This window comes from Crocodylus siamensis, chromosome 8 (genome assembly GCF_052110815.1).
Source record: "Crocodylus siamensis isolate JL-2025a chromosome 8, ASM5211081v1, whole genome shotgun sequence".
NCBI lineage: Eukaryota > Metazoa > Chordata > Crocodylia > Crocodylidae > Crocodylus > Crocodylus siamensis.
This window is the reverse complement of record NC_143402.1, coordinates 2,326,536-2,612,401: the sequence shown is the minus strand read 5'-3', so window position 1 is coordinate 2,612,401 and position 285,866 is coordinate 2,326,536. Positions and strand designations below refer to the sequence as shown.

General features: G+C 49.5%; 1 protein-coding gene and 2 long non-coding RNA genes across 3 annotated transcripts; 2 read left to right on the top strand and 1 right to left on the bottom strand.

Moving 5' to 3' along the window:
* The first annotated feature begins 64,288 nt into the window (after positions 1–64,288).
* Positions 64,289–68,652, top strand: LOC149857996 (uncharacterized). The gene is made up of 4 exons (XR_016443852.1): positions 64,289–64,370; positions 64,733–64,815; positions 64,889–64,988; positions 65,355–68,652. It is a non-coding gene; the product is annotated as an uncharacterized LOC149857996 (long non-coding RNA).
* A 4,282-nt stretch (positions 68,653–72,934) lies between these two features.
* HS6ST2 (heparan sulfate 6-O-sulfotransferase 2) lies at positions 72,935–259,754 on the top strand. The gene is made up of 2 exons (XM_090060320.1): positions 72,935–73,588; positions 256,690–259,754. Exons 1-2 carry the CDS (start codon positions 73,059–73,061, stop codon positions 257,387–257,389), a joined length of 1,230 nt encoding a protein of 409 aa, XP_089916446.1. The 5' UTR covers positions 72,935–73,058; the 3' UTR covers positions 257,390–259,754.
* Positions 242,511–244,028, bottom strand: LOC149857995 (uncharacterized). The gene is made up of 3 exons (XR_016443858.1): positions 243,647–244,028; positions 243,472–243,511; positions 242,511–242,854 (listed from the first exon to the last, which is right to left on the bottom strand). It is a non-coding gene; the product is annotated as an uncharacterized LOC149857995 (long non-coding RNA).
* Positions 259,755–285,866: the final 26,112 nt, after the last annotated feature.

Below are 285,866 nucleotides of genomic sequence, written 5' to 3'. Positions count from 1 at the left end.
TAACATGAGTGTTGTACTTTATATCAGTATTTCATTTATGATAAAGAAATCATAGAATCACGGACAACGAGGGCTGGAAGGGAGCTCAGGAGGTGACATCTAGTCCAACCCCTGCTCCAAGCAGGACCAGCCCCAGCTACGTCATCCCCGCCAAGGCTTTGTCTAGTTGGGTCTTCAACACCTCCAAGGATGGAGACTGCACCCCCTCTCTGGGGAGCTTGGTCTAGTGTTTTACAGCCCTCCTGGTGAGAGAGTTTTCCTAATAGCCAACCTTTCTCTTGCTGCACTTGAGCCCATTGCTCCTTGTCCTGCCATCTGCCCCCACTGAGACCAGCCCGGCTCCATCCTCCTTGCAGCCCCGCTTTCCCAGCCTGTACCGGTGCATGGCATTGTTCTGTCCTACGTGTACGGCGATGGTCAGTATGATTCTACCTATGAACCCTTGATGCGATGAATATGTTTCAGGCTGAGGCACGTCCGGAGGAGGTAGTACAAACTGCTACAAGATGTGATTGTGATGGTAACTCCTGTTGAGGAGCTAGGCATAAAATCCGTCAGTCACCCGGCAGGGTTCAAAGCTTGCTAGGTAGGCAGGCTTCCCTCGGGAGCTCTCTTAGGAGCTTGGTCGAAATTCAAATGCCTGCCCCGAACGTTTCAGCGACAAGTCGGCAAATTCCACCAGAAACAGGTTTTGTCAGAATGGTTTCAACTGGCTTGAAGTACGAGCAGCATGGAGGCCTTGTGAAAAAGTGATTAATCTTTTATCGCAGGTCTTATTAATTGATTAGTCCTTTAGGAAGAGATGCTTCAGCTAAGCAGAGAGTGAGGGGATCTATTAAAGATGGGTTATTTGGAGCAGGTGGGGGAGCTGAGATTGGGGAAAGTTGAAAGAGAAAGGGGAGAAAAATGAATTTTCGAGGTATTTTAATGGAAGTCAGTCTCCTTAAACCTCCAGAAGACAGGTGTGGACCCAACGCATTTATGCCATCAAAACTTCTATGCATGTTGTGCATGGATGTAATGCAGACCAGGACTCAGAGCAGACAGACGTGCAGCTATCCCAGGCTGCCCTCACAGCTTCTTCATCACTTTATGGTGGCAGAAGCAGGTTAAAAACATGCCTGCCTTGAGGAAACGCTTACCCCAGGACAAGTTGGGGATGCACGGCACATATGCAAAGGTCATGTATACCTGTGGAGTTTTACCCTGATGTTTCTCGGAGTAATTCTACTCCGCGGTACAGTTGCACTGGGATAGGGCTTGTACATTGTGGCTGTTCCTGCTTACTCCGGTGAAAGGCCGGTTGTGATGCCTGTGCCCTGGTGCATGTCCACATCCTCAGTAATGCCTTAAGGGGAATTGCTTTTTGTTCGGGTCTTCACAGGGGGGAGTTTCCCTTTGAGCAAGGGCTGTTGGTTATGACTCCATTGTTAACCACATGGGACCCTTTCTATTTTAAGACGTGGTTTTGGCTCCTTTTCTAATGAAACAGTACTGATAGCCTCACAGCTAAATCTCTCTCTATATTAACAGTGTCTTTGGCCTTGATTATTGCCCTAATTGTATACATGGGATATTTTTATAAGGACTCCCTAGGATGATTTCCTCTATCAGTTGAATAAAGTTAAGTGCACACAAGGAACCTCATTGGAAGTGAAGTGGGTTTGGAGAGAGTGTGGGTTTGAATACAGTTTTGGTAAGGAAAGAAAGACCAGGAAGAAACTTGGCTTTGAGATGCCCAATTGACAATGCCGCCTACAGAGGACCACGGTACTTGTGGCCTGAGCCACCATCGCTCACTTTAGCGGTGGATGAAAGAGCTTCAGGATAACAGAGCTGCAAAGGCATCAGCTGCTGCACTAATAATAATATATACAGAGCTGAAATTGCCCAAGACTGGAGATACCAGCCGGGCAATGGGATTTCACACACAGTTTGAAAAGATCAATATTCACTGTTTGAACTAAATTATAATAAAGTCAATGTCATGTCTCATTAACAGACATTTCCATGCAAAGATTTCATATCCTGTATGAGGGGAAATAGGGCAGTTGCAGAATTAGATCCATTTTTCATCTAGTTTACAGGTCCACCAGAGGGAAGGAAAGCTTTTGCCTATCGTGGTGTAAGTTCTCACCGTCTGTTGTGGTGAGCATCTGATGCCAAGAAGAAAGGCTACTTGCATGTTGAGGTATCCGACTCTGTTTTACGCACATGCTTTGAAAATATTGTTCCCCAAGTCAGAGAGAGGCAGAGAGAAAAGCTGGATGTAGCTGGGATATTCCAGGCCTAAGGCAGGTAGAGGTGTCATTTCCAAAAACACCTAAATGACTTAGACTCATGGTTTTCGGAGAAAACCACTGGAGCGTGTGTTGTCAAGGCATCTGGGGACTAAAGGCGATTTTCTAAAGCTTCTACCTCCTTTTAAAAGTCAGTCAGGCTTGAAAAGCTTTAGGCTCCCTTCAAGTGTTGGCTTATGTATTAAAACCCTGGGGTCAGACCTAGCAATGGAAAACGGTCTTGCTCCTTTAAAATCAATGGCTCTGTGCCCTAATGCGGACCAGTGTATGAGTTTGCATGTGCCTGTATTTGTTAGCTGGCTCAACTGAAACCTAGGCTTCCCCATCAGTCCAACGGCTACCACGTAGGAATACCATTTGTCTGCTTCATAGCAGGATTTCAACACCCGTTAGTTAGCATGTGTTAAAGATGTATTATTTTCTCTAGTTAAGGCTAGGTTTAAATCTGTCCAAAAATGGCAGCAGTCTTCGTTTCGGGTTAAATGCCCAACAGAAATGACAATATAAGCTGAGATATTTTTAAGCGATTTCTTGCTGCAATGCCGAGTCAACCAGAATTGGTTGGAATAATACCCTCATTGCTGCTGCATTACTTTTTGTGTTGCTTTCCATTCAGGTGCCTTTAGACTCTTTACAAATCTTATAGTCTACAAAGTAATTGCCACTCCTAATTTAAAGTCAATAACGTAAAAAAAACAACCCCATCATGCCGTGACTACCAAGTGAGACGATGATAAATGAACAGGACTAGATGTGACCTCCTGAGGTCCCTTCCAACCCTCATTTTCTAGGATTCTTTTGCAAGCCACTTGCTTTTGAAACTGCCCCCTGAAAATAGTATTTGAAATGGGTAAAAGGAATAGCCAAATTGCAGCTATTTCTGAGCAAGGGAGAAGACTCATTGGCTTGGCCATCTTTCTTGACTTCCAAGCTTCTCAGCTGTTCAGACAGGAGAGGTTTCCAGCTCAAAGAACCACACATTCTCTGCAGCCCGTCGTGTGTAGATGCCACTCCTGTGAATGGGGGCGATGGGTGTATCTACCACATGTACAAACCAAGCCCTCATGCCCCCTAGATACTGGGCACACAGAAACAAGATGGCCCAGGCAGGAGAGGACCGTATATGGTCCCAAGGGAGGTGGGGGGGACGCCAGAATCTGGGTTTCTTCAGCAAGAATCCCTTACGACCATCCACCCTTGATGGCACCCAAGCCCTGCCATGACGGATTCTCCAAATAAATGAAGTAGTTGACCTGTAGCGAGCCTGTCGGGACCCGCTCCCAAACCCCCAAACTTGACATTCAGGGAGCAAGCACCAGTACAACCCTCCACCGAGGCTCCAGCTGGTCAACAAAGGTGGAGCAGTATACCGTAGATGTTCCTCTTTGAGAGCACCTCCACTGCTGGCTCCTGATTGGCCAGGGCTTCTGGATGTGGATTGGTTCCTCCTATATAAGGTTTGCACAGGAAACAGGAAGTTGTCTGATTTGGTCCAACCCTCTGGCCTCGAATCAGCTATCACCCCGACCTCCCATTTTGGGCTGCAAGAGGCTCTTCGGACGCACGTCTGTAGTCAATGGAAGGACGTCGTCTTCAGCGGGATTAGCCCCTTGTCGCTTGGGTTTAGACTTGCACAACCCTCCGAACTCTGCTTTCCCTTGCCCTTTAGACCGCCGCCGCCCAGACCTGCACAGAAGCTGAGCTGAAAAGTTCAGGACAACCTATGTGTGTGGGTGAACGTTGCTCTTGGGACCTGAGGAACCAACGGATTTGGGAGCTGTGACCCAAGGCAATGGAAAACTTTCCTCCTTTGTAGCATGAATTGCAGATGCCAGGCAGCTCCTTCCCTGGCTTTCGGTTTTGGAGACCTGCCATGTGTTGCTTATCATCAGTCCTGATCTGACAGTGATCCCTAAAGCCGAGGTGCTGATTCTAATCTGCTGCTGCAGCCGGGTTTAAATCTTTATCTGCAATCGGTGAGTCTGAGCGCTGAGTGTGCAGAGACATTATTAGATTATTAAATCAATGACACTCAGGTTATTAGTCACACTCATCCGCATTACCTGACACTGTAATGATGTTCTATTTTTACTTCCACCCTGCTAATGTCCCAGAGGTACTGAAATTATGACCAGAAAATTAATTTCTTTACGTTTTGACAAGAAATAGAAATCGAGGGAATAATCCCACGTTGATGTCATAAATCCTTGCGGAGTTGTTTAGAAAAGATAGCGGGAGGGGAGTTTGAGAGAGACGTTTTACACCCCCCCCATCTTCACCTGCTATGGGGAGGAACAAAAGTTCTTTATAATGGAGCCAGACTATTTTAGCTTGTAACTCATTTTGGGTAATTAGGGCTTCTGAGCTAGCATTAATGACTTGACTGGAACTGCCACTGTTTTCCTGGAGAATCGCTCCACCAGACACGTCGTGGGTTGGCTGTCAGGAATGAAAATCCAGTCTAGCAACCAGAAAGAAAAGACAGCGCATGGTTAAGATGTTGGCGGTTTTGTTTCATTTTGTTTTCAGAAATTCCCGCCTGGAAAACGGACGAGTGACTATCCCAGGTTGAGATCTCGGTGGGTTTGCTTGAAAATTGATATCTAGGGCCTGGCTGGGAGGAAGAGTGAAGGTGCAAGGACAGCTGTGCTATTGCTGCCCTGCATAACGAAGCCTCTGTCAATTAGGATGAATAAATATGTCACTATGGAAAACCATAATAAACCCCGTTGACTTAATTCGTTGCAAGCAAGGAGAGAGAGATGTGAATTCATACGGGCTTCTCTTCTGATTGCAGACATAAAGAATAATGCCAATGCTAGGCCTGTGGCCGACGGCACTTCCCACAGAGGGTTATGGGGATCTGACCTTTCCCTGTGCCACCCCAATGGGCGTCCCCGGCGGTCTTTTGACAACTCTCGCGGCCCTTTCTTCTGGAGTCTGTCATGATGGGTATGCAGGATGCAGTACAGCTATAACCATACGGCCAAACGTCCCTATAGAGATGGGATCTCAAACCCAGCTGGCCTGGCTGGAGCAGACAAAGCGTCCTTGGAGTTCTGCTTTTCCAGCAATTCAGTTACCGACAGTTCAATTCCCCAGCGCAGCCGCTGCTTTGAGGCAGGGGATGGGAAAAGGCATACGGCTTCCCTCCAGAGAGATGTCCCCACTTCCCCCCCAGCCCCTGCCCTTTTTATTTGCAAGCTCTCTGAACTCATCATTTGCCCAAATGGCCCACATATCACCTCCTGCCAGAGCACGATTTGTTTGCCATGTATACTTTAACAGCATAATTTGTTTCGTGTTTGCAATTAATTTCCAAGCAGGAACACGTGCCGGGGCTCGGCGTGTCAGAGACGGAGTAGAAAGGCTTCGCACAACCCGTCAGCTGGAAAATTTCCACTTAAAACATGACAAAAAAAATGGAGAGAAAAGAGTGCACGTGGCTGGTATCTGATACCTGCGTGGCTGAGGCTGCTCCAGCGAATAAAGCCTGTAGTGGGATTATAATGGAACAAATCATTTAGGTGTAATTAAAACACGGAGGGCAAACTCTCCCGGAAATCCTTTACTCAAGACTTTGGGAAGCCAGCTAATAAGAAGTAAACATTTAGCGGCTCAGCTGGAGGACAGTATGTGCTTTTTGGTTAAACATTAAAGGGGCATTGTCAAGTGGTTCTAATTAATTAGCTAGGCTAAAAAATTAAATCAAATCAATTTGGAACAGTTAGGCTCCAATGAAAGCTGATTTCACCTGGTGGGAAATGGCCTTCAAACTCTCAACTTCTCCACAACAGTTGAGAAGTCTTTTGAAAAACAGGCTGCACCCAAATGATGCTCTTTCCCCGCTACCTGGCGAATGAGGCAGGTCAAGGGAGGCGGTTAGCCGCCTTAGCCTGAAGTCAGTCGGAAGCGGAGTAGATCTGCACCTTCATCAACTCACCAAATAAGATATGGAGGGAGGGGGAGAAAGCTCAAGCTTTCACGAACCCAAGTTCACTTCATGAGGGGCTGTGGAAGTGTGTGCAGAAAGTGTATAAAAGGGAGAGAGAGATGGGACTACAAAAGAGGAGTGGGGCAGGGCTACGAGAGAAAAGCAAAGGAGCAATAAACCCCTAGGAACAAAGGGCCGCCCCAAAACTAATCCACATAATGAGACAATTCATAGTCCCTGTTTAAACCACACCTAACACAGTCCAGTTTGTGCGTGATTTCTTGTCCCGTAGTCTCCTGTTCAACCTGGATTTTAATTCTTTTGTGCCGGCAGACAGCGATCCCGAGGTCAGCCGTGGAGTGTCCCGGCAGATGGGCCGTTTTGTCACCGGTTTTCATGCCGTTTTTCAGCTGATGTCAGATGTGTGCTCGTTCACACTTATGCATCGGATCAGCCGGAGAATGACCCATAGTCAACCGTTCTTCCGCAGTGCCCAAATCCCTGCGACAGCAGCGCGCCTGAATTAGGGGCGTCTGTCTGTTTACTTTTATTAAAACATGAACATTTGCACAACGTCTGCAAAACGGCCGATACATCACTGGCAAATGATGGACTTGAATTATACGGTTTTCAATGTTTCCCCCATCCCTTCTCATTCGAACCCCCACGATAGAAATCAGCTATGCACATTACAACCGCCACCAACGTGTGGCTAAAACAGGGGGGAGCGAGGGAGATCAGATGCCCATTATCAGTGCTGCTATTAAGCCATGTGAGGCTGCTAAATTCTTTAATGATCACTTCCAAATGCTTGTGCCCCAGTGAAGTGGAGTGACTTTTCCCATAGGTTTCATAGGACCAAGCAGTCAGTTTGAAAACTTGGCAAACTCCCATAGAAACATAGAAAAATTAGGTTGGAAGGGACTTCAGGAGGTCACATGTAGTCCAACCCCCTGCTCGGACCAGCCCCAACTCCGTCATCCCAGCCGAGGCTTTATCTTCAAAACCTCCAAGGATGGAGAGTCCCCCACCTCTCTGGGTAACCTGTCCCAGTGCTTCCCCACCCTCCTCCTGAGAGAGTTTTTCCTAATATCCAACCTCAACTTCCCTTGCTGCAGCTTGAGACCATTGCTCCTTGCTCATATAAGTAGAGCAATGATCAGGGTTTGGGACAAGATACAGTCATGCAGACGAAGGCTGCCTACTCTTCAGCTGCAGCAGTGCTATTCAGACCGGAAGCTGGTCAGGAGAGAGCCCCGTCTGCACTCACCACTTTTCTGGGTGTTGTGGGGTCGTATCAGGGATCTGCCGGGTGCCTTGCTATCGCAACCCGTTCCAGTCTCAATTCCAGTCTCCAGCATCTTGGGTTCATGTGACCAAAGGTTAGCACTGGGGGACTATATAGCTATTTTCCTCCAAGATGACTGCCCATCTGTCATTCAGGATTTGGGGTTTTATCTAGCAAATGGAACATGGTTTAAAATGACATCCTTAATGTATTGCATGCCGTGTCGACCATCACAGCGGGACTTGAAGGGGTGCTGCTGCACTCACCACTATGATCCTGCCTGCTCTTGGATAACCATCCCTCCTGTGGTGTACAAAGAGCAAGGAACAAAGAACGGATACCCAACGCAGCGGGACCCCCGTCTGGTAAGGATCTCCAATAAATACATATGCTTAGCCCCTTGGTGTGTAGGTGGGACTCCCGTTTTGTTTTGTGCCATTACTTTTTAGTTTCATACTTTCATAGTTGGTCGGGTCGGCAGGGACCTGAGCAGACCGTCAAGTCCGACCCCCTGCCGTGGCAGGAAAGTACTGGGGTCAAACGACCCCAGCAAGGTGATTGTCTACGACCACAGCATCTTTGGCATCAGCTTATGATAGGTGCTAGTGACCACTGGGTTTTGGGACCAGGCTAGTTTTTCATTGGGAAATGCAATCCAAATTAGCATGGAAAAAAACACTGGATTTAATTGGGAAACTCAATGATTAGCATTTAAAAAACAACTGTTGCACATGCTAAGGGTCTGCTCGTGCTGCATTGCTCCTATTCTGCCTACAAAGAATTGTACGAGGACTTTGATACTTAGCATTTACATTTAGACAAAAACAACCCGTACTCACTCTGACACGCCGGGCCATAATGGCTTGAAGCCATTACGGTCTATTATGTGAAGCCCTTAGAGTCTATTGAGTAAATAATCTACAGATTAAAGCTTCCTAAGTACACGGTAACTTGATAGGTAACTAGAGAAGCCATTACGATCTGTCATGTCAATAATATGAGGATTAAGGGTCCCTAGTAGTGTGTGCAGTGCCACAGTCGATCCATTGTAGGCCGGTGTTAAAGAAAAGTGATTGCCTTTTCGAAAAGAGCCTGCTGCAGAGCTGAGCTGGGGGGCTGAGACCATCCCGAGGGGTCGGAGGTAGGCATCTGTTTCCAATTTCACTGAGCTCGACTTTGCATGTCAAGGGACAGAGACGTTAGCCAGCTCAAAGCCAGAGGAGCTGGCTGCCATGCTGCTCATCAGGGACTTGAGCTTAGTGGGTTTGGGCTCACCTGGGGCCTCGCTGTGCTACCATAATGCAAATGAATTATATTGCTAGGGAAGGGGCGCGGGAAGCCTGGTGCTCAAGCCGAACACGTGCACCTACTGCTGAAAGGGTGGTCTTCTCGGGAACGAGAGGCAAGCTCAGCCGCTGCCTGGCATGGGAGGCCAGGTCAGCTCAAGAACTGCTCTTTGCTGGGTCAGACCGCGGGTGCATCCTGCCCTGTCTCCTGCATCACACAGGGGCAGAGACCGGAGGTTGAAAGGAAGAGTGACCTGGGTCTGCTCAGGGTTTCCCCTGTTCCTCTTCCATGTGCAGCCTCCAGCATCGAAGGTCCATTGGTGCCCCTCACTCCTGGCTCAATAGTGACCGGTGGCCCTCTCCTCCAAGCACGCATCCAGCTCCTTAGCGAATCCGGCGGGACTCTGGTGCCCACGAGTTGCACGCTTCGATGACACGTGGTGTGAAGAAGGACTTCCTCGTGTTCGTTGTACACTTACAGCCCACCGGTCCCATGGCGCGACCTCTCGTTCGTGCGCTGAGACAGACGGCAAACGCTAAATCCCTATTTACTTTGTCTTTGCCATGCAGTGTTTGGTAAACCTGTCTCATGTCCCCACTCAGGCATTATGTTCTATTATGTTTTTTAAACAGAATAGACCTGGCCTCTTTAGTCTCCCCTCCGAGGGAAGCCCCAAGCATCCTTATTGCCCTTCTCCAGTTCTTCTATATCCTGTATCTCCTACGACTTGCCCTTGGCAGTGAACTCTGTGTGCCTATAGCCTCAGACGGCCGGGCGTTTAGCTTCGACAAAGGTGATCTTCCAATAGACTTCTTCCCCTCTAACATTTAATTACTCCAAGTTTCCAGTTGATCTGATGTGTTTAATGTGAGTTATGTAAATTTTTCCCATGAACGATAGGATTTTGACAGTCTGATTTACCTTCCAGGCATACTCAAAAACAGCTCATTTTCTCGTCTTTGGGATTTTTGACTGTTTGGGTGGCATTTGATTATTATTGGTTGACATATTTGAGCTCCGGGGTTGAGCGTAAAGGTATTTTAAATTTAATAGGTTTAAGATGTCATTATTTCCGTGCTGATGAATTTATGTGTGTAACCAAAAAAACTTACGGCGTTTAATGAACTTATTTAGATATCATGGTGCAAGCCTTAAACCCAATTTTGAGTATAAAATTAAATCACGCTGGATAAAAACTAACACCCAGAAGCAAAGACTGAACAGGGTAAATGAATGAATTTCAAAAGACAGAATAAATACAGACGTAAGGCACCTAGGGGACAGATTTACTAAGAGTTTTTGCACTGGTTTCAATGGAGCTTGTAATAGCATAAAAGTATTAAATCTGATTTACTAGAAAGGATTTGTGCAATACTCTATCACCTGGCTTCCCAGCCTGGGTAAGGCCCTCCCCCACCTCTTCCAGCCCCATAACAGTAATTCAGGACACAGCCAAGCACTTGGTAAAGGAGGCTGCGGCTTTATGAAAGAGTTTACAAGCAACAAAGCAATGAAATAATACTGCCGTGCCACAATCCAAAGGATTAACAACATGAAAATCAATTATCATTCTAAACCGGTCAATATAGTGCGGTCGAGCTGCCTTGGGGGGACAGAGACAAATGCTGCACCACCTACCAGTGCCACTCTCTTGCTTGCCGTCCACCACCAATGCAGGGGCTTTTCCTGTGCCGAGGCACGAAAGCCTGAGCAACACCTTGAAGGTCTCAGTCTTGCTTTGAGAACACTTGAGCATGTATTAACCAGCCCCCAAATGCACGCGGTGCCTCCTCCATGTGCAAATGTGATGGCTGATTTCTTCTACAACAGCACCCAGCCTTTCTTGGCAGGACCGGGGCTTCATTCTCCTAGGCACCGTCCAAACCTTCACTCAGAGGAGGTCTCTGTGCCAAGAACTTCGTCCACGTCACAAAAAGAGAAGCTATACGAGCCCGGATTTTGAGAGGAAGAGCCAGGAGCGCAGGCGACTCGCCAGTCACCCAGGATGGACCTGGCAGTGTATGGGCCCATTAACCCCAGTGCTGCTACTGGTTTAAGCAATTCACATTTAGATGAGACGAGTGTCGAGATAAGTCGCCGTTCTCTCCTGTCCCTCCCAGCTGATAGAGTGGGTTGAGAAATTTCCAACAGAATCGTTTCCAAATACTTTTTCATTGGAAAATGATGATCCAGTGGAATCAAACTGCAGTGTGGGAACGTGCCCAGTCCGTCACAACTGTCAGCAGAAACCAGGCAGCCTTCTGGCTGGCTGACTTGCCTGTCTCCCAGCTGTTTATATAGATATAGATATTTGGATAGGGGGGTGTGTGTGTGTGTGTGTGTGTGTGTGTATGTATGCGTATATGTGTGTGTGTGTGTGTAAATATGTGTGTGGGTATGTATGCGTATATGTGTGTGTGTACGTATGTATATGTATGTGTGTGTGTAAATGTGTGTGTGCGTGTGTATAGTATTTTATTTCCTTTTCCTCTATTTTTTATATTTTATTCTACTCTTAAGTGCAACAAAAAATTGCCAGTGGCCAATCAGATTGTCAGCTGGCCCAGGCTGTTTTATTCTATGTGGTAGATCTATTGGACTGGCATTTATACACATGTAAAGTAGGAAAATAAAATGGAAATATAGGAGTTGAGATGTTTTGACTTATTCTGTGGCACCCTGTGTTACAGCAGCTTACAATTTTTGCCTCTTATTAGGTAACATAACACTTGAGGTGATAAAACGAAACGAAACATTTCAACCTGATTGAAGTGACATGTTTTCAATCTTACTGGGTCAAAATTACATATCATTTCAGTTTTTGGTTTTTCCTCCCCAAAATGGAATTCCAGAATTTCATTCCCCAGGGAGCTTTGAAATGTCGATTTTGGACTACGTTTGAATTTGTGTGTATTTTCACAGCCAGCAGAGGCATTGCCTGTCTAAATGAGAGCACTTTTTCCTAATACTTAGTAAAGACAGAGCAAGTGCATGTCATGTAGGATGGATGGACTTTGTCAGGGGCAGGTAAATCATCCCAATTTGTTAATGAAGAGCCCTTCCTTGATGCCTTATTGATAAAATAAGAGTATTGCTAAAGGAACAACAAGCTTCCAACTCTGTAGCTCGTACGTGGCCCACTCTTTCAGGAAGAAACCTGAATAACTAGCCGGGCCTTATCTTTGTCATCGTCGCGTCTCCAGTCCAACCTTTCTATATGGTTTGTTCCCAATATTCTGCTCAGACCCTTGCTTTGGACATCGGTGTTGCCAGATCTTGCGGGGTGCATTGTGGTGCTCCAGGGCATCTCCACACATGACCCATGGTTTGCTTCTCTTGACAAACTCATCGGTTGGTTGTGTAGAGGCCCCATGATTTCTTATGGCCGGCTAGGACCAGATACCTTTGGTTTACGTCCAACTATCCGATGTCACTAATGCCTAAAACAGCAGGAATCGGCATCAGCGGGCCTGCTTGCAGCTGTTGGTGAGGTCACTGATACCTGCAGGCAACATCTGGAAGCAGCAAACGTAAGTCGTCTGGGCTAAATAGGAGGAAGTTATTTCTTTACGGCTATTTGGATTTGGATTTCATTTGCAAAGTTTAACCTCGATCCAGTTATGTATCTTTATGACTGGAAATCTCAGAGAAGCAAGAGGGGTTTTTTTTTTTTGCGGGTGATAACTTTTATTGGACCAAGTGCACGGTTAGGATACTTTAGACGAGCTGTCAGCTACTATAATCCCCTTCCGTGGGTCTCGGGGAGAGAGGCAGGCCCAGCAGAGCGAGATAGCAGATGGAGCGCTTGTGTAAAACTCCTTGTGTAAATAAAACCAGGATATAAGAGAAAGTACTTACCTGTATAAGGGAGATGTTGAAGAAACCTGATGAGTGGAGAACCAGATTGTTATCACCTGCGAAGGGCAGAGATTGGCAGGTATCGGGGAGATTATAATGGGCCACGATGCCATTGTCTGCGTTAAATCCCTGGTTCTTAGTGTCCAATGGAAGAGTGCATTTTTGTTCCTCGGCTTGTCTTTTGAAGGGTTTTTTACGTTTCCCTGGGGTCTGAGAACTGCGAGGTCAAACAGAGAGACTGACCACGGTGAGGCTGAGCAAGTCTGGAGTAACGCCCACAGCCAGGCAATCCCCCTGCTAAACAGAGGTGCAAAGACGGAGCTCGCTCTTTCCAGCACGCACCTTCCAGCCACCAGCTTCTTTCCGAACTCATCTGTTATGCCCCAGATTTAAAAGGCCTGGGTGTGCAACTCCTAGACATTTCTTCCATCAAGACCATCTCTGGTTTTAGCTCAGCTTCAATCAGTGAGGTCCCTGTCTTCAATACAGAGCTCCAAGGCCTCTTTTCAGTACAACACCCTCCACTGTAGGCATAGATACTTTTCTGTTTGGGAGCTGAGTTCCCATCTCGCCACGACTGCAGCAACTTGCGGTGAAGTTTGTCAGGGCAAAGGCAGGAGGGGAGGCATCTCCAAAAACCCGTGTTGGAAGCTGTGCAGAAAGCCCGTGCACAAATCCCATAGCGGTGGCTGCACTCCTCCAGTCCGCTCGGTTCTCCTGCAGTTGCTTTTGACTTTCTGGGGCAATTATTTCCGATAATCTTAAGCGCTTGACAGAGATAATTTCGGCGCAGGGAGCAGCAGCACCACAGGCTGCCATTAGCAATTAAAATTAGATAAACAATTAGCCTGTGAACTTGGCACTTGGGTCACGGCGGCTGTGGGAAGCCGCGACGGGGAGCTTCTGAAGCCAGCTAAAGTCTCTGCTCCCCGGTGCCCTTGGGCTCAAGATGAAGGAGCTGGAAGTCCGAGGCACATGGAGAGGTTCCCAAGGGCCGGCGGAAATGCCAGTACGAAAGAAGAGACAGTGGGATGTTTCGTATCATTTATTGTACCTCCAGCTTCGTTTTCCCTCCCTCGCCGCAGCGCAGGAGGGAATACGAACACGTTATCTCATTTCCTAATTTTCCTGCCAGCTTTCTGGCTCCCAGAACAACGGCCCCTGAGTTCTGTAAAACGAGGACGGGGGAAACAAACTAATACTGTTATAAATCTCCAAAATGGATGCAGAAACACGATAGGCAAAATAGGGGCAAATAACCCCGGGGAAAGACCCAGTCCAGCTTTCTCCTCTGTCGACCCGTGTGGCGAGCCGGGGATGACTCGGACGACAGCGCCTCGGAGAGAAGAAGGGGAAACGGGGAAAATATCCTGTTGCGCTCTGTAAATCACAGCTGGGAGTATTGCAAAGTTATATGGACGTGCAAACGGCTGTCCTCAAACCAAAGCAGGCGCTCTCTGGCTTTAATAAGCCACAAGCAGATTAAGCAGCTCCTACAGGGCATGGGTACCAGAAGCTGCTCCCCTCAACAAGCAGCTCCTCGCTCGAGACGCGGCCAGGCAAATACCTCGTCGCCAGGCCGCGGTCCCGGTCCACATTCAGGACTCCTGTTGCTGGAGATTTTAACGCGGGATCTTGCATGCTAGACGGCGAGGTACTAAGTTACGTGACTCTGAAAAAGAGAGCAGGGGTAATATGGAGCCCAGGTACCCAGGTCTCCTTGCTGCTACCTTAACGTAGAAATGCAGACCGCGTCATCTGGACAGGGCGGGCAATTGTGTCCTCTCCCGTGCTTCCCTTTGCAGCCCTCTGTCCCTGTTCGTGTCCTCGAAGGGGTCAGGGAGGCCTCCTGCCCCCGCCAGCAGCATGGCCCATCTCCACCACACACCTTAGTGCCGTTCCTCTCGCTTGCTTTGACCTGGGCAGCGTGGGAAGAAGCGAGGCCACTGGCACCACTACCAGCTCGTGCTCGCCACCGGCCACCGCAGCTTTCACGAGCCGAGCGTTGCCGGATGCGCTTCTCCAGGACGCAATATTCGATCACGCCCTGACTGCAGAACCAAGCGGCTGCCTTGCTGCACGGGCGGACGCCCGCCGAGCCCTGCGTCTCGGGCATGCCGAGATGGAGAAACCAGCCCATCCCCGCGGCAGCACAGAGCGCCGGGGAGGCCGTTCTGTCTCGATGGCTCCCCGGGAAGCCCTGTTCGAGGCGTGACATCGCAGCATCTGCTTCCTAGCAGGAGCCGATACAGCGATGCCATCTTCGACGCCGCTCGGGGGAGCGGCAGTCCCAGCGGTGACAGCACGCCGAACGGTTCGCTTGCAAGCCGGGCAATCGAAGCACGCGATGTGCGCCCTCACCTCCGCAAGTGTGCCTGAGGTCTGGGTTTGGAAACACCCCTTCCAACCCAGCCTTCCTCCCCGGTACGTGTAACGCGAGCTGGCCCAGCCGACTGATTGGAGCAAGTTTGGTTTTCAAGGTCGCTCTCTCTGTGCGGTGGCGGTGCGGTGTCCTAATACAAAATGGCACGGCAGCTGACTGCATTGATTTTCTTTTCTCTTCCCCCACTGCTGTTCCTATTGTCGTGTTCATGCTTTCCCCTCTCAGCACTTCTGTACGAGGAAAGGGGAGCTGACCCTGAGGCAGGCAGGGGAAGGATTGCTCTGTTCACGACCCAGGGAGCTCTCTGGGTTTGTTGGGGCTGGCATGCTGCATAATGCTTCCTGGACCGGTTTTCAGCCGGAATAAGCGTTTCACGTTGTTAGCAATGAATGAACTGCGCTTGGCACGGGTAAGGCGTTCACAGCCGGCTCCCCCGGAAGAGTTCAGCGCTTGCCCATTTCACCGGCGGTGACCGAACCATAAAAGCAGTGCGCGCTCGGTATCCATCACCCTCCCGGGAAATGTTTTTAGCAGGCAAAGGATCCAGTAAATCTATTTTATTCTTTCCCAGCGTAAGGACCAGCTCCACTTTTGCATGTACAAACAACATCCAGGTAACAGAAAGGGTATTGCAGTCGCTCTTCACAAATCACCGTTTGGGCTATTTGTAATTTTTAGTTCCTGCCCTTCTCTGGGCGTTCGGCAAATGAGAGTAGTGAGATTTACAATAATGAGACAGCGAACAAGAGAAGCCAGAGACGTGACTCATTAGACAAGGTCCCGTGACCACGACAAAAAGCCCGCACCGTTCAAAAATATAGCTTGTGGTTTTCCGAAGCTGCCCAGCGTGTAGGGACTTGTACCTCCCACGAGCTTCAGCCCAGACGAGCCTGAATCCCTTACATCGCTTTGAAAACCTCCCTCATTGACTCTCGCCTTTCTCTTATAGCAGAACTGATGGGGCAACCTATTTAGGAGAGGACCCTGGCCTGAAAGGTTCATAGTTTCATAGTTGTTAGGCGCTGGAAGGGACCGTACAAATCATCGAGTCCAGCCCTGACATCTCTTCCCGATCTGCAACCATTCTCATCAGCACTGGTAAAAACGGTGTCCTTTAAACATTTAGCACTTGAACCTGCAAAATGTACATTTTTCTGAGCTGGAGAAATTCAGCCTGTTTCGCAATTTGACAGTGGCTCAGTGTTGTCATTGCTATTTATGTCTCAAGCCCTCCACGACTGTACGAAATTGCTTCCCCCTAGTGCCAGATCTGCGCACGCACGTGCTGCCTCTGTACAGCGAAGAAAGGCAAGTCCAAGGGAGAACAGGAGGGACAATCACAGCATACTGGACACGAACATTTCCTAAGAGAAGACGACTACTGGCCGTCAGGACTCAGTCACCTCCGCAATGCCTCGGCGAGCCGCTGTGTCCCACGGGTCGATGGCTTCCTAGCTAAGTGCCTGGAGGGGCACAGGAGCTAGGCTGGTTTAAATCTCCTGCTTGGTGGGTTTTTTTCCTGTTCTGGAGCAGACTTATATTTCTGCCAAGCTACTTGGTGCACCTCTTAAAAAAAAAAAAGCTTGTTGAGCAGCCGTAGTAATTTCTGTTCTCCCTGAGCATATAGGACCTGTAACAAATTGCATGCATGCAGTAATTACACCCTATTTCTACTTATCTCACATTGATTATTCAAATGTACCAAGAATAGTTCTCTTTCAAATAAAAGAAAACTATCTTAAGGCCCATATATTGGATCGTTGCTATTTTTATTTCCTCCCTTTCCTTCTGCTTTTGCCGGTAGAGTTTTATGGTTCCCGTGTATTGAAGATATGAAACATTTATAAACAAAACCTCCGTGTCTGAATGCTGGTTTGTTTGCTTAAAGGACAATTTTGTGTCATCTCTTTTGTATTTTTATAGTTGATATAAATTTTGCATAATAATTCAACTCCACTCTGTTGCCTGTAATGACGATCTGCATCTTTCTGATGGATGTTTGTATTTGTTTCCTGTGATTTACATGACCTGACATCTCATATAATGAGCTTCCCAGCACAAACGCCATTCGTGATATTCTGTGCTGCACTCATCTATCATCTGATGACCTTACAAGTGTTGGGGTCATGGATTCAATCAGTAAAATGTTTCAGGGTGTAATTAATTAAATTTTCCCCCTGCTGCTCTACCCGTGTTCTCTTTAAAACTTGATGAAAGCAATATTTTTTCATAACACTTTTTCAATAAATACCGTGTTTGTTTATGTAATCAATCATGCTAAGTTTGTGAGTTTTTAGTATTCATGAGTTTGTCTTGCTTGAAACTTCCAAATGTTTATTTTCCAGCATAATTTAATAGTTTAATTAGCTGAGCAACTTGCTACTGTACTTCTGAAAGTACATTCAGGTTATGATTTAATAATACAAGAGCAGCTATATTTTCACCCTCTCTTATAATGCAACAACCAGCTGCATTACCTGATTAACAGCTTTCCACTCGTGCTCATTACGTAGCTGTTCCAAAGCAATGTCTAACCAGGTGCTATGCCAATTTGCTGCAAGGCTGACCAGTTTGCAAGCATGCCTTCTGAACAACATGGAACATTGCAAGCCGTCGTCCCGTCACAGTTTGAGGTTCCAGTCCTTGGGCGTGTGTACACACCACGTTTTTTTGCCCTTTCATGTGCTGCAACTGCATGTCTGTTTGCATCAGTGGGATTTCCAGATGCTTTAAATGTCTTTCTTGTGCAGATTTTGGTGATATCTGAAAGATGTCAAGGCCAAAGACTCTGGGTGAGACCTCTCTTCCCAGGGGCTGGTCCGTGACGGGGGCTGAACTCACTGAAGATCTAAGGATCATCCAAACCTCAGCCTCTTTCACTTCAAAGGCAAGACACATTTTGAGTTTCCCTATCTAATAAAAGCCCTGTTGATAGATATTGTGGCAGATACCCATTTTAGCTCGTGGGCTTGTTAGGATAAGGGTAGAACAGCGCTATACTTAGCAGGATTCTCAGAATACTTTGTTAGTTGTGCAAAAGGCCTAACAACTCTGCTCAACCTTAGTCTGACCCTTTTGCCTAGTAACTTCTTCTAAGGGCTTGCTTAGTAAGGGTCTTGTCCTTATCTTTTGTATTGTGAATCATGTATGCCTTGTCTCCTATGTTTCCTCTCCAAAGGCAAGAATGTGAGATTAGTTACTGGTAAGAATGATTGTGTGCCCAATACTGTGCTATTTCATGTATACTTCCTTTTCCAGCTCTCCAGCCACCCTGCCCTGCCTCCTTTTTCCAAGATAAGCATATGTAAATTAGTTAATGCTAAGGAAGCATCTGTTTGTAAAAAAGCTATCTATGAAAAGGATGGTGTGAGGTTCAGGAAACACTCAGGCATCATAACAGACCAAAGTATTAGCAATGTCTGCTAATGGGTAAGCATGCATGTTTAATATTTCTTTTCGTCCTAATGAATAAACCTTGTTGTGCCAGCTTGATCTTCCAAACAGCCAGCAGCGCAGAGCTATCAGTCAGCAATGCAGTACGTGCACTTCACAAACCCAAATCAAACCAAAATAAAAATCCTCTGCTCCATGCAGAAGTCCTCCCTCCGTTCTCCCCAGGGATAGGGCGAGAGAAAGAACAAACCGCATACAACATATGTTAGTGCATCACTTAACGTGCTAATGGAAGCATTAGAGTGATGAGCATGGTCTGAGGACCTATGTAGTATAGATCAGAACTGATGGACATAAGTACCATAATGGATTTGTAAAGGGCATCTCATTTTATCTTTGTCTCCATAATTTGGGGGGTGGTTTTGCACATTCAGTCACTATGACTCCCAATAATTTGGTTCTTTAATTTATGGGTAGTTCTGGAACTGGTCTACAGGATCGTATTGGGAAAACAAGGTTTGCTGCCAGAAGATTAAGGACTAACATATAAAGGGAACTTGGGAAAGAATAGAATCCCATCAGCAGCTTCACCCAGAATGCATTACAATGATTTCCTAAGATGCTATTATTATGTTAACAAGTTTTCTGTTATCCTGTAAAGGTCTCCAGGAGTCTTTCTATTGGCCATTAAGGCAAAGCAAGACAAAACATGCTGAAATTGTGAATTGAATGCTCACTGATGGAAAACCTATAATGTTAAGTGAATCCATTTCACTTCAGGTAAGGGAGATGATTGCTTCTGCAATACTGCTGTTTGTGTCATTAAAACCCAGAGAGCAAGAGGCGCCATGTGAGCAAAGAGGAGGGCATGGGGGTTTGGTAAAAATGAGGATTTGGAGAATGCTGAACACCTGTCTGGTGAGATGGGTTTCTAAAGAGACGCAGGGATAAGTTCTCCAGGGCTAGGTACAGACAGCCAAAAAGCCTGAGGCTGAATCGATTCAGTCTTTGCAGATTAGTCTGAACTTCACAGATGAGATTGAAACAAAAGTGAACAGACATTTACCTTTGATTCTGGAAATGTAGCCACATGCCTGCTGTGGCTCAGGCCAGAAGCCCGGTGGCACTACAGCATGGCTCTCTGACTGTGTGTGTTCGCTTCCTTTTCCTGCTGCCCCCCCAAGGTCTCTGGGATTTGCAGTCCACAATCACAGCACCAGGACTCTGCAGAGTTGCTCATCACTTCCTCTTCCTGCTTCCAGGTGCCTCTGGGATTTATAGTGCACAGTTGCAGCCAGCTGTAAGGTTGAGCAGGGGAAGGGGGGTTTAACTCCCCTCCCTGGCCCCAGACAGGGTTTGCCTGAGGGAGGCAATCCCCTCCCCTGCCCCAGCAGACTGGGCTGCATCCCCAACTGGGCTTGTCCCCATCCCAGTTCCCTTGTCAGCCAGTCCTCACTGCTCCAGTTGGGGAGCAGAGGGGCCAGGCCAGCCCTGCTCTCTGGAGCAGATAGCACAGCCTAGCCCAGGGCTGGAAAGCATGCTGGGATGCTGGAGGACTCTGATTTAACTTGAACCAGGAAGGGGTCTGGGACAGAAGTTTCATAAACTGGTTTGACCCAAATCAGTTAAGTCTGATACTACATTCAACCAGGTTTATCCTAAACAAGTTTCAGCCATTTTTACACTGGTTTATGTGCCCTGAACGTATGTTCTGTTACAGGTTTAAACCAGTTTATTATCATTTCAACAGATTAATGTGTAACCTCTGTCCCTAGCCCAGGGACCTAAGCCAGCCATAAGAGATCAGCACTCTAGCATGGGAGACCCGAGGCTGGAAATAATGCCACATGTTGTCTCCCTGTGTCATTCCAGCGTGCCAGGCTTTACCTAGGTTTGGTACGGCTATGGGGAAGGTGTTATGTGCCGTGCTAGCACCTCCTGACGCCCAGTTCTTGGAATGGCATTGCCCTCGGTATCCAGCATAATACCTCGCTCTTCGCTCCCGCCATTTGAACCGGCAGCTTCCAGACCAGGGTGCAGAAGCTGCAGCAAAGAGGTCACGTGAATTCAAGCACTCTTAGAAACAGGAGATTCAACGGGCCACATCTCTGAGGACGAGCACAGCTGTCTCTTTCCTACAGGGTCTGGCTCCTGGCTTCATCGCGGGATCAGACCTGACCAGCAGGCTGGGCGGTCCGGAGTTGCGCCATAGGAGCCTGCGGCTCTCCCATCTCCTCGTTCTGTGCTGTGGGCAAGGTGAGGCCTCCCCAGTTTGATGCAGTGAGAGAGAGAGTTTGGAGCCCCTGGTATACAACTCACAGCAGCATTTAGCGAGGATGACTTTCACATCTTATCGTCTCTTCCCAGCCTTTGAGCAAGTTACCCCTACGCTCTCTCAAAATTATCCGCTGTTTTCAGCTGGTGTAACCCTGTGTTTTAGTAACCAGCCACTACAGTGGAGGGGAACTGGGGAGTCTCAACTCTAATACGTCGTTCTCACGGGGGGGCCTGACCCACTGAACTCAGGAGCGTCACTCGCGGGAGTCGAGTTAAACGCGCGTGCCAGAGTTGGCAGAGTCGGTGCCTTAGCAAGAAGCTCCCGAGTTGTTTCATGGGATTTGGATGCAGGTGAGCAAAATGGCAAGCTGGAGATGAAAGGAGACGTGCCCAGCAGCAGAGAGCAGAGCACGTTGCCCTTCACTTGCCTCTTTAAACACGGCGATAGTGAGGGGAACGCGCTGTCTCTGCCCAGAGCTGTGAATGCTCATTCGGATAGGGAAGCATTTTTGCAGCATAAGACGTTGGCCATGGCTGGTCCCAGGTAAGGCCTAATTACTGCAATGTAATTTTTCCAGGGGGAGAGGACGGGAGGAACATCTGAAACAGCATGAAGTTGCTGTGGCTCTTGCTCCATCAGCAGACTTTAATGACATTTTGCAAGGAAAAAAAAAATTGCTTCTTGGCTTAAAGCATGAGCTGTATTATGAATCCTTGCAAAGGGACTTATAATAGGAACCCTGATGGAAACGTAGCGCCGGTGCTTTGAATGATGATCTGATAGTGTCGAACATGAAAACACGCTCTGTCGTGCTCATTGAGCTTCTGACTGGAAATTACCCACCCCGTGGGGAGGATGAGAGGTAACGCTAGCTCCCTTGGCTAAACTCTGCTCTTACCTCCCCATTGCACGTGTATCAACCGGCTTCAGCCTGTCATGTCACCTATTGAACAGATCACAAGTGGCCTGGTACCTTGTAGGAGACCTTGAGGAAATGTGTGGCTCATTAAAAAGGGTGTTTTCCAATGCAGCTGCTGCAATGACTGTTTTTGGGGGAAACCACACACAGGGGCAGCTGAAGCAAGCCTACAGGATGGCATGTCTGCAACCCATCGCCATAGGTTAGGACAGCGATTCATGGCTTAGTGTCCCAGCTGGCTGAAGATGGTCACTTTGCCAGGGGAGCTCCAGGACCACTTGGCTGAGCTAGGAGAAAAGGTGTGGGGGTGCTTGGTTTTCCCCAGACAGGATCGCCGGTTGCATCTCTCATCCTGGCTGGCATGTCAGAGCAGCTCATCCATAGGAAATCATGACCCCTGCAATGGTGTCAGGGGGACACCTGCAAGCTGGTATAAGAAAGGCAGTCACCTAATAGCAGCCTTTACGTGAGCTGCCAGCTTTGGTTTTTCAAGAGTTCATATCAAATTCATTGCCCATCTTCTCTGTCCCGCAAGAGCAGAGGCCTGGGAAGCATCACATTGCTGTAACAAGAAAAAAGGATTCAGGCCACTACGCATGCTCATTTGCTGGAAAGCAGGTACAAACCCAAGCTGGATGCAGAAACAGGCTACAAAACCGCCGGCAGCTCTTTAAATGCCCATTTCCCTCCCCGGACCAGAATGAGCTTGCACAAGCTGACAAGAAATGTGGTGGAGACCTCGGGGCATTTGGAAGACTTTACAAGAGGAAGAGGAAAGAGAAATGGGGCGTGGAGAGCCAGCAAAGAAAGCAACGCAAATGGGGGTGGGCAGGGAGAGAAGACTGCGCTACTGGTCTCGTGCAGGAGAGGCAGCAGCAGAGGGCACTGCCGATGCAACGGAGGAGCCGGGCTTGATCGCAGCCGGCCTGGAGCTGGGAGACAACGCGATCTGAGTGGGACTGCAGTGGTGACGAGTTGGGGCTGGGATCCTCTTTCCCTCAAGCCCCAGGCTGGCCCTCCCCTAAATGCTGCATGGAGCACAGGTCTGGGAGGTGCCTCCACGGGCCGCCGAGCCAGGCCCCTGCGCTCGCATGCAGACTCTTGTCCAAAGGGGTCAAAGCGATGAAATCATAAAAGGCAAAGCTCTCTCAGTGGCCTGAGGGCAAGCTATGGCTCTGATCCTGGCTTTCGTGACGCTTGCGTGCTCGCGAAGCTCAGGCCTCACCCGCTGCGCTGTGGTCTGGGTAGGGTTACTACAGTCATTCGTATTATCGCTGTTGGGTTAGAAGCCGGGACACCCCGTCCATCCTCAGTATGAACACGCGGAGCGGGAGCCGCGTGGACAGGCTGCCGCAGGAGAGCTCCTTTCCAGCCCTTTTCTCCCTGTCGTGAGGAAGTTGCCAAACTCTCCAGGAGGCTCTTGAATTATAGTTCTTCCTCGTCCTCGTGATGCACCGGGAAAATAAATGCATTATTAATCTGCCTGCTGTCAGAGATCTATGTTCCCCCTCTCTCTGTCGGTACACAGAGAGACAGATTGACGGGTAGTGCAGACGGATGCAGAATTACCCGGCGCTTATGCAAGCGGGTGAATCACCAGATGCCTTGGATGTTTAAGTGCTCTGCGAGCACCGGTGTTTTAAGCCACCTACACTCTCAGGTAGTAATTAATTTAGCAACAGCCCACAAATGACCGGAGGAGGCAGGGCTCTCGTGGGATTCATGATGGCTTCCTGTGGCCTGGTCTAGAAAAAGAGGGCTGGAAAGGACCTCAGGAGGTCACATCCAGTCCAACCCCTGCTCAAAGCCTGCAGCAGGACACTAGGATGTGCTTGCTCTTTTAAGGGAGCGAGCAGCCTGATGGACAGCTTGCCGGGGGGCAGAGGGGAGCTAACGTCTTAGGAGGAAGCGAATTTGACTCTGCGGACCAGGGAATTGATTGAGGCAAGTTCCTAGGGTTAAGAAAGAGCAGGCTTTTATAGGGACGTGCCCTCGATTTCATTAACCCCAGAGGGTTCAGGTGCCTGCTGGAGGGTCCGAGAGCCCAAGAGGGTTGAGTATACAGGCTAGGGAATAGCCCTGGGCAGGAAGATATGCCCATGAAAAGATAAGGGAAGTTTACCCTCTTAAACGGGTAGAGGGAGCTGTTTTAGCTGTTTCACAGACTTCATAGACATTAGGGCTGAAAGGGACCTTGTGAGATCGTCGGGTCCAGCCCCCTGCCCCAGGGGCAGGAGGTCAGCTGGGGTCAGATCACCCCAGCAAGATGAGCATCCAGATGTTGCAAGATGAGCATCCAAGCTGTTACAGCTGAGTTTCTGTTAAGGCCAGGGGCTGACAGTTTTGCTACTCGTTGTACTGGTGGTTTGGGTTGGCACTGTAAGGGCTGGTTTTGGAGGTCCCATTAGTGCCTGAGAGGCATGCAATAGCCTTGAGCCCTTACCGGGGGTGGGCTCAGGCCTGAGTAATCTTGTAGCCCAGGGTGGGGGAGTACAAGGCTATAGAGCAGATGGGGGCCAGGGGCCCGGTGGCCGGGAGGGGTGCAGATATCATGGCAGACAGAGGCCAGGGACCGGAGATTGAAGTTGCTAAATTGAAGCCAAGCCAACATAAGGTCCAACATAAAAAGGGGTGGAGGCCAAAGCCCCAACAAAGGAAACAATTTACCATCCGCGAGACCTGGGGCACAGTGTAGGGAAGGAAAAGGAGCCATGCAATTTGCCCCTAAAGCTACAGGTGCTCAACACGAGTCTCATCAAGCCGGGAGTGACTATTAAAATTGAGGCCGACTCTGAGACCCTGCCTGCTTTGACGCGTGCCCTGTTGCGGCTCGTCCCTCCTCCTCCTCCTCGTCTGGGTCAGTGAAATAGCCTTGCCCCCCTGCAGAGCAGAACAGGGCGCAGGCTCGGTGGGGCTCAAGCTTAGTCTGGAAAAGCAAAACCCACATCATGAAGACGTGCAAAAGTGCCGGCGATGACTCGGTCTCTGTGGGCCGGCTGCATCCCGGAGGGGGAACCCTGCAGCAAATCAAGCGACAGCAGCTGCCTAAGCCCCGCAGGGATGCACCCCTGCTGAGCCCCGGCCCAGGCTCCTACGGACCAATGATTTCAGCAAAGAGAGCCCTCGGGGAGAGGGGATGCCTAATGAGATGGATCGGACATGAACCAAAGCCGAGGGAGGCTGCTGGGAGAGGAGAGAGCTGGGCTACCAGGGACAAAAGGCCTCGGTCACAATGATCGCCCTAGGCACCAGGGTCTTATTACCTTCCCTGGTCTGTTTGTCCAGCCATAAGTATCACTGAGGCTGTTAGGATTGATCATCTGCCTTTCAGCTAAGGGGGTGTGCGCCTCTGGCCTCTGCACGCTGGCCCCTTCCCTTTTGTGGAGACTTCCCTGTTGATCGCCTTTGTGCTTTGTGGAGGTGGCGTTCCCAGGGGCTTCGTTAGGCTAAAACCATTAAAAAAAATAGCCAGTTGCTTTTACTATGAACCAGACAGCACATGAAAACTAACATAATATTTAGTTTCTGCCTCACTATTTATTTGTGGTAGGCGAGACCCTGATGCCTTTCCTCGCCCTGGCCCGGTCCTTATGCAGCGAGTGCTCTGGAAGGAAATGCTGCTGTGGAAGGAGGCATTCAAAAGGGGTCAAAAGAGCAGAATAGGACTTCCACATTGGCTGGGTTTCTGTCTCAGAGAACCGGCCTGGCAAAGTCCGCTCCCTGGTCTCCAGGGTTATAAAAAGTGTTTTCCTAAAAGGAGCCTAATTTTGAAACACGTATATGGATATGAGTCACCAATGTGCCCTTGCTGCCAAGAAAGCTAACACTGGGCTGCTTTAGTAGGAGCGTTGCCAGCAAATCGAGGCAAGTGATTCTTCCCCTCTATTCAGCACTGGTCACATCTGGAGTCCCGCGTCCAGCTGTGGGCCCCCCACGACAGAAAGGATGTGGACATGTTGGAGGGAGTCCAGTGGAGGGCAATGAAAACGGTTTGGGCACTGGGGGACAGGACTTATGATGAGTAAAGACCGAGGGAACTGAGCTGATTTAGTCTGGAGAAGAGAAGACCGAGGGGGATTGAACAGCAGCCTCCACCTCCCTGCCGGGGGGCTGCAACGAGGATGGAGCTGGGCTGGTCTCAGTGGGGGTAGACGACAGAAGGAGCAATGGGTTCAAGCTGCAGCAAGGGAAGTTGAGGTTGGATATTAGGAAGAATTTCCTCACCATGAGGGTTGTAAAACACTGAATCTGGTTACCCCAGAGAGGTGGTAGGATCTCCATTCTTGGAGGTTTTAAAGCCCTGGCTAGACAAGGCCATGGCTGGGATGATGTAGCTGGGGCCGGTCCGGCTTGGAGCAGGGGTTGGACTAGACGTGACTCCTGAGGTCCCTTCAACCCTCATTTTCTGTGATTCAAAAATTGCAACCAAAACCGCCATTTCCATAATTACCTCTGTAGTTTAATCTAAAAGATCCCGTTTTCGGGTGGGAAGTGCTACCGCATTATGCTAGAACGTGATACCTAGAAAATGAGTTGAAATGGGTGGGTGTGTTTGCAGTGGGAGGTGAAAGCCCAGCTGAGACAAGAAGACCCTGTTCCCTATGTACAAACTTGGAAAGAAACAGTCCTCGCTCTGCAAAGCTTATGTACTAAGCAGGAAAGATGGGCAAAGGGTGAGTGGCAGGAAGGATGATGTTAAACGTGGGTCAGATCGGCGCTGGCAATGGCTGTTTTGTACATAGCTTTGAATTTTCTGTTGTGATTGCCTTCGCCCGGCCTGCGGTCAGTCCAATTCAGCCTCTCTGGGTCCACAGCTTATAATACAAAAGAGTCATTTTTCTTGCAGCAATTCCCGTTTCTATTTTCTTCTCTTCCCTGGGGCACTCAGGAAGAACGCTGATTAGGTCCGGTCCAGCTCTCTTCCCTCACGTGCTCCAGGGCATGGTGAGAGAAGGTCATTTTTCTCCGTGTGAGCATGTTAATAATCTGGAGACATGTATCAATGCTAATTGATTTCCTGTCTCTTTTACATGTTCAAATGATCTGTTGTATCATTGCAATAAATGTCAATAAAATGCTGGTGAAAGACAGGGGAGGAAAAGGGGATTTGCTGCTGTTCTGTGCTATAAAGCTGCCATTTCATCCTAGGAAATGTCTGCATTTTGCTGCTCAGGTCTGGTGTTGGTGTGGCGCTGGCCATTTGCACAGTGGAGCCTATTTGTGCCATGAGTTGTGGGAGTCTCCCGCCCGTCTTTGCATGCTGAGAATATTTAAGACCAGAGCCAATGGGTTAAACGTGATGCTCTGTGGGTGTCGGGTGCCCCTGGGCCGAGGACAGCGTCGCTAGGTATAGGCTCGTGCTCTCAAAGTTGATGCCGTGGTTATAGTCGCGCTGCACTGGACAGACTTAGCTCCAGAGGAAAAAGTGGATTGAGTTTGAGAGAGGAGCGTGCAGGGCACGTCAGATGAGGGGCAGGTGCTGAACGACGGACAATGCCGCGCAAACCCTACCTGGGACCGAAGCAAGCCTGCACATTCAGTTCAGAGAACAGCTAGCCCTGCCTGTGAACCGTGGGCTGGATGAGACCCGCAGCATGCGCTTGGGTTAAAGCATGCCTTTGATGTCTAGAGACTCCATGTAGCGGGGAAGCCGGCACCGGGTCTCGGGTAGGTGGTTTGGGCTGTCAGTTAACCTTCCTCTCCAACATTTTGCTCGGATGCTGCATGTCTTTGGGTAGGGTAGCTAATAAGCTCTCCTCAGTGGTTTCAGAAGCTAGCAGACCATCACAGAGCAGAGGGAGAGAGGCACTGCTGCAAACTGGAAGGCAAGGCAGACCGTTAACAGTATCCCAGCAGGAAATGGGTTTACTATTCTCCAGATCCGTTAACGACCCTCCATCTCATTTGCACTCGGCTCATGCCAGAGGCTCCCTAGGTGTCTAGCGATGGTTGATGAGATCAGAGGGGGATCCTGTACCAGCATGGGCGAGAGCACTGTGTGGGCTCACAGGACTAGGTGATGTCTTCCTACAGCCAAGGTGCAGGCCGTTGACTGCAAGATCTGACGGGCTGCGGGCACCGGTGGGCATCTCTGCGTGCCCCCTAGATGACGGATGGCTGCGGAGGGCACATGCAGGAAACCCTGACTGCACTGCAAGCTGCGGACGACAGACAGCACAAGACTTGGGCAGTGCCAGGGAAGGGGTATAAAAACCCCTAGAACTTGGTGGTTGTTTAGGGGGAAAAAGCTACAACAAGTTGCACGGGTCAGGTTTTCTAACCAGGGGTGCAAGAAGGAATTTAAGCTGCCATATGGGAGGGGAAGTATGTACATTTCCTGGGGTGCCCAAAAAGCCACAATCCCGTGACCGGCCACGAAGGTCATCCTGGGAGAAAATCAGCCTGAGTTCGAGGGGAAGTGACAGCAGCAATACAAGAACCGTGTCCATGATGTGACATGTAGAAACAAGGGGAAGTTGATAGCGACGATGCTATCGACACTGGAGAAATGACAGAAAATGGATCAAAGAAGCAAAAGTGCACAGAGAGGAGGCGGTGGCCAGCAGAACTCAGGAGAAGAAGGAGGGCTCTTGTTCATATGACAAGAACAAAAGGACCCCAGACAACGGCTCGGTGACCTGGTGGGAAGGGTAGACAAGTCTGTCCTGTGGACTTCTCGCATGTAGCTAAGGGCTGCAGACCAACACAAACTAGGCAAGGAAATGGTTAAATTAGCTTAGTTTAATTTAAGATAACGGGTGATAGCACTACAGGTGGGCAGGCATTGTGTCTAGCCCCAAAGGCTGCTGTGTGGATCTGCTGGAGGGTCCAGCATTGGCACTGGCCGAGTTGCGGCGTGGTGGACCTACGAGCAAGGATCGATGCTTTAAAGCACATCAAATCTTGTCGGTGTCTGTCTTCAGTATCCTGCTTTGAATCCTGGGGTCTAGTTGGTGGCACTCCTTTATTTTGCTGGGCTGACTTGACTGCTTTTGTAGGTTTTTGTCAGCTCAAACCCCTGTTCTCCTGAAATTTGCTTTGTCTTATCAGCTTGACCCAGCCCACACGTTGGCTGTTGCGGATCACCTGCCCTCGTCTCATTTTCCCGGGGGTTGTCTTCTAACCTGTCTGGCAAGGGGTTGTAAGTGAATCCTTGCCAGCAAGCAGTCTCATCCAGAACTTCTTTGTTGGCCTTAAAATTCACCAATATCTTCTTTAGAGGTCTGAAGCCCCCAAGATATCAGGCCACTGTCATTACCAAGGAGCAAATATTATAACAAATGACCACGGCAAAATGCTTGGACCAGGAAGTCCTGCTTTCTATGTTGCAGGGGCAATTACTCAATGATCAGATTAGCCTTTTCGGCCCCCTTTGTGCTGCCTTTCCCCTCCTGCACAGAGGGCTTCTTGCCCTGGCACCAGGTAAATAGCATTGCTGCTGATAAATAACCCAGAGTTTTTGCACCCTGTTATTCCAAGGGCCGGATTATCTCCTTGATAGCTTGACATTCAAGGATCACAAAGCTTCACCATAACAACAAACAGGCCGATCTAATTAGATTTTGACAGGCCACCCCACAAAACAATTAGATGGGACTAGGTGCATTTTATCATGTAGCTGCATCTCAGAGACAGGTAGGTATGAATGCTTTCAAGTGAATCCAGTCTCCTGGGCCAGTTTCCAGCTGGTGGAGACTGGTCAGACTCTGACTGGAGTGGATCTACTTTGATTTATGCCAGTCTAGGGTCCGGGCCTTAATTTGTTTCTTTAGCTGCTTTCAGCCCCTGAAAAATGAAATGGAAAATCCATTTAGCTGCAGCAGTTGTACCAAACACACCTGACGTTTGGAGCTGGAAGACTGCAGCACATGATTTTCCTTAAATATCCACCTGAATTTCTGATTGAATTAGCCTTGATTTGGGGCGTGCTGCCTTTGAGTTTTGCTTCCCTGGTTGATAATGCAAACGCTGCTCCTGATCCTCCAGTATCCTGCACCTACTGTAGCCTTGCACCTCGTGTGCCTATATTGCAGTGTGGAAAGGAAGATCCACTGCCTGATGCGGTCCACGTACCTACCATGTGGACACCGAGGTGCATCTCATACGTTGGATCTCCCTCTGACACTAGCTGGTTTCTTTTTGCACAAATAACATTAAAAATCCTGTTCCTCACTGTAAAAGGCAATCAGGACTCATAGGAGAGATGGTAGTTTTCATTAGACCAGCAAGATTTTTGCAAAAAAACATTTTTTTTCTTTATTCACTTTCAGATCAAGAATTTTTAAAGGGCATTCATTAGAACCAGAGGTACCTTCCTTATATCATTTTTATTAATATGTGGTTGCCTCTACAGACCCTCATAGATATCTGCTTTTATTTTTTTTTCCTGAGTCACGCACTCCCTAGTTCATGGACAAAATGCATGGTAAGAAAATCATAAGCAGACCCAAATAAGGCTTGTTCCTACAAACTATCCCCTCGGATCTTGCTGGATTAGCTGCTCTGGTTTAGAATGATTTATTTTAGCATTCTTTGCAAACAGCATATGTCTACAATTACAATGGCTTTGCTGATTAAAAAGGCAGAATGCATTATTGTAAAAGACCCAAAAAATTTCCATTAAGATAAATAGACCCTTTAGTATAATAAATAGTGCTAAGCATCTCTATAGCATTTATTCTTCTTCAAAGGGCTCTAGAAATGATAATTAACCTTGAAATAACTCCCCTATAAGCAACCCCCCCAAACTTAAAGAAGGTCGAGATTGTCAGTTCTTCGGCACCCTTCCTCACGGGGCCAGAGGGTACTCAGAAAAGGATTACAACAAAATGTATTCGGCAGAAAACTTGCATTTGCCCATGTCTTTTGTGCTTGCAAATGGGCCAATTATCAGATACAAATTTTCAGAAGGAAATTTCCCCTGATTTAGAGGAAGCATGGCAGGGTTCAGTCACAAAGGGCAAGCTTGGAGAAAAGGATGAGCATCTGAAAACGAGTCGTCATAACCGAAACGCTTGGTCAGCCTGCACCGTAGGGGGCGATATGCCTAGCCGCGCTTTAAGCAAAATTCAAACAATGCTGTGGGAGGCTTGTAAGAAGTGCCTTTAATTTCTTCCAGAAAAGGTACCCGATTATACTTAGTAAATGTCAGGTTAGGAGACGTTTTGTACAACAAGTTCTTTTCCTCTCGGAAATAAAGGTTAGTTTAAGCTTATCAAGAAAATTAATTGCCATTTGAACTGTAACATGGAAAAAAAGCTTTCACTCGATACTGGAGACAGCTGTGCTGCTGTAACTCTCCTTCTGGATGCAAGAATAACATCTTTGTCAGGGTAATAATTATCCCTGAGTCTGGCTGTGTCTTCCTTCCACTCAGAGACAATCTAAAGCTGGGTGACAACGTCTGGAAATCAGAAAATGCACAAGATTTTCCCACCCCCCATAGGAATGAATGTTTCTGGTCTTGGCTTCAAATATTCTCTCTCCCTTTAGGAACAGGAGGCTGCGCTGATATGTTCATATTTTGGTCAGGCATGTTTTTCCCATGACGCTCATCCTGCAGGAGCTCCCAGGACCTCCGTTTGCTCCTGTGAGCAGGGTGGCATTAGCCATACCGTGCTTCATAGACAGCTTGCGCTTTGAAATCCTGGGTGGGCATGTCTACATGTGCTCATTTAATGCACATTAGCCCAATTTAAGGCACATTAAGGGCATGCTACACATGCACACCCTTAATGCACCTTAAAAATGCTGGTTTAAGCAAGTATCATGGCATAAAGGAAGCATCAGATTTAGGCGCAATTAGTTAAAGCACATTAGCGCACATGTAGATGTGCTAATGTGCATTGCCACGGCATGCGTCAATGGAAGTGTTAAAGTGTGTTAGCGCATCTGCATGTGCACGAATGCAACTTAGCTATTTGCACCTAAAGTGTAATGGGACTTCATGCACATGTAGGTGTGCACCTACATTGCCTTAAATACACATGTAGACAGGCCCAGTGAGAATCTGAGATCCAAATCCTTCCCTAAGGCAACTCACTATTGCTCTTGGGATGCCACATTTCCAGGGTACAAAGCAGGAGAATTTGGCTTGTGAGAAGCTTTTGAAAACTCCTCCCAATGTCAGTGTGACACTGAGAGGAGATGGCCCCCAAAGATGGGCTCCTTGCAGCCCTGTCGACCCACAGACTCACTGGCTCTATTGAGCCAGGGCTAGTGTCTATGCAGAGACGCTTGTATTTGCTTAAACCTGTGATCGCAAGTGCGAAACGCTGCTCATCTGAGCACTGCTGCCTGTTCTCTCTTCTGAGTGAGCTGAGAAGTATCTTTCCCCCCAGCTGGTAACCTAATTTTTTAAAACAGTTTGTACTGATCAACCATGCTCATGCCTTTGCTAGTCTGTGCTAGTCCATCCAGTATTTGCTCGGCATCAGGGATATCCCACCAGCATCTTACAGCTATGCTTTCCCTGCACCACTTTCACTGTGTCCCCTATATATATATTATATATATATATATATATATATAAAATGTGTGTGTGTGTGTGTGTGTGTGTGTGTATATACATATATATGTATATACACACACACACCAAGGGCCAGCGCACACAACCTCACCATCTTTACTGATTCCCCGCATCCCTGGATTCTGAAACCCAGAATCATTTCTTGGCCTACGGCTGCTTTATCAACACTCATTCCAGATCCGTCTGCTTTTCTCGTTACTGAAGGGCTAAGTTCTGCCCATTGCTGATCTCTGCATCTTATTCTGTGTGACCATTGAGATTGGACTCCCTTGTTTTTTACCAGCTGCCACTATCATTCTTTGCCCTTTTTTTGGTCTGAGCTGAATTGCGTATGACCCCTACATTTCCCTGGTCTTTCCAAGCCCCCGCCAAGTTGCATTACCCTCCATGCTGACAGATCCTCTGCAATTGTTTTGTTCCATAAACAAATTGCATCGCTGGACCGTGCCTTCATTCTTCCAGGTTATTGATTATACAAATTAATTAAACTGATTCCAATATTGATCGCTGTGGCAGGCTACGCTTTGCAACCCAAACTGCTTTCACTTAAAACTACCCTTTCTCATCAATATCCAAGCCAGTTCTTTATCTACTCCAGCAGTTCCATCCATACGCTAGCCAATATGCACTTAATGACCTTACAGAAAGGACCTTGCCAATCCTTTTTCTTGTCCAAAAACTTTTCTGTAGTTTTATAAGGCACGATTGCCTTATAACACTTTATATGGCTCTTTATAAAATGGATAATACTTTTCTGGCTAGCAGAAATGAGGAGCGATACGGTCCATACAAATGATTATAATAGGGCTGTAATCAGCCTTGGGAAAGAATAAAATAATTATCAGCCTGGACTGTAGCTGCCATTAAGAAGACTGCAGTTACCAAGCCCGAAACAGAGGGGCCCGCCCATATTTTCCCATTCGTCGCAAAGGAAATCAACACGCCGGGCTCTTGAGACTCTGAATCCATTTCCTTTTCTTAGGTAAGGTAATATCTGCAGTATCTCAGCTTGCACTGACTTTTTAATGGCTATCGCTGTGCTCATGCTCCGTAGAGGTGTTCGGTTTGAACTCGCGTAAGTCCCGTGGGTCTGATATGTCTCTCTTCCCGCCTCCCCTTGCTGTCGCTTGAAGAAAGCCACTGTGCGGCTGTTTCCAGTTTATCATGATCATCTGCTTTGGGACTGACACTGCAAGATCTATTAATTTCTCATCATTCCACTTTTAAAACGAAGACCCTTTTGTAACCCACACCGTAACCTTCACGGGAGAGCGGAGTATCCTTGCCAATTATCTCAGCGATAGCTTTATAAACTCATTCCCTCCAAATATATTTTACAGCAAGAATAACTCGCATGAAAAAAGACTCACCTTCCTTTCAGCAATGTCACTAAAGTCGCAGTCGATTCAGAAAAAAGTTGAAAGATTAACAGGAGTTGCACAGATGCGCACACGTTCGCGCCGGGCCGCCTGCCGCCTGTCCGAGCGCTCCGAGATCCCTGCCATCTCTCTAACAAAGCAGTCTACGTTTCTAAGTCATTGCGCCCTTTGACACATGCAATTTGTCCCTATATCCCACAGGACCAAAAATAAATGGGAGACTTCTTCATTATCTTCCAAATGAGATGTAAAACCAAGGTCCTGACCTTCTGTGACTGTTAGAAATCCCATGGCACATTTTGCAGGAGCAGGGCTATTAGCCCTGATGTTCTGGCAAAATTCCAATTTGGGTAATTATAATTACATCTTGCCTACTTTTTCATTTCAACAAGATGATGTATCCATCTTCACTTCCTGCCCCGGCGTGCTGTAAAATGGAGCGATGTGCTGCCCGTCAGCTGTGGGGGTCCGCTTGCGACGGGGACGTATCAATGGCTCTTTTATGATGGTTTTCGCATATGCTTGTTGGGATCTTTGGATCAGGGTGCTGGAGAGCACAGCTCTCGCAGACCAGATCGTTGTGGGACTTCTGCTGCCATCTGGGGATGCTGACTCCCTAAGTGGTGACCACAGCTCGGGGGCACTTCTGTGGCACCAATGCTGCATGTTAGCCCTCTGTGTAGGCAAGGTTTGTCCTCATTCGAATTAACACCCCACCCTGGACAGCATGTTTTAGCTGCAGGAAATGCTCCTGGGATGAAGATCTTGTGTCTAACCATAGTCCATTGCTCCTGGACAGTGGCCAACCTTGCAAACACCTCTTGATCTGCACCTGCTACATCCCACGTTATGTCTCTTGTATTACACTGTGTGCATTGCATGAGGTGGCCTCTATTGCCCTGTAAGCTTAGTTCTTTAGGGGTTTTCTAGCAGTAGTTTAACTGATCAAATACTACATGCTGCCAGGATCCAGTGGTGAATCTACCTGACTCGCAGCCTGTTGTAGTTTCTTCTTGTACTTGCAGTTTGCTTGTGTATGTCCAGCTCCTCTGTGTAGAGCTTCACCAGCAGTCTCTTGGGCATGTCTATAGGTGCATTAATGCACTTTAGTTCATGCACATTAAATCTAGTACCTCCAGGCACTTGTACACATGCTTGCAACACCTGGAAATCCATATCAGCACTGAGAAAATGGTGGTGATATGGCGTTTTAGTTCCAACACGCACCGCTGCCACTTTCTGCGCGCTGACATGCATTTTGCCACTTACACAACTGCACGCGAAACAGTGCAGTGCGTGTCAGCCTGCGTGCACAGCACACTTGATTAACCAAGTCTGCTCCAACCCACCGGATCTCTGGCACATTGCGGGACAAAAAGGTAAAGAAAATGCTCATTAGCCTGTATTAATGTGCAGTAACTAAAGAGCATGGTTTTTAAGTGGCACTCAGTGTGCATTAGTCTATTTTAATGTGCATTAACTAAATAGCATGATTTTTTAGGGATGCTGTAATGTGCAGTAAAATAGTCTAATGCGCCTTAAAGTGCATGTGTAGATGCACCCTTCATAAGCAGGTGGAGTGAGGCTTCTTAGAGCAAGATGGTTTGTATTTCTGCGTACAAGTAGTGGTTGTTGGGTGTCTAAATATCTCAAAGCTTGCCGTGATGTGCAGAAAGAGTCAACTTGTCAGTTGTGCTTGCTCAGTGCAGCTAGCTCAACGTCACCGAAAAGCAAGGCAGCACCTCTCAAGCCGCTTCTGCTGACTGGGCTCTTACCCAGAGGGGAGCCTTAGGCAGGTCTGAAACACAGCCCAAACATTTACAGGTATGGGCACCATGAAAAACAAAGTGTTTCATTGTGGTGCTAGCGAGCAAACATGAAAAGCCAACTCCAAATATGTGCATTGAATGCAAGCTCAGTGACCTCCTTTCCCTAAAACCGGAATAGTTTTTCCCATTGGAAAGTTCCATAAAAACAAAATAATTCCTTGTTTGAATGTTTCCATTTTTTTTCTGAAGGAAAAACTAAAAATGCAAAGTGTTGACTGGGAGAGGTGGCTGCTGCGGTGCCTCTGAGCAGCTGGTGTTCGCGGCCTCCGGCGCTGCCGTGAGATGGGTTTCCACCCCGGGTCGGACTCGGTCTCCGGTAATGCCCCACTCCTGCTGAGAGATGGTGACGTATCCCTGAGTCTCAGATGCCAAAACACCGTCCCTGCGAGGCACTGCAGCCAAATTGCAATGTTTGGGTTTTTTGTCAAAAGTCCATTGGTTTTCCACTATTTGGGGGGGGGAGTTTTTTGGCAGGAAGTTCATGTTTTTGATGGAAAGGTCAGATGCTTTCTGCTTAAAAACATCACATGGGTTAAAGCCCGTTTTCCCTTGAAAGCTGGTTCTGATGGAGAATTTGGACCCAGCCCTACCCAAAACCCGTATCTGCCGAGGAGAGAGGTGCCGCTGTCCCTGGGCCTCAGGGTGCTGCTGAGCGACAGACCCGCTCGCCCATGGCCATATAGCGAGTGGAGCCGGACCACATCATGCCACACGCAGCTCACGCCACGCCGGTGAGTTTGTTCAGATGCATTTGTTTCTGCAGATGTTAATTTGGCTGCTTGGTCGCTCAACAGGTATCTAATTTCCCCAGTTCCTTTGCATTTGTTTGAAGCCTGATTAGAGCGAATATGCAAATCTCTGCTCCTAGCTGGAAGTTCCTTCTGCAAACATGCTGGGTGCCAGTGTGTCTAGGAAGCAATAGTCCCTGCCCCATCCCCCTGGTAAACGCAGCTCCCGGAAAGTCTCTCGCTTGCTGAAGAGGAGAGTAAAAGAGAAGGGAAAGTTGGGGCTTGGAAGTGAGTGGGAAAATCTTGCTGATTCGGGGATACGTGTGGATAGGCCAGACTGGCCCATCAGAGCATGTGCCGCTGAAGGCCATGCAAGCCCTGGTGTTGCTGCCGTCCAGCTGTACCCGGGGAGAAATAGCAGCATGCAGGGGGGTGTCAGCTCCAGGATAGGGGATGGGGCTTGCATGTTCTCATGGGTTTGCAGTAATGTAGACTCAGCTGCCCCCCCGAGTTGTGTGTAGGAGACCCAACCCTAAACGGGGGTTGCAGCAGCAGTACGGAGGCTGCACTTGTAGGCGGGGGAACAGATCCTCCCCTAGTTCTGGTGCCCAAAGCCGTTGGGCTCAAGGCAAAGACGATAACTCGTCTTACACGGGGACGGGGGCTGTTGCTGCAGGGGCAGGGTAGGGCCGAGCGAGCAAAAGCGTGCCGAGGTTTCCCATCAGTCGTGCGTCTGATGGGAAAGTCGGGTCCTTGTGCAGCCTGGAAGCAGACTTCCCGGCTGGAAGCGCGCTGGCATGCCATGCACGGGCTGGCAGATGGCAACTGGCATGGGTATTGGAGGAGGTGTCTATGGGAGCTCCCCTTGGCACACACCAGCCTGGGGCTCGGTGCCCTGCCCAGCTTTAAAACCCCGTATCTGTAACATGAAAGACAGGGTACAGACAGAGAGAGGCTTCTCTCTTCTGAGCAGGGCTGGGGTAGGGCTCTCTCTATTTGTAATTAAGCTTTGCATTAATATCAGATGAGATGACTGCTCGGAGCCTTCCTCCTTTTAAACGAGAGGGTGGTTTCTGTTGCGCCTGTGTTTAAAGAGGAATTGTACCTGCCGATCTTGATGAATGGCTCATTTGTGCTGCAGGTTTTCTTTGGAAATGAGGAGTGGAGCCCGCAGCCCCCGTGCTGATAAGGAGCACGGTTATTTTGTGTTTTGTAGCCGTTTCTCTGGGAAGCCGACGCTTCATTTGCATTGCTTTTTTAACCTTATATGCTCAGTGGGCCTAGTCGAGGCTTCTTTCTTCTTGAATTAAATGTAATCAGGCTGAGCAGTGAGGAAGAAATGATGAATGGGAACATCACTTTGGAAAACACATATCTCAGGACTGCTTATCTCAATGACATAAGAAGACTTGAATACAGTATGGGAAATAAATGCAGATAGGGCCTCTACATATCACATTAGAGCATAATAGCTCTGGAGGGGCTGCACCCAGGCAAAATTATTTTTTCTTCAGGGCATGGCTGTGATAATCTTGAAAGGCTGATAATTAAGATTTACATTTTCCTATCAGAAATGTGGCTGAGGAGCCCAGTGTTTGGATGAGGCAATGCCTGCAGGTCATCTTTGCTGGGCTGCTGAGGAAGGTTTGAATCCTGGACTTCCAGGGGCAGGAGGTCCTCCGGGACGGCCGTCGCAACGGCACAAGCCACCCACCGAGCCCAGTCTGCTCCGTGTCCCCAGTTCTCTTGTCTTACAGGAGAGCACAGGCCCCACTACAAGAGGTGGGAGGACCTGGGTTAGCAAAGGGGGGTGCTGTACAGGGGCATGCATGCAAAATGCAGTGCCCATAGCATGCCGGGTAGAAGCACAAGGACAATTCAACCCAGGAGCCGTTGTCCTCCAGGAATGAGCTGTGTGAAGGGCCCAGCCTTGCAGGCGTGCAAACCCAGAGGAGACCAGCAAGGACTGTCTATGCCCCAGTTTGGATCTGGCTGGAAGGAAACGTGGGCGCCCATAGCAGAGCACGTGCCTGAACCCACGTTTCCCAAGTCCTAAGCCACCACCTCAATCCAAGGACTACCCCCCCACACACTTTTGTCTGGGACCCAAAGTGGCACCATGTCTAAGCAGGTTGCCTTTCCCAACACACGAAGTAAATGCAGTAGATCCCCTGTGCCCCGAGCCCCTTTCAGTCGGTGGGAATAGGGTTGTCTTGTGCAGATGGGTCATACTGTTGGCTGAATACAACATGCTCTTGGGACTGTTTGTGGGAATGGTGACCAGCAGTCGTGGGCATAAAGTCATAGGAAACGAGGCTGGAAGGGAGCTCAGGAGTCACATCCAGTCCAACCCCGGCTCCAAGCAGGACCAGCCCCAGCTACATCATCCCGGCCAGGGCTTTGTCTACCTGGGTCTGCAAAACCTCCAAGGATGGAGCGTCCCCCACCTCTCTGGGGAGCTTGTGCTTTACTACCCTCCTAGGGAGAATGTTTTTCCTACTATCTAACTTAACACGAGGCGCTCAGATTTGCAGAACGGTTTGCAGACGTTTGCCACTACTTGTGCAGCAGTCTCAGTCAATACAGCGAGAAGTAAATGTCTTTGAGCTTTCAACTCCCCCCACCCCATCTCTTTGCATGAAATACTAACGGCTCGGCCCAGGTATATTCCCTAAATGCTTCCTCAACTTTATAAGCCGGGTGAATAGAGCAGGGCTGGGAGGGATATTAGTTTTTTTCTTTAAAACTGGAGCCCTTACAATGTGTTGCAGCAGTTATTTACCTGGGACTTGACTTGCTCTGCCTAAAACAAATATAAGCAAGCCTGCCAAATCCAACCTGCCGATACTGTGACGGGGTTCGTGTTGCAGCGCGGAACCCAGCGGTATTGGGAAAACATTTGCTATTTCATCTGGAGCTAAATAATCTGCTTTCCCACGAAACAGAAAGGGTTTAATTCTTTTTTCCTTTCGCTGACAACTGTGAAACAGAGGCCTTGAAAGAAAAAAAAAAAAGGAAAGACTTCCTGCACAAATCCAATTTTGCTCAAATGTGGGTCTCATTTTGTGCGCCTGGTTGCAGTCCGCTGGGGAAGTGTGGTGCTGGAGAATGCGCCTGGTAATGGGGATGCTATAAAAATGTACAAAAAGAAGAAAAAAGGAGCATACAAATAACCACACACAGACTTTGTGAATTAACCTCTACCAGAGGCAAGGGCTGCGTGAACCTGGCCCGGTGGCATACTGGCAGCAGGGAGGATTGCGACCAGGGGATCACAATCGGGCTGAAGGTTTCAAGGCGCTGGGGTGGAGCCGGGGGGTGGATTAATACATAAATAAGGGGCCGGTATGAAGGAAAGCTCAAGGACTCCAGTGCATCGCAACCTAGCAATAAGGCAAGGACGGAGACTTTATGGAGCACAGCATTCGATCACTTCGCCTAGGGAGCGGGCAGCGAGGCTGGAGCAGAAGGCAGCCTCTGAGCTGGGGTCTGGGTCTGGTTCACGGTGCTTGAACCGCCGAGATGGGCAGCACTGCATGTGGCTAATAGTTACAGCTGGCAGAAGAAAGCTTTACAGCACCAGGTGAATTGCTGCTCCTTTTTTTTCTGGGATGAGGAACCAGAATTTTTGATCGCTCGAAAGAAAAAGATGTTGTCAGAGCGTGTTTCGGTATTACTGTCCTGGCCGAGATAAACGCGGGACGGAGCCAGGCAGGGGCTGGGCGGGGGAGCGGTCCTTGCCAGGCAGAAGGAGCAGGTGGAGGGACGGATAGTGGGTCTGCATTAATACCAAGTGGGGCCTCGCTCGCTCGCCGGGGATGAAACCACTGGTCCTGCACCCAGCGGAGCCGAGGCGGGAGCATGCTTCATCCCCTGGGGAGCAGCCGGGCTCCCCCAGCCCCTCCACAGAGGACTGCCCCTGGCAGCTGGAGGGTCAGGGCACGGGGGTAAACCAGAGGGCAGGCTCCAGCGCTATAGCCGCACGCTGCAAATGCCAGACCCCGTCCCCAGACGCCACTCACCGCGTGCCGAGGCGTCGATCTCGGCTCTCCTGCCAGCACCGCTGCACGAAATCAGCTGGTGTCATATGTCGGCTCCCCGCTGGGGGACAGGGCCCAAACCCCCCTAGCCGGGGGCAGCGTTTCTGCCTGGCTTTGGTGGAGGTTTGCAATCTGCCGCTGCAGCAGGAAGGGCTTGTGTTAGTAGTCTCAGTCCTGGATGGATTCAAACGGTGAGTTAATTAACACACGTTTGGTGGCATCGCCGTAGGGTGTGTTGTCAATTGGCAGGGCTGTGGTTTTGCGTGTATTGAGCGCCGGGTCCTGCTCTGCTGCCCAGCCTCAGGGGACCCTCTCACGCAGAGGTTGCAGCTCCCCTGGTTTCGGAGCAGGGGTAGTGGAGGAATCGCTGTCTGCCACCTCTGTGCGTCCCCTGGTTCTGTGAATGAATCAGAGCAGCCCCAAGGCTGCTCTACATGGCCCCAGGCGGCTGCTCTGGTCCCCGCGGATCATCAGAGTATCGCTTCACCCCTGGGGGAGGCTGGAAGAGAGCAGCCGCTCCAGCCCCGATGCAAAGCAGAACGCCGGCCTTCCCCTTGCTCTGCGCCACTGGGGTGACCTGATCCAACACGGCGCAGACTCGGGCCAGGCTCAGCCAGCTCTGGGTGCAACTGTGCAGCGGCTGCAGTTCCTTGCTGGAGGACGCGGCGCCGTGCGCGCGCTGAGCACGGCGGTTTTGCATTGCTCCAAGTTTCTGCAGTGGAAACGCTTCCTCCTCTTGCACTGCATGTCTGCGGGCTGTCCATTACCCCGCTTGATCCTGTGCTGACGTGGGTAGGGCAGGGATGGCTTTGCAGGGAAATGGGTGGTTTCTTGAATGAGCCCTGTGCTTTAGGGACCAAGGCCTGGCGGGTGGCACCTCTCCATGGCTGTAACCTCACTGAGGTCCCTGGAGTGACACCTCGTTAAAACCAATGCCATGTTGGACCATTGAGCCAACCAGACCGGAGGAAAAACCGTGTCGTTTCTGCCTGTGACTTGACTTCTTCTTGCGCCGTCAGGCTCCGCTCCTCCGACGAAGAGGACCCAATGCCCGCCTGAGCCCCGGGGCCCTGGTTCTGCAGGGCTCCAGCACCTGGCGGGAAGTGCTCAGCTCCCTGCAGATGCTCTCCGCGCCGCGCAGGATCACAGCCCGAGCCAGAGGCACCGGCAGCTTTTGATTTGGGAAGTTTGCAGATCCCCCCGGGAGACCTATTTAGAGCGACGCCGAGACGACAAGTCAATTTTTATCAGAGTGAATGGGGGATCTGGAACAAAGTGTTTTTATAAATCGTTCAATGGCCTCTTTACTGAAAACGACAATTATGCTTTTGGTGTTGTTGTTGTTGTTTTATTTTGTTTTATTTTTTCAGTGTTAAAAGCATCTGGTTTGAGGTTCTGGCGGGTCCCCCCTCCTTGCTGGTTTACTTTAGCAATTATCTCTGAGTGGGATGGCAGTGCCAGGAATTGGAGTCATTACTTTGCCTGCTGTAAAGCTACTAAATCTAGGAAACTAACCATGAAATCTAATAACCGAACTTTGGACTTAGCCGTGCCACGGACTCTCGTGGTTGCAACACAATCCAGGGAGAGGGGACTAGTGAAGCCCAAGTTAACCCTTTGCTCTGGGATGGTTTTGCCATGAATGCCCAGAGTTAAGGCCTGAAGTTTTGAGTCGTAGCCTGTTTTTCTACCAACTTGCTCAATGGTCTGTGACTACGGGCATCTCAGAGTGAAACTCAGCCGACCCCAAGGAGAGCTCAAGAGGAACCTGCTCAGCATGGACTCTTGCACAAAAGGAGAAGTCCCCTTTGGTGCCTTACCCTTCCCATCTGTAAAATGGGTATAATCATGACTTCCCGAGGCACTGGGGACCCGTGCAACTAATTTGTCACTCCTTGGAGAGCGCTTTGCAGTGGTCAAATGGAAAAATGCTGTAAACGACAAACTATTATAATATTATCGCTTCTTGGCTTGTAGAACAGCCTTTTCAGCGAGGCAGTTGACACTTATCATGCATTCGTCCTCCAAAGGCTGCTGTTTTGCAGGCCACTGGCTTCTAACTTGTGTGTGTTGTGGAAATAGATATTGGCTTGCTAGGAAACTTTGAGGGAGGCATCCCTCCCCCCCCATATCTGCACACTGCGCGTTGTATAAATCTGCTCCACCAGCTAGATCTGGAGCCATCTGAAATATTGTATTTGCTTTGGACCAGTTCACACCCAGATTGCTTTTGTTTCCTAAGGAGTTGGGTTTGGAGATCTATGGACATGTTTGGCTTTAGGTTTGCATCTGCTTCGCTGGCAGGAGGAAAACGGGTTCTCGGGTTTTGCAAACATTGCCCAATTATTTTCCCAAAATGCTTTGGATGAAACGCGGCCGGTCTGTGTAATTAGCTGAAATCAGACGCCGGGCAACTGTTTGTTTGTGTTTCCTTCAGGAAGGAAAAGTGCTACCGTGAGCTTGGCATCCTAGAGGGTAGCCTGGCGCCGGCTGTTCTGCCGGGGCTCTGCAGGGATTAGGGGCTGGGGGTTGCGATTAGCTGCAGTCCTGAACGAGTGCCTAGAAGTCCTGAGCCTCGAGGGGTTTCATCTGCAGAGCAGACCAGGAAGAAAAGGGATGGAGAGTCACGCTTCCCTCCAGGGCTCTGCTCCTGTGCTGGGAAATGTGATTCGCTGCACCCCTGAACTCCATGCACCCAGCCAGCAGCCCCTGGCTTGTGCTACCGGCTCTGCTTATCGTCTCCCTCCATGCCCGCTTGCCTCCTCCACAATCCTACGGGGCCCGAGGGCTAAGGGAGCTCCTCTGCATCTTAATAAGATGTGTTGCACTGACTCTGGACCCCAGGAAATGGAGGGAATGGGGTGAGCTGGGAGCAGGATGGGCAACGCTGGCCCCCCGGTCCTCTGCATCACCCATCAAAGCTCTCGCTGTCTCTCCCGAGGTCTCTGCACAGTCACCTGGCCCCGAGCCGTGGTATCAGTCCAATGATACCACTGAACCGTGGTATCAGTCCAAACGCCTTTTCCCTCCGGATTTTTGTAAATCCAAGAAAGGGCCAAAGCATTCGGTGGCAGCGGCACACTCGTTCTGAACTTTGTGACACTCGTGGGCTTTGCAGCGTGGATGTGCATCGTGGGCTGGCCTATAACACAGGCAGAACAAGGGGGGCCTGTGAGCAGCGTCCTGTCTGGCAGCTGCTGGGGGTGAAGCAGGGGCTCAGGATGGAGGGGGGCTCACAGTATGCAGCTGCTCTCCTGCAAGCAGGCTCATGCACGTGAAAATTCGTGGAGCTAGGGCATTCACTGATAGCGCAGGTACAAATTTGCTGGGGGTGCAGTGGGTCGAGAAAGTTTCTTTTTTTCCTAAAAGAAAAAAAATAAACCTGCTAGTTATAGCAAGAGAAATACTTTTGTAACGTTTCTGATCATTTTCTGATGGAAACAGGGGCCTGTGTGGCTGTGTGTGTGGGTGAGAAGGAGGGAGAGAGAGAGGGCTCATTCTCCCCAGCATTTGCAAACTCAGCCATGAGCTGTTTCTCTGCCCTTGAAAATGGGCAGTGGGGCTGACTAGAAACACTCTCTTGTCCTTGTCCGAGGTAGGTGAAATGCAAACAGTAAACCAGCTTTCACCTGGACTTGGGTCTTGTGGCGGTGGTAACACTAGAGAGGAAATTTGTTTTTTAACATTGCTTTTGAATACAATGCTCACTTGAACTCTGCAGCCACCCTGCCTTCCTTCCAGACTCTGAGGATATTCTCCCTTCACGATATTTTCTCTTCCTTCATCTTGCATGGGTTGTGTACACTTGAATGGTGAATCAATCGCCATAAGAGCTGTTGTCTTCGAGGTTTATTAATGCTTTCTAACTCAGTTCCTGTTTTTCTGCTAATAACCCTGCCACCGGAGCGCTTTTTTGTGGGGGCACATCATAATTCATGTAGCAAACTTGCCATCTGAATGCTGGTGGCTAATTAGTAGGCTCCTCGTGCCACTAGAAGCAAGTCATTTTTAATTCCTGCAACTGGTTTGAAATTGTGATTATTTCACTGCAGGCGAGAGCGGCGCACCAGAAAAGCTAAGTCGCCGTAGGGCACGGCGGGGAAGGAAACAGTCGCTGGTGGGCACTCGGAGCACTTCATTTTTGCCCCACTCTGCATGCTCCTGGGATTGCGCCGTATCCTTATTTTCCAAGGCACAGCTGGAAGAAGGGAACCGCCATAGTTGACATCCAAAGGGGGAACTGAAAGTATGGGCTGAAGCCTTGAAACCTGGTTGGCTTCAGGGACAGGAGGTGGCCTGTAGTCGTCATCGTTATTGTCATGGTCATCTTCCAATTCCTCCTCTTCTTCTCATGTCCTGTCTGAGATGGTTGATGACAGGCATTTAGCAGAATTTGAAGATTCATTAGGATCTGACAGGGCTTTGAGTGCTTCTGCTGTGGGCTGTACTGAGCCGGTATCAAACCTGATGGGGATGGAGAAGCGGCAAGCAAAAGGAGATGGAGAAGTGATGGGAGTCAAGTGGTGGCTTTTCTCTGAAGTCCAGAGATGGGCAGGAGACATGCTTCTCCCACCAGTTAAATGGCAGGAATCATCTCATTAGCTCAGCTAACAAAGAGAAGGGTTATGGGCAGATCCAGGGTGTGACACCCAGTACATTGACTCTGGGTGAATTTGACTTTACTTTGGGCTGGTAGTGCCATTCACTGATGTAAGCTGCTGCACTGCAGGGTAAAATTACCCCTTGGAAAGTGAGGGGTGACTATAGGCCAGAGCGAGTTTGGAGGGGAGCAGGGCTTTGGGGTGAGACACCCATCGCCCCCGCTCACCGGAGCGGCAGCTACACACGACGGGCTGCAGAGAATGTGTGGTTCCTTGAACTGGAAACCTCTCCTGTCTGAACATCTGAAAAGCTTGAAAGTCAAGGTAGTTGTTGGCCAAGCCAATGAGCAGGGAAATTAGAAATAGCTGCAACTCGGCTATCTCTTTTACCCATTTATAATACTTTTGGGGGGGGGGGCAATTTAAAATGTGAGTGGTTTACAAAAAAATCACAGAATCATAGATGAGGAGGGCTGGAAGGGAGCTCAGGAGTCGCATCTAGTCCAACCCCCTGCTCCAAGCAGGACCAGCCCCAACTACATCATCCCAGCCAAGGCTTTGTCTAGCTGGGCATGGCGGCAAGGGCTGCCACTGAGGACTAGAAGTGCCGGGGACAGACCCCGATATTCCTGGAGATAGACCCTGGCCACGCAGAAAACTTACCTGGGTGAGAAACCGGGTCAATAAGCTGGCAATGCACCGGCTTTTCAAGTACCTGTAAATCTAACTCGGTAATTAAAAAACCCCAGCAGAAGCTGGGTACAGGGGGAGAGGCAGGAGGTGAGACTCCGAGTTCGCTGGAGTGCGACCCGGCCAAGCAGAAACCCACCTGACTCTGCCCTGCTGAGAGCGGGCGAGGGCAGTAGTTGGGAGGCAGACAAGGCTCCTGGACCCCAGGATCCACAGGAATGGGCTTGGGGCCGGCCACCAACCCCAGAGCATGGAGGACACCGCAGGCACAGGCCTGGCACTGGGGCTGAGCAAGGATGAGGATCCAGAGTGAAGGGCAGGCTGCAACCACAAGCCTGCACTTTGAGCAAAGGCCGCGGAGGCTGGGGTCCATCAGCTGGATATAAGTAGCCAGGACCATGGGCTGGTACAACGGCATGATGATTATGATGGCTGGTGAGTGGACAGGGTGTAAGTGAGGCGGAGCCCCAGGACCAACCGAGACAAGGCAGTGAGTATCCCCGTCTCCGGGCCCAGGGCAAGAACACCACCAAAGCCCCGCTTCCAGTTAAATTTCCATCAAGTCGTGGCAGGTGAGCTGGGGGCCTGCCTCAGGAAGTGGGGAGATATTCACAGCACCTACCAAAGTCACTACACTGGGTCTTAAACGTCACCAAGGATGGAGAGTCCACAGCCTCTCTGGGTAACCTGTTCCAGTGCTTTACTACCCTCCTCATGAGAGCTTTTCCTAATATGTAACCCTGGCTTCTCGTGCTGCATCTTGAGCCCATTGTTCCTTGCTCTATTGTCTGTCACTACTGAGAACAGCCCAGTTCCAACCTCTTTGGACCCACCTTTCAGGGAGTTAAAGGCTGCTATTAAATCCCCTCTTGGTCTTCCCTTCTCCAGGCTAAATAAGCCCAGTTCCCTCATAGAAGTTCCCATACCATAAAATACTAGGTTAAGTAGTGCTGGATTTGGGTTCCCTAGTGGCTCTGTGCACAAAAATAAAGGAATCTATATTAGCAGTGACACTCTTTTGACATTGACCCTAAACATGGCTTGGAACCATGTGTGCTCTAACAGTCAGTGTCTGATTTGAAGTCAGTGTAATTGAGGCTTGGAGGAGTCCTGCCAAACACCGTCATATGAAAAAGGATGCAAAACATGCATAAAAACACAGCAATCTGCCATTCATCTCTAGACAACTGTCAGCGCCTGAAAGGATGGATGCAGAAGTCACATATTGTTATCGTCCTTGAGTCAGTCATGTACCCGGTTTTATGGTTGGGAAGCTCATCTGTAGACTGCTCCAGAATGAGATAGGTGCCAGTAAACCTTATAAACAATACTGGTTTTGCAACCGACTGTAAGCGTGTCCCCCATGAAAAAAGGTTAGATGGAAGGAGGATTGCCACTACCTATTTGAAAGAAGGCCTCCAGCCACGTTGAGAGGAGTTGGGAATTATGGATTTTGCCAAAGTCAACTAATGCCAACACTAGTCTTTGGTCTATACAGGATCAGGCCTTGTGCATCTCACCAGCAGAACCACTGTTCTTGGAAGGAACGAGGTGGTGTGTTGTAGCGAGTGCACTGCATCCTTCACCATGCAACAGCCCAGCAGATCTCCAGCCAAGACTGCAGTGGAAAGGACTGCAGCATGCCAGATCACGCTCTAAGAAGGTCTGCTCCAGTTGGATCTATGATGGGTAGTGTGAGGCTTAAGGATCTTGCTTTGGGAAAGGAAGAACTGTGAGAAAGCAAAGACTCCCATCAGTTTTAGTGGAGCCAGGTTTTATCCTTGGACTCCCTGCATCTTAAAAAAAAAGAAGGTATTTTTTGTATATTTTTATAACACTTTTATTGTCATTGGTTCGACCAGAATGTTCAGTAGCTAATTCTCATCTCAGTGGGTGTGTCTACACAAGCATATTTACTGTGCAGTAATTTAGGCTACTGTACAGTAATAAAAAATTATTGTGTAGTACAGGCACACATCTACACATTCATGCCCATACTGTGCAGTAACTATGGTGACTCATGCCAACTTGAGCATAAATTTTATACCTGCATCATGCAGGTATCAAATTTATGCTTGATTAGTTACTGCGTAATAACGCTCATGTCAGACGCCTTACTGTGCAGTAACACTGTGCGCGTCGACTGACTTGAAACTAACTTTAGTCCCAGATCAGTCCACGCTCAACATTACTGCACTTTAATGGCTGCACATGTAGATGCCAGCCTAAAAAATGCTTACTGCGCAGTAAATGCACGTGTAGGCACATTCAGTGACTGCGGCTCTAGTCCAGTGGACCAACCTCATCTTCAGGTTTGAAGTCCATGGGACGGTTCCAATTTTGCTCTAGCAGTTTAGCTTAGAGACATTCCTTTTATAGAGATCTCAATTGTATTGCAGCTGTGTTTAAGATGTACTGAGTCTACATGTGGCTTTAGAATTTGTATAGAATCTAAATTATTCACAACAGGGTTTCAATATATTTAATCACTCCTAAGTTATTAATTTGCAATTTAGTTCCATGGAGAGTTAGCATGTGTAATTGTCAGAGGTTAGCCATACAGCCTGTGTCCACAAAGCTGGATTTGGTATAAATTAAATGGGAAGACCTTGCTGGCAGCAAAGAATGTCAGGATAATTTGTAACACAGAGAAAAACTCTGTGTTTGATTCTAGCCAGTAACAGCCTGAGTGATACTTTTTTGATCTTGGTTGGTGCATTTTGCCCAGACTAATCAGGATGTACAGTGCTGTGTAATTAAGAAAATTAATTAGAAACAGATGTTTTTTGAGAGTTGAGGTGCTGCAGGAAGACGTTTGTAGCAGAGTCTTTTCGGGATGCTGTTACATACCTTATATGAAGTGCTAGGTCCTGACCCTAGGAGATGCCAAGTGCTTTATGTCAAAGGGAATCTGCTTGTTAGATTGTAAGTTCCCTGGAGCAGGGACTATCACATTGCTCTGTGTTTGTTCAGCACTCACCGCAGTGGAGTTTGAGTCCATGGTGGGGGTTTCTAGGTGCTCTGGTAGGAACAGAAATGATCGTCATCACCAGTTCTTCAACCACATCTAACATCGCCCAGAGTTTGGGCCTTTCTGCATACAGGGTGCTGGCTTGGCTCAGCTCTTTACTACAATTATATACAAACTTCGTCTCCTGACTCAGGTTCCTGAATATTCAGAGTCCAGGGACACTCATTCAAGGGTTTTGGTTCACGTCCATCTCTTGAGTTGAATGTTAGGATGGGAAGGACATACTCAATGCCTTAGTTTTTCCCTTTCTCCATGGCTACTACAGTATTATATGCATTGGGTTTCCTTATGTTCCAGTCCTTTCAGCATTGACATGGAAAAAAGGAAGGTTTCCCATGCTAACAGCCCAGGTCTTGGCCCATTTTTGGAATCAAATTCATACAGAGACTCCAGTAAGAGTCTTTGCATTTATCTTTCCACTGCCTGTCTTGACCTGGTTCATGCATTCCCCTCCCCATCAGGTCTGGGGGAGCAAGGTGCCCTGTCTTGGGGAACCCAGTAGGGAGAAATGGCTCCTCCCGAACCTGAGAAAACTAGTGCAGATGCTGGCTTAAGGAGGCAGACTGGACCCGAAGATCTTGGTGTATGGCACAATGTTCCAAACCACCTCTTGGAATTTCTCCCAGTTAATCAAACATACTGAGTGTGTCTACATGTGCATTTATGCCAGCTTAAACTTACTGCGCAGTAAGTTACTGTGCAATAAGTAGGAATGGGCTGGTGTCTACATATGTAGGCATTAAAGCTCATTAATGCTGTGTATGGACTGATTTGGGACTAAAGTTAGTCCCAAATCAGTCCATACACACAGTGTTACTACTCAGTAAAGCATCTACGCATGCATTACCGTGCAATAACTAATCAGTTGTAAATTTGATGCCTGCATGATGCAGGCATCAAATTTACACTCAAGTCGGCATAAGTCTCCATATTTACTGCACGCCCGTACTGTGCAGTAATTTCAGTTACTGTGTGCTAATATGCATGTGTAGACGTGCCCACTGAGGGGTTTTGTCTTGATGAACATTGTCTGGGGGAGGGAGCACAGCTCAGCTTGACTTGCCTTTTATAACCTCCTCTTTCTTGCTCCAGGAAAGATATCGCATCTACTCAAAGACCCTTGCTCCAGGAAAGGGAGACAGTGTGGGACTGGGAGAGCCCAGCTATGGATGTGGCACTCCTTCTCCAGTTGAGTTCTCTGGCATCTCTTGCAGGGTTGGAGCTAGCTAAGTGGATCTTCTCTGCACCCTGTTTCAGCTGCTGGTTAATGCCCCGTCATCCCTGCCATAAGGTGCAATGGATCCTTTGGCCCAGCAAATAGCCTAGTGCCAGGAAACACTCAGGTTCACTAGCTAGGGAGTTGATTCGGCAAGGCCCTGAGCACCTCAAGGTCCATTCATTTCCGTGGGGCCAAAGGTACTCAGGACCTTTTCGCCTCTCACGCAGGATCAAACATCAGTCCCTTGGTTCTTTTTATGCATTGCAATAGCTCTATAAAGAAGTCCTGCAGAACATTAAATTACTTACTATACAATTATAATCATATTTGTATACCTTTAAGTAGGTCACCAGTCTCGTAGGTTAATCAATTATAATGGCACTCACTCTGGCTTCTTTCATAAATCACTGGCTTTTAGTGTATCCACTGAGACAATGGAGGAAAACCATCTAATTCTGATGTAACGAGAATGAAATGCGAACGTGCACAATTTGTTTTTACAAAGTGTAGCTAATGTTCTTTACATCTGTATTTATTTGTGCTGGTTTATGCTGCATGTCGCTGAAGTGGCGAAGAATGCAGAAGCCCCTGCACTTAAAAATAAATGACCCAGCGTAATACAATTTATCTGCTTTTATTTTGGAGCGTTCATCATGGCAGATATTTTAATAACCCACTTGAAGTGGCTGATGCGCTGATTGCACAGCCAAGGCAGAGCCGATATCCGGGAGCAGCGTGGCCTGTTTGATGCTCTAGACAAACATTTTGTAGGAAAGTCTTAGGAAACTTTCTCTGGGCTGATCCTGGCAGCCGGGGAGGGAGTGCACGGACATTTAAGCAAGGGGCGGGCGCAGCCAGTGCTTTCAGGAACAGTTGGACGTCTCCAGATTTTGAACCTCTACTGAGCCAGAGATTATGTGGCTGCTTTAATTCCTAGCCAAGCGACAGATTTCAGGCGACAAAGCAAACTGGATAAATCATAACCTATTGGTTTCTATCTTCTGCAGACTTTACTTGGGCACCATTGTCAGACACTCGGGCTTTCAGAAGCAGGATCTCATAAATGAAATGTCCTAGCCGTATCAGCTAGGACTAAAAAACAAGAGCAAACCAAAACCCAGACTCCGGACGCCAATCAGGCTTCCTCTGATTGTGCCTGTTTAGTGGGGGGCAGCATTAAATCCCCCAAGATTTGTTGCTTTTCTTAAAACCCCAGCTCCTGGCAGTATGTGGTCACGTGCACATCTCAGCTTTTGTTTAAAACTGTATGTTTCTAGCCATTGCAATAGCTTGAAAGCATGACCTAAGTGTGCCTGAAAGCCAGGAGACAGACAGCAAATACCCAGATGTATTTTTTTTTTAAGTCCAAGATGTCTTAACACAACACCCAACTTTTGGAGCCCCGACTGGGGAATTTGTAGTGCTTGAGTGGGGCCATGCTGTGTTGCCGTCGAAATCCAGTCTAAGGTTGCTCCCTGACTGGCCCAGTACTGTCACGTGGCATTTGGCAACCGCATGAGGATGGGGGGCATCTGTGAACATCTGCCTATGGGGTGACCCTGCTGAGGTGACCCCAGACAACCCTAAATGCTAGGGAAATCTTAGGGTCCATAACTGCCTTTCTGAAAATGAGAAGCCAAATACGAACAATACCGGCAGGATCTAATATCAGGCACCGGAGCCCCTTCAGTGGAAAGCTCAACAGGAGCCCTGCAAACAAGGGAAATTTGCATTTGCCGTAGAGTTCAAAGAAATTACCAGTGCATGAGTGATGCGACGGCACTGCACCCGCGTCTAGACACACGCCGGCCCCTCTTCATCCAGCCTGTCTTGTAGCAAATTGAATGCAAAACAGATTTAGCTTTCTGTCTGCATAAATGTCTGCCTAAGCATTCGTTTGGCCGACAGCCTGGAAAATGCCAGTAGTCTATAGGTGGTGGTGCGGGGACTGAATCCTGAACAAACCAGTGTGCAAATTAAACGGAGAGAGAGGGCTGCTGGGACTCACCTTGTGCGGAGTTATTGACGGCTCTGGAAATGAAATATTGGTTATGAAGCTGACGCGAGTTCTGCGCTCCTTGCTTTGGCACGGGGGGGGTTGTGCCACCTTCTGAGGAAAGGTCTGAAAAGCAAATGCGTGACCCCGTTCAGCTCGGTGACATGGCTGCTGCTTAATCTTGTCTAGCCTCCCACCCCCATGCACCATGTGTCTCTGGAGAATTGCAGCCTCTTAAGGCATCCCTGGAGCCTTTGCTTTGCTGCAGGAGCCCAAATGCAGGCAGTGCCACAGACAAGGCATGGCAGAGTTAAGCTCGTCTTCCAGGTCAGTGTCTCCCGAGTGCCACAGACAAAGAGCAACACTTGGTTCCTCTTCATGGAGACGCTGGTGTCGTCATTGGGTACATCTACATGAGATGCGTTAATGTGCATTAACCTAATTTAATGTGCATTACGGGCACATGTCTATACGCATGCATCCTTAATGTGCATTAAAATGGGCAAATTTAGGCTAATTGCGTAAATGCAGGTATCAAATTTAGGTGCAATTAGTTAAAGCGCATTAACGCTGTGTGGGTCGACTGACTTGGGACTAACTCTAGTCTCAAGCTGGTCCGCACACAGCGTTAATGCGCTTTAACACCTGCACATGTAGATGCGTGCCTGAACCTGCTTAATGCACATTAAGCTAATGCACATTCAATTTAGGTGTGCTTAAAGGCACGTGTAGACATGCCCATTGTGTCTTATCACCAGTTCATATGGCTATAAACAGACCTTTCATTTGTTCTTGTATAAACCATTTTATTCTGGGTTAAAGTATGGGATAAGAAGGAGTGACAGTTTATCCCAGTATATTGCAAGGTGCATCTGAATGGTTGTCCAGGAACTGCATCACTGAATCAGTGGCAGGAAAGTGGCAGTGCATTCAGCCATTCACTAAACCCTGATTAGAAAGGCAGTGTGTATATGTGACAAGCCCAGATTATTTCTGTTCCAGGACCAACACAGGCACAACTTGTCCATGGACAAATGCAACCTATTTTCCTAGCCTGAGTGATGGAAGATCTGGGAGGCTGGTCCTTGCCTTTGGCCCGTCTGCACAGCAACCATCACACAATCTGAGCTGCTGAAGTAATAGCAAACATTTACATAAAATAGCAATCAATAGTATAGAAAAAGTAAAGTAAGGTTTGAAGAGCCAGGTCCGCAGCTGGTGCAACAGGACATAGTGCTATCGCTACCCTGATTTTCAGCAGCTGCAGATCTGTGGCACAATGATGAAAGCCATAAAAGACGGGGGCGGCGGGGAAGGAGTGATATATTTTTGTGCATCACCCACCCAGAAGCAAGCCACCTGTGATCAGCGCCTGGAGAGATTTCAATTGAATTCTCTTGGACAACATCAGCGTTTTGTAAAAATTGGTTGGGAAATCCCCCCCTCACCCAAAGCTTTGTATGTCTCCCAGTTTGGAAGTTGTCTTTTGATAAGTGCACGTGGTTCCTGTCAACCCCAGTAGGTTGACAGTCGGAGAGAACAGACTGTCGCAGATGTTGTTGCTCCTGATGGTACCTGTAGTAGCAAACTGGGGCAGCAGCCAGTAGATAGTTGTCACCCCTGGTGTTCCCACAAAACTGAACAGCCGGCTGCCTGTTCCAGTTTCATCGTGTCCTTTCATTTCCTAATCTGCTTCCTGGCCTTTTAGGAGTACGTTGGCAAAGGGGGAATTCTCCGGTGGGAGTCTTGGAATGAAATGCATTTTAAAAGTCATTATTACTACTACAGGTACTCCTCACTTAACCTCATCCCGGTTCATGTTCTTTCATTATTACATTGCTGATCTATTAGAGAACGTACTTGTTTAAAGTCATGCAACGTTCGGTTATAACGTTGTTTGGCCGCTGCCTGCTAGTAGGTCGCTATTGTGATGTAATTGGATTTGCTTAACGTCGTTTCGCTTAAAGTCGTTTTTATCAAGAACGTAACTACGACGTTAAGTGAGGAGTAGCTGTACTACACTACTACTACGACTACTAGCATAGTTGCGACAACAACTGCTACTACTGCCTGACTGCTATTGCGGTTGTTGTTCTCATTGCTACTGCTGCTGCTGTTGCTATTCCTAGTATTACTGCTGCTGCTGTCATCCCAGCAGAAGAAATTTAACAGTAGAAATCATTGAAAAATACTGCTAGTATTTTGTGAGAAATTAAAAAAAACACTCCCCTCGCCCATTTGGTCTAAACTTCTAGCTTTTAACAAGCCTTTTTGTTAAAAACATGTTTCCCAAAAAGGGTTGTTTTTTTAAACGGCAACATTTTTATCCAAATGTTTAATTTTTTTGGCTTTTGCTTTTCTAATGGAAAACGACCAAATTTTGTCAAACTGTTTTTTTCCTTCTGTGAAAATGTTTCATAGATTTCATAGGCATTGGGGGCTGGAAGGGACCTCAAGAGATCATCGGGTCCAGCCCCCCACCATAAACAGGAAATCAGCTGGGATCAAATGGGGGGGTGTTATTTTTCACCAAGAACTGTTTCTGGGGGGTTTTTTAAATCGGATTTGCTTTTTGGATGAAAAAGTCCCGGACAGCTCTGCTTAGCAGACCAGGAAGGCTGGCTCCTCATTTATGGTGTTAGTGGTGGGTTGCTTCGCGGTAGCTGCGAAGGACTCCGGTTTATCCGAGAGCGCCGTTTGTCCTGGAATCAGTACAAACGTACACGTCTGCTGCCCAGCCAAGGAGGCTGTCACAGCCCAGGAGGAGGGTTACGGTACCGAGCTCGTATTTATTGGCCTTTGTGCCCTGGGCGGCGCAGTGGACCAAGGCAGTGCAGGTGCAGTCTGGGCACTTTGAAGAAAATCATCCTTTGGTTCAGTTCAGGTCAGGAGCTGCTTTCAGTGAGAATCCACGTGCTGTTTGTGTGTGTTAAAATCCCATTTTTGGGGGTGGGAGTGGAGTCTGTCAGCAGCATCAGAAACATGCTGGGAGTCAATAGACTTTATGACTCATTATCATCCACCTGGTCCCTTCTAACCCCTCCTTGCCACAGGTATTAACGACCCCCTCTCCTTTTTAATGGTCTTGATGCTGCACCAATTAAGCTAGGCTTTGTTCTGCAATTCTGCTGTCTGTTAGCTGCCCCTAAACTCCTATTTCACAGCCTGCAGCTTGTTCCTAACTTGTTTGTAACTCATTGCATTTGTTTTTGCGTCAGTCTTAAACAGCCCTAGGCCCCTAGTATGGTTAGTAAAGCTCCTAGTAGTTTCTTTTGAGCTGGAGAAAAAAATATGTGTTGCTTTATATGCAATGCCTCACCCTCTGAAGCCCACTTTGCCAGATACTAGGTCCACCCATGTATATGCTCAGTGATTTGCACCAGCAGGTACAGCTCCCTGAGCTGAAGAAAGGGATAAAGTGTGGTTTCATGTTTTATTTAAGTTTTTAGGGAATTTTCTGCCTTTGCAAGGTGCCAGGGGAAGTATGCTATCTGTGGAACAAGCACACTGTGGGTAGACCCCTCCAAGGCACTCTCCCTGGGACAGCCGTCCACGGGCACCAGGTCTCGGCTCAGCCTGGGAAGCAGGTGAGGCTGCTGGAGAGCTGGTTGCAGCTGCCCTGTCATCTACCACCCGGCATCAGTAGAAATGTGCATCTTTACCAGCTCCCGTTGCCTTTACCTCCTCCCCTCCTTGCATTTCCCCCCTTCACAGATTTGGGTGCTACTCCCACCAGTCATTGCTGCATCCCTCCATCGCCTGCTCCAAGTAGTTGCTACCACTGCTGCCTTCCTCATCTCTGGGATCTCCCTCTCTCCTCCACTTTCTGCTGATCACTCCGAAATTGGGCAGCTCTGCATTGGGCCATGTGGGCTTTCCTCAGCCCCTGAGCCTACTCAGACTTCTGTGCTGGATTTGCTGGGCTGGGCATTGACTGAGCCTCTTCTCTTTCCACCAGGAATTGCACAAAGACCCTCCGTTCACTAACGGATGCCAGATGAGAACCTGAATTGGAGGAAAAGTGATGGACCCGGGAGTCAGACCTCTGAGAGCGCGATGCTGCTTATTACAAATCCCCCAAGCTATTTCATTCTGTTGGACAAAAATGAAAATATTGTGTTTAAAACACCCTAAGGGCAGAGCCAAAGAAGCTGGGGACAGCAGCCATCCGAGAAGTAGAGCCAACGTGGTAACTTGAAAAAAAAAGTTTGGGTGTCTAAGAATGATCTTAAATACTGGATGTAGCCAAATGACCTTCACATTTCAACAGTTTACTCTGGACCAATGCAATTCAGGAGATTTTTTTTTTTTTTTTAAAGAAAGAGTTCTAATGTTTTAATTATTTTAATTCTCAGTAGATAGCTTTAATCTGTTTCTATTTATATGGCAGCTTGAAAGCCTTGCATGTCTGAAATGACAGCAGGTGGCACAATAGAGGGTTTAACTGAGTTTTGTGTATGCTGACGACTTAAATTAATTAACGGTAATCTCTTTAAAATGTATGCCAGGGTAATATCAGTCTAGCCTATAGAAGATTCTTCAGGACTTAATAATGTACCATGAGTAATTAATTATGCAATAACACATGGTTAGGAAGATTTTATCTGCCAATCAGAGGATAGGATTTGGTCTTGCCATTTTTCAAAGACGCAGGCACTGTATTTAATCCTTTTGTTGCTCCTAACAGGGTTTGGTTTGTGCCATCTCATAGAAGAGGTGGATCTAGTTGTGAATCTAATGGATCTGGGGCATGAATTTCATTGCATGTGCTTCACAAGATTAAAATGATTAGACTAGGAAGTAGCAAGGATCAGGAAACCCAAAATGGCTGGGAAAACTAGAAGGCGTGCTTGTGAAGAATCATGTGCATACTGCATTATAATGTGAGCACCTATAGGAATCTTTAGCATTACTAAAGCAAAAAATAAAAATGCAAAGGACTCTACACACCAAACCACTTAATGATAGAGGCTGTCATAATTACACAGTAAGCCCATGCATACACACATATACAAAAAGCTGCCAAAGATAGAACCATTAATTAGCTTCCTTTAGAAAAAAAATAACTGATTTCTTCAGCCAAGGAAATATTATTAGCTACATTTTATTTAGCAGCCATAGCAGAAGAAGCACCCCTAGAACGTCCCAGAAACACAGGACTTGAATCAGCAAAGCACATCGACTTCAACGAGGTTTAAACTAGTGCTTTCATTAATGGGCAAGAATTTATGCCTATTCTTAAATGTAAGTGTATTGTGCATATGTTGTGCCATAGTTAATGGGCCCCTTCATCTTTCCCAGCATTGTTTTATGTTTGTTTATCTGTTTTTTATCAAGCCAATGAAAGAGCATCTTGCCTGTAGAAAAGTCTGGGATCTAATCGAGGCTTTGTCTTGGTTGTGGGTTTCCCTATGCAAGCGTGTACATCACTTGGACCTGGATGCTTTTAATGCCCTTGCTGTAACTGCTGGAAGCACAAAGATCTAGATTTTTATCACATTGTATTAACATGACGTGCTGGACTACGTGCATAGGTACGTAGGCTATGAAGAGCCTGCATTTAAATCTGCTGTCCCAGCAAGGCCTGGGGAGCTTTTCTGGGGTTAAAAGACCTGGGGGTTAGTTACTGTGGGCAAAAAGCTGGATAGAAGCCAGCAGTGCACCCGTGGTCCCAAGCAGGCTAAGGGCATCCCGGGCTGCACGGGTAGGAGCGTTGCCGGCAGATCAAGGGCAGTGATCCTTGAGGTTGGATATTAGGAAAAACTTCCTTGCTAGGAGGGTAGAAAAGCACTGGAGCAGGCTCCCCAGAGAGGTGGTGGACTCTCCATCCTTGGAGGTGTTTAAGCCCCAGGTGGACAAAGCCTTGGCTGGGATGATGTAGTTGGGGCTGGTCCTGCTTGGAGCAGGGGTTGGACTAGATGTGACTCCTGAGCTCCCTTCCAGCCTGAATTTTCTACGATTCTGTGATTCTTGCAAACAGTTTGTGTCCAGTGGGTTATGGAATAGAGAAAGATCCCACACAATTTACTGATTCGTTTGATGCGCCTGGCTGGGCAAGTATTTGGTTGATTGCACGATTTCACAATGATTTTACACTTAATTCATACAACACAATTTTATTTTAAAATTCCTTGCTACACATATAACACTGCTTAGCTTTAAGAAATCCTTCCCAAAGAATGCTATAAGAATTAGTATTACAAAAACAGCTACAATTACAAGTAAAGGTTAAACTGGAATCACTACTATTATTTCTCGTGGTATACTCACAATCCTAGAATTTGGAGAAACCAAATCCCCAGATATGCTTTCACTCTTTAGTGCTGGTTTTAGGGTTGGTCTCAGCAGTGATAGGAAGAAGTCCCCTTCCTTCGGTCCCACTCGGGCGCTCCACGGCTTCAGTGTGAACGGGAGCTCTTGCTGTGGTTCGGGGGATCGGTCCGACCCGGCCTGCGCTTGCGAGTCTTCCTTCGGGGTTCTGCAAGTGGGGGTACCTCCAAATTGGGCCTGTCGGTGACAGGTTATATACTGGGTGAGTTGCCGTCTTGGGCCCCTCCTGCCCAAACCTGTCACTACTCCCGAATTCGGGCTCTAATCTTTTACCCAGCAGATTCCTTTCCTGGGTCTTCTTTGGGAAATTTTCCACATCACCGCTGTGACCTCTTTTGCCAACCCCCTTCCAAAAGCCCCTAGGTTTCGCTCTCTTGAATGTTTGCCCAAGGGTCGCTTTTAGGTTACTTTGTTAAAGGCCTCTGGAGGTAAAATTCAAAAACCAAGACATTCAGCACGTTCGCTGCAAGGCCTCTAAAGATAAAATTCAGAATCAAGACATTCAACACGTTCGTGGAAACAAGCAATGGCCTAGGTAAGAAGATGAACCTTACCTTTTTCCTAAACAGGCTAATGGGTATTTATTACAAGCATTCAGACTATTACATTCAGTGTGACACAGTTGGATGCTGGCATGAGGTTACACCTGTGACTATTTCAATGCTGATGTGACACGTGAGCATGTGCGGGAATGGACAGACCTACCACCCAGCTCTTCTCACAGTCCTGAATGCAGTTGCGTCAGCTTGGTCTTGCCCCATGCAGCAGGAAAGACAGATCCCAGGACCTCCCTATGAGCTCGGTCCCTCGGGGGCTCTCCGTGTCCTTTCCTGGCAGCGGTTTGGGGAGGCAAGACTGAAGAGTAGAGCGAGTATGGGGTGGGGCTTGCTCTACTAGACTTATTGAACTTCTCTTGTCTTTAGTCGCAGGGGATCCTGGCAGTGGCCGTTCCAGGCATTCGGCTGAGAACAAGAACCGCTCTGTAATTAGAAGCATTTGCAAGAACCCCACCGAAGCTCTCTATGAAATCACATAATGGCTGGAGCCTATGGGAGGGGGCTCGAGGGCACTGGAAAGAAAAGGGTTCCTGATCTTACCGCTATTTATAGTGAGCCTGAATAGTTACGGTAGGTGGGGAAGATTAAGGAGGAGGCTGGTAGCAGTTTTAAAGCATAGCATCTGTGGAAATCATCCCTGAGCCTTTGTGTTTACCTGCAGCGCTTCTGAAATGTTTTTAATGATTCCTTTTAAAAAATATACATGATGATCCTGGAGGTCTTTTAACAGCTCTTGCTGCTGCTAACATGAGTTCAAAATGCTTAATCAAAGGCTGCAGTAATGCATAGGAATCGCAGATGAAGGTTTTTCTTCCACCCTTTCCCGATGCAACTGGGCCAGGCTTATTCTTGGCACCACCCAAAGCAAGTCTGTGGAGTTGATGCCAGGGGCAAACGCGACCGGTTTCCTTCCAGGTTTAATAACATTGGGCCCGTGTGAATTCGCAGAGCTGTGCTGCGTCCAGAGGCGGTGAAGCTGGCTTGGGGCATTGCAGATGTATGAGGGTTGTCAGGATTAGGGCCCAGTTTTGCAACGCCTCCCTACCCTGGGCCGGTGTCACGTCACTGATGCCCCAAACCTGTGCTAAACGGTGCTGTGCATGAGTCCTGCCCCTGGGGGAGGACAAGCCTAGACTGGGACTGTAGCAGCCTGCATGTAGCAGCATAACAATGCTCCCAGCTGCTTAGCCCACGCCATTCGCCGTGTGTGCTGTGTCAATAGTGTCCCTTAGAAATCAGGGTCTTGTTTCTTTGATGTGCATGTTGAAGGTCAAGTTTCCACCTCTGTCGGAAGAGACAAGCATACCCAGTGACTCCTGCAATAGCTCGGCCATAGGTGGTTGATCTAGAACATATCATTGTTGTTTGCTTGCGTTGCAGGAAGACCGTGGAGTCCCAGCCACGGACCGGGGTTCTGCCGCAGACATCCAATCTGGATATAAAGACTTTGTGCGAGGGAGAATTCGTCCCATCTGTCACTAAATCATGCCAGTGGTTAATTATGCTCCCAGTAAAAACTCCGGGAAAAGTCATTCTGGCGGAAAGCGTGAGGAAATGTAATATGCAGAGAGCATGGCATATAGTCATGTTTGGTTATGAGCAACGGCTACCATCAAATCTCCTTGATGTCTTTTCAGGGAAGGAACAAAGGCGTTTGAACCATTTGCACAACATAGACACTTTGCAGCACAACACTTTAAAGGGCTGGCTTTGCTGGGCCGATCTTTAAGACGGAGAGTTGTAAAAAAAAGAAGAGGTTTTATGGAGGAAGGTCGTATGGGAGACTTTTATTGGCAAGGGCTTGTCCAGTGACATAATCCCAAGGGGGAAAGGGGAGGAGGGAAGTTAAATTTAATGTTTGCCTTTTTTGGAAGGTCAAAGCTGTTCTGTACTATTGCAAAGCAGTACAAGAAATATTTTTTCTTCTTCTGTCACAGCTGTCAAAAAGGGGGAAAGGAGGAGATAAAAAAAAGAAAAAGAAAAAGGTCCAAGGCACCACATTTCATCAAAGCCCTGAAGGTAGAAATTATATCCCGGCTTGAAATTTATCTTAATGAGCAAAATCCAACCAATGGAACAGGGTGCAGATGAAAGTGACAGATGGGATCATTTAAAGTTTGATTCTTTGCATGAAAGAAAATAGTATTTTTGATAAGTTATTTTTCATCTCGTTGTTACATTCTTCTGCATGGTGTCATAGTCTCCCAGTGCCCAGTCAAGCTGCTTTAGGGGACCTGATTCATTTCGGGGCCAGCTCCTCGTCGGATGTAAACTAGCAGAGCTGAAAGGAGAGGCAGAGACTTGCACCAGGGGAAAGGGAAATTGGCCTCCTGGATCTAACAGATTTGGGGGGGTGGCTCTGGATTAACTGCCTGAGGCTCAGCTCTGATGAGGCTGGGACAATGTATATGGGATGGGGGAGAACAAATGGCAAAGATGAGATCTCTGAGTCCACAGGACAGTGGAGAAGGTGTCTAATTCCGACGTGCGCATCCCCTCCTCGATGCTCTTTGGCTGCGGTGGTCCCCCTGCTCTACCTGTGGCAGGTTCAGGTGTTGGGTCTGTGTTGATGGTTGTCTTATGTAGAGTTTAGATGATGGTTGTCTGGGATGGTTTGGATAGGGTTGATCCTGCCTCAGGCAGGGGGTTGGGCTAGATGTGATCACTGGAGGTCCCTTCCAGCCCAGCTTTTCTGTGACCGTGACCTTGACCGTAACTTGCTATTGAATTCTGTGGGCGTAAGATCAGAGCAGTGAGCAGCTACACGCAAGGAAGGCGGCCGGCGTGGTCCACAGATCCCCGTCGAGTGGTCTGCTCTCCTCTGCTTGCTCACAGGCCTAAGCACGGTGGCTTCTAAGGCAGACAAGAGCACAGCGTCAGGCTCAGGGAATGAAGAGCCTTTTCTGGGGAGCTCTTTGGAAATAACCATTGGGCGTTGTTCTCCATCTGTTGTCACCGCATGGTGAGCTGCTGATGGCCAGGATGCATGTCACCATGTGCATCACGGTGGAGATAGGGGCCCCTTTGCACTGTTATTGCACGCGCGTCTAGAAAGGGCCATCCCAACCTCAAAGATTTTGCAGCCTGGAAAGACAAATAGCTGCATTATTGACCCCTTTTCTTCATTTCCAAGTATTGCATCCACGGCTTGCCACATCCTCAGGTTGGAGGGCCTGTGTCTGATCACTGAAGTCCTATGCAATCACATGGCCTGAAAAAAAAGGATTCAGCTGCAGCTGGTATGAGGAAGGCGGTGATGCTGCTGATGGCAGTGCCCTTCTCCAGCAAGGCTGGATCCTATTTCTGTCTGAACGTGCAGTAACACAGCTCCTAGCTTTAAAAAGAATAAGCCCTCCCTCCCTGGAGAACTTCCATCTGGTTCCTTGTATTCCCCCTCTGGGAATTAGCAGTTTCTAGACATTTCCACTCTCTTCCAGATCAGATTGAATTCTCTGCAGCATCTGCATTTGGGCACTGTTACGCCATGGAGAAGTCTCCACCTGGTGCAATGATTGGTCTTCTCCCAAAGCTGGACAAAGAGAACCATTCCTTGGTGGCAGGATTGCACCTGCCACAATACTGGGATGCAGTTAGTCACTGGCAACCTCATTAATATCTTTAGGACGGGCAGAACTGACACTGCTCTGAATGTATTGCGCGAAGCCCATCCACTGCAGTATACGGAGCCCCAGATCAGACCTCGAAAATACATAAAGGTGTTAATTGGACTGGGTTGCCAGAGTTTGTAGAAACGATCAGCTTGTCACTGGCTATTTTCAGACACAAACACCTGCAAAAATTTACCGATGCTATATAAAAATATGCCGCTGTGCCTACCCCGGTCACTAAATGTTCTATAAAGTTGAAGAATGTCATTTCTTTGCAGTAGATCTGCTGAATTTTGATGCTTAGAAGTGCTGTCATAAACTCCTTAGTACTTAGGCCTATATTGTTAACATGTTGCTTATCTTTATTAGGCCTGTAAAAGAAATAGGATTCAAGTGTTGTGTAGTAAAATAATAGCTGTGCGCCCTACTATCTCCTTGCACATGTAATGTTGTTACAGGGATGTCATGTATGCACACCATGAACTGGCACTTCTCCTCAGTCTTATTGATTTAGGAGCAAAAAAAGAAAGCATTAACCTTCCCCTGCCCCCCACCATCTATTTCCTATTGAGATTGAATATTTAGACCAATAGCTACAGGCGATTGGCTACAGGCTGTTGGCTTGCATTTAAATCTATTGGCTTGCATTTAAATCTGGGTAGGCCAGATTTTTTCAGACTATGGGACACAATGTTTGACTACCCCTCACCCCCGAACCCTAGCTGAGCAGTCGTAGAAGGGAATAAAGGGGCTTCTTTTTGGCACTTGGAGGCTGAAAACAACCCCTCTTTCCCCCACCAATCTCCAGGTAAGCATTGCTTGAATAAAATCTAGTATTTTGCTTTGCTGATATTCTGACCGTTTCTGTTGGGTTTTGCCAAAAGGCCTCAATATTGCACAAAATCCTGTGACTACGGATGTACGGGCATGGTAGCACCATGGGTCACAGGGCTGTGCTGGTGTCAGTCGTGTTAGCTTTCACTGCTGCCTCCTCTCCTGTCCAGGAATGTGGAGGTGACCGGTACACGGCAATGACTAGCCCATAGCAGAAGGCACAGTCAAGCCCATTATCAGTTGAGCAATTCCCGATCAACTTGTTGGTTGACAAAACAAAGGGGACTTGTCCAGTGCTTTCAGCATTATCACCCCTTGCACGACCAAAGAGCAAAACAGAACCAGTGCTATCCTCCGCTGTGCTCTGCAACAAGTAGAGGAAGGGGACAAAAAGGCTATGGGAGCTAGGGCTGGGGCTTGGGCAGCATGGCGGTGTCTGGGACAAGGCAGATGTCATCTGGCAGTCTTGAGCAGACTAGTTATGTTGCAGTAAGAAGCAGGGAGGAAGAGCCTGTATCCCTTTGCACCCAGCTGGATGGGGCTGTGCTTGGCACAAGGATGCTGAACTGTCAAAAAACAAAGGCCAGATTTGTCACAGGATGTAGGTGCCTGTTGCTTTCAATGGAAGTTAGGCACCTACGTAACCTTCAAAATCTGGCCAGAGGTATTTAGGAGGAAACCTCCTCTCTTGCTAGGAGGAGAAACAAAGCTGTCTCTGTCTGGTAAACTGAGTGGGAAAAGTGGTGCATCTCACTGGTGACAGTCCTAATACAACTCCTGTGCACAAGGTGAGGAGCGGGACCCCATGTTGGGGGCCAGGCTCCATGGTCCCTCTGACAGTCGCTTTGTGTCGGCGATAAAGAAATGGAGCTGTGCGTAAGGTCGACAACCTGATCGGTGGATAAAAATAGTAGCGGCTGTCTCGAGTGTGCAGGATTGACAGCACGTGCAGTCGACACAAAGGAGCAGATTCAAAGAACAGCGTGCTGCTTTGATAATGCAAATACCATCCTGTTGCCGAAAGATCAGCCCCGTTAAAATGCTGCCCCTGGGCATCTGACCTGACCTGCTTGAATTTAGGATGGGAAAATGCACACTCATTCCCCCTGGTTGCTGCTAAGAGTTTGAACCATCACATCAGCTTTAAATGATCCAAGGGAACAAGAAGTTGCTCCTCTCAGCATCCTGTGTATTTATACGCATCCCAATCCAAGGGGTAGGGATGGGGGGGCAGGATGTATATTTTATTGATTGATTGATTGTATCTTTTTATTCCACAGTTTATAGTACAGTCGGAGGCACATAGTCTGTTTTCTTATCCAAGTGCAGGATTTTGGATGGGAGGAGGCTGTAGAGGAGGGTATGTTGACAATGCCTTTTTTGTGCTACAGTCTAGGAGGCAAAATCTTGTGTCCGTGCTTGGTTTTATGATAGCTGGCTGCTTGCTGCATTCACCTCCACTGTTTGGTTTAAAATAAGGAGGGGGGAAAGTATTTCCGACTCCCTTTGGAGATTGTGAATAGTGTATTTGTTACCCCTGAACTGCCCCATTGTGAAGTCTGGCGGGGGCACAGGAGTGCATCCCGGTTTTGCTGGTCACCCCCTCTCATCCCCTAAAGATTCAGCTTCATCTGAACCTCTGCTGTCGAGTGTCTGTATTGAAAGCTGAGCTCCAAGCAACCTTTCTTTTATTTTCACATCCCCATTCTTCTTCCTTCCCAGGCATTTATTTTCATACACATCCGGTGTTTGTCCGGAGCTGTTCTTGGGACCCTGATTTGTGCAAGTCGGCCTTCCTCTCACAGGTCAGTCCCGTGATAATGGTTTGCCAGGACTGGGGATCAATTGCTCTAAACAAATATTTATCCAATTTCTTAGGCACAGCCTGCACGCAGACATTGCACCACATTAAGCTGAATCCATAGTAACTGCTCTGGGATTGACTGAAGAGCGTCTACACAAAGAAGGAGGCACTAAGGTACCTAAATGGATTTAGGGAACTGGTTCCATTAAACTGGTGCCGTTTCTATGTGTGCGGCAGGGTTCATCCAAGTACCTGAATGCCCCTGGGGTCAGATCTCACTGATCCTACTTCATGACACACGGACTGCCTCTCTGAATGTAATTTTGGGCTGGTTCCTTGTTGCTTAACGCATGCCCCCATCCCATCGCTTTCCCTGTGGTTTTAGAAAGAAGCGACTTAAATAGAAGCAGCTAATGTTTTTTATGGGTGTTTTATAGTTTGTTTCTCTGATGTGAAATTACTGCTGAATGCAGCTCTAAGTACTATGAGGTTGGCTCTTATCTTCCATAACTTTGCTAATACTGCAGTTTTATTTTAAAGTAGGTCAGACGGAGGAGGGCTTATATTATACAGAGGATAACAGGAGCTTGAGTGTGATTCCCAGTTCAGGACCTTAGAAGAGAAAGCAGAGAAGAGAGGAGTCCATCCGGCATAAAATGAGGAGGGGATTTGGAAGGACAGTAGGAAAAACTGTGCTCCTCCAAAACGATGGGAAAAGAGCTGTGTAACGAATGGATGATGGACGTGCAGAACTGCCGCTCGCGCCATATGGCCTGACACCCTGTGTTTTGCAGGCTCTTGCCCTTTATCGTTCCTATTAATCTGCTCCTGAGGACCTCCAAGGAGGGTGCCTCCAACACCTCCTTTGCTAATCTCTGTCAATGCCCAGTCGCTCTTCAGGTCTCCCGCCAGATGGTATTAATATACCCATCACTGTGATGATCCAGACAAGTGAATGGCAGCAGGAGCAGTTGAAGTGGTCCCAAGTTTGCACTTTTTTTTCTCCCCTGGCTGAATAAAGCGGAGCCTTGAAAAGCCTCTTTCATCCCGCGGATTCTGTTCCTGGGCGTTGTCCCAGGCTGTCCTCATCAAAAGCAAATCTGATGTTTCAGCAGCTTCTCAGCCAATTTCATGCTGGTATAAGAATTGGTCGTGATGAGAGAGTATCATTTATTCCCTCTTTGACCGTTGTCCAGAAGGCTGGTAAGCCTCCAAATACCAGCCCCTCATCAAGACCTCATATAAAACCTTTCACGGGACATAGATCTGCGAGTGAAACGGAAATATTGCTCATATCACATCACTGGGAAGTTAGCATGGCTTTTGTCCGGTGCAGAGTGCACAGCCAGCTTTTTTTGTGTGTTATTTGGACCCGTCAACAATTTTGGACTGATACTATAATGGGTTAATTGACCAAATTTTATTTGACCTGTTTAAATACCCAACCCTCCTTCAAAACCCAGTATGGTGCGTACACCCCTCAAAATCCTGTGTTGGGCTGGTCAGAGGGACGTGTCCCCACAACACAGACAGGTAGAGGTACATGGAAGGAGCAGGCATATAGATAGATGCAAGGGCTTGGATGGCCATGCTACCAAGAGCATGCTGGCTGCTATTATTTCTTTGATCGGCTGTTCTCCGATATGCCAAGTCCATGAATAATCAAGCCTCATTTTCTAATTTATTTATATTCATCATCCTCCCACTCCCTGCCTTTCCTGATTTGCATTCCCTTTCTCCACGTGAGGGCCCTATCCTGGGAGATGCTGAGTGGCTCCGGGGCCTGCTCGCTTCCCTGGGAAAGAGCTCAAAGCTAGCCTTCGTCAGCATTTTCCTGGGGCTTCGAGGGCTGCTCCTATCCGTGGGAGCTAGGCCCTGAATGGGGGAAGTGGGGCTGGATGATGGGTGTTGAAATGGTTTCTTTAATGACGCTGCCTTGGTTACAGAGGAGGGTTTGTCGTGGCTCTTCGATTCACCTCCAGCCCCTGTATTGGGAAAACAGCCGTAGCCTTTAGACGTGGGACATGACGACTCCTTCCAGAGTCTTTTAATTGGGCTGCCTGTTTCTGACGAGTTTTGGGGTGAGGAATTTCAGCCCGCTTTGAAACGACCCAGTCCTGGTGGTGGCTGCTCCATGTCACCCCAGGACTTTCCTGGAGACCCAGATGCGTGCAAGATGCTGCTCACTGTATATGGGGCAAGTCTCCAAGCCGGCTCCTAAAGGGGAGCTTTGGGGGGCATTTTCCTCCCCCTGTTCATGGGGTTTCTGGTAGGAAAGGGAGATCTAGCCCTAGAAGACGTGTCCTTGGCACCACTGACTGCCAGCCAATGCCCCAGTCCAAGCCAGGGAGCTACGGCGAGTGGCCGGTTCATTGCTTTTTGCTCCATCTTGGCTTTTGCATGAGTGGCATCCCTTCAGATATGAAACTTTCTAGGCAGAGGCCTCAGATTTTAGCTGTAAATACCCTAGCAGTCGAGAGTTAGTAACTATTAGTACTCGTCCCTGATTTCCTAGCTGGGAAGGAATTGCCACACTGAGGCAGAGAGTGGGGCCTTGCGGGCCAGCGTCTTATCTCTGACAGCAGCCTGCACCAGCAACTTCAGAGGAAGGAACAAGACAAGGCACAAGAAACCCTAGGGAAGGGAGATGTGGGATAATCTCCACCCCCCGCAAAGACCTTGTGATGATGTTCCCCTCACGCTTGTGGAGATCAGGCTGAGGCCTGAGGCACAAGGCAAAGTTTTGCATTGGTCTTGCTCGGGGCACAAAGCAAATGCAGGCTGCCTTGCAAAATCCCCTGCTCGGAGGGATGTTTCCAGGGGTGAGTCGGACCCCACCCATGGGTACAGCCTGCTTCAGCTCAGTCTCTTCCCTCCTGCTTGCTTTATTTTTTTAAGAGAGCATCCAAATCGGTACTTCCAAGAAACCACGACTGCGGTGCAGCCAGCCAGCGGCTGGCAGACAGTGAGAACGGCAGCTGGGAGCGGAGGCCCACACTCAGCCCTATGCATGGCTTTTGCATAGGACATTGCTGACTCCCCCGGTCCCAGGCAGCTTATATGTGCTGGGCCTACCCCGGTCTTCAGAGCCCAGCATGAAGCCGCCTCCTGTGCCCAGCCACCTGCAATAACTCTCTCTTCCAGGCACCCCAACCAAGGAGGATTTATGGACTCACACTGTTGCACAGAGCAGATCCCCTGCGGCATCTCTTACCTGGGGAAGGACCGTGCGCGCGTCTGGAGCAGGTGGCAGGAAAAGGTGCAAGCCTGGGAGCTGCAGCTGGGAGGGAGGGCAGAGGGGACCAGCCAGCTGTGAAGAGAGGCTGCTCAAGGATAATAGATGGCATGGGGGCAGGGAAGAAGAGTGATGAGATCTGAGCGTGTAGGAGAGACAGGGTGTGTGTAGGTGCTTAGCAAGAGGCACCGAATGTGCATGCACCGATGCCGAGTCTTCTTGACAATTTTGCCAGGCTCCCAGTTGTGCCACTCTCCAGGACCCCTTGCCACACTAACGCAGCAGTTTGGGGCAGTTTGGATTTCTGTACCGCTGATGCTCAAATGAATGCTGAGGCTCCTCTGATGGGAAAACAGAGCCTCTTCACCGTGGGAGAGAAGGCAGCGAAATGGAGACTATCTGTCATCAGTGAAAGGATGATCATTGTTTGTTTAGCCCATTCCAAAATAATGGCTCTGCTGGGAACACCGGCCCAGTATGCATCATGTCTTTTATAGTATATATTAATTTAGTATAGACATTAGGCCATCATTATACTCGCCTTTTAATTCCCCTGTATTAGCATTCAGGATCAGTTTTAACCCAGTACACATCTTTGTGATTTCCTAATGCAAAATAAAGCTGGAGAGCAAATGAAATTTTTTTTTTCTTTTTTTTTTTTTTATACAGACTACTGTGTGAGAGTGATGAATATAAAGCGTGGAAACGTCTTTATAATTTTAAAGCTTGAATTTCAGAACACAGTGTTTTCATTAAATGGTGCAATCCATTCATTTTGGAGAGACAGATATAAACAGAAACAAATTAACTCAATAGTTTTCATGCCTAGCATCTTTGTGATAAAATTGCCCATTGTTGTGAGTGTAAATGTTTGCAAAATATTAGCGACGACGAGAAAGACAGGGAAGGCAGGGTAGGTTGCTCAAGAATAAAAAACCAGATGTCTCCACAAAATGCAACATGTAAAGAGTGAAATTACTTAAAGGTGAATTCTGGAAGGGAGGGCGGAGGAAGGATTTTTACCCCTTCATTTGTCTCTTTTGCGATGGATAAACAGTCTGACGGTCTTCCATAACTGCTTCTTGTCACCTGCTGTTTATATGAGAAATTCAGCTCTAGGCTAGTTGGACAGCTAGTGAAATGAAGATATTTGAGGCACCAGTCAAGTGAAAGCTGAGCAGCTGAGATCAGAGAGGGGCTTTTAGTGAGACTGCTTCAATCTCAGGGGTCGTTTGCTTTTGACACCCATTTCACATCGTTTCAGAGGGAAAGATGCCTTTTGAGTGGCTCTGAAACACCCTCTTCTTTGGCAATCCCTCACCGTCGAGGATGATTGTCTTCCACGATTGTTTTATCTGCGTGTCCAAAAATGGCCAGCGAGACCCATCGGGGATTGACAGACCCTACAGAGCTTCTAGACCTCATGAGCCCGTGCCCATTGCCATGAACTGGTCACCGAAGGTGCTGGCAGCGAAGACGCCTGTGCAAATATGCGTGACTTATTTTATTGTGGAAAAGCTGCTGCACATCAACTTCTACACACACAGCTCTGGACAGTGCGGGACCTTGATCCAGTGGCCAAGACAACTAGGGATCTTTTTCTGCTGCACCCTATACCTGCCTTTGCGGCCATTGAGATTTGGCGGCAAGAAGCGTGTTGTGTACAAACGCTCCAGCTAACCTGGAGGCTAAACTCATATGTGCTCATGTTTAAGAATTAAAAAGAGAAAAAGAGAAACTGGGGGTTGGGAAAAAAAAACCTTCCCAGGCACCAGGCAAATTTGATAAGTCTATGTTATAGGGCACTTAATTTTCTTGGATGTTAATTACAATGACAGTAGTTTTTCATTTAAGGGACAACATTTCAGTTTATTCTGGCACTGTCTATAGCAAGCATAGTCATTGCTCCGAATAACAGGGAAAGGCTGATTTTCTAGTGGTGCCCATAGCCTGCCCACTTTCCATAGTGGCACACAACCTCACCACCACCAAGGCCTCATTGACCACATACCAGGAGCCTGATGACTGCACAGCATTTGCATATAAATGTACAAAGGATTTTAATCGGAGATAAATCCACAGAGTCAGTATTATTATTATTATTATTATCATTAATAATAATAATGATAATTTTTATTTATTTACAGAACATGCTGAAAGACAAAATATGCATTAGCAGATTCTAAATGAGCTGGAATCACTTGGGAAAAGGAAAGTTTGAGGGAAAACCTCTGCTCAGCACACAGCAAGGATCAAAAGGAGGAAGCGAAGTGTTAGCATGCATAATAAATGGGGTGGACAACAATACCCCAGGGCTTCCAGCATGAAATGAAACAATGCAGCACGCATACCTGGAAGAGGAGGTTTGGTTTTGGTCACCCTTTCACCAGAAGACAAGATAGAGAAGGATGCTGGAAAGGATGAGGGATATATAAAGACGCCAACCACTGAGGCTATCCAGATGAGGGAAACGGGGCTGACAGGGCTGTACAAACCAGCGGACGATAGAGAGAGGCAGTCTCCAGAGCATCTCTTACCACTTCTGGTACTACAAGAACAAAGGGACATGTTATTTCCTGAGACAAGTTTAAGCACCACACTTAATTACCCTCTGGATCTCATTACCTTGATGCACCATGGAGGCCAAGAATAAGAAGGTAGGAATTGGATACTCAATGTGGATAAGTTATAGCTCTGTTGAAGCAAATGGACCTCTGATGACCTCTGTTGGCTGAGAATCGGGCCCTTGCTCTTTGGATGCACCATGAGAAGGCCCATGGTTATGTTACCCCAGACCCAATAAACCTGAGATGTGACATAGCTCTGGCGACTCAGGGCATAGATCAGTGGTCTCCAAAGTGGGGTGCACAAGACAGTCCATTGGGGTGCAGGAAGAAAATATTAGAACTTCTATTTCTATTTCTATAAATATACATATATTGGGGGTGCATGCTCAGAAATTTTTTACTGATAGGGGTGCATGAATATAAATATACGTATATAGGGGGTGCGTGCTCAAAAATTTTTTACTGATAGGGGTGCGCAATCAAAAAAGTTTGGACACCACTGGCGTAGATCACCTCGCCATGTCAAGGGTAAGAAGCGTTTTCTCTACTGCCCAGGGTGCATCACCTGGACTGAAGCACCTAGTCCTGATCATCCTCAAGCAGGCCCTTGGAGAAGGTGCGCCCTGACTTGATCCGGCAATGCGCTTTGATTCCCACGTTTTTGGGGGAAGAAGAAACGTTGAGGGTTAGACTGGCACAGTTTCTCAGCAGCAAAGGCCCTGAGGCCCAGCAGCGTTTCTGCCTCTGCAATAGCCCTGCCTGCTATGAAGCATGGGTTGAAGCAGGATGAGCAATTGCGGCTGCATCATTTTAAGGACTCATACAAATTCACATTCCCCTCAATGCTCTTTGGACTCTTTTTTTCCCCCACCCCCAGTCTCCCGTCTCATTTCCCAGAAACACATACAGAGCCACGCGTGGCTGCAAGGCTTTTTCAAACCGAAGGAAGGTTGTGCCCATCTTCGCAATGTCTGTAGGGGGAAAGAGAGGGCTGAAAGCTGCAGGAGACGGCTGCGTTTTGAATCACGGTAATTACACCAGGTGTGGGGGGATCCGCCTGAGCGAGATGCACAATATCAGGCGGCTCGTGATAAAAATCACGAGTCGGCGCCTCTGGGTGTCTCCGTGGCAGGGAGCGGAGACGGTATTTCTGGGGGAGAGGGCGGCAGCAGGCAAGTTGCGTCTCTGGTTCCCTGCTTCAGAGCCCTGAGACTGAATCCCGATGCCTGCACGGCGGGGCAGCAAGGCCGCTTTCCCCAGGCACTGAGGTCACCTTAAAGTCCCCTTGTCCCCAGGCCCAAAGAGGGCATCTCTCAGGGCCAGGCGCTGAACTGACAGGACAGGCACCAAGCATGTGGGGCTGCAGCAGCCGGAGAAGGAGGCTCTCCATTCCCACCTCCCGAGGCTCTCTCGGGGCTTCGGCACCTGGGATCTGCTGGGCTGAAGGCAGCCTGGCTCCCGGGAGCCGGGCGCTGGGGAAGGAGACGGGCGACCTGGCCCCCGTGGAGGCGGAGGCAGGTTAGGTGCAGAGGCCGTGCCTGATTTCACCTGGCGTGTCACGAAGCGTGGAGCTCGCGCCACTCAGAAAGGGATGGGGGACATCCTTGGAGGAAAGGGGTCTGCTGAAGAAAGCTTGTGGGACTGGGCCCATCACAGGGAAACTATAAGCCCCCCTTAAGGGACCGCAGGCCCCGTGGCTCTAGGCTCTGGCCCGGCCTGCGGCTCCTCCGTCCGTTCCTCCGCGCGCGTCCAACCCCTTCTCCGCTGGCGGCTCCCACCACGTCGGGTGGCCGCGAGCGCCGCCCTGGGTGCGAAACACCGGCCTCGCGTGCGCGGGTTTCGTGGGGCGAGCCCCCTTTGTACGCGGTCAGCCCTTCTCCCGCCCACACCAGGCCCCGGTCTCCACACGGCCCTTAACGCGCCGTAGTTACTGCCGCCCCCGCCCTGTGTAGTTGGTCTAGGACGAGAAATCGCATTCAGGGAAGAGCCTCGTGCCCTGACACGGCTGCTGCCACGCACCGCGTCCCGATGACTGCGCCTCGAGTCGGGGCTGAGTGAATGCGCGCTAACGGGGGGGGGTTGAGTGCTGGTTAATGCTACTTAGTGAAGGGCTGAGTGAATGCGCGCTAACGGGGGGGGGGGCGTTGAGTGCTGGTTAATGCTACTCGTGCAGCTTATCCAGCTACCGCGCGTCAGGCATCTCGTGTGGAGACGCCCCCCCGGCCGCCCTTTGAAGGCCCTCGGGGCGCCTCACAGCCAGCGGGGGCGGGGCGTGGGGAGGAGGCGGGGCGGGGCGGGGCTTCGCGGGGGTTGCCGGGAAGCGGCGGCGGCGGCAGCAGGAAGGAGCGGCGCGGCTCGGCGCCGGGGGATGGAGGAGGAGGCGGCGGGAGCCGCCGCCGCCGCCCGCGGGCTGTGATCGCCCGGGGGCGGCGGTGCCCGACGATGGAGGAGCGCTGCAACAAGCTGCTGCTGGCGCTGGTGATGCTCTTCCTCTTCGCCGTGATCGTGCTGCAGTACGTGTGCCCGGGCAGCGAGTGCCAGCTGCTCCGCCTGCGCCCCTTCCGCGCCGCCGCCGCCGCCGCCGCCGCCGCGCCCGCCGACCCGTACGGCGCCGAGGACGAGAGCCCCGCGCGCTTCGCCGCCAAGTTCAACTTCTCGGCGGCCGAGCTGCTGCGGCGCGTGGACTTCAACATCAAGGGCGACGACCTCATCGTGTTCCTGCACATCCAGAAGACGGGCGGCACCACCTTCGGCCGGCACCTGGTGCGCAACATCCAGCTGGAGCAGCCGTGCGAGTGCCGCGCCGGGCAGAAGAAGTGCACGTGCCTGCGGCCCGGCAAGCGGGAGACCTGGCTCTTCTCGCGCTTCTCCACGGGCTGGAGCTGCGGGCTGCACGCCGACTGGACCGAGCTCACCAACTGCGTGCCGGCCGTGGTGGACAGCAAGAAGGAGCTCCGCCTGCGCCCCAGCCGGTGAGCCCTGCGCTGCGCTGCCCCGCGCCCCTGCTCGCACCCTGCCCTTCCCGGTGCCCGCTGGCCGGCTTCCTTCCAGCCCGGGGCTCCTTTCTTCCCGTTCTCCTTCCCAGCGCGTGTGTCTGGGTGGGGGCTCCTTTCCCTTCCCCTTCCCCTTCCCCTCCTCCCCCCCCCCCGTCCTTCCCTTCCTTTCTCCCGGCTCACAAAGCTGCTTCCCTTCAGGGCTGGGGGCTCCTGCCCCTTATCTGGCATCCCTCCCCCCCGGGGTGCCTGCCCTCCTCTCCTCCCTGGCTCGCTGCCTGGGCAGGGCAGGGGTTGGGGGGGTTCTTGCCGTCCTTTCTCCCCCTTGTACTGCTGTCTCCCTGCCTGGGGGGTTGCTTCTCTGCTTCCCTTCACCTTGGGGGACTCCTTCTTTCCCTTTCTTCCCACTCGTACTGCCTCCTTCCAGCCTTGGCGGCGGGGGGGGGGGGGGGCTCTTTTCTTTGCCTCCTACCCCTTCTACTGCACCACCACCTTGCGGGGATCCCCTTTCCCTTCTCCTCTCCCTTCAACCCTTCCCTTCTCCCCGCTTGCAACCCCAAAATGTCTGGCTCCAGACAGCCCCGCCAGCCTTGCCCCGGTGCGGCACTGCCGCAGCCATCCTAGCTGGCGTAGCGGGGGAGCGCTTGGCTCTGCTGCACCGTGTCCGTGGCGCCTGGCCTCTGTTTTGAGGTTGGGGCTGGGGAGCGCGCTCCTGCGGCGTGGTCTCGAAAGGAAAAAAAAAATCTGTTGTGCCCCCGTTCTGCAAGGTGTTTTGCACAGCCCTGGGCACCCGGTCATTGCAGTCCTGAGCATATAGCTCGTGAAGGTCCTGGCTTGGCTGGGGTTGTGGTCAGCCCTGGGTTGCAGAGCGACCCCGGCATCGCTTTGGCGCGTCGATGCTTGGCGCTGGCTCGTGGCGCAGAGGGATGGCGCTGTGCAGAGGCGAGCCTGGGTCGCAGTCCTGTCCAGCGGTGCCCGGCTGAACTGTGCGGGCCCCAGCGCAGAGAGCTCAGGCCAGACCCGTTTCAAATGGCCTGGATGGGGGGAACTGGGTGACAAGTCCGATCTCCCTCGAGTTGCTGACCGCAGTCCACCTCTGCTCCTAGGGAAATGTTTTCTCCCGCGGGCAGACTTTCGCCGTGAGCCCGAGCGTGATGGAGGCGCTTGTTGTTCAAGTCGGGTGCCAAACGAGCCTGATTTCTCCCCCAAAAGTCCTGAGCTTCCCTGTTCCCACCGACCTCGAACGGATTGACGGGTGTGCCAAGAGGTGCCAGTGCATTGAGGACCTGCCTGTGGTGCTGAGGTCCTGCCTCTGCCTCGAGCAGCATTGCTCGCTGCCTAGTTAAAGGTGCATTGGGGGGGGTTCTGGTTTTGCATTCAGCTTAAACAAACACCCAGGTTTGCAAAGCAGAGTCCCTTCTGCCACTGAAGGCTGCTTGCCCTTCAGCTCTCACCTTGTTTTGGGCTTGGGCTCTGAATTTGGGTGAATTCTCTCGCTCCTCTGCTCCGTGTCCCTTTGTGCCGAAGTTGCTGATGCCAGCGATCGCAGCCGTGCTATTTAAATGCAGTTATCTTGCAGGCGGGTTGTTCCTGGCCCCTTTGCGTGCTTGGAAAGATCCGTTTGATGACGGCACACGTTCGGTTGATGTACAAGCGACTCCGTACGTCACATCGGGCGCGTGGGATGCGTGTGGCACTGTATGTAGGGGAAGGCGAGGGCTATTGTGTGTTTGGTGCTTTTTTTCCCCCCCCTCTAATTGTCCAAGAAATGAGATGCCGGGATATTGCCAACTTAGATGCGTGTCAGGTCCCCTTACGATGGAGGGACTGTTGTATTTCACATTATCTGAGCAGTCAAGTCTAAGCACAAATTCATTTGAAATAGAGTGCATTTTCTTTCTAGAATTTCTTTTATATAGTGTGACACTACACTGCCATCTAGTAGAAAAATGGTCCGCATCATTATCTTCCCGTATCCAAGATGAAGGTCTTCATAAGACTCTTAGCTATTATGATTCTCGTTCTTTGTTTCCCCTCCTGCTTTTACGTGGTGTTCAGGCTCGTTTTTGTGGCATTTCGTTTGCAGCCATCGAGAATTAATTCCTTCCCCTTGGAATCCATTAGCTGCAGAGCTCCAGGATCCCCGAACCCTTTGAGCTGTCTGTTGATGGGATTTATTTTACCTGTTCGGTAAATTTGTTGCTTATCAGGAGGAGAAAGGGAAAGGCACAAAGTGCCTTTCAGTTGATTGCATGCCCATGCCGTCTAGTTGGCTTTTTGTTCTCGCTTTTCCTCTACGCAGCCTGCAAAATTTTAATTGATAGGGATACCTTGCCCTTTACTTACCCCCGGAGTGCACTCATTTAGAGCTTGGGGTTGTGTCCTGCTCCCCTGCGGAGCTGGGGCCTAGTTATAAAATAATGATCTGAATTCCTGCCTTGTATCGTGCAGTATTGGGTGTATTCTCACACAAGGTAGGAGTTTGCTCGGGCTTAGACCTAGGCGGTTATTTTTCCAGGTGGCGTGCTGCCTCCTCCCTCGGACGGATGGGCCGGACGGCGAGCGTGTTCAACAGGGTCGTCCAAAATAAAACCATGCATTCTCCATCCAGCCCAACTGTACCGTGCATCAGCTGTCGTTTCTGGGCCTAAGGGCATGTGATCGCAGGGAAGCTGGGGGCAGAGGTGCAAAGCTCCCCAAAGCACGCTGCTCTCTCGACAGTGGGTGCTTGATGCTTCGTTTTTAATAGTGTCGTTACACAATTACAGCAGTAATTCTCCCTCCATCCTATACAGGTCACTTATAATTGTGTAAACAGCCGGCTCTTATGCGGACGGTACCTGCAAAATAATAAAAATGTGCACAAACAATGCTTCCTGCTCCTCCTGTTATCTTGTACCGATTGCTTCTGCGCGTTCAGGTTGGCAGCGACCGCCTAACGAGCAGTTCGATCCCACCAGCCGCGATTCCTGGCTCTGTTGCGATGCGCGGCTCTGCACCTTTGCCGCGTGGATATTGGCTCCCATTAGAGCAGCGTCATTAATAAATGGCCCTGTGTTTTGTGCTGGTAGTAAGTAAAAGGTTAAGCATCTCAGGGTAGACCTGCATGCGAGGCAGGAGTCGGAGGGATGAGGCTTGGGTTCCATGGTGACGGACCACTGTCAAGAAAAACCCAGGCCAGGGATGCACGCGTGACCTTCATAGCACCTGGTCTGGATCGGCCGAGCTATCTGGCTGTCCTCATCTTTGCTGTAAACGCCTGGCAAGGGCTGAGATGCTGGCTATCGTTTCACTGGACGGTCTAGCCTGCATCGGTATCCGGTTATTCCAGAGAGGAGCTGCTGCAAGCGTGCTGGCTCTTGAGATGAGATGGCTGTCTCAGTCTGTCACACCTTGGAAGCCTCTTCCCTGGCTTGTTTCAGGAAATCTGGAGGGTGTGCCGTGACTCTCGGAGACGCAGCAACAGGGATGTGATCCGGGTAGATCGGCTCCAAGAGGTCTGATTAGTTCCTGAAAAAATCCCCAGGCAAGGTTTCTTTGGGTAGCTGTGCTCTCTTTGAATAGACCAACTAAATAGTTGTGGTGGGGGAACAACAAGCTTGAAAAAAATCCCCCTTAAAGAGGACTGGGAGTCCTGGGCAGGCCTGTTGGGAATGGCTGAGCCGTGGACCTGCAGCCTTTCACCTGAAGGAAAGCAAAGAGAGAGTGTTATTGCTTGTGTGGATTGCATTGGAAACGGTCTCGTGAATCGTGGGACTCCTAGGTGAAGAGCAGAAAGCTGTGGCATCCTGACTGCAGCTGGAAGGGGGGTGGGGGAAGCATGTGGGGTATCCAGCGAGCTTTGCGTCGCCCCAAAAATGCAGCGAGATGGAGCTGGAAGATGCCAGCCCTCAGTCCCAGGCAGGAGGGCAGTGACATGCCGAGGCTGCCTGGGGCTGCAGGGCTCCCTTGGGGGCTGTGGCTGCCACCTTATTGGGGCTGTTTCTCTGGCTTGACCTTTGGGCCTGCCCCGTCCTTTCTCACTTCCCCTCCTCTCTGCACAGTCCCCATCTCTCCCCTGCAGCTCCATGTATTTCATCCCTGTCCTGATGCTGCAGTGATGGGCAGAGGTGCAACTGGCTCTTCCTCCCTGCATCGCTCCAGCCCCCAAATGCAGGGCGACCGCGGTGCTGCCAGAGCACCTCGAAATCATTGGGATCCTGCCGTGATTTTTTAAGTGCTGCAAAGGAGCAGGTAATTCGGGTCACTGGTCGAGCGGAGGGTAGTCAGACAGCCTGGCATCTGCGGCGAGAGGGAGAAATGGTCCTTTTCCTAGTCGTGAGTGACTGGCTTGAGTCACCTGATTGATTGTGGGAGCCTGGGAGCCTTTGGCACAGCAAACTGAAGCAGCGTCCAAAATAACTGTGCGTGCGAGTGTCACGGAGCTGAGGTTCTTCTCAGCTAATTATTATGGAAAGTATCTACCTAACTTGTCTATAGTAATAAATCCAAGAGCAGAGTTGTTAAAAAACAGAGTACTTGGGTTTAGGCTGAAGATCGTATCGAGGCATTTGGGCAGATACAAGAACTCCCGATAGGAGCAAACCGGTGCGGTGGTCTGGCTTTATCTCCTGCTACAGCTATGGTTAAGATGGGCTAATGTGCATTTTCCTGGTGCAAGCAGACTTCACCTCTGCAGTGAGCTCCACCTGGGCAGTTTTCTACCCTCGTTTCAAGTACGGGGGAACAACAACTATTGCAAGACAAGGCCTTGCTTATTGTGTCCCAGGCTGGGACTTACTAGGTGCATCTGTATGTGCATCAATGCGCACTAAATATAGCCTGGGACACAATAAGCAAGGCCTTGTCTTGCAATAGTTGTTGTTCCCCCGTACTTGAAACGAGGGTAGAAAACTGCCCAGGTGGAGCTCACTGCAGAGGTGAAGTCTGCTTGCATCTAGTGCACGATGTCACTCTGGACATGGGTAGCGTTGTAAAGGCATTGGAAAGCCAGCTGCTTTAGCTCCCCAAGCCCATGATGGTAAAGAAGAGAAGTCCTCTCTTTAAGAATAAGCTTGTCATCTTCTGTTTGAAACCAGGAATTCCTGTCTCGGAAGCAATTTTGCAGTGCCTCTCTTGGGCTGGGAGCAGATGTTCCCATCGTTACCAGGGGCCGGATGGCAGAAAGACACAGAAATCAGTTTGCTACCGTCATGACAAGATACGAGCCATCAAAAACACATGGGCATTTAGTTTTGGTTGCTTTTATGACCCGCTGAACTCCATCCCTTTGGGGACACATCTCGTTTCTGCATAGGAAATCTCATTGGAGATTGTTTCACATTAGCTGTGCTTCTGTTCCAGATGTCTTTATTTTGCTCATATGCTATTTGGACAGAGGTTTTTCAGTCTGAATTGGGGTTGCTGTGTGGCGATGGCAAAAACTGTTACCACCTGTGCTGCTGGCAAAGTCCCTGGAAGGAGAGAGGGCTGCGGGAACGAAGGTTGCTGTCAGACGCTCCCTTTGCCGGGAGGGCCTGGGTGAGCTTCCGTGTTTCCAGCATGCCTGCTTCTGGGCCCTGCGCGGCTTGGAGCTCGTTGCGTCGGAGAAAAGTTCGCGTTAGCTTTGCACGGAGAGATTAGTGTTCCTTTATAGAGGTCAAAACCCTCTGGAGAGAGCTGCAAAATAGCTGCCTCGAGGGGTTGTCAGAAGCTGCTTCCTCTCAGCAAGTCATGCCGATCTCAGTATTTCTCTAGGCTCGTTGGCCTACAGGTTTGTAGGGCTGCGTGCGTGGTTGGAAGGATGCACAGCATTGCTCCTTGCTGCGGGAAGCTGGAGAAGGGCAGTGGAGGCGAGACCCTGCCACCTCCTCCCCCCCAAACTGTTGCAGGGTTGAGGGAATAAAAAGGGGTAGGACCTGCAAAGCAGGGTGCAGAATTCCTTTTTGAACCCTGGATGAGATGCCTCTGTCTTTTCTTTGTAACTATGGTGATCGGTGATTGTAGCACACAATAGGTGGGGAAAGCGGTAGGGACAGAGACGAGGGAAGGGGGACGTGCATGAAAATAGGGAAAGGCTCGAAGGTAATGGTAGCTCGGGGCTGGCCCCGCTGGACGGCTATTAGGAGAGGAAGTGAGCAGCATGTTCCCTGCCCGGGACTAGGGAGGGAGGATTTTTAAGCCAGTCGATGTGATGACCTCCTGCGACGTGGCACATAGCCAAGGCCACCAAGCATGACATGGCTGTCCTTGAAACGAGAGCTTCGGGAAGCTCTTTGCAAAAACGACTTTGTATTAATTAAATGCAACCCCCCACAAACACTGAGAACCCACGGGCATGCTTTCCTGTATCCATGGGCTCTCTGAACGACCCGTGGCTTTTGGGTTGGGGGGGGGGCTGCAGGGGTAGTGAATGGGTGCTACCTATTGAACCGTCAAGGCCACTTCTTGCAATGTCTGGCTTTTCCTGAGGGTCTCCCACCCTGCGGCTGGCCGGGCCTGGCCCAGTTAGGTCCGAGAGGCCACAGACCAACTTGGCGTGGCACAACCGGCTCTCCAAGGGCCGAGCTATTTTCCTAAGTACACGTTGTTCCTTACCTTAATCTCCTACGAAGCCCTCACACTTGACCTCCAAGGTCTTGATTATAAGTTCAAAATTCGTTGCTGTGATTAGTATATTCAGGTGTGAAGCTTCCCCATCATTTTTGGTGAAAGACCATTGTTGGATTTTGCAAATAAAATGATACACATTTTTAAAAGACATCTTAAAAGGACAGTAAAATAAATAGTCTTCCATATTGGGTCTCTTCACTTTTCTTCCTCTTCACTTGGGTGGACTGAATTTAGTTATTTGAAGGAATAAATGACCTGATGTCTTATCTTTTGGGTTCTGAGAGCTGTTTCTGTCTGGATAGAGGTAACTCTATCCTGCCTTGAGGGGGGGGGCTGAGCTAGATGACTTTGTGAAGTCCCTTTTAGCTTTACTTTCCAATGGCCCTATGAACTCATTATAAATTGGGAAATACGCTGCTGATGGTTGCGGTGGGGCAGGTTCGAGGCTTCACATATTTATTCCACTTCTTATCCGGTTTGTTTCTGCCAGATCTCGAAAAAGCAGAGGGGGACAGGCACAGCTCGATGGTGCCATAGCTCTAACACTTGAGTCGTTTTTCTATGTTAGACACTTTTTTTTTCCTCCCCCCCCCAAGTTTTATAAATATTGAAATGCAGTTATAAATAATTGCTTCAGTGGTATTAAAATACACGCAGGCTCTACGTGAGACTGGTATTTATAATGCGGTGATGTGGGCTGTCAGGTGTCAGACGAGCTGGGGCGTCGGTGATAGATTTGTTATGATAAGAGATGGGCAGCTTGAAGTTGCCCAACTCGGGCGCCGCTATGGAGGTATGTTAACGGAGATTAATTTGTCCCTCATTTATTTAATCTGAATTGTCAAGAATCGTGTTCACCACTGATGTAAATGTTGGCAAAAAGGACTTATTAGTAGATTTGATTGCTTTTTAAATTTGACTAGCAGAGATGCGCCGGCGTGCCTAAGAGAATTGGGCTGTTTCTTGTGAACAGTTCAGTGCCTCATGAATCACTTCAATGTACTTTTCTGAAGGAAAGCAGAGCAATTTAAATGTGCAGTGCATTGATTTACATCAAATGGATTAGGCCTCTGTGTGCAATCCCTTGCATTAATTTACCTTCTCCACAACTGTAATAATAAAGACAGCGCTTTGGTACGGTATCGGCTTAAATGAGCTCGTGTAGATCACTAGGAAGGGGAATAACAGCTTACTGCAAGGAAGACTGGGGAATGGGTTGATTGGAAATGGCTTGGGTTTACAGACCAGGAGCAAGCCAGGTGAAAAGGTTGCAGCGGCTGGTCCCGGGGCTGCTCCTTGGAGGTCCGCCTGGCTGAAGTCTCCATCCGTGGAGGTGTTGAAGACCCGGCTAGGCAAAACCTTGGCTGGGATAATCTAGTTGGAGATGGTTTGAGCAGGGGGTTGGACTAGATGTGACCTCCTGCCATCCTTTCCAACCCTCATTTTCTATGAGTCTGTGAAAGTTTTGGGACCCGACAAGTCCCGCAACCGCCCGGTAGATGACTTCCATCCACTGCAGTTAAACACAGGCTCGTCTTGCAGCTCGTATTATGTTTCTTCTGGTATCCTGGAACTTGTCTGCGCTAACACTGAACAAAATGAGATTTGTTAAAGGAAAAGAAGTCGGAATCTCTCAGCCTGGCATTTTACAGCACGATAGAAATAGATTGTTATAATTTGGTGTAACTTCTTTAAAGTTATTGGTGTTTCTGCAGTCTTTCGTGAAATGACTGACGGTACAGAAATCTGGAACTGAAGTTTGCTCGAGGACATTTCTTTTTCACGGCTGCAGGAACTTTTATTTCTGCAATGTCTGATCTCTCGTGCAATTTGTTGCACCCAACTGCTGGAATCTTTCTGACACAGGCTGGAGGAATGCAAAAATCTGTATAATATTAAACCACTTAACAACAAAGATGTCATCTCCGCTTTGCTTTAGACCCATAGAGATTACTGTTCCTAAGTAGCCCTTGCAGCTATTTTGCCCTTGTTTGGAATTATCCACGCATACTGTTTTTGTTGTTGTTGTTAGTACTTGAAAGCATAAAAAGCAAGATGATCTTCTCAAACTGCCAATCCGTATGGCTGCATGATGATCAGTGCAGCTGTGAGAGTCCCTCTGATTTACAGGAGAGAAAACAACTGCAACCTCCTGGACTCCTACCTTATGTCATCATGGCCCTTGTTCTCCCGTGCTTGCTCAGCGGGTGGGGTGAATATCTGGAGGGATCATTTCTGAAGGTGGACTGCAAGATTTGGCACTGTATTTGTATGCCATGACTGTGAGTGGCCTGCTGTAAAAGAGGGAGCTTATTTCTCTACAAGGTGGGATTTGGGGGAATGGCAAGACCTGGCCGAAACGAGTAAGTGGGGTGGGCGCCACTGAAAAGATGGACAGTTTGACTGGTTTGCTGGTCTCCAGATCGTGGAGAAAGCAGCCCTGGGAGCTAGATGCTAGGCAGCAAGCTCTGATGATTTTTGTGATTGATTTGCTGATGCTGGCAATTGTACAGTACGTTCTGAGGCTAATAGGGTAGCACCAAATTATTCAGGCATTATTGAAATGAATCATGTTTGTGATGAGTAATATGTAGCAGGCTTTGGTATTTATGAATAATTAACCCAGTAAAGTTTTTCTTAAAAAGACATGAAGAAATGATTTAATTTCCACTAAGAACACTCTGTAAAATTAATGAAAGATAATTGCACTTGCTAACATGCGACTAAACAGCTAAGGCAATACATTTTTTTTTTTTTTTTTTTTTTTTTTTTTGTATTTAAATTCCTATTGCTGGAATAAACATCAAATACACAATCCCTTTAGCCTGGCTTGTATTGGGTTGGACTGATGTTTAACATCTCTTTATTTATTTGATTTTCTGTTTGTTTGTTGCTTATTGGGGTAAACCGAAGATCGACTGGCAAACATTCGCTCCAAACGGTGCCGGGCATCCCTCTCTCAGTGTGGGCAGTACAGACCCATGCACCATGAGGCAGTGATGCCCGAGTTAATGACAATTAGCAAGGGACCAGCTTTCTTCTAATAGCTCCTCATGTAACTCCAGTTCATGCTTTTCAAGAGAAGAATCTTTTTGAAGTATTGCACGTATACTGCTTTGAGTGAAATACCCATTTATTTCAAAGTGCCTTGGAAGGCAAATCATTAGCAAAACGCTGATAGACCTGAATGTCAGAAGACCCATTAGGATGAGACTCGAATTGTGCTACTTAGTTTCCAGCAGCTCATCCACCTCTGGAGGAGGTGTACTTTTGATGTGCTAGAGCTAAATATATGCAGCCAAAAGAGAGGATCTTTGCAGCTTTCGAGTCCCCCATAGAAACGCTAGGCGGGAGATGTCTTTTGCAAGAGCCTTGCAGCAGGCCCTGTTAATTTCTCATAATCAAAAGGATTATTGGGTTTTGATGTCCTTAGAGGTCCAAGTATCCTGAAGAGCAATTCCTCCTTTCTAGGTGATAGTAGGATTAAAATATTGTCAGGCTCCCCGTTACGGCAGTGGGAGTCGTCCTCCCTTCAAGGCACAGCTGGGCGGAGAGTTGCTCGTTGATGGAGGTCGGAGGCGAGATGCTGTCACATTGCTTATCTACTCCAGACTGGGTCTTGAGGTTGGGAAATTAAAACAAAGCAACAAATCCATTTGCTGCTCAAAGCCAAAGAGCTGTTTGTTAAGCTGCAGAACGTTGTGGGAAAGAGTCATTTTGGGGGTAACTTTCTCCACAGGAAACTAAACCTCACTTTCCTAAGCTGAAGCCAGAGTGTGAGGTAAGCAATGCTATTCCCAGAAGTAATCCTGGGCCTGTTGGATTTATGTAGTGCACACAAAAGTTGTTTAAAACACTGGTAGGAAATACTTTCCACCCCTTTCCTCTTAGTAGTAGAGCACTGAAAAAGCAGTTAACTAGACTGGGACACAATGGCGCATCTACACATGCACTTTTTAGTGATACTTTAATGTGCATTAAAATAGCTTAATACTTATTAAACTTCACTAAAAAACAATGCTCTTTTGTTAATGTGCATTAAAGCGCATGTGTAGATGTGCCTGCTGTATCCCAGCCTATTTTAATGTGCATTAAAGTATCGCTAAAAAGCTGTGCTATTTAGCTAATGCACATTAAAATAGGCTAATGTGCCTATTTTTAATTGTTGCTTAAAAATCGTGGGCATTTCTGCATGTGCTCTGGGGGTGGAGGGGTGCCTTAATTAGAACAGCTCTGAGAACCACTCTAATTAAAGCACCCAGACTGTTGCATGTATCAGCATCCCCTTGCTGCAAAATGGTGGTGGGGTGCTTTAAACTAAAGCTTGTCAAATAAGCTTTAGTTAAAGTGCCCCGTCACCATTTTTCAGTGCAGGGGACGCTGTTACACATGATGGTGGAGTTTGCTGGAGCACAGTAATTGCCATGCTCCAGCAGATTTAGTTTGTCGAGTCTGCTCCGATGCTCTGTAATTACATTGCAGCAAGGCTGCTCTAATGCATATATCTAGGCACCTCATGTTCTTTAGATAATGTGCATGAAGGCAGGTTAATGTGTATTTTCCTAGTACCTCACAATGGAGGTACTAGATTTAATGCACACTAACTAAAGCACATTAATGCACGTGTAGACATGCCCAGAAGGTAGGTCCCAGCCTGGGACACAATAAGCAAGGCCTGGTCTTGCAATAGACATTGCTCCCCATTGACTTTTAAATAAGGGTAGAAAACTGCCCAGGTGGAGCTCATTGCAGAGGTGAATTCTGCTTGTGTCTGGTGCACAGTGTCACGGGGCAAGGGAATAGTTTCACAACGTGGCCTGTAAAAGCCGTGCGCTGTCCTGCTGCAGGGATGGTCAGCCAGCCTCACATTAACACTGGTGACCGGGGGAGAGGACTGGCAAGCATATGGGACTTCCAGCAGGACATATCTGTCTGGCAAGAGCTGAGTTGCAAAAAAATAAGCAGGCAAAGTGATGAAAGTGTTCGTCGCATATGCTTTGAGCTGTTGCCCACTAAAATGAGTCGCTGTTCACACAGGAAGCTTTCCGCATTGATGTGGTCTCTCTGACTTCGTGCCCTCCCTTTCTCTTGTTCTCAAGTTGCAGGCTGTGGTCCAGGCTTTCGCTTTGTTTGACTGTCTGCAAAAATCTAAATGGGAACAGCCTTTGATCATGGTTGCTAGTAAAAGGCAGCGTGCCTGCTTTTCAGCACAGGATCCTTCCAAAGCAGATGGGACAAGCGCTTCTGCAGGCTGCTGGAGAAGTTGTGTAAATCACTCCAAGATGGGGCTAAAAAACGTGTTCTGGTCAGGCCATGGCAAGAGCACAGCTGTTCTTGGCTGCATGGCTTATGGTGCCCTTTGACCTAGGGAGTGCAGGCTAACAGGTAGAGCACTGGACTGGTAATCGGGAAGCCTGGGTGCTAGTCAGTCTCTCCATCTCCTGACCTTTGCTTTATCCATTTAGCTTCAAGCAGCACCTGCACACACATGTCTGGTGCACAGTGCAAGGAGGTTCTGGTCTTGGCCTCGTGCTTCTGCCGCGAGCTACCTGGTAACTCTTGGCTGCCATATTGGAAGGCTTGTGATTGTGCGCTAGTGGCTCTAAGTAGAAGGCAAACCTCTCTTCAAGGGTTTGACTTGAGTAAAGGGAATCAAAATATGCATTGCTTTTTGCACATGGGGCTTTATCTCCTGTATCCTCTCTGCCCCCTTTATAAGGGCATGTCCTGCTGAGCGGATTTAGCATGGGAGGGTCAAAAGACCTGGCAGAGAGTTGGCACAAAAGACTTCCCGAGGCATTCAGGAAGCCCACAGAGAACATCCATTGCAGATTGTGTGCTGCTTGTGAACTCATGCTCATGGATGAACGTTCATTGTAGATTGTGCTTGTGATGCTCATGGACACCCATTGTATATCATGCTGCTCGTGAACTCACGCTCATGCATGAATGTCCGTTGTAGATCGTGTTTGTGATGCTCATGGACATCCATTGCAAATCATGCTGCTCATGAGCTCGTGCATGAACATCCATTGTAGATCGTGCTTGTGATGCTCATGGACACCCATTGTAAAATCATGCTGCCCGTGAACTCACGCTCATGCATGAACATCCATTGTAGATTGTGCTCATGATGCTCATGGACACCCATTGCAGATCGTGCTGCTCATGAATTCATGCTCACACGTGAACATTCATTGTAGATCGTGCTCATGATGCCCATGGACATCCATTGCAGATCGTGCTGCTCGTGAACTCATGTTCATGCATGAACGTCCGTTGTAGATCATGCTTGTAATGCTCGTGGACATCCATTGTAGATCATGCTCGGGATGCCGCAGGCCAAGCTTGTGCATCTTTTGTTGATGAAAAAATGAATCTAGAACTTGGGGTTTAAAAACAACGCTGGTCCTGGAACGGGTAAGGTAGGTCCTCCCAATGATCCATCACCTTCTGCCTGGGTTTGAGACCCTTCCCCGAATACAGCAGTACACTCCTGTAGCATGTGAAAGCAGGAGAGGAGAAATCTTGTTATAGGTTGGACTACGAGTGGCCATTCCAGCCATCCCCAATGGGTTGTTTTGCTTACGCAACGGTTTTAACATCCTCGTCTCCCATTGGGTTTGGCTGTGCTAGCCAGAGTTTTGAACTGGATTATTCGCGCTTGGAGGATTGCATACTGGTAGCTCCCAGCCAACTGGAGTTAGATTTATAGGGTAGCACGGAGGTTCAGCAAGTATGTAATACCTGCTGGATTTAAGAGATTGTAGCTTGCTGCTGGTGATGTAGGTCAGCTGAAGAACAGGGCTTTCGCTACTGATGAATTTTAACTGGGGAATAGTTTTGCAACGAGTCTTGTCATCAGCTAGGGTTTGTTTTTTTGGTTTTTTAAGCCTTTCAATCCGCTGCTGTGTCCAAGGAGAAATTGCATTCTTGCAAAAATCCAGGCACCAGAAAATGTTTCAAGGAGACCCATGAACATGGCCTTGTGATTGGATTTTTTGTGCTGTTTTGTTGAATGCCAGGACCAGACGTGCATGAGTAACTTCCTGGCTACAAGCTGGAAAAATGTATTGTGCCTGTGTTTTGGCTGCAGATATTGCCTTCTGAGATCTGCACTCAATTGTATCTGTTTGAACAGATTATGTGTTTGAAGACTGAAGTGACACCTGGACTATTACTAGTTAGGTGGTCGTTATGCAGGTGTTCAAGTCCCCTTGGGATCTCCATGCTGTGATTGGGATCGTGCAGTGTATATGGGCCTGGTTGCAGGGTAATGGAAGAGACTGAGCGGCAAGTTTGTCCCGGCAAACCTGTACTTATTGCTTAGGCGTTTCTCAGCTGTGGAGCCTGCAGCACTGGGGCATGGATGGATTTTGAGAACCGCTGGGTTTAGAGCATACTGCTGGTGCTTGAGGGAAGCGGAACAAGCAAAGAGGGAGGTTTTCTGAAGAGGAATGGAAGAACTGCTTAAAATGCATGCGGTATTACAACATCCCAATCACAAGGAGCTGTTGACTTGCACAAAAGCCATTGTTTGCCCTGTTCTGGATTGAAGTTATCATGGGGCTCAGTTCTGTGCCCAGCATAGGCCCCTTTCGATCCATGGCGTGGCTGGGGTGCAACAATGAAAGGCTTGATTTGGGGTATTACCTCCAAGACTTGTGTGGGTATGTCAGGTTTTTTCCTTCTGTTGCAATCATGAGGTCCAGCTAAACCTATGTGAAGGGCTCCTAATGTGCCAATTCAACACTTGAACAGGGGAAGGCCTTAATTCCCTTGAAATCAAGCCAGGTTTGTATTTAAATTGGGGCTGACTTTGCTGGAAAGGCACTTCTGAATCCCCAGCTAGCTTCCTTTATATGCTGCTTCTCTGATGGAAGATCCCCATCTCTTGGTCATCTTTGTTGGACAGAAACTTCAGGTTTTAGTGCTGTTGACATCTGCCTGACTCTTGACCTGAGCAACAATTGGAATATCCTTCTTTGGCAGGTCTGTGAGGCCTGCAAACTGCACTTGTGAATTGCTGAAGCAGGCCCCTAGCACCCACCCTTCCCAAGTGCACGTATTAAGTGCTGGGCTGAACTGAGCTCTGGATGTGGTCAGAGGCTGAGCACTTTTTGGGACCAGCTCTTGGGACCAGGGGGATGTGCACAGCCTTGCAAGCTGGGGTATTACAAACCTGCTTCTCATCTCCATAGGGGTTTTCAAGGGGGGACCAGACCCTGCTTGAAAGAACATTACCCACTGTTGGTCTTCATTGCATTACTCTGGGCTGTTATTGCACATGGGAAATCATCTCTTAAAAGCACATGGTGGTTTGGCTTCATGGTGGATGTTAGATCGATCGATCGATCTAACATCTGGATCCTAATCTAGCATAAATAGGTGCAACTCCAAAGCTGTTGGGCTGCTGTAGTTGAGGACTGGGCCCAGTTTTTCTTCCAGTGGATATCTGTCATGCCGTGGGCTGAGGGAGAGCTCTCTCAGGGAGGCTGTGTAGTGCTAATGCTTTTCCACCCCCCACCCCCCCCATGAAGTAGAGAATTAGGGTATGGATTGGCTGTATTGCTGAGGAGTCTTCTTACGACAAGCGGCGGATTAATACTGCAACTTGCGTCTCGAGGGATTTTTCTTGATGGCAAAATTTTCACCGTGCAGCAGCTGAAGAACTCTTTTAAGCCTTGAATATGGTGGTACTGGGTGCATCTACACATGCGCTTTAATGCACGTTGGCCTATTTTAGTGTGCATTAAAGCATTGCAAAAAAAGTGCTCTTTAGCCAGTGCGCATTAAAATAGAATAATGCGCCTCTTTCTAATGGAGGTACTAGATTTAGTGCACATCACCTAAAGCACATTGAACATGTAGATGCGCCCACTGAGAGGTCGGGTGGGAACCGGGTCCGATAGAACCAGTTTTAAAGAATTTATTGGCAGATCTTCTCGTTGCATTTCCTAACTTTCCTTGGTGTTTGGATTCCCTCATGGCACGTCACTCAATGTTTCTTCTTCCTCTTTGCTGCTCACGTGGAGATTTGATGGTCTCATTTGGTCACGGGGACTCGCTGTCCCCGCTGGTGTCCTGGCCTGTCGGCTATCACGACTCCTCCCAACGTAGACTTTGCAGGAAGGAGGAAAAAGTTTCCCTAGCAGGGGCTGGGTGGCTGTTTGAAGTCTTTAAATCTCGCCTGGATGCTGTTCTGGAGAGAAGGCCGAAGCTCGAGCCATTGACGCAGGGCTCGTGGGGCGGGTTGGTGGCGTTGGTGTGCAGGAGGTCAGGCGACATCGCTGTTGTGGTGCAGAGGCATAGCTCTGACTTCCCTGGGATGGCAAAGTTGGCTTGTTCAAGGCAAGGGACTCTGAACTGGACCTGAAATGCAGGCCCTTGCACTGGAGCAGAGCGAGGGTTTCCTTTTCCAGCAGGCTGATTATGGGAGACGTGCCTCCCTGCTGCTTCCCGGGTGGAGATACAGGGCTTCTCTACCGCTGGGGATAATCAATGCACGTGCGCTACAGTGGCAACGAGGTGTAGGTAGTGATTTGGGCTAGTGGTAGAGGTTTTTTTCCCCAAAACTGGGATGGCGGCATGTCAACAGCAGCCCCCGTCCCAGCCTGCACGGAGGTGGCCGTGCCCTCGTCTCAGCGCAGGGTTGCTGTAGTCGGCCTGCGCTGTAACCTGCGCGGTGAATGGCATGATGGTTCCTGCTGCCTGTTGCTTAAAGGAGAGCCCCAGATCAGACTGACTTGCACCCCGACCCAGAGGCAGGGCTTTCTGTGTGACTCGGGCTCGTCTGGGGGTGTGGGTCCATCAGATTTTTTCCACCTCTTTTGGTGAGCTGCATGGCGCTCCCGGGACAAGAGCCGTGTGCCTCCCACGTCCTTACCCCGGACGAGCTGCTTTCCAGGCTGGCCCCTCTCCTGCTTTCCCATCCTGTAGGTTCCCTTTCCAGATGTGCAGCAGAGGTGTAGCTCTCAGGCAGAAAAGAATAGGGAAGGGCTAGTTGTGAACAAGCTCAATCTGAGCTCCTCTCCTCTGCTAAATGTCGAGCTCTGTTTAAAAAGCCGCTTGCCCAAGCTGAGCATGCGCTTGTATCCTCCACTCCCTTGGCTGGCGTTGTGGGGGTCCAGCCGGGGGTTTCCGTGGATAACAGCGTCAAATGCAGCAGCTTGAGCCAAAGACTAAGGTTTGCTAGCTGGGACTGTGACCGACTCCTGTCCTCCGGACATCAGGTGCTGGGGGACTGGGAGCCATCACGCGCACCCGCTGATGAGCTGCAAGGGATGCTCGCTTGCTTACTTGCTCTCTCCAGCATGAGATCTGAACTGAAGCGCCTGATCTGAACGCTGGGAATCTGAATTGTGATCAAAACCCAAACCTGGCGTGGCTGGATTGGTTTTCCAGCGCTAGCCAGTGTATCAGACAGCACGGCCAACAGGGGCATGGGAAGGTTGGGGAATAGCCAGGCTCAGCAGGAGATAACATTTCTAAGATCCAGGATTATGGAGGGATCTGGTTATTTGAAAAATGGGTAAGCGGATCCGCTCGCTGACAAGGGTGGCTCAGGAGCCGCATCGGAGTATCGACGGGCGTGCATTGCTCTTCTAAGCTGCTCGTGCCGTGCTGGAATTAACAGTGACAAAAATTCAAGAATTGCATTTTAGCTGCGCACTGGGAAGCTCTCCTATTTCCCAATTAGGAAGCAAACACCTCCTGTTTGTAACTCCTCCATGGATCTTTTTCTTTTTCTTTCCTTTCAAAAAAAACCCAACCCCTGAGGGTATTTTCATGAAAACCATATTTCTGAATCTAGTTGTCCTTTCATTCCCTCCTAGTCTTCCTCAGTACTCGTGTGAAGTCAGTTTGTCGTCGCAGGGAAGTGCAGGGCTTGGTTAGACCCGGTTTAAGTCGCTCTGCTGAGCGCTGCGATATCGCCAGGAGCAAACGGAGAGGGGTCCTGTTTGCGGTGTATTATGGCTGGTGCTGCCCATCGGAAGAGCTCATGGTTTGTGCTCTTTGCCTGTAACGCAGGGCATGGAGTTAAACCTGTTTTGACAGCGCTGTGATGGACGACCCCACGGGTGCAGTCTAACTCAAGACAAATGAGGGCATTTGTATGGGGCCATCAGGTCTATCCAATGTCCAGATTAATTTTGGGGCCGCAAATCACTTGCCCCCACTGCTTTGTGCCTTAAAGATGGGGTTTTTTCCCCCTCTGGTCAGGAACTTTTTAGTCACTCCTTATTCACTACGAGTTACAAGACATTAGGCACCAAATAAAGGATGTCTGTGCAAATACAGGTTGGGTGGAGCCCATTGGTCACACAAGGCTCTGCAGATGGCTCACCTAGCGAGGTTTGTACAGGGCTGCATACTTGAAAATGAGCCTAATTGCTTTTGTTACAGCAGAGGACCGGCTTAATTAACTATGGAAAGGAAAACTGTACATCTGGGATGCAGGCTAATGTCAGCGGCGGCTCTAGAAACTGTCACCTCTTTCATCGCAGGAGTTTGCCGAGGGCGGTGGTGCTGGGTGCAAGCGGTGTCCTCGCTGGCGGCTGGGTTAGAGATGCTGGAGGACGTGTTTGGTCCCGAAATGCTGGAACCCTGTGTTGCTGCATGTGGCCTTGAAATCTCTAGTGGACGCTGGGCATCTTAAAGTGTCCTTGGTCACGTTAGGGTTTGTTTGTTTTTTAAGCCGTGCGTGCGACCGCTGAGATCAGGTGCTCCTTCCCTGTTTCGGAGCCGGGCTGGGTGGATGTGCTATAGCAGACGCTGAAGCTGCCTGGCTCTGAGCTGTGCGTGCGTGGCACAGGTGCGGCGTGCAGAAAGGGCTGCGCTCTCTGATCTGGGGCTGCCGTCTGTGATGCCGGCTCGTGCAGTGCTAGAGGGCCGTTCCCTGGGGTCCTGGGTGGTGTTCATGTTGCTCCCGATTGCACTTCTTTTCCTAGCCGTGATGAGCGAGAGCAGGGCATGGCCTGTTTTGACGGCAGAAGCAGAATCTGCTTGCCCTGGGATGATGCTCCCTTGCCAATTTGCCCTCATTCACCTGATTTTTCTTTTTTCATGGCATACTCCTTTCCCAAGATCCCCACGCATGCAAGAGGGTACCAAGGCTGCTTGGAGCAGTGCGATGTCCCAGAGCGGGGACCTTTGCAGCCATGAATGCGTGACAGATGCCTGGGAAAGCTCGGGGTAGTGCTACAGCAGCTGAGCGACTTCCTCTTGTTTTCTGCTAATGTCACAGACTAATATTTAGCTCCCAAACTCCACTTCACTTGGGTTCCCAAGGACGTCTGTAAACAGAGGGAACATCTGTATAATGGGATGCTTGCTGGAGAACTTTTCTAGTGCACTTAAAAACTAATTCTGGTGACCTTTTATTGCCTTTCCCTGTAGGCGAGCTGTCTTTTTTTTAATAGAAAAGTTCAGCTTGTGCTTGGCGTAACCACATTTTCAATATTCCTGGAAAATTTGACGAGTGCGTAACGTTCCTCTGCTTTGCCTTTTTGCACGATTAGCTTGGCAAAGGTCCGCTTTGCTCCTTCGTTTGCCTTGTTAATTTTGCAAAGGGTTTTTTTTTTTTTCTTTTTCCCCCACTGCCCCTCTATGTCCCCTCCGAAAATTAACCTTCACATCCATCTATAGCAACACCATTGCTGTGATGAGAGAGCACAGCATTGATTTTTAAAAGATGGGAGGAATATTGTGTATGCTGTAATCCAACCTTGTAGCATTGATTTCTTTCTCTTTTTCTGTCTCGTGTATTGGCTGCACATCATCCACAGATTCAGTGTTTTGAAATTAAGGATTTAAGAAGGGGAAGAGGTTAAATGAAGGTTTTTAATACCACTTGGCAGCTCTTCTACCTCCCTCCCCATCTCTGTGTGCTGAGCCCTGGACCCTGGTGCACACGGGGAGTAGGAAGGATGTCTCGGTGCCTCTGTAGCTGAGAGCAGTGTATCACCTGCAGCTAGCTTGTTCTTCTTGGGGGTTGGTATCATAACCTGGATATGTTTGTATCAGAGTAAGACGCCTGTATAATGGTAAAAATGAGCTGAACATTCACTGTCAGCTCCTATGCTAGTGTAGCATATTGGCACCCAGCGTGCAATTACCCAAGGACTAAAAATACCTGGTGTGTCCATCACTGTCCTGGGGTAGCCTGTTGGCATTAAGCAAACAGCTACCGCAAGCTCTCTTGCTATGCAGGGGCGAAGCACTGTCCTAGCACTTACCCCAGTACTGCCACAGATAAGTGCTTGTCTGTCTGCTCTGAAACCTGGTGCAATATATACTGGTGTGAAAAGCTGATAGAAACTGCACTGGTGTCATGGTGTCATTGTGTCATGTGCTCGCCTCTCCCTCCTGCCTCTCCCTGGTGTCTGCTGTGATGCGGGGACGCGTGGCCCCAAGATGCCCCACAGCACATTTTGGGAAGAACTGACCTGAATCCTGATGGGAGCCTGGGGCTTCCCATCAAGTCCCGTGCAGGACTGAATGGGAACAAACATGCCTTCCTTCTTTTCTTATAATTTAGTTTTTAACAGGTGGAGAAAGGGCTGTTGGTATGTGTAGCAGGCTGCAGGCAGTAGGAAAGTGATTGCAGGCTTGCCTGGAGGGCTGGGTTGGCTGATGAGGATAATTTGTTGGCCCAAAGGAAGTTAAAAGGCTCCCAGGGAAGTGAGAAAGGGAGAGGACTGCGATGAGCATCTGTAGCACCAAGACAGGGACTCTCCCAGGGTCTGGGACAAGAGGGGGTAACTGTATCTGAGATAACTAGGTATTGCAAAGTCAGAGGCTGTAGCATTGAGCCTGGGAGAGAATGAAGACCGTGGTGCTGAGGAAGCAGCAGAAAGTTGGAGTTGCCCTCTCCGGGTCTGGGAAAAGCCCCTAGGCTGTGAATTAACCCCTTGTTGGCTGTTTGATGTTTTTATATTGCATCCTGAGGGGGCAAGTGTCTCCAGGAAAACAAAGACTGCTTGATGTAAAGTGACAACCCGCTTCCAGCATCCTGGTTGTCAGATGCGGCTCCTCTGATGATATCCAAGAAGCATCACTGAGATAAAAGCTGGTAGCAGAAAGCTTGAAAGTCCCGTTCGAAGGTAGGTGAAGCGGTGCAGGACGAGGAGGAGTGACAGTCCTCCCTAGTGCTCTTACGTAGCCTCAATCTCTCGACGGCTGTCCTTTCCCTGGGTCATTTCCAATTCGTTCTTGATTACGTTTTACTTTCGTGTCGGTCTGACACTTCTTGACTGATGTCTTGAAGCAGGGGCTTAAAAGTCAAGTGGCAAATTACAGTCCTGCACCACCAGTGATTGCCCTGCCCGTTATTGCAGAGGACGGCAGGGTTTCTGTTTTTATCAGGGCACTTATCTCCCTCCCTAATTTTTGTGAAGAATCATTCAGATGCTTCTCAGATTAGGTGGTAATAGAAGTTGCGGCTATAAATGTTCAGGAGGGCTCCATTCCCCGCAGTGATTTACGGGTTAGTCGCAATTACTTTGGAGCCGCAGTGTCACATTTAACACCAACCTTTTCAAACCACTTCTAGTGAAATCAGGTCGGGCTTCCTGCGAGCGATGCTACTCCAGCTGTTTGCAGGCAGCGGTCGCTCAGACCCGCGGGCCAAGAAGCTGCCTGGAGCAGGCAAGCCGCTGTGGGGGAAAGCAGATGATTGTGTCTGCCAGTCCCCGCCACGTTCAAGGTCTTGTCTCCTTGCATTTTAGCTGCTGTTTTTTGCTTAATAGAGTTTTGAAGGTGCTTTTGGCCGCAACTTTGGACTGACCTTGGCTGGTTAAAACAAAAAAACCCCATGCCAATAAGGAGGTATTAGATCGGACGGAGGAGATGGTGACACTCCAGCTGCGAGGACACATGGGGCCAAGAGGTTGTCATGAAACCTTAATTGCTGACTCTAGCTGGGTATTACTCTAGCACGGTATCGCCTCTCCTTTGAATGTTTTCCATGTGGGTGTTGCAGGGTGGTCTGTCCTCTATCGGTGATTGTGGGCCAGCCAGGGCATGCTCACGACAGCATGCCTTCGAGGAAACAGGTGTTCGGTGGAGCAGCAGGCAGGCTGGGGAACGGAGCCAGAGGTTAATTGAGTAGCTTCCTCCTGGACGTGATAAAGCTGTGGGTGACTCAGGAGGAAGGAGGGGTGGAGAGAGCTGCAAGGGAGCATCAAATGGGGAAGAGACTTTATAGACTCATAGAAAATGAGAGTTGGAAGGCACTCGTCTAGTCCAACGCCCTGCTCCAAGCAGGACCAGCCCCAACTACGTCGTCTCAGACACGGCTTTGTCCACCTGGGTCTTCAAAACTTCCAAGGATGGAGATGCCACCACCTCTCTGGGGAGCCTGTGGCAGTGTTTCACCACCTGCCTAGTGAGAGTTTTTTTCCTAATATCCAACTTCAACTTCCCTTGCTGCACCTTGAGCCCATTGCTCCTTGTCCTGTCATCTGCCCCCACTGAGACCAGTCCAGCTCCCTTCTCTTTGCAGCCCCCCTGCAGGGAGGTGAAGGCTGCTGTTCAATCCCCCTCGGTCTTCTCTTCTGCAGCTTCAATCAGCCCATTTCCCCCAGCCTCTCCTTGCCAGTCATGTTCCTTGGAGCAGTTTTGGTCTTATCTCTTTGTGGGAGCCTAGGGTAGCATTGGGCAGCTGAGGCTGTCTATGGAGGGAGGGGAGTCCTATAAGGTCTGCTGGGTCTCCCTGTGCAGAGATGGGAGCTGGCACGGGCTGGACTGGTCTCGGAGCCCTCTGGACACGGCTGTTGCAAACTCGATGGTTTTTATTCTGGGCTTCTGGAGGGCCTAGAGAGACCCCCTCTCTAGTATTGTTCAGGCTGGTCAAAGTACAGTTCTTGCAGGTTTTATCCAGAGAAGGCTGCTCAACCATGGTTAATTATTGCAGCAGGTCTGTGCAGGGTCAGGACCAGGTGTGGAAGGGGAGTGCTCGCCTCTGCTTGGGGGCATGTGGCTTTAAAACTGCCCTTTTCCCCTTGGCTGCCTTATCTACCACATGCTGCATCGCTCTGGCCACGTCACCTGCCCTGCGACCCGGGGCCGTGTCCGCAGGCGCGCGGGGCTGCTCCCTGGAGGCACTGCAGCTGTGTCCACACAGCAGTTTGCCCCGGGCTTGCTAGCTGTGCTGAGCCCCGGTGCTAACGGGCTTCTCCGCAGCACGGCACGTGGCCACGCTGCTTGCAGCTTGGTGCACAGGAGGTTGCTGTGCAGACTGACCCCGGCTGGGCTTGAGCATCCCTCTCCTTTTGGGAAGGACTTGGGTGCTTCGATGCCCTCACGTTAAGTGACCATCCAACCTATTTTCCATTCTGCAAGTGAAACGGCAGTCGTGAGAGGCAGGTTTCCCCCTCCTGAAAGTGAACATATCTTGCTTATTGTCTTCTAGCTGTTGTATGCAACGACAAAGCTGAACGGTTTGGGATGGTGGGGGGAAGAGTCCATGATAAAAATTGTCAAACAGAATAAATAAATCTGAGATGCGAGTGACAGGAGCTTAAGCCCATTGAATTTCTGTCTCTGGAAATCCTGGCTCAAAATGTGGAATTCGTGAGAGCATCCTTAGTTAGTCAACCCACAGGCTTCTGGCTCCTCTTTCTCATTCAGGCCTCTTTGTTGATCAGTTGGTACTAGAGAGGTGCCCGAGGTACCTGGCTGTGGTTCACTGTCACGGCCATCGCTTCATGGCATGGTTTAGGAGGTGTTTTGGTGGAGTTGTGAAGACCCGGTTCTGCTTGTGACCACACGTGAAAGCAAAAGGACATATTGAAATTCTGGATTTGTGCAAACTTCAAAGCCTCTCTATCCTGATCACTTTACTAGCAAGCTGTGCAGAGTCTCTGGGAATTTCTGGCATGATTCAGGGCTCACCCCTTCCTCTGCCGGCCAGCTCCACAGAAATGTTTACCACCTCAAACCTTGCGTCTGATGCCCAAGTCTTCTGCCCTTCTCATTCGCTTTCATTTAAGAAACCTCGTTCCCTTTTGTAGTCTGCGATGGCGAAGTATGCCAGTGCTTTTAAATGGGAAGGTATTTAAGATGAGAGCGACCTCGGATATTGAGATGCACAGTAGGAGTTGAACCAAGTTTCCTAGGAAGCGTGCATCTCGGAGTTGCTAATGCCATTTGTGCGCTTTTCAACTCCAGGTTTGTTTTTGGCAGCCCTGGTTGTCACCGGGTGCCTCCGTGCCCTGCCTCTCCCCGGCTCTCCTGTGCATTGTCGAGCCCTGGCGCGAGCTCTTCGGTTGATTCCCAGGGCTGCAGACCGCAGGTGAGTGCTTCTTGGAGCTGCCCAAGCCCAGGACAAGAGGATTTTTATAATGAGCTGGGCAAGGGAAACCTCATAAATATATGTATTAAGTCCCAGGGATTTTTTTAAGTGCTCTAACGCATTAGGGGAAGATTGACATGTCGCTTCTCTGCCTTCCCGGCCTGGAGGAGCGCCTGCGGTCAGCAAAGACGGTGTGCTGCTCCGCTGCGGGGGGAAGAGAGCGAGCGGGCTGTGCGTGGCCTGGTGCAGCGTGCCGGTATGGACTTCATTGGAGCCGAGGCTCTGGGCGACCCAAGCTGTTTGAGCCTCTGGATGAGTGCTCCCCAATGCCTCGTGAGATCCGCTTTCAATGCAGCCCTGCTCCCTCTTCCTTCCCCCGGCTCACATCCCTGCTTATCTTGGCCAAGGCTCGTAGCACGCGGCAGGGGGCAGGCCCGCTGTTTTTGCCCCCGAGCACTATGCGTGCTCTGTCAGTCTTGCAAAGAGGCCGGGAATGTCCCAACCGGCTGAGTCCATTTTGGGGTGTCGCCACCTCGGTGCCCAGGATGGGGCATCTTGCAAAGGGCATTGCTGAGCACCCTCGCATGGGAGCTGCAGCCACGGATGTGCCAGGGACAGATGTCCTCGCCTCACTTGGCTTGGATGGAGCTATTGCTTTTCCCAGTGCCTGGCTTGGATTGGGAGCAGGCGGAGATCTAGGTGCCTCTCATCAAGGCATTCCTCATCTCGTCACGGCGCAGGAACGGTAGCGGGGTATAATGGGGTTGGCAAGAATTTGGGGTGAGCACATCCAAATCAGCGAGGGCTAATGCAAGGTTGGGAGGTGGGGTTCAGAGGACAGGGGAAAAACCCAAACCCTTTTAGACTGTGCCGCAGCTTCACTTTTCTCTCCCAATTTGAACACAGGCCCCGGTCCTGCAGGCTTTGCTCAGGCAGAAATCCCACTAATTTTGGTACCCCAATTCAGGATGACAGCACTTGTCCTAAAATACTTAACCAACACCACCCCCTCCCAGTGGGGCAGCCTTTTCAGGGGGAAAAGTAATTTATGCCTCACATGGTTCAGCCTTGGGCTGATTAAGCAAGGGGTCCATTTGGCTTTCATTATAAGAGGGTTATTTGGGGTTTTTTGTTTTTTATTTTGCAGTGTCAGCTGCTTTCCCATGTGGCCAGAGCTGGGAACACAAAACTCATTAGAGTTATATGATGGGATGAGAGGTTAAAAGCCAGCGTGATGGGTCTCAAGTGCCTCCCTGCCTTACAATGAAAGGTCACTGCGTCCCTCTTCAGCCTGTACAAATCAGGAATTACTAATTGCGCGGGATTTGTGGAGCAATCTGTTAGGTGGGCTGTGCATCCCTGGGTGAAGTGTATTTAATAAGTGCACTTTATACCACACTTCAAAACTCAAATGGGGTTTCCATGTCTTGCTTTTAGTGCAATCAGTAGTGATTTGCTGGTTTTTGCTTTTATTGTGGGCCGCAGGAGTCGGGGAGAGGGTTGTGCATCATGCGGGACGTCGGGATGCAGTTCTGGGCCTGAGACTTGGGGTGGGAGAAGCCTTCCTGTTTTCGGGAAGCCTCGCTGGGTGCCTTTGTCGCTGCTAACAACTCTTAACCAAATGTTTAGGTCCCACACGTGGCTGTAAGGTCACTGCTCACTTCTTTGTGGACTGGTGTTCAGCTTTCTGCAGCAAGGCATCTTGAGGGGTTATGCTGTGTGCTCCAGGTACTCTCCAAGGGCTAAATTGGTACCCGCATCCCTGCCTTACGGATGCTCTCTTGGCTTGCCGCAGCCCCTGCAGACTGCTGGCATCTGTGTGGCCAAGCTGAGAATCGATAGGAAACGGGGGCGACGGAGCTGATTTCTAGGTACACGGACAATTAAAACTGTGCAAAGTGGGGAAAACCCATCCCGCGGAGACCTCTGGCAGCTGCTGCCTTTCACCGGGAACATTTTAAAAAACCAAACAATTGAAATTCTCAGCCTGGGAACCCTGGAAAAGCTTTTGCTCCCCATCGCTTGGCTGCTTTGTTTCTTCGTCTTTTATTTTAGTGTCGCAACTGCAACAGCATGTGTGTTCAGGCCACGCCGGCCCTGCCCAACATAGACTTGAACGCTCCTTTTAAAGGAAGCTGCTCGGACATTGTTGGTGACAAACTAGGTTTGCCGTGAGCCTGTTCTGCTGCCCTTCACGCACGCTTCGCTTTGGCACCGGACGTCATGGTGAACTCAAGCTTTGGCTCGCTGAGCTGCTGCCTATCGCTGAGCTTTGATCGAGGAACCGAGCTAGCCTGGCGGCTGCTGCGCATTGTCTGTGGGGGTTCCTGGGCTCGGTTCTTGGTGCTCGGTTCTCAGCTGGCGATTGGGTTGTTAACCTAAAATATGAAAGCCTGGGTTGCATTACAGGTGCTTGTGTCTCCCTGTTGGGGATCAAGGCTTTGTCGCGTGAAGCAGGTACACACAAGTCACGGGACAGTCTCTGCTCTGCGGTGCGGCTCATCTTGCAGCCAGCATCTCCCTGCGAGCGTAGAGCATCCCCTTCATCAGAGGCGGGGATGTTCGTAGCAAGCTGGGTTGGGGTTTATCAATGAAACAAATCGCTCACCTGTCCCTGGGAGTGTTTGAGTGGCAGCATGAGCCCGACGTGCTAAAAAAGAAAGGGAGAGAGGTGGGGGTTCAAAGCGAGAGCACTGGAGTCCAAACTTTGTGGTAGCCCGGAGGTCCCGGGAGCTGGCGTCTTTCAGGCTTGTCAGATCCTGCTTACAAGTCTGCCTTGCCTCGCATGTCTTTGGCATCTTAATGCGTTATTATTTATTCTGTGTATTCAGGCCACATCTCAGCCTGGCATTGGGGCACGTTTTCCAGATTTAGAGGTAGCAGCATGCACTTTACCTTTTCAAAAGGAGCTGGACTTTGTGGCATGATAGAGCAGCGGGGGCCAGCCTTTTTGGGCAGGCGCGCCACAAAAATTGGCCTCAAACCCTCTCCAAACGCCATTCAAATCTCCTTCCCCTACCTGAGCTGCTCTTCAGCTTTCTGCTCCTTGCCCGATCTCTTGCTCTGCTTTTTGTTCCCTCGCCTGTGCTTTCTGCCGGCTCTGCTGCTCTGCTTTCTGCGCCCTGCCTGCTTCCCCCCCTCCCCATCCCCCGATTTTCGGTGTGCCACATGCGCAGGCTGACCAGGCCGCTCATGTCACGACTTGGCCACCCCCGACAGTGCTTTGCAGTCTTGCATGGGGGGAAATAATAGTGGAGAGTCCAGAACTTGCAGCGGCTGAACACAACATCTTCAGTCTTTGTTGGCTTTGGGGAAAAAATATGTTTTTTTTAAGTTCTAATGAGCAAGGTCCCTAAACATGCAGATTGTTTCATTGAAGCCACCAGGGCTGCTCCAGGTGCTCAAAGTGAGGTCTGTGCTTGAGCCCCTTGCTGACTTCCCAAGCAGCTGCTCTGAGTTAAAGTAAGCTCCCCCAAAGCGAGAGCTTGCAGAGCGCACGGCTAGTGCACTGGAAACCCGATGTTGGAGATCCCAAGCAGAGGCAGGGTGCCAAGGATGAAAGGAAATATTCGTATTCCCTTTGGAGGTCCAGTTGCTGGATGCATGCTTTGAGGCAGAGCCCCACTTTGGGACAATGGGCTTTTACCGTGTTTCTCCGGGTCATGCATCATCCTGGCTGTAGCTGCCGTGCAGCGCTGGGCCTGGCAGCTTTGGGGCCAGGACAAAGGGTCACTCTCTTTATTTTCCCAGCCTAGAGTTTTCTGACTTGTTTCCCTCACCTTGTTGCAGGTCTCTGCTTGATTTAAATAACACGGCTCCTTGATGAGAGGAGACGGCTCCGACATGCAAGGGCCGCGTTTCGTGATGCAATCAAAACAAATTATATTGCTGTTCCGATCGGTGGCAGGCGACCATCTGCTCATTATAGCTGTCCCCTCCGCTTGACCTCAGCTTTCTTTTGAGGTGGCATTTTCCTCGAACCCAATTACAGAGCCAGCGGCAAGGAGTCGAGTAGGGGAGGGAAGGCCTGGCCAGGGAATCCACAGGAGGCTTCTGCAGCCTTTTCCCCTTCCCCTTCAGTGTCCTTGTCTAACTCACCCCTTGCATCTCTCTCTCAGCCCTCCGTGCATCCCCTGCTCTGTGGTTGCAGCTATGGAGGAGGCTGGAGCTGGCCAGTTGCATTGTCCCTTCGCCTAACGAGCTGCTAATAACGAGAGAGGCAGCGCAGCGCTGATAAAGCCAGTCCTTGGTCCCTGCCACGCCATCTGTCCTTATCCTGCAGCAAACGTGCCCAGAGCCAGCATCTCTGTCATGTCGACAAAACCAGCCATGCAAAGAACCCGTCTCTTTTGGAGACGGCCGAGGTGGCGGCCTCCGTGTTTTCCATGGGCCTTTCATTTCCGGCGCAGCTCGGTACGTGCTTTCTGTGTTTGCTTTCTGCTTCGAACGGTCATGCTCCCGATGTGTAAACAATTTGCTTTGTGGAGCACGTGGAAATGCCGTGTTGTCATGCATGATGTATGGGGTCTTGGCCAAAGCTTTCTCAATAAGCAAGGAGCAGGCCTGGGATTGCTCTACCACCACTTTGCTTCTCGTCGCTGGAACGAGCTTTTATGCTGTTTTTTAAAAGACGCCGTCCTGACAGCCCTGGACAACCCGTGGTACTGCCTGAGCCGTGCTTTGACTTCTGGCTTTGCGTGAATTACGGGTGTAATATAACCCTGGCGCAACCAGGAGTTAGGGCTTTTCATGGCAAGGCTTTCTCTGTTTTCTCAGCCCTTTCCACAGTGGCAAGGCACTAAAACCCTCTAGCTGAAAGGGGGCTGCAACTCTCACCAGCACCTGGAGTTATAATGGCGTTGGGGGGCTGAACCTGGCAGGATGGGGCAGCTGTGGGGTGGACATCATTACATCCACGAGGCTGTAAAAGCTCAGAGTAAAATGGGTATTCCCTGGGGCAGGGGGAGCTAGGGATGGGAGAAATGATCACACGGTGAAAACCATGGAAAAAGGCAATTTGGGGTGGGGAAAGTCTAGTTAAATAGGTTTTTGGTTATTTCAGTTATCAATAAAGCCAGATCTCTGGGCCCCCTCAATCCCATCCCAGACAGACCAAGGGTGCGTCTACATGAGACCTTTTCTGCAGAGAAGACTAGTTCTGCAGTAAGTGTCTTGCGTCTATGTGCCCAGCCATTAGGCAGCAGGAAACTAATCAACTCCGCAGCAGGGTAGCACTTGTAAACACAAGGATACTCTCCTGTGGAGTTTCTTCATGCACAGCACTGCACTGCACGTGTAGATGCTGACGGGGCTGGCTGGGGCAGGAGGGTGCTTCAGTGCAGGGCTGCCTGCCAGCTAGACCCACCCTGGAGCATCCTCGTGCCCCAGCCAGCCCCTCCGCAGCACACTGAGCCGGTTCGGAGCAGCCCTGGGCTGATAGCCTGACCCTCAGGGCTCCCTGCACCGTCCCGGCTCAATGTACTGTGGTCCTGGGCGCTTGCTCAAATGGCGTGCCTGGGGGCAGTAAACTCCAGCATGATATGCACCGGTGTTGATTGCTACATGCTAATAGCAGGTGTAGATGCACCCCCTGTGTATCTGCTGTTTCGGGAGCTCTGTTTGCTTGCAGATACGCCACAGACATACAAACCGCTAATCTGAAGTGGCACCAAAATAGCCCCGAACTAAGGAGAGTTATCTGGTGCCCAAAATCCTTCTGGAAAGGGCAAAGAGAGTTGTGGGTTATGAGTTAAGTAGCTAACATCTCCTTGCTTGTCCTTATCGTACGTATATACAGTTCATGGCATTTATGAGCAGACTCTTGCTTTCCCATGTTCAAGCGAGGAGGGGAGTTTCTGGCTGGGCCGCACTTGATGTTCATACTCTTGCGTGCGATTCTTGCCCTCTGGCGATTGCTGCAGTGGTTTGGGTGCAGCTGCTGCGGCCCCAGTAGTTTCCATCTGCCGGTGAAATGCAGAGAGGCAGAGACGCTTGTCCCTTCCTCTCTCCACCCACAGGCAGTGCTCTAGGAGCTTCGTTTGCCCATCGTGACCCCAAGCCCTTTTCAGCTGCTGCTTTCTGAGACAGTCACGCGCTCTGTCGACCAGGCCCGTGCGCCTCATTCCTGGTGCATCTCCTTGCCTCCAGCTGTAGGAAAACCCACTATTGTTTTGTACTTTCAGCTAAACACAGACATCTGCTTTCCTTGAAACTTTTTGTCCCTTGCCTGGATATTTCTGGCTTTTGGATAAAAGTGATAACTTTTTTTTTTTCCCCGTTGCATTTTTAATTTTCATCCAGGGACCTGCATGCAAGGGAGTGTGGGGTTGTAACCACAGCACATGCCCTGCGACGGATGTGCGCACTGTGCAAGGACAAGCGCTGGGGGAGGGTAACGTGGCTGGTCCCGCTTGTGTTCGCAATATTGGTACGAGCGTGCGCACCAGGGGACGTGCGCGCACTTGTTGTCGAGAGGTCACGACGGGTTCTTTGGGAATAGCCTGCGTGTCTGAGATGCCGAAGAGCTTGTCGTTGCCAGTGCCTGCCCTTGCACTGCACATCTCTCCAAAGAAGGCTTATCCGTAGCCGATAGTGCATGCGGTTGTCTGCGTGACGGCATACCCGAACAGTCAGCTGGCTGTCGCGGGTCTGAAGCAGACAGGCCGTCGAAGGTGTCCTTTGGGCTGCCAAGCACTCACGGCCCGGGATCCAGTCATTCTGGCCCAGGAGCGGAGCATCGCGATGCAAACTTCGGTGCTACCCTGCCCGGAGTGTCTGGTTCGTAACGTCTTAACTTCTACCAGTCGGAAGGGAAATCTGCATTGAATCAGGAGTGATACCAGAAAGCAGCGGGCTTCGTCTCCTTGTCCAGAGAGCTTTTTCAGTGACCATGTGTTAGGTCAGAAGGACACGTGAGTGCAAGCTCTCTCCCTTCCTCGTGAGAGGAGCATAAGGCTTGGCTGCCGGGTGTAGTACGAAAATAGCGGTTTATCCTAATAAGCAGAATCCTCCACAAATCTGCAGATTTTCCTTGGGGGGCAGTTTCCCCACGCTCCACCTCCCCCATGCTCTGGCTAAATCCTCTTTCTGCAGGTTGGAGGAGAGGCAAAGACGAGCTGGGGCATCCTGCAAAGTCGACTGGTAAATGGGCGCTCTCTGTGCCATGCTCTCCAGCTCAGTCGACTGTTTCACCAGAGCTTTGCTTCCATCCACACCAGATGCTCGTCTTTCAGAGACGAGTTCTCCTGGCTGCGGCCGGGCGCGGATGCTGGGTTTGCTCCAGGGAACAAGCATGATGGGGAGTGCAACCCCAGAGGGGAGCGTGTCCTTTAAAACTAATAAAAGGAAGATCTTTTACACGCAGCGTGGGATGCGCTGCCACAAGATGTGGCGGGAGCTGAGAGTTTAAAAAAGGGCCGGGCGCATCCTGGGAGGAAAGGGGCGACAGTAGCTATTGAGCGCAGGAGTGAGGGGCACGGCCTCTGCATCGGACCTTCCTGGACCTTAAATGCTGGAGGCTGCAAGTGGAAGAGGGAGACAAACCCCCGGTCAGACCCAGTTCGTTCTCCCTTTCAGCATCCGCTCTGCCCCAGGGGTGATGCAGAGATGGGGCAAGGTGGCCCCACAGTCTGACCCAGTAAGTGGCTGTCATGTTCTTCCACCCCACCCTCCGTTTAGGACCTGTCCCGGGCCGCGAGTAATGTCACGTGCCTTTTTTTATCGGAGGTGAATCAGCAGGGTGCAGGGGGGAAGGGTCCTTTATGGGAGGAAATCGTTCGCCGCGGGGTAAGTACCGGCTCTGCCCCAGCGCACGCTTGAAACACTGAGTGAAGCACGGCGCGGGGATGGAGTCACCTTAGAGGTCTTGCAAACAGATGCTTTCCCAAGTTCCTCATAAAATAAATGATTTGGACCACGTCCTCGCCCTGATTGCAGCAGAGGGGAGGTCAGTGCAGCTGCTTTCATCACGTGTGTGAGCTTCGGTGGAGTTGGCTCTTCCCCAGCTGGAGGTGTCTCCGTCCAGGTGTTTCCTTCCTCGCCCTTCCAGCGGGCTCCTCACCTGAGCAGCCGCTTCGCTGGGTTTTGTTCTTTCCTCCTTCTGTCCTGAATCAAGCTGGAAAAGCTCCTGCTTTCCCTCTAGACTACATCGCCTGTGCCTCCGGAAGACCTGCTGTCGGCGCGGGTCAAGGCTTCCCGGCGCTTGGTAAATTCAGCCCTACGGTATTGCAGCGAGGTTGCTGGGTGGATACGGGCTCATTCATTGCACAGCGAATTAGGAGCTGCCCAACTATGTGCAGCCACGTGTCTCGTGTCGGGCACGTTGCACCCTGCTCCGCTGCCGGGGTCACCAGTCCTCCGTAACGTTGCTCCCTCACCTCTCCGCCGCACGAACTAAGCTTGCTGGCAATGCACCACGATAATGCTGCGCTCCCAGTGCATTGGGACATATCGCACCCGCCCATAGCTCGGCGTCCCTCAAGACGTCCAATATGGTCCAACCTTTCCAAACTCCTCGACTTTTCCTTACTTACTCAATGGCACCAATCGGTCACCACATCGTCTCCGACCCTGCAGCCAGTCCATCAGGATTTCACTGCCCACGCCGTTATTGGGCACGTCTCATAGACGTCACAGACATTTGGGCTGGAGAGATCATTGGGTCCAGCTCCACCCGGTTTTGAATTGGACAGGGTCACTGCCTCAAACCCGTATTAATGGCAATGGCAACCAGTGTCTTTGTGGACAAGTTCAAACCATGTCCCACATTATTGACTCTTGTCCACGTACTGCATGACCTGGTGGCTTTCAGGCTCTTTGTGCTGGTGATGCCAGGGCCTTAAGATGGCTGGAACAATATGCAGAAACAGCATACGCTAAATAAAATAAATAAGCAGAGAATTACCTCGTTAATGGTGGGAAGACTGAACTACACCAAGGCCATGTTGGATGTGTATCTAGCTGGGGTAATGTAGGCCCAGCACTCTTTCCTGCTTATGCAGGGGGTCGGACTCGATGATCTATTGAGGTCCCTTCCGACCCTAGCATCTATGAATCTATGTTGGACATTAGGAAAAACTTTCTCATTAGGGTGGTGAAGCACTGGAACAGGTTACTCAGTGTGGTGGTGGACTTTCCATCCTTGGAGGTTTTGAAGACCCGGGTAGACCAAGCCTTGTCTGGGATGATGTAGTTGGGGCTGGTCCTGCTTGGAGCAAGGGGTTGGACTAGATGTGACCTCCTTCCACCCTCATTTTTTTGATTTTATGATTCTAATTATTGATTTAGTTGTTTTGCCCAAGTTTTAGTCCTTTCCATACAATGCTTGTAGCATCCTCCAAGAAAGTTTTCTCCTCCCCTTTGGTTTGATGCTGTTTGTGCAGCGCCTGTGCTCTGTTGTTATCCTGGTGAAGTCTGAAACGTCTTTGGATGTTTATACATGTGCTCGAGGAGTAGGGGAGTGCTTTAATTAGGGCGGCTCCAAGAGCCGGTCTAATTAAAGCACCTGGAGCATTTCGTGTATCAGTGTTCCTGCAATTAAAAATAGTGTTGGGGACTTGTTGAGCGAGCTTTTAGATAAGGTGTCCCCACCTTCATTGGGGATGCTGGTATGTGAGACGTGGGAGGCTGCTGGAGCACAGTAATTACCATGCTCCAGCAAACTCAATTAATCGAGTCTGCTCCGATGTGTTGTAATTACAGCACATCAGAGCAGCCTCCCTGCTCATGTATAGGCACCCTTTGTTTTTGGGGGTCTGCTAGAGCAACCAATTTGCTCCTGGAGTAATGATGGATTCGCTGTCCACGCTCGCTGTGTATCGGCAGCATCCAGAACCAGCTTCTAATCTTCAGGCAAACCACTGCAACCCCTCTCAAAATAACTTGCGTCAAGACCCATGTTGTAAATCTGAAAGATGTTTCCGTGCAGCGCGTGTCAACCCCGCCGCTGTCTAGACAGGTGGCCCATGTCCCTTCTGCGCTAGCTCATTATTTATTTATAGTTATTTATTATAATAAATGTGATTGCCTGCCGTAAGATGTTAACTTCACTGAGTCATCTTCCAGCTCTCTCAGCGAGCAAGGCGGTGGTGCTGGGGAGTTGCAGACTAAATAGAGCACCCACAGCGCGGCGTGTGAGCAGTCTGTTCCTTTCTTCCCTGTTTGTATGTGACTCCTCTTAATCGCTGCGACCCACGGGTTCCCGGTGTGCATCTGGAAAGGTCCCTTTTGAGCTTCTCCATTGTACGTAGCCTTGCAGAACATCTCTGGTTTCCAGTTGGCAGAGTCTGAGGTGGAGGCAGGGGGGGAAATCGTGCCCCTGTTGGAAGAAACTTCAGATCTTTTGCTGACTTCCCCAGGGCTGAGATTTTGCCCTGAGACGTGTGAACCTAGGAGGAGTTAACTTTGCAAAGGAACGGGTTTGTGCTCCTCCAGTACAGCGGAGATTTCAGCAGGAGAAGGCCGTCCCTTTGCTCACAGTCCCAGGCCCTCTGCTCCCTGGCACTTCGCCCCCAAAGCGCTCCTAGACTTGTCTCTCGCTACCACTGCTGCCAGGACTATTCTGTGCGTGAGGGTTAGGGCTCTGCCTTCCCAGGTCTTTCTATTTCTCTGACACCGCCCGTCACAAAATTCGCCAGTTCTGCATGCTTCTTGTGTCTTTGCTTTGGGCAGTGACATATGCCTGTATTTTGGGTGTATCATCCTGTTCTGCCGGCTGTCTGATTCCTCTGCCATCTTGCATATCCCAGATAAAAGGTGACTGTTGTATACCCATCTGTATCAACCCGGTTTAACCCAAAGCAGAATAGCAGTGGGAATTTTTAGACAGAAGACAACCCTGCCAAGCAACAGCGAAGTGCTTGGCAAATGCTGTATTTCGTATGCGTTTCCAGTGGCAGAACTCTGGATCACAGGTCTGCTTTATTTAGTTTTGCCCCAGTTGATCTGATGATAACATATGGCCAAAATAGTGGAGTTTTGCTAGATGGAGGTTTCTTTTTTCCCTACGGAACTTAATTTTGCTAAGGTGTAAGAGAACATTAAGCTTGGCATTTTATGAAATTACTAAGTTGTTTTTTCCCCGTAGCATTTGATAGCATGTATAAAGTCCAGACGGAGTGAATGATTCACTTTTCAACTGTCAGCTGAGGTGGAAAAATGAGGTGGGGCTGGATTCGTGATTTGAAAATCTGTTCATCAGTGTTGGAACCTGTCAAAACAATAATTTCATCTTGTTAATTTTAGTGAGTTATTGAGTCGAAAGTAAATTATAAAGATTTGGTGGCAGAATAGCAAAACAATGTTTTACAAGCAGTGCTTTTTTAAGCTTGTTTTTTTTTTCCTTTTTCTAAAAGAGACTTTAAAAACTTCCTGCTGTTGTAAAGTTAGCGTGATCTTGCTTCATAAAGCCTACCTAATTACAGAATTGGAGACTTAATCATGGACTGGCTAACTCCTGTTTTCAGATTTAGATTTAAAATAACTTCCTAGTCGCGAGTAGACCTACTCGCTTTCCTTTCACTGCACGTGAGATGAGGTCAGCGGTAATTATTGCATGTTCTGTATTTTTCTCGCTAACATTAATAAGTTAGTATTATACATTTTAGCAGACCACGGATAATTAAAAGGTACTTCAAGTGGATTGGTAAAAAAAAAAAAAAAAAAAAAAAAAAAAAAAAATATCCAAGGTGTTGAACTCGGTGGGGTGATGGAAGTATCCGACTTTTATCTTGCAAAAGAGATTAGTGATGTAATTTAACAAATATGGGTGAGCTGAAAGCTGTGCATTAAGCCTCTTGGGGTTCATTTGTCTATTATTTGCATAAAATCACCTGTCTGCAGTGGGAGAAAAAACCTTTAACCTCTTCTGTGAGGAGCTACAAGTGGTGAGTTGAAGGTAGATTGAAAAGCTACTTGGGTGATGGATAGGAGAAGGACCCTTCTGCATGGATAGGAGTATGTAGCAAGACTGCATTGGCCAAAGCCAAAGAAAAGGATGCTGAAGTAAGTGAGCTGTGAAATAGTGGGAGCCTGAGCAGGGTTTTAGCTGTGCGGGTGGATAGGAAAGAGCCTAGCTTTGTGTTGGAGAATCAATCGGCAGTATGTACTCGTAGCTGGGAAGGGGGGGCGTTGAGAGAGGACAGAGTTTAAGGCTTTGTCCAAGTTGTAGACCTGAGCAAGAGGTAGGAGGGTTGTTGAGAAAGGAGGTGTTGGAAAGCAAGAGTTGGGGCTTCATTTCAGCCATATTGAGGTGTAGCCGACGGCTTGACATCCCAAGGAGATACTGAAGAAAGGCTGTTGTTTTTAGTTCAGACTGAAAGAAAGCAACGGGTTTGGAATAGGGAGGCCGAGTGCCGTCGGCACACGAATTATAGCTGTGATTTCTTTGGGACGAGGTCACCTAGCCCAACGGTGAAGGGAAAAGAAAAGCAGGTGGTGTTCTCTTTTCATTCTTAAAATTGCATAACTTCTACCAAAACTGTCCTGTGGCTGCTGTGGCTCACCTGACGGTCCGACAGACACATCATCGCCGGTGTGGACCTCATGCATATTCCCGCCCCTATGTCCATACCACGCTATAGCCCGCATGTCCACCACCATCTCCATCACCCTTGCCCGTCAGACGGATGCAACCTCCTGCTACACTCGAAGCTTACTCTTATTCAGCCTGTAGACGCATGCTCGGGCTCTCTGACTGAGAGCGGTGGTCTGTTGTCTTGTAGCCATCAGAGGATCCGGTGGAGAAGAGGGTGGAAAAGCAACATGCGTGGGGCAAGGTGGGAAGAAGGCAAGCCGAGGAAATGGGGAAGGGACTCTGGATACAGCGACCGCCCTGCCCTTACGTCTCAGTCTCGTATTATCCCAAACCCTGTGCATATGCTGGAGGGAAGTGTGGAGAGGTAAAGGACAGGTTGCCCGGAGAGGTGGGGGACTCTCCATCCTTGGAGGTTTTGAAGACCTGGGTAGACAAAGCCTTGGCTGGGATGATGTAGTTGACGCTGGTCCTGCTTGGAGCCGGGGTTGGACTGGATGTGACCTCCTGAGCTCCTGTCAATCCTCATTTTCTATAACTCTGTGAGTCATTGAAGCTGAGGGATCCCAGATCTTAAGAAGAGCTCATTTGAAGATGATAATCCATCAAGGAAGACGAGGATGGAGTCCTGCATAAAAGGAGACATCGTCACTGGAAACCAGTGGGAGAAGTTTGAGTCGAGCTCAAGGGAGAGAAGCCAAATCAATGGGGTCTGAGACGAAGCGCCAGACAGCAATGTGCAAGTGGTATTGGAGGAACAAAGAGATGAGGCTGCTGCCAGAGAAGGACGTGGGTTCAATGATTGCTTTTAAGACGTTGCATCGTGTTTATAATGCGAGGGGAAAGAGCCAGAGGAGAGCGAGTGAAGGGTGGAGGGTATATTGAACCAGAGGCCCCTGCATCTGCTGTCGGTGGGGTTTTTCCCCCTCCACTCTCTTTAAATGATTTTGCATTTCTAATGAGAGATCTCAAAAAATTAATATGCTGTGTTGCCTAAAGGAATAAAAACACAAATCTGTTGTTTTTTTTTCTCCTGTCAAGAGTCGCTGCAAGTAACTTATTGCAGAAGCCTGAAAGCAAAGTGCGTGCTAAACAGTGAGGATATTTTTGTCTCTCTAGCTTTCCTTTGCCCTGCCCCCTGCTGACTTTCTGCATTTTAATGTGCCCTTAAAGGAGGAAGAATAAGACAATCAATTTGTTTCCCTGTTATCTAGTAACTAATCTCTCTTTTTGGTAGCTGTGGCTGCATCCAGGTTGGGTAGCCAATAAGAACAGCAATATTCATCTGAGAAAAATATGGTGAGATAATGAAATGCATGCTTTCTGAATTGGAGCAGGCTTCTTTTCCTGGCATTTGGGCTTCGTGGCCTCCCTGGTTGGACGTCACTCATCCCGGAGAGGTGATGGATGTGTCCAAACCCCGACGCACCGAGTGGCGTGTTGGGCGAGACGCCGAGGGTCGTGTGCTGCCGCCACGTCTTTGCCTCGGTGGGTAAGAGACTTAGACCGGTGGCTCCGCTCATCTGAATAACTCATTTTGAAATCTGCCCGTGAACTCTGACACAGGAGAGCTTTCTTTATCCCTTTCGTTTGTCGTCGGCCTGTGGGACATGTCCGGGAAAACGACACTTGGCAGCAGTCAGGATGTGTGCGGCACATCAAAGAGACATGCTCTGGAGATGGATAACCATCCGTGGGTACTCTGGGCACCCCCTGAGTCCATGCACATACTTCCCCTTTTTTCCCCCCCTTTTTTCTTTTGGCTTGTGGTCAGACCCGAAGCTGGTAGCCGGTTTCCACTTTTCCAGGGAACAAAACTGCAGTAGCACAGAATCGAGCAAAGAAAGGGTGACTTTTTATTAATTATTCCACTCAACAGCATTAACCTTCAATTCATGTTTAAAAAAAAAAAAAGTGCACGTGACTAAAAATATTACTTAGCTTTGTTTCTGTCCTCAGGCTGGTAGCGTGACACGGTGACATCTTGCAGTCCGGGCTAATTCAAGAGGAGGTGCGAACAACGAAGAGGAAGCATTTTGACTCCCATTAGATCAGTGTGAAGCTGGAGGGAGGGTTGGCAGACAGACGCAGGGGGAGCGAGCCAATGCCACCGCTCCCCAGATTCGGGGTCGAGTGACCCGGGGAGCATTTTTGATAGCTGCCCAATGCAAACACTTAAGGCTCGTACCTGCTTTCATGGATGCCAGCAGCTGCTTTTTCAGCATGCCTATTAGGTGCTAATATTTTTTTGCGCCTGTCTAATGGCTAATTGAGTCTTCAGTGCTGCTGCTGCAGCTTCCTTTTCCCTCTGCTGCTTATTTCTGCTCTCTCTGTACTTTAGGTTTCTTGCTCCCGGGCTGCCCATGCACATTGCAGGAGGTTATATTCGCGTGGCTCTAATGCCAGGGTCCTGGTTCCTGGATCTGAGCGCGGCAGCCACGTTGACAGGCAGCGGCAATGAAGACGTCTCGAGCACTTTCTCTCCTCTGACCTCCTCCCTCGCTCTGTAACGAGGCGTGTGGAGCAGCGCATGCGAGCTCTGTCCTCGAGGAGCCGTGAGCTCGCTGCAGAGGCCAGCCAGGCTCTTCTGGAGAAGCTGTGGTGCTGGGCTGGCAGGATGCATGCGGATCGCCACTCTGCCCGGCTCTTCCTGTGGAAGAGACGCATCGAACATAAGATTTGCCATTGACTGTCTGGTCAGGCGTTGCCCGTGGGTCTGTCTGGTCCAGTGTCTTGGCACACGGGCAGAGAGAGAGCGGATGCTGCAAGGGAGAGTGAAAAGGGTCGTTTTCCCCCTGCCCTACTCCTCTCCCCCTTGCAGCCTCCAGCATTTAAGGTCGAGGAAGTTTTGATTTGGAGGCTGCATCCCTCAATAGCGCCCAATGCCCCTTTTTCTCCAAGGAGGAGCAGAGGTCCTCCACCTGAAAGCCCCCTCTGCTCTGAACGCGCACGGCGGCCAGGATGCCGTCCAGCTGCACGGCCCCATCAAAGGCTGCTTGCACCAGTCCTTTGAGCAGAGGAAGAGAGGCCAAGCTGGTTCGAGTCTCCAAGGGGCTGAAATGCGATGCTGCGGCTAGTAAAGTGACCAAAATGCTGGCGTGCATCCGTAGATGCTTCTCGAGCAAATCCCGGGACGTCATTCTCCCCTTGTACTCGGCCTTGGGGAGGCCGCAGCTGGAGTACCGCGTCCAGTTTTGGGCTCCACAATTCAAAAAGGATGTGGAGAAGCTTGAGAGAGTCCAGAGGAGAGCCACGCGCATGATCAGAGGTCAGGAAAACAGACCTTACGATGACAGGCTGAGAGCCATGGGGCTCTTTAGTCTGGAAAAGCGCAGGCTCAGGGGTGATCTGGTGGCCACCTATAAGTTTATCAGGGGTGACCACCAGGATCTGGGGGAACGTTTGTTCACCAGAGCGCCCCAAGGGATGATGAGGTTGAACGGTCACAAACTCTTGCAAGACCGTTTCAGGCTGGACATAAGGAAGAATTTCTTTCCTGTCCGAGCCCCCAAGGTCTGGAGCAGTCTGCCAGCGGAGGTGGTTCAAGCACCTACATTGAACACCTTCAGGAGTAAATTGGATGCTTATCTTGCTGGGATCCTATGACCCCAGCTGACTTCCTGCCCTTTGGGCAGGGGGCTGGACTCAATGATCTCCCGCGGTCCCTTCCAGCCCTGATGTCTATGAAATCCTGCTTTTTTCACAGTAGAAAGTGCAGCCAGCTGCATGCATTGGGGCATGATGGTGCCTGGCTCAGCGCACGGATGGATGGCTGGGGCCAGTTCAGTTCAACCTGTGCACCTCAGTGAAGTCCTTGGTGCCTCCAGGGTTTCATTGCTGCCTTCAGGAAAGCATTATGCTCTTTCCTAGGGAAGACGGAGGGCTCTCAGCCTACCCTGCAAGGCTGTGATGGGGCTGTGCCTTACTAGCTATCCGTGCCGCCGTGCGAACGAGCCCACGGCTTCCAGGTTTTATTTTGGGGAGAGGGCAGTTGTGAGTGACCGAGCGGGGACAAATTCAGCTGTGCATGCGCTTGTCCTTTGGACCTTTTCCCAGCGTTTTGCATCGTCTGTTTTGAGCAGATTTGTTGTTAAGCTCCCCTAGCCAGCCGTTTCTATCCTCTGAGGGAAGACCGCTGGAAGGTCAGTTTGTTCGGGGGTTTTGACTACTTGTGCATATTTAAAATGGCTTTCATTTGAAGGTGGAAGCCAAGTAAGGGAGCCTGGACTTGCAAGCCTGGATTATTGCCTCGCCGTCTGCTAGGGACTAACGGACCAGGCGCGCTTGGCGGTGGAAATGGGGACGTTAAGCCTTGGTGCCAGGGCAGTTTTGTAGATGTTCTCCAAGCTGTGCGCCCCGCTTCGCGGCGTGTGAAGTTGGTTTTGTTCTTGTACGTGGAGATTGCACCATATTCTTATCATATTGCTTGCGTACTGTGCGTGGCCAAGGGCTTAGGAGGCTTTAACCGTGTCACTAAATTGGGGGAGAGTTTGTTAATGGGAGCATTGTGTAGATGGGAAGAAAAGCAGACCCGCTCAGGATGAGAAGAAACCTTCCTGGCCTTTTAGAGGCTGTGTGCGTACGTGTGGTGAATGCCCGGGACTGTTTTCTCCAGCTTGCGCTGGAAGATGCCTACCCTAAGGAGACCGAATCCAGTGCGGCTCTGTTACTGCAACTAAAACCGCTTCTGATGCTAATCCTAGCCGGGGTCCCTCTCAGCAGACTGCAGCTTTTAGAGCTTCAGCTAAACTGAATAGAGGTAAAGCAATAAAAAAGTAAACAAGCAAAGTAGGGCTTCCACTGAGACACTGGTTTATTGTGTTGGGATTTTGTAGTTTGTCTTCATTATCATCCCGTAGACGTACCCTTTATTGTGAGGTGAGATTAAAGCCGTCGCTTCCAGCGTTCATCAAACTGCGTTTCCTGTGCGTTATCTAGTAATGAAATAGGGTTTCTTTAGGGCTCTTACACGTTCGAGTTGCAAATGATGTCAAGAGCGCGTGCAGCATAGCATGCTTTCCGATGCGGCGTTGCCTGCAGGACCACGTGGCAAAGGACCCTGCGGTGATGACGGCCGCGGTGACGAGCTACCTATTAACCCCCCTCTGCATCCTAAATCCACAAACTGTCTTCTGAACAAAGAAATGAACTTGCTGGGGAAATGCGTCCTGCTCTCTCCCTCCCTGCTGCAGACGTAAACCCAGGAGTTATCTGGGCTTAACCTACTCACAATGCTTGTAGGAGAAAGGAGCTTTGCACCCAGAGCGGGAGAGATTCGGGCCGCTTTTCCCGCCCTAAATAAATCATGCCTGTCAGGTCTGGATAGCAGGGCCGTGAACCTATTGGGAAGGGAGATCACCAGCTGTTCAAGGAACGGGTCCAGCTGTGTCTTGACTGTCTGCCTCCTCTCCAGGTCTCTGGTGCCGCCAGATGCCCGGCCCCGTGGGGCATTGCATGCTCCCTGACCTGGCTCTGGGTGGCAAATCCCTGGTCATCGCAGCGATCCCCCGGCAGGCCGGACTTTGCCTCTGAGGCTGCCGAGGGTTGCGTTCCCTTTGGGACAGTGACAGCCAGGCAGCATTTCTGCAGGAGAAACGCATGGAGGAGAACGTGACCCTTCGACAGGGCGCATGCAGGTCTGTTTTATCATGCATGCAGCCCTTTTTCCGCATGGGGTCCTTGTAGGGTCAGCTGCTTTGCCCTTTCCGCCACACCCCAGCCCTCTCGGAGCTCACCGACAACCCCAGGGCAGCTCTTGGCAGTCGAGGCACTTTTAACTGTTTTGCAGCCCTTTGATCCGGCATCTCTCAACTCCAGCAAAACACGGGCTTCGCACCAGGAGACGGGAGCGCTGATGGGTGCAGTGGTCTGGTACGGGTACGCCTGGCTGTTCTTACTGGGGAAGCTCGACTTGGAGACGGGGATCTGAGGGTAGAGGGGCTGCGGGTCTCGGCCCGAGGTAGCCGTTCTTTCATAAAACTCGGCGTCCATCCTGATGCTTTTATGTCCCAGCCCCGTGGCTCAGGCCAGCACCCAGGCCCGTGGGACACCTCTTGCTGTATTGACTGAGAGAGCTGCAGTGATTAGTGGCGACCGCCTGCAAATCTGAATGCCCCGTGTTAAGTTAGATATTTGGAAAAACTTTCTCACTAGGTGGGTAGTAAAGCTACCCGGTACCTGGTACAAGCTACCCGGAGAGGTGGTAGAGTCTCCATCCTTGGAGGTTTTGAAGACCCGACTCAACAAAGCCTTGGCTGGGATGATGCAGTTGGGGCTGGTCCTGCTTGGAGCAGGGGTTGGACTAGATGTCACCTCCTGAGGTCTCTTCCAACCTGAATTTTCTATGATCCTATGAACAGCCAGGTGTTGAGAAGGTCACTGCTATGCTCCCCCAGGGACCGTGGTCCGAGTAAATGCGCAGAAGGGCTGAGGTTGCAATAAACCCATTGCATGGTTTTGGACATGGAGGTCCTGTCTGCAGCCATGGAGTTCGGATGCTGCTGTCGCTATTCCTGAGTGGTGGAAAATAGCCGTGTGGCTGGGAGCTTTTTGCCACATTTAGTGGTCTTATATATGGATTAGCAAAGGCATCGCAGACAGGGACAGCAGTGGGAGGCTAGCACAGTGCATGTCACGCCTTCGGGGATCTCATATAACCTGTTCTATTAACGCCAAAGAAACCCCACCACCACCACCCACCCCTTTGCTTGGCAGGCTTTGCTGAGGAGGGCATCTTTGTGGCTTCTCCTTCCATGGTGCAAGGATGGTAAATCACCACTTTGTCCTACTGCGGCGCAGGGTGTAGGGACAGCATAAAATACTGTCAGCTAAATACGGGTAAGAGGTTTAAGTACATCTAATTTATGGCAGAACGCTCACCGGGGAATACGCTCACTGAGGTCCGAGTCCCACCGTGTCTTTTCCTGTTGAATGAATGGATTAATGATGGCAAATCCTGCTGTGTAAGGAGATGTCAGAGGCTCTGCGCATGGGTAACGGGAGCAAATATTTCAAGTGGAAAAAGCCACCAATTCTCAGCGCTTTCCCTAGCACGATCCTACAGTCGGTAACAAATAGGGACTTTTGGGGGAGGTTTCATCCCCCCCCCCCCCCCTAGAAAATATTTAATTAGAGCCTCTAATGAGAAGCCATTATAGCTGCAAACAGAGTTGTTATCACCCTTTCAGCTGTTAACATTTTCAGGGCGGTTGCTCACAAACTGTTCAGCAATTAGGCCCCAATTCATTGCGAAGGCAGGGGGTGTGGCAGCCGTAATCGGGCTGCGGAGAGCACGTCTTGCCAAGACACATTTGCACGGCTGCTGTCCTTGCTAAGGTGTAGAAGTGTGCGCTGGGATGGGCACGTGGCGTTCGCGCCTTCTGTTTTAGACTACAGATTTCGATCACGCAGGGGGCATCGTTTCCCCGGGCAATCGCAGGGCGAGCTTATTACTCCGAATCAGAAATGTCAGATGACTTCATAGGCCTATTTTAGGAGCACGAATCAAAGGCTGAGCTCCTGGCAGCCGGCTGGTGCAGCATTTTAGAAGTTTTAATTTAATTTCTCCTTCCAGCCCAGTCTGCTGTCATAATGGTACCTTATCAAAGCCCTGTAGGAAAGTTTAACTCCAAATAAGGGGCAATACAATTTTACATCTGTTTCCTCATTAGAAAGCAACAATTTTTAAGCCAGCTTGATACAGATTATTTCTTGTTAAGAGCATGTCTTCATATTAACAGTGTGGATTTGTTCGAACTAGGGCTATGGTAGCCGTGATGCTTTTTTTTTTTTTTTTTTTTTTTTTTAAGCACTGACTAATAAAGTGAAAACTCTGCTTTCTCCTCTGAGACCTTTTTAAAATCTGTCCAGCTGATTTATTTAACAGCCCTTGATAGTCTCACGCGGTCAAGAAGAGGCATCAGGTAATCATTCGGTCTACGGGAGATTATTACCTGACTCCAGCACCGACTTCCTGTGCGACGGGTTTTCTTCTTTATTACTCGCGTGAGCCATCTGAACGAAGGGCAGCACGGCGATCTTGACGCGGGACGTGCTGCATTTGGAGAAACGTTTTCGTTTTTTCTGTAGGACGCCGAGAGCGGAGATGAAGGGCAGTTAAAATGGCGACTTCTGGCTTGCTTTTCGAAGCATCAGAGGTCAGGTGCAGGTATTACCACACACCAACGGTGTGGCGCACTGGCACCAGCCGTGGTTGTCTTGCTTTTGTATGAGCTGCCTTTGGTAGGTTGGCCTAGTGGCTGTTGCACTAGCTCAGGAAATGTAGAGTCAGGATCTCGCCTCTCGTGTAGCTCCTGGTAAGCCTGTTTTCTCCTTTAGCCTCAGTTTCCTATCTGTAAAATGGAGCTAAGGTCTCCCAACCTCTCCGGGGTATAAAATAAAATGTACGAAAAGAGCCCCGTGCTTTCTGCAGCTTGTCCGTCGTACCACGAGCGGCAGCTCATTGTATTCTGCCAGGGTGGCTAGGTCTGTTGCTGGTAACTCCTTCAGATGGATGGTCCCAGCAGCTCAGCCCAGGGTGCAAACGGTGTCTGCACTGGGCCTCTCTGGGCTGAGTAAAGTTACTGCCCAGGTGTCTTCACGCCAATGGCAGAACTGCTTTGCATCCTGCCCTAGCTTCCTCGCACCTGATTTATTTTTTCCCCTCCAGGAAAAGCTCTGAATGGAGCTGATGGTGGATCGACATGTCCACAGGACCTCAATTTTTTGTTCAAATAAACACCTTGTGCAAATAAGCACCTTCCGCTGCTGTGAGGCTGTGCCCTATCCTTTTCCAGGTGCGGTGGTTCACCTGCTAAGTGGAGCAGATAGCATTGAATCCACAGTCTGCAGCTGCCTCCCTCACAGCGGGTCTGTGTCAGGGTCCTCTTCTTTGTCTTCCCAAGTCTTGATTGCACTTGGGAGTGACCGAATGACTGCCTATGATGTGCCCCGCTGTGTTTTGGTGGGCCCTGGAGACCCATTTTGCTGTGGGAAGCGGTTTGTTCCAAGGGGATGTATGTCTTGAATTCGCTGCCACTGGGGATCAGGATAAGCTACAGATCAGATCAGCTGCCCAGATTGGGCCCATCAAGTGATGTCATCCCACCCACAAATCCGGGACATTAGCAATTCGGTGGCATTGGACAACGGTGGCCGTTTAGCACCCGGGAGAGGAGCAGTGGCCTAGTGCTAGGGGAGAGGCAGCCAGTAAATTGCTCCATGTCTTTACCCCAGTTCCCCACGGGTTCAGCCTCCCCATCTCTTTAGGCAGCTCGTAGCGGTGCAGCACTAAGTGCGAATCCTTCTCCGTAGCTGGAGTCTTGCAAGCCATTAAGAAGCCCCTGCCACTAAGAGCTCGGTGTGGTACGTACAGCGCCTGGCCGCCGTCCTCTGTGCAGCGCCTTTCCAAATGCAAGCTATCTGTGTGGCGAGGAGTCTGCTTGCCTCTCCCTGCTCGCAGAGTGGTCTTATTACCAAAGCGATTTATGACAGCAAAAGTATTTTGTGCGCTATGTGCAGTAACATACAGCTTTAAAATAAAAAAAAAAAGTAAAAAGTATCCTACATTAGTCAAACTGGGTGTGTCTGCATGTTCATTAATGTGCCTTAATGTGCATTTTAGTTTAGGACCTCTAATAAGAGGTACTAACTGAATGTGCAGTAACTAGTCAGTGCATAGTAGAACTGGCGCACGTTTTATTTTTGTGACGCTTACTGCTCATTAGCCTAATAACACTGCGCAGAAGGCTACCAGCCCAGTTATCAACTGCTATGCTACTGCACCGTATTATTAGGCTAATACGCGGTAAACATTTCGTGTAGACATGTCCACTGTCACTTAGTTACAGTCTGCATCTAGTTGCACTAGAGGGGGGAAAATGTGCATCATCTCCTTTCCAACACACCTTTAATTGGGCACAGTGAAGCCATTACTTAAGCAATAAACCTTGCAAGACTGGGCTGTTTCCTTCAGTGCATGGTAACTGTGCAAAGATACTGCAGGATTTAAGACTGAAGTGGGGAGGTCAGTCATCAAGAGGGCCCACCTTTTGATCTCTGTAATGACTGCTCAATAAGGTATAAATTAGAGCGAAGCAAAAATCCACGAAGGGGCTTAAGCTTTGTTGCGAAGGTTACGTTTCAGGGTAAACAATTGGGAGTGCTCCACCTGGTTCTTGTAGGGTGGCTTCCCGACTCGAAAAATATCGATTGGGCGGTCCCACCTGGAACAAAACCATAGCGATGGCAAGACTCTGCATTCGATTTCTGTTGCTGCAAGACAGGCCTGTCAGTGCCGTTCCGTTCCAGACGGCACCGCTGAATCGATACCTGTAGTTGGAAACATCTGTCCCGGGAGTAGTCGGAGCATTTGTTTCTATTCAGTTGCAGTGATATTGTGGAGAATAAATATTATGTGTGTGCGCGGGAAGATCTCGAGTTCAAGCTCTTTCTCCCGTTGTTTTTGTGCTATCACTTTCTTGCACTTGCTGCTGACAGTGCAAGAACTGGCTTCGTGCAGCACGGGGAATCACGTTGTTTGGTGTCATTCATTAGATTTTTAAAAAAATTTGTGTTGATGTATATGGAGCTGAATGATGTAATAAAAATGAAGCACTAACTCTTTAAATCGCTTTCCCCTTGTATTGTGAAACTCTTTGTAGTCAAGTTGCTTGTTTGCATGGCATTTTTTTTTTCCCGTCTTCCTTTTTTTTTTTTTTTTTCAAAGAACATAGCTATTCACCAAGATTGTCTTTATCTCTGTTTGCGGCAGATGACTGGAGGAAACTCTTAATTTCTATTCAGGGATGCAGGATTTGCTTAAACTAGTGAGTTTAAGGACTCTGGATCCAGATTTCCTGTTGCTCGTAGTAAGTTAGTGTTTCTAGGAAGGTGGGCAAACAAAGCCCTGTCCTGGCTGCTAGGATGATGGTAAATTTACCGAGATGCACATCAGTTCCTTTGTAAAACAATTATATTTTTTAAAATCCTCCTCTTTCATTGCTAATGTCACAAGCATTAACTTGGAGAACATTGGCCAGGAGGCCTGGCTTAGCTGAAACCATCCCAGGTTGTGGGTGAATTGGTGTGTTTAATGGCTCCTGTGGTATTGTGAAACTAGGCTTTTCTGAGAGAGCTCCATTTGCTCGGGGTGCAGGGAAAACATCTTCGTTAGGACCGTAAAATGCTTGGCGCTTTATTTTTTTGACTCTGCCTCATTTCAGTACAGCTATACACCTACAATGATGGAGATAAATAGATATAGATATATATAGATAGATGTAAATATATATTTAAATTGTACATAAAAATTTTATATAATATATTCTTAATAGATATATAAAAATGTTTACAGTATTTTCTTCCCATATGCTTATATATACCCAAATACTTTACAGTATTTCCTTCCCATTTCTCTGTTTTCAGAGGATGTTGCTAGCCTGAGTCTTAGCAAGTCTCAAAGACTCTCTATTGCCCTTGGCTGGTTGGGAAGACTGCTCTTTATATGGAGCCAAAGGCTTAGTTTCTATTGCTGCTGTGAAGGCTATGAACAACAAAGCTGTCTGGCGAAGAGCAGCTTACCATTGGTTGCATCTGAGCTAGAAGACAGTTTTTATTCGTTTGGTGATACTACACGCTTGGGTTGGAGATCAGCAAAGGGGCCGGAGTTATCTATCATGACGGTGGAAGAAAATACCTAGTTCTTCCACCTAGTTTTGCTTGTAAATAAACGAGCTTTTAAACTGAAGCTGGTCACTTCCATAATTGGGTCATTTAGGAGTTCACAGAGCGACAGACAGTGAGGGTGGCAGGGAGCTCAGGAGGTCACATCCAGTCCAACCCCTGCTCCAAGCAGGACCAGCCCCAACTGCATCATCCCAGGCAAGGCTTTGTCTAGTCGGGGCTATAAACCTCCAAGTCCACCACCTCTCTAGGTAAAGTTGTCATTTTCTAAGACCTCATTTTGAGAATAGTCCCCGTTACTCTTTTACAAGCGCAGATCCTTCCCCCTTCACGTTCCTGAGAGCCTGGAATTGTGTTTAATGGGGGGAAAAAATGTCAAACAGCTTCAGAGCGGGTTTCTTCTTGGTTTTGTCCCCACGCCCCACCTCTGCTGAGACCTCATCTGATGCTTGCGCGGGCTGGTGAACTTGAGTTAGACTTTTTAAACAAGGGGGTTTGGAGGAGGCTCTTTGTGGATGTGCTTGAACGCGAGGCAGCTACTTAAGAAGCGTGTGTCCTGTCTGGAGTGGAGGGGCTGGGGGTGGCAATCAGCATACCGGCACCATGTTTCATGTAATTGCTCTACAATTATGTTCACTAAACTACGCATGCAAGACAAGCGGTTTTACATTTAATATATATTTTCAACCAGGATGGCCTTTGAGAGACATAAATGACACAAGGTGAACAAACTGCTTATTAAGGTAAGACAATGAAGGCCCAATTTTAAAAGGTTAAGATGTACTAGAAAGTATCAGTGCATCCTCAAAGTCATCAATGCTACACAGAAGGCACAGTATGTGGTATTTTGAAAGGCCACAGTAACCTTTTCAAGCGTGAAGCATGCTAAAAGGAATATATTTCCTTACTGTTCTGAAAAGAAAAATCAGTTTTAAAAAGCCTTACATGTGTTTTTTTCTTTTTCTTTTTCTTATTATTTGCTTTAAAAATTATCCTCTCTTTGGAGACCAAAGAAAAGAAATGATCCTGCTAGAAATGTAGGGGGGGCTCAACTGAAGTACTTATTACAAGAAGACAACCGAAGACGGGAAATCTTGCGATGATAAGAATTGCAAAATGTCTCTTCCCTTTGAAAGAAAAGAAACGTCTGTTGCTCATTTCTTTCTTTGCTGAAACTTTGCAAAGTCTTTCTTGAGCTTCCATTTGCCTGTTTCGCTTTACGCTTGCAATAAGCCAAGTGCTGCTATTCTTTATGCTTCCAAGCTGGGCTCTAACCTCCTGGAAACGAGCTACAAAACCTTTGTGAAAAAGCATCATCTGGGAGCCCTAACAGGCTACAAGCCAGCAGAGGCAATTGTAAAGAACCAGTGTTTGTTCCGAAGCTCTTGAGTATTAAAAACCACTGAGTGAATTTGGAGGTCTCCATGCTTTAAAGCCAGCCATTTCAAGAGCACCTTCACTGCTTATTCCCGGGGTTCAACGTTGTGTCTCTACCTCAAACTGAGGGCCAACGTGTGCCTCCGTGTCCATCCAGTGCTTATTTTCAGGTCACTGTGAGGTCCTCCCAACCACTGTTCATGGCCTGGTGCTCCAGGTCTACGGGGTACTGAAGCACGCTGACTTCAGTGGGCTCAGGCCTGCCATGCTGAACTTTGTCAGGCGTGCAAAGGACTTAGGAAGATGATCACTTAAAACAAAGAAGTCTTGCTAAATGGGAAGATCACAATCCTGTGCGAAAGCAGTGTAAACGCTCATGTGCTTAGCATCTGTTTGCCAAATTGCCTTTTCAAAAATATACAACGGTTCTGAATCCCCGTTTAGCTCTCGATGTTGAGACCCCTTTATTTTTTTTTTCCTCTCCCAAGTATTCATGCTTTGGCTCTTGCTGGGGGAGGCTGGGACTGAAAGACATGGAAAGGCAGGGTTTGCAAGCCTGCTTGGCTAATTTTGATTTGGATGTCCCAAGGGCAGCTTCCAAAGAGTCCAGTTGGCGTGTAGGTTGGGAGATGCATGGAAGTGACCTATTGTCAGCGGAGGAGGCCGAAGCGGGGATGGTCTCTTTGCTCGCATCTTATCGCACATTGGGTTTCCTATAGTAGTGTTCCAGCGGTCTCTGACCAGAGCCTCCTTACCCCATGACCCGAGGGAGGATGTTTTTGAGAACTTGAAGCGCCCCAGTCCCCGGGGTTTCTGAATTACGGGGTGATGCGTGCCTTATCGCTGCTGTCCGATCAAAGAAAAGAAGTTCCCAGCTAAATAAGTCATAAGACCCGGCTGAAGAAGGCTGTCGGGTGTCGGCAGCGGAGCCTCCGGCTCCTGGATCTGACAGCTCCATCTCCAATTTCCACTTTCTTGAAAAATAATCGCCATTTAAATAATGCATGCGGCGCTTTTAGAGGCGTTTTCCCGGTGTAGCGCGGATTCCAGTATCAGATCATAAACAAGGCAATCTAGAGCAAGCTTGAAAGGGACAAAGCAAGTCTCTTTGCAAGTCTCTTGGCAACTAAACAGATTTGTTATCTTTTCCTGGCTGAGGCTTGCCAGCATCAAGTTGCACTCCTGTGTGGAGGAACAGCGGTTTAGTGTTTGATAGCGATCGGATCGGGAGGAGAGCAGAGCACCAGGCATCCGACGGGTTGTCAAACCTGTCACTTCCCAGCCTTTTCTTCCCCTTGACAAGGTTAGCCACTGACTGACAAGGATACGCTTTGCCAGAACAGCGGCAGCCTCTGAAGGAAGGGGGAGAAAATGCTTGCAAAGATGGCTGTGGTGCTTTCCGCTGATCTCTGAGCAAAGCTCTGTTTCCAAACCTGTCTTTGCAATGAGTTTCTACCACCCACCTACTTCCCAACATGACCAAAGGCTTGTTGCGGAGTCTCTTTGGAAGGGGCTTGTCAAGCACTCCTGAAATGTTGTTGCACGTCTTGTTCTCTTGACTTTAAAAATGACTGCATTTCCCCCTCTGCATCACGGGGATTTCTCGTTCCTGAGAGAGACTCCCCTTCTCTGCTCGGTATTTCCAGCGGGGGGGCTTCCCTCGCCCAAGAAAACAGCTATCTAACTGAACTCAGCCACTTGGTTAGGTTGCTTGTGTCCGGCGGTGTCGGCATTGATGTCGTGCCAAGCTATTTGCTTGCACTGTGGAAGTATTTGCTGGCGGTCCTGAGGTAGGAATCCTGATCCCCCTTTTTGCTTTGAAAGCTGAGGAGATGCTCTGTTGCATGAACATTAGTGCCAGTGATATCAGCGGCATTCGGGCCTGGGATGTAGATGAGCCTTCGTTCTCTTCCTGCCCGCGACAGTGGAAGAGGGTGCGCTCTTGGCCCTGGAGTAGCATTCAGTACCATCCAGCTGAAACAAATAGTCATGGCCAAATGCTGGAAGTTAATGTGTATGTGCTTGTTTTAGCTTGTTCAGACTGCAGCGGGGTGGTTTTTTCTGTGCGGAGCAGGGTGTATTTGTGGAAGGGAGGTAGTCCACTCGGGAGCTGTGAAAGCTGAGCCCTAGCTTTCCCTTGCTGCCGCTGGATTTCTGCTTTAGGTTTTGTTGAATGCACCGAGTCAAGAGAGAAGAAAACAAAATCAATACCAGGGAAAAACAACGGAAGAAAGAGAAGTAGCAAATCCCGGCTCAAAATCCTCTTGGTAAAATTTGCAAGAGGAGGGACCAGTCCAAGCAAGAAATGTGTCAGCAAAGGGAAAACAAGGGGGCTGTAGGATTTTGGTGGCCCTGTGCTGTCTGTTAAACTTCCAGCGAGTGCGCAACTGAATGACAAACCCTGGGTATTCGCATTTTGAAGTTTGCACGGTGTAACCTCTGGGGCTGGGCCACCTTAGAAACCGAGCTATCGCATTAGCGTGGGCAGCAAAAAATTAAATCTATTGCATGCAAGTGCACACACCTTTCCAAGAAGGAAGGGCTATCTTTATTCACAAGTTGAAAACTTTCTGGTAATTTTTTTTGCATTGCTAATAGGTTGAGGCCGCCCTATGAGGACAAAACTGCATATCCTGAAGAACCAGAGGGTTATAGTGGACAGCAGGCTGAACAGGAGCCAGCAGTGCGCCCTTGTTGAGGAGAAGGCTAAGGGGATCCTGGGCTGCATCAGGAGGAGCATTGCTTCCCCTCTGTTCAGCACTGGAGAGGCCACATCTGGATCCTGTGTCCAGTTGTGGGCCCCACTACAGAAAGGATGTGGACAAATTGGAAAGAGTCCCATGGAGGGCAACGAAAATGGTTGTGGGGCTGGGGGACAGCACTGGTGAGGAGAGGCCGACGGATCTGGGCTGACTGAGGCTGCAGAAGAGAAGACCGAGGGGGACTGAACAGCAGCCGTCACCTCCCTGCTGAGGGGCTGCAAAGAGGATGAAGCTGGACTGGTCTCAGTGGGGGCAGACGACAGGACAAGGAGCAATGAGCTCAAGTTGTAGCAAGGGAAGTTGAGGTTGGATATCAGGAAAAACTTTCTCACGAGGAGGGTGGCGAAGCACTGGATCAGGTTACCAAGAGAGGTGGTGGAGTCTCCATCCTTGGAGCTTTTGAAGACCCAGGTAGACAAAACCCTGGCTGGGATGATGTAGTTGGGGCTGGTCCTGCTTGGAGCAGGGGTTTGGACTGGATCTGGCTTCCTGAGGTCCCTTCACACACTCATTTTCTGTGATTCAGTGTAGTTTCAAATGTGTCTTAATCCACTAACTGCAAAGCTTATTGTGCTCTTTGCTTCGATGCATGTTCTAGTGTGAATGTGAGTGAATAGGGGGATATGTACGTCTGATATACATGCATCACACATACCATACTTACCCATGTATGAGCCATGCCCCTGAACACTGCCTCCAAATTTTTAAAATTATAAATGATTCGTATAATGGCCACACATACATTTCTAGAGGAGGTGCAAAAAAGATGCCTCTTAAGATGCATTAAACAAGCCATGCGGGAAAGCCATGCCACATAGCAAATGAGCCCTGCTTTGTGCTCAGTCTCATGTCCGAGATCATGAAAAATAAGAGAGCCTGGGTGGGTCCTTGAGTGGCAAGTTTTGTTTAGCACTGAAACTTCCTCAGTCTTGATTGGGGTTGTGCGATAGCAGCTGCACCCTCATTCCTGGTGGCAAAAAAGTGCAGCTGTTATGGTATGTTGTGTGTGCACGCACAATATACCATACGATGCATGGTATTACGTTGTAATATTACAATAATGCATGCGCTAATAATGCATACAATAATCGCACACACTTACTCTTATGCATTAAGTGCTTCCTGGAGGTGATCTCTGCATTCTGCGTTGAGGACTTCCAGGAAATGTATTTATTTCTCTGCTAAAGCACTGAAGTATTGAATCAACAGAGTGGGAGTACTGTATGGAAAACTGGCAGGTTTATAGTGTTCATACTTACTCACCGTCCGCTCCAGATAGGCATAAACAGCTCTGTTTCTTTTAAGCAGAAAGGAAAGAAACAGCTGCTCAGCTCTACGCTGCTGCCCAAGTTGGCTGTTTGATATTCATCATGTCTTTTTTAAGCATCTGTTAACAGGTGGGGAGAGTTTTCTGCGAAGAGAAGCATCACTTTATTGCTTACCTTGGGTATCAGCTGCCTGTTAGATCACTGACGAGATAGCAGAATACTCCGTGCAGAGCTCCAGACAATTAATATGCACAGTTAGGGGCACATCTTATGAGATGAGAGTGGCGTTGGGGACGTGTTCTAGGTGCGCGAACTGAAGGCTGGAACTGAGGGATTGTCGTGTTAACTCTGCGTGGGAGCACTTGGAAACGCTGCCCCGCACCTCCCCAGTGCTGCGCAGTGTTAGAAATCAGTTGTTTCGATATGTGCACTCATAATATAAAACAGCATTGATATGAATTTTAATTGTGAATTAGCAGGCAGCCCTGTGCTGAGGACTGGCGTGTGAATGCCGAAGCAGGTGAGCTGCGAGCTAGACTTGCAGAGGCTGCGTTTCATTATTGCAGTACTAGCTGCAATGAGAAGACTGTAGGGACTTTTTACCACCTTTTAACTTTTCCTAAGCCTGATGAAGGGCGTGTGCACCCGAAAACTTGCAGAAAAAGATTTTTTATTTTTTGTAGTTTCTCCATTGGTCTAATGAAAGGTATCACCTCTGAACTAAGAATTATAGATTTTTGCATTTCTTTTGGTCTCCAACCAACACGACTACTGAATACATCCCTGATACTAGCTGCGCAATACTTTCCCGGGGTGCTAGAAAGTCTCAGTGATGGAGCCACGCGTTAGCTAAAACATTTCATCATTTAAAAAAAAATGAAAAAATCCTTGTGCAAGCCAGCTCTGTAAATTTTCCATTTGTCTTCAGGGTATCTGGAGTTAAGCTTCGACCTTTGGAGGTCAGAGATCTGTACCGGTGGTTTAAGGTTGCTGAGAGCCTGAGCGCACAACAGATGCTTGAGGAGACCGACAGCTGGGTGACCTGCATACTCGAGGCAGCTTGCAGGGCCCTGGTGCCTTGCTGACGTGGAGTGCTATAAAACCTGCTCCGCTCAAAACACGCTGTTCTTCACGCCGCCTAATAATCAATAGTGCCATAACGGACTCAAGATGCTGGTTTTTGTTGCATACTCTCTCCAGGAGGGAGAATTATTGTGCAGTTTTAACTGCAGCTCTGTCTTAATAGAGGTTTTTTGCTCTGACCTGGGCTGCTGGCAGGTGCAAGAAGTGGGTTTCATATCTCCTTTTGAGTCTTTTTGGCTTTGATCATGTGGGGTGGCTTGAGGGGTCAGTACTGGGTGTCCCATCATCAGTTGGGCGTGCAGGCTGGTGGGGTCCTTGCCTTGCTGGAACGATGCCCGAGCTGGCTGAACTTTTGTTCCTCTTCCACTCGGGACGCATAAGAGGAAGGTAGCACAGCTTTCCATTTGTTCAGGTGTTAGACACTGCAATATTTTTCTAAATTGGTTTTAGTCCGGTTGATGCATGATCTCTCCTTGCTCTCTTCTGGAAACCATTCACAAAGTGTTCAGCTCATTTCCGAGGGGGTTTTTCCAACTTTGTCTAGATTTAGGCGTCATGTTCAATCTTAGCAAGTGCGGTCCTGCTCCCATGCTTCGGAAGCAGGAGAGATCTGGGCAAGTGGTCGCGTACGGTACCCCTGGCCACAGACAGCGGGGGCATGGGCTCCGTCACCCATGTATACAACTTGTGGCTGTGTTCTCACATGAGGTTAAAGCCTTGCCCCCTATAGCTTGCTGCTGTGAATGAAGAGGTATTCTCATTCCTGTTGATAGGAATTTTGCTCAATAACATCAGGATTCAGCTCATAATGTGTTGGATTCTAGTTTTTAAATTTTTTTTTTCTACTCCTTAAAAACAAACTTTGTGGGGCATATAGTCTGTACAGGAACATCTGACCTCTCATGTTGGGGATGACCTCGATTGGGAACTTTTATGTCCAGCATCTTATTGCTGACTTCCTGGAAAATCCCACTGAAATGCTCCATTGGCTCTTCTTCCCTTGAGCCCTGGAGGCTTTTCCTTAGCTTGGCACCAAAATGCCTGGATAAAACAATGCCTTGTTAAATAACTTTTTGACCCTATTAAATTTTAATGACAGGCGATGGGCTTTGTAGGAAAGACGAACTGCAGGGGATGAGGTGGAATAAGCTCCAGATGAGTAGCTGGAGGATTGTGTTATAAAATTTTAAAATGGGGGGGGGGGGAAATCCTTTGTAGTGATGTCCCAATGCGCAGGAAGACTAGCAAGTACAGCAGAAGACCAGCTTGGCTTAGCAGGAAACTCTTCAGTAACTAAGTCACAAAAAGGAAGCTTATAAGAAGTGGAAACTTGCACAAACAACTAGGGAAGAATATAAGAGCATTGCTCGGGCATGCGGGGATGAAGTCAGGAAGGTCAAGATACAGTTGTGGAGTTGCAGCTAGCCAGGGATGTGAAGGGGAACAAGAAGAGTTTCTACAGGTATGTTGGTAGCAAGAGGAGGATCAGGGAAAATGTGGGTCCCTTCCTGAATGGGGCAGAGGATGCAGAAAAGGCTGAAGTGCTCAATGCCTTTTTTGCTTCAGTCTTCACAGGCAAGCTCAGCTCCTAGACTACTGCATTGGGCAGCGCCGTTTGGGGAGGAGGTGAGCAGCCCTCAGTGGTGAAAGAACAGGTTAGGGACTATTTAGTAAAGCTGGACGTGTACAAGTCCCTGGGGCCGCATGGGATGCACCCAAGGGTGCTGAGGGAGTTGGCTGATGTGATTGCAGAGCCACTGGCCATCATCGTTGAAAAGTCATGGCGCTCAGGAGAGGTGCCGGATGACCGGGAAAGGGCACGCATAGTGCCCGTGTTTAAGAAAAGGAAAAGGAGGATCCAGGGAACTACAGACCAGTCAGCCTCACCTCAGTCCCTGGAAAAATCATGGAGCAGATCCTCAAGGAATCCATTTCTAAGGACTTGGAGGAGAAGAAAGTGATCAGGAACAGGAAGCATGGATCCACCAAGGGCAGGTCATGCCTGACCAACCTGATTGCCTCCATGACGAGGTGACTGGCTCTGCGGATGCGGGACACGGGTGTACATGGTGTCCCTTGATTTTAGCAAGGCTTTTGATACGATCTCCCACAACATTCTCGCAGGAAGCTAAGGAAGTATGGGCTGGATGAATGGACTGCAAGGGAGAGAGAAAACTGGCCGGAGCATCGGGCTAAGAGAGTAGTAATCAATGGCTTGATGTCTAGTTGGCAGCTGGTATTAAGTGGAGTGCCTCAGCAGTAAGTCCTAGGGCCGGTTTTGTTCAAGATCTTCAGCGACCTGGCATAGAGTGCACCCTCAGAAAGTTTGTGGGTAACACCAAGCTGGGGGGGGGGAATAGTAGATACACTGGAGGATAGGGCTAGGATTCAGTGTGACCCAGACAAATTGGGAGATTGGCCCAAAAGGAATCTCATGCGGTTCAGTAAGGGCAAGTGCAAAGTCCTGCACTGAGAAGGGTGCGATCCCCTGCACCGGGGCAGGCTGGGGGTGATGGGCTGGGCAGCAGCTCTGCAGCAAAGGACCTGGGGTACGATAAACTGAACGGGAGCCAGCAGTGCGCCCTTGGTGCCGAGAAGGCTAAGGGCATCCCGGGCTGCATCGGGAGGAGCGCTGCCGGCAGATTGAGGGCAGCGATTCTTCCCCTCTTCGGCACTGGTGAGGCCACATCTGGAGTCGTGTCCAGTTTTGGGCCCTGACTACAGAAAAGATGTGGACACGTTGGAGAGTCCAGTGGAGGGCAATGGAAATGGTTGTGGGCTAGGGGACAGGATTGGTGAGGAGAGGCTGAGGGAAATGGGCTGATTTAGTCTGCAGAAGAGAAGACCGAGGGGATTGAACAGCAGCCATCACCTCCCTGCAGGGGGGCTGCACAGAGGATGGAGCTGGGCTGGTCTCAGTGGGGACAGATGGCAGGACAAGGAGCAATGGGCTCAAGCTGCAGCAAGGGAAGTTGAGGTTGGATATTAGGAAGAATTTTCTCATTAGGAGAGTAGTAAAACAATGGAACCAGTTACCTTGTAGCAGAACCAGCCCCAGGGCTGATTGTTTTGGCCCATGAATGAGCAGGCCTAACATGACCACATTTAACTTGGCATCGTAGCGAGGTAGCAATGGAGAGGATCTTAGGAAGTTGTCTAGTCCAATGCTGTGGTCCGGGCATCCCTGCTAGGTAGGCAGCCTGCCTCTTACCAGCGCCATCAGGCCAGTGAGCACCCTGGGGTAGATACGTTCACACTAATAACTTCTCCCAGGATGATGCATCTCGCTTTGCTGCACCGGGGCAGGCGGCAGCATGAGCTTTCCTGCAGCCGTGTCTACACTTAGTGGTGGTGCGGGTTATGTCGGTGCAGTTAAAACAACGGCAAGAGTTGCAACTAAAGCCTAGGGAGCGGTAATTTCTGTGCGTCCTGCCTGATGTGGAGGCACTTCTTTACTGTGCCTCTCGAGGAGGGTCTGGCGATTGAAGGGTTGGGGATATGGAGTCTCAATGAAAGGTAACGGGGGGGCTCTTGAGGGTTTAAAGCCCATAACCAAGGGCCCCATTCAGGAAGGGTCTGAGCACATCCTCTGTAATGCGGAGCCTTAGATGCTCAGAGACTTTCAGGGTTGGGTGTTCGGGTACCACGACCTGTTCTCATACGTAACGTGCTGAGCTGGCAATAAATGCAGCTCGCCTGTCACGGGGGCGAAGCCGCATCCTAAGAGCCTTAGTGCTGCAGCCTTGCTCAGCCTCTGGAATTACGATGTAATCCAATGACTTGTTAGTTTTTTCAAATAATTTTTAATTAATAGGAAGCAGATTGCTAGGGGAAGTGCTGGCATCATTCCTGGCCTGCTTGCTGAGTCTCCTGTACTGCAGATCCCCATTTGACACGCACAGCTGGGAGCCCGGGTCGCCTCTAAGGACAGCCGAACCGGTCACGTTTCCAGCACTAAATCAAAACTGACGTGGAACTTCACCACCGAAATCATGCCATGCAGATCCTTGAAAAGGATCGAGATTGGCTGGGCCCTGCGAATCATGGGCTTGTCCGGTGTGATTTTTGAGTGCTTAAAAAATAAATAAATAAATAAATAAATAAAAAGAGGAGGAAAGAGGATTTTTCGTCCCCTTCTGAGAGAGCAGCGAACAAACACCGGCAGCTCTTCGAAGAGAGCCCTCCTTCGATTGCATCTCCGGCTGTTCCGCACCTCGACGGGGATCTCTAGCAGCTCTTGGCCGAGGTGGTTTTCGTTCTGGGCTGGTCGTCTTGCTGCTGCGTGTTGGTGCAGACTTGGCGCTATGCTCTGCCTGTGCAAGGCTCGCAAAAACTTTTGCCAAGAGACGGGTTTACTTCCTCCCTGGTTCCTACTGGTGTTGAATGACGCTCCGCGATAATAGCGGTAGCATTGACACGCTGCGCGCCAGGTGCTGGCTATTTTCAATGAAAAAATATCGTCCCTGAGGTGCAAATTAGGATGGCAGCGGCACTGTTTGCATACTGCTTTCATTATAGACCCGAACCTCCGTAGCTCGCTGTTCGGGTTGGCTTTTGGGGCTGAAACTTGATATGTTGTGCTGCCTTTGTTTCTTGGCAAGAATGACTGCAAATCTGTCCTAAAGAAGAGTTCGGTTTCACAGCCCTTTTTCCTTGCTGCCTCCTCCAAGGCTGGAAATTAGTCCTTCCTCCTGCTCTCTCAGAGGAAAAGCGTATACTAGTTTTTGTTCCACGTGCTGCTTTGTAGCCCAGTATAATTGATGTTGGCTGAAGAAAAAAATAGAGCTCATTTACTAGTTCAGACTAGCCGTTCTGACTTACAGTAGTCGTGCAAAAATGTTATAGGTCTTAGCCAGATGAGGTTCTTTGGGTAATAATATCTTTTATTAGACCAACTAATAAACCCAGGGGATTCAGACAGGAATCCAGTGTCGGAAGCAGTCTGCCCTGCTGCGGTCTTCCTGAAGTCTTTGCGATGCAAGGATTGCCCTGTTGTTTTTTGGGCAGTCAGAAACCAAGTGGAAGCAAAGAGCTGGCCCTTTCTGAGGGCTGCCGCAAGTCTAAAGAGGTTGAGGACCACTGGCACGGCCTTTGGTTTCTGCACGGCACGATGTTTTCAAGGAATCCACAGGTTTGGGCTTCTGCAGACTGCGGAGAGGTAGAGGCGCCTTCATCTTTGCTTTGCCCATCACCCTTGACCAATGCAGGTGCTGACCGTGCGACCGTTTTAGCCAAGTCCTCTCATTAGCACAGTGGTTGAAATATCGTCCCCACTGAGATCTCTGCTGTCAGGCTTGTTGCCAGGGGCCAGCGAGGAGGGAGCTGGGTCTCGGCCTTCATTTGTGTGCGGGTCTTAGTGCAGCCTGGCTGGGGAGATGCCCAGCCTCCACTGCAGCAATGCCAGGATTTCACCCCCGGCGCCCAAAAACAAGCGCTGGCTGGACATCACGAGTGGCTGCCCTTGAATTTGGAAAAGCCAGACACCAAAGGCAGTCTCGTAAACAGCCCAGCCCGGGCTTCAGACTCTTTCGGGTGAATGATTTCAGACTGAAGAGATCGGAGTGGTCCATTCTAATTGCTATTAAATCAGTAAGCTCCAACCTTCATTTAAATAATTGATTTTATTTTAATTTTTTTTTGGTGCACGTGTGTGCAGGGATGCACGTGTGACTGTGTACGTGGGTGGATGGATAGGTAGATAAATAATAGGAAGGGATTCTCATGGCTCAGTGTGGCTATTAAATCATGTTTATACATTTAACAGGTTATATTTTGTATTTCTTCTTGATCAGGAGGATACATTATAATTCTGCATTTTTATTTAAACAGGAATATAGCTTAACCACAAATGTATCTATCTTTTTAAATTTGGGCTTTTTATTAAGTTAGAAGATGGTAAATTATGCTTTGATTTTTACTTTATTACACTTTTTTTCATGATTAGTATCAAGCTTTGTTGCGATGGAAATTAGAATTCAATTAAAATACACAAAAACAGCCCTTTGGATTATTAAAACAAGTATCATGTGCTGGATGCATGAGAGAAGTTTTAATCTAAATATGTTTTTTCATTTCAATGGATTTATTGAAATATTGTATTTTGAAGGGAATCAAGCTAATTACTTCTGGTTTCCATGAAGATTTTAGAATTGGTAGACCTCATCTTCCCACACTTCCTTTAACTCCCTAGGTTGGAAAAGGAAAATATGCTTTCCTGCTTTGTCAACTCCTGGCTAGTTTCTTAACTTCGAACAGACAATTTGAATAATTGAAATGACAATATTTTCAGCGTACCTGAATGACCTACTACATCATCAAAGGCAGATTTAGTACTTCAACAAACTCTGGTTTATTTTAAAATGAAAAAGAAAAGTTTGATTGAAAATGAATTTAAATAAAATATCAGTTTTACTTTAAGAAATTATCATGACCATGAACTCTTTTTAGTTCAGTGGTGAATATTACAATTCACTGATAAGTGTCACTATCAAAACCCCTGTGAGAGAAGCTGCTACAACAAAAGAAGAATAATTTTAAGTCTTGAATATGGGAAGGCCTTCAGAAAAAGTTGTGTTTTTAAGTTTAGATTTAAAAAAAGGGATGTGAACCATAAAGAAATTAACTAATTAAAAATCTAGGAATTTCCAAATTTTAAGACTACTAGTGAAAAAATTAGAAAATTAAGGTCAACCTTAAGGCTGAAGAAATATATGCTCCTGAGTTTTTTGCTTGGGATTCTTGCTAAAATGATGGTCCAAACCCACCAGTGGGTTGGACTATACTGCCTCTTCTCCCCACGAGACTAAGAAAGGTTTGTCTCGTCGATCCGATCGTAGGCCACTGAAATGATTTCTAGTAAATTTCAGTTGGTTCAGCTGAGGGCTGAAAGCCAGCCAGTAGGAAGAGGAGTTCTCCACTGTTTATGAAAATCGGTCATGAAAGGAGAAACCTTAGCATCATCAAAATAATAATTGTAGTGACATCAGTAGTCTTGGGACCCCAAGGATAAAACATTCTGCTCCTAAGAGCTATGTATGGTTTTTATGTCTCTGGGCCTGGGTGTTCACAGATACAGTAGAGAATATAATACACTGAAACTGCGCCCACCCCCCTTTTTGAATAATTTCTTTCTCCATGAAGTAGAAGGGTCTTCAACAGGTTTTCGTGAGTTTTTAGGTTGTGAAGAAGCAAACAGTACCGGTGTGCACTGGGATTCTTTGAGAATAGACATTTGGTATCCTTGATGGCAAGAAGAAAAAGACCATTTTAGGGGCTTTTGCGGGGGGGGGGGGTGCATTGGGGTAAATTTAAACCTGACCTTGCCAATAGAATTTAAAAGCATAGTCGTACAATTAGAGCAATTTTTAATGCTGTCATTTTTCATAGAAGCAATCTTAATAATTAAATAAATTAAAGTTTAGAAAATTTCTTGCATGACTTGACTTGATTTTCCCATCTCAGTAATAGTGGCTTGTGAACGTGGTGGTTTGCTCTTGTATGGGCTGACCTGCTGTTGCAGGCTATTCCCAGGAACAGCCCTTCTGGGGGCTGCTTCAAGATTGAGAGGGGAATCTGGTCTCCCCGGTCTTGTTAGTCCTTGGTACTTCTTGCTTATTGACAGGGGGGATTGATTTATATGGGTGAATTTTAAATCATAAGTTTTTAATCATGACCTAGGGCAGCAAACAGGAAACATCAATTTAAATAATTAATTTTTAATTTTTTTATTTATTTTCCTAAAGAGCGACTCCATTCTAACATATTATAATGGCTATGCCGACCCTGGGTGCCTTTGTGTGAAATTTGATGGTACTCTTTGCTAATCCATAGCATGCGCTATATTTACACATGCATAAGTAATTATATAGCTCAACATGCATTCATTTGTATCTCTAATTTTGATATGTTTCATGTTAAACAGTGAATTACGCATTCATTTTCTAATTGGTTATTTGATTTGGATTTTTAGCAAAATGCATTTAGGCAGAAATCAGAGTTTAGTTTATGAACAAGCAAAACATTTTTAAAATGTGTTTTCATTAGTTAGATTAGAAAAATTTCAATCAGGAAAAAATATCAAAACATGTTTTGTTTTAAAGCTGATTTATTAAGCTAAAGGAATATTAACCATAGGCAGTGAATTAAAAGGTTGTTCCTGGCCAACATGCATCAGATTTTCAAGATATTGAGGTGTGTAAAGGTAAAGGTTGCAATTAAAGCAGGTACATGCATGAGGCCCCCTCTCCACATTACAGGTATCGCACAATCAACTGGTTCACTGTGCAATTACTTTGGGACCTGGTACACATGCAGGGTATCTATCGCACCATAAAAAGTTCCAACCAGCTATAAAGTTAGACCTCGAAAATATTATCCCTGATTGCTTATCAGGTTTTAATTTGCACATGTAGCAGGGTCTCGCCTGCGGCCAGGATTCCCGTCGGTGGTGATCTCCCAGTCCTGGGAATATCACAGCACCCAGGGCTGGGGGATTGCACCAACTGTTTCTCCCAGCCACAGGGGTTTGTTGGGTGCCCCTGCATCTGGGAACAATAATGGGACCTAGCATGTGGTCCCACAATCGTGCCTCATGCCATGCATCCGCAGCACGACGGGAGGTGCGATAGCGTGGATTGCATAGTAGATCCCAGCGTCCCTTCACTTGCACTTGGAGCTATTTTCAAAAGTGCTTTTCAGTCTGATTGCTTAAATGCTTTTAACAGGTCCACTTGACAGTTTGCGAGGCACCTGAAATCATTCTCATAATCCGGTGCCACTTCCTTCAAGATTTTAGAACTAGTAGATCTTATCCTTTCCTACGTGTGTTTATTCATAGACTGGAAGAGGAAAATGTGAGGTCCCTCCCGCCCCAATTCCTAATCTGTTTCCCAGTTTTGAATGATATCTGGGGGGTGGGGGGGAGTAAAATTCACTAATCTTGTCATCTGAACTGAAACTAAAAGTGATTAATTAAGGCAAAAGCTCATCTATACAATAGAAACTGAAAGTACTTCCATGTGGGGAAAATGTTTTGTCAACATCCATTTTAGTATAAAAACTGAAAATTGGGTAGGTGCTTAAAGTAGCATGTAACATTGTCTCTTGTTTATAAAGCTTGAACTTAGGGTTACCGTATTTCCAGTTCCAAAGAAGGCGACACCTGTTCGGGGAGGTATATGCGGGGGGGGGGGGCGGGCAGTGATATAACGAGGGGGGGACCATGCCCCTCGCTCACAAGCCACAGCCCCCCAGCCCTGCCCTTGCCCCTCACTCTTGAACCACAGCCCCACGCTCCCCCCAGCTAGGGTTGCTCCCACCACCGTGCCTGGCTGCATCCTGACCACATGCATGTGCAGATGCACACGCATGTGGCGCCCCCTCCTCCAGTCACCTTCCCCCAACTCCCCCCAGCCGCAACAGGCTCCTTGCTAGGGAAATCTGAGAAAATTTCAGTGATGAGTGGAGCAAAATCCCAGACATTTGTTCACATTTTTAAAAAAACGCCCAGATGGAGATTGGAGGACGCAAAAAGAGGACATGTCCAGGAAAACGTGGACACTGGTAACCCTATCGAACTGACCTCAAAGTTACCGTCTTCTCCCAGCCTCCACCCCAGCTGCTATCTTCATATAAATTTAAAAATAAGTAGCACCTTTCAACTCATTTGAGAGAGGATTATTGGTCCATGCATTTGTGTATATCTTAGTGGTTTATGTAGGCTGTAGCAAGTTTATACCTTAGCATGTGTATTTGTCATTTTAAAGCTTACTTTAAACTGGGTTCAGATTTTTTTAAAATGCATTATTTTAAATAAAATCTGATTTTTATTTTTTAAGGGCTTTTTAACATAATTGATTTTTTTTTTTTCTCATATATTTTTAGCCATCCTGGTTTGGATGCTCTTAGTCCACTTTGGTGGGGATGGGGAGGAACTGTTTGCCTTGCTCTCGGTTCATATGCACCCCTAAGCCTGCACAGCATCACGGGACCTTTGCAAGTCTAACTCTGTGAGCTGCCAGCGTCCCAGTGCAATGCTCACAGGACCACTTCCAGTCTTCAGATCTCTTTCCTCTGGTAGAGAAACAAAACCAGCGGGCCTATATCTTAATGTCTTAGTCCTATTTAAGTCAATGAAAAACTGGTGATGCCTCATGCCCAGTGCATCTTTGCTGCTTCAAAGCTGGTTGTTTCAGAAGTTGCTTTCCTCTGCGGGTCAGATGTTGGCATCCGGGGTACAGGTTTCCCGTTGGTGTGACTGCCGTGTGGGTACCTATTGCAAAGCCCATTGAAATGAGTCTCCTGCCAAGTTCAAGAAAGTTCAAACCATCTTGGTGTTTGCAGTCCATTTGAACAGCTAGTTTTAAAGACTGCAGCCTGCCCATGTCAGCCAAGCTATGCATTTTGTGCCCTTCCTGGAACAGCGCCCTTTCGTTAACTTTATGCTACGTGTCCAGTCTGGGGAAGGTCGGCAGAAAGGTGCTTACCGCCAGCAAGGTGAAGCGCGGCTTTTGTTTTCAAGTCGATGCCTTTCCGAGGCAGGGTTGGATTCCCGTGGGCCCACGTGCCGTGGCAGGCAGGTCTTGCGTGCGCGCGTGTCCGTCCGCTCGGGCGCAACGGGAAGATGCTAGAGTCGCATCCGATGCTTCAGCATCCTACCTCTGACTGCAGCAACCTCCCTGTGTGGGAGATGATAAACATTTTTCTTCTCTTGAGGGAAAATCATGCACAGACGGAGACAAGCGCATATAAATAATTTACCAAGCTGTAATACACTGTAAATAACAAGCCTCCTAAATAATGAATTAACCCAACTGCTGATTCATAGGTAAATATCTCCTTGTAAAGCAGAATTTTTATGGATTTTACAGCTAAGTTAATATCCAATCGTATTTTATTAAGGCTGTTCAGGTGAAGTATTCTGGTAATAATATGTATATCTTGGGAAGTGACATGGGTGTCTGCAGTCTGCTGTTGAGCAGTCTTAAAGCGTCGCTAACCCCGTAGCGTACTCGGTAAGTAAAGACTTCTTTGACCTGGATAAGCTATTCACTTTAGTAGGAGGGCTTTTCTTTCGTCCTCATGCAGGCAACAGTGATTAAACGGGAAGAATTTTGACGCGGGCAAAAGAATCTGAGACCTACCAGGAGGAAAGGAGTCTCTAAGCTGCTGGTAATAAATAATGCATCCAGTCTACTTTGAATGTCTTCAAGACATAGGGAGATTTTCCTGCGTCTTCAAGGACAGGGAATTTGAAAAGAGCTTAGAAGTGGAGTGGGGGTGGGTGGGGAGGAGGTGCATAACCCCCTGCCCCCCCTCCCCCAAACAATAAATAAATAAATAAAAACAGCAGGTAGAATTTGCCTGTGGTCTTGCCTAGAGAGACCTTACCCGCAGTAATTATTAGTCGTCATTAGCCCATCCTTTGGAAAGAAACGCAACACGACATTCATTGCCACTGCTGGGTCCCCCCGCCACCCTTCCTTCCTCCAAAAAGCCTTAAGACATCAAAACGGTTCCTAAGCTATGGGATAGGGAGCATCGCAGTGTTTTATTGCGATTCCAGTATTAACTTGCATCTCTCAGGACTCAGCACATCAACAACAAAGGGACGGGAAGGGCTGTTTAGTATTTTCCATTGTTTGTCAGCTGAAATGCCGTGCTCCCAATGCAGATGATATATAGAACATGTCAATTGAATGTAGGTCTGGGGAGATGCACGCAGTTTCTACCATACCTCATGCTGGCGAGCCGAGAAGGTATTATCCGCATTATATTTCATTAGTTTCAGGACGTGTCAGTTGTCAAGTATACCCCTGCTTTGTTTTATTTCTGGTTACATCGGTAATTGCTTTCGTAAAGGACAGCTCGGTTTCTTTCATTGGGAAGTACCTCCGTTGTAAACTGTATTTTCTTTTAAACTCCAAAAGTATTGATGTCAACACCGATTTTTCACTGGCAATGTGCAAAGCTTGCCAGTGAAGGATTTTGCACTTAAGGTGCACCTTGACTGCCAAAGGCAAATACTTTGGAACATCAAAATAAATGCCGTGGTGATGGTCTGCACTTCCCTGAATTAAACCAGCACAAAGTATCTGCATTTTTTTTTTTTTTTAAAAGCAGGTATTTCGCTCGGGTCTTTAAATGAAATTCTGCATCCATTAATCCAGCATGCGGACTAGGCTTCTCTGAATACATTTGGCCCTTTTTGAAAATGGGCTTCAGTTTTGAGAGTCTCTCCTCTCGGCACTGCACTGCACTCCACAAAAGAGTAAAGCCAATCTGGAGTGCTCATTACAGAAGACTTGACTGGTTCCGAGTCCCTTGCTAGGTGATGATATTATTCCCGAGTGTAGAGACCTCTTTCTTGTGACCTCTTTTTCCATTAACTTGGCTGTTCCCTGTGCAGTTTCTTTATATATGGGTTGTTGGGTTTTTGTTTTTTTTGTTTTTTTTTAAATCAGTGCCACCAGGGGACACATTTTCTGTAGGATGCATTGAACGTAATTCTGAAATAGGGACCCAGAAAGTTGTGCACTCTCCTTTTGCCTGTCAGAAAACCCCATAAAGTTCTCTCTGGTACTCAGTGGCATATTTAATTAAGCAACCTATCATTTCAGTGTGTTGCAGACGGGTTGACAATACATTCACTGCCTGTTTGGCTGACAAAGGAAAAGGTAACACTTTCAACCGGGGAAATGCTAATTGGTTGCACTGCATTTCTTTTAGCCTGTTGCATTAGCTGGGATAGCTCAGGATGGTGTGGACCCCAATTAATTGAGGAAGTTGATGCACGTGGAGCTCCTCTTCTTGCCCTCCTGCCAAAACCAGCCACTTGATTCCTGTGCTCAAAATGTCACTTCTGAATTCCCATCAGATCAGTAGAAAGTTAACTTCATCTTGCAAGAGCTGGAGCACATTGTCAAAGAAGCTCGAGCATAGATTTTGGTCCTATAGAGGAACAATTACTGCAATCTAATTAACTGGAGAAATTCACTGTCGCCTCATTGATGCGACTTGCTACAACAGTGGAGTCACTTTTCAATGCAAAATCCCTTTAAACCTTTTTTTTTTTTCTTCCCCCTTTCATGAGATTAGCTGAGCCTAATTGCTGGAGAAGAGGCATGCATGAAATGGGTTCTCAAAGGTGACACTAGAAGCATATTGAAAATCAGACACTTTTAAAAAATATATATATAAATGAACAGCAATAGCTACTAAATTGTGATGTTGCACCTTTTAGCCCCCTGAGGCGTATTTCTTCTAATTGTTGTGTGTGGGAGAAGAGGCCAACTACTTCTCTTGACTTGAAAGGGCTGTGTGCGCCCAACTGGACTCACGTGGATGAAGTTCCCCATGCCACTTATTCAGAGGTGGCTTTAATGAGGGAGCTGCCATCGGGTACCAAGTGCTGCTTTCCCGACTAACCATAGAAATTGTATCTTGCCCTGTCTGGGAGTAGCTTCATATGTCTGGTAAGCACCCAGTTTCCTTGCTGTTCTCTTCAGAAGCGGCCGCGTGGAGTTTCTCTGCCCCCGTACAGATAAGATTTTTTTAATGGTAACACGGCTCAAAGCTACTTCTTCAAAGCTTTGATGAGCATCTTTTGAGCAGGGCTAAGATAAGAGAAGATAAGCAGCGTTCCTCTTTCATCTCTTTGGTCCCTTGTTTTTTTGCACCTAGCCATTGCCAGCACACGGTGTGTGCATGGTTACCTCGGAGAGAGTCTTGAAATAAGCTCCCAAATTTCAGACCGCTGGCAGGAGTGCAGTGGTCCTTTTGCATGTACAGGGCCTACCCCTGCAAGAGGCAACGAATGCTCAGCCTGGAGAGTGTCCCCTTGCTTTTCCGGGCCCTGTCTAGATCCTAGCCAAGTGGATATTGGGAGTGGCTACATGGGGTGGGCGGTTTTGTCATGCCCTTGCATGTGCCAGGAGCATCGTGGCTGGGGGTAAATGCCGAGGAGCCGCGCAGTTGTCTTGTTTGCAGTGTTTTGCTTTAGCCGGTGTCAAGAGTCCCTTGATTGGGACCGCGCTGGGTGCTGCACGATACGAGTTGTGCATGTTGGGATAACGCCTGGCTGCCTGCCGGATGCAGCCTGTTTCGGGCTGAGCTCTGCACAAATGGGAAACGAGAATCCCTGCCACAAAGGAGTTGCAGTCCAGTTGGAAGCTGCTTGCCTACGGAGCTGAGAGCCTCAGGCCCTTGCTCCTATACGAACGTAAGCTCAGGTTTCAGTAGGACGGTGCCCAGTTATAGGCCCAGTTAGGTGCATGCATGAGCCTGGTCTGTACCTGGGCTTCACTTGCAGCATGGAGGAAGGAAGACAGTCCTGTAAGAACAAGTGTTACCGTGGACAGGGAGCCCTGTTTTTAATCAGCAGCGAGGTGAAAATACCTTGTGTGCTTGTCTAGCAGAGGTGGTAGCATTGCCTGCCCTACTGCCAGCGGTGTCCATCGCGGACCCGCCACCAGCCAAGAATAGCAGGTGCTCCTGGCTGGTGCCTGTTGCCACCCTTGACCTGGGGACTGTCCGGGCACTGGGTTTAGAAACCCCGTGCAAATGTCCGGCAGAATTTTCTTTATTTATATGCTATGTTTGCTTCTCTTGGGACTCGGGACTTTCTGGTCTCTTCAGAAAAGAAAAGAAAAAGGGGGTCTCTCTCCACCCTCCCTGGATTGTGTGGCAGAGGGTATTTATCCATCGTGCGTCAGCTTCACATTAAAGTCTGCGTTTACCTGACTGTTATGCGCATATGCCTTTCACAAGGGTCTCGGAGGTCAAGGTGGCAAAGCTGGGTGGATGAGGGAAAGCATCTAACCCAAACGCCACACTTGGTATTGAATATCCAGAGCGGCCAGCACTCAACTCTTGTCTGCGCATTTACAATCCAGGCTAAATCGACATCCAAAAAGCAGATGGAAAAGTAGCCTACCGAGATGGACCGGTTCTGTGGGCATCATCCGATGGAAAAGACGTGCCCCTTATGCGAGCCGAAGGGTGCGGTGCTCTGGCTCTTCCAAGCACGAGAGAGTATTTTCAGGCAAGGTTTGAGGCCCCGATGTATTTATGGAGTTGTTTGCAAGCGTTGGGGAATCTGTTTCCCGCATGCGGTGAAATGCCGCTGTTGAGAAGGCCTCCATCCCAACCGTGATGATTGCTTTTACAGGTCAGCCTTGCCATGCTCGCTGCGTGTCCCCCCTTGGAAATGATGGTTCACACACCTGTGGTCTGGACCACGGGCCCGAAGGTGGTGATGGCTGGCTTAGTTAGCGTGTGGACGTTGCTGAAGGAAAGGTGGGGTCACGCCCGGTTTTAAGTCCATCCGTGTAACTCATCTATGGTGCCTTCTCTGAGCAGAAAGCCCCCGATTTTTTTTTTTTCCCCCTTTGAGGGCGTGGATGAAGCTCAACCACAACGCCATTTAAATAACAACGTGGATCTACTTCTTGGTTTTAATCACTTCTATTGAAAATGATGAGATTTTTTTCTCCCCCTTTTTTTTTCTTTCCATGTTTTTCCCTCTCTCTCTCTCTCTTTCCCCCAAAAACTTTTTATGTTGCTCATGACTTTTTCACTAATTTGACACACTGGGACGTTATTTTACATTCATTTTAGTCTCTAATCACTGGAAGTTATTACCGGCTGCACATGCTGGCTTTGCATTCTTGCATCTTGTTTATGTTCATTTGTACTAAGGGCTGGCGCGCCGTGGATCTGCCCAATTTATTTTTCTCCGCAGCAGCATGAATTTCCAATACTCTGGAGCTTCATTACTCGGTGTAGGAAGTGAAATCCAAGGTTATCTACTTTGAACTTTTATGGCATCCTGATGTAGAGTGCCTTTTATTTATTTATTTAGGGTTTATTAAGCTTCCCTTTTTTTTAGAAAAAAGAAAAAAAAAAACCCCACCATTTGCCTTTAGAAGAAGTATCATCTGATGTGTAGTTCATGGAGTGAAGTTGATTTAATTTGGTAATGTAAGCAGCTTGAACTGTTTTTGAACACTCCAAATATTTGATTTCTGAAAAGCATGGACACGGGCTCTCAATGCAAGCGAGGGAGGGATGCATCCTGTCCCAAGAGGAAAGGATCACAATTTCCAGCGTTCCTCATTGGTAGTTACCGTAGGTCCCATTTCTGATCTGTGGGCTCTCGCTTTTTTTTTTTTCAGTCGGCCTCTGTCAGCAGGAAATAGGATTTTTTTTTTTTTGGTTTCAGGCTGATTAACAGCCATTTCACAGATTATTCCATCGGCGGACTATTTCCGGCTGCTGGTTTTGCGATGAGTTCTCAGTTCGGGCGCTTCTTCCTGTCGTATTTCAAATGTCTGCAGTGACAAAAATCAAACCTCCAGGTGTTTTATGGTTTATGCGGTAGAAAGAATAAAACAGTGGGGACTTCTGCTTCGAAACTGGTCCCCAAATAAAAGGGAAAAAAAAATCCCTAGGTTTTGGAAGGTGCTAATTATAGCAGAAATCCCTCAGCAGGAGAGGACCTAGTCGCTTTGCTGCCGGTGTTAAGGATGACAGCCTGTCTGGTGTTCCCCAGGACGGGTGAGGGTTGTTATCACTTGTGTGCCATAAATAAAACCCAATGGCCTACCTGGTAAGTGCTTTAGGATTTTGCTGCACAGCCTGATGGCCTGATCCTGCTTGCCTCTCTCTGGGCAGCCACTCCAGAGGCACCCGCGTTGCAAGAGACATATGAGTGAGGTTGGTCTCCGTCAAAAATGTGAAGCGGATGATGAGGAGCAGCAGAGGGAAAGGCTCTCTCGCTGGCCAGGCTGCTTGGTCTGGAAGTGGCATTTTTGGGAAGCCTTTTTTTCACTTCTGCCCCTGCTCCAACCCCTTTGGAAACATTTGGCTCTGCTGCCACTTCAGAGGAGCCTTTCGTGTTTGCCCGGAAGCCGAAAGTGCTCGGGGCTTTGATCAGGAGGGCTGTTTGAGCATCTTTGTCTCCTTTGTTCCTCATCCCATCACAAATGTCACGAGGGTGGAATAATGTCCCTTTCAAAAGGCCCAGCCCATTCCCATGGGGGAAACTCCTCTTCGCTTGCCTGATGAATGAGTTCATTTTGGTTTTTGTACTTTGGCGGGGGAGACGTGTGTGTTTTTGAACCCTGGTGTGAATGGGGTGCTTGTGAGGGCTGTCTGTGGCCCATGTCAGAGAAGCAGTGGCCATGCAAACTCTGCCAAAATGCCTCGGGTTTGCTTTGGAGGAGCTACTTTGAGAAGAGTGGAGATGCAGTCCGTTCCTTCGCCTCCCCCTCGCTCCAAGTCCCTTATAGGAAGGGAAGGAGGGTGGTAGTGGTAGTGGATTTGGGGTGTGCAGGTCATGGATGAACATAGGACTTGGCCCCCAAGCTGTAACCAGGCTGCGTCTACCCTGACCTGGAAGGGTGAGCCCTGGTAGGGACCGCGGCAGGCTCGGATGCTGCAGGGCAGAGGAACACAGAAGGGCATCGATTCGTCACTCGATGGGGGTGAGAAGGTGGTTTTCAGTGCAAATGCAGCTCAAAGGTTGCGTGCCGGCTGCACTAAGCATCTTTTTGGCCCGTGGCATTTGTCCCTGTTAATGTAGATGATGATTAAGGAAAGACAATATTTTTTCCCCCTTCCCCAAGGCATAGTTTGCTGTGCACATGGAATGACGCAGTCAGCAGATGTTCTCTCTCCTAAAATAACAGCTGAAGTCCCCATGGATTATGCCAGCTTGGCTTCTGATGCTGATTTTTCTTGGTTCAGGTAGCATCTTATGAACTTGGGGTGGCTTCCCTAACGGAGACGTCTCATCGTGGTCTCGAAGCTGCTAACTTCCAATGAGAGGCCTCTTGCTATTGGGCTGAAAAGGCAGTGGGTGCGGATCGCTATATCCGGTACGGTGAGGGGTGCACAGTCCCCGTGGCTGTTGTCTGTGCTGAGGTTGCAGGATCTGTGATCATAGGTCAGGATGGGGGTCTAGCGCTGCAAAATTCATCGGTGCATGTGCGCACACCTGGGAAGCGTGTGCGTATTTGTATGTGGCTTCGTCCGTACTAGAAAGAGTCGTCTTTGTCCAGTGTGTCCTAGACCCTCTTCTGCTGTCGGCTAACGGAGAGTCTGTTTGACTTCAAGCACAACGTCTGATCCTACCATGGGTGATGGAGCCCTGTGGCACGGTGATCGTTCTCCCATCAGTTGCTACTTGATGCTTGAAGCGGGGGCTGATTTTGGAGCAATTCCTTGACTGACGAATTGCCGACATTTAGGATTCCTCTCCATTGAGCCCAGGGGGTGCTTTGACCCATTGCTATGACATCAGCTGGAGCAAACCTCAAGGCAGACGAGGCTAGATGAAGGACATGGCCTCTTGTAGGAGGACTTGGAGATTTGTGCATGCTGGGGCTGGGGCTTGAGACCCCTTCCATGGCCATGCACATGAGCCAAGAAGCCGTTTCTTCCCCAGCCCTTTCACAAATGGACAGATGAGGGCCTCTCTTAGCAGCAGCCCTTATGCTTTGGGGAGTTGGGGGCTGCGTGTGCCTCCCTGAGGATCACCTTGCCCAGAGAGATGGAATGGGGTCAGCCCCGCCAGGGGTGGGAAAGCTGGTCTAGACCTATTGGGGGTGGTGAGGTTCCCAGTTGCAGGGCTGTGGCAGAAAGGTCAGGACTTGATTCTAGTCTCTGCCACAGTCTCTTGCACATTTAGGGCATGGAAATGCCATGAAGAAGGGTCAGGGAATACAGCTCAGTGAATAACCCAGCACGGGTTCAGCTATAAGGATGCTGGAGTATTTGCCTCTCCTCTCTTCAGACACAGTATACCCCTTTGGATCACGGGGTATACGTAAGAGGTCTAGTCAGATGAATCCCTTTGTGGCTGCCGCGCCTAGTTCAAGCAAAAGAGCTTGTTACAAGTTTCACAGATCCATATGTTGTCCAAGTTGGAGTCCAGATTTACAGCACGTGCTGCTTTCTTCTTCCTCATGTTGCCTCCATCCTCCGGATCAAAGCCGCTTCGTGTTGAGCTGCACCCCGTGCCAGACGTTATGGATGGGATGCTGCGCACTCCTCCCAGCTTTCTATGTTGATCGATTTCATATAATTTTTGCACAGCTCATGGTACTGCCATAGAGGATGATCCCACTTTCTACAGCCATCTCAAATCTTGCTGAACAAAATATTTTTGGGGATTCAGCCTCCTCCCATTCGCCTGACACGGCTGAGCCATTGCAACCTCTTCTTGATAGCAGCTTCTAAGTTTGTCAGCCCTGTATCCCCCAGTATCTCTGTACTTGGTATTCTGTCTTGCCACTTTATTTTCAGGATCTTGCACAGACATCTCATGTGAAAACTGTTCAGTGTCTTGATATGCTTAACATATGTAGTCCACGTTTATGAACCATAAAGCAGGGATGACAGCACACGGGTCTCGTAGATTCGTATCTTCCCCTTAGCTGATAGTTTGCTGTTAGTCTATGCACGTTTCTGTCCTAGCCCAAAATTTGAAGCTTCTTTTCCGATTCTGTTAGTCAGTTCAATCTGAAGGGCAAGTTTCCTGCTGATTGTCGAACCCACGTAGCAAAACCTGTCAACGACACCAAGAGATTTATCCTCCAGAGTGATGTCAGGTATCGGTTCTTTCACCTCTTGGTACATGATTACGGTCTTCTTGAGACTAATTGCCAACCTGAAGCTCTTGTGTGATTCAGAAAATCTGCCCAAGAGATTTTGCAGGGAAGATTCCCTGTGGGCAACCATGGCCATGTCATCCGCAAACAGGAAATCTCTCGGTACCAGATCTTTCACCTTGGTTTTCAGCGATGTTGTACAAGTCTCTGTCTAATCTGGTTTGAATATAAATGCTATCATTGCTGTCCCTGAATGCACAAGGAAGCAGGAATGAAAAGTAGATGTTAAAAAGCAGGGGGGCTAAGATATAGCTCTGTTTCACCTTGGTGTGATGTCCCTTAGCCTTTTTCCAACCAGGGAATACCCACAAGGCAGTTGAGGCTAGGGTTTTGGGGCACCCTAAATTTACCTTTCTTTGGAGGTTGCAACATCATGGTACCCCACCATGAGTAGCCTCACTACATGGCCAGTCACATGCAGTTTATGGTCATACCAAGGACCAACCCATAGATAACAGGTACTAAAATGCAGCCACATTTCTCTTGGACTTTAAGGACCCTCTTTCTCCTGGGCTCAACAGTGATTGCTGTAACCACTTGCCTGTGTCAGATTTGGACTGTCTAATATTTTTGTCCTAGGAGAGAAGGTTTTTGCAGTACCTTACCAGGTACAACTTATAAACTCCCGGCATTTTATATGGCGTGAGAAGTTTGTGTAAAGGAGGAATAGAGGCAGAATGGTACCTGTGGGCAAGAGCAGCTGGCATGACTATATAGAGTATTGTGGACAGCAAGCTAGGAAAAGAATATTTGTATTGCAGCAGCATGTAGGAGCCTAGTCCTGGAGCATAACCCTGTTGTGTTAGGAGCTGTACAAAATGCAGAACAAACTGGTTTCATGGCTAAAGGGAACAGAAGTGCATTTGTAAGTAATCTATTGGTCACTGCTGCTTATCCAAGTCCTCCAAATCATGAACCCCTTCCTGAAACCAGAACATAAGATATAGAACCCAGCTCTTCAAAGAGGCAAATTTCAGCCAAAAAAAACAAATCCTAATGTTCCTGGACCGGATGGTCACGTCTGTCCATGTCACACAGAATTGTTGTTGGAAGATGAAATCTTTTGTGCACCAGCCCATCCGTGAAATACCACCATGTCGGTTCATTTCTTTTAAGTGGCTTCTAAGAAGCGCCTTGAACATTCATATTTGCAGTGATACATTAGTCCTGGGGATAGGATTTTACAATTGGTGCTTTGTAAAGCATTTAGCATGTGGAAGATCTTCATTTTTATCTCCTTCTGATATGCCAGTTCATTTGATTCTTTTTTTTTTTCCTCTTATCATTTCTGTTTTAAGTGTTTGTGAACTGATCCCTTTATTTTCAGAAGAGAATGCCAAATAAACAGCGATTTAGCATGAAATGTGACTCATGGCTTCCTAAAGGCTGTGCTTTATATCTGGTAAACAGTTGTAATTGCCATAAGATGAAAGTGGCAAATTGAATACATTCTCATAATTGGTATAAAGAGAAGGACCATTCATGGTCTCAAATCAAATAGCAATTAGTATGAGATTCCGTTTGGCTTCTAGAGGCTGATCTGTTCAGGGGGGGAAAAAAAAGGTTAAATATAGATGTAAGTGCATTACAAACTGTGCTTCTAAATCATTCAGTGAAACAAGCCCCATTCTTCTATTCTTCTGCAGTGGTCAGGAAAGTGACATTTGTGTGGTGCATTCTGTTTTTTATATGCAAAGAGACAGGTGCAATGTTGCAATGTGGCACCTGACGAAGAAATAGTTTTACTAGAAAGTTACTAAAATGCTAACATCTTACTTCCCTTGACAAAAGCCACTGCTTAGTGGCTGGAGATGGAGACTCTCTGGGAAGGTGGTTCATGGAATGCAGTACAAGTAGGTGTCTTTGTAACTTCTTAACTAAATTAAGGAAGCATAAGCCATCATTTAAAAGAATAGTATTTACTACAGAATTAGTCCTGCACTTTCTAGAGGCAGGTCCCATATAACTTGCTTTAAACCCACTGAACCGGTACAGATGTTCCTCTGGAACTTGTGTATGGTCTGGTAATCTCTGTGTAGTGTCTTTTTCAATGTATAGGATTCTATAGTAAGGAAATAGGCTTCTATTAAAACTTTTATAGATCAGCTTCAACATTCCTGAGAAAATACATTTTTTAAAATGAAATTACTCATCAGAAGCAATGCAGCCGAACAATCCCCTGGGTTAAATTCTTCGGGACTCCAGGGATGGTGGTACTAACAAAACCTCCTACCCTGATCACCATCGGCTTTCTGATGACAGGTGGTTATTGCTGGAAATGACATGCTAGCAGGTTTAAAAATCATCTCAGCCAGCCAATATTGCATCAGTCGTCTGAGAGCAAGAGCTGGGATCTTTATTCTGACAAGTGTGTGCAGCGGAGGAGTGGGTTTACCGGAAGCTTTTACTACCGTTCCCATTATTAAATGACTTCTCGGGCACGGCAAGGTGGATTTCAGTTCATTTGGGTTGCCCGGCAGTAAATCACTGTGTCAAAACCATTCAGGCTGCAGCATGACCTGCATGAGCTACTTCATCAAACATTAGGCTCTGGGAGGAGTGGATGGGGTTGGCTGTTCACAGTGAAACAGCCCGGCATGTTTTGTTGGGAGGACATGCTCCATGCAGGGGTGGCTGCCATCGCTTCACCTCAACAACACCCCTCCCTCAATGGCAGTCTTCCCTGTACCATTTTCCCCTCTATTATATATGGCTTAGAGTCTTCTCCTTTGAAAGACTGCAGAATAGGGGCATCGGTTACCCATGTGGGAGCGGGCTGTAAATACTTCAGCGTGGATGAGGATTGAGTTTAGCTCCCATGAACATCACTGGGAAGCATGTGGGTGGTTTTGGGAGGCTTTGAAAGGGGACACATGTTCCATCTGTCCTCTGTGTCTCATTAGGTGCCTTGTTGCACCCTAAGACCGTGCCAGATAGGGCTACATGGTGCAATGGAGTAGAGCCTCTGAAGATCAAACTCCTGGAGCTCCAGGACCTTTTGCATGGCATCCGTCCACCTGCCTTCCCTCGTTTCAGCAGTTTTGGGCCCTGCCTTCCTGCTGGGTGCTGGTCTGCCTGGCTGAAGGAACTGTTCTGACCATGGAGTTGCAGTTCTCCGTGGCCTTGGAGATTTCATAGACATTAGGGCTGGAAGGGACCGCGGGAGATCATCGAGTCCAGCCCCCTGCCTAAAGGGCAGGAAGTCAGCTGGGGTCATAGGATCCCAGCAAGATTAGCATCCAATTTACTCTTGAAGGTGTTCAATGTAGGTGCTTGAACCACCTCCGCCGGCAGACTGTTCCAGACCTTGGGGGCTCGGACAGGAAAGAAATTCTTCCTTAAGTCCAGCCTGAAACGGTCTTGCAGGAGTTTGTGACCATTCGACCTCGTCATCCCTTGGGGCGCTCTGGTGAACAGACGTTCCCCCAGATCCTGGTGGTCACCCTTGATAAACTTATAGGTGGCCATCAGATCACCCCTGAGCCTGCACTTTTCCAGGCTAAGGAGTCCCATGGCTCTCAGCCTGTCATCGTAAGATCTGTTTTCCTGACCTCTGATCATGTGTGTGGCTCTCCTCTGGACTCTCTCAAGCTTCTCCACATCCTTTTTGAATTGTGGAGCCCAAAACTGGACGCAGTACTCCAGCTGCGGCCTCCCCAAGGCCGAGTACAAGGGGAGAATGACGTCCCGGGGTTTGCTCGAGAAGCATCTATGGATGCACGCCAGCATTTTGGTCGCTTTACTAGCTGCAGCATCGCATTGCAGGCTCATGTTCATCTTGTGGTCAATGATGACCCCCAAGTCTCTTTCTTCTGTAGTGCTATCCAACGTAGCACTGCCGAGCCTATAAGGATGCTGCAGGTTTTTCTTCCCAAGGTGGAGAACCTTGCATTTTTCGGTGTTAAACACCATCAGATTCTCATCCGCCCATTTGCTGAGCTTGTCCAGGTCAGCCTGGATCACCCGCCTATCTTCTGGCATGGATGCTTTGCCCCAAAGTTTGGTGTCATCGGCGAACTTGGCCAGTCCACTCCTGACTCCAATGTCCACATCATTAATGAAGATGTTGAACAGGATGGGTCCCAGGACAGAGCCTTGAGGGACCCCACTGGTCACAGGGCACCACGATGAGTGACTGCCATCGATTACAACCCTCTGGGTCTGACCACGGAGCCAATTTCCCAGCCAGCGGATTGTGGTGGAGCCAAAGCCACAACTGGCCAGTTTGGCCAAGAGGTGATCGTGGGATACCAGATCAAAAGCTTTTTTGAAGTCAAGATACATGACATCAATCTCTTCTCCCTTGTCCAGGTGATAGGTCACCTGGTCATAGAAGGAAATGAGCTTGGTCAAACAAGACCTACCCGCAACAAACCTGTGCTGGCTGTCCCTTAGGATGTTAGCCTGGGCCAGTCCCTGAAGGATGGCCTCCTTAAACTTTTCTAAGATCTTCCCCAGGATAGAAGTCAGGCTAATGGGCCTGTAGTTAGCCGGATCCACTCTCCTCCCTTTCTTGAAGATCGGCACCACATTGGCCTTCTTCCCGTCTTCGGGCACTACACCAGAGCGCCAGGAGCTCTCGAAGACCCGTGCCAGGGGCTGGGCTATGACGCTCGCCAGCTCCTTGAGTACCCTGGGGTGCAGATTGTCAGGGCCGGCTGACTTGAAGGTATCCAGCTTCTCAAGGTGTTCCTTCACGAGGTCAGCATTGATGGAGGGTAGGGGATCCCCCTCACCCGGATCTCCCTGTACCGTAGCAGGCATGGGCGTCCCATGGGACTGATGAAAGACTGACGCAAAGTACCTATTTAATAGGTTGGCTTTTTCCTGGGCGTCAGTTGCCCCATCTGGTTTAGCAGGGGTCCAACGTTGCCCTTGCTTTTCCTCCGGCTCCCCACATATCTGAAAAAGGACTTTTTGTTGTCCTTGATGCTTGAAGCTAGTTGGAGTTCAGTTGCAGCCTTGGCTTTCCTGATTTGCAGAATAATCCTCCTTGGAGGTGAATCCCGTCCTCCATCCTTTGTAGGCTTTCCTTTTTAGCCGCAGGAGGTCCGCTAGGTCCCTGGAGAGCCAGGAGGGCAGCTGTGCCTTCTTGCTGCCTTTCCTCCATGTTGGAATAGATTTGGCTTGTGCATTGAGGATCGCTTCCTTGAGAAGCAACCACTCTTCTTGAACTCCCATCTCCCTGGGGTCATGGTCCCTGAGGGCCTGACCGCCAAGCCTCTTGAGCTCGTCAGAGTTGGCTTTTCTGAAGTCAAGGACTTCTGTGTTGCTGACTGACTTGTCAGCTTTACGGCGGATGGTGAAGGTGATCAGCTCATGGTCACTGTCACCCAGCTTCCCATCGATCGCTAGGTCGCCGATTAGGTCGTCCCCCGTAGCTAGTACCAGGTCGAGCAGCACTTTGCCTCTCGTTGGCCCATAGACTTCTTGAGTCAGGTAGAGGACATCCACACACGAGAGAAAGCTTTGCGACCGCTAGGATTTTGCTGAGTGATCTTCCCACGAGATGTCCCGGTAGTTGAAGTCACCCATGACCACCAAGGTCCTGGAGCAAGCGGCCTCAGTCAGTTCCCGGGCGAACTCCTGGTCAAGCTCAGGATGTTGAGTGGGAGGTCTGTAGTAGACTCCCACCGTTGTGTCCCCTGTGCCGTATTCCCCACGAATTTTTACCCAGAGGGTCTCTAGCTGTCCATGCCGGTCGCCAACATCAACTTGCAGGGACATGTAGCTTTCCTCCGCATAGAGAGCTACACCCCCGCCCCTTTTGTCAACACGATCCCTCCTGTACAGGGTATAGCCCTCTATCCCCGTGGTCCAGTCATGGGTGGAGTCCCACCAGGTCTCCGTTATCCCAATGACGTCATAATTCTTTGCACTGAGCAGGAGGACGAGCTCGTGCTGCTTGTTGCCCAGGCTCCTGGCATTAGTGTACAGGCAGGCAAGTGTCCCCTTGGGGGCTCTTGCCTTGCCCACAGATTGTGCCAGGGCTGGGGCAGGGGTGGGCTCCCTTAAGTGCCTTGGTCCGCTGGCTTTGCAAGGGCCGTTCAGCGGCCCAGCAGGGGCAGTCGTCCCCCCATCCCCCCGCAGGCTTAGTTTAAAGCCCGGTGGAGCAGGTCAGGCAGCCTGGCTGAGAAGAGCCTCCTCCCCAGGGGAGAGAGGTGGAGGCCATCTCTTCCCAGCAGCTCGCTGCCTCTCTCGCCAAAGAGCGGGCTGTGGTCGTGGAAGCCAAAGCCTTCCCGGTGACACCAGCGCCGCAGTCTTTGGTTCACCACGTGGATCCTCCTCTCCCTCCTCAGCCCATAGCCCGAGACTGGGAGGATCGATGAAAACACCACCTGATCTCCCAGACCCCTAAGCCCCGCTCCCACCCCTCTGTAGCGCCTCATGACCTGGCTGGGGGTGCTCCGAGCCGTGTCATTGGTGCCCACGTGATAAGGAGCATGGGGTAGTGGTCTGTGGGCCGGAGGAGCTGCGGGATCCTCTCCGCAATGTCTCGGATGCGGGCCCCTGGGAAGCAGGAGACTTCCCGGGCTAAGGGGTCGGGGCGGCAGGTTGCCCCCTCACTGCCCCGCAGGATGGAGTCTCCCACAACAAACACCTTATGCTTTGTCTTGGGGAGAGCGGGGCCAGTAGCTGCGGTCGAGCCTGGGCTGCCTGCGGGAGCCGGCAACTGCGTGGGCTCTGCTGGGGCTGCAAGAGGTGCGAACCTGTTGCTAAGTTCTGGCGAGGGGGGCCTTGGTGCGGCGGGCCTTGGGGCCCTTGACCACCTCGGTCCAGGCCCCTGACTGGGCAGAGCGGGAGGTCCCAGAGTCCTCCTTAGTCCTGGAGGGAGACGGCGCTCTCCCCTGCGGCTCCCGGGGGAGAAGGGCCTGGCAGTAGGAGTCTATCTCCTGCTCGCAGTCCCTGATGGCGCGCAGTCTCTGGACTGTGGCCTGGAGCTCCTCCAGCTGGCACGCCAGAGACCCCAGTAGGGAGCAGACCCCGCACGGGGAGGTGGCCATGCTCCCAGGCCCCAGAGCCTGAAAAAGGGACAGGCAGCCCCCGCAGCCGAGAGCCAGGGGCTCCGTCCGCGTGGAGCCCGGGACCACGGGCTCCGTCTGGGCGGCCGTCTCTGAGGTGCCCAGTGGAGGGGCCGCAGAGCCCGAGGGGCCCTCGGGGTGCGGCGCGTGCCCATCCGTGTCATGCCTCTGGTAGGCTGGCTGCGGCTGGGACTGACTACTCTGGGGGGGTCGCAGGCAGGGTCTCATGCCCTCCCCTGCGCGAACTCCGCGCTAACTCGAGCGCCTATTTGCGCAGCCTGGTCGCGCGGCTCCGGTGGCGGGGCTCCCTGGGGGGCGGGGCCAAGTGGGGGCCTGGGCGGGGGCTTGACCCGGTGGGCACCAGGCAGCTGCCTCCTCCCAGGGAGCGAGGAGTTAACCCCTTCCCACCACGAGCCCGCTCACCTCCGGCTGTGCTGGGGGTCAGCAGGGGGCTCGGCGGCTGCTGAGGGGGTGTCTGGGGGGCTTTGAGGGAGCGGAGGTGCAGCGGGCTTCACCCGCACGTCTCTCACCGCTCCAGAGCCTAACTGAGATCTCTTCCCCCCCCGCCCCCGTTTGGCGGGCCCTTTTAAACTGCGTGCATGCGCAGTGGGCCTGCCATCGGGGAACGATGGCCTCTCAGGCCAGGGGGGCCCTGCCCGAGATTTGGGGGGCCCTGCCCTACAGGAGGGGGACTGGTGAGCACCCCACTCTTTCTCTTGTCACTCCCTGTGATGGTGGGGGGTCTGCCCAAGAGTCGGCATGAACATCCTTGTCTTCCGCTCAGGCCTCTGGGGACAATGCCATGGTGACAGAGCCAACAAGGAAGGGTTATTTAGTAAATGAAGGGACCCCACCAGGCTTCCTGGAAACGTCTTGGGTGTCTGCTTGCAGAACGGCCTTGGAAGGGTGGTTTCCACATCAGGCCTGTGCCCTTCCTGCTGCAGGCTCCAGATGTGCCCAGAGGCCCTTGTTGGCATCTGGATGTTCACAGGGGCTCTCCACCTCTCCTCCTCCATGAGACTGATTTCCTTTAGGTGCTTACCCTCCCCATCCCTCTTTGTGTCTAGGAGGTAGTGAACATTTCTGCTAACTGAGCCACTTAAGAAGCTGTGGGAAGCCAGGCCTTGATGCATCTGAGAGCCATGGGGCACAGGATGAGGTGGGGATGAGGAACGAAGAGTGTAGCAGTGCTGCTGCTCTTCCTCTCAGCGGCAGGTCGGTGGCCTCCCAGTATTGGTTTTTGTTCCCTGCCTAGTAGCGATGACTGCTACGCGGACCTGTGTGACAGCAAGGGCTGGAGGCGACATCTTGGGCATGGCAGTCGGTCACTTTAACAAGGACGTACTTAAAAAGAGCCAATTGGGTAGCTAAGCTTAAAACCCTTGGATGCTGTTCAAAGCAGTGCAGTAATAACGCCGTGAATAAAACTGTTTTGCAATGTATTAAATATGCAGGTTGTCGTATAGTAATGAAGCCCCTGTAGACAAAGAATCAGTGAAAACCAATAATTTTCATTATGTGCAAATGTAGCATGGTAATTCTTTTGCAAATAAACATCCAAGTGGGGAAAAAATAGTAAAACGTACCATCAAATTGTGATGTTACAGGAACATATTCTTGGCAAGAGCTGCTTCCTTTTTAACTAAATTCTTTTTAAAAATCTAAGCTACAAAATATACTGGAGGAAGAAAACAAAATTAAGCCAAGCCTGTTATAGTTCAACAAAAGCAATGGATTCAGCACTTGCTAGAGGCAGTTATTTTATTTTTTTTTAAATAAGGATTCTGTCCAAAGCTAGCACAGGAATCCTAATTAGTGTATTTTCTAACAATAGCAGTAACAATAGCTTTGTCTTTCTAAATGAACAGAAAAGTACAATAGTGGAATTTTTAGCAGAGAGCTGCTTTGTCTTTTGAGGCACCATTTGATGACTCTGCAGTTGCAGTGTTCTTAAAACTTTGTCCTGGTGCAGCATTTCCAAGGGTCCACCTTTTTAAATACACCTATGAGCACGATTCACCTGGGTGTTTAAAAATAGCAAGGGTTTGGTGTAATAGCATGGTAGCTGGATGATTCAGATGCTAAAGGTTATTTCTGTCAAGGTGGATAATAAAGTTAGATTTTTGTTAAATTTTAAATCCTAGGGTTTGACTTTCATTTTATTAGGATGTCATTCTTTTACATTTTTAAAAATAGCAGCATTTAGTATACAATTTGAAATTATAGCAACCTCTGTCAGTGCCTGAATTTACCATAATTATATGATTCATAATTTTATATATAACATGCAAAGAATGTACCTGCGTGCATGTGCATGCAGGTACACATATGTATATGTCTGCACATGCACGCGCACACACACACACACACACACACACACACACATAGGAAATAGGCTGTTCTTTTTTGAGCCTTCCTCAGATAGACAAGTTAAAGGGTGCTGATGTACGTCTAGATTTAGGTGGAAAACCAGCTTTCTGGAACTGAGCAAGCCTTTTAAATGTGAAGGTCATGTCCTGAACTCGGTATCTATTTTCAGTCTGTGCAGTGGAACAAATACTGGTGCTTACATTTTTCCAAATGCCATTACTTCCTGTTTGTTCTCCAAAAAAGAACCAAGCGAGCGCCTCAATTTCTTTCGGTTCCAGTTTAGCTAGTGGGTATATCGAGACTATTATTCCCTGTTGGACTGCTTTATTTGAAGTTGAGAAACCTGTTCAGGAAAAGAAAAACTATGGCAGCTCGGTTTCATTGTCCTATCTATGACTGACAGCGAAGAGTAGAGGATGAGATCCACTAACTCTACAGGCTCGCATGCAGTGAGAGTTAGGGACCTGATCTGCTCTTGTGCGTTTTGACAACACATCCACGTCTTCAGGCACCAAACAAGCTTAGGAAATGGGGCTCTTGTGACTGGAAACGGTCCTTTTGCCACATTTACAGCTGCTTTGTGTAGTACATCAATTTAAAATACAGAACATATATTCTAATCAACCTTTTCCCCCTTTTGTATCCAGCCTAAGAGAAAAAATTGTTTGATCTATCTTTTAAAAATAAATGTTGAATTACTGTGTCTTAAATATAGTTGAACTCCCATTTCCATCTAAACGCACCTTAACACGTATTCCAAGTAAAACTTTTTTTTATCAGTGTCATTCATCATTTCATAACACCATCAAAATGTAAAAATGAATGAATATCCGTTGAGTTGTACATTTACTTAAATAAATACTGATACCATGTACACCCTTGGTTGACAGTCGCAAAGAGCCCCACCTAGATTACGTTGGCTATATCAACTCTATAAGGATATATTGACTGTAAAAGGTTATAGCGGTAGCAAGTGGTCTTAATGGCTATATCAACTTGTGAGAATTAAACTTCTTTAGGTAGCTAATTAAAAAGCTACAAATGCGAAGCAAGACTAAAAAGTTATTTAATTCTGTGCTTCCTGCTGGGTGGATTTAAACCAGGCTGAAAATTGGCGGTTTGTCGTTCCGCCTTCACCCTGTTTGTAACTTGCTCTCTTTCAAGCCTGTGTATTTTGGAGTGCCCTCCCCACTGAGGGGTTCAAAGTCTGTCCTCTGAACCCGTGGATTGCCTCACTCGAGCCATTGATTTTGCTGGAGTTTCTTTGCGTTGTCTTGCTCATAACCCAGCCCAGCTCCCAGCTTCCGTCTGGCAGCAGCCTAATGATCAGGCAGTCGTGAACTACAGCTGTTGGCCACACGGACCCATATTGCCAAAATGCATGCTTTCTGCATGATACAGTGGGCACGTCTACACATTCATTAATGCACTTCTGGTAATGCGCATTAAATTTAGTACCTCCATTGTGAGGTACTAGAAAAAGGTGCATTAACCTATTTTAGCGCGCATTGACAAAAACATGCTTTTTTGTGATGCTTTAATGTACATTAGCCTGTTTTAAAGGGCGTGTGTAGCACGCTTTTTTTGTGACACTTTAACACGCATTAAAATATGCCAATGCACATTAAAGGGGATGTGTAGACGCATCCAGTGTGTGCCAGGCCAGGCTTTATTGACCTCTCTGCTCTTATACCCATCCTGTGGCAGTGCAAAATGTAGCGTTTGTTTATCACAGAAGACAAGGTTAGCAATCCTAGGCATATCTGGGCCTTGTTTCTCCAAGCAATACCATGCAGAAGTGAAGAAGTGCAATTCATCTTAAAAAGTGGATTTTGAATTTAAGTAGAATTAAGTTTGGATTTTTCCAAACAGCCAAAAGATAGAATGCGGCTCTGGTCTTTTGGTTAATTCTGCTATTAATTTGTGTCAGCTGTCATAATGTTGCTGTGCTTTTAGAAATCTCTCCTATGACCTGGCCGTGTGTATGATAAGAGCAGTGATAGTAGAAATGATTCTACTGAAGATAGTTGTGTCATGTTTGAGGCTGGGCCAGGAAAACCTGTATTAGGTAGGTCTGCATCTTGGATCCTCGGGGAGGAATATTGGGATACAGCTGCACTTGATGAAGCAGGCCCTGGTAATTTTAGCTCGCTTCCTGCCTGGTCTAAGCACTGATGCGAAAACCAATTTCGTAATTGGGACAGAATGGAATCAGCAGGGGGAGGGGCCTGTGCATTGCATTGCAAAGATGATTAAACTATTAGATGCATTTATTAGAGTGGGTCCTTTAATTGCATCCTAGGGGGTTTAGCGAGAGCATGGGGGATCTGAGTTGGGAGAGCATTATTTATTGCTAGGGGGTGGAGGTGGAGGGGGGCGTCCCCCTTGTGAAGAAGTTCACATCTGTCCAGGTGTAAATAGTAGCAATGGATGGAAATAGTGTGTTGGGGGAAAAATCCTAGCAGGTTTGCTTCCAGAAACCCGCAGGGGAAATTTGGGACAAATATACTGCTTTAGGAGTTGCATTATTTCCTAGCCATGCCTGCCTTGCACCCAGTGACTGTCTCTCGGGCACGGAGAGAATAAACAGCAAAGCTTTTAAGTTAAACTCTCTTCTATTTTAAGCAAAATCCAGTTTGTCCTTGTGGAGCTGAAGGTTTCTGTTCCCACGGGAATGCATATTATCTGGTTACAAGATGGTACGTGGTTGAGACAAGCTAACGAGTGGTAATACACTAAATGCTGCAGCTGTCATTGAATCGCACCAAACATCCCCTGGTTTTAAGTTATTTATGAGTTTGAACTATTTATAAACAAAGACCACGGAGAAAGGAGGAGGCGCGCGCAGCCGTGGAGCGTCCTGGAAAAGCACGGGACAGCAGGGGTGGCTTTCGTGTGCTGCTGGTAGGAGCTCATTGGGTCTGTTTGAACAGTGCAAAATGCAGCTGGGACAGCACCGTGGGTCTGGGCCAGTTTCTCCATCGCTCCCATTATATGACTGCACGTAAAGTGCTGGTGTGCTTTAATAGCTTATTCCTGTCCCATCGGCAAAGCTGCTCATCCCCTCCGCGTGTTTCCACAAGATTGTGCATCCTTTTGCTGCTGCATTTTCGTGCCCTCTTGGTCAACACTGTGGCATTAGGGCTCCACTAAAGTGCTTTATGCAAACGGAGCGAGTTATTCAGCTGAGGCTGGCGGTTGGGTATCGGCGCCCTTGCGCTCACACAGGCCCCGTACCCAAGGGCACGAGGCGTCCCTGGAAAACGTGACCCCGCAGGCTGGTGTGTCTCGCTCTTTGGGGCCGTGGCAGTGTATCAGATTTTCTTCCTTTCCATTTCGAGAGCTTATTGCCAAGTTGTCCAGTGACCTCTCGGTTCAATGAAAGACTTGCAGGCAGTATTATGCTGTGGTACAGAGCCGGCTTCTGAGCAGGAAATAAGGGGATGAGAAACCATGCTAGAGATCAGATTTCAGGGGAATTTAATAGACCTGCTGCCAGTGTTTTCAGACATGATTTGATCTGGAAGAAAAACAGATCTTCACTTCATCGTTTTAAACCAATTTCACGCTTCGGCGGTTCTTCCCACTTCTGTCATCTCGACACCACGGGTCGAATGGGACCCACACGGGAGACACAAGTGGAGGCAATATGAAGAGCCCTCTCCGGCCCCCATCTGCTCGGCAGGTTTGCTAGAACTGCACGGGCCAAATCAGGTTTCTTTGAAGGGCCCAAAAATTGAGAACTTAAACAGCATTTTAAAACCGGCATCATTGATAGGCTGGGAGGAGAATAATTACTCGTTGTCCGACTGCAAGGGTTTAACTGCGAGGCCATGACCTTGAGGCAGAACTACAGGGCTAAAAATAATAATAATAAAAAAGTCTCTTTCTCTGCTTCGGTTTCTTTCTATGAATTTGTTCGTGTTGCTGCATGTTTCCCGTGGCGTTAGGTGAGCACTCGCTTCTCGCGTAAATTCTCCCATTTCCTGAAATGTAATTAAAACGGTTGATTCGTTTCTCAGCTTTGGCAAGAGGGCGCTTAGCGATAAGGTCATTTCTTCAACGCGTGTTGTAATGAGGTCTCGTCTTTAGTAACACTCCATCTAGAAAGCCCCTGCTGACTGCTCGTGTGCAGTCACTTGTATGTTAATTCGTATTTGATACCAAATAATCCCTCGCTGCAGTGGGATGGGATGTGGCATCGGTTCTTTTGTTGGTTACGCAACTGGGAGACAGAGAAATCGTTTCTCCAGGTGAAGGCCATGTGCCTGGTGTGGCTTGGCTTTGAAGAGCCCGTGGAATTGCAGAAGACACTACCAAAGTGGCCATGGGTCTTTCTTGCCGACAGCAAATGCCGAGGATGAAACCCTGAAGGTTTTGCATGCACCTGTCCTGTTTCGCAACCGTATCGTGAGGTCTGATTACACATTAGTGTCGAAAAGATGCTGCCATGTGCCGTACAGTAAATAAGAAAATCTGTTGCTCTATACTCGGCGTTAAACCTATTAATGGGGCAATATCCACTTGTGCCCAGACAGCCAGACGGACTCAGACCCACGGTCCATTTAACGCGGCATCCTCTCTGTGAGCAGGGTCAGTGCCAGATGCTTTGGAGGAAGGTGCAGAAGCCCTATGGAAGCAGATGGAGGATAATCTGCCCTCCATGAGGGTCTTGCCCAAATCTCTAGTGATGAGATTAAGACCTGAAATGCAAAGTTTTGTCTTGGTTCCAGCATGTGCCAGCAGTGTACTCAAGTACATCGTAGCCCTGGAGAGTCTTGTCATCCATGTAATGGTGACCCCTAATCTTCGTAATGTTCATTATTTTTGTATCCTTCCTTGTGAGAGCGTCTGGTACCAGCAGCTGCTTTAGAAGTGGTCTTTCAGATTTGGCTCCCTCTGCTTTGTTCTCCCTGTTGTGAAGATGGAGCCTCGGTCTGTGGAGCTAGAGATTGGACAGAAGTCACGGCAGAGCTGCCAGGGTCCCATGAAGGGTTGATGGTGAACCCTGCTCTTGCCTCCTGCAAACATCTGGCTGGCTGGTGGGCAGCACAGGGGCAGTGGGCTGGTCAGGGAGGAAGGAAAGAGTTGGGAAACTTTAAACAATGGCTCCATTTCTCCTCCCCGTATCTGCGCAGCACCAACATTGACATCTTTTCCAAGCTCTTTCCACGCGGACTCTGGAACCAGGGTTGCCCGATACCATCTGCCTGATGATGCTGCAGCCCAGCAGAGAGGTTGCTTCTGGGATCAAACCCAGTTGTTAGCCCTTAGTCAGCAGCCAGGGGCAGGTTGCTCATGCCGGCCTTTCTGAGAACACGCTTCCACCACCTCTCTCTTGCATCGATCACCTCCAAGCGTAAGGGTCCGAGATTGCAGCCAAGTGACCGCTCTCGGTCTGCATACGGATGTTGCAGGCACAGAGGCAGGAGTGCTTGTACCTCCGCGCCTTCAGGGTCAGTTCTGGTTTGCTCAAGATTTCCTCCAAAGGGCAGTTGTTAATGTGCTTGCTGTTTGTTGCTCGCATCCGGTCCAATGCTGCGTGCTTACATGCGGGCTTGTGTCCTGCCGAAGCAGCCCTAGTGCTTTGCTCTTGCTTTCGGACCGATGCTGATGGTCCTTCTGGTGGCGTTCCCAGCACCCTGGTGTTGGCTTTCGGCACGTTCGTCAACCTGATGATTTGTGCCTCCGAACCGTGGCTGCCTGTTGTCTCTGTTACAGGCTCAACATTTCTGGGTGCTGGGTTGCTCGGGTATTGCTGCGATCACAAGCGTAACAGTTGTTGGGGTGATTTACACATCATAGTTTTCACTGGAGCATTGCGAGACCCTTCCTGCACCTTGAATATAAGGGCTGCACACTGCTGATGTCAGTAAGCAGGGGCAGGTTGCAAAGAGGTGATGTAAGACATCACCAACAGCGGTGGGCAGCATTTGGGGCTTTATTTTTATTTTGTTCCATTTGGGATGTAAAAATATCCTTCCTTTTTTTAATTTCCTGCCCCAAACCCTTGGGTTTCATCCCAGAAGTTGGCAAGTGCATCGAAGGAGGAGTAAGCATGTGCACTTGTGAAACTGCCCGGGAGCGCTATGTTTTGGGTGGCTACCCTGGAAAAGGCTCGTTCTCAGCCCGAGAAGCAAGTGGAAATACAGGTTTCCAAAACCTCCAGCCTAAATCTTACTGAGGAAGATGTGGGCGACGCAAGGCCGTGTTGGCGTGTGGCCCTGTGGATAAGCGTGGTGAGATCAGGATCCCAGCAGATTTGATCTTTCCACTGAAAAACCCACCACGCACACCATGCCGCAGGGACTTAATTAAACAGCAGCACGCATTTCTTGTATTTATTGAGGATGACGGAATACCAGATGATCGGATATGTTGGGGTTTTAGTTGTTTTCTGGATAATAAGTCCTACCGTCATGCTGCAAAGGGTATGTGTTTGGTTGGGGTTTTTTTATATGTCCTTCATGTTCACGTTGGAAGTCAAGTGCTCTGGGTTTTTTTGGGAGGTTGTTTTTTTTTTCTTTTTGGATGTGTAAAATTAAACACTGTACGCCTGATGTAAAATACTTGCAAGACAGGTAATTAATAACATTAGAAACTAATTAACTGGAAGTCCCACGTACCTGGCGAAGAGGACATGACCAGACTTGATTTGGAAAGCCCTCTGGGGATGGTGAAGTGCTTTTATTTTGGAGTCGGGGCGGTTTGGCTGGGGGCGGATAAGCGCCTGTGACCAGTCTGTCCAGACAGGGCTGTCTTTGAATTTTCAGCGTGCACAATGTGTTGCACACCGTATTAAGCCCAGTACGCTCTCCTGCGGACACGCGGAGAACCGAGATAGCAAATAAATGCTAGCGCCTTCTCCCTTTCGTGGGGCTAGAGTCGCTGGAAGCTGGGCTCCAGCATCGGGGTAATTGCATCTCCTAATTGCATCTCTGACGAGAGATGCTGGGGAGAACGGCCGGGTAACGTATAAGGCTGGTTCTTTGTTCAGCTAATGAGACAATCCCGCGGAGGAGGCTCTGCGTCAGGCAGCTCGAAACCCAACCTTAGTTACGCTTATCCACTGTTGGATTTACTGTTTCCCCGTCCCACGCTCCCCAAGCGACGTACCGTGTGACGCCTGCGAGGGCTCCGGCGCGGCTCGCTTTGGTTTAATTAACAGTGAAATCGCTTCCAGGTGTGTCCTTAGGGAGCCGGCTAACCCTGGGCAGCCCGTGGGAAGCTGGTGAGAACAGATGCGAGAACCAAGTGGATTTCTCCATGCAGCTTTCTCCCCCGGCAGATGCGGTACGGCCCCGTCTTACCATCCCTTGTCTTCGTCTGCCCGCCCCTGAAGACGAGCGGGGCAGGCGATGCTTCGCTTCGGTTTCCAGGTGCATTTCTTTATTGCAAATGGTGGCTTTTAAAATGGAGTGAATTCCCTTCAGCCATGTGCTTCCCTTTCCTCCTTGCCCCTACGCGGCGTCTGGGTTCAGGGCAGGGCCTTCCCGTTTAGGGAACCAACATGGGGTCTCTGTGTGTATGTGGGGGGGGTTTTCTGGCGTCCTTTTGCCAAGATTGCTGAGATTTCCCATTTCCCCACCATGTGGACTCGCAGACCATGAGGGTGGGAAGGGGGCTCGGTCGGTCACCTCTAGTCCAAGCAGGACCAGCCCCAACTACATCATCCCAGCCAAGGCTTTGTCTGCCTGAGTCTTCAAAATCTCCAAGGATAGAGAGTCCACCACTAATCTGGGGCACTTGTACCAGTACTTCACCACCTCCTAGTGAGAGTTTTTTTCCTAATATCCAGCCTCGACTTCCCTTGCTGCAGCTTGAGCCCATTGCTCCTTCTGTCATCTGTCACCGCTGAGACCCTCCTCTTTGGAGCCACCTCCAGAGAGGGCTGCGTTTTGCTGGCACTGGGGCTGGTGAGGACGTCCGTCTTGTCATGTCTGAGAGGGATGACACTGTCCCCAACCCACTGACCTGGCCCACAGCTCTGGTGCCTGCAAAGACCATGATGCATGAGAAGCAGCCTGGCTATCAAATGGGCTACGGGGAGGGTTTTGTGGTCTCGTGCAGATCCAGCTGGGGCGGTGTTACCTTTCCCTATAACCTCACCCTTTGCCTCCATCTCTAGAGAAGACGCCGCATCAGGGAGTGAAAAGGGAGCCGAGTGATGCCAGAGGATGAGGAGAGCAGGCAGGTTCACGGCTCGTGATGCAGAGCCATCGCCTTGCAGGCAGCTGCTTGGAGCAGCCCTCGGTCCACCTGGCTCGGCCGAGGGAGTTTGTGCTGCAGGAGGGGATCAGGGTGAAGAGCCCCGGTGCTGGCAGTAACCCCGGTCTCTCTTCTCCCGCATCTCGGAGGAGGTCAACAGCGGCCTGGCACCCGCGTCGTCTCGGGAGAGTTACGAGCAGATGACAGTCCTTGGCTACTTTTTGCAGCAGTCCTGGCAGGCAGTAAACCGCACGCTCATTCTCATTATTACTAAATCAAATCGCTATTGATTGCATGCGTGTGAAAATCGGAGGCCCCATAAAACACTTCATTTACACTCTTAACCTGAGTCGGTCGTAAAGGCACTACTTTCATAAGCCAGGCTTGCAAACCCAGCCCCACCTGGCCTCCCCTTGCCCCACGCAGGGGGATCTGGCGTGGTCCTTGCCGAGCCTGCCCGTCCCACCCTGCTCCGCGCAGCAGCTTGCTCGTGGGATGGGTGACAGCCCGTGCCCGCAGGGCAGAGGCCGGTGCAGGCCAGAAGAGCTTGCATGTCATGATCTATTTATTGTGCCTTTCCCGGGAGTTTGGGCAGCGCTGCGGCACTGAAGCGATGACACGCTTCTGTCCTCTCCCCAGCCCCGGGGGACAGCCACCCTCGTCTCTCCTCAGCTCTGCAGGAAGAAGGGAGGGCTGGATGGGCACACTTTTTTAACCAGACACTAGCAAATCTTTCCCCATATGTCGACTGAGCATATTGCAAAAAACAGGCTAGAAGTCGAGCCTTTGCGTTCGGGATGGAGGTTGCCTGGTTCGAGCCCAGCGACCGACTTGTCTTAGTGTCTGTGGACAGAGGCTCGGTCGCCGCGTGTGGCGTGGCGCTTTCCTCGCCAGCCTAATTGTTTCACACAGTGATTAGTGGTGTTTGTTCAGATGTCTCTTGCAGCAATTGGCTGCGGCAGGGCGTGCGCAGGTGGGCGCGTTCGCACCAAGAGGTGCTCCACGACGGACTCTCTCCGGTGGCTGAGGGGTCCTAGCTAATGATGACGCGTGTCGGTGGGCGGCGAGGCCCTTTGGGAGCTGGGGCCCGGCTCTGGCATTGTCCGGAAGGGTCGGCACCAACCCCACGCCAATGCTCGGCTCAGGCCCTGCCGAAACCAGGCCTGTGTCGGGACAAATCTTACTGAAGGATCCTGAGAGGCGTGCGCTGCCTCCAGTCAAAATTCACACAGGCTGCAAAACCCGTTATCGATGCAGCATCGGTGCCCCGAGTCGGACCCGGGCTGGGGCAGGGGGGAGGCGTCCTGCATTATTGAAGGAGAAAGGTATTGATTCCCGCCCCGTACTCCGCTGGGCGAGATCGGTTTCTGGGTTTGATGGATGACAAGCTGAAGCGCAACGTAATCTCCAAACCGTGCGGGGGAACTGCCGCCCTCGTGCTCCCCGGGCGGATAGCTCTGACAGGCGGCTCGTACCGCCTCATCGTGGTGTTCTGCCTCAGCAAGAACTGGAGCAAAGGGGCCGGAGGGGTGGGGGGAGATGGAGGGCTTAATTAGCAGAACAATTAAACGGGACTGACAGGCCAGAGCCCCAGCGATGGGTGGGATGGGAAGGGCTTGGCTTTCTCCGGGCAAGGAGAGGCACCACCTCCATGCACGCCAGACCTCTCCTCTCCCCCCAGCTGGGAGACTTTTGCATCCTCAAGCTGGCTTCTGCATCAGGGCCCGGTGCTTTGGAGCAGCCTCTTCTGCACAAGAAAACCCTTGCTCTGCCCATTATTTGCAAACCCACAAAGGCGTTACAGGGCTGGTGGAGGCAGGGTGCAGGCTCCGTGACCTGGCCTGGAGTGGAAATGCTCCCGGCTCAGGGGCACGTGCGCCTGTGCAGGTGACGGGGAGGTTGATTAGAAGTGGGGCAGCAGGACGTCCCCTTCGTACCGCTGCCGAGACGAGGGGTAAAAGGTGAGGATGAGTTCAGCTGCGTAATGCTGCTTCCCGCTGGGACTCTCAGAGCGGGGTCTGTAGGTGACGTGGCTGTCGGCAGCATCCTTGCTCAGCATCTTCACCTTGCGGCGGCATTCGTGCAGGATAATAGGGGGGATTAACCCCTGGAGCTGAGGGGTCTTGGAGGCTGCTGAAGAGGAGGAAGCAGTGGGCACAATACCGTGCCTAGAGAGTGTCCTCAGCAAGGGGCTTGCCCTTCTCCAGTGCAGGCACTGCCCTCTTCCCTCCCCCGTGCATGCCCTCCATCGCCTGCATTTAATGCCTTCAGCCCAGGTGGGGGTATGTGGACTAGCCCAGGCCCTGTTTTCACTAGTCCTCCAAGACTTTCCTGCACTCCCCCCCGGGTACCTAGGAAAGCATGCAAACTGGTTTTGATGCCAACAGCACCAAGAATCAGAGGGAACCCATCCGAAGTCCAAGCAGGGCATGTGGGCCAAGGAGAAGAGGCCAGATTTGGGTTTGGCTTTGCACCGGGGCTGGTAGTTCAGCCTGGGTGCTGCAAGCTGGCAAGCTCTGTAGCAAAGCTGTACTCCCGGGTATGCCCAAACGCCCTGCAGTCAGGTTGGCCTCTGCCTCAGTTTACCCATTCCCCTGTCCTGGTCCTCCTAGGACTCTGACCCCTTCCAAGCCTGCATCAACAGCGCCGGTGGCTCCCACGCTGTCCTGGCACTGGGACAAGCTGCCGCTGTTTGAAAGGTCAGTGTTCAGCTTTGTGACTATATGGCGGCAGGGACTGCGTGGTAGGCCAGCAGGGTCCAGGCACTGCGTCTCTACGCTTGCAGGTGGCCCTTAGATCTGAGAAGCATCATCCCTGCAAGGAGCTGTGGGCCAGGGGTGTATAGGCAGGAAGAGCTGGGGTTGAGCCTCGATTTTTTTTTTTTAACCCCGCTCCAGTGTCTTTCTCATGGAGCATCGCTGTTAACTCGGTGTGCTCCTGCCGTTCCCGGGGTGAAGGGCTGCCACCTGAGCATGCCTCTGCTTTCAGCAATGCCTCAACGTCCAAGCTACTTGTGCCAGGTGAGGATCTTCCCCGCCTGCCCTGCCACGTGGAGCGTTTCCCCTCTCCAAATGGTTTTTCATTGCAAAAGGCCCGGGTGCTCTTGCAGCGCAGGTTGTAGCGGGTCTTCCAGCTCCCTGTGTTCAGTGGAGATGTTTGCTGACCAGACGAGCTATAGGGCCCAGCCTTTTTTCTGTGCTCTGGATTGTCACCACCGCGTTGCTCTGCCTGGAGGTGCTTGAAGACCTCCCAGCCCTTTTGTCCATCTAAATTGCAAGCTCTGCAAGGACAAGGATTGCTTCTGCCCACACAAGCTTGCAGCAAGTTGACTTCCGGGGCGTCGCGTGGGACTGAGATACCAGAGCAGTAGATGGAGGGGCCTTTGGCTGAGAGCGCAGGACAACAACCGTGCTGTTTCTTCCTGAATGAATTCAAGCGCAGGACCAGTGAACTGCAGCATCCGTACTGTTGTCGTGCGTGCAGACTCGATTAGGGCAGCGAGCCGCCTCATTACAATAAGCTCGCAAGTCTTCAAATGCTGGACTGTTTCTCCCATTGATAAGCAATATCGATTCCTGTGCCGGCTGGCTGCTGTGCTTTGCCAAGCTGGGCCGTCTAAGGACGCTGAGTTGCACTTCAAAAAAAAAAAAAAAAAAGGCGAGCGTGCTTACTTCTGAGGAAACGCCGTCATGGCCTGAAGACTGTTCATTTACTTGTGGGCAAGAAGCTTGGGAGGCACTTTGAAGGGAGAGAGCTGCATTTATCTACCGTTCAAGTGCTTTCAGCTCCGTGCAAAGCAGCGGGGTTTGCAAGGAGGCTGTAGGTAAAGTAGTACTGCTAGCGTGTCTGCGGCACGGCTCACCATGCATCGTGTGCTGCAAAACCTGTGGGCTTTCCTCCTTGTCCCGTTATGTGACAGTTGTCGTTTCTTCTCTGTCCTGCCCCGACATAATACGAACGTCTAGCAGGGAACCACAGCTCTCTGGAAGGTGGGTGGGATGGGGAGGGGACCGAGCGCTTCCCTGCCCCGCGCCGGCTTGTGACATAACTGAAGCAGACAGTCCTCAGCTTTTGCTGCAGCATAAACCAGTGCACGTTTGATTAAAGGCCTTGTTATGAACATTGCTGTTGCACCCATATTGTATTTGGAGATGCCTGCGAAGGAGGGGTCTCTTGTAGGCATTTATCCTGCTCCCGTGGTGTCTGGCAGGGGTGTATCCAGCATGCTTTGTTTTCATTATTCCACTAATTTGTGTTCAAAGCGCCCCCCCCCAAACCAAATCACAAGGCTGGGCTAGACTTTGGGCTTGGTTACGGAGCGAAGTCCTTCTCCTGTGAGCAGCAATCCTGGAAAATGCAGCTAGATGGCTTTCGTGTGGTTTGGTATGGGGCTGTAGACCAGTGGTACCCGTGGATCCAGACTTTGCAGCGCAGGCTGTCAGGCTGGATGTGCCGTGCTCATCAGTCAAACCCCAATGAAATCCCAGGAGTTAAGCCTTCCTGAGTGGGCGTAGGGGTGGCGGAGTCATGTTGGCTGGACATTAATGGAGGCAGCCAATTTAATTTTATTTATCTTCATGTTTGGCTCTTATTTATTTAAACCCTAGGGCTGCTCATGGAAATTTAATTTTAAGCACTTAGGCTTTCAGATGACATGGCACTGCAAGGCACTTGAATAATAAATTTGCAGAATATTTAGCCAGGCTTAAAGCACGAGAGAGACACAAGTCGGCTCCCATACTCTTCCTCCCTCCAAACGGATGAGATTTGGTTCGAAAATTAGAACAGAAACTGCTGTTGTTTCATTGTTAACGTTTACAGAGCACATGAGTCATGTTTGCCTGGGAACCACCAAGGCTTGAGCTGCCTTTTTTTTTTTCCCCAGAAAACCAGCAAAACAGCAAGTGGTGTCTCACGTTCACGTGACTCCAAAGGCTGAGTTGTAAGGACATTCGTGTCTCATCCTGTTTTGTGAACCACAAGAGTTGCCAGTGCCACTTATTCTTCTTGCAATCCAGTTTATGGGGGTACACCCATGTAAAACCGGCCCAATTGGGTTATACTTTCATAGAATTGCAGACCAGGAGAGTTGGACGAGACCTCAGGAGGTCACATCTAGTCCGACCCTCTGCTCCAAGCAGGACCAGCCCCAACTCCATCATAGCTTCATAGTTGGTCGGGTCGGAAGGGACCTGAGCAGATCATCAAGTCCGACCCCCTGCCATGGCAGGAAAGAGCACTGGGGTCAGACGACCCCAGACAAGGCTTTGTCTACTCAAGGGCGGAGACTCCACCATCTCTCTGGGGAGCCTCTTGCAGTGCTCCACCGCCCTCCTCCTGAGAGAGCTATTCCTAATATCCAACCTCAACTTCCCTTGCTGCAGCTTGAGCCCATTGCTCCTTGTCCTGCATCTGCCCCCACTGAGAACAGCCCAGCTCCAGCCTCCTTGCAGCCCCCCGGCAGGGAGTTGGAGGCTGCTGTTCAATCCCCCTCGGTCCAAATAAATCCAGTTCCCTCTAGTCCGACCCTCTGCTCAAGGCAGGATCATCTCCAATTAGATCCTTCCGGGCAGTATAGTTGCATCTGCATTTGCATAGGTGTCTTTAAAGGGTCTCTTTGGTGTGGGCTGTGATTAGTGGGGTACTGTTAATCTATTGAGATGAGTCTACCAATTAATACTGCGTCATGGCTCCAGAGGTAATTGCAATACAGCACCGGCCACCACACACCCCAGACCCAATTTCCTTGCTATATGCATTTAAGCCATTATAAAATACCTCTGTGTGCACGTGTAAGGTCACAGCTGGTTAGGAGAGTCGAGATGTTCCTGACCTGTGAGCTCAAGGTTGGCATTTATTTTCTAATTTAATGGGCTATTCTAAGCCTCTATCTGTTGGGTTTTTTCACCTACTCTTGTTGCAAGCATCTCTCAAGATTAGGACAATTGAACGACATTAGAGAATTTCTTTCTCCGATTCGTTTTTTTTCTTTCGTTTATTTTGGGGAAATTCATTGTTTCCTTTATCCAGTCGGTTGCTCTGTTCCCTTTTCTTCACGTGGAGTTTTCCAAAAGGAAGGGGGAGAGAAACCATTGTTATTTCTAAAGGGGAAACGTGACAGCAGACTCCAGAAACATGAGCTGAAGCATCAAGGGCAGGTGGAGTACATGAAGTCTGGCTCGTCGTTTAAACCGCCATGCAACTTGAAATCAGCTTTTAAGTCGCTCCTTTTAATTGACTAAAGGAAGCCAAAATTAGTGCATTCATTTCAGATGCTTCTTGTGCTCTTAGGATTGCTTGCAAGGAAAGGCTTTTGAAGGACTGCAGGATTCGCTGTGGATGGAGTGAGGGACCACGGCGCGAGGGGACAATACCTAATTACAACGTTAACTTGGAAAGCTTCGTATCCTATTTCTAGCTGGCGTGTTCTAAGGCTGCTGCTTCAAAGTCCACTTTATCTTTTATTCACAAATGCTGATGTGTTTAAATTAATGGCGCAGTGCAGTTGCTATAAATAAATGTCAATACCAGGCTTTAGCACATGAAAGGCTCATTGATGGGAACCAGCACTGATAATGGCTCTGTGGGTGCCTTCAGAAACCAGCAGGACGCAGGGAGAAGAATCAGTTTGGAGATCTGTTGCGGGAACGGTTTGATCTCGGCGGTGGCTCTTGCCCTGCTCTGAATGGGAAATGGAAACGCAGCGGAGGAGCCGCACGTTGTTATTCCAGGGGAAACGTTGGAGGAGACTCTGGGCTTGGTTTCCATCCAATTTGGGATCCAAATGGGTGGCTTTTATCAACTGATATCTTACGGGAAAGGGACCGTCTTGGGGTCTCCCTTCCTGCAACTGCTGGCCTGAGTGAGCTTATGATCCGTGAAGGAATCAATATTTATGTGCCATGATTTTCCTTTTAGATCATCTCCTTGACTCCCTGCCTCCAAAATCAATTTTTCTATTTGCAAAACTGAAATATCAGCAACCTCCTCCACCTCCTACCCCCCATAACTGTTGCCTTCAGCTTTTACAAGTAGTGCCTCGTGCTGAAGGATGGGTGCTTTAGTCCTGGAAATGGCTTCTCTGGATCTCAGTGCTGCACTAAACTTTGCCTAGGTTTCGTGAAGACAGCATGCTCTCCCATTGCATGCAGCAAGGCAAAACCGAGACCCTGAGGTGAGAGAGAAGAGCGCAGAGGATGGAACAAGGAGCAATGGGCTCAGGCTGCAGCAAGGGAAGTTGAGGTTGGATATTAGGAAAAACTTTCTTACAAGGAGGGTGGTGAAGCACTGGACCAGGCTCCCCAGAGAGGTGGTGGGGTCTCCATCTTTGGAGGTGTTTTAGGCCTGGTTCAACAAAGCCTTGTCTGGGATGACCTAGTTGGGGCTGGTCCTGTTTTGAGCAGGGGGTTGGACTAGTTGCGACCTCCTGAGATTCTCAGCCAGGTGCCATGAGGTCCTTTCAAGGGTGCCATGCAAGGTTAGCCCTGTTAGGTATGCACACATGATTCACAAGATAGAAATCCAGAGTGTCCACAACAGTTGTGGTGTTCCCGAGCTCTTTGCAACAGAAGAATTGCCCTATTTTTTTTTTCTGCACTCATAAAGAGTGCAAACTAAGAGCTGGCGTTTTCCAAGGGGTGCCTCGAATCAAAAAAAAGGTTGAGGACCACTGGTCTCGGATGACACTAATGCTTCCTCTCCGCCCAGCTCCCATAATTGGTGCTTTAGAAAATTCTTTGCTAGCGTCCTCTCTAATGTTCTCAGTTTTGTTAATGAAGCGGTCCATTGGGGTGGGGTTGTTTGCGAGCAGCGTGGGAGATGCAGCACTTGGTTCATTAGTTCTTCCTGTCTGTAGTGATCCCCGTTCGTGCAGTGGGGATGTCAGGTTGGATGTCCCTGTTTTATCCCGAGTCGGTGCAAGTGCCGAGGCCTGTTGTTCTCTGTCCTTCTCTCTCCATCTTTCCTGAATGCAGCGTGGTCCTGATGCTCAGGTCCAACTTCTGAGCAGGTTTTAGGGTTACTGTTTTAAAGTGTGTCCCTGTTCAAGTTTCACCCTTGTTCCAGCAGTTGTGAATGCCCCAAACAGTAGCACATACCTCAGTGTAGTTTTGGAGCAGGATGGTTTCAATCCTACTCCATTGGCTCACATTGGATAATGGATGGACACAGAATTTTTATTTGAACTCTTTGCCCTTAAATTTACCATTTTTGTTTTAGTTGCTGGCTAGGGAAGATGTTGGAGGTAGGCCGATGAGTGGGTTTTTTCCCCCAAAGCATTGGTTGGGAATCAAGAGCAAGCCCCACTATATAACACTACAGAAACTGGGATCTTGTGTCCTGCTGCTGCATCTGTCGAAGCACCTGTCCCATCAATAACTGCAGCCATTGTGTAGCTGATGGAAAAAATATGTATTTGCCTTGACCCTGGCAAGGGCATATTGGTGATGGCCTCTGGAGTGGTGAAGAAGGATTTCAGGACCGTTGGTCTTGGGTCTGTTTGTCTGCAGTCCTTTTGATACTAGACTCTGATGAAAATCCAATTTGCCATGCAAACATGCTGAGCACCAAAGTCAAAGTGCTTAGAATTAACTTGAAAAGCCATCAAACCAGAGGAAAGGCCCAAAAGAGAGCCCTTCAAAGGCACAGCAGCGTATACCTCTTAGTGACTGAGGAACTCTGAAGTGCTTTCCCTGATTGACGGCTTTTAATTGTGCCTTTGTAGTAAGCTGATGTTGATGGTTATTTTCCCCTTTTAGCGCCGCTCTTGATCGTGCGCTCTATCTGTCCGCAGTGCGAGTTGTTTAGTACTTCAGCACTGGTTTTGATTGCCAGGGAACTGCACAGGGAAGTTGATTAATGAAGAGATTCAGAGATTTCCATTTACAATCCTTTTCCTCCCATGCAAGAACAGGCGTGTTCCCCTCCCGAGTGCTGAGCTCCACTTTGCCTTCCTGTTGTTTGCTTATGAACTTTTCCTCTTCTCGCTTTATTCCTGCTCTACCAGATAAGCAAATTAGCGTTCCCTCCGTAGGAAACCTGCCTTAAAAAGGGAGGTGTGCAGTAGTACTTCCGCAGTCCAAGGTACCCGCACAAAGGACACTAGCGCACACATCCCACCCTACGAAGCTCAAGCTCTGCCGCTGGATCTGGGGAAAATATATATCGACATTCAGCAGAGAAAGGGGCATAGCGGGGAGGGGACCGTGCACGGAGGGCGGGGCACCCGCAGGGCACACGGCTTTGTTCATGAAAAGCCTTTGCCGAAGATAAAGCATCAAACCCAAATTTCACTTTTCAAAATGAATGTTCAAGAAGCACTGGGGCTGGACTTACCTTAAGCGAGGCTGCGTCGTTTGTTTATCGCATCGTAAGAGATGACTGCTGTCAAAGGGGCAGCGTGAGGAAGGCAGTGTGTCGGCAAAGTTTCCTTTCTTCCCTGCTCTCTCTCCCTCTTTTGCCACGTCCTGGGGAGGAGCAACTGGAGCCAGGCGTGTCATGGGCCCTGACGCGTAGCGGGGCTGTTCGTCAGGCTCTAGTAGCTGGTGTTGTCTGCTGCTGCTGCATCAGTCCTGTGGAGCATCATCAGTAGCTCCACTGAGGCCGTGTCATAGTTTCTAGGGTCAGAAGAGACCTGAGCAGATCATCTAGTCCGACCCCCTGCCATGGCAGGAAAGAGCACTGGGGTCAAACGTAGCACTGTTGCAGGGCAATCAAAACTCTTTGGGCCCTTGTAGAGCTGATCTGCATCTGTCCTTACCCCCGCCCAAGCTCCTGACACCAGTGGGAGGTTTGAATGAATGAAAGGATGAAGAACAAGCTGACACCCCGCAGGCACTAGTCCCACTGTTTATGCACTAACTTGTCGTCACCGTGCTGCAAAAGCCATGCAGGGGTCTCCTCCCCTGTGGCTGCCGCCTTCGTAGCACGTACACCTGCTTTGCAAGCAGAGAAAGTTTGGGATGCAGACTAACCCGGAGTGGTGACTTTGCAAACTTCCTTCTCCAAGTGAGACTTTCCAATGGGAGACTTTTTCTTCCTGAGCATTACCTGCAAGTTTTCACCCGTTCAGCCAACCAAGTGCCAAAAAATGAAAGCGAGCCCAAGGCAAAGGGCTCTTGGGCATGTAACCAAACAGACCTGTTTTGCGGCGACTGTTTTCGAACCCCTTGCGGAGTTTGCCTTGACACCTACCATGTGGTCCTCCCATGTCTTCAGCAGGCACCGAATAAACTAAAACCAAAGTCTGAACATGGCCGATTCCCCGGTGCTAATAGCAGGAATCGGAGGCGATGAGAAGGGGAGTATGGGGTCACCACAGCACCCAGGAGAGGGAGATCTGGCAATGAAATTCAAGGCATTACTGATAGTCATCTCCACTCTTGTTGATCTCCAGTCTAACATACAACCCACAGAATTGGGTCAAACTGAGCCAAAAACAGTTGTCTTTTCTGTGCCCGACAAGGCCTTGCTTTAACTGCCTTGTGCTGGTGGTTATTTACTGCAAGGGACCTTCTACAACTCAAATATTTCTCTCTCCCAGCTCCAGGGTCGGTGGTGGTATCTGGTATTTACCTCCACACCCCAAAAATGTTGGTTGTGCCGTTCATCTCCAGACAGCTGTTGTGCAAACTTTTTTGCACAAGTCTCCATTAAGCTGGGTCTACGTGCCAGCCTTCCTCTTGACCACAAGTTATTCAAATCATTGGCCAGAAAGTTCAGAATAAGCATCGGTTACTCAAGCCTGACCTTTTCCTCCTGCCATTTCTCTCGGAGCACCATTGAAAGCTATTTTGCTGTGAGAGCTCGAACTGCCCTGAGCGCCTGTTAAATCATATATCATTTGTTTGCGTGGTGGTTTGGAAGGCTTTGGAGTTGCGAAGCGGCGAAGGGAAGTTGGGGAAAATATTTGATGATTGTAATAAGCACTTGGTCCTGGCTACGATCTAATGGGAGCTAATTTTGTCAGCCTTCACCCTGGCGTGACTTAGGAAGGGAAACTGGCTCCATTTGAAATATTGAAAATAGTCTTTCTATTTGTGGCATGCTGTACTCTCTGGCAAAACTCCTGTTTGGTGAGTAATGTTAGCTTTCCTCCTACACCCCAGCTGAAGCAAGTCATGGAGGTGGCAGTGTCTTCTGTTGGAGAGGAGGGTGGCATCCGCTGCTTCTGTCTCCTTCGGCGCATCCCAGTCGGCCTTCAGAGCTCACGGGGAGATGAGGATTGAAAGTGCATCTCAGTCTTTTCTGTGGGAGCTAATAAGGCAGCTCTATTCCCATGCTCCAGCCTCCTTAAACTGACTGGTGAAGAGAGGCTGAGGGAACTGGGCTGATTTATTCTGCAGAAGAGAAGACAGAGAGGGATTGAAGAGCAGCCATCACCTCCCTGCCGAAGGCTGCAAAGAGGCTGGAGCTGGGCTGGTCTCAGTGGGGGCAGATGACAGGACAAGGAGCAATGGGCTCAGGCTGCAGCAAGGGAAGTTGAGGTTGGATATTAGCAAAAACTTTCTCCCTAGGAGAGTGGTGAAGCACTGGAACAAGCTCCCCAGAGAGGTGGGGGACTCTCCATCCTTGGAGGTTTTAAAGCCCGGGTAGACAAAGCCCTGGCTGGGGCCGGTCCTGCTTGGAGCAGGGGTTGGACTAGATGCAACTCCTGAGCTCCCTTCAGCCCTCGTGTTCTCTAATTCTGTGCCTTGGCTGTAAACTTAAGATTGCTTTCTCGGGAGCAGTCCTGGCCTAAGAGAAAAGCAGGGCCAGGAACCTGCTTGCACATCGGATTTGCACAGGAACATCTGGAAACCTGCTTGCACATCTGATTTGCATGGGCTGCCTTACTCCCCTGAAGCCTCCCTTCTCCTTTCCTGTAGCACTACGGACCCAATGCACCCCCCAGCATTGACTTGTGCCTGCATGACTTTGTCCTATAACAACAGCTCTGCTGCACCCACATGCTTTAGCAATTTGGCTTTAAAATCACGAATAGATGCTGGGGCGATGATCCCAGGTGTGTCTTCCCCATTCCACTGCATCTTGGCTCTTCCAAATGTTATACACTTCCGTGTCTCAAATAAGGTGAAAAACATCCCTTCTCTTGGGGGCATAATTTCCTTTGTCCTTGTTCATTAGCCAGTCTCAATGCACTGGTTCTGCTGTTTCCCCTGCTCGGGCACCACTGTTTATTCAAGTGCTTCGGGACCCAAAAGAAAATGCAAGTGGGGAGGGTTTCTCAGCCGTGTCCTGTCTTGTGCCAGGAGTGGAAAGCACCCGTGTCTGCAGGCTGTGGAAGCCAGGCCCCCGGGACAAGGTAGGAGCCTTCTCTCTGGTATGTCTGCTACTGCCTTGTCCAGTCTGGTTTCAGCATCTCGAGTCTTGCGCAGCTTGCCTTGACAGCCTGCTTCGCAGTCCAGTGACTTTGCCATCGGGATTCAGCCCATGTGTCTCGTTCCTTCAACTTTATTGCATTCCCTCTTGGAAGATGCAGCTTGAAGCAATGCGCCCCAACCCCTTGGGCGGTGCGCCCCTTGGGCAGCAGATGGTTGCAGCCCTGTGGGACGTAGGGCTCTGGGTTTGAAACCTGCCCAGCCGCGTCGGTTCTCAGACCCGGGCCGTCGTTTTTGCAAGGGTTGCAGCTGGAAAGAAGCGATGGGAGGGAAGTGGGTTCCTGGATGAGGGGTGTTGCAGGGAAAAGAGCCTGTCTGTTCATTGCTGGAAAGCCTCTGAGAGCTATGGTTGGCTGGGATGTCGGAGCCAAGTTTGCCCTAAATTTTGTGTCTGGAAGGAAGGGCTGGAGACGAGCCCACCAGCTTAACCCTAGCCTTGCTTTCTGGTGTTTGAGCAAGGTTACGTATGCTATTCTATGTTCATAAACCATCCTTATCAACTCCTCCTCGATTGTTTTTGCTGCTCTTCTCTGATTTCCCCTCTCGTTCCCTCTATCTGCTATGGCGTCCCCCTGCGCTCAGTCTCTCGGTTGTGCTCCTGCAGCTGGAAGACCTCAAAGAGCTCGGCCATGACGTGGCTTCCCCCCCCCCCCCCCCCCCCCCCAAAAGAAACGGAGGCGCGTCGAGTACATCCGCCGTGCTGCTCTTTATTATTGTAAATGCTGGAAGTCTCTTCTGGAAGCCGGGTGCTATATTTATGAAACTTTTGTTTTCATAAACTGCTGGTGTTCAATAAGGCATAAAACAGCCAGGATAAGATAGTTATTCGCTTTGCAAAATCATTTTGTTCCCTAGCTCCAATTTTATACAGCAGTTACTGCATTTCATTTAGTTCCCAAATAAATGTGACACAGTAGATTAACTATTGATAGCGAAATATGGAGTTCCCCGTATGACTGACGGTTACCTTGCTCCTTGCTCTACCCTCCAGTCCCCAGATGATCTGGTAATGGCAAACTGCGCAGCTCCTGGAAGATGAGTTCCTAACTGCATCCGTAAAAAGAAACTTTACTTGGATGCTTTTATGCTGGTTCCCTGCACGCCTCCGAGTCACTGCATAAACTGCTCAAGTTTTAATGCATGCAAGAGCATTTTGCTCAGACTAGCGTTGTAGCTCATAGCTGTTTTTTTCCTAATGACGAGTCAGCACATAACCACCGCGGCGCAAAAAAATATTGCCAGCGTCAACATAGGTGACCATGTATTAAGTCAATAGTGTGTAATTAGTCGCATGGCAAATAATTTATGGTTCAGGGAATTGGGGAAATGCTCCCTCTCAAACTGAGAAAATAAGGCAGTGAGAATGATTGGGACTTTGATTTTTTTTTTTCCCCCCCCCCATCTCTGATGTTGTACAACATTTTGCATTTAGGGAATAGCGCCTTTAGTCTTAACCTCTTGGTGCCTAGTCTCCAGTTGTGCTCACAGCCTCTCTTTTCTGTGTTAATTGTGATTCCCAGCAAGTGTCTGGACTCTTCAAACCACACGCGCCGCATGGCCGGGCACGTGTCCCTGTAGCGTGTGGTCTGAGATGGAGAGAGCCTTCCCCTGCCCTGTGTGCGTGGGACGAGGTAGCGGGCCTCAGGGGGAGAAGCCAAATCCTCCTCTCCGAGGGCTCCAACTGTTTCATACGTGGTGCAGGAGAGGTATGGGGAGGAAAAAGCAATCTGGGGAGAGGCAGGGTGTCCTTTGCCCCAGGCTGGGCATAGCCGGTCAACCTAACCCGTTGTGAATGAAATCCAAGATGCCGCTTGTCTCTTGAGATCACTCGAGGGTTTCAAGCAACCCGACCTGAGTCTAAAGGTGATTTATTGCCACACTGAAGCCCAAATATGAATTTGTAAGTATAGGAACAAGGAAGATAAAGCCGTGGAGGTTTGTATTCCAGGAAGCAATGAATCCAGGGCCAAAAACGGTCTTCGGTTGTGTCCATGGGAGTAGCTGGAAGATGACGGCATCGATCACCTGGAGCACGGCATGCAGCGTCAAAGCTTTGCGGCAAGGCTTTAAAGAAAAATAAAGAGATGTTGAAAGAATGGAGAAGATGCGAAAAACGGGCACGAGAAACCGTATTAAGGGTTGGAGAAAAGGTCTCGCTGCTGTCTCCAAGAGGAGTTCACTTCTAATGCACAGAAAAACGAGTGAGGGATGATTTAATGCACGTGTGCCCCTTCATGGGGAGAGAATATATAGGCTGAAAACCCCTCTGATACACCTGAGAGAGGCATAACAAGAATGGATGGAGGGAAGCAAAGCCAGCTGAAGTCAAATTAGAAATTAAGTCCTTGTTTTCACCCTTTAAAATAAACTACTAAGAGGAATGGTGGATTTTTCTCCATCTCATGGTGTCCTTTTTTGCAGCCCTTCCTGGAGGATAAGATTTAGCCAAATGCAGGTTAGTGGGTTTGGAGAGGTGATGGGGTGATGTTTAATGGGCTGTGAAAGGCAGGAAGTCAGCAGCGATGGTGTCGGGTCAGAAGGGGTCATTGCAATCCATGAAGAAGGGAGGGAGAGAGTCATTTCCCTTGTTGGCTCGTCTGGCTTTGAGCCCAAAGGAAGAGACGAGCCATTGCTGAAACCCAGCGCGCGTCGTCAGAGCCAGGTGAGTTGGGCCGGCTCGTTTTGAGTAGCGCAGCACTCTCCATGCATTCATTGAGCTGCTTTAAGGCAAGCCGGGGAAGGGGAAAACTCCTATAGGTGTGTCTAAATCCCAACTCTGTTCATAGCCATCAGACCAAAGGGCTCTTCCCTTGGCTTCACGTGGGGTTTCCCAGGGAGAGCAACACTGATGCCGGGTAGGAACTGCCGAGCCTCTTTTAACTCCTCTAAAAGATTGCCATGCCATGCTTCGAACTAGGGAAGAGGGGATTTGAAGGTGTTTCTAGCAACATACAATAGTGGTTTCTGGCATTGTGGATGCAGCCAGGCCTCCTAACCCTTCAGGGCATTAGTAGCTTAAAAGAAATCTGGAGATGGGCAGATTGCTGGTGGGGTGGAGGAATTACAAATGGACTGTTATGAGAAGGGCAAAAATAGGTCTCTCCATATTGTGCTGGGAGGTGCCAGAAATCAGTAGGTAATGACAGGCGTGCTGCAGTCTTATGTTTCCGACTGCACTGACAACAGGGGAAAAGACAGCCCCGCGCGGGGTTCCTGGGATGGCTTCGTTGCGTTAGGAGTTGGACACTGACTTTCCTAAATGTTAACGGTTGTCCGTCAATGGCAGAGCAAGAGCTGCCGCCACGACTGGGAAAACAGGCCTCTCAAGAACGTGAAGGTGACACTTCGGGCAGGTGCGCTCATCGGCAGCGCGTTTCTAATCCAGGGAACAGCTGTGTAGAAATGGCTCCGCCGGCTCCTAGGTGACCTGCAGTCCCGTTTGTATTGCTGAGCACAAAAAATTAGCCAAGTTTTACTGCTTTTATTATTGCAACCTTGCAGTTGCATTAAAGACATGGTGGTGTGGCAGGGACGTCATGTTGGCTTGCCAGTCGTCAGAAGAATTTTTAATGGAGGTCCAATTTCAGGTGCACCTTGTGTTCAATGCTTGCCCATAGTCAGGAGGTCTGAGCATGGTGGACCTGTGTTCAACTTAATGTTCCCGCAAGGGTATTAGCTGAGTACGGTTGCGCTAACTCAGTGCGGCAGTTGGTCTGTGCAATCTGTGTTTGATGGGTTGACTTGGTTTCGGCACAGCTAACTGACCTTCAGGCCCTAACTTATGTTTGCAGAGCTGGGGGGTGACAAAGGCCATCTTTTATTTGCAGATCTCCTTGGGAAATGCTCAACCCTGGGGCCTTTTCTGATGCTGGTTTTGTTGTGGTTGCAGAATGGATCGGTGTGGCCATGTCTGCATGGTTGAGCCGTTCAGTACTTGCTAAATGGCTGCTCGGTACCATCTCCGCATGGCTTTGTGGTGATGCTGACTGCACGGTAGCGTCGCATCACAGTTTGCGCCCCACAACGCGACTGCGCAGTAGTAATGAGCTACTATGCTGTAAGCGTCTTGTGTAGACATGGCCTGTATGCAGCAAGGAGTTGAAGTGCTGTTAGGGAGTAGTCTGAGAAGGTTCATCTCAACCCCACCAAACCCTACCCTGCTCTTCTTTCAGACCTGCGCCCCGAGTTGTCCTTGTTGAGTCTCAGCAGTCTCCCTATGCGCAAGCATCTCCCTGGGGCGCGATGTTGCTGCCGGCCTCACCCGAGTCTAGGTAAAGGTGACGGGTCTTCATGACGCCGCACAATCCTCCCGTGACCAGCAGCAGCTGAGAAATGACCTAAGAGACGGAGTCATCTACGCTTGTCCTGTCTTTGAGCCAGGAGGGCTGATACGTGGGGTGGGTTTGGCCGGTGCTCATGTTGCACTCTGGTTTCTCGGTCGAAAGGCTTCTGCTTGGGTATCTGCCCAATATAATAATAATTTAGCTTTGCCATTCCCTCCTGCCAGGCTCCTTGCAGCCTGATGGGCACATCGTCATCGTCCCGCGCAGTCATTTGTAATGCTGTCGGAGCACCCACTGCTCGCAGAGCTCCCCAGGGAGAAGAGACGGGGGTGGAGAGGAGGAAGCTTTTCGTCCTCCCCACGCTGTTTCCCCATCTGCACATTTGTCATAACTCACCAGCTCGTGATTTTAATCAGCTGCAGCTCAGCAAACGCTCGTGGCAAAGTTGGGAAGCGGAGTGGGGGGTTGTTTTGCATCTCTGTGTACGTCAGTTTTAATGGTCTCTTCAGGACTGTGCATCGCAATCAGTGTCACTTTAAATGGCCTCGGGGGAGTGTCATTCCCAGTCCTTAGATGAACTGCCCCGTCAGACACGCCTGTGACACACTCGCTGCATTAGCCTGCTTCCCCCCGCCCCTGCCGACATGCACGGGTTTGAGAGATGCGAGGGTGCTTAGGACACAAATGGGCGCACTTGGCTTTGGAAAGTTAGAGACTGCTGTAATTTAAGCAAAGGAAAATCAAAACTTTGATTTCCTCCCCCTAGCCCGCCCCCCTCCTTTATCCACCCCCCGCCCGAGACAGCTAAACTGTAGTTTCAGGTCTGCTTCGCTTGACCTTTTTAGCTTTGATAAAGGGAGCCTTTATTCATGATGCATGAGCCTGGTTCTTTGAAACCTCCAAGAAATGGTTTGTTCATTGAACATGCAAACAAATTACTTGCCGTGGACTGGAATTTAAACTGACATTAAAGCTGGGAGAACATCTATATTTCATTATGTATAAGGGCCAGAAAACAATTTGTAACCTTAAAGCAGTGTAATTAAAACTGAAGTCCTTCCTGGGAAAGGAATTTATTCTAATAAAGCTCTCGGACTTTGGTTTGGTCTCTGCTGATGGTTTGGGTTGAGCTGATGGGCGAAAACACCCACCACCTCCTGATATTGGTTTTCAGGTTGGGAAGAATTGGCCAAAGTGCTCCCCAAAGGTGTTAGGGCAGCTGCTGGAAGTGGTGAGCCCCAGTATAGGACTGGGCATGAATCTTTTATGAGTCGGGTAACTGGAGCCAGGAAGCAGAGTTGCGCGTCTTTCCAGCAGGATTTTCCAGGGGTTGAGCGGGGCTGGCGTCGCTGCACGAGGTTGGCTTCTAGAGGGAAGCAGCCCCTTGGGATGGAAGAAGTGGGAGAGATTTCCCTCCTTTAAGCAATGTGCCCTGCTGCTTACAGAGCAGTTTAATATGCACAGGCAGTGATTAAGCTGACAGCTTTTCCAGCTTGGCTTTTTGTCGGAGCAGAAGGGGGATAAATGCACAGTTTGTGAATGGGCACTTAAAATGCAGCAAGCTGCCGAGGTTCTTGCTCCTGACTTCCCTTTCCCCGTGCTGGCATCTCTTGCACGGCGAGGGCCCCCGTTTCCCCGGCCTGATCCCGTTCGTGGTGTTATAAACGTCCCGTCTGCTTTTTCTATGTTGTTTTATCCGGCAGCTGCCACGTTGAATAGCGGCGCTTTTTAGCCTGGGACCTTGTTTCCAGTCACGTGTGGGGGTTTTTTGTTTCTTCTTAAATGCTGAGCTGGTTGGAAGACAGGCTGGTGTCACTAATGACAGCTGCTAATGGGAACCCAAGGAAGGGAGCAGTTGGCACTTGCAGGATGCTCCTCTGCCTGCTCAGGTTGCTTCGAAGCCTGTTCAGTCTCAGGGTCTGGTTTTCCACTCAGTGAGAGGAGCCCCCGAGATGGACAGCGTCCAGTTCACAGCTCAGCCGGGGCCTGAGACGTGTGGGAGGCCGCTGTCTGAAGACATCCATGATCCGTTTGGTTTCGCCATGCCCTTGGCTACTGGCCTCTCTTTCCTTGCAAAATCGTTGTCTCGGCGCCTGCACGGATAAGTTGATACCCATGCGACCCAGATTGATGTTGTCCACCAGTATAAATCACACCGGGATCCAGAGTGGACAGATGTGCAGCTATCCCAGGGTAACTGTATAGCGCGGGCAGCAATGACGTGCCTCATCGTTATGTGGCAGGGGGCAAATAATCCTCTATTTGCTACCCTGGAATAAACTGCAGACAGATGACATCAACACCTGTATAACTTAGACCAGGGTAGTTTGACCTTTATTTTTCCTTTGAACTTTCAAGGGTTTAAGCTCATAATTTTATTTCTAAGGGAAAATACTGCAGTGGGTTTGAGAAGGTGATAGCGCTGCCTGTTGTGCATGCACACTTGGTTACAGTAGTGCAAAGGCTGATTACGTTGGTATCGACACGTTGTGTGTCCGGTGTCTGAGTGCTGAGGCGCATGAGTTTCCCCGAGCTGCAGACTTCTGCTGGAGCTGGAGGCCACTGGGATGATGGAGCAATTGCTGGGCTTCCTCCCTGGTTGGGTAACTGGCTTGCTAGCCCTTTTTACATAATTAGAGTTCCTTCACAGGGGCAAGGAATTGGTGTTTTTTCTTACGAACCTTTCAAGCCCTCTTGAAAACATCTTTCAGATGTAAATGTGCTGCATACTTTATAGTATCTTAGTCCTACAGCAGGAGCTGCAGCTTTGTGGACCACTTTTGTATTGCTTGGACTTCAAGGGGAGCCAGCTCTGAAATCGCAGCAGCCTGGTGAATGAGGCTTTCTGCTTCTCCACCCCTCTGAAATTTTGTGCCGGTGATTGAAGAACAAAGCCAGCAGCGATGCCTGCGCTCATTCTCTATGCAAAGCCCATACCGAACGTCCAATGCTGTTGTGAGCAAGGCGGAAGGTGCTTGACAGTCCCTGTAGTTCAGTGCTTAAAGCCAAGCAAGCTAAGCATGTATAGGCTTTCCCAGGAATCAAAGCTATTACGCATAGGGGGTTTTCCCTGCTTCTTAGAAGTAAAATTACCAGCTTAAACCCTTGAAAGTAAAGATTTGCATAAGCTGCTTGGTGTGTATGTATATGGGTGTGCACCCATATGTGTGTATGTATATATCTACACACATACATACATACATATTTATATATATATATATTATATAAATATATGTGTGTGTATATATGCACACATGCATGGACATGTGCGTTTATATGCATATATACACATACATATGCGCACACATACATACATACATACATACATACATACATACATATATATATATACACGCAGGCATATGTACACGTGTCTGTATATAAATATAGATGCACATGCACACACACATAATATGCACGCACACATATAATATACATGCGCGCACACACATATACGTATTTGTTCTGCACAAACTCCCAGAGCCTGGATTCTCCAAAGTACTTGTGCTGCATGCGGCGTTGCCCTCCCAAGGTCCTGAGCTGTGAGCGAGGAGGGAGGGAGGTCTTGATTTTGGGGTGGAGGAACGGGCAGACATAAAATAAAGTCACTAAGTACGAGTGTCAGGAGCTACGGGACCAGCACCGCCGATCAGGGGAAAGCATAACAGTGTTGAGTAACTCCTGAGTGTTGACTGAGGTCCGTGGCTGCGGGGGGCTTAGTTCTCAGCCTGAGAAAGTAGGCAGATCTGACTTCCCCCTTGGGGAAGACTGAAATTTCCATGTACTTTGCATTCACATAGGAGAGTAAACATTTATCAGTCGTGTGGTGCAGCTGGTATCTTGCTATTGTGGAAAACCACAGAGGCAGCAAGCTAAAATGTGAGTCATTTGGCTTGCGCAGTGGTGGTGGAACCCATAGTGCAGAAATAATTGTGTAGACTCAGACATGCACGTCGATGGCGTCTTCTGCTAAAACCATTTCCCTGCAAAAATGCAGAAGCATGAAAGCTCTGGAGGGCTCAGAATCTGTGAACAGCCAAATAAATCCAATTTGGCTTTGTGCTCAGGCCCGTTGCAACAGTGGCCCATCATTTAAAAGCTCGATTTTTCTCCCTGCCCAAGAGAGAAACCCCATCTGGGAGTATGTCCATAGTGACGTATCCCCAGGCTAATCTCAGAATCTGCCACGTTTTGTTAAGGGATTCCTGCAGGGTGTTCACTGTGACTATTTTTGGTCAAACGTTTAACCTTCCTTCAGCCTTGGATTCATTTGTGCAAATAATCTCAGGCTGGAACAGGCAACTGGAATTTAAAAGCGGGACTTTGCAGGTGGGTGGAATTTGTTCTTTGCAGCTCCAGCTGCAAAACATGCACATGGCTGGAGTTTTTTCTTCCTCCTTTTACCAACGCCATTCGTCCTCCTCTGCCCATGCCCATAATGGAGCATTAATATTCCAGCAAAGCAGTTGTATCTACACTTGGCACTTTGCCACCCGCTACCTAAAGTGTCAGCATAAAAAATTATGGCTGCCATCTCACGGTAGCCCTTTGCAAAACTGAATGTTAAAAGCTGAACTGTAAAACCTTTGCTTTGTTTTGGAAACCAGGTTGGGGTAATTAAATAGAAAATAGTGCACATTAAAATAACATTAATGAGCTGGAATTAAAAAAGAGAAAAAAACCGTCAGGATCTTGCAAAATCCAATTCCAAGATAAGATTCATGTCTCTGCCCTTGACTTACTCCACTCTTTCTTTTTCTCCAGCAGCGCCAGGGGTATTGGCCTGGGAAACAGTCAACTCCAAGCCCATTCCATGTATTTAGCTGTTACTTAGCATAAGGCAGTCCCTACATCTCCTCACTTTCTTGTTTCTGATATTTTTGCAAGCAGATGTTCTTGTTTTTATGATTTTTTTCTGTCTACTTTTTGGCTGTGTGGCATACCCACACACCAGGGGAAACTGAGGTGCTTCAGGAATCTAGACACGACTACACACCAAATGCAATCAATGGCGCAAAGCAAAGCCATATAAATGCGAATGGGGGAATAGACATTTCCTGCATCTCAAATTTAAAATGGTATTATTGCATTATAGAAGTTAGGAAAAGTTGCAAACAGAAATGTCCTTTTTTTTTTTTTTTTTTTTTTTAATTGGTCTTATTCTTTAAATATGATTATCATGATACTTTCAGGGTTCCATTATTTTAGCTTTTGCTGCTGATTTGCCTTTGGAAGGTTCTTGACAGTATTAAAAGATGAGGATCTGGTGAAGTTCTGCACAGTGTTATTATATGAGCATCTTTAAGAGGCATCGCGCTCTGTGTGTGGATCATCTATAACAATCCTATATTGGCATACTCGGTAAAAACCAATTTGAGAAGTGCTCTTCTGGCTAATAGAAATGCAAGTTTTTGTTTAGCTGCTTTTTTTAAGAAAAATTTCCAAACCTAGTATGGGTGAATTAGGAACATGTCGTTTTAATCTTTGTAAACTCAGAAATGATCCAATCAACCTTCTGGAAGCACCTCAAAAAGCTCGTAAGACCAGGAAGCTTTCTAACCTTTGCAGAGCTGCAGGCAAGAATGAATGTTTTACAGCCAAGGTCTAATCCTTTGCAAATTGGAAGTTATAATACAAATTTGTTGTTAGACCCTTAAGTAGAATAGCACTAGAGGGCGCCATTATAATATTGAAATGCCAGATTATTTTTTCCCCCTGAATTAATTCCCAGCTGGAGGTGGAAAGACTCTACTTATAAGTACCGAGAGCAAAGCGCGGTGAGGAATGGCGCATCGGCGTGGCGTGGTTAACGCTCTCAGAGGTAATAAACACTATTTCCCTGCGATTGTTCCCCAGTTCTCAGCATCAGATCCACTTCGTTTAAGAAACCCGTGCGTTTGTTGAAGACATTACTGGGCGAACGTACGTTCTTTCTCAAAGTAAACGGAAGAAATATCCAATAGCGCTGAAATCAAGCAGTGAAAAAACGACATTTGGTGGGGAGGGAGGGGGGGCATGCGTGAGAAATGAGCTTTAGCAAAATGTGTGTTTATAATCTAACGGCTGCTAAAAAGTTAGCGTTCAAGAAGTTTGAGTTTGTTAATGGCTCTTTGCGGCTTCTCTGTCCGCGTTATGGTTGCAACCTACAGAGTCATCAAAAAGCCAATTCTTGGAGACATTCAGTGTCCTTTCCGTACTCACTTAGCCATATATTCAGCTTTCCGCCACTCCCCCTCCTCTCTCTCCTTGGGCTCTAGGGGTCCGGATGGTCCATTATTTTTTTCCTTCCACCAGATCATCTTTCATCCAGTCGGAGCTGCATGTCTCTTTTGAATCCTTTATAAAGATAACCTTCCTGACATGGTGGGCTCTTCAGGTGGAAGAAAGTCCTCGTTTCTTGTGTGATCCCAGCCCGTTTACAAGATCGTAGCTTTCATTTAAAGGTTGCGTCCTGGACTCGTTCGTTCTTAATCGTTAACGAAGTTGCTGAGTGTGTCACTGATTTTTCTTGTTGTCAGTAACCCACTTGAAATGATCCTCCAGGGATAATAAAGCAGCGGCCGCTCATCAGAAGCCGGTCCGCTTTGAAGAACGCGCCGTTCAACATGAAACGCGTAAGAAGCGGTGTTTGTTAACCACATCCCGGGGTGTTCAAACACCGCTCGGTCCGGCTAACCTGGGAGAATCAGTGGGCTCGTTAGAGAGTTAGGTGGCCCTTTGCTGCCTTGCCATGTTTGATGCTTCTTTACGAGCGAAATCCTTTAATTATGCTCTTCAGCAAAGTTAAGGAAATTTGATGCCTGCTGATCTCTTGCTTTGAAAAGACGGTGGTAAGTGGCTGTAGTTGCGGAGGGACTAAGTCGAGGCTTGAAGGTCTTCCCAAGCCTGGAGCCCATTGACCTGGTCACCTGCGACTTCCTCACCCGAATGACCGGAGCGGGGCCTGACTCCTGGAGCTGACCTGCCTCCAGGTCCCTTTTAGAGAGAATAAATATAGACTATTTTTAAAAAAAAAGACCCAAACCAGTGCATGGCTGTGAAGTCGTTTAACTTTGGAATTGGCGTTCCTTTTGCTCGAAGCCAGCCCTTGACACCGGCTTAGAAAACCACAGATGAAAAGATTATTAAACAAAATAAGGGCCCTGATTGAACGCGTACCCGGGTGCACACTAAAGTTGAAGCATACCGGTAGTGCTGTTTTAGCTCCAACGTTAAGCATATGCTTAAGTGCTTTGCTTTTCTGGCTCAGAGCGGACTTCACTGAGCCTTTCAAGTCCGTGTTTTCAGGCTGTTTTTGGCCGTTGCGAGGGCCAAGAGTTTTACTTTTTTAAATGGGAGCTTGGACTCCGTTGTGGTCGTGTGATCTGGGACTAGGAGAACATGCCAGACTCGGGAGTCATAATGAGATCCTTTGCCTCTGCTCCTGTTGTTGTCCTAGGGAGAAGGCAAGAGCACAGAGATGGAGGTTTTGGGTTTTGTTTTCCTTTTTTTAAAAAGGGTGCTTGGCTGTTAACGGTTCAGAAACAGAATTAGCATTTTTCGCTTGGGAACTGGCAAGGCTCTAAGAAACGGCCTGCATGTTTAAAAGGTTGGCCTTGCTTCGGTCTTTGTGTTTCCATTTTGCTCTGTCTGTGCCTGTCCAACATGAAGGACATAGGATGGAAATAAAGGTCAAAGGGAAAAATACCCCCCCTCCCCAATTGTAGGTAGACCCATCGAACAGCAACAACCGAAATACCCAGCGGCTAGGGTGCGCTGCAAAAAGAGGTTGCCCCTTGCTACTCGAGGCAGAGTTGCTTCTTGTCTTTTGGGTAGGGAATGCTTATATTTAACGGCCCTGAAAGAGCCCATCTCACCTCTGGGGGGTTAAGTCATGAAGGGGCCATGAAAGCTGTCTCGGGCGCTCGGTCTCTGGGAATATCTAGGCAAGCAACTGTGCTCCATTGGGTTACAGAAACTCCTCAGCTGTCTAAACGTGTGCTCAAGTATTGCAAAGCAGTGTTTGACAGAGTTCCTTTTATCACAGTTACGCGAGGCTTGGACACATAAAGTTATACGGGCAGCAAATGGGCCGGTGCCGAAATGAAGTTCTTATGGCTCTGTTTTGATTTCCACAAGGAAAAAGCATGGATTTGAAATGCACCTTCTCGCTGCAGACGGAAATCTTACTAAAAGCAAAGCGAGCGCTGAATGGGAAGTCTCGCTTGCGATGGGGGATGTATTACAGGGTTGTCTCAATGGCTTTCTTGAAATGCGTCTCGGCCGTCGGGCCCAGTCCGTCCGCCAGAACGGCCAGCGATGTCCCACGTCCCGTCTCTCCCGAAGGGCAGTTGTGGCTGAGTGATAACTGCAAGACGGGACCCATTCTTCAGAGACTGTTTTGTTAACCATGAACCCAGACAGGTTTCCCTTTTAAAAAAGAAGCAAGCACAACCCCCACCCCCAATGGTGCTTTAGCACAATAGAGTTAAGAGTTTTATGTTCCCCAAAAACTGCATTCATGCTGCTAATTGTTCCCTTTCTCTCTCTCTCTCTTTTCCCCCGATGCCTTTCACTTGCAATGCCTGGACCTGCATCCAATTCTGGAACACGTGGTCTCTTCGATGGCTGTTCCTTCATTGCGACGACCTCGATTCTTCTGGAAATGCAAACCTGAAGGTAAGCTCATTGCCTGAAGTATTTTGAATGCAATTTTGGACCCGGCTCTAGTGAAGGAGTTGATAGATAATGATGGAAAAAAACCCAACTCTAGATAAACCCCCAACGTCAAATCGTGCGGTACTCCATTGTGTTCCATAGGTTTTAGTGTCACCAAATTTAAAAAAAAGAAAAATGGCCTCCCCCCCAAGCAAAAATTAAAAAATGAGAAAACTTCAGCCAGGAAAGCAACAAGCGTTTATTTGGACCCGACATGCCCTGGCCTCTCGTTTCACGGAGCGTGGCTGTGCGTCATAGGGGTCCCTGGCTGGGAGGTGTCAGGAGGGCAAGCACCCGGCAGGTAGTACGGCCCCGAGATGAAAGTGGGCATGTGAAGGGACCAAGCAGCCTCACGATGCAATGGAGCATCATGTCTGCATCGAGACTCCTTGATCCCCAGTAAAATGTGCTTTTCAGGAGAGATTCCTTCAAGACAAAATTTAGTTTTCCCACCAGTTTTGGTGGAAACTGTTTGCCCCCTTGTAGGTTTTATACAGGACAGTCCTTGAGTGGGCAAGTGGGCGAAGGCTGTGGGCCTCTTGCACGGATTTGGGCCGGCACTATTGCCCCGTGCTGGGTTTCCAGGGTTTCAAGCCTCTGTCCAGCATTTCGGAGGGTTCAGGCCTTGCTCCGCTGAGCACTGTAGAGCCTGGCTTTTACTTCCAAAAACGACTCTGACTTTGGTGCATGGAGCAGAGCAGCTCACGGCACCTCCGACAGGTCTCGAGCTGAAGAGATGCCACCTCTCAGAGGCAAGATTAGAATACGAGGCAGCTTCTCACTCTTGCATGGTGTGCATGCACGCGCATTTGGAGTGGGGGGTAACCAGTGCTGCAAGAGTATCTGGCAGCTGGATCCGTTGCCAGCTGCTGCATCCCTGCCTGTCTTTTTTGGGGGGAGCTATGCAGGCCGTACAGTCCCAGGTGCATTCCTAGCAGCTGTACCATGCTACAGCGGTACCATAAGCCAGAAGCTTGCTCAGGGCCCAGGAGCAGCCGCGAGAGAGCTCTTTTTGCATAAATGCCTGCTCAGCAGTGCAAGGCACAGCCCGTGCTGTCTCCATTGCAGGGTGCTTGTATTTCTTCTTTAATTCCTTGTGTGTTCAAGTTCCAGTCACTGGCTTAGCAGGGAGAGCCAGGTCTTAGCCGGCTGCATTTCTCTCTTTGTCTGTGTTTAGTATCTCACCGACAAGCTGAAACACTCCTTGGCAGCTCCATCCAGGTCCATTCAATCCGTCTTTCCTATTTCCATGATGCAGCACATTCGCCCCCCTTCCCCCCCCCACTTCCCCAATTGCAAATGGCTGTTCTTTTGTGAGAGATTTAATTACAGCGCGAGTGAGCTGCATCCATCACTTCCAGTCCGGTGACCATTCAGTGCCTCTCCTATCGTGGCGGGTGCACGGAGTCACCGGGCTCCACTGAATGTCCCTCACTTTAGCAGGCTGAAAAGGGAGCTAATTAGGGTGAGAGCAGGCTCCCCTGGGACAGATCTCCATGCAAAATCCCTGCCGAAAAATATCCTTTCAGGAGCCTGGCTTGCTACTTGGGGCAAGCTTCAGACCTCAGAGCCCAACACAGAAGCAGTAGTGCAGTGCTAGTTTTACTGAGCTGTAATAACTAGCCTTGGAAATGGGACAGAAATAGCAAGGCAAGAGGCCAGTGCGCATCAATTGGGAACAAACGAGCTCAGGCTGCGATTAGGAGCCCCAGCATTTTGCTGAATGCTTCCTCTGCTCTCCTGGAGCCATTCTGACCTTGGGGGAAACCTCCCTTTGCAGCAAGAAATGAGCAGCTCGAGGTCTTGAAAGTGGGCGCGTCTTCTTAAAATGAAAAGGTGTAAGTAGAAGAGCACACGGGGGAAGGTCCTGCGCTGAGATGCTGTGGGAGTCAAAGAGGTGTGACCGATGCTTGAGCTGGAGAAATGGTACAGCATTGCCCGCTCTTAGAAAGAACAGGGGAAACCAGCATTGATTGCTGCTCCGATCTGGCAGCTGTTAGTGCAGGGCTAATAAAGTAGCTTTGAAAGATGTCAGGACCTTACTTAAATGCAGCTTTTTTAAGTTTTGGGCATCCAAATCCCAAGACCTCTTGTGTTGGGCCTGCATGTAGCATGCCTGCCAATGGATTTGGGAGTATTTGGGGTCCCAGGGTGAGAGTCTGGGATGGAGGATGCTCGCCGGTCGTTGTGCCCGACATGGTGTTCAAAACGATTGAGTTCTGCCTGCTCAATCGATACAGTTTTTGGAACAATTGAGTTCTGCTCAGTTGATACGATTTGGAACCGATTTGGCCAATTTGACCTGGACCATGAAATATATTTAAAAAAAATAAATCTCTGTAGTGGAAGTAGTACGTGGGTTAAAATGGGGGAGGCTGCTTGAGTGCTCTCGGTCATTACAGATGTATGCTGTGGTCAGGGCAGGTAATGGATAACACAGTCTTTTCTTGGAAGATGCGGAGAAGATGTTTTTAGGCATTGGCCATGACAGCCTCCTGCAGGAGGGAAGGCAGCATGAGCTGAGCAATTTGATGCATTTCCACTTTCACAGAGGCGAGGCACAGTTCCCCCCCGACTGGGCTTGCCTTTCTCTTCCTTGTGAAAAGGCAATGAACCCTCCTGGGGGTGGTAACCCATGAGCAAAAATCACAGGCAAAGCTACTGAATCCCTGGAGAAGTTGCTGGACCTTCTGTGAGCGCAGGCACTGTTTATCCACCCAGCCGTGCTTGGCTACCTCCTGTCTGGAGGGGATAGCCATTTGGAGTGACTGTGAATGAGGATTTCTCTCATGTGGACGTGGCCTTTTCTCCTCCCCGGCTGGAATTCTGCAGTCCCAGTTTGTCCAGACCTGGAGCAATATGAGCAACTTCGCTGCGCTTGTACGCTGCACGATTTTGTATAGCGAGCCACCGCCAGAGTTTCAGTCCATGGTTTTTATGGAGCCTCTGAAGTCTGAGACCAGCATCTCATTTCCCTGCCTCTGGGCCAGCCTAAAATTGCATTTGCAAGCTTGCACTCTCTGTCCTCCTTCCTCCTAATTACACAGCGGGCTTAGGAAAACTGTGTGTGCGTGCATGTTCCAGGTCAGAGCTAGTGACCTTTAAGTAATGAAGATTGCTACTCGCCTCCCTTGCAAGGATCATCGCCCCAGAATAACATCTGGGGGAACAGATTTCTGGAAGCTGCAAGTTGCACGAGCCCATCACAAAAGGAGTTCAGAAATGAGATGGAAGCTCAGGTGTCCCTTACTGGTCAGGCTATTATCGATCCTTCTTTAGGCCAGCTAAAGAGTCACATGATCAGTTAGGTGAAGCATGCAGTCCAGTGCTGCCGTTCCACTGTGCAGCTTTTGGCATCTGCTTTTGCAAAGAGCTGTTCTAGTAGCATTTGCAAGTTCAGAAGGTCTGGATTTGGGATGTCGGGTTGGTTTTGGGGGGTTTGATTTTTAAAGAAATCTGTGGACTGTTGTAGCCTGTGTTATCCCATCCCAGGAAGGAAGGGTGTGCCCAAGATGGTGCACTCTTCCTATGATTATGTCCTTTTATTTCTGTTTGTTAAATACCTCTGACGTTTGGGAATGTCTAAAGCGCTGAACGCAGCTGTATCTGGGCTGTCACGTCCTCTGCGTCGGACCGCATTGCTATGCAGGGAAATGGCATGACGTCATGACTTGAAAAAAGGCAACTAAAACAATAAGGTAACTATTGCTTTGGCTATCCCTGATGTGCATGCGGTTGCATAAATGTGCTAGATTATGATTATCTCTGCCTCATAATTAGCAATTTGCATAACTGCTTGCCGTGAACAAGAAGTCCCATCAGTATTGTGAAGGATTTATTTAGCTGTCTGCATATATTTTTGTTATTCAATGCAGGAGGAAAACAATCGAAATGGAAGCTGTCCCAAATGCCTGGTGTTATTTCTAACCCGCACGCATAATTAACAGCAATACTAATTGTTCAGCACCAGAAACTCATTTGTTTCTCTATAGACTGGAAGAACATTAATTCTCAGAGTGATTGTCTCTCTTTTTCCCAGTAGCCAGTAGTATCATAAGGTCTGCAGTCGGTTGTAAGCAGATTATATTTGTTGTGTTCGCAATGTATCGCGTGCGATAGGTTTTTTTCCAAGCTTCTGTCTAAGCTAGAAAATATATGCCCTAGGTAGCCGAGCCCTGTTCTCATAATCCTGAAACAATAGACCATTGTATATATATCGTCACTTTAAGTGAGCTCTAATGCAGCTCTGGCATCATAACCAGCTATACTATTATTCTTTATGTAGTCCATTCACTTGAAGTATTCGGTGGTAGACAATGTGGATCGTCTGTTTGCTTCCTTGTTTTATTCTAAGTTCACCTTTTCAGTTGCTCATAACTTTCTTTGAGACAAAAAAACCCGTCCATTTGGATAGAAACTTCCATGCTTGGTCTCAGCCCAAGGAGAAATTGGTGAACGGAAACAGTTTCACACACGTGAAGCGACTGGCTTCCTCCGTCTATGTGGGCTTGAAATATTTGGGCTTGTACAAGTCGGAAGTTGCAAAGCTAGAAACCTCCAGCTCCTCGGTGAGGAAGGGAAACGAATTCAGATTTGTAGAGGATTGATTTGGTAGCCAGGTGTTTTGAACGTTCAGGTCTTGGTACCAGTATTTTTTGTATGTCTACATTCAATTAAAGAAGAAGGAAAATGAGAGAATCCCCATGTTATTGCCAGTCCTCCTCTGCTGTCATTAATACATTAACCTTGGAAACAGAAGCTGCAAAGATTAAAATAACGCTTGAAAGGCCAATGGTTCAAAAGTGCAGATTGCATTATACATCTGTGAGCGCTGTGCATCCTTAGGTGGTTTTTTGAGGGAGAATTTGCAGCAGGGGAAGTATTTCCATGCACTTAAAGCTGAATCTGTTTCTGTTGTGGGTCGTCACCATATATACTGGAATATGATACTTCCTGCTAGAAAGTCTATCGGTCGCTTGAGTGAAAGCCTTCTAGACACTCGAAGAAAACCATGAGCCAACCAAGCTCAGGAGTGCACGAATGAAGAAACCTTGGAGAGGCAGAGCCCAGTATTAATATTCCAGCGATGGGACCCAAAATCATTCATCTACACAATGAAAGATGCCTTGTTGCAGTCCTGCTTTCCCCGAAGGGGTGGTGTGATTACTTGGAGGAAGCAAATGGTTATGGGTTGTCCAATCCATCCTTTAGCACGTCACTTTACTAGGGGAAGGCCATTTTGCTTTGTTTAAAATTTCTGAATGAATAAACAGTCTTCATTTACCATGAGAGGTGAGAGCTCGAAGCTGATGGATGTAGCAAATTTTGAAAACGGGGGGGGAAAAATCTTATGAAAAATCTTGTAACTACGAGGGGCCTCTGGGAAGAGGCACTGAAAGCAAAGGGAGAGTGACTTACTGTGACGGTTCCCATCTGCTTACATTAAGCTGAAGTCTTGATGTAAAGGCCATCTTTACAGCTGCTAGAAATGTCACAGAAATTAGTGCATTACTTGTGGCTGTAACCTTTGTCCAGACAGGGTATCAGATCCTAAACGTACATTTATCCTTTCCTTTGCATAAGAATCCCTTGTCACAGATCTGAAGGCAGGAATTTGCCAAAACTGATGTTTAAAGTTATTTCATTTTTTTTCCTCTTCTTCTCTGTCGCTCATTAGAGGAGGAGGCTGCTTTCGGGTGGAATCCAGGGTAATTTTCTTATAGCATCATTTCCTGCAGGTGTCTCGGGTAATATTACAAGAATCGCTTTAGAGCAAGGGGAAAGCTAATCTGTGCGAAACTAAAACATGCAAAGCTCAGTGTTGACACCAGAGACTGCAACTGTTGTTCAATATTTGTGCTTTAAGCTGTAGCAACTGGTCCTTCGAAGCTCACGCACACAATAGATCGTCTCGGCAAGGAAAAGCAGCCTGTGTTGAGCTTTCTGTGCTGTCGCAGGTCGGCTGCTTCTGGTACCCGAGTTGGCTCGTTCGGAGCCGTTTTGGGTCTCTTATCTTTCAGTGCTGCTGCAGTGGAATGGGAGAAGCTAACGTTAGGGTCAGACAAAATCTTGTGGTTCCTGGTATCTTTAATCCTCCCAGCCTGCATATGGTGTGGAGGCCTTGCTGGTGATGCCACAGTTAAGTTGAGTATCATTACACAGGTGAAGTGGAAGTACGACACGAAAACTGCACTGATCCAAGTCGGTCTCCTCCCGTTCTCCCTGGGAGTGCAAACAGCCTTTCTGGGATTGCTACCCATCCCTTTTGCTGGTTGTTGTCAGCAAAAGCAGCTCGCTGCTGCTTCTGGCTTTTGGACCGTGCATTGCATGCATGAATTAATTCAAGCATCGCATGCATGAATTAATTGTGCCTTTCATTATTATCATTATTTAAACTCCACCTGATTTCAGTGCATAGTCCAGTGCAACAGGCCGCATAGGTGTCAGGGTGTGGATTTGGGGGGCGGGGTTGTAGCACCAACATTTATTTGCTAATTAAAAACTTTGGCACAAAAATTGGAGGCTGCTCCAGATCTGTGCCATTCTTCAGCCACGAACTGGCTCCACACCAGAGCCAGCCTCCAAAGCGTGCATCTGGATTAGCATCTTGCAGTCTTGGAGAGCTATTGCAGAGCTGCCGGTTTGGCCTGTCTATTATTCCTTTAGCAGGCCGTGACTCTGCTGCTTCGGTTTAATAACATGAAGATAACCAAAGACAAGTGGCTAACATATATGTTTCCTACTGCCCCCAGTAGCAAATATTTACAGCATCTGGATATCTTCTCTAGTCAGGAAAGCTTTTAAAGCAGGTGGCATGCAAATTATTTGGTTCTGAGCACTTGCTAAGGGCTCTCTTAATTTGGGGCCCTGAGGCATCAAACTGATAAGGGCGGAAAGGGCTCTGTTTGAGAGCTGACTCGAAACAACACAAGACCACATTATTTAAGAGGCAGGTGATTTAATATCCAGCGAACGCGAAATCTCATTTCCAGGAGTGAGCTTACAGAGCCGCGTCGACATAATTTACCTTCTTTTTTTTCTTTTAATACGAGTATCTCCAACGCTGCTCTTGTGCTGCCAATAAAATATGAACTATTAAGGGGTTTTTAATCCAACCCACATTTATTGCAGGGTGAGCGCAAGGCCATAAATTACACGTGCTAGAGGCATGAAGTGTAAAGTGGCATCGATGGGTCCCTTCACTCTTCCTCGGGACAGGTTTCAGTTGGCAAAAGGCAGAGCTTGTACTGGAGCTGATCAGCAGCCTCATCAGCAAGACATTAAGTAATCAGTAGGGTGTACATGGGGACTGGCAAATGGCTAGCTGTGATGCATCCTCTGTAGCCTGAACCCAAGAGAAGGAGGGCCTTTCACAGATGCTTGAAGCTGCTTTTCAAAAGCAGTTCTCCCAGAAAAAAATAGTTTATTTGCTCTTCCTTTTATACATGACATATTTCACCTGTGCCCTGGCCCATGCTTTGCCCTTATGTCCCCCCCCGTTGCCAAAGCAAAGTGCTCAGTTCACTGCGCTGGTGAGCCGTAAAGCCGTCATTGTGAATACATTTGTTTTTCAGCTTCTTGAGAAAATTCATAGCCAACAGTGGATGGATCGGGGAGAGAGGGGATGATTGATGGGATACAACACCACTTGTTTCAGGTGCCCAATATTATTGGGTGTTACTGGCCTATTCAAGATATCGCCGTCTTACAGGTGGAAAGATAAGGGGGGGAAAATGTACCTAATAAAGAGTTGAAAAGCTCTGCAGAGTGCTTCTTCCATAATAGGTGCCATACAAAGAGTAAATGGTGCTCTGTCTGCCTGTGGGTATCACAAGTCCTAAGCACTTTGTGTCGTGCCGTGTGTGCGCGTGTGATATTACACTATAATGTTTTTGGAGCTGGTAGCGTCCCTTATTAAGCTGACCTGACTCTTGCAGAAGAGTCTCTCATGGGTACCTCTGCTATGGCATGAAGCCTTTGATGGTTGGCAAGGACCAAGCTTTGGGACTTGAAACACAATGCCTGCTAGTCCGGTAAAGTCCCATTCAGGTTCAGCAACATCCTCAATCGTTTTCTTTCTCTTCCTTGCATCCCTTGAGGATAACCGGACAGCTTGCCAGGTTCCAAAGAGCTGGCACCGCTCGGTAGCCGCCATAACGCATGCTTCTCCGACAGGGATAGGAGCTGCTGCAATAACTTTTAGCCGTAGGTAAGGCAAAGCCTCTTCTTTCCTTCAGCCCCAGTCTCACGCCCATGTGGCATGTAGCTCTAGCATGAGGAATGGGGGGGTGTCAAGGGAATATTTGGGACAGCACGGGCACCCCAGAACTGAACCCCGGGATTGAGCTCCTACCACCTGTCCCCTCAGGTGTACCGCTGCCTGTGATAACAGCTGTCTGCGGCCGCCAGCCGTTGCTGTGCTGTAGCGCGGGTCCTAGCTGGCAGTGCTGAAGGGGCTTCTTATAGTTGTGCCTTCTCAAAGAACTAGTGTTTGCCTTTTTTCCTGCCCCCTTAAAAGGTGTGGGGATGACGCAAGCCACAGGGGTAAAGTATTTCTTGCAATTGCAAAGTCCAGCACCAAAGGTAAGGGATGGCAGGTCTGTGGTGCTCCATGCCTCTTAAATAACCATCTGTTCAATTAGGTCTCTTTAATGATGTGATCGGGGGGGATGCAAGAGAAACCTCATGGTGTTCTATGAATATCAGCAAAGCAGATCCTGACCATTTGGCCATGTGCGAGCATATGGATAGGTTATAAGATACTGAATGTACTCAGATATAAAATAAGGGGTTTTTTTTCCCTGCAATCAGCATAGGGATGGGAAGGAAAGGCTGCTTGTTTTATATTTGCATACAGAGAAACCTCATTAAATGCATTGGCTATCATTAAATGGCTGCCAAAAGCAGCATGCGCTCAATAATGGAAACCAACTGTGAAGTTGATTAAATACAGCCAACACTGAGCATGACTATAGAATGAATGGCCCCCATTAGGCAAAATGCTGATGGGAACCTCTTTTTTTTTTGGCACTGGACCTGGAGATACTGCAATACTAGGTGGCCAGGGCCAGCCCTGACAACCTCCCCTTGGTGCCAAAAAATGCTTGATCCTACCACAAGGAAAAGTTGGTGCAGCCCATCTGAATATGGTAGTGCCCATTGTGTGCAGTCCCCCTCAGCGCTGACTTTTTTTTCAAGTCATGGTGAGCTACTGCATTGCATATATTTCAGTTTCCTCTTCACTCCCACAAGCTGAGCTGTGCCTTTCTTTCCCATTTCAAATGACTCCTGTTTCTTTACCAGTCTTAAATGACAAACATCACCAGATGGGGCCCCAAACCATTAATCCAGAATCCCTGTGTTGCCCCCTCTGTCACCCTGTTGCATATGATTAATACAGCCTTGCCGTCCACGAGATGGAGCCAGACCAGGTTGTCCTGTGCCTCACCTGCTTATACATTTTTGGAGGATCTCAGGACTCCTAGCAAGAACACCTGGTTCTTGTCATACATGGGGGGCTAATTAGCACATCTGGAGTAAACATACATAGTGGGCAGTGCTAAGGTGTGGGATCACCATGGTATTGACTCTGCTGGGGCCAAGCCCAGTGAGCTCTGTGTTAAATCATGAGCCCTTTGGCTCTGGACTAGTATCATGCATAGTTTGTATGATGTATGAGTCAGTACAAAAGTGCTGATTAAAAGTGTGTTTGGAGCACCCGTGCTAAAACTTACAGCTCTTTCTAGAAGGTTAAATGCATCCGTACTGGATGAACTAAGTTACTACAGGCATGTGTATTTCCACGCCAGTGTTTCCAGATTTGCCCCTCATTTCCATGTGCTCAGGGACAGCAAGGTCTGACAACAAGGGGAAGTGAGATTTATTTTCCCTGCTAGAGCAGTGGGAGGAGGACAAATTCAAGGCAAGCTTCCAAGAATTTGTTTCAAATTTCCAATTCTCGGCCTGACAAAGGGTTTTTAAACCCGAGAGCTTGCTAAAATTCTTTTTCCAACTATTTAAGTTGGTCTAATAAAAGATACCAGATTCACCCAAAGACCCTTGTCTGCCTGTGTCCTTAGACCAACACAGCTACAACCTACACCCCTGTAAGGATTTGTTTCTGCACCTGGAAAACTATAACAAATGTATAAATTTTCCATATATAGAATCTAATTGTGGGGGGGGGGGGGGTCTTCTTACACTGAGGATCATCTTGTATTTGAGTAAATGTGATAGCTATAAGGAAAATCCAGGCATTTCTGTCATTGTTGTATCCATAGCAGCTTCGTGTTGTTACAGTTTTCTTGCCTTTTATATTCTCCATTTACTTCCTTAGGCGATTTCTTGCTTAACTAGATTTAAAACGTCACTTTAATTCTAAGGAAATTTATTATCCAAAGCCTCAGAAATCATAAATCTAGATAGGATTTGGATAGGAGTAATTAAAGTAACCGTGTACTTAAACTTAATCTATAAAATTTTATTTCGGTAACTTTCAGTTGACTTCACTAATCATATGTTCAAAAAAAAATCCTACTTTCTGCGTGCATATCAAGCGGATCTATCAGAGAGTAATTTAACACTTGAACGAGACAAAATCAATCTGCCTCCATGACAGAAGGGAAGTTGCATGATTAAAAATCTGTAAGCCAAGGAGACAACACTAACACTTGTATCTGATTGAAAAGTTGAGGAGGTGTCCACTGAATTAGCTACGCTTGATGGGGAGAAACGAATCGGCTTCACGAAGGACGTGAACGGATGGCATTGCCAGCCACCGCCTCGTTAACTGTGGGGAAGATTGTGGTGGTGCTCGTAGACGTTTGCTGGCCTACAGGTCTTAGAAAAGGAAGTGAAGTAATGGATAGTACCTTTTCCTTCTCCGTGACTTGGGCCCCTTTTAGACAAAGGACGTCTTCACTTCACTTGTTGGTCAAAAAGTGAAAATAGATGCCACGTGACAAAATCTTGTGTCCAAGGATTTTATTTTCCAGCCCTTTCCTTGCCTTTTCAGAAGGCCATTAAGTAGGCCATCATGGTGATGCCTGGCTAATGTGTTTTCAGTTTAAAAAATACGGCAGGCAGTGAAGGGGGGGGGTCCTCATTGAGGATAAGTGGTCGCTGCTCTGTTGATGGAAGGTAGCTTCCATTTGAAGCCCGTGGCGCATGACGGCTTAAACCACTTAAAGACCTTTTCACACAATCACAGAGGCTGAAGGGTGGCAGGGACCTCAGGAGGTCGCATCCAGTCCAACCCCTGCCCCAAGCAGGGCCAGCCCCAACTACATCATCCCAGCCGAGGCTTTGTCTGCCCGGATCTTCAACACCTCCAAGGATGGAGACCCCACCACCGCTCTGGGTAGAGGGAGACACTTTTTGCCAGATATCTGCAGCACGTAACCACCTGCAGACTGTTTGCATAATCTTTTGAAATCCTCCTGGGTTTGAGCACGTTTTCATTTCTGTTTTTCAGTGCCTTGGTTAGTCATTTGTTCCCTATTTTGCAGGGGTGTGTGTGGTATTTCATTGTTTCTGCAGTACATCCGAGATAACTGCATGGTGGGGAAGTCTGTCAAGACCAGGACACACAGTTGCTTTGGCCTTCCACTCTCTCAGCTGAATTTTATCAATAAAAGCAATTTGGAAAGCAGTGCGAGTTCTTCCGTGCAGCGAGACCCAGCACATATGCTGGTTGGTGCGTGTGTCGGATACAATGTAAGAGCCCCTCTTTTGTTATTCTTTTTATTTCCTATTGATAGATGTCTGTTGATCTGCCCAAACATTAGCAAATAAATGGATTTCCTCCAATTGCGATGTTGTTTGCTGAGGTGTAGTATGTAGTTTAGGGTAAGCCAGGGCCAGATCTGCACTAATCCTGGCTTGATACGTCCTACCTGAAGCCACCAGAGTAACTTCATAGATTTCATAGACATCAGGGCTGGAAGGGACCTCAGAAGATCGAGTCCAGCCCCCCGCCACAGGGGCAGGAAGTCAGCTGGGGTCATAGGATCTCATCAAGATAAGCATCCAATTTATTCCAGTTTAATTTGTATTTACTCCTGCACTGGACCGTGTACTTCCCAGACATGACAAGGAAGTTTATCTTGCTGTGTTTTACTTATTTTGATGGAAAGGGCATTGGAAGAGCTTAATCGGGGGGATCCCGGACAGACTTTGTGCAAGCTTTGTGCAGCTCCTTGTATACCGCTACTGTACAGCTTTGCCAATTCACGCACCACTAATCTGTCACACCATAATTATCTCCAAATCACTGGCAGTCTCTCCCCGTTTCCCAGCAAATGTTTAGTGGAAGAGCAGACCCTGTGGCAAAATATGTTTTGTTAATACTCCTTGAGTCTTGTGAGGCAGTCTCCAGATTACCAAACTCTAAATTATACCATAAGAAGCAATCTGCAGTGAATCTCCTGGACACTCGTGTAGGGAGCGTGGCTCCTGGACTTGCTCTGTACGGGTCTGATCCTAAGCTCAACGAATGGCAGGAAGATTAGGATCTAGCTCCTAATAAGCATTTCAGGGGAACATGGTTTCTCTAATGGTAAGCTCAAACCATAGATTCCTTGGTTTGGACAACCAACATGAGGTGGGAAGCCAGTGATGAGTTTTTTGGTTGTCTTAAAGCACATTCATTGAATTACAAGGGTGCTGGGGGGTGGGATTCTGGATTGCCTTGTTTGCATGTAGAGTATGTGCTGCCCTTTATATTAACTAAGGCATTGCCAGGGGGTTTTTTTGGAGTAAACCATTGACCCAGACATAAGAAAGGGTCTGGGTCATTTGCTGCAGGGCATGAGCAGTGTTGTCCGGGCAGGGAATGCCTACTTTTATAAAGCAGCAAAGATGCATTCAAAGTCCCTTCCCAGGGAAGACTCAAGGGAGCTGCTGTGGGAGAGCAGCATGCTAGGCCTCATCGTTGAGTTGGCTCAACGCAAGCTTAGTGCAGGGTCAGCAAAAGTGCTCTTCTGGGAGGTAGGAGGTTAGGATGAAGAGTTGGGTTGATGATGAGGAGTTGAGTTGTCATCATGACCGGGGGCTAAGGAGACAGGCCTGCTTTCTGCAACTTGGCTGGAGAGCACAGGGTCAAACTGGCTGTGGAAGGTGACATTCTAGTCACTCTTGTCTGTCTTTATTGTAGAGCAGCGACCTTGCTGTGCCTGGGCCTGGTTACTCCTTCAGCTGCGCGTCTAGATGCTTCAGAAGAAAAATGGCATGGGGGAGGAGAGGAAGGGAGGATTTCTGACCAAACCCTCTTGCCAGGCAGAACTCGGTCCGGTGCATTCATGCAGGAATGAAGGCAGAGACCCGTGCAAGGTGTAGTGGTCCTTTGCTGTGCTTTGTGCATGCATGGAGTCCCCATCATCCACTTTGAGGCTAATTCTCAGCTCCAGGTCTATCTGTGGGTGCCCTGGCAAAGTCACTGAGTATTGGGTCGAAGTCGGTGGCAGGGCCGGGGCACAGGCCATCCATGTCTTCAACGTGTGTCCGTCCACTCAGAAATTCAAGGACGGGCAGTAGTGAAAGCTTTGGAGCGTGAAGGCTTTGTTAAGCTTGCATTTCTGTCTTTGCTTTTTCCAGTGAAATATTTATTGGGTTGTGCTTCCAGTGCTTTTGTTTTCTTTTTGCTGTTTTAAAGAAGGAGAAAGCGTATGTTGAAAGCAAAAGTGGTTTCTCCCGACCTTGGATAGTCTCTCCCAGCATTTGTGGGCTTTTTATTTTATTTTTTTCCTCTTGCTTTCTGGGGTTCATCTTAGAAGAAAGAGCAATCGGTCAGAGAGGCAGTGCCAGCACCTGGCCGTTTGGGAATGCCCTGCAGCACGGTAAGATTTTTTTAAGAACAAACTTTGCGGGTTTCTCCATGCAGTATTTACAAGCAAGCAAAGCTGAGCTGGACATGAGTATGCCCTACATACCGTTTCAGACTGATTTAGTAATACAGAGTCGTGAGAGAGAGACAGTAGCATCGAAGGGAAAAGCCTCCTTTGCTTGCTTAGGTCCCATTTGTATCCTGCTTTGTTGGCGAGGGAGCCTGTTGGCCGCACAGTTATGAGCTCCAATAGAGCAGCTTTTTGTGTAATAAACTATTTGCTATTTCAGTGGCAGATTCTCATTATGCAAAAGGAGGAAAGAGCCAAGAGAAGTGTTTAAAACTGCTTAAGTGCTGGATCATGTCGTTTGTATAATTAAAGAACACTGCCTGGGTCATTGTTCTGCGGCAAATTTACCACAGCGTCTTTGGCAAGCGATCAAAGATCTTTCATGCCTATTAAATCTGGCCAAGGGACAAAGGGCTCGACACACCGCTCCAGTCCCCCGCTATCCTTCCTTCCATTAACCCAGCACCGTACCATCATCACGAAAATACGGGCTGCTGCTTTATTTGCCCAACACAACACTCCCGTGTATAAACAAGCGTGAATCATGCACTCAGTTGGATTGATTTAAATCAAAGTGGTTTTTAAGTCACCTATTTTTAATCACGATTTCAATGACTGTGCAGGAAACATTGCTTTGAACAATTGGTTTTTTAAAATATTTTTGCGTTCATGCTTTTTGGTTGTTTTTTCCTAAGCGCACGTTTGTTCTGGTCGCTTGATATAATTTGGTAGCTTTTGCTAACCAGGAAAAGGTACTTGTTCATTTTGCTAATATACTAATCTTTTGCCCAGCGGTCGCATCAGCCTGCTTTTATGTGAAAACTCTGCTATAACATTAAAACTGTCCAAAATGGTATCTTAAAAATTATTAGTGAAATAAAACGACCTGTGGGCAAGTTACAGGAGGGAACAAAAAGTGTATCCAAACATGTTTAGCATTTAAAATCAAACAATTGATTTTATTACAAGGAAATGAAGGGGGGATTTAATAGTAGCCTTCAGTGACTTGAAGGGTGGTTGCAAAGAGGATGGAGCTGCACTCTTCTCAGTGGGGGCAGATGCAGGACAAGGAGCAATGGGCTCAAGCTGCAGCAAGGGAAGTTGAGGTCGGATATTAGGAAAAACTTTCTCATGGGGAGGGCGGTGAAGCACTGGAACAGGCTCCCCAGAGCGGTGGTGGCATCTCCGTCCTTGGAGGTTTTGAAGCCCCGGGTAGACAAAGCCTTGGCTGGGATGATGCAGTTGGGGCTGGTCCTGCTTGGAGCAGGGGTTGGATAGATGTGACCTCCTGAGCTCCCTTCAACCCTCATTTTCTGTGACGCTATGAAGTGCCACGTGCATTTAGTACAGCGAACTGATTGGCTTCTGATCACCACACGCTGAAAGATTTGGGAACGAGCAGCTCTCGTGCTCTCGCACCTCCTTCCTGTTCATAGACTGAAAGAGGGACGTGGGCTTCCCTGCTCAGTCCTTTCCTGTTTGGTTCCTCGACACTGAATGAGCCAGTCATTGAAATGAAGTGGAAACCCCTTCTCCAGAGCAGCAGGATCGTAAGTCGGGTGAGGAGGCGTGAGGCGAATAAGAGGACCGGGGCTGCTGGGGTGCAACCCCACCCCCCACCCTATCTCTGTAGGTTTTTAGGACCAGGCATGGAGAGTATTGATGGTGGCAACCTGCCATTGTTAAAAGGTGTCCACTGCTGATCTGAGGGTGTTAGCTCCTGCCCCATGGCACAGTTCAAATCTATGGAGGAACCTGGGCTGACACCGGAGATCTCTGGACTTCTGTGGCCGCTTCCTCCTGGGAGGGCCAACAGCTGATGGGTGGCATTGGCTGGCTTTTGGGGCACCAGCTGTCCACCTGGGTCCTTAAAAATGCTGGCATCTCCATGCTTATGAGAGGAAATGAGACTCTGGAGCCCTTTGTTCAAGCTGATCAGAGCATTTTAACAAACAAAACTTTAACCAAGGCGCCATGTCAGCAAAATTAAGTCTTGCCAAAGCAAGGCTCTCAGATTTAAAGCAAACCGAAGCAGCTCTCAGATTTAAGACAAATCAACAGGTTAATTCCAGTCCAGTGTTACGGCCAACTTATTAAATTCTCACCAAGAGTAATCAATCCTTATGCAAACTCTGAAAAGGTGCTTGTCTGCTCTGGCGATAAATCCCCGCTACGGACTTTCTACCAGTGTCAGTGTAATCTGTAACTGGGAGCTTTTTTAATTACCTTAATGCTGAAACTGAATCATTAGCTAATGTCTGAAGCACAGCCTCCGAGCTGATTAGGTCCAGCTTCCTCCATGTCATTTTGGTCTCTAAGTATGTGTCAGCGAACCTTCCCATCCTCTCCCCGCCTCGGAAAGATCGAAAGGACGGACTTGCACAAAAGTCGCGCAGCAAGGGCATGCAGCGATGATCTGCTCAGAAATCTTAAATGAGCGTAATGTAAGAATTGCCATTGCCTGGGTCTGACCCTAGGTCCATCTTGCCTGGGCTCCCGTGTCGCACCGTGGCAGAGGGTAGATGCAGAGAGGAAGAGTGAACTGGGTCTGACCAGCGTCCCCCCTCCCCGCACTGGTCCTCTTTATCATGTCCCCCCACAAACATCTTTCTAAACTGAACAGGCCAGGCCTCGCTAATTAATCTCTCCTCGTATGGAAGCCCCTCCATCGTATTCATCGTCCTTGTTTCCCGTCTCTTAAAAATTATTAGTGAAATAAAACGACCTGTAGGCAAGTTACAGGGGGGGAACAAAAAGTGTATCCAAACATGTTTATCATTTAAAATCAAACAGTTGATTTTATTACAAGGAAATGAATGTCCTTGGTGAGGTGCGGGGCCCAGAACTCAACTTCCCTTGCTGCAGCCTGAGCCCATTGCTCCTTGTCCTGTATCTGCCCCCACTGAGACCAGCCCAGCTCCAGCCTCTTTCAAACCCCACATCGAGTAGCTGAAGGCTGCCATTCAACCCCCTCTCAGTCCTGTCTTATGCAGACTAAATCGGCCCAATTCCCTCAGCCTCTTCTCACAAGCCCTGCGCCCCAGGCCTCTTGCTGGAAATTTCAAGTGGAGATTCTTGCAGTCCTGCTGGCCAGTGCCATGATGACTTCTTCATGGGACGGAGGCCCTGGAAGGTCGCTCTTTCCATGGGCAGCTCGTTGACCCAGAAGCTGAAGCATCTCGGCCTTCCCCTGGGTCCTCACGGCGCTCGCTGCGTCTTCCCTGCGTCCATATGGAGGGTGGGTGGGTCGTGTAACGTGGGGGGCACGCACCAAATGCAGGACGTGCAGCTGGTTCCCCGTTACGTTGCTGCTGGGTTATTTGCTCTGACGTGAGAGGCCTGCCGTATATTAACCATGAAGACCCGGAGGGAGCCGTCGGCTGCCCCAGCTTGCGTGGAGGGTGGTGTTAAGGTTGTGGTCCAGCAGAACAGAGGCAGGGTTTTTTTGTTTGTTTGCCTATCCCGGTGCTTTGTGACTGTTTTGGACTCGAAGCATCCCTCATTGAGCCTAAAGAGCCTCTCCGTGCCTCTCGTGAATTGGGTGGTACCCGATTTAAGAAATTAATACATATGTGATGGTTCTTACTTCCTCATGGGTCGGGGGTACGACAGTGGGAGTGGGGGATAGGCCAGGCCGGTCTAGAGCTGTACTAGCTACCTCTCAAACCCAAGCCATGCAGCGCGGTAGCAGTTCTGGCCCACGGCATGGTTGTGGCTGGCTGCCGTGACGTGTGTGTGTGTGTTAGGATATGTTTAGCTGCTCACCGAACCTCGAGTTCAGCGTGGGCTCTCCTAGCATGCCCTGATCGAGGGCTTTGCCTGCATTCATTTGGATCCTCCCTGCTCTTTTATTTTTTTTTCCTGCAATGAGTTCAGCATCATCTGAAAGCAGGAGTGTTGAAAGCCCGAGACTGTTCCCTGCGGCAGCTTTAGCATCCAGCTTTTGTGACTGTATTTATGACTTCTTCTTATGACTTCTTAAGTAAGGCAGGAGTTCAGAACGAGGAGGCCTGAGGTTGCCTTTCATTCTTGCCTGCTTCGCCCGCTTGTTGCTTTGCCAGTTCTTTAGCAGGACGAAAGTTGAGCACGAGGTTGGCCTTCCCCGGAGTTGTTTCATTACGCTGTTGACATGAACAGTAAATCCTGCTTTCCTTTGCTGCATGCTGAAGGTCACTACTGCAGTACGATCATAATGAGCCTCATAAGCCAGTGTCTCATCTCAGCAGGGCTCTCCACACATTGCCCCCCCAAAAGAAAACATTAATTCTTTAGCCTCATCAGTCTAGAAATGCTAAAGGCATCGTGTGAGCTTAAAGCCTTGTCGCCCCTGGATGGGAGAGGAGGCTTTGATCTTGTAGGACTTGCGGGCCGCTGCAGCGGGGTGCAACACTTGAAATGCCAGTTGTTGAATGCAAGATGAAGCAGGGACCCTCAAAACTCAGAGCAACCACGCCGAAAGCGGCACGGCTCACGTTTGTATACTGCGTGATAATACCTACGTCCTCTGCAGGGAAAGTCATTATGCAAGCCTTCCACACCGCTTGACGACTTGCACTGCTCAAGTTGCCTGGGAGTGTATTCGAAAAGGATTCAGAAAAATACTCCAACCCTGAATAATTTAAAGCACTTCCTAGGCATTGTCTGTTGATTCCTATCCATTTTCAGTTGGATTACCAGTTGCTAGAGTCTGGCATCCAACCATTTAAAGAAGTACACCTGCTGCCTCTCCGCCTCATCTTCCCTCGCTGTTTTCGGATGAACACCTGTACGTTTTGAACCTATTAAAATAATAATTTCATGCTGTAATGACTCTCTGCCTCTTACAAGTGTGGTGGCATATCCTGGGAATACCCAAGCAGTACGCTTGTTTGATGCTTGTCACAGTGCAGATTGACACTGAGAAGCAGTAAAACATTCATTACGTGGCAATTTAGAGCGCGTGGTTTTGATTTAATTAAGAATACAAAAGAAGAAAAGAAACGCCCACGAGTTGGCATAAAGCAGCTGATGGAAATTGTCAATCAAACCTTTTTGAGTTGGTTTGATACCAGGTCTGGGGTGTTTGACACCAAAGGGAAGAGAGCTGAGAGCGGGCACCTGACATGGTTCGGGTGTAGCACGAATAGGTAGAAGCCCCTCTGCTGTGATCTAACCAGGTGTGCTGTGCTCCATAATCCTCTGAGAGCACTTCCTTGTAAGACGTTTAATGGCTCAGAGGTGCTTTTGGGATGCGATCAGTCAGCCAGGTAGGGCAGGTATATCTGCTGCAGAGGCCCTTGGACTTCCAGGAGCTCTTGGTGTGCCCAGGCATAGCAATTATATCAGGACTGGTAGACACTGGGATATGGCGTAGCCAGACTATGGCACCTTTTCCCCCCGTTTTACTCAGGGTTATTATATTATGGTTATTATATTATAATTTAGCTTGCTTTAGCTGGCTTATCTGCATGCTTCAGTAGCCCAACAGAGCAGCTACATCATAACAGCTGACATGATACCCTAGCAGCAAGCCCCCTCCCCTGTTAAAGTGGTTGAACTTTGCTTCTGTCTATTTTAGTAACTTCTTAAATCTGAAAGCCTGACAAAGAGCATCCTTGGCCATTGGGTTACCCTGGACCTGGCTGTAGTTTTGACTTTTTTTCTAAGCAGAATTCAGTGTCTTTTGGAGCTAGGAAAAGCCTGAAGTAGTGGCAAGATCAGCAGCACTAGGGTAGAGATGAAGTTTGCACGGTAGATAGTCCAAGAGCACGTCCTTTGGAGAGCAAAGCTGCAGCTCTAGAATAGCATGCTTTACGGTAGCTGAGACTAATGCAATTCCCCGAGCTCCTTCTGGAGCCTGCCGAGCTCTTGCCTTGCAACCTCAGCCTTGACGAGTGTTTCAGAGAGCCTCAGACAGTCAAGTGCCTTGCTGTCTTGAGGCTCAATAGCCATGAAGTGCCCAATTCCCCTAGACTGCTTCCACGTTGCTCTCATTTCACGGAGAAGTTGTGTCTCTGGGAACGGCAGTAAGAAACTACAGGGATGTTTTTTAAACCAGACCCAACAGTGAGAAGGAAATATTTACATCTTTGGGGAAGGTGGGACATGGGGTGGGGGGGATTGTAATAAAATCTGTCCATGAGGATCGGGAACGGTCAGCCAAGGGCAAGCCATGCCTGACCAACCTGCTTGCCTTCTGTGATGAGATGACTGGGTGTGTGGACATGGCGAGAGCAGTGGATGTGTTTATACCTTGATTTCAGCAAGGCTTTTGATACGGTCTCCTACAAGATTCTTGCAGACAGCCAAGAAAGCCCAGGTCGGATGAACAAACTGTAATATTGATAGAAAACTGGATGGATGGTTGGGCTCAGAGGGTAGTAATCAATGGCTTGATGTATAGTGAGCAGTCGGTGTCAAGTGACGTGCCCCAGGGGTTGGTCCTGGGGCTAGTTTAATTCAGTGTCTTCATCAGTGATCTAGGAGATGGGATGGGTGCAACCTCAGCAGGTTTGCAGATGACACCAAGCTGGGGGGAGTAGTAGATGCACTGAGGGGTCAGGCTAGGGTTCAGAGGGACCGCGATGCATTGGAGGATTGGGCCAAAAGGCATCTCCTGAGGTTCAACAAGGACAAGTGCAAAGTCCTGCACTGAGGAGGGAGCGATCCCCCGCACCGGGGCAGGCTGGGGGTGACGGCTGGGCATCAGCTCTGCAGAAAAGGACCTGGGGGACAGAGGACAGCAAGATGGACAGGAGCCAGCAGTGCGCCCTCGTGCCAAGAAGGCAACCAGCATCCTGGGCTGCACTGGTGGGAGCGTCGCTGGCAGATCGAGGGCAGTGATTCTTCCCCTCTATCCAGTGCTGGGGAGGCCACATCTGGAGTCCTGTGTCCAGCTGTGGGTCCCCACTATAGAAAGGATGTGGTCACATTGGAGAGAGTCCAGTAGAGAGCAACGAAAACAGTTGGGGCTGGAGGACATGACTGGTGGGGAGAGGCTGAGGAAACTGGGCTGATTTAGTCTGGAGAAGAGAAGACCAAGGGGGATTTGGTAGCAGCCTTCACCTCCCTGCAGGGGGGCTGCAAAGAGGATGGAGCTGGGCTGGTCTCAGTGTGGGGGCAGAGGTTGGATATTAGGAAAAACTTTCTCACTTGGAGGGTGGTGAAGCACTGGACCAGGCTCCCCAGAGAGGTGGTGGCGTCTCCATCCTTGGAGGTTTTGAAGCCCCAGGTAGACAAAGCCTTGGCTGGGATGATGCAGTTGGGGCTGGTCCTGCTTGGGGCAGGGGTTGGACTAGATGCGACTCCTGAGCTCCCTTCAACCCTCATTTTCCGTGATTCTGTGATTTGCTGCTGTTGTGGGAGCCTCCAATGCATACGCTCGCATTATAGCATGGGGGTTTGGCTGTGTGAACAGAGTGAGAGACCCATGTGGGCTCATCTTGAGGGCCATATTTTTTTGCTCGGCACAGTGCATAAGTGATTGCAGGAGCAACCGCCTGTGATGCAGAGCGATGACAAGAGCTGCTTCAGCCCTGATGCACATACACATACGTGAGTATACATGCACACGCACATGCATACACGCACATACACCCCTTTTGCAGTCAGGGAAACTTGAATTTTCCCTTGCCTTGCAGGTCAGCTGTAAATCACCACCTCGTGGAAGGGAGCTATGCGACTGCTATCTCTGAAGCACCAGCTTCTCCAGTCTATCCTGGGTCAGTGCAGTTTATGTCCTAGGCTTTGCCATGGGCCCAGTAAAAATCTGGCCCTATAGGAAACTTTACTGTTCTGGGATACGTAACAGGACGGCAGTTGACTGCTCCCCCTTCTTGCTCTTTGCTCCTGTCGGACGTTGTTAGCTGTGCGTAGGCCCAGGCAAAGTTGCACCTGTTGAACTAAATCTGCATAAAATATACCTTCGGTCAAAATCCTGCATCCTGTTGCATGCGCCATCTCCGGCGGATTCGAGCCCGGCTCGCATTGGCTCAGCTTGATGTGTAAATGCACCTGAGGAGGTGCATGGAGCCCACTTCAAACCACCGGAGGCGTCTGTCCGAGGCATCCACCAGTTCAGCTCTAAAACCGATTTTGGGCCACGGGGGACAAATTCTCCAGGTGGTCCTGCCTTGCAAACTAGGCTCTGACTTGGACTTGGCTGCCCCTGACGTGGGTCTCTGCCACTTCGCGTGCTCCAGGGGCCTGGGGGAGGCCAGCACTGGGCACGCAGTGCTGCTGGGGGTTTAGCTTGGCTCACGTGAGTTTGGAAGAAGGGGGCAGAGGAAGGCAGCTAAAGGATCAGCGAGGTAAGAGACTTGGGCAGTCCGCGACACGAGACAGAGGCACGCTTGGAGCAGGGAAGGCTTTTCGCCAGCAACTCGGCTGGGTGCTGCTGGGTTTCGCTGGAGCAGAAGGAATGGCGGTAGCAGTTCTCTCTTTCCCTGACGGCATCATAAAACAATGCTCGTGGACAGTTTTCCGTGCGGCATCGTTGTCTTCCCCTCCGTTTCATTGAATTTACTGTCGGCTAAGCGAAGGTGCAGCAAAAGGTATTTATCAGCAACGCTGGAACAGCCAGATATTCGTGCAGCTGCCCCTCTGCCTTGCCGCTGCTCTTAACCTTGGAGCGCCCACATGCTTTATGCTTTAGCATTTGGCAGGATGTCTGAATCAATACAGGATGCGATTGAAATGGCTACCCAGAGTGGGAGCAGTCAGCCCCGCAACGGACTGTAGTGAGATGGGCCAGCAGCTTCTCTGCACTACCTGTAACTTTGTCTTCATTTTAGCTCCCGTTTTTAGGGATCCGATCTCTCTTCCACCAAAAAGGGGTTTGCTTTCGGCATGAGGAAGCCCGGAGATCACTGATCAGCAAATGCAATTAAGGGAACCAGGCTTCAGAGGGACTGGGCAGCCTTATTGAGATGCCAAGACACCCAGAGTCTGTCCAGCCCTCCTCGTCTCCTGAGTCCCAGTCCAGTGCCCTGACCACAAGACTCGCCTCATTGCCGTATCGACTTCATAGACTCTGCTTGAATAAATTAGGTTGGCAGTTCATGATGACTAGTAACTAACTGTTCTGGTTACAGGCTAATGGGGGTAGGCAAATCAATAGGCCAGGTCACTTTCTTAATTAGGGCTATGGTAGCATCAGGGTAATTTAGTCATCTCTTTCCAGCCTCAAACTCTGCAAGCATTCATGTGGCACTATGCTTTCTAATGATGGCTACAGTTTTGCTTAAGTAGTTTGCTTCCAGTTTGAAAAGGCAGCATTTGATCTATACCCACACCCTTTCTAGTTATAGCTGGCATTGGGGTATTTCCCTGCGAAGTCTTATTTATTAGTGGTAGCCCCATAAACTGAATGCAAGCTGCCAGTCAAGCCAAAAGGTTTCAGCATGATTGGAAATGCCTGAACTTTAGGGCAAGAAAGATTTGAATCTTCCACATCTCCAGGAATTATCTGGCAAGATAGTTTGGGTGGGGAGCGAAGCATTATTTATTTTTATTTTTGCATTAAAAAATAATGCAAAAATCATTTCCACCCTTGGAGGTTTTTAAGGCCTAGCTCAATTTAAAGTCGTGGCTGGGATGATGTAGCTGGGGCTGGTCCTGCTTGGAGCAGAGGGTTGGACTGGATGTGACCTCCTGAGCTCCCTCCTTGGCCTCGTTTTCTGGTTCTGTGATGCAGGGAATATTTATTACCGCCAGGTGAGTGTGTTCTTTGCCATGAACTTTGCTAATTATCCTTTGTGCCATTAATAATCACTCCCCAGATTTTGCATCACCGTGCTGCAGTCTTGTTAATTGTTGGTGATGCTTGGGTTACGTGACAGAGTGAGGTCCTTGTTAGAGCACGAGCGACTTTTTCTTTTCTCTTCCTTTGCATCCAGTTTTTTTAATGGTTTCCATCCCTGGTTCAAAAAGTGTTTGTCATGAATTATAGAAAAGCTCTTAGATCTGGAGCAAGTGTAAGATGCTGTTCGTTCTTCTCTGGACACGGGAGGGAGGCCGGGTCCCGTCGAGCAGCGAATGGGCTAACCTAAGACAGCAGGCAGCGTGCAGGATGTATGTGGTTTAATAAAGCATATGGTATCGATTAGCTGCAGCACTAAGCCTTTCTGGGCAAGTCATCCACTTATTTTAGGGGAGGAAAGCTGGAAATGTGCATTGACAAATGCACTTCTTTTTATTAGGGGACATGTTTAAATGGTAACGTCCATCCCAGACCATCACGCTGGCGTTGTTTGTCCATCCTGGCTCATGACCTTTCGTTGCCCGCCGGACAGTTCGGACCGTCTCTCTGCTGAAAGTCTGGTTGGGTTTGGCAACCTTGAATGACTTCCAGTTATCCCTTGGTTGCGAGGCGGTGTCGCTGTGGATGAAATGCACTCTGAGAAGTATCGATCGTTAGACCCCGTGATCCGCTGCCTTGTCCTTTGCCCAGGAAGCCGTCAGTAAGCATGGACCTCTGATTTCTGAACACTCATCCCATTTCTAGGTCCTATTATTTCTCCTCTGATGCTCATTATAGTCGCATGCATCAGGCAACTCGTTTGCTAATGCAAATAACATACGGACCACCGTCTCCAAAACCCTCTATACTAATGCAGGGCTTCCTTCTCCCAATAGATGCCCTTGTGTGGCTGGTATGCAGGATTGGATCTAGTCCAGGTTAAAAAGCATCTTTTGGAGGAAAGCTCAGTTTTTTATAGTTGTCATATACGTGTTGGAAATCAGACTTCCCAGTCAGCTCCCTGAATTTTAGATCCCCCTGGTAGGGTGTCAGCGTATCGAAAAAGTGAAGGTAGCTAGAGCATGGCGGTGACGTTGTGGGTACAAGTAGCTTTCTTTCTAGTGCTCTTTTCAAAAGGCGTTTAGGCACCTGCCTATTAATCTCGTATCCGTTAGATACATTGTAATGCAAGGGAAATGCTCTCTGTGATTAGCACTAATTACCCCTTTCTATCAAGGGGTGTAGTATGCGCTGCGTGGGCTTTTAGGTCCACCATGCTATTTTCTTTCCTCCCTTTCTCCTTGCAGTCCTGCCTCTCCAGGTTTAAAAAACGCCTATCGTTATCTTTTGCTACTTATAACTTTTTGCAGGAACTTCTACTTAAAAAAACCAAGCAACCCACAACCTTACATTGAAGTCAAGCTGGGATTGAAAGCAGATGAGGAGAAATTCTTGGTTGGCATCATGGCAGCTGAATGAGGGAGCTTATATATAAATCATTTTAGCATGCACCTGCTGCTTTCTGAGCATGGGGTTGGAGATTTCCTGCATCTGCCCCGTTGCGGAAGGGAATCCTCTGCATTACCACAGCACCCGATGCATGTGGCTGGTTTTTTTCTAAGGCTGTCTTGAGAGGGCAGCTTGCTCTGGAAGCAATGATGGAAGATGGGGCAGGCAATAAGATGATGGCAGCTGGTAGAGTTTGGATGATGCCTGTCAACCGTTTAAGACGGCTCAGGACCAGGGCCAGCTCTTTCACTGCTGCGCATTGCAAACCCTGCGTTGAGACCGCTTAGAAATACGTGGCCATGCTAGAGCTTCCCGTTGACGCCCCTTCCAAAACAAGAACTAAACCAGCCCTTTCCAAACCCCGTTTCAAACCTGAGCCTGGCCAGGAGCGGCTGGGCTATTGAACCCTTGTGTGAGTATTGCATGATCCACATGCCGATGAGCTTTATTTGCTACTTTTCGCTTTAGCAAGACTTCCACCCCCATCCGTTCCTTACCACGAGGGACGTTGCAGGAGGATGATTGGCAGTGGAAAGTCGTGTCGTGAGCAACCTGCGGGTCTGGTTTCGTATGGATCAGGCTCTTAAAGGCACGCTGATGACCGTCAACGCATTTGTCAAAGCTCTGTACGAATATTGAACTATTTTTTATGACATCTCTGCAACGTAGTTAAATGGCTGTTGGCCCCTTTCCCATCTCAGGGGAGGTGGGAAGCGTGGGCCCCGAGAAGCTGCACAACTCACCGGTTAGTGTCGGTGCTGGGAAGAAAACCCTTGACCTCCGGACTCGCGCTCCAAGGATGTCCTCTGCGATTTGCAGTCTGTTATCCAGATGGTAGTTCTGCCATTTCCAGATGCTTTTTTAAATCTCTTCCCCTTTTTGCGAACCAGCAGTGAAATGGCTGTTGCTTAACGTTTCCTGCAAAGACCCGCACCTCCAGCAACCCGATGCCGAGCCGGCTCGGTTTTGGAGGAAGTCATTGCTTGTCTTACCAAGGCCAAAAATAATCCGATGAGCTTCGTGATGCTTCCATTGACCGAGGGGGGTTTGTGTTTTGCTTCTGCCCTCTTCGCTTCACATCACCGACTCTGTGCACCAATTAACGCACAATAAGAAGTCTTAAAATTAGCTTGCCGTTCCATTGGCTTATGAAGTGGCAGCTTGCCAGCTCCAAACAGTTTTCAAGTGTTTATTAAATAGAAAGTTGATCATTTGGTGGTTGGAAGAATCTCAGAAGTGTCATTTCAAGGCTATAAAATATATTGGGAAGTAGCGACATGGGAGAAGCCTGTTTTTTACGAGTCGGAATAACTCTTTGAGGCAAAATGATACAAAAGGGTTAGCCTGACGCGCGGTTAACCGGACCTCGGATTATTGTAGCTTGATCATGGCCTTGCAATTAAGGCAAGTGCCAAGTGTGGTAACGCCCACACCCATTTTAGCTGCAAAAAAGACACTGGAGAGGTGATTACCGGCAGATTAGTGGAGTGCTTTGCAAGACCGTGCTTGATAGCTATGCAAATGCTGCTAGTTTCTCCCTCTCACGCCTGTGCAGAAATACATTGTTGTGTTTTATTGGCCTTTGTTGCAATAAATAAGCCCAGGCTGCAAAATATATCTAGAACCTATAAATATGGATTTGTTTGAAGCAAGATGCTTCCTGGACAAACTCAGAAGCATCCTTGCCAGCAATTTATGAGGACCGGGTGCATGCACTCCTGTGAGTATTTTCTACTGCTGGCACTGCAAGGGATGCTCAGCTCAGGTAGTTGCAATCCAGGTCATAATTTCATAGCTGGTCAGGTCGGAAGGGACCTGAGCAGATCATTGAGTCCGACCCCTGCCATGGCAGGAAAGAGTACAGGGGTCAGACGACCCCAGCAAGGTGTACATCCAGCCTCTTCTTAAACACCCCCAGGGTAGGAGCCTGCACCACTTCTCTTGGAAGTTGGTTCCAGACCCTAGCCGCCCTGACCGTGAAGTCGCCTCCTGTTGTCTAACCTGAATCTCCCCTCTGCCAGCTCGTGACCGTTATTCCTGGTCACTCCTGGCCGTGCTCGGGGGAACAGAGACTCCCCCAGTGCCTGCTGATCCCCCCTGACTAGTTTGTAACAGGCCACTAGATCCCCCTCAGCCGTCTCTTGTGGAGGCTGAACAGGTTCAGGTCCCGTCGCCTCTCCTCGTGGGGCCTGCCCTGCTGCCCCCTGACCATGTGAGTGGCCTCCTCTGGACCCTCTCCATGTTGTCCACATCCCTCCTGCAGTGCGGCGCCCAGACCTGGACGCAGGACTCCAGCTGCGGCCTGACCAGTGCCGCATAGAGGGGGGAGGATCACCTCCTTGGACCTGCTCGAGATGCATCTCTGGATGCAGGACAAGGTGCGGTTGGCCTTCCTGACTGCGTCCCCACACTGCCGGCCCATGTTCATCTCGGAGTCAGTGATGACCCCCAGATCCCTTTCCGCCTCTGCCCTGACGAGAAGGGAGTCCCCCAGCCTGTAGGTACGGTGCTGGTTGTTCCTCCCCAGGTGCAGCACCTTGCACTTGTCGGTGTTGAATCCCATCCTGTTCTTGTCCGCCCACCCCTGTAACCTGTCTAGGTCTGATTGTAGCCTGTTGCATCCTTCTAGTGTGCTCACGTCCCCCCACATCTTAGTGTCATCAGCAAATTTGAACAGGTGCTTTTTACCCCCTCGTCCAAGTCACTGATGAAGATGTTGAGCAGTGCGGGCCCAAAGACCGAGCCCCGGGGGACCCCACTGCCTACGTCCTTCCAGGTTGACAAGCACCCGTCCACCACCGCTCTCTGGGTGCGGCCCTCCGGCCAGCTGGCGACACGTCTGACTGTGGGGGTGCCGACACTGCAGTCCCCAGTTTCTTAACGAGAACGGGGAGAGAGACCGTGTTGAAGGCCTCTGAAAGTCCAGGAAGACGATGTCCACTGCTCCCCCTGCGTCTAAGCATTTGGTGACCTGGTCGTAGGAGGCTGCCAGGTTGGTCTGACAGGACCTGCCCCAATGAACCCGTGTCGGTTGCCCCTGAGCATAACCTCCCCCCGGCCCCTCGTGCACGTGTGCCAGGATAACTCTCTCAAAAAGCTTACCCAGGACCGAGGTAAGACTAACTGTCCTATAGTTCCCCGGGTCCTCCTTCCTCCCTTTTTTGAAGATGGGAGCCACGTTGGCCTCTTCCAGTCCTCCGGCCCCACACCAGAGCCCCACGAGTGCTCGTACAGCCGTGCCAGGGGTCCCGCAATAACCGCAACCAATTCCCTCAGCACTCGGGGGTGGAGATCGTCCGGACCCGCTGACTTGAACACGTCCCGTCCCTCCCGACGCTCCCTGACTGGATCTGCCCTGACCCTGGGCCTGGGTGCGCCTCCCCGGGGCCTGAGGGGGCCGGTGGGGGCTGACCCGGTCCTTCTCAGGACAATGGAGGCAAAGAAATCGTTAAACATGTTGGCTTTGTCGTCTGGTGTGACAACCAAGTTTCCTAGCGTGTCTTGCAGGGGCTTCACATTACCCGGTACCTTCTTTTTGCCCCCTTTGTATTTAAAAAAGGACTTCTTGTTGTCCTTGATCCGGGTCGCTCATCCCAGTCCCATCTCCGCCTTGGCCTCCCTGACCCCCCTGCATCCCTGAGCCACCGCAGTGTAGTCCTCCCTGGGGGTGGCCCCACCGCCATCGGGTGTGCGCCTCCCTTTTAGCTAGGAGACGCGCCCGGATGCTTTTGGTGAGCCACGGGGGCTTGTGTGCCCTCCTGCTCCCTTGGATCCGTGTAGGGATTACCTCCCTTTGGGCACGGAGGATCGTCTCCTTAAGGAGCGACCACTCTCCTTGGACACCGGGCTCCCCTCCCCTCCGGGACCTCAGCGCTTCTCCAACTATCCTCCTTAGCTCATTGAAGTCGCCCTCCTGAAATCCAGGGCCGCTGCCTTGCTGCATGCCTTTGCCACCTTGCGCTGGTGGTGAATCCCAGCAGGCGACGATCGCTGTCGCCCAGGCGGTCGAGCCCCCACAGCCCCTGCACCAGGTCCAACAAGGCGTCTCCCCAGTGGGGCTGTGCACCCCCTGGGTTAGATGGAGGTCCTGCACTTGGGCTGGGGACCCACATGAGCTGTCAGACCTGGAAAGTTCAGGTCCCCCATAATGACCACGTCCTTGGACCTAACGACCTCCATGAGCTGACGTAAGCATTCCTGGTCTAGCTCTTCCACGTGTCGGGGGTCTATAGTCAACCCCCACCGTTAAGTCTCTTTCCCCGCGACAGCCTTGTATCCTAACCCAGACCACACCCGTATGCCCCTCCTCGGACCCTGTGCTACCTGGTGAAGATGTGTATGCCTCCTTCATGTAGAGCGCCGCACCCCCAACTTTCCTCCCCATCCTGTCCCTCCTGTACAGCCTAGGTCAGAAGAAGAGATCCTTTTTTATTTCTCAAGGAAGGCATCTCAGGAAAATGGATCCAGAGTGCACCCCTGCTACCCACAAAGGGGACTTACAGACGGCTACTGTTGTGATTCAGTCAACTCTGCAACCGACAGTGTGAAATCATCAAGTTAGTCTCAAAACTGCCTTGTCCCAGAGGCTTTCCCTGGGCAGCATAAAGGATACTGGGACTGTACAGAAGTTACGAACTGCTTGTTAGTTTATAGACACATCACAGCCTTTTGATCACCACGCAAGAGTCTGCGCTGTGGCTCAAGCGTTGTTTTTGCTACCACAGGAGATGATACAACTGAGCCAGAGCAGTGCCGTGCCGTGCGGGGATGGCCCCCTGCCCTCCTCGGCTCTCCTGGTTTGGGGGCTGAGCTTGCTCGAGGGGCTGGTTGGAGGACGTGTGCTGCCCATTTCAGGTGTGCTGTTGGAAGGAGGCAAGGGTCTTTGGGCAGAGGTGATCTCTTTTATTAGACCAACTAAATAGTTGGGGAAAAGTTCTTTGAAAGCTTTTGGGCACAAACACCCTTCTTCAGGCACTGAGTGTTTGTGCCCAAAAGCTTGCAAAGAACCTTTTTCCAACTATTTAGCCGGCCTAAGAAAAGATATCGCGTCTGCCTGTGTCCTTAGACCAACACAGCTACAACCTACACCCCTAGGATTGCTTTACAAGCTTTCGGGTACAAACACCCTTCTTGCAAAGAACACTTTTTCCAACTATTTAGTTGGTCTAATAAAAGATATCGCATCTGCCCAAAGAACCTTGTCTGCCTGTGTCTTTAGACCAACACGGCCCCAACCAGCAACCCTGCTGAGAGGAGGAGAGCTATGCAAAAGCACATGGCTCTGTGGGGCAGACCCTGTTAGGGAACCTCAGAGAGGCACCTTTGCAAGTGGTCAGGGATATAGCGTGTCTTGCATATAGAGGTCTCTTCCATCAGGCATGAAGTGGCTGGATTGAGGCTGGGAGCAAGGGAAAGAGGTCACAAGGGTCTGTGTGCTGGGACAAGGCCTTCGCATCCTCTGCGGTGGAGAGGGAGGGAGTGAGGGACCGTCTTGCATAGTAGTACAGCATGTGGCCTCGCTCCCTCCACGTGTCCCACCTGTAAATGCTGCCAGCCAAGGGGCATGGGGACAGCCTAGCACAGGTAGCACCTTGTCCGGGGATGCTCCACAGACCAGGGCTGGGGTAGCCTCTGAGAGCAGGATCTGCCTCTCCGAGTGCAAACTCCTTAACACCCAGAAGCAAAACTTGCAAGCAGGAGGAAAAAAGAAATCAGAACTCGTTACAGAGGTGATGTCTTTTATTAGACCAGCTAGATTTCTGCAGAAAGATTTTTTGCAGGAAGACTTGCAAGCAGGCCTTTTTGCTCCCGTGGCCCTCAGCAGCATGATGGGGAGTGTGGGTGACCTGTTGCACTCACCAGATACCTTGTGTATTTAAGCAGCACTCAGGCCCTTGGCCCCTTTTGCTATTCAGGGTGCACAAGACAGTGCATTGTACTGCCTGCTGGTTGTAGGAGTTTGCACAACTGCAGTTCACTCCCCTGTGCTGAGCAACACAACCTGTTTGGGATACACCGCTGCCATGACCCTTCTGGCCGGCAGCCTTTGCAATAATAGTGACTACCGTCTCTCCCCTGAAACGCAACCGAAAGGAGAGCAGGCTGCTGTTTCTTTGATCTAAATGGCCAAAATGAGCCTCTTCTCGTATCATTTATTAGCAACACGATGCGTTGTGACTGCGTTCTGTTCCTGCATAGCAGGCATCTGTCTCGCGAGACCGTAGTTACACCAAGTGAGACATCAGCTCGTTGAATGTAATCCTCCCTTGAAAGATAAAGCAATGCTGGCGTGACCTCTCCAGGGTGCAAAAGCCGGGGCAGTATGTACGGAGACACCGAGGTGCCCACACACCAGTGTCTCCCTCTCAGCCTTGCTGGTTTGATCCAAAGGAAAGGCAGGTCCCAGTATGTTTGAAACTAGTTTGGGCGCAGGAGCTGCCAGAGCAAAGATCATCCTGAACGGTGTAAACACCCCAAACAAATAGCAGTGCAGTGATGTGCTGTCTCCTTCCTGATCTCGAGGAGTACGAGGCGAGGATCAGCCTAGATAAAATAATAATAATAATAATAATAATAATCGTACCACTGCAGATGTATTGGCCTTCAAAAGTGCTAATGATTAAATAATTATCCTTTTGCTCCTATAAGTGTTCTGCCTGTCAGGGGTGATGTGCTTTGATAGAGCATTAGATTAATACCTTCAATCTTCAGCTCAGTTAAATCTCTCCCATTTGATGAGGACTGTTATTAAAAACGCTTGTAAATGGAAAGTTGTGTGTTACTATAAATGAGCCAAGGCCTGTAATTTAGCAGTGATTAGTATGTTTGTGTACTGAACAAAATGTGCTTTGTTTATCAAGGTTTTCGTCCCCCAGCGAGCATGCCTCAAACTGAAGTCGGATACAGCTTCCCCCAGCCGAGCCCGTCAGAGACTGGCACATATTTATTAACTTGGTTCATTTGACGAAGGAGCCTTGAAGTTGGTCTATCCAAGCAGCAACGCAAACATTATCAGGTGAATTTTTCCACGCAGGGCATGTCTACACACATAGTGACATGTGCCTAAACGTAATGCGCCTTTGTTTAAGATGGATTAAGGCGACATAGGCACACAGCTCTGCTAATGCGCATTAAGGTGCATTAAATTTAGGCTGGCAGAGCTAAGTCACCTTAGCGCATGTGTAGCTGAGCTAATGCACGTCAGTGCAGTGTGCGTCCATTGATGCACACCGCTTTTAATGTGCATTAAGCATCTAGATGTTGTCTAATGTGACTTAGTTACACCAGATTAAATTTGAGACTTGCATTAAGAAGGTATCAAATTTAGGTGGGGTTAACCTAAAATCACCATTTTTAAGATGCGTTAAGGATGCACACATGTGGACACGTACCCTTAAGGCTCCTTAAAAATGGAGACTTTAGGCTAATTCTGTTCAAAAGGGTTGCATGTAGACAAGCCCACAATTGACTCGGGTTAAATTTAAGCTTGAAAATTCATCTGATTTGTGAGTGGGATCCTGAACAGAAGGAAATAAAAAAATATTCCCAATATTTGGAAAGGTTAAAAAATATCCCAAAAAATAATACAGAAGGAAAAAAGGATCCCAATTAAATCTGTGCTGTTGTAGTAGATACCTTGCTAGAGAAGGGGGTGGGATTTGCAACCAGGTGAATAGCCCCTGGGGTTTGCATATGCCCTGGGGGCCCAAGCATCTGTCCTTGTGACGTCAGGAGGGCCCACTGTGCCCATTTCACAGCTGAGGGACTGATGCATGCCCTGCTATCACCTGGGTGTCTGTGGGGAACTAGGAATTGAACCCACGTCTCCCAGGGCCTGGGCTAGCACTAGGCAGTCTTCCCCTGGCCCCTGACATCTGCAGCTCTTCTGGATCGACTCCACCGACAGCACTCTCTGTTTTGGCTGCAGGTCTCGAGTTCGGAGAGTGTGTTTCCTGGAGTATTTCAGAGAACCCATAATGTATAGTGTTCACCACAACTAGTCTCCAGTTGTGAATTTTTAATTATGCCAGATCATTTTCAGTAAATGGGACTTCAGGCTCAATTAGTGCTGTCAGATTCAATTTTTCACTCACCTGCTATTGAGCTCGTCCTGTGTTGTTTGCAATAATTGCCAAATCCACAGGAAAGATGAGACTCGCAGAAGATGGATGTCTGCGGCATTTCTCATTCTCCTGGCCTGGCTTCAGCATAGCAAGAGAGGCATCGAATCCAGTCGGAAGTAAGATGCTGAGAGAAATGTTTTAACCGTTGGGGGAGAGAAATGCTTTTGTTAAGGGCGGTTATAATGAAAAATCAGCTCTTTTTTGCACAAAGGTGTAGAGTCTCTTCAGTCCCAGGAACTTGCATCTCAATCAGAAGTCGTTTCCCCATAAAACACCGACCGGTGACGTGTGCTTGGAGCAAGGTGGAAGCATCAGCACGGCTATGGAGCTGGGCCGCTCGGTGCGTGGGCTCGCCTCCTGCGTCTGCCCGTTAGGTCTGACTGCTGGCTTAGAAAGCAAGAGGGTAGTCTCGGTGCCTTGCCTCTCAACAAACCCTCTCCAAGGGCAAGAGACTGAGGTTGGCAGATGCCTCGAGTGGCTTGTCCTGTCCATGTGTCCCTTCAGGCAAGGCAGCCTCTCCCCTCCCAGGTCCCCGTGACTGATGCGGCTCTTGAGACCCTCTGCACGCTGCCCAGAGGTGCGCGGCTTCCCGTCATCGCGGCACCCTCGTTTAAACTAGCCCATTTATGAGCAGCCTTGCCACGTGCAGAGACTCCTGAAGTGTGACCCCAGCAACGGCGGTCACTGCTACACGTGTAAACCTTATTCCTAATCAGCTGTGCTGCATCCACCCGTCGGTTTGGCGCTGCTTCGACTACCTCTGCTACTCGGTGTATGGGTCTGCAAACCAAGGGCAACTCGTGTGTAGAGAAAGAGGCTGTTTTCCAGTTGGAAATTGCAATGCTAAAGCCCCGGAGCCTCCCACAGGTTACAGGAGCACGACGCCGAAGGGTGCCTGGAAGAGCATGCCCCCTCAGTCCCTGTTCCAGCCTCAGGAACAAGAAGAGGCACAAAAAAGGGGGTGTTGACATGTACCGGGGGCTTGACACAGAGCTTGGGTCCTTTGCTAGAGAGGTTGGAGAGGGCAAGTGTTTTGTACCCAATGACCAAGCAAGCAACCGGCCAGAAGAGCAGTTTGTGCAACGCTTGACCAGTTGGCCCTGCTCCGCGGGAGATGGCCAGTGCACCCCGCTCCTTTCATCCACCTTCCTTCTGCCCTCCTCTCAGCTGCCACCTCCCCAGTGCACAAATAACAGAAGACAGGAAAAACCCAAGCCCTCTCCTGTGATCCTTGCCCAGCTTTCCAGCTCTAATTACACGGCGCGGTGTTTTATAACCCTTGGAGCCAGAATTCTTTATGAGGATAAAACAAAACCCGAGCGTGCGTCAGGGGAAGAAGGCGAGGCTCCGTTTTGATTTTATTCCTTTGCCTTTCTAAGCCATAGGTCCGAGGTCTGGTCCCAGGTTCGGGCACGTCTCCTGCAGCTTACGGGAACACGACACTGAAGGGGTGCCCAGGAACATCGTCCCTTCTCAGGCCGCCAGCCTCAGTAATGAGAGATGCGAGGTGGATGTGATTGTGCACCAGGAGGGCTTGAAAGCCTCCCTGTGTCGGTCCTCTAGAAACGTTGGGTTTGAACTTGGAGAGTGAGTGAGAGAGAGGGTTTTTTGGGGGAGGCTGTGTGCCCGCATGCACAAAGTTTTGTGTGTGAGCATGTGTCTGCACACATGCACAGATGGGTTTCTGTGTGTGTGCATGTGTCTACACAAGCACAGAAAGATTTATGTGTGTACATGTTTGTACACATTCACAGGCAGGTTTGTGTGTGCACACATGTCTGCACTGATGCACAGATGGGTTTCTCTGTGTGTGTGTGTGTGCGCATGAGTCTACACAAGCACAGAAAGATTTATGTGTGTACGTGCTCAGAAAGGTTTGGAGCCCTTCATTTGCTATGGCTCATAAAAACTAGCTGACTTAGGAGCATGGAGCTCCCCCGGGCACAAACTGCGGTGGCCTGGGGGCAGGTCCCCCTCTCCTTGGGGACTGCAGAGTCGTGGAGCACGTGAAGCCGCCTGGTCCTCCCTCCAGTTGCGGAGCAGTCTGTCCTGTGGAGATACGTGGCTGTTCCCACGGCTCAGTCCGGGAGCTTCCTTCTAGGTCGTTGCAGTCGGCGCGGTGGACTGCCTTGATGTGTCTTCAGGTCAGGACGCAGCAAACAAGAGCAGCTGATCTTCAGGGCAGTTTTAGGGCATCGTCGTCATTGCTGTGTGGACAGGTGCTCTCTGCTGCTCCGGCGTGCGGTGCTTAATAACGCAGGCAACGGCTCCAGCTGAACGCAGGCGCTCGGCACTTGCCAGTCTGCTCCAAGACTCTCTCGTCCACACTTTTTATGCCGTGACTCAGGCGTGTGTGTAGCCAGTTTGCACCCCCGCTCCCTTCCTCGCTTCTGGCCAAGTAACGGCAGCCTCTGAATCAGCACCCGGATCTGTCAGAAGAGCATTTGCAATAAGGTCTTTAACAGATGCTAAGTAGCGCGGCGATGACATCTGCATCCCTCGGCTGGAAGTAGCAGGGAGTCCTTCTGTCTTTATGTTATCGGCCTGTTTTGAGAAGGACAAAATAAATCACGTATCCGCTTGCCTGCCCTTGTGTGCCCGGCGGTCAGCACAGTCCTATGTTTCCTGCAAGGATATTTTTAACAAGTTAACCTGGAAACTAGAGGAGTGGAGTAAAACGGTATAAGGAGGCCAGGGGAAAAGCCAGATGAGCAGAAATCTGGCTGGCTGTGTCGCACGTGCCTGGCTTTCCAGGCCTAAACGAAGGGGGTCGTTGTATTCAAGAGGCAAAACAGCTTCCCAAGAAACCCTTTCTCTGAATGAAAATGTACAGAAACTCACCCCGCCGCGGGCCCGGCACGGTCCCGCGTTTCGTGAGCGCTCAAGACCTGTCCCCGCTGAAAATCGACATCGCCTTGTACCGCGAGTCTGTTCAGGTGCTCGGCTTCCTAAATGACGGCCTCGGCACGAATCCCGCTCCCCGAGACTGCGTTTACTGTAAAACCTGCTGATGGACCCGGAGCGGATCAGTTGTGGCGCGCGTTCACTGAGCCACTTAGGATGACTCCACTGAATACCATTGAGCCCGCTGGAAAGCCAATACCCTGCGCTCCCTCTCCCGCCCCAGGAGTAAAATGGGCTGCATCGGCGGCTGGGCGTTCACCCTGCTAGAAAAGATGCTCCTCGGCACCAGATGTTAAGCCACAGGGACCCGAAAGCAGTAGCATTTCCTGGCTCTCCTCCCAGCCTCGTCAGACCGGGCCTCTTTGCTTCGTCTCCTGTATAGTCCCTATTTGAATGGGATGATGAACTTCTCTGGGCAAGGACATGGCTTTGTGGGGCGAGGGGCTGAATATGCTTCCCCTAGTCTCTAATGATTAATGATTCTTGCTACGGAGCCACAGAGCAGTGGCGCTTCTCTCCCTCTCACCTGCCAGGCTTCGTGTTAAACATTTACGTGAAATGCATTTGAGGCCACGGCTGAGCGCAAGCTTCAGAGAGCGATTCCAGGGGAAATTCCCTGAGATTGACTGCGGGGCTCTACCGGCCCAGGCTGCTCTGTAGACCAGCCCGTGAAGGGCAGTGCTTCTGCGGACTAAAAGCATCCCCCCAAAATGTCTAGGCGTGAATGCCTGTTGCAGTTTAAAATGCTTTCTATTTTTGGGAGGGGGCCCAAATTTAGGAAGCGGCGCCGGTGGGGAAGGGAAGACCGGCGTGCGGGGGATTGGCTTCCTCCAGCGTGTGTTCCAGTAAGGGCGGGGTGGGGGGGGCCCAGGTGCAATAATACTTCACCTTTGTGCTGCGTTTCCTATCCCAGCGCAATTTGCAAACGCTCTCTCACACTCCTCCTCGGGGCATCTGGCTGCGGTACTGTTCTCGGCTGTAATCCTCCCCGTCGTGCCAGCTCCGATTCTTGCAGAAGTGCTGAGATCTTTGATAACCGCAGAGCAGGCAGCTCCTCCATCTTTAAAGGCCTCCTCTGAAAGGGCCTGGTAAGCCCCCCAGTAAGTGCCTGCCCTCTTTAGTGGAGCTACCTGGGGATGCTTAAAAGCTCGAGTTGTGAATCCCAGGGCCGGTGCCTCCGAGGAAGGGAGGGCGGTATTAAACCGGTAAGCTTCGCCCTCCAGCTATGTGCAGGGGGAGAGACCCGGAGCCGTATCTTTTATTAAGAAAAGCTTTTACAGACCGTATCGAAGGTAGAGCCATTAAGTGAGGTACCTCATCAAACGTTACCAGCAACTCGCCCACGGCGGAGCTGGACCGCTGTGACTTTTGCCGGATATACGCTGGATCAACCAGAAAATCGGCTCCCTGGTTCTTTGCGAGCCGTTGCGTGACGCGCACGCTGCCTTTCCCATTGCAAAGCAGAGTTTTACACCCTCTGAAGCTGCTCCACCCAGGCCGGGTAGTAGCCCCGCAGCCCTTGCACCTCACTTCGGCTGCCGCGATGGCAGGCACTTTTAGGAAGCGTTTAGCGAGACCTGTACTTAACACCTCCCAACCGACAGCTGGGGAGGCATGCAGACGAGCACTCCAGTATTAATTACCTCATCCTGCCAGGAGCAGCTATTGATTTGCTTTTCCAGAATTTGGATGAGTCCTGATGGTGAGCCCACGAGGCAGGACAGTTTCCTGCCCTCCGAAGACTCAGGCGGCCATAATTATAAAATAATGGTGCTTGTTTTCTTCTAAAGCAGGGTTTTATTGTTTGATGCATCTCTTGTTTGCCCTGAGCAGAGCGTGCGGCTGCACAGATTGTTCGTTTGCTATCCTACTGTTGATTTATCGTCTCGTCTTAAAAGCAGAGGGGGGGTTTCTCATGTACGCATTCAGTTAAAATGGGTTGGCTCACATGCAGCAAATGTTACCCTTTTCCCACCCTGCTTTCTCTCTCTCTCTCTCTCTCCACAATTTGCTGCTGGTGCATGAACCGATGATGGTTGCTGCTTTGCTGACCCAAAACAGCCCTGAGCCAATTGCATCGTTATTTCCCTCGCATGCTCATCTTCTTGCCATCTGTGGTTTGGTTTTTGTTTTTTTTTTTTTAAATGAAATGAAGTATTAATTAAATGCGGCGTTTTCAAGCCTTGTACCGTATCGAGCTACTTAGGGTGACGCTTCTCCTTTCCTGCACGCTTTCGGAAAGCAGTCGGGGTGGGTAGCCCGAATCCCATCCCTGGCATGTGTCCGCCCCTCTTTCAGGAGCGTATCCGCTTGGGGCGTGATGGCTGCAGGACTCTCCCCTCGGCCCGAGCTAGTGCCAGGCACAGAGTGGCAGACAGGGGGAGGAGGACTGGGGCGAGGGGTGTGTAGCTCCCACTACACCCGGCTCAGAGAAGCTCTCCGTGGTTTGGGAGAAGCTAAAGAGGTTTTGGACACTTCTGTAGCATTGCTTCCTGTCAATACATCCAGGCCCTGGTGTGATGCAGGGGCATTGCTGCTGGTGGGCGCAGTTTCATTTTCTAGCTGAAGATAGTTACCGGTGTTTGTTCTCCTTCCTCTCCTCTGCCTTCTCCTACCAGCAAGGTGAAACACGAACACTGCGGGCAGCAAAAGACGCTCCAAGGAGCTTGCCCTGGCCCTGTGGCTTGATACAGCCACTTCTCGGTCTCCCGGAGCTACATCCATCACGTCTGTGAAAGGGAGAAGCGCCTCGTAGGTCTTCTACATGGGAGCGTTTCCCCCGGCTCGATGCTCCGTAGGGCAGCACAAGGCAAGCGCAGGGGTTGCCGTTTGCGGACACGCCGCGTTCCCACCTGGCGCCCGAGGCGGAGGGTGCTCGGGATTCCCGCGCTGACGTGCACCTCTGGGTGGGAGCAGCTAGGCTCCACGCAGCCGTGCCGCTGATCGCCCCTGCGGCTGGGCACGTGCCTCCCGCGCCAGCGTGCAGGCCATAAAACACAGTCAGTTTGGCACCAGCTGCAAGCGTCGGGGTTTTTCAAATATAGCAATGCCTATCTATGACGCTGCTGCGGCCGTGCACCGTGGGACGGGTCCCTCGGGACGTCTCCTTTCAGAATCTAGGGCTGCAAAAGGAGGCTCGCTGCTCCGCTCCCTGCCAGGCACCATTTCCTAGCATCCCGTGTGTGTTTTTCATTACCGTCAGCATCGGTGCAGACCGGTCCCTTTACCTCTAGATCATGAGTTCTGCTATTCTAGCAGCCCCGAAGAATTACAGGTGCTCCTCTTGCCTGCTCTGATAGCACGTCGCGGTACTGAGAGCTTTTCCTTATCGTTCAGCTCCCGGTGCTCCACGGCTGACCTGCCTTCGGGACATGGGTGATGACCTGAAAGATTTCCGACCCTCTGCAGAGCTGCCTGCCTTTCTTTCTGAATGCCCTGCTTCCAGCAGCTATCCCTGCCGAGCATCCTCTGAGACAATGGCCTCTCTTTCCCCGCGGCAGTGTTTTAACTTACTGTTTCCATCCCATTAGGTCGGTGTTTTGCCTCGAATGCTTTGTTAACCAGGGGCTAATTTATTCTGTTACAGTAGTATCCAAAGAGCCTGATTGGATTTGGGCTCTCAGGATGCTAATAGCTGAAATGCCGGGGTGGGCTGATGACTATGCGGTTGTGTCCATGTGGCTTTGGGGCTCAAGATGTGCAAGGCTAAAGGGGAAGGGTGAGCCATCCCGGTGGGAACGATCAAGAGACTCGGATGCCAGAAGTCCAGATGGTTGATAGCTAAAAACCATGGTTTGAAGAATCAATTTAGTTTTTTCCAAGAGTCATTCCAGGGGGATTAGCAATTTAGGATAGTTTGGCAGCTCATCTTTTCAGCTGTCTGAAGTTGGTTTAGGGTTAGAGAGTCGTAGCAGGGCTGGCCGACATTTTTCAGTGTGAAGACATGAGCGCTTTTGACAGAAAAATAGGGGTTTTGACCAAATGGAAATTTTGCCCCCCAAAATAAAAAAAAATCTAGCTTCAGTTTTTCATGGGGAGAGAAACAGAAATGCCTGGCAAAACAGAAACGTCTTTGATCCTTTTAACAGAAATTCCTATGAAATGTTTACAAGCTTTATTTTGATCCTTTCCCTGTGTTTGCTGGGGGAGAACCGTTGCACAACCACATGTAATCGAGCTACTTCTTAGGAATCAAAAAGAATGCGTTATCCAGCCCCTAGCCTCACTCTGATTTATTAACTAGTGTTATTTATGATGCATTAATAATTAATCAGTGATGATGATGTTCAGGAGCCTTGCTGGGTGAATGATTTGTCCGTCTTTTCATTCAGCGCTAAGGTAAAGCTGCTTGTATTGCAGTTTAGCGAGCAGAAGCAGTGGCACTTTGCTTCCCGCATATAGTGATTAAGTCCAGTGGATAGTGGCCTCAGCTGGTTTAGTTTGCAGGATGTGAAGAATTGCAATAGCATTCACATGTAATGTTTTATCCTGAAGCTCCCAAGAAGGACAGTGCTGCTAACGCGGACATTAATTTGAAGGCATCAGCTAGGTCTGGTCCGTACTCTGGTACGTTATTGCTAATTTGGTGCTCAGCATTTTGCGTGGTCCAGAGGGAGTTGTTGGTTATATATATTTCAAGTTATAATGGTTGGTGGTTGTGTCTTTTTTTTTTTTTCCTCACCTATTGTCTCTAGAAAGATAAAGGAAAAGTGGATGATGCTTTCTCAAGTCGTGGCATTGGATGCTACGAAAGGGAATTTGCTTTTGGAGCGTGTTGTCATTTTGCTCCATCTTTGCAAGCAAGAGCCACTCCCGCAACCCGCTGCTGATCTTCCAAGGGAAGTGGCTCCAGCTGCAGCAAGGGAAGTTGAGGGTGGATATCAGGAAAAACTTTCCCACGAGGAGGGTGGTGAAGCACTGGGACAGGTCACCCAGAGAGGTGGGGGCATCTCCGTCCTTGGAGCTTTTTGAGACCCAGCTAGACAAAGCCTTGGCTGGGATGATGTAGTTGGGGCTGGTCCTGCTCAGAGCGGGGGTTGGACTAGATGCGACTCCTGAGCTCCCTGCCACCCTCATTTTCTATGACTCGATGACTGGACTTGCAAGATGTTAACAGCGCCGAGCAAGTCCCAATGAGTGTTTTGCTTTGCATCCTACTTGGACCGAGTGCGTGTTAGAGGTGAGGATCCCCAGAGGATATGGGACTACTGTAGCTGGAGTGCTGTCAGAGGTCGGCGTCCCAGAGCCTAGGAGGGCAGCTGCCCCATTGGGACGCGGTGACTTCAAACTCGCGTCATCCCGAAGCGTCGGTGGTGTTACCTGCAGCTGCAGCGATCCCGCCCCAGGCTGCTTCCCAGCAAAGGGTCTGATGTGACGGCAAGGGGCACACGACTTGTACACCTGCGCGTGCTCCAGGTTTGCTGCTAGCTGGTGCCTTTGCACAAGCAGAGCCTGTCTGCGAGACAGTTGGGCTCGTGCAGATTTCCACGTCGAGTAACAAGTGAGTTTTGTCACCATGGAAATTTGTGGATTGACAGCGGACAAAAACCCGAGGCAACGGCTTAGTGGCTGAGCAGGTGAAGTTGAAGATAATGATACGATAGTTTTGGAATAGGATCCAGAAAGCCCTGGTCACTCTCCTCCTTCGTTACATCAATGAATCCCTGCAGGGTAGTGTTCACCTGACGAGGAGAGACAGGCTACCTTTTGCAATTTTTCCTTAGTAATTGCTTCAAAGATTTGACAAACATCCTGAAGTTGGGGAAGACAAGAAGGTTTTGAATCCAATTATCTCCTAAGCCGTTGCTCTGCAGAAGGATATCACAATGCACAATCTTCAGATGCTAATGTCACATGTAGGGAATATTTAATCCACCTGATAATGTTGACCAAAGACTTTCAGAGATCACCTGGCATCAGCATAACTTGCCTGTCTTGGCAACCACGATCAGCCTGTGATCGGTGACTGACTCTCGCATCAAGTACCAAGTTGTCTGGTGGAACTAAAATTTCCATTTTGGGTGGTTTGATTTTTTTTTTTTTGTCTTTCCCTTTTTTCCCCTCCCCACAGCCACATATTATCAAAAAGGTCACTGCTTTTGGTCACGACTCTAAACTTATTTTAGCCATCAAAGGAGATGAGCGTGCTTATTTGGAAACAAAACCAGTTGCTTTTTTGGCTGCTTTGCCTCTTGTTGTTCCTCTCTACCTCTTACAGGAAGGAGAAATTTAAAAACAGTGGTCTTTCCATATCTCTTTGCTATGGCATCTGTCAGCCGGTGCAGCACGGTTTGATTGCCCCTGTAGATCGTTCCTGGAGCGGATATCTAACGGAAGCTCGCTGCTGCTGATGAATGGACCCAACTTGAATTAGCGTTTGTAGCTTTATGTGCTACAATTTGTAACCAAAAAAAAAAAAAAAAAAAAAAAGCTGATTCCCCAGGAGAAGTCAAGAAGTTTTCTGCGCTTACAAAGTTTAAGGCCAGGCTCTTAACACGCGTGAATCTGTTTAGGTCCTTCAGTCCCAGGGAAACTGCTGTACCCCATTTCACATCACCTGGAAATCTGGTGAGAACTACAAACTCCAGGGATGTTTCTGCAAAGAAATTGCAGTTCTTTTGCATTGCAGCGTTCATGCACCCTTCCAGGGCTGCGTCTTCTCTTTGTCTTTCCAGACTTGAATTCACAAGGAAAACAGTCAGACCCCGATCGTATGGTGTAAATATTTAGCCAGCGTCTCTCGGTTCGCAGCTTGTGAAGTAATTTAGTCATCTGAAGTATTTCTTCTTTACATTGAATGTGCACAGAGGTTTGGCCCGCACGCTGCATGAATGTAGTGTTGCAGGAGGACTCGAGAGAGGGAAAATGGCTGGCATGCTCTTCGTTAAAATGCAGTGTATTGACAGGGCTTTTGAAATCAGATCACAGTGGCATGCTAACCGCCTGGGAGCGATGCTGGTGGATAAGCGCCTCTCTGCAGCATGGCCAGTGGTCGCAAAATCAGGAGTTATTGGGAATAACCCTTCTCCTGTCTTGTTCTCTACACCAAGCTGAAATGTTGGTCTAAACTTTGGGCTATTCCAGAGAAACTGCAGTGCAAGCTGCCAGGGGAGGTCTTTCGGACTGAGTGCCATGCCAAGCAGTCTTCCAGGTAGACCCTGGCCTAAAGAGCTGGCAGTCTCGAGGGGCAGTGCACGCACAAGGTGCGAGCATGTCACCAGGTTAAGTGCAGACAGTCGAAAAGCCCGAGGCTGAATTGATTCAGTGTTTGCGGGTTAGTCTAAGCTGAAAAGATTGAACCAATAAGCAAATGAACAGACATTCACTTGTGATTCAGGAAGTGCAGCGACATGCCTGCAGTAGCTCAGGACAGAAGCTGGGGGGCGCTAGAGCACAGCTCTCTGGCATGTAACCAGCATGGGCTGTGTATTCACTTCCTCTTCCTGCTGCCCCTGAGGTCTCTGAGATTTGCTGTCCAGAATCACAGCAGCAGAACTCTACAGGGTTGCTCATTGCTTCTTCTTCCTGCTTCCAGGTGCCTCTGGGCTATGTAGTCCACAGCTGCAGCCATCACTAAGTGGGTAGGGCAGCTCTGTACTTGGGGGAAGGTGAGTTTAACCCCCCTCCCTGGCCACAGACCCCAGCTGGGGTTTGCCTGGAGACCATTGCACCAGCCCTCACTGCTGCAGCTGGGGAGCAGAGGGGTGAGGTCAGCCCTGCTCTCTGGAGCAGGTAGCACAGTCCAGCCCAGGGCTGGAAACCATGCTGGGATGCTGGAGGACTCCGATTTAACTTGAACCAGGAAGGGGTCTGGGACAGAAGTTTCATAAACTGGTTTGACCTAAATCTGTTAAGTTTGCTACTACATTCAACCAGGTTTATCTTAAACCAGTTTCAGCCGTTTTGAAACTGGTTTATGTGCACTGAACATCTGTTCTTTTGCAGGTTTAAACCAGTTTTCGATCACTTAAACTGGTTTGTGTAACTTCTGTCCCTGGCCTAGATGGGGAAGAAGGGCTCGTGGCATGGGACTGGAAGGGCACTGGGCTGGGGGTTGGGGCACCAGCACAGCACTCAGCTCTGTGACTCTGGCTTTGCTCCTGTTCTGGAATAGGGGGCTAATCACGCTTCCTTTTCCCCTCCTTTGATCTTTTGCCTTCATAGATAGGGCAGGGTGTCTGTTGGAGGCACCGATCTCTATTGTGGCATCTAGAAACCCCTGTGCTGTGCACAGGGAGGCCAGGCGGGGAGGGAGGTGGACCATTAGACCATGCAGAAGGGAGTTGAGGAAGAGGCTGGATCCGGGATATTTAGCCAGGAAAAGGTCACTGATTATTTTAGGGAGAGAAATGTCAGTGAAGTGGAGGTGGGAAAAGCCAGATGTCAAGGTGTCAAGGCGAGAGTTAACACGGACCCCTGCAGAGACCGCTTTTCTTTTGAAATGCAGAAGGCATAACCCCTCGAAAGCAAGCCTGGGAGATCCCCTTGCATGTGTAACAGGGCATGGAGGTGTGCGAGTCTTGTCTGTACGTGCAAGCACTTGTGGGTGCAAAGCTGCGCCCTTCGCACTCCCTCTAACAGCGTAAACCAGGAGCCGCTCACTCGGGTGTGTAAAAGAGGGGAGGCAGGGGCAGCGAGCCCCGCAAACACACGTGCCAGGAGCCGGACGTCTGATCTTCTGCAAGCAAGCGCTGTGCGCCACGTGGGGCCACGGGTGCTCTCAGGAAGCACCTGTGCTTTCTGTTTGTCTTTGTACCTTTTTTTCTTAAGAAACCAAAAATGAATCCTAAAAATGAATGAAACATCATTGGTGCATCTTCAGGGACCAGACTTGTGTCGCGCACAGACGCACGCATGCACGCACGCGCACACGCCCACCCATTTTTTCAGCAGCGGTTAAGTGAAGCCATGTGATAGCCTGTTTGGACCTAATGGACTGTTTTGTGATTCCAGTTGTGCCGCTGAAGCCTTCGTTCTTTCACATATGCAAAATCCGAGGTCTGGCTAAGCCATCCATGAAAATTCACCCTTGATGCATAATTCAGGAAACTCAAGTCTATGATTCCCTAGTTACGATTCTGTCAATAATTCCAAATTCAGGTCGGTACATTTATAAATGTGAAACACGGCGTGTTTATGCGCTAAAGGCTGCAGGATTTGGCTGGGGGGGTGCACATGTTCGTGCCAAGAGAAATGGCAGAGCGGTGGTGTGCATCTCGGGAATGAAACCGTAACCGCGGGGCTCCTGCATCACTGAATCCAGTCTCCTTCCGTTGTCAGCCACCGAGTTTGTTGGTTTTGATGAAAAGTCTAAAAATCTCAACCGCAACGCACCGTGAGTGTGGCCTTTGTCAGCGAACAATGCTGCCACGAGCTCATCTTCACAGGCAGAGTGTTTTTGGCGTGTTACTCGTGTTTGGCTTTTTTTAAATATATAAACGCTGCATTAGTGAACTATCAGCAGGACTGAATTTTCCTCCTTTGGTTTCTCATAGATAACAGCATCGACTGTTCCTTTTGGTCTTGATTCAATAGGCCATGACAAGGGAATCCAATTTGTTCAGATTTAGATGACATGCCTCCAATTATGTAATTCCATTAGGAGGTGCCCGCAGCCATGCCCATGCTCACTGTCTTTGCAGCCATAACTGTAATGGGACACGTTGCAAGATTACCGTGTGGTAAGCACAACTTTGATAGAGAGCATGACCTGTCTCTCGGAGTCGTGTTTGCGGGAACGGGGAAGATGAAAAATGGCTTCGCTGCACTAAGGGCTCTAATCTGGCAATAAGTTATGTCACTACAAGAACAAAGCTTTGCAGTGAAAGGTGAATTTGTACTGGCGATATATTTTACGTATTCAAAATCACACGGTAAATGCTGCACTTTGAATATGATCTTATATTCAATTCCATAAATGAAAGATATAGCGGTTGCAGTTTTTCTCCCAAATGCCATTTCAGAATCCCATATAATGTGGAATGCTGGATATTTATGGGAATATAAAGCAATGATGAAAGCATAAGACTAAATCTTGCCATGGTTACAACTTGTTTTAAATTATTAATCTTGGAGAAGCAGGATAAAAAAATTCTACTATGCGAGTTATGGAAAAAATGGATTTGTGTGCACGTTGCCAAACAGCTCTCTAAATAATTCCTTTAAAGTCATTTTTGAACATTGAGTTGCAAATGTAAAATTTCTGCCTACAGTAAATGTCAGTTCTCATGGGAAAGCTTTTTTACTCTGGGTTGTCAATGGAGTGCGAGCCAGTGGCTAACACTGTTTGTATGGATTTAGCATGAGATATGACCGGAAGACTTCCACGATGCCAGCGGAGAAACTGAGACAAATGGGGCCTGAGCTGTGATGCAGATTGTGGAAAAAATGGAAATATGATATGTCAATTGATCGTATATCAGAGAAAAGCACTGGCAGGTCTCCAGAACGAAGTGCAATGCCTGTGATCCAAAGCCAGTGCCAGACTCGGACTGCAAGGCCGGTGTATGTAACAAAATCACTTCTTATAGAGAGAGAATTACAGTGTATATTTAAATATAAATACGGGAATTGAATAAGGCAGCAGCCAATCCCGGCGAATCATTTCCAGCCAGAATAGCTCTTTGCACAAAGAGGATCTGTTTGCTTCCTTGGTTGGTCTTTGACACCAGGCTGCTCTTCTGCGTCTAGCGGGAGCGCCGCCTTGTTTCAGACCCTGGCAGAGACTAGGGGGGTCTCGGCGGGTTGAAATGCAAGTTGGGCTTGTGCTGCTGCTTCAATGACGGGCTTCCTTAGATGCAACTGGGGCTGCCTGGCACTGCTGACGTCACATTTTGCTTTAATAGCACCATTCCCCAGCCTGCTGGCTCACTGCAGCCTATCTCATAAGGTAGGACAGGTTATGTAGAGAGGTGGAGGACTCTCCATCCTCGGAGGTGTTGACGACCCAAGTAGACCAAGCCTTGTCTGGGATGATGTAGTTGGGGCTGGTCCTGCTTGGTGCAGGGGTTGGACTAGATGTGACCTCCCGAGGTGCCTTCCCACGCTCATTTGCGATGATGCTATGATCGCCACGGCCATTAGTTGCATCAAGTATTCGCTAGGGGATGAAATTAGCTCATCGTCCCCACTTGTGTGCTAACCAGACCAGACGTCTCGGGTGCACAACAGCACACATGTGCGTACCGCGCAGATCAGAAACCCAGTGTTCATCTGTGTTAATGACTTCTTCAGATAAAAGTCGAGTGCGTTTCCTTGCTCCGCTGCTTGGGAGCGGGCCCTGCTGCCTGGTGTATATTGGACTTTGAGCAGTTTGGGGAGAAATGCGATCGTCTTAGGCTCTCACCCGCAGAGGGGTTAATCTAAGAAGAGAACATTGCGGCCAAATGGTAAAGCAGTTGGTGTTAAGCTTTATTGGAGCAATACATAGCCTGTGCAAGCGAGAGCAGACTGGGACCCCTGGTTTTGGTGGTTGTTTGCTCTTGAGAGCGCTTGCACGTTGGGTAGAAGGAAGGAAAATCAATGTGCTGCAAACTGGAGCACGCCCCGCGGCACTGCTCAGCACCGCCGATGGAGGGACTCTCTGCAAGACTTGTAGCCACGTGAAATACTCCCGTGAAAGCCCAGGGGCTAAGAGGGGGCACTGCCGTGGAGCTCTCCAGTTCCCTGCCCCTCGCCTCTTCCATCCATGGTGCGTCCGTGGGGCTGGGCTTTCTGACACGGAGTAGAAGCGCCTGCAGCTGTAGCAGCCTTTCTTCCGCGTGACCGCGGGAAGCTGCCTCCGTGCTAGGGCCTCTCTGCAGGCGTGCGCTAAGCGGGAGTTATGGTTTCGGCCTTCGGATTAAAATCCCATCCATAAAACAGACCAGTGCAGGGGAGAGAGGAGGACAGTGTGGCTTTGCAATCATCTCGGTGATTCATTTACTTATAAATAGATGCTCGCTGCGCCAGTTTACAGAAAAAAGGATTAATAACACCGGCTGCAGCAAGCTTGCTGCCTAGCACTGACTCCTTGGGGTGAAGACGCGGTGCAAACCGGCAGTGCAAAGATATCTGTCTTCTGCAAGACCGCGATGGGGACGGCTCACGGTTCGCAGAGCGAACCCTGAAGGTGAAACGGGTGTAGGTCTAGGCATTGCCGACCAGATCACGTCTGCTGCCAGGGTGCCAACTGGAGAATAGGAAAGGCAGCTGTCTTGAAAGAGATGGAGGCAGCATATTTTTAGCAGTTGTGTGTGTGCCTGATTCTCCTCCCCCAGAGATGCTGAGATGGGAATCCTCCTTCCTTGCTGGGGATGGAGCATGCCCAAAATCAGCTGGCAAAAGATTGGTGCAGGAACTAATGCAAGGGCGAGAGGGGCTGTGCTTTCCAGAAGGGTCCCGAAACCTGGTAGAAGTTTTCCGTGGGAGATGGGCGGTGGGTAGGTGGATGTCTGAGCTGGGAAAATGGTCCCTCCACGTCTTTTCTTCCTGCTTACATTGTCTACGGACTTTCCTGAGTGAAATGGATGGGAGTCGCGATTGGCTTTTTCGGACTTCAAGTGATCCTGCTTTGACCTACACGTTGTCCCCAGTCACCGTCTAATCCTGCGCCCCCGCCAGAAGCCCCCTCAGTCCTCGGCAGGTGTTTGCAAGAAGGTCCGAGGTGAGAGGAGAGCATTCGTTGCTAACGGCGGCAGCAGGACTCGCATACGTCTTTGGCACCTCGCGCCCGAAGGCTTGGGTGTGATTTGATAGGCCTCCTTCGAGGCAGTTAAATTGGCTCTGCCCACTGCTGTGTTGATGCAAAAAGAAAAGAAATGAAATTATTTGTGCCCTTCTCCAAGACCATGATGAGCCTTCAGCACAGGTTGCAGCCTCCCCAAGGCATGCTAGCACGATGGTTAGGCCAGCACACCAAGTCGGCGTCTGATTGCTGCCCTAAGCCACAGTTATCCAGAGGGAGCTGAGGCCGTGGGACATCTTAAATGGCCTGAAAGAAGCATTAGCTTTCAGAAAACGGGGCTGGCTGGCGGCTTGGTGCTGATTTTGAGAGAAGGGGTTATTACTGTATGGTAAGAGCGGGCGAGAGGAAATGCTCAGAGGATGCCGTGCTGGGACCCATTCCCAGAAAATGTTCCCTTGGAGTAATTACAGAAACGATCCCCGAAGCCAGGGCCGTGGTTGCGTGTGCCCCTGCGCTCGCCGTCGTGAAGATGGATGAAGCAGCGTCGCACAAAAGCTCCCACCAATTTAGGTTTTCGCTCAGCCTGTTAGACAGTGGGCCCTTTCAACTTGGCCAGCGGTCGTTTCTGAGCATGAAAGGGGAAGAAGCTCGTTAGGTGAGCAGGGGACATCGCCCTGCTCATTTCCTAAGCCCTTCTGAGCATCCGAGCTGGCTTTCATGTCGTTGTGAGCTCTGTGGCAGTGCTGGCCTTCTCCTGTGCTGAGTCTGTCTGTGTGAGGCTAGAAGCTCATTAAGGTTTTCCTAGTGCTGTAAAACACCCAGCGCTTCCTCACCCCCCACCCCGCTCGGTCCTAAGCAGTAATTAGGCTCCGGCTTCAGACATAGCTTTTCATTGCAGAGCCCCCTGTATTTCTGGACTCTCTGACTATCACAGAGGAAACCTAACGATGCAGAGACCGGGGACCGGGTCTCCCAGTATAACCATTGCAAGTCGTCGTGATGGGGGCACTCTGCCGTATCCGGTGAGCAGAGAGGAGCACCAGGCTCCTGGGGTTTCTCTCTGCCTCCAGACTGGGCCGCGTGCATGATACCTGCATTTGCATCCTATCCTGTGTGCTCTGCTCCGTCCTCTCCCCACTGCCAAGGGGGTAGCGGGATGCGAGTGAGCCCGGCTGCCTGCCGCCGGCACTGTTTTTGGCAAAGCGGCAGAAGAGCGAGTCTCCGGGGGGGGATTGATGAGTGCCGGGCGCCACTCGGCCGCCACCTCCCCAGGAGCTCGGGAGCAGTGCTGATGAGTCCCGGAGACTTTATCCACCGGCTCCATCTGGAAGGATGTTGGGCCCCTGAGTGGGGATTTAGGGGTTATGCAGGAGGGGGGAAGGAAGGAGCCCTCGGGGGTGCCACCAGCTCACGTGGGACCCTCAAGGAAAACGTTGTGATAAACAAACCCGCTAATGAAGACTTGCACCGGGACAGGAGTGCCAAGGTCTCCTCCTCATAGCCATGCAAGTGCCAAAAAGTTTCATCAACTTTTCCCTCTCGGCCCCTTTTCTGGGAAACCCGTCTTCTCCCACGCTTGGTCCCTTTGCACCTGCTCAGCACCGCTGAGTTTGTTCCCTGGCACATTCCCGATGCCGTGTCTTGTAGGGAGTGCAGTTATACTCCGGATGATTTTTATTTCTGCCTGCCAAAGCGTCTTCCCATACCGTTGGATGCTGCGATGGAAAGGGGGTTGGGGCTGCTCGCTGATGAACCCACTGTAAATTTTCCTCTGGAAAACACTGGCTGCACTGTAAAATTCAGGACACCATGTGTTTCACAGCTGGCTCGCGGTAACGTTTGTACTTGATAATTAGAAGTCATGCATGTTTTTATCCAGAACAAGCCAAGAAGGAGGAGTGCTGCGCCTGTCTTTGGTAGGGGCTTTTAAACGTGTTTCACGTTGGTCACAGATGAGGACATTGTTACTGGGAAGCATTTCCCACCGCTCCATATAAGCAGAGTGCACATTTGTTCTTTCACATTAGAAACAAGGACAAGGCTGAATTATTTTGGAGGAAGCTACAAATGCTATGGAATTGGCCTGTGCTTCTGCTTGCTGGGGCTAGCATGGAGCTGGGCTTCACTTTGCATGTAGCAACCTGTCTCGGAGAAGGGTCTATGTCTGCCATGTTGGGCTTCCATTAGCATCAGCTGGGCTGGTCCATGCAGAGCAAGAAGAGAAGAGACCCCTAAACATTGAACCCAGGAATCCATGTGCACTCCAGGGGGAGCCAGGCAGGGTTATTTTGCCCCAAGTGGCACAATTTGCTCCACAACAAAGCTGAGGCAAATAGCCCCGGCTCAAATTTGCACTGTTTCTGTTTGAGCTGCTGCAAGCGCATATGCTTGCATGTCTGGACGCACCCAGTGCATCCTAGCTGGTGTCTCTGAATGCACATCCTGTGTATGAACGTGCTTGATTAGACACCATGAGCTGTAGGGTCTCTATTCACATCCTGGAGTTCTCCATCTTCTTGAATAGAATAAAAGACCCAGATTTTTGTTTTCCCTCCCTTGCATTAAAGTGTGTAATTTTCCCATAAATTTTGTTTTTTGCCTGCACGTGGAATCACCCATCAGCTCCCTTTCCAGCAGCAGGCTACAGCCTTGCAAATGGAACAAACTCAGCCAGATGCCAAATATGCTCTTGCAAAACAGCTGTGGCAGAAACGGCGCAGAGGGAATTGGGGCAGTGGTTTCTGTCTTGGCTGAAAAGGCCGAAGTGAAACCTCATGCGGATTAGCCCTTACGCAGCAAATATGCAGGCAGAGTTTTATTTAGAAACATAGTTTCCTATTCTGCACAGCTTTAAACCCAGTTATGCTAATGGCCATGTGGGATTTGACCTCCTGGGAAATGGCCACATCTCACGGTTGACGGTACGTTCCCGTGTGATATCGGTCCTGGGTCCAAACTAAAGCCTGTGGATCCAAAGAGAGAGCTGCCAGCCCTGCAGAAGTGCTTGGCTGCGGGGACGTGCAGTGCTAAGGCTCAGCTTTTGTCTTGCAATGAGATGCTCCCAGGGCGGCAGAGCCCTGCGTCCGCACGGCTCTCCTCTGAAGTCAGCATCTCTGCGTCTCCCTGCGTCGCTGCTGTCCGCAGCAGTGTCTAACGAAGTACCCGGGGGCCGGCGGGCACTATAGTCTCATCGCCTGCTATGAAATTACAGCCTGGCTCCCTGGGGGAGAAAAGTAAGTTTAAATCATTAACGCCACAAGCCTTGGTGATGATTACAGAAATGTTTGCAAGTGACTTAATCAGGAGAGTTTGTCTGAGTGCCCCATTTTAATATTATTACACTGATTAAGTTTCCTTAGCTAATATGTGTTTCATTTCCAATTCAATTAAATGAGAATCCCCTTCCATTACTTGATATTACTAAAGAGCCCTAGTGGGTAAGGACTACGCTTGGTACTCACTACAATTGATACAGACTTCTTCATTATATAATCTCGCCATGCTAAATTAAATCAATGAAAGCCTAAATTAAAATTGTAGCAGGCTGCAGCTGTAAATATTTTGTCCGCAGCTGCAAATATATTAGCTTTAATGCATTAATTACTATTGCCAAGACAGTCTTAATAATTGCTTGACAGTTTGAGAAATCTGGTAAACAGGTTGTTATAGATTCCCAAGTGTTCGATAGCTAAGATACGGTAAAACTTATTTTAAGTGCCGTCTATTTGTGGGTCTTTTGTGCACAACCCGTACTTGCGGCAGCTTCTTAAAAACACTCTTTAAATCAATTTGATCATTTTGGGTCTGTTTTTGAAAATGAAAAGGAAGAGTGCTTACCTGCTACCCTCAGCTACTTGGTGTGGGAAGATGGAGTGATCTATGGAGACAATTTGAGGAGAAATTAATATCAATGATATATTTTATAACTCAAATCAAGCCGTCTTCTTTTGTGTATTCTTAAAGAGAATTGATATCGTTCTGGTATAGAAACAAATGAATTGAAATGATCTACCTTGATCAAATTCCCAGCAGAGCAGTGAATGGCAGATGTATGATCCGTTACTTGAAAGATACAGAATTGCTAGAAAACGTTGGCTTTTTTTAATAGCACAGGTATTTATATCCATCCGGTTTTATCTGCAGTACAGATTTTAAGCAACGCACATGAGTTGGTTCCAAACACGAGGGAAATGGGCTAACGTACAATTTATGAGTGCATGTTCACGTAATCGCATGAAGAAGCGGACGGACTTGGATGTCGTGCCCAGATCGGAGAGCCCTGCTTTCTTCTGGCTTCTAGCCTGGACCGATGATAAAATTTACCCTGCGCTAGGCAGCTAGAAAAAAAACCCGGGTAACTTTATATTATCCATTGCAACTGAATGGTGCGCGACTGTAATAATCTTTTGCTTTGTAGGAGCCTAGGTAACTGGTACAGCTAAGAGTTTGGCAGTATAGGAGCCGAGATGGAAACGAAACCAAACAATAAAGGCACCGCAGTCCCAATCCCATCTTGCTTTCTTCATGCTAGTGACACCAAACATGCTATTATCTTCAGCCATGCATAGTCTAGTTGAAAGCTGAGAAGCAAGGCAGAGACTTTGTTCATTTGTGGGTTGTATTAAATTGTTCGTGCATTTTCCTCTGGTCAGAAGATGAAGGGCTTGGTGTGACGCATCTGGGACACAGCTGAACTACATACGTCGACAATAAGGATTTTTTTTTTTTTAACGCTAAATACATGCCTTTTACAAAAAGAATCTGGAGTTCTTCGAGGATAATAAATATTTTAGCATAGTTATTCTGGCTCCAGAAGTGCAGTGAAAATGTTAGCCTTGGCATATCAATCGTGTTTTACAGATGACTGTAATTTCCTGAATGTCAAAACTCCAAATTTTTCTACTAAGCAAACTTTTCAGTGGCAAAATAGATTGCCTCCATAATATATCACTGTGCACAGGAAAAATGAAATCTTTATGTACTGTATTATGAATCAATGAGGCATTAAGATTCCTGGAAGGGTGAGTGGACTCTGGAAAATGAAAAACTGCCACTATTCCTTCTCTGTAAACCGCTGCTTCTGGAGCATAGGCCGGGGAAACCTGCATCTCGGATGCCACCGAAATATCTGTTACCACCTGAAAGCAATTCTTGCAACTGCATTTAGATAGGGTTGTAAACATCTGACTTTATAGCAGCATCCCATGGCTATTCCCTGGCTCGTTTGCAGTAGCTGAACAGGGTTTCCCTTGCCTTTTAGGAGACTTGGGATGCTTTTCAATGTATCGGGAAAAGTTGTGTTCATAGACGCAACTGTGATTCTGCACTCGGCTGCTTCTCTGGGGAGATACTGGATGCAAAGCATCTCCAGGTGGGATCAGGAGGACTGTAGGGTAATCTAAAACTATCAGCTGTTCGGGGCAGGGACACAGTACCGGGGCATATAAATAATAACTGGTGCTTTGCTGGGGTTCCCAAAGCCAGGGGTTCCCACCGACATCTGGCTGTCTGGGAGTAGCAAAAAGCAGCGTTTGGCCCTGGGCTGCTCTTGGAAGGCTGCTAACAACCTGCAAAAAACATTTTTAAGGCCAGGGAACCAAGGCTTTGTACATCCCTGAGTGCTGGGTCACCCCCTCCTCCCATGCTGGCAATACTGTGGTTCTTGATGCCTCGATAGAAAAGCCTCGCGTGGCACACGGACCTAAACGTTTAGTGAGACGGGGCTGTTTTGCACCAGGGGAGCTGTGCCTTTCCCCAGTCAGGAGTGTGAACCTGCCATCGGGGTACGGCCAGACTTTGAGGAGTTGCGACTAGTCCGCACGAGGGTGTCCAGACCGGCTGAGCTCTGGTTGCAGGGTCTCGACTAGAAGCTTGCTTTGTGATCGCCTGCAAAACAAGGGAACGCTACAGCCATCGCCAAGTCGGTTCATATACACGGATACCCCACGGAGATCTTAATAATGCAGGCAATTATGAAATTAATACCACTCTGCTAAAACTGCGGGGCAGCTCTTATCTACACAAGCAGCATCCTGGGGACCTGGGGACAGTTCTGTGTTGTGAACAAAGTTACAGCTTGCATGATTTGCATATCTTTAGCATGTTTAATTAGGCCTGAGTGTCTGCATGCAGACACATGGACACCGTGAGAGCATCCTAAACCCTGGACCGGAGCCTTCTGCGGGGGCCAAGCTCTCTGGTCCAGCACCTCTCCCCTCCGTGGGGATTTCATTGGCCGTGATGGGCTTGTGTCCTTGCTGCTTTTGCAAAAAAAAAAAAAAAAAAAAAAAGACCGAAAAGCCACGCTCCTTTCTCCAGTGTTTTTATGGCGGTTGCCAACGTGTTTTTCTCCCACGGAAAATGGGGCAGGTAGCCGACCGTTCCCCGTTGAAGTCCACCGTGCAACTGTGATTCATCAGACGCTGGTAAAAGCAAAACCGGACGGTTCCTTAGAGGAAGTTTTAAATGGGCGATGGCTGGCGTGTTCGCTTTGCGGCCCTGAAGCGCATCTCCACGCGTAACGGGACCCCGTCCTGAATGGCAGCATTGTCGCGGTTCTGCCTGGAGCAGAAAGAAAGAAAGGCCGTGCATGCGCCGCCTGCCTTTGCAGAAAGCTGCAGAAAATAGCAGTATTTCTTCCTCCTCCTCCTCCTCGTCCTTTTCTTTCCTAGGATCCTTATCCTTGACCTTGCAAATAGGAGCAAATGTGAGCAATCTCACTCTGGCACCGTGGATTTCTGCTGGGTATCGCAACGAAGCACGGTGTGAGACCGGCCCGGGCTAATTATGAGCTGCGGAAGCAGAAGAGAAATGGGCTTTGACTACATTAAGACCTGTTCCTTCACTAATCTTCCCATCGTACGCCCAGCTCCATGTGCTTTTGATTTCAGAAATGAAATGGAGCCCACAGTTGAAATTAATTTAGCTGCTAAAAATTACAGTACCATGTAATTTGTAGATAACCAGATTCTGCCTTGCGTTTTTGGAGGTGTTATGCCACATTACCTGACGCTTTTCTGTAGTGAAAAATATGCCTGACACCAGAGGCTCTTTTTGAAGGGGGTTTTTTCTTCCTTCCATTTTCAGCGTTTCCAAAAGGGCCCGCTGGGGGGGACGACCGCACCGACGGGTGGATGAAACGACAGTAAAGGGCATGCATAATTTTGCCAGGGGAGAGAAGTGGGGGTGTTGTTTTCAGCGGGATTTTTGGCAGATTCTGGTCTGTCGGCTGACTTCAAAGGATCTGCCCCTGTGTCTGGGGACTGGGAAGAGATGCCTTGCCCCGCGTCCATTCGAGCTCGGAGACCCGGTGCCCCTAACTATTGCATGGCGCGTCCCGTCTCCGACAGGCTGCGCTTGAAGGACTAGGCTGAGCAAACCGAGGCAGTCTGCTGCATTGCATCCCTGCTAGAAAATACTTAACCCCGCCGCTGGAGCAAGATCCAGGGCAGAGTCTGAAACCTGCTGGCCCAGGAGCCGCGATCTCTCAGGGCCCCAGTCATTGACAGCGTTACCGCAGCAGACTCTGTCGGTCGCTGTTAGTGGGAATTAACCTCGCCGGCTGGGACAGCAGCGCCGTCGGCAGCTGATGCGAGATAATTGAGTTTGACTTCCCATTGGCATGTGGCCGGGGCGGTTGATTGATGGGGGGGACGGGGGCACCGTCGGGGACCCAGTTGCTTCTCAGCATCGGGGTGAAGTCCTTAGGGGCTTGTTGGGTCTCGGTGGCTAATTTGGGAGGGGAGCAGGATTCGATGCTACTCGCCAGCACCAGTGGTTTGCAGTCATGTTTGATCCTACATGCAACAGCTTGGTCCTTCTCCTAAATGCTCTTAGCAGTGTTGGCCTCTGAAGCCTAAGAGCGTGCGTCTTAACCTGCATCAAGGTGCTTGCAAGCAAGAGCCCAAATTTCACTCGCTCAGTGAATACCCGGCCGTGCGGGGCTGTCTTCGTCTGGACCGGGGCAGCTGCGGCCCCCCTCCAACCTGTCGGCCCAGCCGGCCCTTGATTAGCAGTCGTGTTATAAATGAGCCATCGGGTCGGTCACTGAGTTGCACGACCGTGTTCGAGGTGGTGGGGTTGCGTCTAGAAAACATGAGACGGAGACGACCCTCGGTGTTCAGCCCTGCCTCAAGTAGTGGCAATGGGGACGCCTGCTCCAGGAAGCCCCAACTCGCTGCATGCATGAGCCGTGGAGGCCACGGTGCCACCCCGTGCATCGCTCGGGGTTTGCCTGGCTGGGACGGCGAGCGGAAGTCGATGTTCCCCCAGCTCGGTGGCTCGTCGCTCCCTCCGGTGTGGCTCCAGTCTCCAGGACTGGTGTCCTGTGCTGGAAGGCAGCTGACAGCACGCGGGCTCGTCTGCCTTCGCCTGGCAGTGCTCCCAAGCAGTTCGCCAGCCCTCTCTCCTCTGTTGGGGATCGATCCTCCTTGCTGCTGTTACCCACCCTGACGTGATGGGGCTGAAGTCCAGCCTGGGGTAACCCCGCGGGCTTCACAGGAGTTGCACCTACCTGCAGCCCAGAGCTGACTTCATCCAGCAGCTTTCCCAAGGGACCGGCTTAACACCTTCCCTGCAAAACACCCCTCACATGAGCCGGTGGGTTGCATCTGGCCTTGCTTTTGCAGGGCGGGCGCTAAGCCAGTCCCTGGAGGAAGCGCAACGGGGAAAAACCGCATCCGACCGGCGTCCTATCCAGATATCGCGCCCCGATTGCACATCCCGGGAGGGATCGCCATCTTCTGAGCCCCGTTGGGAAAAGTGCGGAGCGACGTGCCTAAATCCCTCCGTATTCAACAAGGTGTTTAGGCCCCTGATGAAGTGAACAGGACTTTAACCCCTGCTTTGCTGAAGAGGAACTGGATTGGGGCTTGGACCCCTGAGCAGTGTTTCGAGTCCATCCGCTTGGCACGAGACCTGGATAACGTTAGCGCCGGGCAAGGGCATCATCACCCGGGGCTTCGCCCTTCTTCAGAGCAAATCGAACGTCCGTCCCCGGCAAACGGCGCGGGCTGTGACGGGGCGCTGCCTGCGCCATGCGTGGATTTGATGGCGAGGGGCTCTCACGGCTGCAGCAGGTCTCTCTCTTTCTCTTCTTGCAGGACTCCAGCAAAGCCTTTTTTTTGTTTGTTTTAAGCCTTCATTGCTTTGCTGGCCTGATGCTCCCGCGCCATTATTGAAGGCCAGTGTAAATGTACCTGCTGGGATCAATATTCCCATTACCTCCTTTCAGGCGGAGAACAGATGCCTGCGGTCTGACTGCCTTATCAGCCTTTTTCAGGGCTCTTTGACTAGTTACGCTGATAATCCCGCGCGGAGGGAGGGAGGCCGAGCTGCGTGCTGTCACTCGGTAGCAAGTCATGACGAGAGGCGATGGGTGAGCTGACGGGGAGAAAATGAGGTCGCTTCAGACCTTGGCTAGAAACTTCGAGGGAGGCTCCTGGGAGTTGAATCAAATGCATTGCTCATCTCAGAGCACTCCCCAGGTGCCGTCAGTCGGGGGAGAGCATCCACAATACCACGGGAGGCCGTTTGCACCCTTTTGGCAGGCAGCGTTGGAGCTCCTTGGGGTTACTTTCCACCATGGCAGCAAGCAAGTAGCAGAGCAGCTCTGCGGGAAAACACTTCTCCCCTGCCCCGAGGAGCCGGCATGGCACAAAGAACTAGTTTATCTGGCGCTTTCCCACCCAGGAAACTGGACCAGCCCCTTGGAGGGTTGTTCGAAAGGAGGCTCCAAACTTTCTGCAGGTCCGCGGTGAGGTGGAGATGTCAGCGTTACAAGCAGAGGGTCTGGCTTAACCTTGAAGTAGTGCAAAGAGCAGCCGACACTGAACTGGCTCTCGCTGTAACGTTATCTCTGGCTGTGCTAAAAGGAAGGATTGTGCGCAAGACAATATCAGAAACAAGTGATTCTCAAGCCTGTCGCTAATGGGTTTTGATAGCTTTGGGGTCAGTCTAATTCCACCGCTGCCTTAAAAGCTCCTTTTGCTCTTCATGTCACAGGCATCCAAGCTAAGCCTTATAGCACCTATCGGGAGGAGCATGGCTCTCTTCTCCAGGTCCTAGAGATGCCTCTGAGCGAGTGAAATTTGGGCTCTTGCTTGCGAGCACCTTGATGCACGCTCTTAGGGTTCAGGGGCCTCCATTTAGGAGAAGGACCCAGCTGTTGCATATAGGATCAAACATTATTGCAAACCACTGATGCTTCCTACCTGTTAGAGCAGAAGAGCTCTCCAAGCAATCAAGGCCAAATCCATCTCTGGCATAATTCCATTACTTGAAAGTGAACATAAAAGCTTTTGGAGGCTCAATTGAGAGAGACTCTCTGCAGCGTGGGTACTCATTCAGACTTCTGGAGTCAGCAAAACCTTGAACTCAGACAATGGAAACCTGCACCTACCCCAGGAGCTGGTATTTTCCACAGTTGTTGCCTTTATCAGCAGCATGTTCACATGCAAACTGCAGTCTGAAGGTTCATGTGAATGTGCAAAATACTCGATGGCGTCCGCGAGCTGTTAAATGGCGATCCGGTCTCCAATGCAAGACGCATCTGGGTGACCCAGGTCGGGGGGGAAGCCCATAGAGGACAACATGATGGAGGAGAAAGATGGCAGGAATGTGCTGGTGGCTGGGAAGCAAGTAGGTGGATCAGGTTAGACTTGAAATCCCCATTTGTCTCCATGTGCAGTTGGACTTCAAGTCTCCTGGCTCTGCAGATGTTCAAGAAACCTGAGCCGCGAGCACCTCAGGCTTCCACATCTTAATAATTGTTTCTGGACATATTTTCTGGATAATTAACTCGCATTTGTTTCCATTTAGCCTTTTTGACTTATGGTATTCTTATTAGTTAATGTAAAATCCATCTGCTGTTGCTCCACCAAGGCAGTTTCACGGGAGGCAGGAAGGCGATGCTAGCGCTGCAGATGTTGTTAGCTAGATGAAGCAATCTTAACCTGCGAGTTGATGCCCCCTTGCAAAACAATTATGTTTCTGTTCATCTTTGAGAGATGTTTTATTCACTGTTTTTTTTTTTCTTTCTTGCTCTCTTTTTTTTTTTTTTAAACAGCAACCAAACGTTGTTCTGTATCACTGGCTGTAACCTAAGAATGCAAAGTGAAAAGGTTGAAGAATTTGAGCTATGATAAAATGTACGTTGTATTGATTTTGGCTAAGGATTTGTTTCCCTTCCTACATTAACTTCTTATTGATTGCTGCGATGACCTTAGAGTTTACAGTGCTGCTGGCCTGCTTCCTGCAGTGGAGCTTTATTATCCCCCCTTGGCTCTTCAGGAGGCAGGCTAGCTGTGGTATTTAATGAGCCACGGACCAAGCGGGGCTGTAGAGAGTGTCTGCTGAATTGTTTCGAGGTTTGTTTGGGTGGCACAATTCAAGGAGAGCGTAGACTCATTAGCAGGGTGAGATGCCTGATCAGGCCGTGCCGCTGTTGCAGTGCTCCAGCAACCCCTAGGTGCTCGGGCAAATGTCAAACTTCAGGGGCCCCTTGTCAGACTCAAAATCCACCTTGGAAAATAAAATCAGAGAATGAGGGCTAGAAGGGAGCTCAGGAGGTCGCATCCTATGACCCCAGCTGACTTCCTGCCTTTCGGGCGGGGGGCCTGGACTCTACCTTCTGAAATCCCGTCCAGGCCTAATGTCTATGAAATCTGTTAAATCTGCTCCAAGCAGGACCGGCCCCAACCACATCATCCCAGCCAAGGCTTTGTCTACCCAGGTCTTCAAAACCCCCAAGGATGGAGAGTCCTCCACCTCCCTAAGTAACCTGCTCCAGTGCTTCACCACACTCTAAGTGAGACTTTTTCCTAATATCCAACCTCAACTTCCCGTGCTGCATCCTGAGCCCATTGCTCCTTGTCCTGCCATCTGCCCCCACTGAGAAGAGTCTCGCTCCAACAAGGCCAGCTCATAGTCGGAAAAAACCAAAAAAGCAAGTGAAAGCTAAGGAAAAATAACAGAGCAATTCTTCTGTTGCAAAGAGCATGGAGAGGACACAACAGTTGTGACACGCTGGGTTCCTGTTTGCAGTCTCGGGGCTTATCTTGTGAATCGTGTGCAAGTGCATGCCTCAGTGCAAATAGTGTGCAGCCCCCTGTACCACCCTTGCAGATCTCACGGCACCCCGATTGAGGATCACCGACTTAGGGCCTGGAGACCTTGACAGCTGGTCCAGTAGGAAGCTCAGCATCAGATGCACGGGGGTCCCCTTGGCTCTTTCAGCAGCCCGGCTGTCACGGAGCAGGAGGAGCCCCTGTGCAGGGTCCTGGACGAACGTCCATCAGTCTCAGATGGGGTGAGGCAGAGGAAGCCTCTTCAACGACTAATATAATCCCCTGTTTACCAGCCACCATAGGAAGGTGAGACCATCCACCCTTTCCACCGCAGCCATCAGCATCGACTGCCACGCAGCCCCCGCCTAACTCCTCACAAGTTGAGCAAAGTCCTTTCCTACAGGAAAGGCACGAGCACGTCTCGATTCTCCAAGTCAGGCTGGCTCGGCGTGGTGGGTACTAGAAGCGGGCGCTGCTACAGTTAACCCCCTGGCAGTGGTAAATAATGTCACCTTATACTTTTCAGCAGTCCCTGAGCATCTCCTGAACTAATATCGTGAGTGTCTGTAGGTTGCCAAAGGCAAGTCACTTGGTTACCTACAGAAAATCAGCAAGCAGAGCTGGCCTAGTGGAATGAAAAGATGTCCATCAGAAACACGTTGGGGTTTTGCTTTTCTCCTCCTAAAGGCAAACAAAAAAAATAGTGAAAAGGTGGGGGTCTAATCTTCATTTGTGTATTTGTTTTTCATATTGCACACACTTGTGTCCATGCTTTCTATCGGAAGTGTTCAGAAAACATTTTAAAAAATGCTTTGGGTGAAAAATAATTCATGGTAATTTTGGAAAAGGACAAACGGATTCATTTCGGATCTCATTATGGGAACGCCTGCCGGAGCAGGAGCAGCTTGGTGTTTTAGACATGTAAGTCTCACCTGCAAGAGTCCTCTGGGCTGTTCGCAAGGGGGTTGGTAATGCCACTGTCTCGGAGCTGGGACCATAGCCTCTCACAGTGGATGTGTCTACGTGTGCGTTCATGCTGGATTAAATTTACTTAAATTACTGCGCAGTAAGTGGGGAATAAGCTGGTGTCTACACGTGCAAGCGTCTAAAGTTAGTCCCAAGTCAGTCCATACACGCAGTGTCACTGCAGTAAGGCATCTACACGTGTGTTACTGCACAGTAACTAATCAGGCGTAAATTTGACACCTGCCTGACACAGGTATCAAATTTACGCTCAAGTCGGCATAAGTCATCGTCTTTGCTGTGCAGTACAGGCGTGCACGTGTAGACACGCATCTGTACAACGCAGTCATTTTGGTTACTGCACTGTAAATGCACACGTATGAACGCGCCCACTGTGGTTTGACTCGGGTGAAAGTGGGCTGAAATAAAACAATACGATGCCACAGCCTTCTTCCCGTACCTCGCCAAACCTCGGGTGCAGCTCTGCTCTCTCCCTTCACTGATCGTTTTCTCCCATATTTATTTTGCAGCTCGCTTTTCGAGCCAGCCTCTGCTCTCAGCTCTTGCTTTTTTTTTTTTTTCCCCTTTGTGCCGCTGTGCAGTAAAACTCTTCTTGACTCCATCCGTGGACAATTTTCTGTTGAACAATGACATCTAGTGGTTTTTCTTCTGAAGGAAACTGGCAAATCCGGGCTCTGCTGCTATTCACCAGTTGTAATGTCACCCTAAAGAGCAAATGAACATCCTGCCTGCTGTTCCTGGGTAGCAGCGAAGGCGGTGGTGGGCCAGAGCACCTATGCTCCTGTTCACCCAACTCGTGGAGGAGCAGAGTTTTATAGCAGCGAAGCTTGTTCACTGAGATGGTTTCACTCCTTTATTCACCTAAACGGACCAGTCTTAGCTGCAGGGTTGTTGTTGTCCACTGCATACCCCCAACTAGTGAACGAGTGTGCAAGGAATACTGTGGCTGGGCATTGTTTGCAGGCACAAGCTGCAGAAATCGGAAAGCCCGGCAGCGAGGAGCTCAGTTTAACATGTGCCCTGTCGTGTTTTCTGAACGCTACCCGTTGCTCAGCTTCCATAGGCTTGTGAAGGAAGAAGGTGAAATGCAAAGTGAAAACCTCAGCTGCTTTTACTGTAGAATATTACAGAGGTATTTTACAGATCTAAAATGATGCTTTTCAGTAAATCCCGTGTTTTCTAGCAGGGATAAAGGTTGGAGCTGCATTGGTCTAGGAATGCAGGCAGTATTCAGGATACAAGTGCTAGAGGCGGTATCTTTTATTAGACCAAACTAGACAGTTGCAAAAAAATTGGTGTGATGAAGTCTGCAAAAAAATCTTTTTGCAAGTGTCTAGTTGGTCTAATGAAAGATATTGCCTCTAGCATAGTGACTGCATGTTTTCTAGCATGTGTGTGCATGTGTTGTGTAGGTGTGCATGCACACATTTTGTGTGTGTGTGTATGTGTGTATGCACACACACGCGCGCGCACACACACAAATTATACTGTGTAAAACTGCATGTGCAAAGTAAATGATGAACAGGATAGCACCAGTCTCCTTGTAGGGTTCCTCGGCCTGGCAGCGAACTTCCTGTGCTGCTTTCCCTGCGGTTTGTATCGAGGCGGGTGGCGTTAGTGCCGCCAGGGCACCGCACCACCTGTCCTCTGCTCCTCTTCCTGCCTCCTTTGTCAGCCCCGGCTGTTTCTCCCCTGTCACCTTCCTACCGCTGACACCTCCATGCCGATGTTTCCGGTTGTCCCCGAAGCTGAACCGTTTCGTTGCGGTGTCTACCGGGGCAATGACACATCCATCACCCACTAGAAGAATCCCTCTTCCCGCCGTGTTGTAAAGCACGTGGTAGATCAGTCCTGCCCCGAGCCCTTCTGTTGAGGCGCCTGCCCAACTCGGGGGACGGCGCTCTTCTGCCTTTGTTTTAGCGCTTGCCAACCGCAGGTTTAAGCAGCGGCTTCTGTGTCTTGCGCAGAGTTGGCTTCCTCCGCAGGTTGCACCTTGCGTTGCTCCAGGTGGCAGCCAGGCGGGCATTATTTTATTAAAAAAGCACTCTTGCGGCTTTGTTTAATTTCCTGCGTTATTTACTTAGCTGGCTGTTTGGCTTCAGAGCACCGCCGTCAGAGAGAGGCGGGGGAGCAAAGCTGGAATTTGCAATGGCTCCTCTCGTTTTCTTGCTGCTGCCATTACAGTTGGGTAAGGGCAGGTGAGAAAACCCCCATTTCTCTTGGTCGAAAAAGGGAATCGTGTTCTTCTTCCAAGGTTTAATTTTTAATAGAAGAGTCGCATAGTGGGATTGCTGGGGAGCAGAGTGCAGCACCGGCTGTCCCCTGGCTCTGTTGTCTGAGGCACCGGGCGCGTGGACCCAGATGAGAAATGCAGCAGAAAGGCAAGTTGGGACCAGCCCTCCCTGCCACCGCCTGCGCGCGGGCCGCCCCCGTGCATGAGCCTGGAGTCCGCCACAGGCCAGCACCGGCGTGCTGTCGCTGAAACAAACCCCCAGGACCACAGACAAGCCGTCCCCAGTCAGTAATGTGCGCTGGGGGGGGGGTGTCTATACGAGTATATGCACGTGGGTCTTTATATGTGTGTGTGTCTATGCGTGGGGGGTTCTATATAAGTATATGTGCGTGTGTCTTGATATGTGTATGTATGTGTGTATATATAAGTATATGTGCGTGTCTTTATGTGTGTATGTATGTGTCTATATATGCGTGTGTCTTTAGATGTGTATGTGTGTCTTTATTTATGTGCATGTGTCTATATAAATGTCTTTATATGTGTATGTGCGTCTGTGTGTGTAAGTCATGTGTGTATGTGTTTTTATGCGTGTAAAGTATGTGTGTCTTTATATTTGTGTGTGTCTATATAAGTAAATGTGTGCGCCTTTATATGTGTATGTCTGTGTAAATTTGTGTGTCTATATAAGCATCTGTGTCTGTGTGTATGTTTATATATGTCTGTGTGTATGTGTGTGTGCCTGTCTGTGTGTATATGTTTGTGTGCATCTGTGTGAGCCTGTGTGTGTGTGTGTGTGTTATTTGCAATATAGGTCTGTGTGTGTGTGCCTGTCTGTGTGTATATGTTTGTGTGCATCTGTGTGTGTGTGTGTGTGAGTGTGTGTATTATTTGCAGGACTGAAAATGCAGCAGTCCTTGTATTGTTGAGCGCTCTGCTCGTAAGGTCGCCGTGCCCCAAACTGAAAGGTGGTGATTTTAATCCAGTGCAGATGGGGTGGAGACGGGGGTGGTGAGAATTTGAAGCCACGGCTAGTTGTTTTCTGCTGCTCGATCTCCTGACAGCGGGCAGCCGGTTGCACGGCAGGAGTCCGGGTCCTGCTGCGCGTGGTGTAGCGTTCTCCCTGTGCGCGTCGGGTGGGGGCTGGGGGAGCGCCCGGCGGCCTGACGAGAGCGAGCACACCTGAAGGAGGACGGAGCGTGCGAGCAGGCCCCGGAGCTGCGTGTTTGCAGTGATCCCAGACCCGCTTTATCTGTCCCAAGCTCTGCAGTGGAAGGAGCTGAACCTGCATCCTGGCGGTGAGGCTCCTTCTGTCGCATCGGTTAAGTCGTGGAGCAAGCTGAATCGATGCGGCAGAGCCACCAGAGCCTCTTCTACACTAGGGCTGCCCTCCGCGGCGATAGCCATACGGGGGAATTTTCTGGTAATATTCCCTAATGTGAATAGGCCTACAAAGTGGGTCCCTCCAGATAGAGGCCCATTGGTAAGCGTTTGGTGGCGAGACCTAGTTCGTCGTGGTTGTCTGAAGTCACGCGGGGTAAATCTGCACCTTTATAGACGCCTTTCAGAGGTGCATGGCATAAGCATTCACAAGCAGCGGGTTTACTTTGTCACACGAAGGGTTTAAACGCTCTTTGGCGAAGACGTAGACTTAGACGAAGCTTTGCTAGCGTTTCTCGTGCCGCTGGATGTCGTATGCGAGCACCTGTTGACTGTGAACGCTAAGTCATTCCCTGCCAGGTTTAAACGCTCTGCTTTTCTCTCCTCCTTTCCCAGGAACTTTTACTACATCACCATCCTGCGGGACCCCGTGTCCCGGTACTTGAGCGAATGGAGACACGTCCAGAGAGGAGCCACGTGGAAGGCGTCCCTGCACGTATGTGATGGAAGATCCCCGACGACCGAAGAGCTGCCCAGTTGCTACACCGGGGACGACTGGTCCGGTTGCTCCCTTAAGGAATTTATGGATTGCCCGTACAATCTAGCCAACAATCGCCAGGTCCGCATGCTGTCTGACCTCAGCCTGGTTGGGTGTTACAATCTGTCCGTCATGCCGGAGGAGCAGAGAAACAAGGTCCTGCTAGACAGTGCGAAGGAGAACCTGAAACGAATGGCTTTCTTCGGCCTCACGGAGTTTCAGAGGAAGACTCAGTATCTGTTTGAGAAAACTTTTAACATGAATTTCATCTCGCCATTCACACAGTACAATAGCACAAGGGCCTCCAGTGTGGAGATAGATGAGCAGACTCAGAAACGCATCGAGGCCCTCAATTTTTTAGACATGGAGTTGTACGATTATGCAAAAGACCTTTTCTTGCAACGGTATCAGTACATGAGACAGAAAGAGCACCAGGAAGCCAGGCGGAAGCGCCAGGAGCAGCGCAAGATCCTCAAGGCGAAGCACGCGCACAACAAAGACCAGAGCGATAATACTTCCACTACTGATTACATAGGAAACGTAGAGCATTGGCGGTAATGGGGCCAAACCCTTTTTAGCAGACTGGGGGGATGCTGTAAAGAAACCCCCCACCAATCCTAGGAGACAAAGTAGTCCAAACAAATTATGCTTCTTAAATATTTGAAGCAAAAGAGGCGAAAATGTTGCCTTTGCAGTTGCCTTTGCATTCAATGTTGTACTGTATGTGGAAAACTTAATCTTAATGTGTCATTCAATTGTCCTTTTTAGGTTTGTTGGATTATTTATGAAGTACAAAAGCCAAGCAGGCTCGCCAGAAATGGTTGCTTGGACACTTGTACGGGAAAACAAAAAACACCCTTAAATTAGTTACGAGTGTGACAATGGGATGTTGGGAAATGTGGCTGATGCGCTGTTAACGTCTGTCTTGGAAGCAAGCTGATTTCCTACTATAAAGAGCATTTAACGCATACTTAAAATAAACTAGATGCGCCAAACCTTCGCTCTTCTGGGTTTCGTTTTTTGTTCGGTTGGTTGGGGGTTTTTGTTTGGTTTGGTTGGTTTTTACTTTCATGTCTTTTCAAAGGCCACCAACTGCTTTGTGATTGATGCTTGCCAACGTACAAGCTGACAAAGGGGACAATAAAGGTCTAGAAGTTAGTTTTGTGTATCATATTGGCTTTTAAAAAAGATAAAAGGAATTTGTCTAGCTATATAAATATTTAACATTTTAAACTTTTTCTACCTACTGCTGTTTAAGAGTTTTAAGCTTCATTTATCTCCTGTTTAAAAAGCCACACTTTTCTTGGTTGAATGCCAGTTGCTAAAGACGCTATTTCCAGATTTTTTTCAGGGCAATATAAGTTAAAACATTCTGGAAAAGTTCTGGCACACAGTCACGGTCCACAAAGTCTTCTCCAAATTGTGCTCCTGTAACAGGATCCGGTTTTAACAAACTTCCTTGCACATTGATTGGGGTGTGTATTGCTGAATTTCCCAGCTCTAAGTGATCGGGGACGGAAAGCTGGAAATCTTTCAAAGAAAATCACCTTATGAATGTTTGTATAGTATCTGTAGGAAAATGCATTTCCAAAACACTCTCATCCCAGCACTGTTTTAAAAAAATAACTGCATTGATTATTAGCTGATTGACTGATGGCAGACTAGATTTACATTTGAACTATGATTTGCTTCTGGGAAATCTTTACTGTGTATTCTCAAAATCTGGCTTTGTTTCTAATGCTTTAGAGCCCTTTTTTAGTGCTGACAGATTGTAGACAATTAAAAATGATGGAGACAAATATGTTTAATATAGCCATAGTTATACAATAGAAGAAAGTTGTACAGTAAAATGGGAAGAAGGAGCTAACTCAAGGAAGGGAGTATCATTACAGCTCGGGATTTGGAGAGCAAAGTTATCATTGTGATAGCACTCTGTCATCTAGTCTCATCAGGAGCAGGCTACAGGATGCCATTTGCTGGCTCATAGCACTGACATTTTATATGAAAGCGGCAGGGAGATGATGTGAAGGCATGAGAAGCATAAAAGAAATGCAGTTTGGATGGAACAAGTCTCTCTATGCAAAAAAACACTGTAAAGCTTTGGGGAGAAATTCAGCTAGTGGAGAAGTTGGGTTTTTTGTTGCTGTCGCACACTCTGCCCTCGAGCATGGCACGGAAAGGGCAGCTTGGGATTTGCTCCGGGCTCTGTTTCGGGCAGGCTGGCCTCAGCTCGGCTCGTTCACTTGCGGGGATTGGAAGTGGCTGAAAAGCGGCATCCCTTCGTCCCGGTCAGTAGGACGCTTACAACATTCATTTGCACTGTTTCCTTTTATCTGTAGTGTTAAGTACACAAGTAGGGCAGGAGACACAAAATGAGAAGGAAGGTTTTAAAGCTTGCCGCCCTGGCCGCAGTTGCCCGAAGGTTGAGTTGCCCCAGGCCCCTGGGGGTATTGCCAGCTGGGAAAATGGTGGGGCGGGGAATTGCAGTAGCGAGTGGGGGAAGACAGTAGTTTCATGTACAGCAATTTTTATTTTTAATTGAGAAGTCCCTTCCCCAATACGGTGTCTCAATTGTGTTTTGGTTTTCATGGGGGGAGTGGGAGGGGGAAATGATCCGCTCTTAAAACTACTAGGCATTGCTGTAAACAGGACTTAACCCCAATCCATCCTGTTTCGGAGGATGCATTTTGTTTTTATGCTGTGGTGTGCATGGTTTACAGAGACTAGTTGCATTTTCTTTGTGTATACTATTTATTGTATATAGGGGATGTATGAATATAAAGATACTGTTTTGTCATAACCATATCAATTCTACTGATTTCCACTGTAGCCCGCTGTCTTCTTGTGTAGATTTACAAACCGATCCACTGACTTTGATTGTGTAATTTAACAATAGAGCTGACCAATAAAATTTAATTACAGACTTTGATTTCATTTGATTATTTCTTTATCTAAAGGGGGGGGATGGACCAAACACCTTGTTGGGAATCCTGCAGTTAAATAGTCATGATAATCTTGACCAGGATGAAATGGTGAGGGCTAGTCACCCATATGTTACAAATGTTTTAAAGTCCATAAAATGTATTCGAAGCTGCGACCTTCCAGGGGAACCAGACCCCCGGGACTTCCCATATTTAAAGGATTTGGGGTGTCTAGCCTCTCTCAAAATCTTTTTTTAATGACATCCACTCTTCCCTTCTAGAGTTGATTGTGGACGATACTAAACCAATGGTTGACTTCCATTAAGCTCTGTCCAGGGCACAAAAGGGATTTTTTTAAGAATAATATTGGCACCTTAAGAAGGAAGTTGGAATAGTGTTCAAGATGGGCCAAATAAACTCACTTCTGTTTCATTGGAAGATCGAATCATCTCATGGGCCTTCTGTAGAAATCAGTACACCTGCCAATGCAAGCCTAACCACTCTCCCCACCATCCCTCGCCAGACCCAGGACCCCAGCCCCTCTCCAGATACGTGTATGCTCCAAGATCTGCAGTGCGTGACCTCCCCCCCCCCATGTCTCTGCTGGAGCAGAAGATGGCTGTTGGCCTACCAACATCTCAGTAGATGCAAGCACAAAGACTATCTTCCATGTTTTGGGGGTGTTGGTTGCAGCTGTGTTGATCTAAGGACATAGGCAGACACGGGTCTTTGGGTAGAAGTGGTATGTTGTATTAGACCAAGGAAATAGTTGGGAAAAAAATTCTTTGCAAGCTTTTGGGCACAGATGCCCTTCTTCAGGCCTAGGGAGAGTCTGCCAGTGTTTGGGGTAGAATAGAAACTTAAGCCAATATGCAACATGCAGGTCTGTGAAAAATGCAAATGTGCGGCAGGGAAAATCGGGGTAAGAGATGGTAGGTGCAAGACAGGTAGGTGGGAAGGGGAAGAGGGGGGAAGAGACTGGTGATAGACTGTAGCTGGTAAAGTGTAGAGGTTACCTGGCATTATCGGATGGCAGACGGATTATAATATGCTGTAATTCCAATATCTAGATTTAGTCCACAATTATTTGTGTCCGGTAGATTTATGCTGTGTGTTCGTGGGCTCGTCTACGAAAGGTATTTTGAGGATCAGAACTGAAAGTCTGGAGAAAGAGTAGTTGTCTTCTGAGAAATGTGTCTTTGGGTATTTTTGTCTTGGATGGATATTCAGCGTGCGTTCATTCTGGTACACAGTTGTGGTTTGGTTTCTCCTATGTAGCTCCTATCTGAGCATCCTCCTGTGACATCTGAAATATCATAACCGGAAGGAAACATAATTCAACTTCCTGCTTGACACCAGACCGCATCGAGGTAAATAGTCTGTTCAAACTTTTATCTGAGCCTAATTTGCACACTATGAGCTATTGCAACCAGGAGACCTTACAACACCTTCAGCTATGCTGTGAAATACAAGTTTTCATTTCCACCTAGGAGAAATTTTACAATCTTTGCATTCTCCTGTGCCTGAGGAAAGGTGAGTGAGCCTGAAAGCTTGCAAATAAAGAATTTTTTTGCAAATATCTAGTTGGTCTAATGCATGATATCACCTTTGCCAGGAGATATGATTCCTGTATGAGATGTATCAGATTTTTAGAGGTTCAGGTATAAGATCCAGGAATGGTGATGGCTTGTTTTGGGGTGCAGTTATTGGAGGGGGAGGGTGGAGATGTGTTGGCAAGTTTTGCATTTCTTGTCCTGGCACTGTCTGGATCCATTCGGTGTATTTTGGGCCATAGGAAGTTTGCTTCTGGAGATGACGTTGGCGAGGTTCAGTGCCTGTTGAACAGCTAAAATGGGTGACTCTGGGAAGATCTTTTTGAGAATGGGCTTTCATCATCAAGATTGCTGGGGAAGCTGTAATCCACATCGCTGGCTGCCTCGGCATTAGTCAGGCCCATTAACTATGAAAATCCCCCGCAGACCTGTTAATGGGGTATGCGTTGTGAAAAGGCACTTCCCTGCAATAATAAAAATAGCAGGGAGGGGGGGAAGCAACCCAACAATATAGTCTGACAAAGAAGCCAGCCACTTGGAAAAGCAGCTGGGAGAAATACTTTGACAGATGAAGACATGCATCTCAGAGGAGGAAGTATGAGAGCTGGGGAGAGAGCAACCTCAACCTGGAAACAAAAGGGCTACCGTTTGAAGGCCGATGTCTTGGGAAAGAACGGACGCATGTAAAGAAGCAGAGGACTAAGACACTACCCAGCGACAAGAGTCCATGCAGCTCTCGGGCCTGCCGCGGCTGAGATGGGTCCCGCTACAGTTTAGTGGCTAAACATCACAAGCGGCTAAACAGAGCTAGTGATGGCAGCAACAAGCTGCTCGCACGCGAGTCCAAGACAGTGTCAGGGAAGGCTGGGCACTTGCACAAGCCCAGCAATTGCAATCAGAGGGTGCAGTAGGAGCCGAGCCTCCTTGAAACCGACCCCCAGACTTCATGCAATCTTTCAAAGGTTCGGGTGGATCAGCGCCGCAACCTGCGCGTGTTCAAAAATAAATCGGAATATACCTGTAGACGAGAAGCTGGGCACACATGATAACTAGCCTGCATCTGTTGATACTTGTCTGAAGGAATGGTTGCCAGGAAAGCTTCAAATCCTTTCTGGCACCCGCTTTTAAAACACAACCATGTTTGAAACCTACCAAACCGGCCTGTAACTGAAGTAAGAGTTTGCTCACGGTGTTTTCAGGCTCTTCGCTTAACTAGAAAAGTTTGCAGGCTTCCAAGGGATACAACCCAACGCCGCCTCTTCTGGAGTGTCATTTTTGGGTGCATATTTTATGTTTACTAAAACATGTGTTCAAACATGGACATGTAAAGGCATGTAAAGATTAACTGCTCAATTGATTTTCGTTAATGAACTTCACAGCCCATTTATTTCATGGATGCTTTTCAGTGGAGTATAATATGGATCTGGTTCTTATGTGCCATTATTAACCAATAATGAGCTAATCAGGGTTCTTTTTCCATGCAATTACTTTACCATGGGAAAATCCTATATAAAATGATGGCTCAGACGTGCTTACGCACAGATAAATGCCTGTGCTATTGATGCTTCAGCTCATTAGCTTAGGGAAGAAGTGAGTGAACTGATAGCCCCCCCCCCCCTTAAACTTTGGTTAAAAACATACTATAGAGGAAAGCCATCTATCGAGTGTGGGCTCTGGGTTAGTCAGCTGAGTGAGGGGAAGAGAGTCCCCAAATAAAGGAGATTTTTAGGGAGCATTGAGAGTTGTTTTTCTCAGTGATGACAGGTAAGTCTGTACTAAAAATGCCGCCCCCCCCCCGGAGCTTGGCTGGAGCTGGGGCTGTAGAGAGATGAGCCCTATGCTATAGGCCCGGTTGGGTTGTACGCATCCCTTTACACACTGGTGTAGCTCAGCCGATGCTCATACAGGTCCTGCTGGGAAGGAGGAGGGTGACGATGGGTCAGCCTGTTCCTGCTTCCCCTCGCCTGCTGCTCAGCCATGGACCGTGCATCGTGCGTGGGCTTTAGCCAGCATGATGCGACACCTCCGGCAAGCCGAGGTCTGCTTTCCAGAGGCTGCCGTTCCCAGAGGGACCTCTTTCCATCGGAGCCCTGAGCCGGGGCAGAGAAGCCTGCTTTGTTGAGTGCATCGACTAAAGCCATCCCAGTCCTACCCTGGAACAAACCCAACTCGGTATAAGACGTGGGGCAGATTCCCTGTAGAAATTGCCGCCTTTAAGTCGTTCCAAGGCCCCAGGCAGGAATGCATTGGCGGTACAGCCAGCATTTTTTATGTGCTCAGTGCAACTCTTCTTCTTGAGCCCTCAATGTCTCGACAGGGGTTGCTTCGTGCTGTGTCTTGCTGCCCCTTAGCAGCGCCCGTGCAGAGTTCCCTGCTTTCTGGGCATGCTTGCAAAGCAGCAAGTGCCCCCAGTTTGCTCAGAAATGGGTGCCTTCTCCATTTGGAAAGGAATAACTGCCCCATCCTATTTGAAATGCTATTGTGGAGGGACGCGTCGCGGGGGTCTTTCTTCCAGTCTCACGCCAAGGACCCAATCCTGAGAGTTACCGTGTTGGGGGGACGGTTTACTTGAGAAGCGCCTGTGGGCTCTGGTGGAGGTTCATGATCCTCACCACCGGTCGCTAGTTTGGGAAGTGAACCCAGATGATTGCACACCCTGGCAGGGAAGTGATGCACTTTTATGAGCAGAGCTCTTGGGGAATCTCCTTTACAATGCAGTCATCTTACAGGGACGTCTCATTGCTGCCACCCATGTCTACTCCAACTGGCAGGTGTGAAGAGAGGCTTGTTCCTGCTCCCACCCTGAGAAGACATGATGTTGGCCAGGTAAAGCACCTTAAATGCACTGCAAAAGTCTTCCAGTGCTACCGGATATGGCATTAGACGGTAGCACAGTTGTATCGCCCTCAGAACATGGAAACGCAACGTTTCCAAATCTGCTGACTTTTAGCAAATGAAATACGAACTTTCATTTCTACCCAGGAGAACTTTTGCAATCTTTTCTCCAATGTCTTATGAAGGGGGTTTGTGCCTGCAAGGTTGCAATTAAAGAATTTTTTTTTGCAAAAATCTTGTTGATTTAATAAAAGATATCGTCTCTACTACAGGTCCCGATTGCCTTTTTCCTCTAGACCAATACGGCTCCAACCTGAATAGCAAACTATTCGTGGCTTTCCAGATGGCTCCAATTCCTGGAGCCAGGGAACGTCGTCTCAGCTTCCCTTTTAAAAGAAATTCGTGTCTCTTGGTTACAGAGAATAGCCTGAAAATGTGACTAGGGCATAACGTGAACCAGAAGGCAAAGGGTCCCTCGGAAACGTACTTCAAATATGTTTGCTTTTTAGGCCAGCAAATGATTTTGGGGCTGTGCCTCGTAGTTTTGGAACATTTTGGGCCAGCAACATGGGTTAAACCAGGAGCATATTTCATCCGCCAGGCTGAGCCGGCACATAGCAGTTGTAGCCATTTAAAAACAAGTCCTAAGCACTGAAGAGCAAAACATCTTAAGTATGAAATGAAATCAGGATGTCTTGTCCTAAGGCAGGCTTCCTGTTCCTCCAGCCTCATCATGGAAGAGCCTAATTTCATTTATTTAATTTTGGAGCCATGTTGCTGTGATTCGAATATTGTCCTGTGTTGTGATCTCCAGAGAATGAGTGACCAGGGTATCTGTACCTGAAAGCTTGCCAAGAAGAATTTTTCCAGCTATTTGAGTTGGTCTAAGAAAAGATATCAGATTAACCCGAAGACCCTTGTCTGCCTGTTTAACCCTGAAACTTAAATTTGGCTGGCAGCTTCAAGGGCTTTTTTCAACCAGTGTTTTCAAGCCTCCAGACTTAACACCATTTCCTAGTAGAAAATACTGCTTAGCTTATGCTAAGCAAGGAATTCATGTATTATTTCGGGCTTTGGGCTGCAGTGTTGTGGGGGGAGGGGAAAACACCAAAACAAAATGTAGAAGGAGGAAATTGCTCCTAACCAGAAACGAACATTGACTTGTGTAAGAAATGTGAGTCCAGTTCACTCGCGTGAATATTCATCTTTATTTTCTTTGAGTAATGTTTAGTGGGGATCATTTTCTTTTTATTTGCAAGAACACGGACAAACAGACTGCGTTATGCTAATGACAATATGCAAATATGCCACATATGCAAGTCTGAATATGATGTGTATTTGCACCGGACGTGATGCAAGTGAACATGCATACGTTTTCGAGCCCTGTCCTGGTTAGAAAAGTTTCATTCAACCCGTCTAGGAGCAGATGCCCCACCATGTGATTTAGGTGACCAGTGTCGCAGAATATGGACGGAGCAGGGCATAACATTTTCTCCAAATAATAAATTTGCCAAAAAAAAAAGATTTTTGGAGACACCAAAGTTATTTGTGAGAGTCTATAGGTAAAAGGAGAGTTGAGCAAGTTAAAATATCAACACCTTCTATTTAAATGTTTTCAAATCAAAACCTTTCAACTTTTCTTACTGAAATGCTCTTCTATTTAAAAACTGATCTCAATTAAGAGAGAGCACAATCATTTTAGAAGGACTAAGTCATTTGAAAATCACGCTAATCATTTCATTTTGAACACAGTAAAACATTTTGGTTTGATCCAAAACACGTTTTTTCAATTTTTGGGCGGAGTGGAGTTCGTTAAAAAAATATTTATTTCAATTAGACCCAAGCTGAAAACGGGTTTGTTTTTTTTCCCTTTTTTCAGTTCAGCTCCTGAGCTGAAAATCCCTTATTCACCCAGCTCTTGTTATGAATAATGCTGTTGCTGAACTCAAGGAGCCATGCTAAGTAGTTCCTGAACACTACCGGATCTGAAATACGTTTGCATGAAGTATTCAATCAATAATTCTCAGTACCGCATTGAGCAAATCTGTACAAATTGTTGGCAAGGACAAGAGGCCACGTGCGTGCCGTTCTTGGCTGTACGCCGCCTGCCCCGCGGTGCTGGTCAGGAGCTGGATTGCGCTCATGGGTTGTCCTGGGGCTTAGTTGCATTTCCATTTGAGCAGTGAGACCATGTTTGCTCACATACAACACACCTTTCCCCCAAAAAATCACCCCCCAAAAACTGGGGTGCATGCATTGAGTGGGGGAGCTGGCTTTCTGCCTAGGATAGAAGCACCCTGTTTGACTCCTGCTCCACGGACGACTGTTGTATCGCTGCTCGAGCAGGGGAAGGAATCGATTGATTTAATGGCTAACTGATCTTTACGCTACAGGTGTTAATGATGATCACTCCTTTTTAACCGTCTGATGCTCTGTTAATCATGGCAACCTTTCTTAAGGCAGTTGTGCTGTCTGGCAAAAATCTTTGTTCTTCATTTCTACAGGTTACAGCCGTACTGGTCTACAGGCAAAGGAATCAGAACTCGTGGCAGAGGTGATGTCTTTTATTAGACCAACTAAATATTTGCACCCCAAAAAGGGGTATTTGCAAGCTTTCGGGTGCACACGCCCTTCTTCGGGCATAGGCGAATGCAAAGGTTGTAAAATGTCTCCTATGTTCACATTCTCCTTTGCTTGAGGAAGGGCGAGTATGCCCAAAAGCTGGCAAATAAAGACTTTTTTCCCCCCCAAATATCTAGTTGGTCTAATAAAAGATATCATGAGTTCTGGATCCTTTCTTCCTCATTTTGCCTTTCGAAAAGAAGGTGTGCATTATGTCTGGGGGGGGGTGGTAGGTGAAAAGATACGGTACCAGTTACTCTTGCTACGGACAGCCCGCACGGACTTGGAGAAACCCAGTGGCACGACTTCGCCGGGGCCAGGGTGCTGCCGGCCTGCCTCTGTGGCGCCGCTAGATGGAGCTGCGGCCCGGGAAGTGCCCGGGAAGATTTGCAAGCTGGGAAACTCGGGTAAATGGAGTGGATGGCTTTGCTGATAGTCTTTCAGTGCGGCCCGTCCTGCAAGGAGAAAGGCATGACCGCAGCTGCTGCCTGCGCTGCCAATGCGGGCTCCAAGCCCTGCGAGGACGTCTTTCGCATTGGCTTCAGTCCCAGCAGGAATTTCCTTGCCTATAAGCCCCTATAGCTGGTGGCGTGTCCTTAGCGTGCTCTCTCTGTGTCCTTTTGCCTATCCGTTGCCAGTGGCGTGTGGATTGCAATAGCTTCCTTGCTGTGTTTAAGCGAGTGCGCTGCCTGGCGCGCCAGCACGGCCGGCGCGGGCAGCCACAGCGTGGCCCCATGCACACGTGCCGCAGAGAGAGACGGCCAGGGACTCTGCGCGTGGTTTGGAAATCCTTGGGGTGCTCTGGACAGGCCGGCAGCAGCTGTTGCGGGGGGCAGTTTGCTGACCTGCAGTCTTGTAGCATTAAATATGGGTTTTCTCCCTCGTTCGGAGGGAGTGGGGCTCGCTGAAGAAGCTCACGTGGGGATGCATCGCTCACTGAAAGCCCAGCCCACGCGAGCAGCACACGGCAGGCAGCGAAGTTTCGGTAACTTCAGGAAGATTTGTGAAGGTGTTTCAGGGATGCATTTGGCAGCCGTGTTGGTCTAAGATGACAAGAAATGCAAAACTCCAGCGCTCTTGGTTCAGAGACGATCTCTTTTATTAAACCAATTAAGAAATTAGACCCGCTAAGAAGTGAAAGGTGTTGCAGGCACCCACACCCGGCCCTTTTTACCCTTTGCTCCTCTCTCGAGCAGAACTGGCCGTTGCCACTGTTCACTGTTCGTCTTGTATTGCAAAACGAATGCAATTAAAGCAGCCTCACGTTACAAATGCGCTCTGCAGAAGAAAAGCCGTTACCCCAAATTGCAGTGCACACCCTATGGCTCTGGTACCCTCCTCTAGGAAGAAAAAGGGACTCGCAGGGGCCAGGGATTGCACTTGCTCCCTTACGGAGATGTGCGTTTGCTCGCTAGGTGCTCTGCACGGGTGCTTGTCCCCTTCTCCCATACCCTGCGTCATCGCCGGGAATGCCGCGGGGGCTCCCATCCCGCCACCCTGCTCAAGCACTACAAACGCCTATGAAGACCACTGTAGGCCTCAAAGGAATAGGTCCATGCTGTTAATTATCCAGGAGGCAGGAGCTTTGACCCTGTATCTGTCTTACAGGAGCAACAGCAGGACACAGCTGGACGTGAGCCACCGGCGACAGCCGCATCCTTCGCTGAAGGACGCCCGGTGTGGTCCTGCTAAGTCCACGTGAGCACCATGCTCTTTGAATGCTAGACGTACCTGAGTGCTTGCATTCATGCACCGAGCAGTGCTTCGCTGCGGGGGCCGGGGGTGTGGGCTGCCTCGTGCTCGTGCTCATAGAAGGGAGCTCCCAGAAACGCCAGTGACCAAACCACGCGGCCCGGCGGTCAGGTGCATCTTCCCACATACTCTTCGTGTTCAGCCGGGCATGATCGCCCTCCTGCCTGCAACAGCCTGCCTCTGTGGCAGTGATGCAGCGGCCGTGTTGCTGAAGCCCCTCCCATGCTGGCGGCTGGGGGTGTCTCCAGCCGGTGTCCTGTATGCACCCCTCCCCACTTACGTTGCAAGCTCTCTGTTCTGCGCTCATAGCCGGGAACAACACAGGAGCTGCCACTGACTGGGTCAGACCCTAGGCCCATCCTGCCCAGTCTCCTGCATCACACAGTAGCAGATGCTGAAAGGGAGAGTCAACTGGGTTTTTGCAAAAATCGAGTTGGTTTAATAAGAGAGAGCACGTCTACCGCGAGGTCTGATTCCTGGGTCCGACCAGGGTTTTTCACCTCTTCCTCTCCTGTTTGCAGCCTCCAGCATTTCAGGTCTAGGTAATTCCGACGCAGAGGCCGTGCCCCTCACTCCCATGCTCCATGCCTACGGATGCCCTTTTCCTCCAAGGATGAGTCCCATCCCTTGGTGAATCTGGCTATGCTTTCAGCTTCCCCCACATCTGTGGCAACGAGACTGGGTGGAAAAGACCTTTCTGTTAGTTTTAAACTTGCAGCCTACTCTTTTCACTGAGAGAGCAGCAGGCTCCTGCTCCCAGACAGTGCTCCTTGGCATTGCAATGCCATGCGTGAGGGTGGTGAAGCACTGGCCCGGGTTACCAGAGAGGTGCCGGACTCTCCATCCTTGGAGGTTTTGAAGACCTGGGTAGACCAAGCCTTGCCCGGGATGATGTGGCCCCGCTTGGACTAGATGCGACCTCCTGAGGTCCCTTCAACCATCGTTTTCTACGATGCTACGAACGCTAATCGTAACAGCTCTTTTTTCCCCAGGCACAATTATAAACCCATCTCAACTTCTCCGGCAGAGCGTGTTCCAGCGAGAAAGCAGCAGGTCCAACTGCGGGGATGACGCACCCGGTGTGCTCCAAGGGATCCTTTATGCGGTACTCTATATTTTGATGGCCTACCTCTGGATTGCGCGAATGCCACCGGTAAGTGGTAATTACGCGCGCGCGGAGTCTGCTCTGCGGGTCTCCTTGACAGTCGTAGCAGAGCGGCTGCCAGCAGCTGGCTACCGCCGCTAGATGTCAGTGCCAGCCAGCGCGGGGCTGCCCTGCAAACCCTGCCTGACCCGCTGAGTCCTTTCCCGCGCGAGCGGTACGGGGACGCGGCCGCTGACCGGGTCCGGTCCCCAACCTCCTTTCCCACCCTTTTCCTGGGAATTTGCTGCCGTTCCCTGGAAATGGGTCCCGGGCTTAGCTGTGCGCGCCAGAGGGACGGGGAGGCTTGGCTGTCGTTGCCCTTGTGATGGGGACGCCTTCCCATGGTGCTTTCCCTCCCGCTGGGAGAGTTGGGGTGTCTATCTTGGTGGGATTTGGAGCAGGCGACGTGCGCTGGAAGGGGTGGCGTGCCAGTTCCTGGACTGAGCCCCCCCGCGATGCGCCCTGAACGGGGGCTGCTGGCGGCGGGCCCCTTCTCCCCCGCGCGCACCCCCAAGCCGCGGTCCCCGGCTCGTTCGTGTTGGCGAGTCAACGGGGCAGCGAAGCAGGAAAGCCCAGGTTGCGCGCGTGGCTTCCCCAAGGGGGGCGTTGAGCCCGCTTTCTCACCTGTTGGACATCAGCGGCCAGCTCGGGAGACCCCCTCCTCCATGCAGCACATGAAGAGCTCTCGGCTCTTCGTGTTTGGTGCACAAGCTGCTGCCGCGCAGCCGGTGGCTCTGGTGACCTCTGGGGAAGTGCATCAGCATCTCCCCAGCCTGGCCCCGGGGTCGCGGGCGCCGGCCAGGAAATGCCCCGGATTCCAAGGGCCTGGCTCATCGGCCGACGGGCCGCGGCATCTCTCTGGCACGGGGCAGGGACGGCGCATCCTGCGTCTGGCCGAGAGGTCGCACGGGACCCTGAGGGCCGTGCGGTCCAGCCCTGCCATTCGGTGGGCAGCTTGCGTTGCATTTCCACCCGTATCTCTGCTTTTATCCTGCTCCTTGCTGCGGTCCCTGCAACAAAGTGCACGCCGAGACTCAGACCCGTGTGCAGCGGGGCGTCCCTTCGCCGCGGGAGCTACCCCAGCTATTCTGGAGGGCGGCGAAGCACTGGAAGAGGTCACCCGGGGGGGGGTGCGGTCTCCATCCTTGGCCTGGCTCAACAAAGCCGTGGCGGGGATGATGGAGCTGGGGCTGGTCCTGCTTGGAGCAAGGTTGGATAGATGTGACCTCCGGAGGTCCCGTCCACCCTCTTTGTCCATATTTCTGTTTCCAAGGCTGGTCTCTGCTATTAGTGACTAGTGCTTAATATAGGGACGGCTCAGTGCTTTTCTCTAATATCAGAATTATTATGCGATTAAGACGGATGGTTCGGGCGACCAGAGCCCTCCTCTGCGCGAGGTCTCGTAGACCGCCCATAGGCTTGGGCAGTGGACTGTCTTCAGAGTTGGCTGCCGCTGCTGTCCCATGGAGACCTGGCCCTGGGAGTCGGTCACCGCTTGCCGCGAGGGGGTTGACGGAGGCCGCGCACGCCGGGGGAAGGGACGTGCGATGGGGGAAGAAGTCGGCCACCCCGCTGGTCTAGCGAGTGGACGAATCGCCAGGAGCGGCTCCAGAACAAAAAAACAATCTGGTGCTCAAATAACGTCTGAGCAGCGGTCCTGGGGACATAATGGCAGTGGTGAGGTTCACAAAAGGCTATTTCTGGATGTGTCCCTCTGTGCACACTTTAATTATATCGAGGAGGAAGCTCTGGCTGCAGACACACCAAGGCAATATTTATTTGCCTTGAAAAAGAGGACGTTTTCCATTAGCAATATTTTGAAAGCGTGCCCTGGATGCTCTTGTGCTGCTCGGAAGTGAAGTGTGTTTGATGCAACCTGGATCTGGAGCTAAATTTGACTTTGCAAGGTCCTGTTTCAGGTCTTGGCCAGGGTGGCAGGGATCAGGCCGTTTGATTTTTGCACCGTCCTCTGGCTAAATCCAGCGCTGGGCTTCTACACGCATCGTACCAGAGCGAGACGTTCGGGCAGTCTTTCCCCCGCACTGAAAACCCAGCAAGGGAAGAACGACTGTGACCCCCTCGCCTCCCCAAAACTCCCCATTCGCCAGTGGCAAGACCAGGCCCCCGGTCGTGCTTCTTCCCCAAGGCGCTGAAGCCCGCGGCAGAAGGGAAGCCTGGTCCGTGTGCGATGGGGCCCTGGGGGTCTCCCAGGTCTGGACCCCCCGCCCCAGGAGTCGGGCTCTTTACAAAGCTCGCTCATCCGGGCGACGTCGGTTGTGCGGGGCCATGTTCTGCCCCGGTCCTGCCCGGATAACCCCCCGGACCTTGTGCTGACCCTTCGTGTCTCCGCTCCCTCTTTGCCTCGTGGCTCCTGCCCTGCCCCTTGCAGACAAGCTGGGGCTCCCCGAGGCTGCAGGCAAGTCGCTGCTCTGGGACTTTCGTTTGAGGGGCGCGGACTCCAGCTTCGCAACTACGACATGGTCATAAGACCTCCGAGGATGGAGGTTGCACCACCTTTCTTGTTTTGCTGGGTTGAACCTAGCTGAAAGCTTAGTGGAGCACGACTTAGAGCCTGCTGCAAGGGGCTGTGTGGTGTGTGGCATAATGAATGCCTGGAGAAAGCAAGCGTGTCACGCCAGCTTACCCTCTCCCTGAGGTCCCTCCCAGCCCCTGGTGTCTATGAATCACAAGAGTGCAAAGCAGGGACAGCGCTGTGAGGAAGGAGAGGCAGCCCCTTCCCTGCCACAAGGTAGCCCTGGGGCTAAGGGCTGAGCTGGGTCTGAGACCGGTTCTGGCTGGCGAGCACATTTGCAGCTACTCGTTCGTGAATAAGGGAAGTAAATTCTTGTGCACCAAGGTGCAAGCAAAGCCCTCGCGGGCAGAGCTCGCCGTGATTTGTATGGCTGTAGGCAGGTCATTGCATGGCCTTGCCCTGAAGCATCGTGTTGGGAGCAGGCCCCTGGGCTACCTACCGGCGCCTCTGTCATGCAACTCCTGTCTCCGGCCAGGGTTCCTGGCAAGTCTCCGAGCAGCGAAGGCATTGCACCCCAGCAGCGTCTGGCACTGATGGAGGCTGCTGCAGTGGAGACTGGCAGGAAGCCCCTGAAACCAGCCAGTGCCTGGAAAGAAGCTGCTCCTTCCTGGACTTCTGCACTGCTCCACTGGCACCGAGGCGGCGTTGGGGGGGACGAAGAGAAAGAAGTGCTTCTGCAATGCAGAAACATGGTGCCGCTGCCACCTTGTTCTTTTAAGAGGGCTGCATCAAGCTGGAGCACGCCAGACCCCGAGTACCACGTCTTCGGGGTGTGAGGATTCAGACACCACCACCCCTGGAGAGCCTCACAGCTGCACAGCCCCACAAATGCCACCAGCACACGCTCGCTGCCATCCTCCAGCACGCAGACCCCCCGGACCTGGCAAGAAGCAGTGGCCAGGCCTAGCGTGGCCCTGACCACGTTGCTTGCCCGCGGGATATCAAGAAAAGGGAGGAGCAGGCTGCTGAGGGACCCTTCCCCTCCTCTCCTGACCACTGGACCTTGCCTCCCTTTATCATCCCTTTGCACCTGGGAGGAGAGTTTCCTGGTCCTTGTTTTGCTGTAATGAGTAATGGGGAGGTCACTTCCAGGGGCCTGTCCCCTCGTGCAGGGTGCCTTTATCAGCCAGGAAATGCCTGGCCTCATGCGAGCGGTTCCTACGGATGCAACGCTGTTCGCATGGGAAAGGAGGAGAAGGGGGTGGCGGGCTGATGTGCGGAGGGGGTTGTAGCCAGGCGTGTTCCCGCAGGCTCATCCCAGCCGGGCTCTTTCCCCCTCCGCAAAGATGCAGCTCAAAGCCAACCTGCATGCCCCATGCTCATGACAAACGATATCGACTTGGATCCCCCCGGGGGGGTTTGACCACAGAAGGGGCAGGCCGGGCTCCAGGGGGTGGAGGGGCAAGTGTCCCCAGGAGCCTCGGTGTAGAGCAGGATCCGGCAGCTTACGCGGTATGGGAAATACTTCTGGAAAATTGCCTCCTGGCTGCTTGGAGCAAATGGCCTGGGCATCCTGGGCCCAGCACAGGCGCATCCCCCCGGGTGTCTTTCCTCTAGCCCTTATGCTTTCGTGCTGCCCTTTACTTTGGGCAGGCACGGAGCAGGGCTTGAAAAGTTGAACTCCAGAGACTCGGGGGGTAAAAAAAATATAGTAAAGAGCTGAAAAGAGCCCAAAGAGTGTTATGTTTAAATCACTTCTTCGGGCCCGTCGCTGGGATTTGCGGGGGCTGACTCATGATCTTTGAATGCTCGCCGTTGGCGGGACTGGAGCACCTGCTAACAATCGGAGCTGTTTTCCCAACACGGCCTGCTGTTTTTTAACCCAAAAGTTTGTTCCCTCCCATTTGCTGTCTGCCAGGCCCACGCACGGGGCTCGGGACCGTCGTATCGCCGACTCTGGGCAGGAGAGCGGGAGCGTCGACGCGTAAAATCCGGTGCAGCGCACGAAGCAGGCCGGTTTAAAAAAGAAGAAAATATTTCCCCCCTCTTCCCAGGCCGTTAGCGAAGCTTTCATCTCCACGCATGACAACAGAAAGGAATCTAAAGTTGCAGAGAGGTCTGCAGCTTTTAACCTACCTCCTGATAAGCAGAGTTAATGAGAGCATCTGTAAGAGCACCGCCTAGTAACTACTGTCACGCTGCCAGCTCCCCGGGCGGGGGGGGGAGCAGGTTATCTACAGGGTCAGATTTTCCAAATGCTTTCAAAATCCATTCCCAGGTAATGGTTTTTTTACAGAGTCTAAACCTTGAGTCAGCAGCTGGGCTGCCAAGGGCCTGGGAACGGGAGATTGCCAAAGAGATTAATGGAGCCGGGAGCGGGGACATTTTGCAGGCTCACATTTTACGAGGAGGAAGGATTTCTCTGCTTGATGCGTGCCCCTGGAGGGGTACGGGCTGCTTAGCTGTGGGGCTTGTCTTTATGCCCTCGCATAGGCCATTCGGTAGGGTTGGAAAGGCTCCTTTCTGGACGTCCAAATGCCTCTAATCCTCTGTGTGCGCACCCTGGGGATATCCACTGTGAGAAGCCTGCACCTGCGTTCAAGCTCCATAGCAGACCCGCCTGGTCTGGGCAGTGGGTGCCCCCCACCTGCTTTGCCTGGCTGCAATCTCTGTTGCCCGTATGTTATGGGCATCGGTGAGCGGCGTGCCCCTGCCCCAGCCCCTCCTGCCTGCACCGCGGTCCCCTCTCTGGGTGACTTCAGGGTTACGCAGCCTCCCTGCAAAGGCAAGGCATGCTTCGAAAGCTAACTGCAGCTCCCCGGGGCAGTAGGAACTGCCCCGCACCCGGTGCCTCAATGCACAGGTCCTCCCCCGCAGTACAAGCAGGAGGAGAGGGGCAAAGGGCCAGGCTCAGGGAGGCCCAGTGAAAGTACTGAGCTACAGCACATGCTGGCTCTGGGACAACTTCAGGTGACTCAGCCGGTGCTTCTAGGGCATTTCTTAGGCGTTTGGAGGTCGTAGCAAACTCTGCACCATTTTATTTGGCATCGAAAGCTGTGAAAAAGGACTGGAAGCTCACTGCCCTGCTGCAGAGGCAGGTACTGAGAGGGGTTTAACCCCCACCCTTACGGCGTGCTTGCGCCCTGATGGGGGACCTGGAGCAGGGCGCCCGCCCGCACTGCACAGCCCAGGCTTTGCTGAAATGACCTGGCCCGGAGGGGCATTTCTACCAAGGATTCGGCAATCCCAGTTCAGCAGGGCCCTTGCGCTAGTGCCTCCGTTCAAGAACATGAGCAGTCGGGGAGCCAAAGGGTTTTGGCAGCACTGGAGCAGACGGGGTCAGCGCTGTCTGTCTGTGCATTGCACCTTTTAAGGCCCCCAGGACTGGGCTAGCAGCAGAGCCAGCCCGGCAAGGCACAGCCTTCTCCCAGGGGACGGGACCTTGTTTCAGCTCTCTGCGTAAGACATTAAAACAAAATACGCCGCCACGGGTGCAAACAGCGGCGCCATTAAAGCGGCGCGAAAGGGCAATTAAGCCACTCGAAAGGCCAGTTTTGTCACGCGCACAAGCGCCCATAGCTGTCCCTTCGTAGAGAATTAAAGCAGGGCCCGGCTGCAAGCACCGCGCCTGTATCCTGCCTCGGGGACAAGACCCGGCAGGCGCTTCCAGCAGCCCACCCTGAGCCTTTGCTGCCGGAGGGCTTGGCAGGGCTCCCAGCCCGCTGCAGCGACGGGTGCGCCTCAGGCTCCTCGTTGTCAAAGGAAAGCACTGAGGACTCCTTGCAGCAGTGCTGAGGTCCAGGCGGGTAGGGCAAAAGCATCCTCCACTCCCTTGGACCGCAGTAGGGGTTAGAGAGGCCTCAGGCCCTTAGCATGACCCCTCACCTTCTGCGCTGTCCCCGGGACCCAGGTGGGAGCGAGTGCTTCGGGCCTGTGTGGGAGACGTCCAGAAGTGTGCTAACCCCTTTGCCAGGGCAGCGGTGGAGGAAGGGCGCGCTGCAGATATCTCTAGGACAGGCACCAAGGAGCAAGCATGGAGGAGATGCAGCATCGTTCCCACTGTCGCTCCATTTTCGGCAGCTGCGGTTGCGCCTCGGCGTCCCGGTCGAAGGGCTGGCCTCACGGCCGGAGCGCCCCGTTTCGTGCCGTTTCCTGCCACGCTGCATCCGCTGTTTTCTGTGGGCCTGTGCAGAGATTTGCAGGGTGAGTCCCTGTGTTTGCAATGCTGGACGCAGCCTTTCCTCGGGGCAGGCAGAGTAAGCGAGCTATGCCGTCCGTCTTGCGGGCAAGGTCCGGCGGAGGGTCCCTGTGTGGAGCTGCACACGTTCAGCAGGGCACAGCTGGCATGGGAGGAAGGGGGTGAGAGTGGCTGGTGTAGGAGGGGATGCATGGGGCTTGAGCCCTGAAGAAAGGGGTTGGCCCCCCTGGCTCTGGCTCTCTGCCCCTCACCTGTGGTCAGTCTCACCACCTTTCTGCCCCCCTTTTCCCAGTCTCTACACCACGAGAACACCACTTAGGCACAGTGCCTCGTTAAGCATCTATGCTCAGCTCAGACTGCGGCTAATTATCTGAACTGGGCCGTGTCGCTCCAGACTTCCCCCGGTGTGAATGGCAATGAAACCTCCCCAGGGCATGCCGAGCACTCGAGCCATTGATTCCCGTTCTACAGCAAAGGTCAGGTGTTTTACTCATGCTTGATGTACCCGGGACCCTGACAGATCTGATATTTCCAATAGGCTCCTGCTTTTGGCCTTTGATTAAATGCAAAGACTAAAAACCACAGGGAAAAAGTCATTATTGAAAATCTCTGTATTTTGGAGTAGGGGGGAGTTGTGTCTGGTGCTCTGAGCCAGAAGAGAGTGGGAACCTTTATGTTTTCACAGAATCGTAGAAAATGAGGGTATGGAGGGACCTCAGGAGTCGCATCCAGTCCAACCCCTGCTCCAAGCAGCACCAGCCCCAACTCCATCATCCCAGCCAAGGCTTTGTCTACCTGGGTCTTCAAAACCTCCAAGGACGGAGATTGCACCACCTCTCTGGGTAACTTGTCCCAGTGCTTCCCCACCCTCCTAGGGAGAAAGCTGTTCCTAATATCCAACCCCAACCTCCCTTGGGGCAACTTGATGCACACAGCTTTCACCAGTTCAGTGTTAAAGCTGGCAACTCCAACTTTCTTTCAGTGTTAATAACTTGGATCTATAATTTTGCTCCTTAGATACTTGACAATGTGGTCTCTCGTGTGGTGTGACTGCTTTTATCATTAACAGCGCTATTCATTTAATGCCTCCATTGGCTTGTGACCTATTGTTAGACTGCCGATGGAGACGGTCCGCCATGCATGTATGTGTATAAAAGACATGCATAATTAGTAACTGTTATTTGCTGGCCATGTCTTCCCCGAATGTCTCAGCTCTCCTTGACCGAGAAATTTTCTCTCTGAGATCTAATGAAAGGTTTAGACTTTTTAATTTATTTTCTTAGATTAGACTCGGAAAATAGCCTTATTCTTCTAATAGGTAGACGAATCCCCACAGACGATATGAATAAATGAAAAAGTGGGAGGGAGGAAGAAAATAGGCCAGAGCTGCTATTATGTGATATAGTTTCTGACCTTTTCATTCTGAGTTCGAAAACATTGGAATTCAGACAACACCCTTCGTGTCTGTGCAAAAGCTCGGGGTCAGTCAATCATACCGGCCCGGTGGCTGTTTTTCTGTGGGAAACAACACAATTTCCAAGAGCAAACACGTTCCCTGGAAAACCTCGTGTAAGTGCCTGATGGATATATTCAAGCACCATGGGTCACATGGATCCCAAGATATTCGAGGCATTTATTTGTTAAATCATACATTTTGGCTGTGTACAGTAGAGGGAGCTACATAAAAATCTTTCAAAGGGAATATCTCAAGCTGTTTTCCCACAATCTTTCCTCCAGCTCCCCAAATCACGAGGTACTAATATAAAAATCCTAAAAGAGTCAACATTTTTTAGACGCTTTAAAAAAACATAAACCACATTTTTCTTAATAAGACATTTCTTAGCAAAACATTTCTCAGGGAAAAAGTGACGATTTTGATATAATGTTTAGATGGGACCAAGTCGAAATGTTTCTTTCCGATGACATCAGAACATTTAATGGTGGCGTTACCATTTTGATTTCTTTCCTTTGGAGGTTTACTGAACAGAAAATAGATACTATAACATTGTTTACCGAATATGTCTATTTTAAGGTACTCTAAAGAAAATGAGTCATCGGTTTTAAATGAAACTCTATGGCATCAGAACAAAATGTGCCAGTGATTTATTCTTAGCTTTTTTTTTTTTTAAAGTTTGGCAAGAAGTTTTGCAATTTCAGCTTTTTAGTCTATTTGGTTCAAAATATTTCAAAAGCAAAATATAGAATTGCCCATAAAACAAGAGGTCCAGCTTATGGCTATCTCTGAGCACAAATGTTTTCATATGTATTTGCACCTTGGTTTTTTCTCTATTTATTGGCAACGTCTGGTATCTGATGCATGCCGACAGACATGCCGTCTGTCTCCTCCTGTGTGAGCTCCTAGCAAGGAATACTAATATGATGCTCAAACATGCATGTGTCCTGCCTTGAGCCATTGAGAGGGAGAAATGCAAGCCGCTGTGTCGTATATGAAATCGTACGGCCAGATCCTGCCCACGTGGGACTCGCTCTGCCCTGTGATTGCAATGGGACCGTTCTGGAGCGAGCTGCAGCTCTGCGCTCGGCTGTGAGCCTCCAGTATCTAATTTGTGTTAACGGTTGCTAGACCATTGCAAACATAAGGCTGTATAGCAACGTTAGCAGCTTGTTTGCTTAGCTGGGCAATAGTACAATGGCACCTTTGTCGGGCCCGCGAAGAGCTGTGGACATTGCAGCTTGTTGAAGGGCTATTTGTTGTGTTTGAGGCAACATTGTATTTATGACTCAGAAAATATTTCCCTCTGAACTGAAAGGGAATGTGAGAATCGGGCCTGTCCGCTGCAGCTCCAAGGGTGAAACAGAAGAAAGCTGAACGTTTTCTGCTGTTAAACCGGGGTATTTTAGAAAACAGCACCCCAAAACAATCTGTTCTCGTAGAATCATAGAAAACGAGGGTGGCAGGGAGCTCGGGAGGTCACATCCAGTCCAACCTCCTGCTCTGAGCAGGACCAGCCCCAGCTACATCATCCCAGCCATGGCTTTGCCTACCTGGGTCTTCAAAACCTCCAAGGATGGAGAGTCCCCCACCTCTCTGGGGAGCCTGGTCTGGTGCTTTACTACCTTCCTAGTGAGAGAGTTTTTCCTAATATCCAACCTCAACTTCCCTTGCTGCAGCCTGAGCCCATTGCTCCTTGTCCTGTCATCTGCCCCCACTGAGACCAGCCCAGCTCCGTCCTCTTTGCAGCCCCCGGCAGGGAGGTGACGGCTGCTGTTCAACCCCCCTCGGTCTTCTCTTCTGCAGACTAAATCAGCCCATTTCCCTCAGCCTCTCCTCACCAGTCCTGTCCCCCAGCCCCACAACCATTACCATTGCCCTCCACTGGGCTCTCTCCAGTGTGACCACATCCTTTCTGCAGTGGGGGCCACAGCTGGACACAGGATCCAGATGTGGCCTCCCCAGTGCTGGATAGAGGGGAAGCATCACTGCCCTCGATCTGCCGGCAACACTCCTCCCGATGCAGCCCAGGACGCCCTTCGCTTGGCACCAGGGCTCACTGCTGGCTCCTGCTCAGCTTAATGCCCCTTGTCCCCCCAAGTCCTTTTCTCCTCAGTACTGCATTTTTCTCCTTTCCCATCTGTGTCCCCATCTGCATGCGTTTCACAGGTTCACCACAACCCCCAGAAGAGGCACCGCTAGGGATGAAGAAACCTGGCAACCAGCTGAGAAAACCAAGCAGTCACTCAGCCTCCTATTAACTAGCAAGCCCAGAAGGGTTTCCACTGCTTCTCCTGAATGGCGGCACAGAAGCAGAAGCAAAGCTCAGCTGGATAAGGGGAGAAAAAATGTCTGGTTGAGTGTGCAAGGCTAAAAAATTTGAGCTGTGACACTTTTAGCAATGGTCCCATCTGGAGCACTTGGGTAGGCAGAGCTCCTTCCTACCCTCCCCTGCTCGGTGATCATGGAAAAAGGTGCCTAAGTCCCTTGTGACTAACAGGTTCATAATGCATCTCTCCACTTTGTGGCAGGGGAGAGAGTACAGGCTGGTGCATGATCTGGCAGTGACTTTCCAAACATGCTGTTATCTTGGGCTGTGCCTTTTGTACGGTGACAGAGGAAGAGAGAGGGGCCTATGAGACATGGATACACTGGAAAGAGTGCAGCTGAGTCTGGGAAATGTAGGAAACCCGACCACTGAGGATGGGCTGGAAGAACGGGGATGATTTAGTCTGGAAGACTGAGGGTAATAACCCTCCAGTACAAAAGGGGCTGTGTTAACCCCTGTAACAAGGAGCTGCAATCCTATTTTTCAGTGATCCCTGGATTATTTCACGTCAGCTAGAGGTCTTGAGGGGGGTGGCCTGCTAGCAGCAGAAGGTACCGTGGAGAGCATCGGCGATGGGCCAGCAAAGCTGGTACTTTAAAAAGCGAGAAGTTTCCCGGTGGGGTCTGTAGTTTGTTCCTAGACTTGAGGAAGCAGTGGCATGTTGGAGTATTACTCGCAAATCGTCGCAGTGTACACCGTCAGAAGCCAGGGTTGCACACGTGTGTGAATAATCACAGGCCCAGTGCTCATGCAGTCACCATAGCTGAGTGTGCAAACAGCCGTTTGCACTGTCCCCCAGGACGTCTGTGCACAGGATGCACGCGTGAGTGCAGCGAAGAGGTGTGTGGGGAGCCCGGCATTGGACGGGCGGCTAGTGAGTCTTCTGGTGGTGGACAGGCTGGGGACGAATCCAGGCTGGACTCTCTCATTTGGCCTCTTCTCTCAGCAGTGCAAGCACCGTGGAAGTGCAGGGATTTCCACGCTGAGCTCAGCACCTGCCGTCACTGCTGTGTGCTTTCCCTTCTTCCAGCCAGCCCCTTCGTTCTTCTCTCTCCTCCCCACCATCCCTCTATTCCCAACCCCTCAAATCCTTTTGGAGACTCCTTCCCCCGGCCCCGGATCGTCTCTCTAGCCCCCCAGGGTTGGTGCAGGTAGGTAGGAGAGGCTGGCTGGACACGCGGGAGAGGGTTGATGTTGGCACCGGGGGAGGCAAATGCAGACTGCTGAAGGTCAAGTCCCTTTGCCAGGCTGGCTCTTTGCATTGACCTCATGGCAGGTCTGGATGCATGGCTGGGTGCTGGCTGGCGAGGGCGGGGGACCCGATGGGCAGCCATGGTGTGAGACATACTGGGGAAGGAGGAAGACCAAAGCTCCTCTCAGGGTCAGACCGACGCCACATTTGGAGTCAGGGAGGAATTTTCCCCCCGGGGAGATTGGTACTGGATGAGCCAGGGGGGTTGCCTTCCTCTACCTGGCGTCTTTTGAGTTTAACTTTCATATAAGCAGGACGTTGGCCGCCCTGCTTTACCTGTGGAGGGGTCGGATGGGATGCCTTGCGCTATGTCAGAGTTGGCAGCAGGTTTACGAAGAATTTAGCTAATGGGTGTGTATAGGGTGGTTTGGACGGGCCTGATCCTGCCTCGGGCAGGGGGTGGGCAAGACGTGACATCCAGAGGTCCCTTCCAGCCCCACGTCTCTAGGATTTCTATGATTGTAAGAACTGCCGTATCCTGGGGCCTGGAGGTGATGGCAGCATCGCCGGAGACCGGCTTCACCTGCCGCTAGGAGGGCTCGGGGCTCAGGGCACCAGCAAGGGGGGTCACTTAGCCACTGCACGTGAACAGAGCAACAGCCAGAGCAGCAAAGGGACCGATTCCCCGAGCAAATGCCCAGCAGCTGCCCTGAGGCTGGAGCTCCCTGTTGGTATGCACATGCACGCGCATGTACACACAAGCACATGCGCACGCACACACACTCTCTCCCTCGGTCACTGCCTCCTACTCAGGCCTGTCTGAAGACACGGGGAATTTTCTTCTGGACTCAAGTCGGGGTGATAAAGTGCCAAGCCGGGGGCTGAGACTCTCGCTAGATCCGCGTGAATCGCTGCTCCAGCTTCGTGCAACCGAGACGAGACTGTGACCGTTCTTTACAAAGGAGGCAGCCAAGATGCCAGGGGGAATCCAAGCTCCTTCCCGGCAGCCGGGTCGGGGGCCAAGCCACCCACTCATTGCAATACCTTGGACTGGAACAGTTCAAGCCGTCTGCGAGTCTGCTCCTCCACCCAGGGGCTCAGAGGGCCGGGAAGCGGAGCTGCGCCTTGCACTGCGTTCCCAATGACCAGTGTTAATTTGGTTGCTGACGAGGCCTTGCAATCGGATGCAACGAGCAGCCGTGCCAGCTCTGCTTTTATGACTCTCCCACCCACATTTCCGGGGCAGCCTGGGAGGAGCAGCTGTGCTCCTGCTTGACAAAACACAAGCAGACATGTTGTTTTCTCATTTGTCTTTTTTATTACAGCAGAATTATTGGCCGGGGAGCGATCAGGGCAAGCAGGTGACGATGCACCTGGCTGACTCGCTTCCCTGGAAGTAGGCATGTTTCTGCAACAGGCACAGCCCAAAGCCTGGTGTATGTTTGCAAAGAAGGTCTTCAGTTGTTAAAGCGAGGCCTTGTAAGCCTGCACCCAGGTAGAAACAGCCCCTGACCGTGTGTGCATGGAGTAACGAAGGGCCTCTGTGCTGCTTTTTCCTCCGGTGCCCTCTGCGATGCGGAAAGTGCCCATGTGCACGTGTGGTGCAGGAGCAGTGTCGTGTGCACAGTGGCTGGCCTTGCGTTGCTAGTGATTTTAAACGGAGAGAGCACCAGCGGAGGGGAATCCAGCCGGCGCGCTCCTAGCACAGCCGGCTCTGCTGGGCAGTGGGAACCAAAGCAGGAAAAGCTGATACTTGGTTCACTCGGGTCCTCAGGCTTGGCTCCGAACTCAGGCAGAAGGCAGAAGGCTTTATTCCCTGAGAAACAGCCCCTTTCTTCCAGGCTCAGGTGCTTTGCTGCGGGTTTCTGAACCAGCAGCCATCTCCTGGTGTCTGACCAGCCAGCCCTTTTGTCCCTATCGCATCAGCCAGCAATCTCTCTCACCTGACCACATCTGTCTGAAACACCCAGGAGCCAGCACATCTCGGGCACAACTTTTGCTCATTTCCAAGTTTCCTCCAACTCGCTTCCTTTTTTGCCGGCATCCCATGGCCACGTGCAGTATGGGCGTGCCATCTAACAGTGCATCCAAGTGAAGGGGTTTCTATCAAGGCTTTGAGATGGTGACCCTAATGCCGGTGAAGTCAAGGGCGAGCTGGAGGCAGATGCTACGTGAACTTTCTGTTCATTCACGACATAACCCTGGTGATTACTCCTCTCTCCAGCCTTGCAGCATTGCCCGTATTCCCATCGGATCCTCCCCTGGGCAGGGACGGCAATTAAACGTGGTGCTTTTCAGACGTAAACAAAAGCCCCCCAGAGACTGGGGTCCGATGCCAGAGTCACTCCACCGAGGACCCGCGTGTGACCTGACCCCTGCCCTCCGACCGCACACGGATGCAGGGAGTCGCCTCGCTCCTGGCTTGCTAGGCTGGGGTGCAGTGCTTGAGAAAAGCTCCTAAACCAGACCGTGTCCCGAGAGCGCCGAATACTCGCAACCGGAGGGCTTTGTTCTGCTGCTCCGTGCCACGCGCTCTGGGAGACGTGAAGCTGGGTGAAGGGAGGTGGTTTCCTAGTTTTATCGTTAGTTCGTTCGTAGTGACGTCCAAGCCAACCCAAACCTGAGTCTCTTGAATAGCAACCCGAAGGGCTAACACGTGGCTGTTCTGTAGGATGGTTCAAGGCGCAGCAAAGAGTCCAGCTTTCCCTAAAACGTCCTGCTCCACATTGGCTCCCGTCGGCTTGAAACTGGAATTGCGTCCGGTTGGATGTCGCGTGTGGACACTGCACTTCAGGGCCAGGTAAGGGATACCTTTTTTCCCAATAGCAGAAGCATTTCTGGTGGAAAAGGGCAAGGGGGGGGGTCTGTCTCCTCTTCAGCTTTGCGTGCCTTATTGCTTCTCCCTTCTGCCTCCTGGTTGATTTGTCAAGGTCTGTGCAACTGCACGGACCGTTTCAGGGAAATATCCCAAGGGGCTCAATGTACCTGCCCGTGATTTGTGGTGGCTGGACACCACTCCCTGCTCGGAGCTGGGGGCTGGGACAGGACGTGGCTCCCGAGGTGGTGGTGGCGGTGCAAGTCTGAGATGGATTTGGGGTGGGCAGCTCCAAAAGAGAGGTGCAAGGCCTCCTCCAGGTAGTCACCGAAGCATTTGTTGCGCACGACTGAGTTAAAAGAAAGATGCAATGAAGTGTCTCCACCCTGCCTGACTTCTTGCTGGGTCAGAGGGACTGTTTCCCCTTCCAGCCCCATCCATGAAACAGTTCAACTCCTGCAGGGCGATCCAGCCTGCTGAGCTGGAGAGGGCTGGGCTGGGGATGGATGAATCCAGCTGGCTGAGTGCCGTGGGGAGCAAGTCTCTTGGCCTGCCTCCCCCCTTGCCCCATGCTGCTGGAGCTGCCCCCGTTACAAAACCCACCAGCACCAGAGCTCGCCCACCAGCTCGCTGCGGGCGCAGGAGTCCGGGCTGCTTGGCCAGGCAGGGGACTGGCTTCATCACCTTGAGGCTTTGTGGGGAAACCTCCGCCGGTGCAGAGCCCAAGCCTTCTTTTAGCCTCTGGGCCAGGGGGTTTCCATCCCTCCCGTCACCAGCACTAAAACAGGTGCTTACTGCATTCGCTTGAGACTCCAGGGGGAAGCTCAGGTGCGAACACAGAGCACGTTTCCTACCCTCAGCTCTTGGTTGGGGCAATGCAGCTCATTTGAAATATGAAGTAGCAGAGATTTGGGTGCAAGCATTTTTATGTCTGGTTGCACTTGCCGGTATCATAGGAAATGAGGGTTGAAGGGAGCTCAGGAGGTCACATCTAGTCCATCCCCCTGCTCAAAGCAGGACCATCTCCAGCTCCATCATCCCAGCCAGGTAAGACTATGTGAAGCCAGCCTCTGGAGCCCCAGCCCATTGCCTGCCTTGTCTTTGTGTAACCAGGGCCTCCATCCAGTACTTTTCCCTTAAGCCAGTGGTTCTCAACTTTTTTTAAACTCAAGACCCACTCATTCAACTCAAGATGTCCCTCGGAAAATGCCAGCTCTTAGCTTTTGCTTGTTTTTTGACAACGGAAAAATCTTGGAGCAGTTTTTCTGCTGCAAAGAACTCAGAACAGGGCTGAATGTTTTTGACGCTATTTGAAATCTCTGGGTTGATCTCATGAATCATGTTGGCACATCTAACAATGCTAACGTTGCACGGCATCCTGTAACGCCCTCGAAAGGATCTCAAGGCTCCGAGGGTGCCACAGCATCCTGGTGGAGAATCACTGCCCGAAACGTTGCATCTTTTTTGCCAGGCCTTCCCCCATGCTGAGTGAGACATGCCTCCTTGCCTAGCGGCTGTCTGCACTGCAGACTTATTAATAAAAAATCACAACGTCACGTATAAGCCACACTACCGAATCTGTCATTGTCACCAAAATGCAGCATGGGTGTGTGTGTGTGTGTGGGTGGGTGTGGGTGTGTGCGTGCACGTTTCCCCCTCCCACCCTTTTTAGTAACTGGGTGCTGCAGTAATTGTTTAAGGAGGAAAAAAACAGAGAAATCAGTCCCAAGGCTTCCAAAAAGAGCATG

Coding starts and splice junctions, on each gene's coding strand:
- HS6ST2 (XM_090060320.1), top strand. CDS start 73,059: ATGGAGGAGCGCTGCAACAAGCTGCTGCTGGCGCTGGTGATGCTCTTC. Junction 73,589..256,689: donor CTCCGCCTGCGCCCCAGCCG/GTGAGCCCTGCG, acceptor CTCCTTTCCCAG/GAACTTTTACTACATCACCA.